A 250,286-nucleotide genomic window follows, 5' to 3' on the forward strand; every position below is an offset into this window, starting at 1 on the left:
TCTGTTTTCAACCTGGAAAAATGTTAGCTCGTACAATTTTCAAAAGCCATACCACAAGTGCATTTAAAGACTATATTTTTCATAGACATTGATTTAATTGATTAAAGTTATATCATTTTTACATACATACCCATTGACATTGTAAACTGTGTTAAGTTATTAAGATTTTAAGTACTGATAAATAAGGTTGTTTATTTGGCAGAACCGTTGATTTAATTTTACTTGATGAAAGACGATGTTCAATGACTGATTGTGTTGTTAACAGTGCCACCTGCAGGCTGGAACAGATACTGCACTATATGAAGCCTGCAGCCTCCAGAGGTCGCATTTCTAGGCTGCATACGTAATCAAGACTGTCTAATTTTAAAATATTAACAATTATAAAGTTGACTATTATTCTAAGTTAATCGTAAATTGTTGTATCACGCTTATGACTTGCGAATGTAATGCTCAGTTCACTTCAAATAAACCAGGCTTGATGACGTATGCAGCCTGCATATGCGACCTTCGCAGGATGCAGCCGATTGAGAACGGAATCAATCACGCATAAAATAAGCACTGACAGACAATTTGTTTAGGAAAACACATTAGAAACAATAATTACATAATCAATTACATTTGTGAATGAAAACGTTTTCAATCGTCAAAACATTAGGAGCTTGACAAAACTAAAAGGGCTTAAGCCCCCCCCCCCTCGCAACGCCACTGCCTTTGACTAATAAATAATACCTCATCACACTAACCATATGGCAAAAAAAATGTATTTGGCCAAAAATATTATTTTTAAATATATGCTAAATACATTTTGTAGAAAGTAAAGCTCAATTAAATATATTTAGTTTAACCTTCATATATTAACATTAATACCACGGGGCTGTTGAATGCTTTATTCTGATTGGTTGAAAAGTGTTCCGTGGGTTATTATTTTTCTGTAAAGCAACCACCTAACCCGTCAAATAGGCAGAAGAGCAACGTTTGTGCAATCCGGTCCTTTGAATTACATGGCATGCTGCAATTTCATCTTAGGTGTGCATTATTTCAAATAATTCAACGGCCCGTCATCAATTATTCCTTACAAATTTCAAAATGTATTTTAGGGGCAACAAATAATAAATTTCAAATTTTACAACCCATATGGCAAAAATTATATTTTATCCTGGCCAAAATATAAAAGTTTGTATAAACTGTAAAAAGTTTACAATAATAAGTATATTTTTGCAGTTGAAAATATATTTAATTTTAATATTTTCAAACCTGTTATGTTCACAGGTTTGTAACATACAAAAGTATTCTTTCAATGTGACGTGAATATAAATGCTTTAAAATAGATTAATTTTTTCTTTTTTAATTTTTTTCAAAATATACCAAAAATATATTGGTGAAAAACATAATATTTTGGAAATATATTCAAATTATATTTGAAAATATATATATTTTTGCTGTTTGGGTAAAAACAATGCATATTACTTTTAGTAATTAAACGAGGCATAAAAATTTATGTCAGAGCTGAAAAGGTTATGAGCAAATAGACTTTATTACATGAGTATCAGATATGCAAGCTAAAATCAGTATCAAACAAAAATCAGATGATTTAAGGAAAAGCACAAATTAGTGTCATAAATTCAAGGGAGAAGCAACCACACATTTATGTATATAAAGCCTCTCAAACCCTTGTTACTCCTCCCCAAACAAACATTAACAATGGGGCTGTCAAGTGCTCCAATAACAAAATAAAAATATTTTCAAACCCTCACCCATGAAGAATTATTCATCCGAATGTTTATTATACAAGCCTATTATGAACACAAATCCTGAAAGGCCACAGCTGAACAGATGATAACTAAAGCAATATCAGTTTAAAAAACAGATAAGACTAGAGATGGGAGTGTTATCAAATAAGTTCATCTTCTGAGTCTAAGTAAAAAAGCTGACTGGTGTCATTTCTCTAACACACTCAGTCACAACCAACACAAACTGCTTAACAACAAAGGAGAAATGTTTAACTTTAATACACAGGGAGGGTGAAACAAACCAGGCCGTCCTTTACTAACTGTGGTCAGTTCAATAGAAACAAACAAGCTTTGGCGTTTAGTTAGGAATCCATCACTACACCTGATATGACCTAAACGCTTTAACTAGTCAATGCAAAACAGCCGCGTCATTCACATCCATTGTCCATTATGTCACACAGACATTCAAAAGAGAGCAGATAAGCACCTTGCGTAACAGAGGGTGTACGAAAGCCGACAGGTTATACCTGCTTTTTCCTAAATTATTCATAAGATTTGACATTTCCTGGAAGAAGACAAATAAAACATTTGATAGGCATCATAGTAGTTCTTGAAAGGGCGAAGGCTAAGAAACAGAATGATTATCAATATATTTATATATTTTATTTATTGGTGGTCATACATGCTGCCAGAGTTGAGATAAAAATATTACTAGACTAAATAGTTTCAGTTGTCATCAAGGTTTTAAATGCAAGGGTGCTCATAAATGCGGATGATTTGTCAGTTTTTCATAGGTAGAAGTCTTAGCCTCATAGGTGTGTACATGTCCACCACTGCCGTTCACGAGTTTCTCTAGTGTGTCAGATCCTTCATTCTGTTAGGTAATATATTATGTTACACCTCCACCAGAAGTATAGACAACAGCGTGTGAATACAGACAGGAAACAATGAGAAGAGTTAAGTCTTGTGTGGCAGCTGAAGGTTTGGAGGAGGATCTCCCGACCCCAGATGAGATCTGGATAATTAGGTCTTCTTCTTGAGCTCTTCAAAGCGTCGGGACAGATCGTCAAAGTCGATGTCGTCTGACGTGTTGGCGTTCCCTCCGAACGAGGATGTCGGGAGCGTATCGGGAACAGACGGAAGCTCGGGAAGGGTGGAGTTGTCATAGATTTGACCGGATGGGACTGGGCCTAGAGACAAAGTGAATGTGTTGAGATAGAAAATAAATAATTCATTTTTACATGTTGTTTGTACATCATTGTGTAACACCAGTGTGTGTACAAAACTACCAATTTGTCATAAAAAACACTCATGCACACTCCTTTTTTAAATCCATCTAAAACCTCTGCCATCTACCGTGAGACAAGCTGTTGGCGTTTTCTGAGCAAACTGATGTCACTTTGCGCAGGCCCCGCCCACAACTTTCTTAAGACCACAGTTCAGGTCATTAAATCTTCTTACATAATTTATTACCGCACTTTTATTCTGAACAAATAAGGAAGGTGATTGTCTTATTAAAAACTGTGCATGTTTTTGTTATAGATAACAGTAAATGGTAAGGGAAGCAGTAGCTCATTTGCATATTTACATGCACACCTAAAAATGTCTTTTTTAACATGGTATAATAAATTATCTATAGGGTATTTGGATCTGAAACATCACAGGGACATTTTGGGGACATCTCAGACTAATATTAAATTTTGAAAAATTTTCATATTAGGGGACCTTTAATAATGAGAGGGTAAAATGCCCCATTATGGGAAAGTACATACCTGGGATCACCTGGGAAGGATCAGAGGGTTTGATTGACAAATCATCGATCTTCAAGAAAACAACATAAAAATATGTTAACTTGAAAAACTGAAAACAACAAACAAAAGACTCATTTCTGATCATCTTCTTCTAAATGACCCTAAATGAGTTTCTGAACACTGAATAAACAACATGTAAATGTGCAGCTATGTGTTAATGGGTTTCTCATGCATGTCATGTTCTGTAAGCACGCAACAATATGTTTTTATAAAACGAGTTTGCTTTAATTGCTAAATTCTCATGCAATGACGATGATGAACAACTTTAGTATAAAATGATCCAGACAAAATGCGAGATAGGACTCAAGCAACAGCATGCTTTTGAAGTGCAGATGGATCAAGCTCATCTCATGTGCTAGAGAGGATTTGCTTGTAGGATGAATGCCTGTGGTTTGTCTTCCGTTTATACACTGCAGTCCACAAAGGACTCAAATCTACCTATAGCCACAATATGTAATTTTTGCAACTAGAGGTCACCAAACAACAAACACAACATACTTTGATGATGCTAAAGGGTTGGTCTTCAATTTTACTGTTGATACAAATCATGTTCATGGATGATGTAATGAAATAAAGTTTTATAAGCATTACATTATAATGTAAGCCCACAGTGTGGCATAACAGAAGCCACAACAGATTGATGTGCGTGTGCCTGACGTTTCAAGTAGGGATGCTTAACGATTAATCGTTAGCAGAATAAAAGTTTTTGTTTACATCATATATGTGTGTGAACTGTGTATAATAACTTTGTATAAATAAATGTACACACATGCATGTATATGTTTTAGAAATGTTTACATGTGTATATACATTTGTATATTTATTTATAATTTATATTATATATAAATATAAATACTTATATATAAATTTTTTTCTTAAAATTATACATGAATGTGTTCATATTTATATATATATATACATATTTATTATACACAGTTTACACACATATGTGATGTAAACAAAAACTTTTATTCTGCTAACGATTAATCGCGATTAATTGTTTAGCATCCCTACTACTTCAGCACATAGCACTGCGCAGATCAATTGGTATATGATATCAAATTATCACAAGATCCTCTCACGATACTCTGATGTCAGATGCCGATTGGTGTGCGCAGTGCCTCAAAAAGTCAAAAGCACATTTAGTGTCTATGGCAGCAAAAGCAGAAACCGCGCACAACCTGGACATGATGTCATTAGCTACGTTTACATGCAATCAAATAATCCGTTTGAATTTGCATTGATGGCTCAATCGGATTGAAAAGCCTTCATGTCAACACCTTAATCAATACAATTGAGGGCAATCGGACAGTGTTGGGGAAAGTTACTTTTAAAAGTAATGCATTACAATATTAAGTTATATACTTGCGTTACTTTTTAGTTACTTTTGCATTACTTTTTCTTGGATGAGGCATTGTCTCTTTCAGGCCTTGCAGTGTTTTTAAGAGTGAAAAGCAATAAAATAGCATTGTGCCTTTCGAAAAGTCTATTTTAATTTCCTATATCTGAAAACTTCTTAAGAACAACTTTCTCCAGCTCCACTTTGACTTTGTACATTTATCCTGAGATAAATCGTAAACTTAACGAGAGATGCCGTGCACAAGGGTTGCAAAGTACTTTGGTTTTTTTCGAGTTCACATTTGGCGACTGTTTAAACTATTTCCACGAGCTGATTTTTTTCTACTGGTTAAAGATGAAAGGATTTCTGTAATTGGGATACTTTTGAGCTAGTTTTGAATGTTCATTGGGCTGGTTTTGATACGCTGATCTGGCAACCCTGGCTGTGTGCTTGCAGAGACGTTTGGTTCGAATAATTTATAATGTACATTTAAACAAACATTTTAATCAGATTGCAATGATTCTGGTCTCTTAACTATCCCTAGAATATCAAAAGTGTCTAAAGGTGGTAGATCATTTTCCTACTTAGCCCCTAAGCTCTGTAATGATTTGCCAACTGATGTCCGTGAATCAGACACAGTCGATCACTTTAAATCTAAACTTATGACTTTTTTCTTTAACAAAGCATTCACATAATTTGTCTAGTAAATGTACTTATCTCGCAATAGTTCGCTTGTATGGAACAAAGCATTCACATAACTCGTCTGGGTAATATACTAATGCCGCAATAGCTAGCCTGTCTGGAACCGAGCATATATTAAAACACAACACTGTGTGACACTTGCATTACATGCGAACACCCCCTAAGCTAATAGGATTTTGTTTCTCTCTTCCTGTCTTGTCCTCGAACCCGAGGAAATTAAGACAAACAGACCCAGTTCCTGCTGCCGTGGAGGTCAACACACCACTGATCTACTGGCCGTCCTTCAACGTGATGCCCAAACGAATCCTAACCAACGACCACCGAAGGAACCCGTTAAATCTCCTTATCCTTTTACATACCATTTACATCCCATATAATATATATATAACGTCAATACCAAGGTTTTCTTTTCCTCCTAGTACTCTTTGTTCCTCCCTGAGGTTTTTCTCCTAGGGGTTTTTTCAACCCCGGGGAGTCAGCCGACATTGGCTTAACTTAGCACCCTTTTGTATACGAGACATTATTAATACGCTTGCTTGTAAAGTTTATTCATAACCGCTTTTTTTCCCCCTGCTTCTTTTACTGTAAAGCTACTTTGAAACAATTACCAATTGTGAAAAGTGCTATATAAATAAAACTGAATTGAATTGAATAGGGTACATGAAAACTGTACTGTCGTAACCTGAAAAATTTTGTGCATGTAAACATAGCTATTGACAAGCGACCCTGTAAACAAGGGCGGATAGCTTGTTAAACGAAATATATAAGAGTGACTTTTGGATATTTTAGTGCAAAAAATCGTACATATTGTGCCTTTAAAATAAAGCATTTCCACAAGAATTCCAACAAGACAGCAGTGAAGTGTGCACAACAGAGGTTAGTAATGCGTGCTTGTGATGCTTTGCAGCATGCGGAGGACCGACTATAGAGCAGTGCTAAGACGGCATGTGAACTGTAACAAACTGCTCTTCCCTGAAAGGTGAACGAGTCGTCCATTTCTGTCTGGCAGGGTGGGGAGGTTGGAAATCACTTGCACTTACAGACTCATAGGTGGGAGGGCAGCTGGGGAGTTGTGGTGGCTGCCCTCCTCTCACTGGAGGCTGAAAGTTGCTAAAGCCATCATAGGTGCCAACCGGACCATTGAAGGGCTCCTACGAGGAATAGGAAATGTTTTAGTCTACAAGACTTCAACTTTGAGCTTTAAACTTAAGATGCATTAAAAACTGCTTACAGCTCCTCTAGGTGGAGGGTAGCTAAAAGCGGTGGGCATTGGCATGGGCATAGGCATGGGCATAGCCGCATGAGGGGCGGTAAAACCACCTCCACCACCTCCTCCACCACCGCCGGGCTTCTTGAAGTCACTGTCCACATCGATCAGATCGGCCTCTTCTCCCGGACACACTTCTGGCTGTGGAGAGATGGGAAATGTCAGAGATATAAATTGTGCGAGGTGGAGAGAAACAGGAAATAAGGTCTTACCCGAACCATGGCATCAGGTTCATAGGGAACGTTGTAGTTTTTGGCGATCTCGATGAGGTAACGTTCAACCAAAATCTTCGGTGGGGCCTCCACGCTCAGTTTGTGCATAAGCTAAGAATAAGAAAGTCAAATATGAAAACACAATACTAGATGAGATTTCAAAGTAATTAAAGGCGGGGTGCATGATCTCTGAAAGCCAATGTTGACATTTGAATCACCTAAACAAACACACCCCTACCCCAAAAGAATCTGGACTTTCTTTTGATAGACCCGCCCCACACATACGCAACCCAGGCAACGATGTTGGTTAGTAGACACGCCCCTTACTGCTGATTGGCTACAAGTGTGTTTTGGTACTCTGCCCGACTCCTTTTTCCAAAGTGTTTTTCAAAAACACCCCACCTTTAAAGGCACACAATGTAATTTTCACCACTAGAGGTTGCTAAACAAAAACAACAAGCGTAGCTTGATGATGCTGTGAAAGAGCGTGGAATGATGGGAGTTGTAGTCTCTAATCGATCAGACAGGTCTCACAAATCATGTTAATGGATGACGTAATGAAATTAAATGGATTTGCGTATAAAATCAAAGTATTATGAGACAAGAGCATACTGAGTGTTGGCAAATACCATTAATACATTTTAAAGGTGACATAGAATGATTGAACGGGGTATTTATCCTTGTACTGTGTTGTGACATGTAGACAAAAATTTTTAGTTTGGGTCTGTAATGCCTTAGAAGCTTCCTAAAAACCTCTCTCAGATAGCTCTATAAGGATGGGGGATTTTAAACAAGTGGTTTTGCACCTATTTGGCTCCCCCTACTGGCTTAACTTGCAATCTCATTACTGATTGGCTGACTTTGCTGCCACTCAAAAAATGTAGCCAATTATTTTAAAGTGGAGGGGCAGTGAGATGCCTGTGATGTCATAAGCATCAGTTTTTCAGATTGGGCCGTTTTCTGGCTGACATTTCTAAAAGAGGAATTTCTATGAGACTGAGATGTTTAGCATGTCAAGCACTTTTTGTATGTTCGTGAATGCGGGTAGACTACCATTATTCAACAAAGACAAGGTAAAAATGTTTTTTCATTCTCTGTCCCCTTTAATTTTTGATGCCCATCACATCTAAACAATTAGGATTTAATCATACCCTATCATTAACAGTCCCGATCTGATTCGTCCTGCACAGCTTTCCGTACTCCTTGCTGTATTTGTTACACAGCTGATCTGAAACCTGTGAATTAAAAAACATACAAGGTTCATATTAGATTTAGAAAGCAAACATAAGGATAATTGTAACAGATTGAGGATGAAAATTATACGAACGATTTTCAGTTCTGCAACTTCTGCTTGGAGACGGGGAGCCGCCCAGATGAGAGTGGACACTGCTTCCTGTAGACCAGGATCGAGCTCTCTGAACAGATCAAGAGAATATAAAGACAGTGAGCATCGTTCAGATACAACCAGTGATGGCATAAGAGACTGTCACTTACTTCATTGACTGTATTAAACCAAAACGTGTGAGCAGCAGATCACAGTATAACTCCAGGATCTCCATGGCCTCCACCAGGTAATCTTCTCTGATGATGTGTTCCACTCTGATCCTCGCACGCTCATCTTTACCCGCTGACAAGTAGTCTGCAATTTCCTTACGAGCCTTTTGGGCTAACTCAGCTAAATCACGTGAGAAGAAATTAAATTAATTTAGATTTAACTTTATCTTCACACTACCAGAATTTTAAAACGCGTGCAAGCAGGAACGCATCAGACTTACTCTTTTTCTTCTCAAGAAGTTTAAGGCGGTTTATGACCAGCCTGAGGTTAACCCGAAGCCTCTCTGATTTAAATCCTCCACCAAGCATGATGGAGCTCTGTGGACAAACAAGAACCAAATGTGAGATGAAATCCAAAAAATGCCATCACCACCCCATCAAACTAAATGTTTACTATATGGTACTGCCATATACACGTACCAGCATCAGGGTTCCTACACAATTAATTTTCATTAAAAACTTCCATACTTTTCCAGAGTCACATTTCCAGACTTCCCTACAGATTTTTCCAACCATATTTAACTTGTTCTGATTAATTGTTTTAAAATTCAATTGCTAACAAGTATGTTACATTCTAAACATTAAGTATTGGTGTTTTTGCCTTTTATTAGGATAGGAAAGTAGCTAGACAGGAAGTGAGGGGGAGAGGGGGGTCCATGAGCCGGGACTCGAAACTCTGGTCTCCCGAAGCACAACAACGCAACATGGCGACGCCCTTACCCACAATGCTATTGGCGCCGAAAGTATGTTACACTGGGAGTCAAAACCTCCATGTAGGCTATCATGATACATTTATAAATACAGAAATATAAGGGATGTTCATGTACAATTAACCAGAAAATTGGAAAATAGAGCTGAAGTCAAATGACAATGCTATTGGCTGTTAGGTACAGCAAACTTAAAAAGACTGTTTAAACAATAGGCTAATTATATATAGAAATTATATATAAAAATATTGCCTTTTGTGACCTTAACAAACATGTCACAATTTTTTAAAGGGTAATTAATTTACTCAAAAATGAAATTTCTATCATCATTTACTTACCCTCATGTCATTCTAAACTAATAAGATCAAGTGTAAAAACTATTTTTGGCAGTGCTGGCAGACTGATCCAATTGCCATGAAAAAACAATTGTATATATAATATTTATTTACTATATACATTTAGAAATTCTTAATTTTATATTTAGAAAACGAAATAGCGACAATAGTCTGGAAACGTAAATATTTTTCCATACTCCGATTTATTTTTTCCATACTTTCCAGACCTGTAAATTACTCAAATCAAATTCCATACTTTTCCAAACCCTGCAGCATGTGGGTCAATAACAAAACAAGCTCCTAAAAACTAGGGAAGCACCGATACCACTTTTTTGGAATACGAGTACGAGTACTTGCATTTCAGTACTTGCCGATACCGAGTACTTAATAAAAAACATGATTTCAATTTACAGGTAACAGCTTTAGTCATATAATTTAATAAAAAAACAAGGGACTAGTTTTCCAGTTTGTTGTAAACTCTGCCTCTTTGGACAACACGAGGCATTAACCCCTTACACGCCACTCAAACATAGACATTTCTCAGACCGTGGTATCGATCCCTGGTATCGGGGGACTTTTAACGAGTACGAGTACTTTAGAAAATGTGGTGTCGAGGCCGATACCCGATACCAGTATCGGTGCATCCCTACTAAAAACTTATGTAAAAATATATTTTTAAAAATGGATGTAATGCATATTAATGTATTTAACAGGTTTTGTTTATTGAACAAAATTTCTGTACATTTTAATTTTTTTTTCTATTTGCCAGATAAGTTTTAATGCGGTCCGTGTGTCATGATGATTGTTTGTTTATTGGATAGTGGCATTTTAAATTCAAATCCTGAAAATAGTTTGTAAAAAAACTTTACCACAAAACTAACATTTGAGAACTATAAATTTAAGAACAATAATTTTCTTAAAACTAGTAATAGCAATTATAGACAACCATAGTTTGCATTTATTAAAAATAGAATTATTAGCTTAATAAATTATTTAGCTTAATGTATTTTAATTTTTATGGGCATTCATAACAGTTGCACCCCTTGACTGTCTGGTTGCACCACCTGACCTCTGCAATAAATTTAAACTTAACAGCCTTCTGCTTGGATGCTGGTATAAACGTTTTTGTTTTTTTTTGCCTGTGATATCAAATTCATAAATGTACTTTTTAAATACAATAAAAATTCTAGTTTTACATTGGTTGTACCACCTGACACAAAAAAGTGTACATTAAAGTAGCTTTTATCAGTATTTAAGAGAAATCTACAAAGTTTTCACATTCAGCCATAAAGAGCATCTGGGTTTCACTGGATGATGTGATGTCATGTTTACTGTTTATACTTGTTAACTTCTTCATAAAGATCCCATGATTGTGGTTGTCCTACCTTGACATTTGAGAACATTAAAAATGTTGGACAAAAGTTTTTCAATTATCCATACAACCCAACTACTGATATTTGTGATAATCGTTTATAGTTTATGTATTTAAACTTTTATAAAAGAAATGTATTAAGTTTTATAGAATAAAGTGAAACATGTCATAAATGTATCAAGTTATTTTTATCGTAAATAATGCACCTGGAGAAAAAAAGTCATGTCTTTGACCCATACAGACAAACCATTATTTATCTTTTATGTTATCGACATAATAAATTTAAGAAAACTGGTTTGTTTGTTTGTTTGTTTGTTAGCACCACGCTCTATTACACATACAGTCTATTAGTGTGAGTCACAAGAGTCTTAGAAACACCCAAAACATTACAAACAAGGGAACAATAACATATCTGAAAATTAACAATTTCTGTAAAATAAGTTTGTTCTTTTAACTCGTATCTATTGATTACGACTGTACAAAGTAAATTACAGCACATATAAATAGCACGGATAAGATTTCAAACAGTTAAACCAGGAAGAAACTCGATTAGCAAGCGGCTAACAGCACCTTATTTACCCAAGTCAACAAAAAACAAAATAGACCTTCAAATGTAAAAATTCATCAAAGCTTTATGAATCCCTAATAAATGTATGGGAAATGTATAATAAATGTCATATTTACAGTTGAGATCCCCTTGAGACGCGGATGAGAAGTCGGTTTCGACGAGAATGATGGAGCGACTGTTTGCGTTCACTTCCGCATGCGGCGTGACGTCACGGATGGCGCGTCATGTCACGTTGTCGCCAGGGAAAACCCCAAATCATGTGCTCTCAATGATGTCATGCGTATTGATTTCAAAACAGGAGTAATGATAAAGGTTAAAGTTAAGTTTATCAGTTTGAAATTGTAATTTATTGTGGTGTCGTTTTGTTATACCGCCGAAAATAAGTAGAAGTATTTTATATTAAATACTGTGCAGTATGTCGTCATCCTGATTAATGTCGGTGTTTTTTTTGTCACTTATATTTATTTCTATACTTATATTTTTGTGTTCTACTTTTTCTAACGAGAATTTATTATTGTTCTGAAAATGTTTGTACTTTTAATGGAGGGTCTTTTATATTTTTATCAAAAAAATACAAACTCTCTCTCAACAAAAAAAACCTCCTCCCTATGACAAATCGCTTTATTGTTGTAAATACCTTAATGTAAATTATTCTTGTAACGGAAACAAAACAATACAAAAGTAATTTCTTAATTTAAATACTTGTATAGTTTCGCGTTGTCATCAGATCAGTACAGTCTAAAATATCATTCAGGCAGCTTTCAAAACAACACGATGATCCGGTTCTTTTCTCAGCGCTGGTAAGATTGAACCAATCCCAGCTGCCTGTGATCACGTGATACAGACACTGCTGTGTATTTTCGTGTGTGTGAATTCGTTTGATTTATATAATTGTATAATATACAGTAAACAAACGTATAAAGCATGAAAAAACATTAAACGAATGATTCCTTTTTTGAAACGGCACCTGGTTAAAAACAAACGCTGAAGAGGTTTGATTCATTGTAGAGAATCGGTTCCTTTGAACGGTTCGTTTCAATAAACATCACTCAGATCGGAAAGATGCAGCCTCCGAAGGTCGCATATGCAGGCAGCATACGTCATCAAACCTGGTTAAATGAGCATTAATTTCGCACGTCATAAGCATATTACAACAATTTATGATTAACTAACAATAATAGTCATCTTATAATTGTTAATATTCTGAAATAAGACAGTCTTGATGACGTAAGCACCCTGCATATGTGACCTCTGGAGGCTGCAGCCTTCCGATTAAGGAACGACCAAGTATTCTACTTACTACAAAGGCTTGTTGAATAGGTTCACCTGGATCTTTAATAAAAATGATTCATGAATTGTAAACAAAAACATTTATAAACTCTTATTAACTTTAATTTTCCATGGTCAAACAGAAAAAGACGATTTCCTAAAGCTTGGCACAATGTATGGTTTATTTCAAAATTAAAAATGTATAGAAAAAAAATGACATTTCCCTTAAATTGGCAGATTTGGCTCTTGTGCAGTTTTGTTAGGCACTTGACAAACTTTACATTCAACTGACATGACAGAGAAACAGGAATGAGATCTGAATCAAATCCAAAAATATGGAGCGAATGAGATGATGATGCTGCATCTTATAAAATCATTACGGATGACAACAAATAAAAAAGACAAATCACAGTAAACATTTCACTAGTGACTCTGACGTCATCAAGTGTGAACTCATGTAGTGTGCATGTTCGAGCACTCTTCAGTCAGTCACTAGCGAGTGAAGATTTTATGCAGAAATTGGTTACCTCTGCTAAAGTCACAAGACATTAATGAGAGGCATGAGATCTGCAGTCATGCTTAAACTTCATTCAAATGAGCATTCAATAAGATATCAACGACATAAAGAATGAGAGACTATGAAAAGTTTCATTTTAAGTCCATCCCTCAATTTAGGAATAAAGTACAAAATTAACATATAAATCGAACACATGATCATGTTGAGAACATTGGTTATCCAAAAGAAGAGACCTCTTCTTTAAGAGATGAAGTGTCACACAGGTGCATTTCTTTCACATTTTCAAAGATGAAATGCTAGGAGTCATCTTCATGGGTTGCTTGAGAGGTTATATTGCCGGGCAAAAGAGGAGATTGCGACGAGATGGAGATCTTGTACGGAAGCGTATCTTTCGCGAGCATCTTTCTGGTGGCGCTGACCAGACGGGAGTAGCTCTCCCGATTGTATTCGGAAGTTTGCGGATGCGTGCACAGCAGGGGCGGGTTGTCCCTGTTAATGCGTGAGAGGAATAGGGCAGGACGGCGTTGGCGATCTCCATCTTTGAGGGAGTCCGGCAAGGGTTTGTTTTTGCTCTCGGGGAGCAGCATGATGCAGAGGACGGACAGGACGGCGAAGGAGGCGAAGACGACGTGGTGAAGGAAATACCCGCCATTATTCTGCAGCTCCATTAGAGAGGACGCGGCCATCCCGACGCAGCCTGCGGCCATGATGAGACCCAATGAACCACCACTGAGGAAGACAAAAACTTATAATACTCAAAATGTTATGTGTGGTGGTAGGAAAATGAAATGGTAGGTGCTTACCGAACAACAGTGGGCATGACTTCACTGCCAAAAAATACACTGAGCATGGCCAAAGCTTGAGATGAGAGAAGACCAATTACAGACAGAACCAGAACCAGAATTCCACGCAGATCTGAAAGAAGAAGGGATGGGCTATCATTTAACAATCCAACAAGAACTGCTGATACAATTTTTATTTGACTATACAGTAGATGCTAAATACAGGGTTTCCACTCTTAAAGGAAAACACCACCGTTTTTCAATATTTTACTATGTTCTTACCTCAACTTAGACGCATTAATACATACCTATATTTTTCAATGCGTGCAATAAATCTTTGTACAGCTCGTTGTGAATGTGTTAGCATTTAGCCTAGCCCCATTTATTCCTTATGCTGCGTTTACACCAGCCGCGGTAGAGGCGGCAAGCGGGGGTGATTTACATGTTAAGTCAATGCAAAAACGCGATTACACACGGATTATTATCCTGCGGAGCGTTCCACGCAAATTCAGCGTTGCCGCGGGAAACGCGCAAGTTAAAAAATCTGTATTTCGGCGGATTTTCGCGCCGCATTAACCAATCAGGACCTTGCTGTAGTAGTGATGTGATTACAGGAAGCGAGCGGAATGGCGGAGTCTCAGAAGCCCCTCCCATGACGCGAATTTCTGCGTGAATTTCTCGAATGACTATAATTTCACGTGCGGCTTTCACGCAAGAATTAAGGGAGTGAACTCAAATGCATCCAACTACGCACAAATAGCGCATTTTTGCCACCCATACCGCGGCTGGTGTAAACGCAACATAAGGATCCAAACAGGGATGAATTTAGAAGCCACCAAACACTTCCATGTCTTCCTTAATTTAAAGACTCCTACATGAGTAGTTTTTTTATAGCGCAGTAATATCGACATAAGTTTGAGCGAGAGGAGAAGTAGTTAGGAGTGATGATGTTACTGCGCGCTGAGGTCGAAGTGCTGCAAACTAAGTGCTCTTCCGCCATACAATATAGTTATAATTTTAGTTTTACTTTGTGCCACCATACTTACTCGTGTAACTACTCATGTAACAGTCTTTAAATAGGGAAAACACAGAAGTGTTTGGTGTCTTCTAAATTCATCCCTGTTTGGATCCTAAGGAATGAATGGGGCTAGGCTAAATGCTAACACATTCACAATGCGCTGTACAAAGATTAAGTGCACGCATTGAAAAAAGAAAGGTATGTATTAATTAATCTAAGCTGAGGTAAGAACATAGTAAAATGCTGAAAAATGGTGGTGTTTTCCTTTAAGTCAAATGTCAAAGTCCATGACTTTCGTTGACTAAAAAGCTGCATTTTTTTAAATGGCATGATCCTGGATAATGTAGTGCACTTGTAAATTTATAAAAATGTATCTTAAATGCGTGAAATGAATAAACAGTGCCAATAAAAAGCTGTTTTAATTACAATCAGCAAATGCTTTGACCCGGAAATGGTATTCCTTACATAACAAGTTAATTATATCCTAATATGATTTTTTTGGCATAGTACAAACCATAATTTTGATCTAAACAATGTATTGTTGGCTATTGCGACAAAATTACCCATGCTACTTATGACTGGTTTTGTACAAGACACACTTTGGCTCCACTTTGGTCATTGTGGGATGCCGTCAGAGAAACTCACATTGTGTAAGAGCCAATAGCAGGAGTGAAGACAGGCCGGTGAGAATGGCGGCCAGCAGCAGGATTCCCCTGCGACCGAAGCGATCCACAGTGAAACATAGGAAGATGCAGGCCAACGCTCCGGTCAACACACGCAAAAAATAACTGAAGTAGAAGTGTGGCGAGTAGATGTGCAGGTTACGCGTGAAACAGTACTGGATTCCTGTGCCAATAAAGCTAAGAATGAACACAGGAGGGTGAAGATTTTTATTTGAATCACAATGAAACACTATTCTGTATTGGTCAGATTTAAGCTGAACAGATGCATGCGGTTTCAATTATTAAAATTCTTTATAACAATGTACCACGTGTCACACTTGTTGAATTCATTCACAAGTTTTTCTCATAATATATAACGTTGAAATCAATGTATCCCAATTCATATTGTATTTATGTGGCATTTCTCAAAAGGTACCCCAGTCATAAACACATGTGTGGTTTAATAGATTAACAGTGGGACTGGCAATATGAATATGAAAATAAAAAGAGTACAAATGAAAAAAAAATTGTAATTGCCGTGAGTGGGAAGATTTAGAAGATACCATAGTATTTACTATAGTAAACTGTAGTAATTTTACAAGATCTATTACACGTCATCAATTTCAGAACATGAACAATGGCGGCCTCCACAGGTTAAAATGAGTATTACATGTTGGGTTTTTTGAAGTAATTAAAATATTTAATGTTTCTATAATTGAATTTTAGTAGTTGAAGGCAAATATAAAGTATTAAAGCATACAAATCTTCATAATCAGGGTACCTTTTAAACTCTTACAGATGAAGGTATGAATGCAGTCCTGAAAGCAGCTGATTTTTAGTATGTTGTGAATGTTTCTGATGTAACTTACAGAGTGAAGCCCAAGATGAGGCAGTTCCTCCACATGACCCTGGTGTGACGCATCTCCAAAACATTGTGAAACTTTGGCTGAACATCTTCACCGAACATCTCCTCTACCTCTACAGAGATAAAAAACAGACAAAGTGTTCATGACATAAGTAAGTAGGTGGAACATCTGACCAGCACATTCTGAATATAATAAGACGTGGACGGGGTCAGCTTCTTTAACTTAACCACCATAAATGAGTCCTTTCAGTGTAGGACACTGTTTTGCAGCAATGTAATTCAGCACATGAGCTGTGGTGACTTAACTACACGTGAAAGCAAGAGCCGTCTTAGCACATCAAGTTTTGTGACATATGATACAATTTTTTTTTAAAGTTGTATGATCAAAGCAGAGTATTTAAAGTTAAAACTTGAAGGTAAAAAAAAATAAAAAGTGAAGAAAAAAGAAACCATTAAAACCCACAGCATAAGACTTAAGGTCGGTTTACAGGACAATGGTTTCGACCGTAAACAGGAATGTTTTTATGAGGTTTGGGTGTTTGTTTACACTACAACTTTTGAAGATAGATTTTAAAGTGCAAGTTTTTTATAACGCTGCCTTGTCATCTTTGTGTAAACTACTTAAATGTGAATCTTTGATAATGGTGGTGTCATGCGCAGGTGTTAATAGAGTGCCCCAGGGATGATGTATTTTTGGAGGCCAATAGAGAAGTTGGCAGGACACTGGTTCCCTCGCCAAGAAGCCCATTCATTTTTCCCATAGACTTTTAGATTATCGCAAAAAATAAGCTCTGTGTTTAACAAAAGTTTATGACACTTAGTGAGAGTGGTGTGTTTTATGTCGTAAATAAATGTAATAATACCTTATTTATTTTTGGCCAAAATCCCATAAAAAAGGGACTTTGGGAATCGTAAGTGTTTAAATCTTAACTCGGCTTCTTGGCGAGGGAACCGCCAACGTCCGTGTTTGCTTACAAAAACGCGCAATTGAGTTTATTAACACTTCTCCCAAAAAAAGTCAACAAAATTTGGCATTTTAGCATTAATGTAGTAATAAATCTACCTCATTGCTTATCTAAACAAACTGCTCGAAGCTTTTGCCATCTTGTATTTATATTTAGCGCACTGTAGAAGAATGTGCATTTGCGCAAGCTTGTAGTGCTACTTTTCAAGGTAACATCGCCATCTATTGGCCGGGCATATGTAAAACATTTAGTTGACATCACAGATTACGGTACATTCACACGGGGCGTAAGCGTTAACACTTCCCATTCAATTTTAATGGGTGATGTCATGCGTTTCCGAACTGAATTGTGGATCTGTCGGCGCCGCGTCAGTGCCGTTGCTCTCGGCAGAAGTTGAAAAAAGCTGCAACGCGTACGTCAGCCTTATGCAAATAACCTAGGCAGAGACAGCCAATTACGTTTATGAAAGACCGGAGCATGTGTTGCGGCCACTGTGAGTGGCCATTGGCCACGCTTCAGACAAGGCTTCCGTCAAGCGTTAACGCTTTCACCCCGTGTGAATGTACCATTGCCCCGTGTAAATGTGGAAGAAAGAAATTTTCATATAATTGCAAAAGAAAACGTTTCAGTTTTCATTGCATCGTTGTCTTGTAAACATAGCCTAAGAGTTTTTACTGAACAGTACTGAATACTGAAGGACTCAGTTTTCATGTGTTTGGGTTTTGGTCCACCTGAGTCTTACCTGCCAGCAGTGTTTCAGCAGGGAACAGTTCATCTCTTACAAACACACCATTTCGTGTGGAGAAAGACTGAAGACACTTTTTTGCCTGAGGGATCTGAGATGTGGCCAAAAGCCAACGAGGGGATTCTGGGAATACTGAAGCACAACTGTTGACACACAGACACACAAAATAGCTCAATCAAATCATAAATGCATTTAAGAGAAGAGTGATCTAAAAATTAAAGATAACACAAGAATAGACAAATGTTAAAAAACAACTCAATTACTTTTCATCCAAAAGTATTATTTTACAGACAGAAAATAAGGCAAAATGTGCAAATATACATAAATTAACCCTTTCCCCGCCATTAACGAGTTATCTCATCAATTAAGAGAAAAGCTTCCCTCCCAATAGCTGCATTTCCATTACCCTTTAAATTGCGCAAATTGACATTGCGAATAAAAAATACAGCCAATGAAAACACTTTTCAATTCACTAAGTCAATTTGCACAATTTGAAGGGTAATGGAAACGTAGCTAATGATGCATTTCTACGGCAATCCATATTTCCGCTATTATCCACTAGGTGGCTCTCTTACACAACTCATAAAACACTGAACCATCTACGATTTTAAAAAAAGTTCAAACTCTGTGTATGTTTTGATTATTGCTCTAAATCTGATATCTAACTAAAGTCCTTTACAAAAATGCAATTATTTCAGCTTTTTGCTCAAAATTTTGTATTTTTGAAGAAACCTACCCATATTTGAAAGATGATAAGGGTATTTTCTTACATTTAATATACTATATATTAGTGATGCACCGTTGTATCGGCCGCCGATATTTATCGGCCGATTTTTGATGAATTTGAAACCATCGGCATATCGGCAATAGCACGAGAAAGGCCGATACCGATTGTTTATTAATAAACTGCATAAAGAAATCCATTATATGTAAAAAATGAGTTAATGTTGTTAATAAAATAAATGCTGAATAGCAAAAACCACCTTTGAAGGTTGTCATGCTGTCTTTTTATATTTGTTTTAGCTTAATTTGTGCCTCTCTTATTATTATGTTGGTCAGTTGAATGTTAATTAGATCCAATCCATGTTCAGTAAAAATAATTTGATGCAGAAATAACTAGCTAATAAACCAACTGTATAGTATTGTATACAAATGTTTAATATCGGTACAGGCATCGGTATCGGCCAGAAGTTGTCTGTTTAAATCGGTATCGGCCCAAAAAAATCCTATCGGTGCATCCCTACTATAAATTGATTCAAGACGTTTGTGAAAATCATTAAAAATGCTGATGCTGGCTGGCAACTTTTTTTTTAAATGCTGGAGAAGAAAGAGTTAAACATATGATCATAAACCTCACATATAACGCATAGACACATGCACACAGACAACCTTTGAAGGCACATTTATATGCCTGACTCACCACCAATAGGAAAACAGCAGCAACAGGGGCAGCGTGGTGACAGCTTGAAGCACCGGCCAATCACGGCACAGCACAGCCAGCCCTGGCAACAGAAGCTCGGCAAACACAGCAAAGAAACCACTGACCATGGAAACCATCAGTCTGTGAGATGGGTCACACCACTCCAGACCTGGAATAAAGAGAGACTAAATAATTTAAGTGTAATCCCACAATGTTGAATTTGAACGATCTAATAAACATTTTTAGGTACCATACACACAAAATTGTATCTTTAAATAAAAGTGAAGGGCATTCATTTCAAAGAAGAATGAAATGTGACTAATCCAGATAAGAGTGTGATTTCATTCAATCATTTAAATCTCAAAAGCATTAAAGATATCAAGGTTATATTTTTACAGTATGTTCACTACATTATCCAGGATGATTTTATGTAGAAACATGTGTCACATAAATGCAGCAGAGAAAACTGTGGGATTTAATGGGTTAACTCTAGGAAACAAGTCAATCTCTTCCTACAATCCTAAACAGAGAGCAGGAAACCGTTTGCTATTATTGTTTTGAAATTCCACATCTGCAACATAAACAACTCTGAAAGTTTTGAAACGACCATCATGCTTTGATTTGTAAAACTGCGCCATTTGGATTTAATTACCACATGATTTATAGACGTGCTTATCACATTCGGTTTTTGTGCCGTACCACCGGCTCCCACGCTTCAGAGAAAACCCAGAACGGGCTTACGTGTAGTACCCTATAGAGAGATCACTAACTGAGCGTCATCACGCACATACACCCCTACTAAACAATCACAGGAAGTCCAGGACACGAACACAGAGCGCTCCACAATGGAAAAAACATGCTATCAGGACAGCGGTCACAATGCCCTGTGAAAGCTTCATTCAGTGCACTAGTATTTAACAGACAGTTTTAAGGTTGTGGACAGTTTGTTTGTTTTTCAACATGTTGAGATATAACTGGAATGTGAACCCCAGCTGATCACCGTCCATCAGTTTAACCCCTCCTCTACATATAGAGAACATTCCAGAAACCCACCAGTTGCTTTTTTAACCAAGCAATGAGTCATTCTTTACAATTGTCCTTCTTTCAGTTCAAATCAACTCCCAATACGGTCCTTGAGGTCAAGAAACATTCAAAATAAAAATAACAAAAAAGCTATTACACACACACGACGATTAACATGCTTTGCATCGTCATTCAATTTTAACAATGTTACAGCTCTAAGCAATAATAGTGGGGTTTCCATCCAAACGTGAAGCGAATCTTTTCAAAATTGGCAAAAAAAAGAAAAACAAAGAAATGCGAATTCTGTGCATTTCCATCAAGTTGTTCGAGCGAATGACGATGGTATTTGGTGACCTAGTAACCAACAGTAAATGAAACAAAGCATGCTTCTAGTTACGATTGGGCAAGTTATAAAATATACTAACAGTGCAGTTTGTTATTGCCAAACTGACTGTTGTGCACAGAAGAAGAAATGCACACTTTTTTGATGCAGGCACTAGCAGCAAGGGCATTACAACAAGTTTAAGCACCATATGGTAAAGACAACGGCGCAGAAACCGCTAGACGGTCAGTCCGTGGGTTTAACATTCGCTTCGTCAGAATTTATTCGGCAAATGAGTTTCCATCTACAATTTTTTACATTTACTCTTTATCTCGGCAGTTAAAAACCACCTCAAGCGAACGTAAAAACGTTTTTGCATTTAAAGGATTTTTATTCAAAATTTGGTGTTTGCATCATTCGTTTCTTATGTGCTACTTCAAAATGTGCATAAAATCAGGAGGATACAAACCCAACTAATGTCTTAAATTGAGTATTTATTGTGTGTAAAGACAGAAGTATAGTTCAATTTTGTGTGTACGCAAAGGTACAGTGCACGTGATGCAATTTTTGAAACATTGTACGCGTATGCCATGCGTACGAGTCACATGAACTAAGCTTTGCAAGGTTGTGTGTTCGACTGTGCGTGTATGCTCGAGTATGCAAAAAAAAACTATAACCCGAGCATTAAGCCCTGACCATTCTCTTTATTATCATCATCATCTTTACTAATTTTGTTTTCTTTGTCTTTTACCTGCTGGAACTAAGAGCTTTGCTTAAAAAATCCTATTTGCTTGTACTGTCTTGTGTGTACAAAGGCAAATAATACTTAAAACCTTCACATTAATAAATAACGTGTAAATAAAATGATAATATACATTGTTTTCTGAATACATTTTAATCTTTCGGGTTGACGCCATCTCAGTCAAAAATCAGATGATATTAACCGAATAATCTCGGCACGTATTATACGTTCATCAAATACATTCGCTTCAAATACGCTTAATTCCTTCTTCAGGCTTTTTTGAAATACCATTTTGTTGGCAGAATCTTTTAAACATCATGTCGATTTTTCAGCAAAGTCCTCAAAGTGCACGGAAGTGAATCGAACATGGATCACACTGAAACTTGCGTCCCTTGTGAGCACTTGGAGCTGAATACAACCCGGACATGGCAGCCACGTGCATCACAGCGCCCCCTAATGTGTGCTTCAGTTTCTTCATTTTTACCTTTTGAATTCTGACTTTTATCATTTGCATCTTGAGTGATTTTGCAACGGTTTACTATGTCTTGAATTTTTTTAGAAGTGTTTTTTGTCAAAAAAGCTTGCATGCACTTAGAGGGTTTTGCAACGAAAGACTGTCAAATTAGTTAAATACCAATGAATTGACTAAAGTGATATTTGTAAAAATAAGGCATTTCAATGACTGACTAATAACCTTTCTTTGCCATCAAAGTGAAATTACTGATTCGCATTATATCAACGCGCTCTTTTACTCTAGCAAAAGACACTCGCTTCGCGCATTGCGCCGGTTGTATAATAGAGTCCCAGTCTCTCATGAGCTAGGGGACGAATGTCCAGGGAGTTCAAAATTTCTGTGTGGGCATGCATCAGCGAAAGATGTGCGAGTCTTTTCTGGGTAATGGTGCTGCGTACCCATGTCTTCAAAAGACACAAGGCGGAGAAAGTGCGTTCGGAAGAGGCCACGGAAATGGGTAGGCACAGACAGTAATGAAATTAAAATCCAAAATACACGTAATAACCTACGTGTGTCAAAAATAATTTCCTAAAATATTCATAAGTAATATATCAATTGTGCAAAATATTTTTACTTAAAAAAAACTCTCGTCACACATTTTTTTTGACGAGATGAAATCACCCGTCTTGGAAAATCAACAACATCATCTTGTTTTGAATCCAGAAAACTTTCAAAGCTAGACTTTTTAGAAGAATGTGGCAAGTCAAATCTATTTCAAATATTGACAAACAGCATCCCAGTGTGAAATCAAAACAAGCACTCTTACAAAACATGTTGTTTACTGTAGATAGCCTTAAATGTTTTGTCTGCGTCGCAAGCTAAAAAGAGGTCACATGATGTGTACTTACGTGCAATATAAGACGCCAAAAACACCCCAGCTAAGGTTGTGCCTTGACAGAGGCGAAGAAGTGGAAAAGCAGACTGGCTGTTTGAAAGACAAACCATTACTCCCAGTACACCAGAAAGAACCACTGACAGCAGAAGAGACAGACGGCGACCCAACCTGAAACACACACCGAGAGCTTCAACTACACCAAAGAGTGACAGAAAATTCATATTAAACGCCTTTAAAAGCCCGATATCAAGTTCAACATGTAAATAACAGAAGGCCCATAAATACATTCAGGCTCATAAAGACTCACCAGTCACAAATGGTGCCGAAGAATATGTATCCCACAATCCAGCCTGTCATGAAACAAATGTGATGCAGTGGGATTTTCCAGTAGTCTGCACATACTAAATTCCACTGTGAACATAAAGAGAGAGAAGCAACACTTTAAATCAAATGTTTAAGTTTGGAAAGATGATGCTTGGACATCTGCAGAGTGTGAAGACGGCACAACAGCTGCTTTCTTACATAACAAAATCCTGTTATTATATTACAGCTAATGTGAAGCCATGCTATTCCAGTTTTACTTTCTCCGTCTTGAACTGCTTTTCCATGTTATGCTTCCTGACGAAACTAAAAACTTCCATGACTTTAAAAATACTGAAAAAGGAAACATATTGCTTTTCAAGGTCAGAGGAAGAAATTTAAACTCTTTTCCTTCTGTGGAAAGAAATTTCCAGTGTTCACTCAGGAGTGCCTTCATTGATGGGGTGGAGCCTGAGGAGCTCAAATATTTCTTTTTAACATCACCGTGTTTACATTCGCAATAATGTTGACTTTGGGCGTTTACATTAAAAGTCAGGCAGTGCCATGCTATACTAATATTGCACAGTAATTTGCAAGCTTTACTGTATAATTACAAATTCCTAAAACATTTTTACATAAAAAAATACAAAGAATTATTGTAGTTTTAAATGTATTTTTTAAACTGCAGGTGCATTGCAATACAGCTAATAGGTAGAGACGTTTCAAGCATATACAGTATGGTCATATCATTTTATTAGTAGTGGTCGACCAAAATGGGTTTTTTTTAATGGCCGATGCCGATATTAGGACAGGTGTTGGGCTGATAAAACACAAATGTAATTACAGTAAATTAAAGGCAAACAAAAATTGGTGAAACTAAATAAACATTTGTCACGCATAACATTTATAAATATACCGTTTTAAAGTCCTTAAAACATATTTACATAATAAATCATTTACATAATCAGACATAATTAATGTGGCTCTGACATCTCACAGTACTGTTTGAATAAGTGTGTTGAACTAGTGTGTTGTAGCTTGTGACACAACATAACATCTTGTTTAAAAGTAAATAATGATTGGTAATTTTACTGTCTGTCAAATATCGGCTTATATATCGGCCTCTGCAATATATAGGTCGATCACTAGTTAATATAAATCACCATATAAGCCTACTCCAAATTGAATGCAGAAATGCAATGTCAAACTCAAGATGAAAAATCTATGCTGAAAAGAGTCAAAACAGTCGCATTCGTTGATCAAACAGTATCAGATTATTTCATTTAAAAAAAAATCGATTTGTGGCTTTTGAGAATCGTTTTTAATTGTCCACGTTAAAAAAAAAAAAAACGATTATTCGAAAAATCGATTATTAATCAAATTTTTAACACCAATATGAAATTTGTATTAATGAGGGCTGTCAAATGATTAATCACGATTAATCGCATACAAAATAAAAGTTTGTGTCTGCATTATATATGTCTGTGCACAGTGTATAAATATTTATATGTATATTTATTTGCATGTATATGTATATGTATATGTATATGTATATATATATATATATATATATGTGTATATGTGTATATGTGTATATGTGTATATATATATATATATTTTTTTTCTTCAACTGTAGTAACCATGTTTTCAGGAATATTGATCACTACTGGCAAAACCAAGGCTTTACTACAGTAACCACAGTTTAACCTTGGTTTTGGTAAGAAAATCATGGTTATTTTGTGATAAATATGGTTGAACTATAGTGAGCATGGTTTAACTGTAGTAAAACAATTATCAATTTTCATAAGGAATATTAACAGTAGGGAACCATAACAATTTCCATTAAAACCAGTATGACTCCAATTATAACCATTTATTTTAACTGCACAAGTAGTTTCCATTGATTAAAACCAACAAAAATTCCCATTATAACCATTTAATTCCAACAAATTACCAGCAGAGAACCACAGAGACCTTCATTGTTTTCATTAAAACCAGTACAATTCCCATCCCATTATAACCATTTAATGTAACAGAAAATAACACAAAACCTGTAAAGAACTATTACTGGTCATTTTAGCTTGAATAATTATCATTTTCAATTTGCCAATTCTCATTAAAGCCATTAAATCTTATAAGATTTCTGTGATAATATTAAGCAAAAATAACTGTAATGTGGTATAACCACAATGTTATGTTGGTGTTGACAACCCATGTTGGCTTATAACGGTAATGTTGTAAGATGATGCATGAGTATATAAGTGTAATGACATTAATCAAAAGTTTAACCATACCTCAGTGACTAAATTGTGTTGTAGTCCTGCAGGTTTGCTGAATTCATATCCTCCAGTACACTGCACGACTTCTCTCGTCAGGTTAGCCGCCAGATCGCTTAGATTCACCGGGTACTTGTAGAGCTCGCACCGGCTGTACCCGGATCCCTTCCGCCACGGGACGGTTAGATTCAGGTACGCTTGTTTGGAGAGATTACCGATGAAATCTGACGGCGGTAGTAATGCTAGATCCGGTTTGCAGTGGTAAGACTCGGGAACGAGCGTAAAGAAAACATCGCTGAAAAGATTTAACGACACCGCAAAGTTTGGGAACCAGCTAAAGAGAGTTACGATTCGGTTATATCGCCCGTATCCACCGATCTTGGGGTAGATTTTCGTTTCAAACTCCATAATTTGGGAACTTATCGATAGAAACAGCTGTTTTCCAAAGACATTTCACAGGGAAATGCGGAGGAATGAACTGAGGTAGCGCTGTCCGTGCAGAGAGATGGGCTGAAGTAGCACTGCACTGGCAAATTAGATTTATATGAGCGAGTTCATTCGGATGATTCGACCTGCCTGTATGGTTCAACGTCATCATTCGATTCTTTTGAGTCATCGCTCCCAGAAATCCATACGCAGAATTTGCTTTATTTTTTCCGTATTAAAAGTACAATTTATCGTCACGTTAGATTATGTGGATTTTTTTAAATTATTGAACAACTTAACATTTTCAACAGCTGAACATTTTAAAGAAACATTTTAAAAAGTCATTAAAACACAACTGGTAAGATTATTACACTTTTAATTTAACATTTTACGTAAATGTCATCCCCTATAATCAGGATAATTTACAAACGCTTTTCTTTTGAAGCGATTCTTCTCCGCGATTCGGACCGCTTCAAAAGAATCGTATTGCGGGAATCGGACCTCCGGATCCTAAAGTCCTTTCATACGCAACAGATTCTTCCCCCAGTTTACAAGTTGACGTAACACACTATCCAATAACAGGGAGTCACCTTGTGTTCAAAGAAGATTCAGTCGGTAACTTCCAATAATACAGTTCCAGTAAACTAAGGGAGCTAATTAGGTGGGAGCTATTTTGAACCGGTTGCTCATAACTAGTTGTCCCGTTTATTGTAAGACACTGTATTTAGGAGAACGATGGCTGCTTTAAGATTTTGGGTCAGAAAGGCATTTATGTTTTTCTCTGGTTAAACTGGTTGATTTTCACAGACTGACTTCAAAACAGTTACTGTCAAATTTCTTCTTCAAACCTAAGAATTCTAATATTTTGTGTAATAGCAAACCATTGAAGCAAAAAATTTCATATAATTTTAGGGGCAAGTTCTCACACTCCCACACATTTTATCTGTCACATTTTTAGTTTTATTAGATCAAAACAACACAGTAAAATGTCTGTAGAAATGATTGTATTACTGGCAGCTGTTTCCCAGTAACTTACTGTATATTTAAATGTTTGTTTAACAGTTTAAGTTTGTTTTCATTTAAGTTTGTTTAAAGTTAAATGAACACTAAACATTAACAAGTCTTTGTCTCTTTACAGAATAAAACTATAAAATAACAGCCTCATGCAAAGCATTCTGGGAACCAAAATCTGAAAGAAAAAAAACAGAAATAGGTCGATGAGGATTTATGCTTCCCAGAATGCTTTGCATGAGGCTGTTTATTTATAGTTTTATTCTGTAAAGACAAAGACTTGTTAATGTTTAATGTTAATTTAACTTTGAACAAACTGTTGCCAGTAAATAATACACATTTTAAATCTACATTCTCAGACAAAATGTAACTTTTTTTCCAGAAATTTAATATATTAGAATTTTTTATATTTTCCTAAACCCCTGATGATAGGCTACAGTCCAGACATCAGATCCAAATATCAGTCCATACGCATGTTTTGTAAATTAGATAAGGGAAATATAGAGTTCATGCAATATGGATGTGACAAAATAAGTTTTGGGGAAACAACATTGGAATTCTCTGAATGCACAAACCAGAAGCAATGATACTCAACAAATGTAGAAGTGACGGTTCTTTAAAGAACATAATATATATTTTTTAATTTTGTATGTGTATTTATGAGGAAGAAACAATGTTATGAATGTGAAAAGCTGCACCTACACATGGAAAAAATTGGAAAAAATGCTTGAAAAATTTAACAGAGACCTTGCACTGGTATTTCAGCAACCAAATATTAAAGGTATAGTTCACCAAAGAATAAAACTTCTCTTATCACCTGTATAATTTCTTTATTCTGATGAACATAAGAAAAGATATAAGAAATGTTTGTAACCAAACTGATCATGAGCCCCATTCACTTAACATAGTATTCTTTTATCTACTATGGAAGTGAATGGGGCTCATGATCACTTTGGTTACAAACATTCTTTAAAATACACTGTAAAAATTGCAACTTTAAATGTTCATTCAACAAAGAAAATTAAGTAACTTGATTTCTTTGTTGAAGGGCGTCAATTGATTATTTTGTGTTCACTGAATGAAAAAAGCATAATCATTCAGCTAACAAATATTATTTTGTTGACTGGACTTAGATATATAAGTTTTTGTCCAATTCGTTCACCCAACTTGCCAAACTGAGTAATCTGAACAAGCAATTAAAAAAAAAACAATGGTCTGAATGGTTCCCAGCATGCATTGCGACATGTTCACTTCTTTGGTTAATATTTACTAAAAAAGATGACTGTTTTAATGTTTGCTGGATTTATTTTTAAAGTTATGTTGTTAAAGCAACACAATGTAGTTTCCATGTAAAATTGACTTACGGCTCCCCCATGTGGTTGAAAAGTGCAACAGTGCCTGGTATCAGACACTCTTCTGCAGGCAGGGGCTGTGTTTCCTACCCTCCACGTCGACTTTCAGAGTGTGCTTGTAGCAGCTAGGAGGCTGCTCAGGTTGCAGCAGCAGTAAAATTTGTCCAGTTAAAAGTTGTTCTATCATTGAAATAATTTTAGAGACATTATTTAAAGGTAAAAAACTACATAGTGTTGCTTTAATGTTAGTTATATGTTGTATTTAGATTTATTAGATTTATTAGTATTAGAGTAAACATAGAAATTTGCTTCTTACCTAATCAGTTGGTTCAACTTGTTGGTTTAAGTTGAAATTACTCAGTAAATTGAGTTAGGTGAACTACATCATCCAAGAGTTGAGTAAACTCAAAAAAAGATGTGCAGCAAGTTGCCTTGAAAATTTAAGTTAAGTCAACTTTTTATTTTTTACAGTGTATCTTCTCGTGTTCATCACATAGACTGTAAAAAAAGGACGATGTGATGCCGCTTCATTCCATTGCAATGAACTGAACATAAAATGTACGATGATGGGCGCTGACATGTTACGCAAAACGTCAGTTTGGAGCCTGGGCATGCGCAGTGGGAATCTTCAGTGGAGCCCAAGGGGCGCAGCAGTGGTATCAAACTTCCACCCAAATGCTTGCAAACCCAATTCAAACTCGCCCCTTGAACGTCTCATTAGACTGGCTTGCTATTAAGGTAAGGTAAATACAACTCATTTGTGAAAAAAAATTGTAAAAAAATTATAGTTATATCTTCAATCGAAGTTCTGACAATCTGCTCAGAGATGCTGTCAATCACAAATGTCAATCATAACGACACACCCTGTTTATATAGCATCAAATTACAAGCTTAAATGATAACAACTACCTTAAAGAGCACCCGTTTCATTGCTAAAAACATTATTTTGTGTATTTTTTGTATAACAAAATGTGTTTGCATGGTTTATGGTTAAAACACATAATTTTTCACATACCATAAATTTTTGTACATTTAGCTCCAGATTTCACTCTCTTCCTGAAACACATGGATTTGAAAAGCTCTGTGTCCCTGATTGGCCAGCTAATCTGTACATTGTGATTGGCTTGAATACATTTGAAATCAGCCGGAAATGTGACGCTCCTTACCATGTTTGAAAGATTCGTTCACAATGCAATGCTAACAGGAGTTAACTTACAGGCTGAGTGCAAGAGGTCGGAATTATGATAATGTCGGTCTTTACTACATCACCAATCCCAGGAAGTAAAACTGTTGCCTACAATCCGTGTGTTTGTTTACGTTGGAGAGAATAACTCGCGTCATCTTCAACTTTGGGCTTTGTACCTTTTGCATATCGTTAACATGAACTAATACACACTTACACACCAAAGGAAATGTAAAAACGTGAATCAGACCATTGGTGATCTTTAAAGGACCAAAACCTTCGGAAAACTTTATTGGAAGTGTAAATTATTTTTTTCATTTTGACCTGAGTCCCATTTGATTGCATGGAGAGGGCGGGGTTTATGACTTGTACTGCATCCAGCCACCAGGGGGTGATCAAAGAGCCAGCAGCTTCACTTTTTAGGATGCACACCCTCAAAGAAAATTATACAGGTTTGTAACAACATGAGGGTGAGTAAATTTTTTAATTTTTAACTATCCCTTTAACATCTGAGATATCAGTACGTTTGAAAAAAACTTTTATTTCATGGTAAGGTTTGCATTTGCATGAAATTGCTCAATTCTATATTTTAATTTTTTTACATTTATGAAGTTTATTAATTTTCTTAAATTTTCCTGTTGTGTAATTGAGTTACATAATAAGAGATACCAAACATATAGCAACTTGTAGCCATTTTTATAAAAGGTTGTGATTGTGACAATATGCCCCATAAAGTGTAACTTCATGTTAAATGAACTGCATTTGTTGTTGTCTTATTCTAAAAAATAGTCACAAAGTAAGAGTGACAACTTGCCCCTTGCATAAAGAGTTGGTCTCTAAACATCATATATCTTAAAGGGGTCATATTATAAAAATTTTCTTAAGATGTAAAATAAGTGTTTGGTGTCCCCAGGGTGCATATGTGACATTTTAGCTCAGAATACCACAAAAACCATTACCATAGAATGTTAAAATTGCACCACAAAATGTGCTGCTTTTTTGAGTGTGTCCTTTAAAATGCAAATGAGCTGATGAAATGGGAGTTGTCAAACTTCTCAAAGCTGTTTTAACATCACTAACATTCAGTACATTAGTAATACAAATCAGGTCTAAACTGAACGTGTCTGTCTTATAACTCTTTGTTCATGAATCGTTTGTTCAATCACACAAAAGAAATCACAAAGCAAGTCATTTCAAAAATTTATTTACGAACATAATCTCTGAGGAACAACAGCAGTTCTCGCGCTCTCTGTACATGCAAGTGTAGAAAATAACAATTTTGAATTTTTCCTCTCGGTTAAGTTTTTTTTTGTCTTTTTTTAGTTTCTCGCTTTTAAATCGCAGGATATCAACACAGCTAAAGGTGAAAGTACTGAATCTTTGACAGCACTGACGATAGCATCAACAAACCCCTCCCTCCCATAGCTGCTCCAACAATATGTACACAATTGAACTACATTGTACAAATAAAAAAGATACATTGTTACATCACCGGCAGCGAGCGCGATACGTCTCGTTGCTGTTAGAACCTCACATTCTACGCAAGTTTCGACTAGTACAAAGAGGAGGGTGCAAAACGTCCTGGAATATTATTTACAATTATATACAACGTCTCGTTTACGCATTACAATAGGAAAATTTACACAGCGGAGACCTTCCAATCAAACATACCACAGGTGTCAGAAAGATAATAAATAGGCCGTTTCTCACTATTTATGAAGTATACTACATGAGTTCAGTTCCATTGCAAGAAATATCTGTCGGGTTTGTGGAGAAAAACAAAGAAAAGGCTTGAAATTGTTGCATGATCCTAAAGACTCAAACGTGAATTGATTCATGTATAGTAAGAGGTAACGTGTTGCAGACAGAGATCAGTGAATCACAGACAACAAGCTTATGTGTAAGATTACTACCGCCCATCTCAAGGTTAGTAAAACTCAAATACAGTATGTTTAACCCCAGAATAAAACCTACGAGGATATACCATCACAATTCCAAGCCTTTTCCAACCAAATAACAAAACAACGGAACATAATAGCTTGTAAACAATCCGCAAACAGGGGGGCTTAGCGATGATACATACACCATTGGATTAACAAGTCACTTTATCATGTTAAAAATAAAATGCACCTAATTACATCAAAAGTACTTGTGAAATAAAAAAAGGAGAAATTACACGACACAAAAGAAAACAAAAGCACTCAAAGCAAACATGATCTGAACGGATGTTTTTTTTTTGCACTGTACGGTACTCACAATACCAGGACATTAGTTATCCAAAACAACTAGCTGCGAAACTACCGACACCTGTTGCACCCAGACTCAATGCACACATACAGAACTGCGTCATGTGGGATTTTCAGACTCACATGAAACGGATAAAAAAACAAAAACGAAACAAAACTCTAGCCTGGATGATGTAGCAAACATCACACAACCACACTGAAGTACAGGCAGGTAATGAAGAAGGGTAAAATATCCAAACATTTTCAAGCCCCCTACCTGAAAAAGCAATATCTAATAATTAGAAATAAAAGCTTAAAACAATTTGTAAAGCAACTCCCCTCTGTGGTGGTGATGGATAAATTTAAACATACACATGTAAATGTTTACTCGGATGGTAAAGAAAAAAAAACTGACATTGGTGCAATTTACTAAAAAACAAAACAAAACAAAAAACAACTGAGAGGAGATTGACAAGGATGTTAACTATGGAAAAACAGTCACAGAGCCCATGTATACAAATAGTGAGGGTAAAACCAGAGGTGTCTGCGTTCTGTTCTGACATAGTGTTTTGAAGGAGGGTGGCGAGACGATCACTTCAAAGTGTCATGCAATAAAAGTCACGTTAGAAGACAAATTAAAAACCTTTGGGATTGGGAGAACAATGCAAAACGTCTGTCGAATAGTTTGCGTAAGATTCATCACGCTAGTTCACAATCTTACTCTTAAAAAACCAAACAAAACATTAAAAAGATGAACAGAAAATCAGGAATGAAGCCTATAGCATGTATACAGATAATGAGAAGTCGTACTTTTATTTACCCAACTTATTAAATTCTTTCTAGTTCTTTTTGTAAAGAAAAGTTTATAATAAATGTAGGATGGTGGTTTTATATTTGGACAGACTTGAAATGAAGTAGGCTCCAAATCTGGTCTTCAATCCTATGACTTGTGCAGCTTTAGAAGAAATCAGAGACGTTAAATGTATAAAGGCATTTTCTTGGTTTATACTTTTAAAGATATATACTCGTGTAATAAAATGATGAATAATATACCTCTACTATTCTTTAAATAAATCCATAGTTGCTCTGCTACATCTGAAAACTATAGTAGTAGTGGCCCTGACGACAAGAGAGATCAGGAGGGAAATGATGATGTTTACTAACAATGACAATCTAGATCTCGGACGAGAACCTCGAGGAGCTTTGCGTGGAAAATACTGACGATGTGTACACCTATTTGGCCCATGGGTATGAGGGGGGAAAGTGCTGCCCGAAAGTGAACTGTACATACAATGATAACTTTTATTCATTTATTTTTTACACTTAACTGAGTGATGTTACAGTACATAAGTTATTTACAACTGTGCAGTAATGTGTGGCAAAATAAATTATCTAGAAGGCAGCGAGAATACATTGGTTAATGATTATAAAAACTGTACATCATTTACGGAATACATTTTTTTTGCGCTTTTGTATTTTTTTTCCATTAAACTAATGTTGGCTCTGTAGTGTTTCAAGTCACTTCCTCAGAAAGGGAACAATGAAATGCCCGAGTAAAGAAAGACATAAACCAAAAACAAACATTAAAAAAGAAAAACTTTTCAAGAGACCATCTTGTAAGTCCTTGCCTCGTGATTTAAGATGGCAACGTTTGCTTTTAACATGTGTCCTTTTCCTTACATAATCCTTTGAAGGCAGGCGTGTCGGGCCTGGCTTAAGGGACCATCCGAGACTGACCGATTCGGCACGTGGGACCGCCAGATCTCGTGCCCTGTAACTGGACGCAGTCTCTCCTCTCCGCTGTGGCACTGAGCCCTGCCCCGTGTACACAGCTCCCCGCCGCCCTCGATCTGGGTGCTGTACAGCGAGAAAACTGCTTTCCGCTGTAGTCGCGACACACTCGGGTCCGTTTAACAAGAGGGTGTGTGCGAGCACTCCTTTTCGCCCCCTGTTGGGTCTTTTTTGTGCCTGCACGTCGAGGTGTTGGTTGGAGTTTTGTGTCCACCACTGTGCCGACTGTCCCCGGGTTCTGGAGCACGTGGGTGGAAGCTCCTTGTTTGTTATTTAGTTTAGGGGAGAATCAGTGAGTCCCCAAATCGCACCCAAGACAGATAAGGGGATAAGGTCCAAGCAGTGTCGCTTTTTAAATCCCAAACAAAACCATAAAAACTTGAAGGATGAAAGTGCAAGTTGTGTTCTTCTCCCGTAAAAAGACGGTCCCTCCTCAGGCAAAAAAGGACAAGTTTTTTTTTCTATATAATATATATATTCTCTCTCCTCAAAGAAATCTCCTCAAACCGGCTAGCCCTTACCGAACTTTCTGTTTGATGTCTCTTTGATAGATGATTAATATTAGACCAAACTCTCAGAGTCTGAATGTGTGTCTGTGTCACGCAGGCAACAGTACAAAGTCGTCGTTGACGTCAACCATTGGCACGTAGAAAGAGGGGACCTCGTTCACGCACAAAGACTTGTGTCCAGCAGGGTCCAGCTCCTGTACCTTGAGTTGCCACTCCATCCTCTGCACTGCGTTCAGAGCGGCGGCCTCATGCTGCTGCCGCATTAGCAAACACGTCTGGGTGGAGAAAGATGCCGTGGATTAGATGTCGATACTTCTCGCAGTACTTAAATACACATTTATGGTCTTAAAGGACAAATGTGACAATAATGGACTGGGCACTTTTTTTGTTAGGATATTTCTTACCTTCATGCGGTCGTACTTATCGTCCACATCTTGAATCCAGGAGATAAACTGCCGAGCATTGAAGCGATCTCTTACAGACTTGTTCTCATCCCCCTGAAGGTCAAAATGTGTTAAAAATTAAATGTAGTTGAGGGCCTTCTGACATTTTTGACTGAAAGTTAACATTACCAGGACTTACCTGGCTCTCGGATGGCATGTTGTAGACTTCTGAATCCAGCAGCATCGTGCAAGCGCTAAAAGGAACAGCCTGATTCGCAATGGTTCTTGCTGCTCTGCAATGAACACGCAGCACTTCCTGCTCGCAAGATACTATTAACTTCTCCTGTGAAAAGAGGCGTAACATCGGTGTGAGGCCAATAATACCCAATAAGCAAACATCTTATTAAGAAAAGAGTCTTTTGAAAGAATTAAGGTCTGCAAGTCACTACATACACATCCGAGATAATGACAATCATACACTTAATCGTACTGCAATATGCCAACTTTTTCAAATGTAAACTGCACATAGCTTGCTGCTATACGACACAAAAGCTTCATCAAAAGTTCATTGATATCTGATCACTGAAGAGACAGAATTATAACAGGCAACAAGTACAAGTTTACCCGCTCAATGCTGTGCTGCAGTCTTAGTTTTCCTCGAACCGCTTCTTGCTGTCTGAAAAGCTCCTTTAGGGGCTCCGACAAAGATGGAGGTGGAGCAATCTACAACAACAGCAAAAGTCATGTCATTCAATGCACACTCCTTGTGCAACAAATCTAGCTCAAAGTTATGAATACAAGGTATGGACAAAACTTGCTAGAATCTTGTTAGGTCATGCTAGGTGTCATATAAAATCTTACCACAGGGATATGAAGTTTGCTCAAAGGCTTGCCATCAAGAAGGTAGGAGCCTGTGTATGTCACATATTCTGCATAACACTGGGGAGCTTGAGGTGTGATGTAACACAAGATCTTCCGTTTTTCCTCGATTTTCTTGCGGATCTGCAAGTACTCAAAATAGGGGTTGGAACGGTCGCTGTGGTAAGGTTCAATGTCATCCAATTTGATGGCATTCACAATGACCGCCAGAGTCTGCTGAATCATCTCCCGGGTCTGCTTCATCGCCGTGTTAACGAGCTGAACCTGCACATGTTGCGGGCCCGATTTCGTAAACTTCCTTTTACGTGGATGCTGAGACTGGCCGTCATCGTCCTCAACGGGCCTGCCTTTCGTTTTGGTAAACAGTGCTGGCGCAGGAGTGGAGGCATGAGATGCGGTCGAGCTGATGGACTCCTTCTTCTTTTCAACAGTGATATGAGATGTGGTGAGACTTGTGGTGATGGGTGCGGAGGATACTGAGCTGGTGTTGCTTGATGAGGTTGATGCAGCGCTCAGCTTGTTTTGATTGGCTAGCATCTGAGCCATTTTCCGGGTCATCCTTGGAGTTATCTCCTCTACTTTCTTGGGTGGCTCAGGCACTGGGACAGGAACTGTCACTGGGACCGTCACTGGGAGCGTAAATGGGATTGTCACTGGGACAGTCACTGACAACCTAGCGGTTGTTTCAAGAGCCTCTGACACTTGGGTAGTGTTAGTCAACGAGGCAGCTGGGAGAGGAACAGAAGGATGAGGACTGAATAAGGGACCCAAAGCGACCACTGGATTCTGTCCTAATAGATGTGGTTTTGAGACAGGTGGTGTTTCCAGAGACTGAGCCATAACAGACGGCATCACAGCATCTGGAGTTGTTTCTTTTTGCCTGTATTCAAAGTCTTTTTCACCGTCAGTAGAAAACAAATTGCTGCTGTTCTCGTCCACTTCTTCAAATGTCCCCTTCACCTCTGGAATTGTTTCTTTAATTGGAGGAACATCTGGGATGCACTGTGGTTCAGGCTGCAATTCACATGGTGGTCTGTAGTCCTCCTCACATGTGGGAGTAACCAAATCCTGAGCAGGTTCATGAGGAGGCACAATTGCAGGAGAACAGTGAGCTTTGGACAAACTCGGCAAGTCGACATCTATCATTTCAACATCTTCACTTGTCTCATTGATGGGAGGTCTTATCTGAGGTGGTGAATGCTTGCTCTCATCAATCTCCGGGACTGCTATATCGGGCTCTTGCATCTCCTTTTCTTGAAAAGGAAGGTCTGGTATAGAGAAGGGACCCATGTCATCCATTTCATCAGCTGTACTAGAAAATGGATCTTCCCATGAAACCACAGGATCCTGGCTGATTGGTGGGGCTACAGAGATGGTGCTCTCAGGCATGTAGCTGGGAGACTCGTGTCTATCATCTTGGATCATACACGGAGCATCTAGCTCCATGTGCGTCTCCTCAGGATTGGGTTTGCAATCAGTGAAGAAAGTGTCAAGTTGAGGTGATTCTGACTCCAGTGGCTCTGACAGAGGTCTTTCTGGTGATGAAATGTCTTCCACTGCATCTTTGAAGACATCATAATGAGAATCTGAGATTTGTGATGAACAGTATGCTCTGGAGTAAGCAGAGTGAGGAGGTGTCACAGGAATAACATTTGGAATATGTGACAGATCACAATCGGAGTGTGAATACGGGCTGCTTATTTTAGAGACAGCCGCCTCAACCTCCCTATAACTGTCATGAGATGGCTCTTCTGAATTCCATTCCAAGGACTGATCGCATGGGTTTTCAATGAAGTTGTCCTGTGGACGGGTGGGTGTTATGGGAATGATATCTGGATCTCTTCTATCCGAACATTCAAGCCAAGCCTTTTTGTCAGACTCGTCAATTTCAAGAGAATACGAGGCATCATCTCTAGACTGGATGGGCTCATCTGCAACATGGTGACATTCTGGGGCATCCTCAGCAAAATCATCATCATCATCTTCTTCCTCCTCCTCCTCCTCCTCTTCCTCTTGTTCTTCAGCAACAGAAGGCAAGTAGTCACTCACACTCACAGGGTGAGCTGGCGTCAAACCAGGCCCGCTCTGGTGTGGCTCTGAGAGATCATCAATATCCATGGGTGGCAGGGCAGCAGGTGCTGGAGTTGGTGGAGCAGCTATATCCAGACAAGGCTCCTGAGGGTCAGGTCTATGAATTGGAGTTGAGGGCTTCATGAGATATGTATTGTAAATACTCTCCGATGGGTGTTCAATGTCATCTTTGATAGAATTTACAGCTGAAGCTTCCTCTGGTATCCTGTCATGTTCTGTCAGGTCTGGCCTGGGAGACATCATGTCCATAGGAGGCGAAAAGTATGCTGGAGAAAGACAATTAAGACTGTCTGCTGCCAACTTGTCCTCAGTAATTTGAGATGCTGACGACTCAAATGCGGTGACTTCTGGTACTTGTTGTCGTAAAAACTTTTCTGCCTCTGCTTTGAATTCACCCTCAAGTGGTCTTCTGACATCCGAAGTGGCCGAGCGACTCACGAGCGGTAACTGCATGTTCTTTGCAGGTGTTATGCACGTTCCATCCTGGAAGTTATGAGCTGTGTTGGAATATCCATCGTAGAAGGAAGGGAAACAGGAATTCATGGACATGGTAGCTGAAGGATTTTGACACTCGAGACCATCAAATATGATATCAGAATAATCATCAGTACTGCAGGTTGGAGTTCGTGGCGTTTGCATGACTTCCTCGTAGCTTGGACATGAGATCACAGAAGTTGGGGTAGGGACACCTGTTGGTCTGTTCTGATCAGGTCTTGGAGATGCAGGAAGACTTTCTTTCATTTGGTGTCCAGCAAGCCAGTCTTTTGAGTTCTGACTGTCAATAGGTTGTGACTTTCTATCAGGAGACATCAACTGAGCTGGAAGGCCAATTTCTTTGATCTTCTTCTCCTTCAAAGCAGTTTCAACTGGAGCAGATTTTTTGGAAGAGAGTTCAGTGTGAGAGTTCTTCTTCAGTTCCTCATTTGACTTGGTTTTATCTTTGAGTTTTGGGTCGGCTGATCGATGTCGTAGTTTTTCCATCTGTTTCATTCTCTCTTTGTGTCTCTTATGGTGCTCTTTAGTTTCCTGATCCTTTAAACTAAGCATCTGGCCAAAACTTGTTAGCCTCAAATCACCATCAACCAAAAGCTTTTCACGAGGGCGGTTGTCCTTTCGAGCTGTGTCTTTTGACTGGCTAAATTTGTCATTTTCATCTTTGACCTTTGTTTTGGTAATGTCCGTTCTGTCTTTGTCAGTGATATCCTTGTTTCTGTCTTTATTTTTCCCATCAAATTTAGAGCAGTCATCTTTAGACTTCTCTTTGAGACTGACGACTTGAGTGTTTTCTTTTAATCCAGACTTTTGTTCTTCTTTGGAGTGTCTGAACGACCCAAACCCTTCTGAATATTTATGCTTTTCCTCCTTCACCTTGTCCTTGTGTTTCTCTTTTTTCTTTTTATCTTTTATTTTCTCGCTGTTCATGATACTGTTGGTCTTGTCCTTTTTGGACATCTCCTTCTCAAACTCAAGAGTTTTATCCAAGTCATCTTCTCCATCACCTTTGGAACCATAAGGAAAGGTGTAAGGGTCTGCCTCCAGTGGCATGGGCTCTTTGTCAAATGGCAAGCTTTCTCTGCGGCCGTAGGACTCTCTGATCTCCTCCGACTTGTCCTTTTTCTCCGCCTTTTCTTTCTTTACTTTCTCTTTATCCTTGTCATGGCTCTTTTTGGAGGATGAAGAGGAAGAATGTCTATGCCTCTCTTTCTCTCTGAACTTGTCCTGTGGGGTAGAGATGGTAAGTGACTCTCTTCTCTCCTCAGACACGTCAGGTATACTGATGTTAGAGGAATCGTAGAAGTTGCTAATGACAGGCTCGTGACCTCTGTCTGTGAAACTGTCTGATGAAATTTCACTGTTTCTGTCATTGGAATCATCTTTATAATCGTTCATGGCCTCCTCCTCAAGTTTCTCCAACAAGGATTTCTCATTTTCACCACTGCCCTTTGAGGGTTTCTTGTCTTTTAAGTGCTCTGGCTTGTCTTTGTATTTGCTTTTGCTCTTTTCTTCACTAGCATCTCTCTTGTCAAGAAGTTTCTGCTTGCTTTTCTTGTCCTGATTGGAATCCACAGACGCTCTATCTTTACGCTCCTTATGCTTTATGTCAGTTGAATCTTTGTCCTTTTTATCTTTGTGTTTTTCCATGGAGCCTTTTCTTTCCTTCCCAGCATCAAATGTTGACTTTTCTTTTTTCTTGTCTTTGTGTTCCTTTTCTTTTGGTTTTTCTGTGAAATGTGTTTTCCCATCTGCAGAATATTTCTTGTGTTTATCTGTCTGGAAATGATCCATTTCATCTCTGTCAGGTGTGGAATCTTTCTTGTGGGAGTCTGACAGGCCGAGAGAGTCACTTAATTTTGCAACACCTCCATTATAATTGTCATCTTCGTCTTCACTCTCATCTGTGAAGATATCAGCGATCTTATACCACGTCTTTTCTCTCACCTTTTCAGGCTTTTTCTCCTCTTTCTTAAATTCGATGAAATCTTTCTCCCTGTCAGCATGTTTGTCCTGGGATGTCTTGTCTTTCTTCTCTTTATTCTGCTCAGATGTCGTCTTCCTGTCTTTGTCTTTGCTATGAGAATCTTTATGCTTTTCTTTAGCCACATCCCGCTTGTCTTTGGAGGTTCTTTCCAGGTCTTTGTCTTTCATCGACCGCTCAACTGAGTTCTTCTCTGGTTTCTCTTTTTCCTGGTCCAAACTTCTGTCTTTAGGTTTGTCCTTGTGTTTGTCTCCTTTGGACTTTTCTTTCTTTTCCACACCATCAGTCTTTTTCTCCCTTTCTTTCCCAGAGTGGTTCCTCTCCCTTGAATCAGATTTGCAGGTGGTTTCATTTTCTGCTTTGTCTTTAAAAAAGCCTTCACTCCCGTAGTCGTCTCGTAAAGATTCCTGCTTCGTTTTGGAGTCTTTCCTCTCTTTAGAGAACTCATAAGAATCCTTTCGGTCTCTGCTGCCATCCACCGCATCCTTCTCTTTCTTTTCTTTGACACCCTCTGCTGACTCTTTCCGTTTCTTCTCCTTTTCCACAGACTGACCAGAATTAAACTTTTGCTTGTCAGTCCAGTCCTTTTTCTTGTCAGCGTTCTTTTCAGATGTTTCTTTGTCTTTCTTCTTTGATGCGGTTTCTTTTTCAGGACGCTTTTCCCCATGATCTGGCTTTTTATCTTTAACCTTATTTTCCTTTTTCCGCTCCCTGCTTTCTTCCTTTACAGTTTCCACAATTAACTTGACCGCATTATTTGCTTTGTATTCTTTTACTGGTGTGTCCCAGCTATCATCGCCATAAATCGAACTGTCAGAAGAAACATCTGACTGCCACCGATCATGGGGGTCATCTGACGCGCTCATCTTGGTATCCTCCAATAAGTGATTCTTGATGTCATAGTCCTCATAATCCGGCTCCTCCTTAATGGTCTTATCCCGTTTAGACTTTTCTTCTTTTGTACTTTTCTCTGATTTAAAATGTTTGTCCTCTTTTTGCTCATTCTTTTTGTCTGTTTTGAGAGATCTGTCCTTGGACTTTTTCTTTTTCTCATCTTTATGAGCTTTCGGTTTCTCCTCCTTTGCTTTGTCTTTTATGCTTCTCTCTTTCTCAGTTTTTAAGGGTTTGTCTCTCTCCTCTTTGCTCACCTTGTCCTTGTTTGACTCTTTAATTTTCTTTGACCTCTCTTCCTTTGTGGCCTTTTGAGATTCTTTAACCGGCCAGTCCTTATCCTCAGATTTACTTTTTGACAGCTTGTCTTCCTTCTTAAAATGATCTTTGTCATGTTTGGAAAGTTTGACTCTGTTTTCAGAAGGTGACTCTGTCTCCACAATGAGCGACTTCTGCCGCGAATCGTCAAAGTCGAAAGAAAAGCTCTTGACAAATTTTTCATTCATGTCTTGACTCAACACCACACTTGGAGCCTTGTCTTTTTCTTTACTTTTGTGTTTGTGTTTCACCTTGTGTTTTTTCAACACCTTTCCATCTTTGTCTGTTTTGGAAATGGCTCCGTCTGTGCTGGAGTTCTTGTAAAACTCTGAGTTCTTTTTGTCTAACGCATTGGCATGCGAGTTGTTTTTCTTTCGGTTGTCTGGCACCTTCTTTTTCACTTGTTTTATGGACTCGACGCTGGAGTCAGCAGAAGAGTAGTCGGACTCGCTGGATAGTCTAGAGTCAGAGAGGGAGCTGACATCAGACCAGTTCGGGGAGGACACTGTCTTCCACCCATCTGTTCTCCACTGCTTTGGGTGCTGCTCCGCCAGAGACTGTGTGTGCTTCTGTGAGCTTAGACTTCCATGTGAGGATGACGTAGAGGACGTAGACAGAGAGCTATAGACAGAGGGATCTTTCAGGCTCAAAGTAGAAGAGTCCTTTACACAGTTCGAGCTCTGCATGGAGCCTTTATCATCCTCGCTCTCAAGGTCCCCGACTTCAGAGTCTGAGGTGCAGAACTTGTCGTTCACTTTACCAAAGCGCACCTCCTTACTGGCGTTATTTTTTGTCTCCTTCTTCCTCTTCTTCTTCACTTTACTTTTCTCTTTTTGCTGTTTAGAGCTCGTTGACGTAGAGTCCCGACTCTTGGCATTCGTCTGAGGTGCAGGTTGCCTTGGTGTGGTCGTGGGCGTGAAACACAACGTTCTGTCGTCCTCGTCCGAGCTGTTGCTGTCCGACACGATACGACGCACAGCCTTCTTTGGTGTTAGCGAGTTGCTTTTGGAATAGGTTTTAACCTCCATCTTGGGTATGGAGATTAAGCTGTTGGGCTTGCTGACGGGCTCCTTGCGGAACTCCTTCTTGAGCAGATGCTTGTCGTCCACAGGTGGGACGCGCTCCTCCTCGTCATCCTCGTCGAACTCATACTCGTCCTTGACTGGAGTGGTTGTGGATTTGGGTGGGTCCATGACCTTCCCTTTTAGTTTCAAGCCCTTCTCAAACTCTGAGTCTGTATTATTGCCATCAACAGAGCTGGATGGGGCAAACGATGGGGCATCTTCCTCTTCTGAAGATTCTGTTGACAAACAAAAAAAAACTTTTTATTAAACCAGAACTATAAGGTATTTGTTAAAGTTAAACTCATAAACATCACTATTTATTATTACAATCCATACATTTACACAAGCATTGCACAAAACACACCTGAGGAACTCTCATCACTAGAGGTGTAAGTGCCTTTTCCCAGCAACAGATTAAGCATCGTTTGGGAATTTGCCACTTTTAATGGCGTCTCTCCTCTTCTGTTGCTTTGACGAGGATCTCCTCCATATCGTAACAGCAGCTTCACAACCTACAAAACAAAGTCAGTTTCAATAAAGCACAATAAAATCTGTGTAATCTCAAAGTTATTGTATAACGAGTTATCTTACTTTGAGGTGGCCATTGTTAGACGCATCATGTAGAGGCGTATCATCGTCCAGGCCTTTGGTGTTAACCTCAGCCCCGGCTGCCAGCAGCTGCTTGGCCACATCGTAATACCCTCTGTTGCAAGCCTCATGCAGTGCGGTCCAGCCTAAATGTAAACAGAAATACACTTTCAGTCTGCTCATTCTCTAAGATTATGGAGAAAACTAGCACAGTTATTTTTAGCTAATTTGTTCACACAATTTTCAACCAGTAGGCAGGCACAGATATAAATGTGTGAAGGTAAACACTTCATATCCTAATCCATTTATACATCAAATTAAAAGATTAAGACAAGCAAGAAACAGTTCTTACCTGCAAAGTCTTTTACATTCACGTCAGCCCCCTCAATGATGAGCTCTTTAACGCGGCGTGCCTCCCCGCGTATGGCCGCTCGGTGCAGCCGCGTCTCGCCCCTCTCGTTTCGCTTGTTCACTTTGTCTTTGGTTTTTGAGGCAGAGTTTGGTGTTCCTTTCTGACCCAGACTTGACTGTGACTGGTGCTTTGGTGTTGTGTCTAAACGGAAATATCAGAAATGACAAACGTTTACAACCACAAATGCATTGCAGTAAAAACAGACAATATTCATTTACTCCTGTTTGAATTGTCCACTGGGTGGCGTTGTTGTACAACGAACACATCTGAAAACATCATGTACCCAAGTGCACAAAATCATCCACTGCACTTGGATTTGTAGCATTTATTATCATCAATGCTCAGAGTATCTCCATGCAGACCATGCAAAGTAAACATGGAAATTCATTAGTGACCGCAGGGAAGATACGTTACAGCTAAAACAATATTTTTCAGACCCTTAAATTCGGCACAAAGTAAAGAATGTGCACAATAGCTGGCATGAAGAAACGCTTGACGGGAGGTCCCATTTCCTGCAGCTTTGTTTTGGAAAAATAAATCTGTAAAACCGTGTGTAGTGTGGAGTAGAGCTAAATCTAAGTAATCTAATAGAGACGTGCATACTTTAGTTAAGCAATAAACACAACTTCACGCATGAAATGTTATGTGGTTTGCAACTTAACTAAAATGTAATTTAACTAAAGCTCCCATAAAATTAAATCCGAATTGAAAACAACTCGTATGGGAATAGTACAAACCGCATCCCTTGTTCCTCCATCAACAATACTGGTGTGATGGCTGATGAACAACAGTGGATTAAGATCGCAGAGGTCCATTTCTCTGAAGTAATGGGAATTGATGAGGGTTATCTTATTACATTGAATTTTAATTAAGTGTGGCACTGTGTGCTTAAATGAAGTATAACGCGAGTGCAGCCGGGACAGCGGAGGCTACTGATGCCACCGGTCCTCTTTCCGTTTATGTCCCCCAAGACGTGGCATCCATGACAAACACGCACCTGGACTGTGTACGGACTCCTCCGCCGTCATCTGCATGAGAAGAGCCACCTGCTGCCGCTCTGAGAGGGGGTACCCGGCCCGGATCCCTGGCATGCCCATCCCGAACGGCAGGCCTGACTTCCTGGTGTTAGTGGGCTCTTTTTTAATGCGCTTCCGCTCAGGACATGGTTTCTCTGTTGGGTGAGAAAACAGTCATGTTAAACCACAAACCACACAAATAAACAAACACACTGAATTCTGTGGCCTTCACAAATCATTCTAGTTAAGCTAGTGGGCGCATTAGTAATATTTGAAGGTCAAGCGTAACCTACAACTCTCGGGTCAATTCCCAACCTCGTCTGCCCATTCGACAGCCTGCTGGTGGTTCGAGATTTCTCAAAAGTCCCATAGGTAGGAGCGAGACCTCCCATTCTAGTGTGTATGTTTCTTTAAGAGTATGACTTGGCAGCTTGTCACCCATTACAAAATGGCTGGTGTTCACATTTCAATGTGGCCGAGGCAAGGTCACCACTGCAAACGGACAAAGGCAGCTGCTCTTCACAGAAACACCCATCAATTATTCTCAGTATGTCAGTGTCAACATATCTGCCTCCAGATCATTGCACATATCTCGCTCACGCTATGCTATCAAACGCAACGACGGCCTTCTCACCGTATGACCCCACACTTCAAAATGATGCACACAACGTGCTTGCTGTTGGTTCCAAAGTAGTGGTTTGCAAAGTCCAAAAGTATAAATTATAGTAAGAGAAAGCCAGACAGCTCTTCTAGTAACTTTTCAGGGATTTCTCTTCATGGTTGGGCTAACACCTGTAAACACTTACGCCTAATGTACCCCAACCCCTTCGAACGCACGCATTTGCCATTTAGTCACATTCCTTCGCTTCGAACCTCGAAGTGCATGAACTGTCGAAGCAGTCTAAACATGTTTTCAAAGGGTGGATGAGAGGAACAGAAAAATGCAGTGCTTGCTCTTTTAGCCTTTCACTAAAATAGACCAAACTGAGATAATAACACCGGTACATTACCACCGGATTAAACGTTCAGTATTTATTTTTGATGCACATTTTACACTGAAAACCAGAAATAGTGTCTCACAACATCAAAACTGGACACAATGATCCATTCGTGTTTGCGTATTAGAAATTTTGGCTAACCTGATAAGCTAACACAGAAACACATTTAGTTAAATCCATCCAATTGTATTCTGCAGACTATTCTGAGAATCACAGCAGAAAAGTGTTTACATCTTAATGCAAACGTGTAGATGAGGTTTCACGGTTATCAGATACATGTTAAATGCCCTACAGACAGCAAATGAGCCTGTTTCCCAATTATTGGTTGAAAGATGTGACCCTGGACCACAAAACCGGCACGAGCATATTTGTAGTTTTAGCCAACAATACATTGTATTGGTCAAAATTATCAATATTTAGAATCCCAAAAATCATTAGGATATCAAGTAAAGATCACGTACAATGAAGGTATTTTGTCAATTTCCTACTGTAAATATATCAAAAATGTATTAATCATTAGTAATGTGTTGCTAAAGACTTAATTTTAAAGGTTATTTTTTCAATATTTATTATTTTTTGCACCCTCAGATTCCAAATTTTCAAATAGTGGTATCTCGGCCAAATATTGCCCTTTCCTAACAAACCATAGATCAATGAAAAGCCTATTTATTCAGCTTTCAAATATCTCAATTTCCAAAAAACTGACCCTTATTACTGGTTCTGTTGTCCATTTGTCACGTATTTGGGACAGACAACCAATTTCAAACTAAGCATCACAAGCATCTTCTGTATCGTCATTAGGCCTGCGCAATATTGGGGGAACTGCCATTGTGATATTTTGATATCGCCCCATGTATATTTTGATATGAAAAATGCTGGATGACCTCACCAAATTACTTTTTTATGAAATTACCAATACTATATGCCATATAAGCATCTCTTGTATAGCTCTGGGAAGGTAACTTTAAGGGTTAGTCCATTTTCTTAAAAAAAAAAATCCAGCTAATTTACTTACCACCATGTCATCCATAATGTTGAGGTCTTTTTTTAATCAGTCCAGAAGAAATTATGTTTTTTGAGGAAAACATTCCAGGATTTTTCTCATTTGAATGGACTTTAATGGACACCAACAAAGTAACAGTTTTAATGTAGTTTAAAAATGCAGTTTCAAAGGACTCTAAACAATCTTAAATGAGGCATAAGGGTCTTATCTAACGAAACCATTTTCATTTTTGACAAGAAAAAGAAAAAATATGCACTTTTAAACCACAACTTCTCGTCTATCTCTCGTCCTGTGACGTGCCTGGGCGACCTCACGTAAATGCATAATGCCGTGGAAAGGTCACGTGTTACATATATAAAAATTCACATTTGCAGACCATTTTAAACAATAAACTGATACAAAGACATTAATTAGTTTCATTCCACATACAACAACATCGGAACGGCCCTCTTTATCCACACTTGTAAACACTGGGGCGTAGTTTCACATACGTCATCCGTGACCTCTTGACGTGATGACGTATTGCATGAGGTCACGCTGACGGGTCACATGACCGGTGATAGATGAGAAGTTGTGGTTTAAAAGTGCATATATGTGTTTTCTTGCCAAAAATGACAATCGTTTCACAAGATAAGACCCTTATGCCTTGTTTGGGATCGTTTAGAGTCCTTTGAAACTGTAATTTTAAAATGCATTAAAACGGTTACGTGTTGGGGTCCATTAAAATGAGTAAAAATCCTGGAATGTTTTCCTCAAAAGACATAATTTCTTCTTGACTGAACAAAGAAAGACATCAACATTTTGGATGACATGGTGGTGAGTAAATTATCTGAAGAAAATGAATTAATCCTTTAAGGAAAATATATACTAGTCAACATTTGAAGTGGATCAAAAAAGTTTATTAAAGTTGTGCTAAGACAAGAACGGGTATTAGGGATAAGTTTTATGTAAACTTTTATGAATGGTTTTGATCCACTTCGAATGTTGACTAGTGTATATTACATACACTATAGTACAAACATTTTATCATGTGACCAGATCATGTAACCTTTGAAACTATATTATCTGGTATCGCCATATAAGTACTGTGAGGTAAAATATATTGATGTTACTGAATCTGTGATTTCTCTCTGCCAATTAAAAACGTTCTTATAGTGTAACACTGGCTAAAGCATCCAAAATAGTTTTCCTTTTGGAAAAAAATGTGACTATAGGTGCGATGTTGGTGTTGGAACGATGTATTGTGCAGCCTTAATTGTCATACGACACTGCATAGTTTAACATGCTTATTCAGATGGAATGTAGATACTCCAAAGTATATTTTTTTATTGAGTTTACCATACTTGTATTCCCACAAAAAATTGCTATATAGTCACCTTCTTTACATGATCGAGGTGGTCAAACTTGTTTTTCATGACCTATTACAAATCAAACCTGACAAGCTTGCTGACTCTTAAGTTTGCAATGCCTTTGATCATCCAGAAGGGTAAAACTGAAAAGCAACAGGTTTATCTTGAGAAGCTAATGCTATATGATCACACCAAAGTCTATCTTGGGTCCTACTTTAAATGCTTTCAAGTCTGCTAACAGCCCAAACTTAACCGTAGGCAATTATGGTGCCTGCCCTACCAAAATACACTTATTAAATAGCAAAACTACATAATAGATGTAAAATCACCAAAACTGCAAAACTACAACACAGAAGCAATCTGTGAGCTGCCCAGAAAAAACAGGAAATGAAGGCAGAAGAGACAGGAAGTGCCCACAGGATGTCGTGTCAATGCTTTGTGCATAGCAGATGAAAGGACAGCATGGGGAGGAGGTTTATGACAAAAAAATGGGGTGAAAGGGGAAAAAAAGGGTTTCGTCAACCAAAGGAAGTCATCAGCAAAGCAATTGAGGATTTTTCTTGGAGCAAGCGTATAATGTTAATGAAATGATTCAAGATCTTTAATCAAGATCTTGTGTAAAATCACGCCACGCTTCACATCTTAAATGCTGGGGTATCTGCATACCAAAAACAGACGGCCAGTGCGATTCAGGCACCACCCGATCTGATATATACAGTAAAAGCACAAACATGAATAATTCATATGATCGCTGCATGACAGAAAATCAAATACTACAAAAACATTCCTCCCTCCAGGAATACCAGCAACGCTCCAATGCGAAAGGCCAAAAAACATCTACGGCCCAATCTGATAGACAATCCTCTCCCCTGGCCTAAAGCGAGCAGACGCATAATAAATGCAATTATGTACATACGTTAGCCGGAGACCAACTGCGTGTGCAAGCGCAGCAGCGCTCAAGCCTGCCAGCGTTAGCAAGGCGTGGGCAGCAGTGGAGCAGCAAATATTGCCGTCTCTTATCAGCCAACCCACTCCTCTCCTCCACCCTCATACACAACATTCTGCCGCTCGTTCCCACGTCTGCTGTAGCCCGAACGGCCAAAGATCCCAGATGATGCAGACTGCAATAAACAGTTCGGCTGCAGCAATATCCTCTGGAAACGCAAGCTAAATGCATCACCGCTAGCGAATGTCTGTGCTTCTTCAGAGCAATGGCACTGCATATAATTTCCATGCCAAGTTGTCTCTCTAATACATAATGCAGCAAAGATGTCTGCGGCCTAAGAAAGCGCAGCAGAGGTAAATCACAAACGCAGAGAAGATGGAGGCCGGAAGACGGTAAGGAAATATCCCGAATGCTCCTGGGTCTTGTGGGTTACTCCAGATAATCGCGCAGCCTCTTTGACTGCAGAACGCACCGGGAGCCCAGGAGAGAAAGATGCTCGAAAATACATGCTAAATAAATTATGCATTTCGGATGGAACCTTCCAGAAAATGGAGGACAAAACACTTTGTGGATATCTTTTAATTATTGCAGAAATCTGCTGACTGTTTTCGCATTACTGCACTGATTACTTATTCAGTAGCAAAAATCTATCCAGTCAGTTTTTCCTATATAAACATGAAATCCTATGCTTTGACATACAAGTCATCCAACTTTCATACTGTGCATTAAACGGTTTAATTTTAAGTAGGGGTGGGCGATAAATCGCCTGCGATTCTCATGCGTATCTCATCAGTAAAGCCGGTTTCATGATTAGTAGTAAATCGCCACACCTACTTTCAGATGGAGCGCCATTTACTGCACAGAGAAGCTTGGCAAAATCGCATAGATTATCGAAGGTGATTTCTCCACGATTATGAACGCAATTTTGCCTAGCTTCTCAGTGAAATACGGCTCTGTGCAGTAAATGGCGCTCCATTTGAAAGCAGGTGATGGCAATAATTTACTACTAATCACGAAACTCGCTTTACTGATGAGATATGCATGAGAATTTAAAGTTGCAATTCACAACTTTATCAGTTTAAAACAAACCAAAAAAACTGTTGTGGTTTATAGATGGTTTCAGCAGAAACAACATAAACCGATTTCAGTGAGCAAACGTAACTTCCGGTAGACTTTCACACGAGGCAAAACATTAAATTTAAGGCCCAAAAAAAATTAATGATCACATTCGTCTAATCTTTCGTAACGATCCGCTAGCTGCCCCGTCCCACAAGCAGGCTGTCAAAAAAACGCGTCACTGTAGGCAGCCTGGGCTCTGAGATCTGCACTTTCACCAACCACTCAAAACCAAAATAAAGTTTTCCAACCAATCTCCGACCGGGGATGGCTGTTGTTAGGTAGAAAAAGCCAGTGTCAAACCTTATAACAGTCACACCATGTCGGTGATTGGAATGTCTTTAAAATGATGTAAGTGAATTCGTACATTGCTAATACTACATGATTTCAGCGTATATAGGCTGGAAGTGTGTATAGTAATTTTCTTGTGGACTGAATAAAGTCTACGATTGGCATTTCTTTTTACGACAAAACCCAGCACCGTGTTTTAATTCTTGACGTGATCTTTATAGGCTTCTGTATGATTGTTAAATGGACTGGATTGCACATTGAACTTGAAAGCGCGACGCTCGTATCCAATAGCGCACATGCACAGGCAGAGCTTAAACAACTTCATGTTCCAGGGCTCGAAATTGCGACTGTTTTGGTCGCATATGCGACCGAAATTTAATCTGTGCGACCTTAAAATATATTAGGGAGCATTTTTGCGACTGCCTATTTTGTTGTGGTGTGACTTGATTTAGATTGTGTATGATGTGTGCTGTTCCAGGTTCAGTGTTATCTCCAACATTACATAACCAATCAAATTTCACCATTAAGTTCTTGCGTTTAATGAAGACCGCAGATTGGCTAATATGAATGTCAATCATTCCTTGTTGCCGTGCTACGTTGGTACGTAAAGCGCGAAAATGTGAAAAAATGTTACTGCCAATGTTACTGTATTCATTCATAACGACGGTCCGGATTTAAATGCAACTTCACCACCGGAAAATAGGCTTAACGTGAAACCTTTCGGAGAGAGTGGCTTAAAGATTACGAGTGGCTCCGTTATTAAAATGACTCGATGTTACTGTAAATGCAGGTAAAACGGCGTTGGTGGCGGAATCCACACATTTTAAGCGCGAGACCTTGCTTTAACATGGCGAAAGTGCCAAAAACACAAAAAGTGTTGTGACAAATGTATTTATTATTGATGGAGACAACGACCTATCTATCAAATAGTGTTTGATGATGTAGTATGTGCGCATCCTGCTTGAGGGACATCCGACAAACATCCTTGTGGTCCATGATGTTGATGTGGAATACGACAATGCTGATAATAGCATCCTGGTAATGCAGTTATAAATACCAATATATATTAGCCTTCTAAAAATTAATCAGTGTTTTACGTGTTTGCTAGATTTTTTATTGTAATCATAATTATGTTACCTGTAATTGTTAAATTATTATTGCTGCTATGTTATTTCAACAGCATTTGAATATTACTTTAGGAGTCTATGCAGCACAAAATACCAACTTTCAAATCCTGGCCATAGGATGTGTAAAGCCCAGTTGTGGTGTTTAATTTTTAATAAAATAAATCTATTAACTTATACATTGTAGTTGTGGTGCTTCATAATTTTTGGATGAGTGCGCCTACATTTTTGCTGGTGCTCCTAACTCTTTAAAGCTACCAAATAAAAAAGTTAATTTTGAGCCCTGTGTTCGCATCTTTTTGGCTTAAACGGACAATGCTCATATGTAAAAATAGCTGTCTTTGTGATTTTCATAGTAAACATGTGGTTACTGTACGTCTTAAACAAATAAACATTGTATTGCATTCGGTCTTATAATAAGCATAAACTGTCTCTGTCATTAAAGTTAATTAAATATATAAAAAAGAAAATGTTAGTATCTTCGTAAATAAAGATTAATCCACAATTACTTTTAAACATTTTTGCCAAACATCCTTTGTGTTGAGCTCAGCTATTTGAAATAAGTTTAAGGTTTACCATGGAATGTAGATTTCCTGATCTTTTGCTTCATTAAAGGGATAGTTCATACAAAATTTAAATTCTGAAAAATGTTGTTCTAAACCTGTACGAATTTCCTTTTTCTGATGAACACAAAATAAGATATTTTGATAAATGATGGTAAGCACACAGCTGATTGTAACCATTGACTTCCATAGTAGGAATAAACACAACATGATGGAATTTAATGGATATACCATTAATTGTGTGCTTATCATCATTTATCAAAATATCTTATTTTGTGTTTATCAAAATAAAATAAACTTATACAGGTTTAGAACATAAGGGTGAGTAAATGATAACAGAATATTCATTTTAGGGTGAATCCCTTTAACAGAAATACGGCAGAAATTTTTGAAATTCACCCTTATTATGTCTACATCTTATAATGCATTCATTCACGCTTTCTTGATACATAGTTACACATCGTTTTCTTTCATGGACTATGGACCCCCTAAAGTAGCTTGGGCCACCCCCTGGCCTGAAATCACTGATACATCCTTTAAAGTATATAATTAAGAATGTTTTTGGCATTTATTTGAGATACATTATGGTTTTATTAACCAAGCAACAGAAACTAATCATTACATTAATCGTGCAATTAGTCGTTAGATTAGTCGACTAATCGGAAAAATAGTCGTCAGATTAATCATTTAATAAATAGTCGTTTACCCCAGCTCTATTAGAATCATTTTAATTTTTCGACAAGGTATTTGCTCCAGAGGTCACAAGCCAGCCCGATAAACAAGCACAGACTGCAAGTTTACTTAGAGCCAGACAAAACTTGCGTTCGATGAAACCGTATATATCGAAATGTTTAAGTTTTCATTCAGTCAGAACAAACACTGCAGATATATTACTTGTTCAGATGCCTGTTTTTGGATATATGTTGGATATCGGTTAGCCACATCTCTTGCAACATTCATAGAACAATTGAAATCCCATCTCTTTCAAAAATACTTGACATAGATATTGACCGCATTTCTATCTCTTCCCTCTTTTCATAAAAAAAACAACTCTCTTTTTCTCTCAACAGGTATTGTTTCGTAATAGTGAAAACTTGAATCTTGGTATAAGCACCTTTTGTACTATTGCCTCCCTATGACACATCACTTCTAGTGTTTCCTAATCTTTGGATAAAAACATCTGCTAAATGCCTACATGTAAATATGTACTTCTAACTGTCATGTGGATTAATAATGACAAAACCGCTTTGATGCAGTGATCACACAACACAGAGTAGCGGGCCGAAGCAAAATGCACAAAGAAAATGCAATTTTATTTAACAATATTTTTGTTTACAAACAGCCACAATGGAAGACTTTTATTGTCTATCATATTGATTAGTCAAAATTCCCCCATTCAATCAATATATGATGGTTTCTCCAAACTCCATTCTTGCTTTGAGGAACCATTCTCAGCTCATTAATACCCAAAACAATCCCTGTCCCCATCTGCAATGACTTTTATTTCAATCAAACCAAAACAGAATTAATAATGGTTTTCCTAGCAAATGATAATATGGCTGCATAACGATTAATCGTGTTTAAGCATTTATACTTACATATAATATAAATTATATACAAATATAAAAATGTATAAATACATACATATACACATAATTATTATACACCGTACACACACATAAATGATGTAAACAAAAACTTTTATTCTGCAAACGATTAGTTGCGATTAATCGTTATGCAGCCCTAACTGAGAACACATCATAATTCAAATCTTCATAGCAGTTAAACATTAAACATAAATTTTAAGCTGAAAGGATGATTGTGTGAGCTTACAGGAATAATGGGAAAATGTAACTAGTCCTGTACTGGAAATATTCCAACTGGGGGAGGAGACTACATCAAAAATCCCAGTAAGGGTGCATAGGATGAGCCGAGCCAAGAGCTGGAGAAACTCCATTAGAGAGAGAGACACAATGATACAGCAAAAAACATGCAACCAACTCCAAACAAGCATACCAGCGACTGTAAGCCTTAAAATTGAGGATGCAAATCAAAGAAAAAACTGAACTGAGAAGTAAATCTGAAACAATATTCAATGCATTATTGAGTAAATAAAACTGAAAAGTGATCTGGGGGAGTATTGTTTTCGATTGTGAGCTTAAAAACATTGAAATCTGACAGAGAAAAACACAAACATTAAAGCAGGTCCAGTCAAAGAATGGCCGTGACCACACCCCCTATTAGCATCACAATGAGCCCTTCAGGCTTTGTCTCATGAGAGGGAAAATGGGCAAGATTTCACGCCTTACAGCCACGTCTCGAGGAGGAGGAGGAGGGGGGTGGTTTCTGCCAACGGCTTGCTAAAAGGTTACAGAGAGGCTGCGCTTCTGCTGCAAAACCATGCAGATATTACAGCTATAAAAAGAACAGCCCAAATTCAAAATATATTCAAGCGCTATCTGTCTAACAGGCAGAGAAGACGTCTGACTGCATTTCATTTCGATGAAACAAATTTGCAATGAAACAAACGCATTAAAGTACTGCACATATTTAACACCATTTTAGACCTTACAGACATCCAAAAAGCAACAAAATCCCAAAATATTCCCATAGGAAAACACATAAGTGTAAATCTCACCTTCCTCAGCATTTCATCCAAATAATTTCCAATCAACAAAGTAATGGTAACTCCAGCAGGGCTTCTGTTAGTCCAACATACAGTACTTAAGCAAAACAACACTGCTGCTCAAACACACAAGACTCAACTCAACTTCCTGTTACCCAGAATGCCTCTCTAAAAGTTGGCCCCGCCTCTTACCCGAGTCAGAATCTTTCTGATCTCCATTGGCTCCAACAGTGAAGGGCAGCTTCCTCTTAGGAGCTTTCTCTTTCATCTCTTTGACACCATCGCTGCGGTCCAATTTAGGAGTCTTGTTTGACGAGCCTTTGTCTTTATCCTGAGGGAACATGGAAATTGTATTGTAAGTTTAGGGTGACAAATAATTCAACTCACTTTTAAGTGCTAATAACAAACTCTGATAATACTATGTGCAGATAATTGAAACTAAGTGAATACTGGACTTTCGTTATAGATACTACAGTAAACAAAAGATTCAAACTAGGCCGAGTAGGGAGAGGTCTGTAGCAATGCAAAGACTCTTAAAATTTACAAATGAAAAACCTTTCAGGCATCCCACAATCTATACCGCCTTCTTTAAAATTTGTCTGATACACAACATCAAATTAAAAACTAAAAAATAACTTAAATGTAAATGGGTCAGTGACAAAAATAGTTTGTCAAGACGAGAAAATCATAAATCTTTAAAAAAAAAATTTGTTTTAAAAGGTTTATTTCAATGCACATAGTGTATTTAAGTAAATTTTATGCAATAAAAAATAACATTTGCAACATTTTATGAAAGTTAAGACTGAATGGACCTGAAAATGTCCAATGGTGTAACCGCCAATTGCGCCAAAGAATAAGAAATATTAAATATTTTATCCACCTTGATGGCATGTACACGTAATCATAAAAAAAATCCTTTTAAAATATAATTTTAAATGCGTTTTTGTAATATTTGCCCTGAATATGCTGAAAACAGCTCTGTTTTCTAAATTATTTTTGAGAAATGATGTAAAAATGTATGTAAAAAAAATCATATTACACTAAAATAGTAGCCTGGGTGCCAGCCGATCTTAGCCCCACCCACAACATTTTGAAAATGGGAAGATCGGTCTGGGGTTTCTCCGTTGCGGAGCTACTATGCAAAACCCAAAGCTGGTCGACCAATCAAATTATCATGCGATGATCAACAGTAACGTAATCAACCACGTCAACAAAGAGCGCGTGTGTTGAATCTATTTACAAACGAAATGGCTGCCGCTGTAGAGTTCAGATGTGTGGATTCTGACATTGAGTCTGTTCTTAAAGATATCGACAGAGCATTGATTTAAAAAGAGGAACAGAGAAACGCGATCAAGGCATTTGTTGATCGGAAAGATGTTTTTGCCATCCTTCCTACGGGATTCGGCAAAAGTTGGTTGCACTTATGGAGGACCAAGTTAAAGAAGCAACTGAAATGGGTATCACGGCGATGCAACTCGGCGTGCACGACAAGATGGATATAATTAGCGGTCGTTGCCAGCTTTTTTTCGGAAGCCCGGAATCGTGGCTGCTGAATAAGTGGAGGGACATGCTAGGCTCCGATATTTTTCAAGCAAACGTAATGGGTATCGTCGTGGATGAAGTTCACCTAATGTACAAATGGTAAGAGATAGTCTTACTGTATGACTTAGTAAATACTTAATGTTGTGATATAAATTAAATGTTGTAAACATAGTAGGTGTTGATGTATGTTCGCTAGTATAATCACAGTGTTAGTGTCATTGTAGCGAAATGACTAGCAATTCGGTCAGGCTGCAAAAGCAACATTTCAACATACGTCACACACTCCGTTGCTCTGATTGGTCATAGGTCTATCCAATTGAGTGCAGAGGCATTTTTCGGTTTAGACACACCTCACAATCATAGCCCAATGGAGCGGTATCAGACTCAAATTCTGACTAGAATTGAGTATGCCAACGTCAGGCTACTAAACTAGATGATTATATTTTATTCCACAATTTTTTATGAATATATTTATATTTTTATTAAAAAAAAACTAGTTACACCAATTGACAAAGACCGGTTACACCACATTAACATTTTTGCAATCATCCCCCAAATATTCTTTCAAAATGAAATAAAACCAGAAATTGTACACTTTGTCCTCAAAAAAAAAAGAGAAAAAAAATGTATGCAAGTAATCTGCAAATTTATTTAGAAATTTTAACCCTTTAACATGTAATTGAACCATATGGACACAAAATAATTAACGTCACGTCATTGACCCAAATATGTAATGTTAAACTTTTACTTAATGAGAATCAAGCTTTAACCTTAGGGACCTGTGATACGGAAATCCTGGATGGAATCACAGAATCCAAGTATAAAAATGGAATTTACTGTACAACGCAAAATATCACAGATTTTGGCAAATTATGGATTCAGTCATTTTTAAAACCCATTATAACTCATTTTAGAATGCTAATTTTTGACGTGGTTTCATAAATCAGCAAATAAAATCACAGAAATGCACCGAAACATTTTCCTTTTGTATAATGTTGGATGTAAAGAAATGAACGTCTGTTTCTCGTCATGCATTGCAAAGACAAGCGTTGCCTTAACAGAGCAAAAGCGGTTTCGTCAAAGCCTGGGACACAGCAGACAAAATAGGTACCGTATACTTTCTTCCACGTGTCGGGATTGCACGCGCATAAGTAACATATTTACATTTAATACAGATGAGTATAGTATTTTGATTGAAAGAAAAAAAAACATTTAAGTGAGAGCCAAAATACATCAGCATATATGTAATTTTAAATACATTTTTGTTAAATCGTATTTGTTTAATGTTTTCGATTGATATGCTTTTTGATAACTGAAATTTTATTTAACCTTCAAAAGCAGAATCCAGAAAAATGAAAACGAAAAACATGGAAGTTGAGAATAAATAAAACGGAATTTGGGAAAAATAAAACTGATTTAAAAGGGCGCTACAAGTTCTCCTTGCTTTTTATATTTTATGCATTTTCATTTGTTATAACGGTTGCGCAATGCCTATAAATATGACAAAATGTGTTAAAATGGAGCAGAGAGTAGAAATCCATCAGATGTTTTAAGATAATTTTACTCCCGATGAGCAAATGTATTAAAATTTCTTCAGAGACCACTAGTGAAAGCTTTCCTTTTCCATTTTTTCATGTCTGACACATATTTGCATATTTGTTCGAAAGAGCATCTTAGGTGCCACAAATTTGCTTATTCGCACATAACATTTAATCATGTACATTTTTAAAAACTGATACTTTATTTCCAAGTTTGAATACAATAAAATGACGTTTTAACTAGACGTATCATCACACATACATCTGATAATAAACCGAGAATCAACAGAGATGTAAGATCAAATTTTCTGCAGGACATTCTTAACACAGTTGTCTAACTAAATGAAGTACTTAAACAGAAGTAAGCATCGGCTGATCATTGCTAGAGGAAGTGATATTAGGCAGGGTTTGTGAATGGCTACTGGCAGTGCCGATGAAAACTAATTCAAGAGCTCTTAGTGCTGTGATAAAGCCGAGGCGAAATGCAACGTATAGATGTTTCCACAGCAAGAGCCTTTCAGTCCTGCCCACGTCCCAGTCATGAGACCATGATGTCATCCACATGCAAACACACACGCACACAACTACACTATCTGACACCGAAGGAGAAAAAGAGAGAGAGAAAGAAAGGGAGAGAGGGGGGGAGCACGTGAGTTGGATTTTGTACGGCCCATAGTAAAAAAAAGCAAAATCAAGTAAAAATGGTTTCATTGCTTTTCTTCAAAACCATCTGTGTGAGTGCGCTGTTTACTGACTGGTCTCCTAGCAATGTTTTCTCTCTCTCTCTCTTTCTCTCGATCGCCCGCTCGCTCTCTCCCTCCCCTTTGCAAAGTCTGATGCAATCCAACACAGAATGAGGTACATACACACACACCATCTGGGCAATAAAGTCTGTAATAACTCTAGCTGCTCTTACATCAAAACACTGACCACCAGACCCAAAAACAGTTATTATGATGAACAGAAAATAACTTCCAGTGCCTCTGTATGCACATACATGTTATTATATACTCCCAAGCACATTAAAGTACCACTACAGTGTGATTTACTATTTAAAACACAGAGTTGTACTTGGTTTTGTTTTGTTCTCGTCTGCTTTATTGCCTGTCCACTAGGGATGGGCATTCGATTAAATTTTTTTAGTCGATCGTCTGGAGAATTAACGATCGACTATCGATTAATCATTAATATTTTTATCATAAAAATAATTATTTAACTTTTATAATTCAAAAATGTTGAATACAAAAATACAGCGCGTTTTCCTCCATGAGACCTTTATTACAAGATCAACTCGTGGCAAACAGTTAAACTTCATTTAGTTAGACAAACGGAAGATATATGCTCTTGAATATGCGGTGCTCTTAAGCAGCGGAACCTGCAGCTGCGAGCCGCATTCTTAAACAGAGACTTAATTTGTTCCAAAAAATCATGACCTCTTCATGATTATTTTTTTGAAATCAAAACGGAAGGTCAAACTGCTTCAAGACACATGCTACGCTAGGCAACGCAACCTGCATTAGATAAAAAAGGATTCGATTAATCAATAACAAATTAACGTCATCGACTAAATTCTTAACGATCAATTATCGATCGTCGATTAATCATGCCCATCCCTACTGTCCACCTTTACAAATGCTGATGGACATTGAATATTACCAATTATTAATGAAAATGGCTAAATATTGAATGCATTTTATTTCTTAAAGTCCTCCTGTAGTCGATAATTGTATCACCTTAAACTCATCTTTGAGCATCATAATAGCATATGTAGGGCTGGACAATAATCCAATATCAATATATGCCGCGGTATATCATTTTTCAATAACTGTGATATGGCTTCTAAACACATTTCCGATATTTCTATATACATTAGAGGCGTCCCATGGCCGCTGTAATGTAATGTGCTAAACGCTGGTCAATGCGCTACTTCCTTCAGAGCGTGTGGCGTCTTTCGCTGCTAAGCAACCACGAGCCGCGCATTCCGGAAAACGTAATATTTTTCCACATATTCCTATACTAGTAAATTGATCAAAACTATGAAACTAGTTAATACTGTGAATGAAGAATTTGTTATTAAAAAGATCCATTAGTTTGAAAGCCCTGCATTACAGCATTTATCACTGACTGACATTTAGATGAACCTTATTAATATTAAAGGTGAGCCCTAAAGTCTGATTATTTGACAGTGAGTTTACATTTAATTTTGTATGAAGGCTAAATAAATAATGAACATCAATTTATTTATACCATTTTTATTTTGTAAATATTATATTGTTTTATAGGATGATGCTTCATAGACTTTGTAAATTCATTTGTTTAGAAGTTTGTATGTACAGACATTCGTTTTGGGCATTCTTTGCAGTTTATCCCAAAGCTTTTTAACATCCATGCAGATATCGGATTTATACCGTATCGATCGAAATTGAGAAGTATACCAGCAATATATACATTTTTTTCGCCATATCGTCCAGCCCTAAGCATATGTAATACATTTTTTTCCAGAGACAGTCATTTCTTCATGCTTTAAAACAGCTTGAACGTAAGAGGCTGTTTACACCTCGTATTGTGGTCGATCGCATCACAAGTAGTCGATGCTAAATACTAGGGGTGTCACGATTCTCCAAATCCTCGATTCGATTACATTTTCGATTCTAAGGTCACGATTCGATCCGATTCTCGATTTTTACATATATTTATATAGGCATATAATTTAGACAAAAATTATATGCCATTATTTATTATTATTATTATAATACTTTAACATGCACATTGCACAACTTGCATGGGGGTTTGTGGGCTTCACTTAACGCGAGAGCTTGTAGAGAGAGGATTACTTTTTGCACGCACATGGACTAGAGATGCGCGGTTGGCAGTTACATGGATCGGGCGGATGACGTGACGAAAAATAATATTTTTATTAAATTCGGGCGGGTGCCGGATCGACTTCTTGTTATTAGCTCTGTCTAAGCATGCGACCTCTCTGTCTTTCATAGTGGCAGCCTCAGAAGTTCAAGAAGAGAACTGTAATGAGACGGTCTAGCCTTCTGAGGACCCAAAATTTGCGTCACCTGCTGCACACGCCCCCAGTAGCGCCCACCATGCCTGTCAGCAGAAAACAGCGGAGACATTTCTGACTTATTAAAATGGTGGATGGATGATGAGTTTTGTTATGCGGTTGCGGATGAAATAATAGTCCATCCGCACATCTCTAACATGGACTTAATAATGCACATGGACTTAATGCGCGTGTCTTGGACTTGGCATCTGAAATAAATCCAGCATCATAAGCAGCTGCGCTTCTCTCTGTCTCACGTGCACACGCTCTCGCATCTGTCCGAAGTCTAAACATAAACTAAAGTAGTAATCCTTATGTATGTGTTCAGTTTTATGCGTTTCATGCGAGCTGAGGCAAACTATCCTTTTGTTTAAAATATAACCCGCTGCATATTTGCGCCTCCCTCACTATCGCGCACATGCAGAGAGCTGCACTCTGTCCAAAGTCAGATCACTAGTAATCCTGTTTATGATATGCATTTCAAGGAGTTGTAGCAATACATCCCTCGTGTTTAAAATATGATCGCGTTCCGCTGGACAGATGTTTTTAAAGGCATCTCTGAGAGTTTTTTTTCCGCGCTTGGCAAGCCGACCGGACGTGAAATGGGGGCGTGGCAGCATCGACGATCCCATTTTTTAATTCGAAGTTCGAAGCTGTGACTTAATTTCGATCGATTTCGATTTAAAATCGAAATCGTGACACCCTTACTAAATACAGGTGTAAACGGGGTGTAAAACGCATTGAGCTCATCCACTTTCGACCGCATTCAGTGGTAGTTGAAAACACATTCGACCAGATTGCTTTTGTGTGTATTTTAGTATTATATAATGTGTTTGGGTGGTTTATGGTTAAAAACACATTATTTCCACATACGGTACATTTATGTAGCTCCAGATTTCACTCTCTTCCTAAAATGCACGGATTTGAAAAGCTCTGTGTCCCTGATTGGCTAGCTAATCTGTACGTTGTGATTGGCCTGAATACCTCTGACGTCAGCGGAAAATGTGTCGCTTTTTACCATGTTTAAAAGATTCGCTCACAATGCAATGCTAACAGGAGTTAACTTACAGGCTGCGAGTCCGAAGCTGGAGGAATTATGATAATGTCGGTCTTTTCTACATCAATAATTCTAGGAAGTAAACCGTTGCCTACAATCCATGTGTTTGTTGTAGTAAAAATGCATTTTTTTTGTACATTTAGCATATCATGTATGAATACACACTTACACACTAAAGGAAATGTAAAATTGTGAATCGGACCACTGGTGCTCTTTAAAGTTTTGACTTGTGATTAAGTTGAGATAAGTTGAAACTGTTAAAGTAACATAAAAATATATGTTGATATGACATCATTTTTTACAGTGTAGATGCTCATGTGGTCGAATGTGTTTAAGTAGCCACAAAAGATGACCTACTATCCGCAAATTGATCTTATGTGACCGAACACAATGTTTTAACATAGGACATGACTTCTAGCGCAAACCACAGTGTACAGCGCTATCTTTAGGTTTTCATTGATAAAACTGAAGCGGCTGCTCGCCGCCCCTTTCATTTTGTGTGAAATTCGCAGAAATATACTTCTCTGATAATATTAGAGCTCTTACAAAACACGTACAAAACTCGGATTCAATTTAGACCCATAATTTCTTCCGCTAGCATTTAAAAGAAATCAGACGGACTTGCCCACAGTCCACCCCCTCAGAAATCAGGACAGAAAGTGGACAAAAAAAAGATGGATTACAATACCAGTTGTAAACGTTAATGTGTCTCTCTCACCCACTTGTGGTCCAATTGACAAAAACGCATCTGCATACCAGGTATAAACACCCTGTACTTATTTAGTATTTGTAGACCTATGAATATGCTAATTAGTCCCCGCCTCTACTCAATCGCACAGCTCGGGCCATAGTTATATATATGTAAAAAGATGCTATCTTCGACAGTTTTAAACACATAACTGATGAAGTCCAGTTTCACACAATGCACACATGAACTCATTGTTTAGTCACTCCAATGCCAAACTTGTATGTAAGGTGAACCATAAAGTCAAAATATCATCGCCAAAAAATGGGTCATCACACAAAGCTATGGATTTATGGATGTTGTATTATCATTTTAAAGCCTGGCACTCATTCATGTTAATAAGAATAAAATAACGTCCATAACATTCAACAAAAAACGGACCTTCTTCATTCACCCCATAGGAGGAATGTCATACAGGTTTGTGCCAATATGAGAGTGAGTAAATAACAATTGCAAAACTTGGGTGAACTTTCTTCAAAAGTTTGTGTTTAGATACAAAAACGATTTTCTTACCTTCTTCCCACCCTGTTTCTCCACCATGTCGGTGTTGAGTGGGAAGTCCTCCAGCTGGGGGGTTTTAGAACCCCCACCCTTGGGCATCGTTCAGCTACTGCCACGCCAAACCTCATTCACGCTTCCATCGCATCGTCATCGACCGTCTGTAATACAAAGGGAGGGAGAAACATTAGCACCTCACGTCCATCATCGGCCACAAGCTCTTCCATTCATTCATCTGCCATCATTCTACTTTAAACCAACAGACCATCAAAATAAACACCTCATTTACATATGGTCATCCTTTGGGCTTGTAAAAACATCTGGCTTACAACTACTTCCCAAACCAAATGTCATTGTGTTTGTTTTAAACAAACATATAATCTGTTGACATGGATGCAAACACCAAAAAGTGAAGTATTTTAAATATGCATGCATTTCATCAGATAAAACCATTTGTTTGAAAATTCATAACTCATATGCAATCTATATATGCATGCAGGTAAAATGGCAAAAATGTCATGATAGACCGATCCAGGCAAAAACATATTTTATTAAATGTAACAATACATTGATGTTATGCAGTAAAGCAAGAAACTGTTTGTTTCAATTACAAAAGAGGAGTTGTCATCAACTGCAGTTCAGTATCTTGTGAAAACCCCATTAGACAAAGTCACGTAGACAGATCAGAGCTTCAGGCTCGACAGTAAGATAAAGATATAAAAGCAACAAAGTGTCTGAATGCAAAATGCGCAAATGTACTGCAATTCATTAACTCCGCAGGGTGAAGATGGCTGCTGCAAGTGATGTGAGAATAAAATCAATACGGTATAACATTGCCCATACTGTGTCAACTTACACGATTAATGTACAGACAACAAATATCAATGTGTGGTTTATTCTGCGTTAAATCTTTAAAAACATACAGCCTTTAAAATAAAAAGTACTGGTTGAATGTCTGCAAGACGCGCAATCATCTTTTTCTTCTGACTTGGGAGCAATTGGTATGCTGAACGTTCCCACAGTACGGCTGCAGACTCCATACACCCTGTTACAATTTAAATCGAGCATGTGGGTTCACTTTGAGAAAAGAACGAGCTTTGTGTGACATGCAATTTGCCGGCGGTGGCATATAAAAGCGTCAACCTACTGCAATGTATTGCAAGACGTGCACTGCGTCAAGACCAAACATCACGAAAGTGCAATTATTCACCCCCACAAGATCTAACGTTTAACCATGATTCGTACAGGTAATAATGTGAGGATCATCTCTACTCCACCCTTGAACAAATATTTACATGTGTAGAACAACAACGAGGGCAGTTTCACTGTAATGCTTCTCCATAATTCATGTGTTATGCGTGAACAGGGCCCATTCGCTACTTATTTGCTTTGCTCTCTATCAACCCTGTATAGCTGGCAATCTTCCTTACCATAGCGCAACAGTCTTCTGATTCAAAGACAGCTATTTATATCCCCAATCTAACGTACCCACATGCACACAGCGTAAAACGGCTCTTCTGATATCCAGCGGTATGAAATGTCCCTCAAACACGCCCCGGTCTCACCCCACACACAAGCTCCACACCTCAAAGTGGCTCAAAGGTCAGGCCGATAGAGATAAACAAATGCACACACCGGCACACTTGCACTGTAAATTAGGTTAACACATGTTCCAGAACAATACATGGCATTGTCAGGTCTATTTTAACAATAAAACATCCACAGGCCATTATACATCTATACATATACTTTGAGAGAGACGCACCATTGACCGGTCATAAATCATTGCGGTCGATCTGCGTTCAGACACTTGAGGAAAAGAAAAGTCTCAATGGCATTTCCTTGTCGTCCGATCTCAATACAATGGCTGATAAGGCGGTGTGTATATAAGTGCATGCGGCTGCTTTACTTATAAGGGTAACCATGGTAACGCTATATTTCCGCTGTTAAGCGCTATCTGCTTTCAGAGAGTGTATCTGCGCTTTATTATGGTATTCAGGTATAGTCTGGTGTTTCTGTTATGCAAACATTTTGATTAATTTAGCCTAATTTCACAAAGCTGAAGCCCGTTCTGTTTTTCGTTATAATAATGAGATTTCAGACAAATAGATTAAAACAATTGAATTGAATTTTAAACAAAACAATTTCACTGCACTGCATGTTTGATTATTGTGCTTAAGATGCAATTGTTGCATGCTAATTTTAAATAGCTAGTTACTTTTTATGTAAGGCCAGTTTGACGTGTTAACAAGCAAATAAAGTAAGGCTGCATAACGATTAATCGCAACTAATCGTTTGTTAAATTAATAGTTTTTGTGTACATTATATATACACAGGTTTTTACGCTGTGTGCATGAAATTTCATGATTTATAACGAAAAACGAAACGGTACAGTGCTAGGTATTTAGTGCTGCCTCACGATTAGTTGCGACTAATCGTTTGCAGAATAAAAGTTTTTGATTACATTATATATGTGTGTGTACTGTGTAATAGGGTTGTGCCGATAGACGATAGTATCGTGTATCGGCGATCGTTAAGCATATCGCTGTTAGCAGGCTTTCATGACAATAGTTGCCGATAGATATTATTATTATCATTATAGTTTCACATTAACATGCGCATTGCATGCTTTTCATGGCATGAGAGGGTTTGTGGGCTTCACTTTGCATGAGACAGCTGGAAAATCACCCAGATTGACGCACCTGGACTTGCGCGTCTTGGACTCTTGCTCGGACCTGAACGCGTGCGGCAGTTTTAAGAAGGTTGCGGTCGTGAAAGTGTTGCCCTTAGATTATGTCAGCTTCTTTTTTGTCAACCAAACAAGTGATTTGTCATAAATGAGTAAAAACAAATAAATAAATGAATAAACCATTGCCTCGCTCCCCGATACTATCGTGTATCGTGTAAAACTTTTATTCTGCAAACGATTAGTTGCGATTAATCATTAAACAGCCTTAAAATAAACACTGTTTTTACTTACTTTTACTCACTTTTTATTCTTATTGTAAAAAAACAAACAAAAAGGTAAATAAACGGCTGTTCAATCGGCCATGAACTCTCATAATTGGTGCATCACTACACATCAAATAGAACAGTTATTAGATGTTCAAAATAAGACTTGCAAAGTACATCGATGCATGTCAATGGTGAAACTACAGCAATGCATTAAATGTGATAACATAAAAAATATCAAATACTACAAAAAACAAAGGACAAGCTTTATCTGGCTGCAGACAAAAGCAAAAGATTGGCAAACTTGAAACAACACTTTACAAAACTCATGAGTAACTCGTTTACGTCATTCAAAAGTATCACTCAGTAATTCCAAGAAAAAACAGTGTACAGTATCTGTATCATGTTGTTGTATAAACCCTGCACAAGGATTGTGTGGGAACTGTGCACGCCCGGCCTACACGCTTTCATTCCGTTGCAAGAATAGAAACGCACTAAAGAACGGCACCTAGAGAGGAAACACAATAATATTCATTCCAAAAACATGCTTCATTTCCTCTGCCTTCAATCCTGATGAGAAACTGCAGTGCATCTGCCATCAGTGTGGGAGCTCATGTCAGACAAAGCGGTTTTTGCCTGCAGCCAGCTGTAATTCATCACATATGAGATCTACTTTTAGCACCGTACTGTACTGTAGCTGCAGCAGACTGTGGATGGCCAAGGCTTTATACTGACATCTCCATGCATCAGGTCTCTATGTCACAACCACACAACATGTGTGCAGTCTGTACACAACCCCTACATGGTGGATTGTGCAAGATGTTTTAGCAAACAGGGGTTCATTTTACCAATTGGTTAGGGGAGGATAAGTTGAGACCGAGCAAAACACGATTAAGCAACAAGCGATAAAACTTCACTGACACAAATTCCTGCTCCATATGTAGCTGTAGATTAATGCTGCATTACATTCGACTCAAACTTTGTACACGGAAAAAGTGGAGAAAAAAAACACGTTGCTTGGAGTTGGACTTTCATCTCAGAAATCTAGTTTCACAAAGACGTGGGTTTATGTATGTGAATATAAGAGCACCGGATGGGGAGGTACAGAAATAAACAGTATTTTAGGTAAACATTTGTGGAGACCGTGTAAAACATGAAAAATGATACTATGCTTATATTTGTACAAAAAAAGTGGTTTATCTCCCACAATATGGTTTTCAGGAGACTATAATAGTGTTGGCATTTGTTTTTTTGTCATTTTGTAACCGTTGGACACCTTTATGATGGATTTTACAGTGTAGGGATGCAACTAATAATTGTTTTTATAACCGATTAATTGGCCGATTCTCTTTTCGATTAATCGGTTAAAAACAAAATATTTACTCAATTACATTTTTCACTTATTATAGCTAAATAAGGCACTAAATTAGGGTATTCACGTGTAGAAATGTACATTAAAAAGTGCAAAAGCCACACAATTCTAAACAGATTAATAAACTCATCTTAATCTTGATGAATATTAACATTATTCGTTATTAACAAAATAATATACATGCGTCCTCACAGTAATAAAAACCTGGATTTCCCCCTTACTTTAAACCAGATGCTTAGTTTGTGGTTCATACTATTTTTTATGAAAACCCAATAACATTTAAACAAATACAAACTCACTTATACTAAAGGACGAAATTAAACCTTTATTAACCAGCGTTCGTTTGCGCTTTTGCTTCTGTCATTGTCATTCCAGGGTTGCCAGTCCCACATAATACCAGGCCAACGGCCATTCAAATTAAGTCCAAAAGCATCCCAACGACTATTCACAGCACAACACAGTTGACAACGATCGATTTATATTGATTTTATCGATTAGTTGTTGCAGCCCTATAACAGTGTGTTTGTTACACATGTACTTACTATTACAGTTAATTATGCATAGTTACATGCCACTAACCCAAACCAAACCCCAATATCCTAACCCTAGAATAAGTATCATACATTTATTATGTTCAGAAGCAAAAATGGGTTACACCTTATTTTAAGGTGTTCTTGTTACAGTGTAATTATATATTTAAATACTGAGTACTATTAATTAACAACATGTACTTACTATAGGGTTAGGTTTAGGATTATGGTTTGGTTTAGGGTTGCATGCAATTAGGTGATGTAAAATAAAGTGTTACCCCAAAATAACCTGGGGATCAATCATCATATATTACATACAGGTTCAACAAGCTGCATTTTCATGCAAGTTGATGGGCTCATTGACAAGCCTTGTTAGTGGACGCCTGGCTCCGAGCCAAGGGATTAATGCGGGTAGGAATGTAGGCCTCTTAGTTTGCTGAGGCTGACCCCGGGCCGGTGCTTAGACAGCTTCCTCCTGCCTGCTGACGATGCAGGCCTGCCGGGGACACAAAGCTCTCCGTAATCTCCTGCTTCCACCAACCCCGGTGGCCCTGCTCACACGCACATGTACATACTACACAGATCTGGATAGGAAGACGGCGTAACATGGCTATTCTTAACAGGCAAAGGAAAAGCTAAACATGACACAATACGAAGGCTGCTAAGAAGCAATCACCACAAACAATTCCTTGTGAATTATCGGTCACGCGATTGCCACCTGATCACATGACTGTAGTATGACCAATAGCTTAAAATGAAATGAAAAGCAGGCTTGTTATATGTTCAAACAAGTCAGTGTTCTTCACATGTGTCATGTCCAGGCCTGCAGGTATTTGAAGCAGGTTTACATGTGGCACGTTCGAGTTAAGGGGTGTTCACACCAACAGAGATTAGATTTCTGCAGGTCTATGGGCTGAATTTGTATTCAAAAGCAGGATCAGCGTTTGTCTTTACATCCATAGTTCCTCTTCATCTGCATATTAAAAAGCTATTATCTGTTGGTAAGACATACGAGACATCCAGAACGAATTACGCTGTACCTGAACTTTCAGCTCAAACAAACATTTTTTCTCTTCAGCGATCAATAACATCTCTCCCCTCCTTTATAATCCTGTCTCTCTCTCTCTCTCTGGTCAAACAGTGGCCAAACCCTATAGCTTATAGGTTACAGGACATATCAGTTGTTCTTCATTCTTCATACAATCACTGCTAGCTTAGCGTAGTATGATTATTATGGGGTGCTCACCCTGTTGATATAAGAGTACACAACCCCCAGCTCGGCACCACGGTAACGCATGGTGCCGTCATCACATGTAGTGATATTTAATGCCGTTTTCTCTCAGGCCCTGTTTACACCTATTATTAAGATGTGTTTTGGTCGATCGGATCACAAGTGGACAAGCATGTCTGTTTACACCTAGTGTCTCTTTTGTCCACTTTCGACCGCTTCTGTCTTGATTACTTTGAGAAGACGGTCTGTGGGTGAATCATTAAAACATGAGCGGGAGAAATGAGGGTTTAAATCGACACACACTAATATTATCTCAAGAATACCATTGATTGTATTGTTAGTAAACATGCTGCATAATGTTTTGTACAAGTATATGCAAGGGCTTCTTTCAAATATTTCACAGCAAGTGATGAAATAAGCTTGCGAAACTTTCACATCCTTACAAAATGAAACAAAAATAAAAGGAGAGCAGCTGCTTTAGTTTTATCAGGTACATTAGGTACAGTTACATGCAACCAAATAATTTGTTTTTAATCGTATTGATGTTTCAATTAGATTAAAATGCCGTCATGTAAACACATTAATCAATATGACTCAAGTCGATTGGACGCAAATTTCGATCGTATTGAAAGAGGTGGTGTATTCCGATCGGTGATCCGATCATCAGGAGAAAAGTATGCATGTAAATGCGTTAATTGTAGTATTTTCTCAATCGAATGCAAAAATACCTTGTGCACATGCGCAGAAGAATTGTACTTAAGTTTATGTCTTATATTTAACTCGTATTTACGCATCACATTATTCTCGCCACAGGAACATGCAAACATGCTTTGAGCTTCGTTGCAAAGTCCTCTGTGTTTTTGCGGACTTCAGATATGGGCTACTTTTAAAGTTTCAAAGAAAATTTTTTGGCAGCAGGTCAAAGATCGAATGATTTTGTTGATTAGTTATTGGTATTTGGGCTGTTAATAGTCTTTGGGATGCTTTTGGGCTAGTTTTGAATGTCTATTGGGCTGGTTTGGATATATGAATCTGGCAACCCTGGCTGTGTCCTTGCGTAGACATTTGGTTCGGATTATATACAATGTACATGTGAACGAACATTTTAATCAGATTGCAATGACTAGGCTACACGTAAACTATACTGTCCTGCAGTCGGATTGACAAAATTTTGTGCATGTAAACTAGGCATGGGCCGGTTACCGGTTTCAAGGTATACCGAGGTTTAAAACAGTCAAGGTTTTAAAACCACTAAAATGTTCTGTGATACCGTCTCCAAGGTATGAGCTGTGCTTATACAAAATTAATTAAATCATGAAGTCATGTGATTGATTTGATGTTTACATTTAATATACATTACGAAAATATTATATGTGTTGAAAGCATATTATAATTTAAAGGCTTTATTGTACCTGGCATTTGAAAATAACACATTTTAGTGTTGCAATGGCAAAACCGCAACACCGTGAAACCGTGGTATTTTTGCTAAAGGTTATCATACCGCCAGAATCTTATACCGGCCCATGCCTAATGTAAACATAACCAATGATAGCCTAAAGACCGCGACACACAGTGGGTTTACTCTAGAAGTCAGGGCCGATGTGTGTTCCGTACATTACACAAGATCAATGAGCGGGAGTAGGCGATCTATGCAAAGCCATGAGCGTCTACACCACCAAAGCAATCCAGTTGAATGCGTTTACGACTACATCATTGCGGTCGAAAATGGACAAGCTCGAAGCAATCCGATTAACCAAATGTGATCTGAGTGACCAAATCGTATCTTAAGAGGTGTAAACCACAGCCTCTCATAGTTGCTGTGAAAGCACTGCTAAACTACACAACTAGTACAATTGTATTTATTTATTTAGATCAAAAGGTACTCAGTCAACATGGGGTATTCAAACCCAATAACCATCTCATAAGTCATGCCGTCACAGTACAAAGTTTGTATATCATTACACTAAATTCAGAACAACTGGTATAAAGTGACCTCTTCTGTATATTTAACACGCTTTTCAAATGCAGCAATTTATCTTAGGCCTTCCTCAGATCGGCTTCCAGTTGTAATCTGACTGCATCAGTAAGATGGAGATGTGTGGGCTATAACAGAGGCCATGATGGTTCCCAGGTGCTGCTGAGAGCAGCTTAATGAACAGAGCTGTGAGGCGTGATGCGCTCGCTCTCCGCCGTCGTACTGTAACAGCCTATTTACATTTCATATAAGAAGGAACGCGGCGGCGAGTCCTGTTTGGTGTGCAAATAGAAAGCCGCAGAGGCCGGTCGGGCACGCTGCCGTTTCCAGGCAACGGAGAGATGAGGTTGGCTGAGCAGCCCCTGACCCACACCAATTCATTTGATTAGAGGCTTTTGTGCCGAAAGGAAAGAAGACAAACAAGCGGAGGAGCGAGGCAGTGGGCCACAATCTTTTTCCTGCAGTCACCCTTTATTATTGTTCCACTGTGACGTAAGGAACGCCGCATATATGTTTGTATGCGTCCTGCGGTTTTTCCTGCGATAGTGCTGAAAAATAGTTGTGATATTCTGGGCAAGCGTGCAGCTGTTAATGAGTCAATTCAAATAAAAGCTATTCCCACAGAATTGTGCAGAAATCTGTGTATCTTTATCAAAATGGAAATGACCCCCCCCCCCAAAAAAAGATATTTTGTTAAAGCAACAAGCCATTAATCTGCTCTATATTGTAAACAACATGCTCAGATGTGACTACAATCACAAAATATATTTGCATTTATGAATTTGCCAGACACTTTCATCCCAAGTGACTTACACAGTATCCATTTATATCTGTATGCATGTTCCCTGGGTTCAAAGCCTTGACCTTTTGAGCTGCTAATGCAATGCAATGAGCTATAAATGAGCACAAAATACCATAAATGTATAGCTTAGGGGGCGTGTACACCAAGGCATTTCACCGGGGGCCAGTTTATGTATTCAATTGTTTCCAATGAAAGCACCGCCCTTTAAAATCACCACTTTTGGTGTAACGCTCAGCTCATCAATGTCACTTTTCACTTAGCCATCCAATCACAGTAGAGGAGGGGTGTGACAAATACCACAACAACCAACCGGCACATTAAACAACAACTGGTAAACAAAACAGAAGTATTATAGCAACCAAAGCGCTTAACTGGAAAAAAAGCTGGCAAGCGCCCAGAGTCGGCGTCTGCCTGCTGTTTTCAACCGTGTTTAAGCTCTTTGGTGTACACGCCCCCTTAACTGCTTAAATGAAAAGAAGGTACGATTTCGAATACTTTGACCATTTCTTTACCCTCAGCTTTGAGACACATTACCATCATTTATAACAGCACTAAGCACATTTTCCAAAATCAGCAAAAAACAGGAGGTGAGGACAAATTCCATGTGTGCACACCGACTCTGACCCACAATTCAAGCTTTTCTGCATTCGATGCTACTTGTTCATTTTTGACAGCAAGGTCAAAGAAAAAATAGCCTGATTCACACTTGACTTTCTGGACATTACTCTCTAACTGTTCAGACATTTCCTTATCTGTCGCTATTACAGCACTCTTGTTTTTCACATGCAGAAATATCTCAGAGGTAACCAGCGAAATGGGGAAGATCATAGCACGCCAGCTGACACACATACACGCATGATATGCACACAAGGCCTGTTGCTTAGCAACGCATGGATGTGGCACGTGTTTCTGAGCACAGCGAGAGAGAAACAGGGAGGAGGTGGACGCGAATGCTGATGAACGTGTGGATATACACAGGAGTGTGGAAAACCGTTCATGGCCTTTAACCTTTTGCCAGGATAACGCCATCTAAATGCGCCATTAATATGTCAAACAAGTATGCCTGAATGCTAACAAACGGGCTTTCTTAAGCAATCATATCTAACAATGTTTTGGGGTATCATAATTTGGGACATTTCAGAAATGTATTGGTAAAGCAAAGAAACACTGGAAGACAAGACTCGTTGATACATAAATAACATGCACCCTACGTTCAAGGCAAATGGCTTGGGTGATATGCATGATACACATTCACCTGTGATTCATATGTCTGGTTGCGGTTTAATCCTACAGCCGCCACGTTGTAGATACCAATCAACTGGTTCCTCTATCAGATTTGCTCTTATCTAAAATTTTAACTAACACACACAAGCCACAGTTACGGTCAGCCAAACCACTCTTCCTTAGAGGGATGATGCAATATTTGAACAAGCTCATCACTAAGACCAGTCCTCCAAAACCAAAACAAGAATTAGTTCACTCAAAACCAAATTCTGTCATCATTCACCTTCATGTGTGTTTTTTTTAGGAATATCACGAGCACTCTTGCATATGAAATCAAATGATAACCAAGGCTACCTAAAATAACAATATAGCATTATTAATGACAATAAACTACACAGTGCTTATTTTTGGTCAACTACATGAGAATAGCATGTGTAAGAGCTCTTTACCCATCTTCCAACTTGTAAACTAAAAAATTTGGGTTTTAAAGATGTGGATGCCAGGAATAATTCAGTCCTGATGCTGAATTCAGATGGGATTTCCTTCTGTCCATCAAAACTGCTTATCAAAGAGGAAAATTCATCCTGATGCAGCTATATTTAATAATCCACAGCAAAAATCCCACCCCAATATTTTTTCTTAATTTTCTACAATGAAGGACAATCTGAATGTATAAGAAAGGAGAATGATGGAGTTGAACATAATACATATCAATGAAAACAAAATCTCACTGCCAAAATGAGACACGAGTACAAATAGCAAACCGGTGTCACACAGCACAGACCATTAAAGCCATTTTTAACTCTCTCCAGCACACGCATGTATATTTATGATATTTGGTCCAAAATTAACTCTGGTACACACATAAATTGTGACTGATTTAAGAAAATCTACTGGCTACAAGAATATATCTATATATTGATAAAAATAGATTTTATTTTAACATATATTGTTGTCCCCATGACCTGTATTTCACATGCAAATGCAACTTCACAGACCGGTCACAGTCTGTCACTGAAACACAACTGAAACTCATTTTCATATGTTTGTCCCTTATAGTTTTGGTGGCTTAATGCAAAGAAGGTCTTACAACAGAGGTCTAAAGTTATGAATAAGGAAGAAACACTTGGCTTTTGAAAGAAATGTAAAATGGAAATTTTCCTATAGGTTACGAGTAATAGGCAGTCATTTAAAAAAAAAAATTACTGTCCACATTTGTATATCCATATTAAGGATGCATAACAATTAATCGCGATTAATCTATAGCAGAATAAAAGTTTTTGTTTACATCATATATGTGTGTGTGTGTGAATGGTGTATAATAATTATGCAAATATAAATATGCACAAATGCATGTATAATTTTAAGAAAAAAATATATTTTTATATATTATATAAGTATTTATATAGAATATAAATTATACATAAATATACAAATGTATATCCACATGCAAACATTTCTTAAATATATAAACACATGCATGTGCGTGCATTTATCTATACAAAGTTATTATAAACAGTACACACATATATATGATGTAAACACAAACTTTTATTCTGCTATAGATTAATCGCGATTAATCGTTATGCATCCCTAATTCATACATGTATAATATATGCTGCTTATGTCAGCGAGGAACACAGTAATGTTCTTGTTTTGTTTTGAAAACCAACATTATGTTCTTACATCTCTTTAAAAATATTACAGTCATCTGTCGGTTGCTAACAAGTTGCATGCAAAAGTCTATGGGAAAAATAAATGGTATTTTTGGCGAGAGAACCTCTAACGTCCGGATTGGCAAGCAAATTTGGTGTAAATGTTAATTCTGGCCCTGTATATACACTACACATTCCAGCATTAATTCACGTGCTGGAAAGATTTACAACCATGTAACAGAGTTTGTCTGAAACAGGCCTTGAATCTATGAAACTACTCTAAATCCTGCAGAAATTTCTACATCAGAACAAACATCATTCACACTGTCAAAGCTGACAAACTGAGGCAAAATCTAAGCTGCGTTTTAATTTTTCTCAGAAAATAAGAGCATGTTTTGCATTAGAACAAGCTGGCATTCGGCAATCACGTGCATCAATCACTCACAACATAACTCGGTGACTTAAAATGCACGTTGCTCCAGAAAAACACTTTTCTGAGTGTGAGAGCATCACTACAGCAGCAACAGCGCCACAGCTCCTGCCAAGCCAAATCATGTCACAGGCTTTTAAGAGAACGGGAGGATGGGTGAGTGGATGTAGCATGTTTCTGTGCTTTTACTGGTAGAGCATTGTATTAGCAGCACAAAAGGTTGTAGAGTTGACTCCCAGGGAGCAAACATAATGATAATGTATAGCTTGAATGCACCACAAATCACTTTGGATTAAAGTGTCTGCCAAATGTGAAAACATAAATGTAAATGTACACATATTCATTCAGTCCAAGAGAGCATTTAGTAAAGTCCGACAGGTCATTCCAAATATCTTTTCAATTTAACATAAAAAAAGAATACAGTTAAATAAAAATATATATTATATACAAATAAACAAAAAAATTATTTTTTACATTTTATTTTTATATTAGGGTTGCAGAACGATTAATCACAATTAATCTTTTGCAGAATAAATATTTTTGTTTACATCATATATTTGTGTGAACTGTGATAATAATTATGTATATATAAATGTGCACATATGCATGTATAATTTTAAGAAAAAATATAGATTTATATATCAATTATTTATGTTTATATATAATATAAATTATACATAAATATAAAAATGTATATACACATGTTAGCATTTCTTAAATATATACATGCATGTGTGTGCATTTATCTATACAAAGTTATTATACACAGTACATACACATATATGATGTAAACCTTTATTCTGCAATAGATTCATCACAATGAATCATTATGAAACCCTAAATTATATTTAAAAAAAATTACATTTATACTTTTTTAGTTAAACTAAACAGATATTTGGAGTGATCTGTCAGACTTTATTGAATGCTTTATAAATAAATAAATAAATACATTATAAATAAATAAATAAACAAACAAACACACAGACACACACCCAGCCCTTCAGTTGTAGATGATGTAATCTAAAACTCTTAAACACTGGGCAGCACGTCTTCACCTCATATATTTTTACAGCCGTTATAGACTGTTTCATCGAACGCACATGCTGTGCCGCGATATGCGTCTGGATCCGAACTTTACTTCCGGTTTCGTTTTTTTAATGGTTTGACTAGTAGCTAAACTGATATCTTAAACAAATGCCTCGTTAAAAATAACAAATGTTTTGGTTTCCTACTAGTGCTGCACAATTAATCGCATTGCAATCGCAATCGCGATGTCAGCCTGTGCGATATTATGACAGCAAAATGTTGCAATTATATTAAATTAGAGCCCGACCGATTTATCGTTTTGCCGATTTTATCGGCCGATATGAGCCTGTCGCAGATATATCTGTATCGGCGTATAAGCCGCAGATATGAAGCCGATATGAACGTTCGTTACAGAAGACATTAAATGCTTTTGAAAGATGTAAGTACTTGTTTGTCCAGCAGAGTGCGCCCTACTGGTTGCTAATGGTGACCCAGGTCACTCACTGTAGTGACACCAGCCAACCCCCCTTCACTTCTGTCAGTCCCTCAGTTCAGGTGGTGGCAGTCACGCGGTTTCTTCACAACATTTTACACTTGGTATTAAGACGCGCTTTGGTCGATTGGATTATAAGTGGGCGAGAAAGACACATTCCGGTTTACATTTGGTGTTTTTAATCCGTCTCTTTTGTCCACTTGCGAGTTATTTAAAACGCAAGCGGAAGAAATGACGCGAGGCGGAGAAAGGACGCGCTTTAACTGCCGCGCAGTCTGTGGGAGTACAGCTGCTTGTGCTGTTACTGAACATGCTCATTTCAAAGCAATTGATTAAATAAGCTCGCGCAACTTTACACCCTCGCTAAATTAAAGCGGCGGAGATAAGACGCTTTAGTTTTATAAAAGTTTAAAGTCCCAGCAGAACACTGTGGGTTCGTGTTATAAAAACGTTGTGCAGTACATTAAACATAAGCCTACATCATTATGTTGTCAGCAAGTCAAGCATTGTCGTCTTAACGGTAAGTTTCTAATTAATTTGTGAAGCACATAACTTATTGTAAAGCTAATAAAAAATGACTTTATAAGTTTCCATTTTCAAAATAAGCCCAATATAACATTATTCTCGTCAAAACTGACAATCATTTAAGTTATATGTATTTTGTTTTGTTTGTGTTTAAAAGTTATTTATAATTAGTCAAGTTTACTGTTTTGTGCACTTATGTCAGAATCATTTTGGATAATAAAGTTTATTGTTAACTTGTAAAACCTGCCTATAATACATATCTTTGTCACGTCATTTTAAGTGTTTGATCACCACATTTGTGAGTGATCATTGCAAAAAAAGTATTTATATATAGTATATTCTGTTAATGTATATAGTGTATTATATGTACAGTAGCCTGCTGTAGTATAATATACTGTAGTATGTGTGTACTGTACTATAATATACACAAAGAATATCGGCCGATATATCGTTATCGGTGTTTTTTACTCCCTAATATCTGTATCGGCATCGGCCCAAAAAAATGCGTATCGGTCGGGCTCTATATTAAATAAATAAATGTGTGGACTTTTAACACAAACTTTCTGATAACTGTTTGATGATTTTCCTTGCCGTTTAAAAAAAGAAAGAAAAACGAACAAAAAAGGCAGTGCACGTGTGGCATGCACGTGTGTGGTGTGCGTCGTCACTTATACCAGAGCGAAGATGGATGCAGAGGAGGTTGACAGTGATCTGGTAGCTAAAAAAAAAACTCTACGTCTGTTGTATGGTGGTATTTTGGATTTAGGATTACTGACACTGAGCAGTTGCGACATCACGTGGCAATACGAAAACATTTCTAGTTTTACAAATACACATTTTTAGCTAAACTGTGTGTGGATTTTCCTTAAAACCCATCAAGTTGACTCATGATACCATATAGTATAATCGCAATCGCACATCGCAATATAAGCATCAATAACCGCAATGGGAAAAATTGCCCAAATCGTGCAGCCCTATTTCCTACGTAATCTATGTGTTGTTTTTTGCTTGTTATATAAATAAAACGTTTAATGAACTTTGTTGTTATTTATTCTTAGCGGAGTTTACTGGAAGTTATGTGCGGACCACGACAACCGTCTATAGGCTACATCTATGATGAAACTAGCATTAAAACTGAGAACAAACTGACAAATAGGACTGTGCAAAAATATCGATACAGCTAACTATCATGATACATTTTCCCACAATCGACATTTCAATCTCTAGTATCGAAAACAAAACAAAACATCAAATCCCTCTTGTGTGCGTCAAACGACCTCCTCCAACGCGGTTTGTCGCTGTCCAGTTGTCTGTCATATACAGCAATTCAGCCAATGTCTCAGAATTTAGCGGAAGTGAGAAAATGGCAGAAAATTTTAAAACGCCTGCCGCTTTCAAAGCCAACATGTGGAAGCACTTTGGCTTAAAACAAGAAAAAAATCAAACTTGATTTTTTAAAGTTTTGATTAAAAAAAAAACCCTAGAAAAAGTATTGCAATTTCGCGATACACCGCACAACGCAACGTGTATCGCGATTAGGGATGCACGATATATCGGCTTATATACGGTCATTGGCCGATAACTGCTTATTTTTAATATTATCGGTTATCGGTATGATAGCAAAATTAGGCCGATAAATGAAAGCCGATAAATGATGGTTGAACCACTTCACTTGCTCATTGCTGGCCATGTGGAGTTTTGATTGGTGCTTTCTGTGACATAGCACGGAGATGACACGTAGAGCTGCAAATTTCGACTATTTTTTCAACCGATTAGTCTATCGATTATTTTTTCGATTAATCGAATAGTCTAAATAAAGATTTTTTTTACAAATAATAAATGTAACATCTGCTATTAATGCCAACATTTTATTGAAGCATTTTCTCAATTAAACAAATACACAAACAGTGCCAGTGCCAAGGAAAATATAACAAATCACATAAAAACAAGTCCAACATTAATTCAGCCTAACATAAACAGTGCAAAAGGGGCATTATTCACCTTAAACAAATAAAATATATTAATATTAAAGAAGTAAAATAAAAATAAATCAAACTGAATAATAACTCCTTATTAATATAAAAACATGTCCTGCTCTTTATTGTTCCAGCCCTAGTGCTAATCATAAACTAATGAAGAGTCATCATTAACTACAAAATGACTCACATGAAATCATTGTTTATTAATACATTAACTAAAAAACATGTCATGTTGTACTTAATGATGACTCTTCACTTCGTTTATGATTAGTACATGAATTTACTCAGCATTAGTTCAGACTGAAGTAAAAATAAGTTCATTGTGATTCATGAACCCTTATTATAAAATGTAACCATTATATTATTACTGTTAATATTATTACTATCAGTAGTAACGTTACTGCATTCTCATTTAGCATCAACTTTAACATTTAACTTTTCTTAAGTCTCGGGTAAATACAAATTTAGTTAGCATGATCTTCTAATATTTTATAAACGGCGTTTACGCTGCTGTTACTTTAAATAAACGCATGTCAGGAATACCTTTCGAGACGAGCTTTTATAATATCTGCGCACATAGCAAAAAAATAAGCTATGGGAACTCCGCGCTGCCAGCTGGCTTTCAGTGCACGCGGGCACATGCCTATCTCAGTGTAACACAGTAACTTATTATTTCATAACTTCTTAATATAAAAAGTTAAACTTGTCCCGCTCTTTATTTACTGTTTCAACATACTGCCCAGACGCGATGCAATGTCGTGTCTGTCAGGCGTCTCGCAGTTTCGTATTAAACTAAGATGTAAACACAGCTGTATTAAGCACCATATATGCCTGCATTGATTCTATTGTTGTATAAAAACTTACTGTAAAAATTCAAATACTTACGCTGCCGTCGCGTCATTCTGAGGTCGGAGAGCTCCAGGTTGTTTTCTTTTAAGATGATCATGCACAGATGTTGCGCTGCTGTGGTATGCCATTTCAGTTTTACACAGTATGTGTTTTATTTGGTCTCTGCTTAAAGTATTCCCACACTTTTGATCACGTTCTGGCTGTTTGGTATAACACTTGTATTATCCGGTCGGAGCTGAAGCCGCCTTCATTTGAAAACGTAAACAATGCGACGCATCGACGCATTTCCGGCAAATCGACGTAATTACGTAATCGACGTAATCGACTACGTCGACGCGTCGTTCCAGCCCTAATGACACGTGTTGCGGGCTCAAGAAGAGTATATGCTAGTCTAGCGCAAAGACAAGATGTCCGCTGTGTTTTTCATTGTGAAATTAATGAGAATATTTATTGCCTATATAGATCGGTTATCGGGCCCCAAATACAAAGAGTTATCGGTTATCGACCAAAATTTCCATATCGGTGCATCCCTAATCGCGATATGTATTGTATCGCGAGGCCTTTGCCAATACAAAGCCCTACGGACAAATGCCCAGTGCTTTGTTACTAACATGCCTAAAACAAAGCAGTGTTTTAATCTGCTCATCTGGTAAAAAAACAACAACATTTGAAATGTACCTTGTGTGAACCGTTTCACCCCTTTATAAAATATGTCTCTTAAATTGGCAGTCAAAGTTTTACCACGGCTGACCCTCATGGCCTCTACAAACTACACAAAGCATAATCTTAGCTCTTAGCTCTGTTTTTCTTCATTAATGGACATCAGAACGAAGCTTCCAAACAAACGGTATGGAAATGCAAAAGCCTCCACTGTGATTATGGTCTATCTCCTGATGGGAACAAGACGAAAACATCCAGGTGAGGGATACATGGGGTGTAATAAATGCAGGGTACACAAGTGATGCGGCAGAGCCCACAGGTGTCAATATCTCCTGTCATGTGTGCCCTGAGGCTCGGCCGCGGGCACCGCGGTCAGACTTTAAAACAAACACTCCTAAACAACCAATCACTTCAACACTGCAGACGAAATGACAAATGCAACTTTTATTTAATATAGCAGTGCCTCAAACTAAGTTCGGTAGGGAACTGTGAATCCCCCCCCCCCATAAATTCATTGCCTGTGAAAGCAACGACAGCTTTTGTTACTATTAAACTGTTATTATAGATTTTGCTATTCATCTGACAAAGAAAATTACATGCATCACCTTTATTTATCATAAAAATTAATTATGCAGAAAATTCCCAATAAATTTTAGGTCAGCAGTGGGCAACAAAAAGCAATGGGGGTTCTGGCCCCCGAGTCCAGACAAGCCAGACAGAGATCCCAGAGCAGTTGGTGGAGATGCCAGAGACGCGGGTGTAAACAGTGAGGGTGGGGGGGGTGTAACCTGATCCCGAGTGGAAAAAATGCACATGCAGACAAAATGGTTGAGCAAACAGCATCCTTTATTCCAAAGCAGTCCTGGTGGAGCCTCTGTGTCGGGGGTACAGAATGGCAGGAATTACTGCACATGTACACGTGGTGGGTGTTGGTGGGCAGACTGCAGACAGACTACGGAGTGGTATGAATTATCAGAAAGGGGGATGAAATAGCCAGCTCACGGATAGCAGGGCGGTGCCCATGCTAGCATGCTCACGTCACCGCTGAGATACAGTGTGCTAAAGAACATCTGTGAGAATGTTAGACCTTGAAAGGAAATGCTATTTGAATACAGCAACTCTTCAAAACATTCCGGTTCAGCCAAACAGTATGCATGGAATGACTACACGCATATACATACTAGCACTAGTACAGTATATATAGTTTAGACAGAATGTACATATTCAGCATGCATGCCATTCCTATAACTGTATAAAATACAACATTTGCCACATGTAATGGTACACAGCCTGAGAATTAATAAGTATGAAATACTGTACATATTACTACAGAATTAAAAATATAAAAACTATATTTTTATTGGATTAAAGGAGTAAATCACCCCAAATTGAAAATGCTCTTATCCGTGACCCTGCATGTGATAACCCAGCTAGTTATTTTTTTATGATTTACTGTTTTTACATAAAATCATCCTACATAATGTTAAGAACATTCTGTGAAAATATAATCTTGATATCTTAAATATTAACCGAATAAGGTCATGATGAAGATTGAAATCAATAATGAAAGCCTGGATTTCACAAACAGGGTCAAATTTAATCAATATTGGGGCAGTTTCGCAGACGGGGATTAAACTAATCCTAGACTAAAATACATTTAAGGGCTGTCCAAACGGAAAACAACTTCTTAAAATACATCAGTGCCCTTTGTTTTGCCTGAAAATGCACACAAGTAATGTTTTAAGTAAGGCATGTTTGTTAAAACTATTAAACTAAGGCCTAGTCCTGGCTTAAGCTAATCTCTGTTCGGGAAACCACAACATTATATCAGATATATAAGGGGCCAATCACACCAAACACGTTTTATTTAAATTGTTTAGAAATGCACATGCGGCCCGGCTTTATATATTGCTAGACAACCATTGAGATAGCTGTCCTATCAATCAAATACCGAAGCATGAGTGCTCTTTTGCTGTTAACTGTCACATTAGCAGAAACTTTAAAAAGAGGACACTTGCTATGACCTTGATCAAGGGGGAGAGGTGCACAGACACGCAGAAGACAGTAAGTGACTGCAGTCCGGTTTGTCCAAGCAACTGTAAACTTCCTTCATCACAATGGAAGGCCCGCCACTCCCCTCATATGACTGGACAATGGAAAAAAACGTATATGATAGGGGTCGCTTTTCCGCTCTGAGCACTCCTTCAAAAATGCCTGGTGCGGCAGGTGGCAAAAACACATGGCATTCGGCGCACATAAACAGTGTGCATAATGCTTATTGCACATAAAAAATTATTTAAGAAACTGCCATCAATGTTTATTTTAAAGAAAATAATGCACTAAGGGGGCGTGCACACCAAAGCGTTTACACTGGCGGCCGACATATGTCTTCAACTGTTTGCGTTTTTTCCCATAGCAGCGCATGTGAGCAGAGAAAATTTCCGTAGGGGTTCCCCAACACCGCTTCACCACTCAAAGTTGCACCAGACTGCTTAGCTCAAATTCGCTGCCCACTCACCTAAAATTGTATCCCGCTCCAGTGAAATCGCTCCACTCTAGCTCAAATTAAAAACACTTGCTGTTTTCAACCAAAGCCTTGCGTCTGGGACATACTGCCTGCATGGCGGACGTGGAGCCGGTTTGTTGCGTGAATGCGTGTAAAAAAATCTGGCCTTTGGATAAAAACCCGTTCTGCGCTCCAACTACATTTCACACACTCCGCTCCTTGCTCGCCCCTTTCACTCCGATACTCTGACCCAGTGTTGAAAAATTTTCACCTTTGAGGAAACTGCTCAGCTCGTCAATGTCACTTCTCATTTGGCCGTCCAATTACAGAAGAGGAGGATGGGAGAAATATCACAAGAACCAACCAGCACATCATTCAACTACTGATAAACAAAGCAGAATTTGCATAGCAACCAAAACAAAGCCCACAGCCGGTGTCCTCTTGGTGCTTCAGCCACGTTTAAAAGCTTTGGCATACACGCCCCCTAGCAATAACAATAAATTACATTATTGATTTACCAAATGACGAGATAATTTTCTTTTTGTAAATACAGTAAAAATTCCTTGCTGCACTTAAATTTATTAATTTCAACTTTTTTGACTAGTTAAAAGTTGCTATAAATTACAAAATATAAAGTTGTAAGAACCCAAGCCCATTCAACTTTATTGTTTTAATTTATACCAACTCCTCCCAAAACGTTGAAATGACTTGTTAAATCAAGTTTAATTTAAGTGCAACAAGGATTTTTTTTTACAGTGCAGTAAGGTCATGTGACACACTATTGTTTGCAAATACTAAATGTCATAAACAAACCTATAATACAAAGCAACAGACAAAACACAGTACACAATCAGACAGTCAGACAGTAATGTTAAAGAGCTCTAGTCTGAACGTAGTGCTAGCTGCTGCTGAGACAGAAACAGTACGTGAATCTCCAACACACTGTGTCAACAGATGGCCAACTTCTCATCACGATAATCAATATTCTCATTAGGCAAAGTAGAGCTGCACCAATTAGCGGTTTGGACCCGTGCCTTCCAGTAACAGGGACGGTACATTCAAAACGCCAGTGTATTTAAATCAATAAATACCTGGCTGGAGAACTGGAGGAGCAAAAACTGTGTAGCTCCAGTAATGAAACTCTGACGGGTAGCTAATATGTCTGTTTTAAAGTCAATGAAAAACCGTGATTGCAACCTCTAATGTGACATTTCAGAGTAAAAACATTTTACATATATGCAAGGGGTGCATTAATAAATCGTCTAATAATGCTTGCTATGCTTCTATATGAATTACGCTGAAATGCTGCTACATCCAAAAGCCAGAGGGTGCTCTTGTGCAAAAACTCGTTATAGGGCCGCAGAAGAACAACCATTACACACGCAGCTATGACACACAGCTCCAGGAAATGGCTTAAGGATATATTTATATTGCTGTTCTTCAATCCTTTTCAGGTATTTTCATGATAATAAAGAATATGTATAATGATTATGTTTGACGAGTGTTGCTTTTTCAAATGCATGTTATAATATAAACGACTTAAACCAACAGTGATTTAGATTCACATAGATTGATAAGGACTTACTGATCAAAAGCCGTAGAGTACATGAAATAGCTGTGCATTATATCGGCTGAGGGATTCAGAATAGTTATCAGTTGGGTATTATTAGCGTATATCGGCATTTATAGTGGAATCACTGATTTATGCCATTGGCAGATGTCCTCATGCAAAACGATTTAAAATGCATGCAGGTTATATTATCAGCATGTGCATGCTCTGGAAACCAAACCAATGATCTTGGCTTAGATAGTGACCTGACAAACAAACTGAGATACAGGAAAGTGAAAAATGGGTATCAGAGTCCAATGCAAATGAAATTGAAAGCAAATAAAAGAGATGTCACAGTTTTACATAATTACATTAGATGAATAATAAGAGTTCTGTATATGGTAATGACATATCGTGAGCCTCAAACACAATTATTTCCTCCTCATGTAAACCTTGTGCACGCAAAAGACCGCCAATCTCAACGTACCACCAACTGTGACATTGCAGTCGTGATGTACGACCCAACATTAAATGAATAACAATGCTAAAAACAAAGTTGTAACCCTCAAGTTAGCCCTATAGGCTAGTTAATGCTTTATACTAGCGTTTAGGCTGAAGATCTACTATTGACGTTGCAGTTACATACTGAAAAAAAAACACAACCTTACCAACTCAGAGACGTCCCTTGACAATCTCCAAACAATTGATTATTTCTTTAAATTCTGTATCTTCATCTGATATAAGCTCAAACATAAGGTCTGTTTACACACACAGAGCTACAGAAATGAGCAGCTCTCAGAAACAGCCAATCAGAGCAGAGCTCAACATTACTATTCATGACCCTTTCAAATAAGTTAATAATAGACCATTTCATTCTGCGGGGCAAATCCTAGGGTTGTAAATGAAAATGTGAAACATTTCTGGGTCATTTTTGCACTTAATAAAGCCACAAAGCTTATATGTAGATATCAGAGAACAATTTAACAATTTTCAATTTTTTAAACAATATTTTTGTCAATTTTAACTCTCACATACGCCTTTATTACATTGCACTAGTTTAAAACATTCAGTTTCCACTAGTTGCACAAAGTAGGGATGCACCGATAGGATTTTTTTGGGCCGATACCGATTTAAACAGACAACGTCTGACCGATACCGATATTAAACACTTGTACACAATACTATACAGTTGGTCTATTAGCTAGTTTATTTCTGCATCAAATTATTTTTACTGAACATGGATTGGATCTAATTAACATAATAAGAGAGGCACAAATTAAGCTAAAACAAATATAATAAGACAGCATGACAACCTTCAAATGTGGTTTTTGCTATTCAGCATTTATTTTATTAACAACGTTAACTCATTTTTTTTTTTACATATAATGGATTTCTTTATGCAGTTAATTAATAAACAATCGGTATCGGCCTTTCTCATGCTATTGCCGATGGTTTCAAATTCATCAAAAATCAGCCGATAAATATCGGCTGCTGATACATCGGTGCATCACTAGCACAAAGGCATTAGGGCAGCATAATATATAGAAATCGTATAAATTGTGGAAATGTGCGTATCGCAACAATTTACACACAAATGAATAATTTGAATACCTCTAAAGGTTATGCAAAATAAAAGTTTCGATTAAGTTTAAATAGATTTTTACAACTGGAATATCATTCATCGCACAATTTAACAAGTTATCGCATACTGTGTTTCCCCTCAAAATCCTGCAACCCTAAAAGGCATTGATGTATTCTGGAACAAAAACAAAGTCCATGCAAATAAACATGGAGCAAATATTAAATCTGATATGAAATCTGTGGTGACCTGCTCCAATCCTGCCGTTTGGGTTCATTGGTGCTTGTTTTTAGCAGAGCGCATTTCTCAAGCAGAGTGCCGTGTGGTGCAGAACGTGGCACACAGTGGAGTAAACATCACTAAATGGGGACAAGTGATGGTTGCTATAAAAACCTCTCTCCCTCTCTCTCGTTCTCTCTCTCTCTCTTACACACACACACACACGCTCTCATTGACCCTCTCTGCAAATGGCGACAGGCCTGAGTACTTCCAAGAGGATCCACTAAGACTTCCACACCTCTTTAATTTACAGCAAAAGTTTACACGTCATCCTGCTGTCCTGTGGTAGAACGACCTGGAAACTAGACATTGTTCTGCTGTTTAGATTTGACTGAGCTCTGCTGGGGCCAAGAGCATTTCATAAGCTTTTGTGTTTACATTAGGTCCAGGAAAGAAATGATACCGCCAAGTTTAAGTAATGCTAAAACAGTGAGGTAATTATGCAAGCACTGCTTCAATGTTTTTACCAAACACTAATGTTAGAATATTTAAGCCAGCAGCACTTCAAACATCATCTGCATGTCTCCAGAAAACAACATTACGGCAACAAAAACAGTTTGTGAACACCAGATCCAATCTGCACATAGTCTCGGCCCCAGACAGTCGACAGTTTGTTCACTAATTGTCTAATGTATATAATGACTATATCGACTTATCGAACCATAGGTGAACATGACGTCGGTAGTTTTTGGAGAAGCGATATATTACCTCAGTGTTTACATGTGCGTTTGTTTGCAAAGAAATAATTTCATTAGCATTTTAGCCGATCGCTTTGCTCTTTTTTTTTACTGTCCGTAAAATCCGACTGGAATTAGTTTTAAAGCTACAACCCGCTACAACGTAAACGAGCCAGCATGTCTGCTCTGTTGAAAACAAGACAAAACTAACAACATTATTTATGGGGCAAATAACTGACCTATGAAAAGTAGCTATCGTGACAGGCCAAGTCTAATGTACACTTTATTCTTTTGATCGTATCTGCCCTTATCTGATTGGAGTTACATGACTTCCTGATACAACTACACAGGATATCTAACATGATATTAACAATAAAACAACAACAGCTTCAGCAGCAATATAAACTATCTGACTCATGCATTACATTAACTCTTTCACCGCCAGCATTTTTCATGATTTTCACAAAAGTTTAATGCCTTCCAGAAAATGCTCCTTTTTAAATATATAAACATACAATATATGAAATAAAAGAACAGACCCTCTGCTTTCAAACAAAAAAATCTGTTTCATCCTACCTTCATATGTTCTGTTTTTATCACCTCTCAAATATGTGTAGGTTTCATCAAAAACAACAAATTCTGAGCAAAAAGCCGAGATAATTCAATTTTTGTGAAGGACTTTTGCTAGAGATCAGATGCAGAGCGATCTTTAAAACATACCCGGACATACAGCTGTTTGCCCTAGGGCAATACTTCTGATTTAATAAGTTGCGGAAGATAATAGCGGTATTGCAGATTGACGAGATAACTTGTCAATGGCGGGGAAAGCATTAATATGTTATCTGTTATACAATGAAGTTATAAATATGATTTTAAGGGGTTTTTGAAGTTGCAAACGGCAACTTTTTTTGGGTTAAAATCAGTTATTTAGCAGGTACATAAACGATGAGTTTTTAAAAGTCAATGTTTTCACCCCACCAATGTGTTTGAATAAATAAGTAAAAAAAATTCAATATTAATTAATATTTAGAGGTTGCTCAAGACCTTTGAAGTTTAACACATTCACGTATTATGTGATACTTTGTGCTAGCATGTATAATAAGGATAAGGAAAAGGAAAACTTTATTGTCTGTCACAAGTGACAGAAATTTGTCTTTGACAAGACAGGCTCAAATAACATTGAAACAGTAAAAAAACATATACAAAAACCATAGGTGTGATTGGCAAAGGACAAAAAAGCAGGAAAATATACGGCACACCTACCATGACGTGGCGACATACATACGCACACACGCGCACACACACACGCGCACACACACACACACACACACACACACACACACACACACACACACACACACACACACACACACACACACACACACACACACACACACACACACACAGTTGAAATATAATTTAGGCTCAAAGTTGATCGATCTGAGTGGCCAATCGTCAATCTGCGTGGGCAAGTGCCACCCTGACCATTATGTAGCCTTGCCACTGCATCAGACTGAACAAAATCATTTTGTGCATTTAAAGGTAAATACATCAATGTGCATTTATGAGTAAAAATAAGTCACTAGATCTATGAGGATTTTTATGTTCTTTTAAACAAATTGACGCCTTTTAGTAAAATCTTTTGTTGCATATGGTAATAATACGGCACACAAGCCACATATTTATAGAATAATTAGTGGGGGCATTTAATACAGATTAATTATTGATTACAACATTTGTTACTTAATTCAAATGTTGTGACTTTCTGGAAAGGCAGTCAAGTGCATTTGTCTTTTGCATAGTTCTTTTGGCACAGTCAAGCTACGCTTTTCACACGCGCACACACACACAGGCAAACCAGATCCATGAATGTGTGTGTTTGTTATTATATTATTCTGTAATCACAAGCATTACTGCCAGATTCACCATTAAGAGGACCAAATACAGGCGTGTGTTTGTCAGGATGACGTTGGATCTGATTTGCGTGGATGCGTGCGTATGTGATTACAGAATAATAATGCAAGCAAACGTTTTGACACAAACGCAACTTTATATTGATATTGCGAGACAGCATTTCACCTCGACGAGAAATCTGATATTTACATTACTGGCATAGCCTGATTTGAAACGGACAGTTTTGTAAAGGAGCAAACACCTGGCGGGTTCTCTTAATTTTTTTACTACTAAAATGCTGTTTATCTCTGCCTATTCCTTCTATCCATGCCCAGCGCCACTGATTTAGGTCCTTTATCAATTAGGTTGTCTTACCTAGGCTTCATTTACTTAATCTTCATCCTGCTGACAACGTTAACTTGTTGTGACTTTTCCGCGGCCGCGCGGCATCTGTAGCTGGATCTCAGCCACACCTCAAAGACCCCTCCCCATTCTACTTCTGATTGGCTAGTTTGTTAGTTTGGTTGAGAGTGAAATATGTGTTTCTCTCATACTATTTGTAGGCGAACGCATGATTTTTTTAAATTCGCAGCCAACACCACACGCCGGAGATCTGACTGCAAGCTTTTTGGTGAGCTCTGCTTTGAATGAAGTTCCATCGTGACAAATAAATAGACTAATGCGGAGTGATATGCGGTTATTTATAACCGTGCCTTGCAAACCCCCCCACACACACACATAAAAAATTGGATTTGCATGATTCACGAAAGCCTCATTTTCAGGTCGGAAAAGCCGGAATTCCGGATTTATCCGGAAGAATCACACCCCTGAAAAACAAATACACAGTAAACAATTTCACTCTACAACATACATGTGCAAAATACAAAAAATATGTTTTGGTCTATAAATAATCATTTAGTATAGTAATGGCCGTAGGAATAAAAGTTTAATTGTTTAATAATATATACTTATGTCAGAAATTAATTCATTTGACCATGCTCCATGCAATTAAAACTCCTGTTTTAGTTGCGATATGTCTTTCAAAGCAAGAAAGCTTCAATGTGAATGAAAAACAATAGACAACATACACCAAGACAACGGCTGAAGCAACACGAAGCAAGACTGCTATATGGTTACTCGGATCAGAAGAGACTGAAATAACTGGAACAAAGTTACCCTCCAAGAAGCAAGTTTAATGTGTGTTGTTAAATGGTACAGTTTTTGCAAAAAATAAGTGATTTCGGAAATATTCAAAGGCTTTGAGCAACCTTTAGATATTTTAGGCACAATCCAAAAATTTGCACAGTGTGAGAGTTGAACATTTAAAAATGTTTGACCCATTATAAGGACCACCCTAATGAGTTTTCAAAATGCCCCCTTAATAATTTGAGGTTTCTCATTATATGTAAAGTAACCTGCAAATTTATGTTTCAAACAGAGATGGCGATAGAGAGGCTACGTATTGCAACTTTAAACAAAATATATTTTTAGATTATTAGAAATTGCAGGCAAAATTAAAATCAGCCAACCAATAATATACAAGAGAACAGGATGGATACCAGTTTCGCAATTTTGAAAGCTATTAAAAGTATGGCAAAATAAAAAATAAACACACTAATGGCTTACACTGACAACATTAAAACCAATATGAAGGCCATACAGAACATGCAAAGATGAGCCTGCCTGTCTCTCATTGTTTTATCAGGTTTTTAGCAGATGGGTGAACACGTATAGTCTTGAAACAATGGTAACTCTGTCTTTAGCCTGGCCGTCCAATGTAAAGCGGAGGTCTCCTGGGTAGAAATGGAGATTTTTGTTTGAGAAAGGCCAGGAGATGACCTCTGGGGGAAGGGAGGGTCAGCAATCTCAACTGAAATCAATACGCAACTGGTTTTTAATTTTAAAACCACTTAAATTACTTGGTTCCTCCCAGAACAAACAGTCTAGGGAACCAGTGGCTTATTGACTCATATGCACCCAAGTTTTGACATCTACCCAAAAGGTGAGAAGATTCAACACGTCAGCCAAAAGTACCTTTTGTAAACAATGTAAATGCAGAGTAAACAATATGTATCAGTTGTGGAAACGCCCTACACGCCTCTCTGTAAAAATGTCTATGTTTGAACATCAACGGCAGTAAATGACAGACAGTCAGAGCTAAAGGGGATCGTTAAACATGGTGCATCAAACTCATTCAACACCTTCAGAAATCAGAACTAAACATATGCATGCGATTTACGTAATTAAGGCTCATCCCAATCCCTGTCAGCGGCCCAACCGCATTGCAGCCATGCCAGCGGGGCAGCAGCTTTAAATAAGCCACCGTTTAGGGCTCACTGACCAGTGCTATAATCCATAAGCATTTTTCCCAGCCGCCTGTAAGACCACACTGTACTGCAGGCAGAAAACCGTACGAAGCAATGCATGCGTGGCCCACATAACATTTTTCCCTCTCGGTTTCGAATTTACTTTTTGGCCCATTGCAAACATCCCACACTCTGGTGGAAAAACGTGTAGCCAATAAAACTTCTAGATGAAGAGTGGAAAAAGAAGCAGGGATGATAACGTTCGAGGGTGCTAATGTACCATGTGTCCTGTCCTATTTCCCAAATTTCAAGCTGGTCTGCGAGCCCTAGGACAAGTCTGGTATCAAATGCATGCAATCTGATATCAAGGATTGCTGAATTAGACGGGCAGCTCCACATCACCATCAGGTAAGCCTGACTACAGAATAATAGAGGCTGTTGAGGACCCACAGGGACGGCCGAACAGTCTCTTTACTAGGCCAGATTGCATGCGTTGGTGTACTTGCTAAAAGCCGGGTGGTGTAAAGAAAACCCTTGGTCTTACAGAAGTAACAGCAGGGACGTGGAAGCCACAATAGCCCGTTCACTTACAAACACAAGGAGTGCTTTGGTAGCAAAGAAAGATGATGCGTGCAACGCACATGCACTGTCCACTCCAGTTGCATTTCGCTCCCATGTTGAGTATCTGATCTCCCTATAGTATGTCTTCCTGTAAATGTTTCTATTTCTGTTGTTGGCTGTGTTGCATGATAACCTTAGACTCCACTGGATTGTTTCCATACTGGAAAGAGGTTGTAATGATGAGATATTTGTGGTAAAGGGATGTAAGCTGGTGTCTTCTACTTCAGTACCACCCAAAAAATGGTTTGCAGTTCTGTTCTGATAACGTCACGGAAAAAAGGAGAAACCAAAGCTGAGCGCTGCAAAAATAAAATGCATCTCACCACATAATCATGAGGCTATTTAACTTTAACAGATGAAAACAGTATTTTGGCACAAATTCTCAAAGTGGGTAGACGCCAACATTGACATAGTGACATAATGTCACATTGGTTGAGGACGTTGTTCTCTTGTGCATGACAAATCAGTTGGGGCACTACTGAAAAAGTGACTCATCAGAATTGATCTCTCTCACAAAAACCTTTCTGCTACACTTGCATACTGACATGCTAGTAAACAACACCCAAAGTAGGTCACAGCGTGCACGTCTTCCTATTTTCTGCAAGTCTCCGAATGTGGCAGAGCACTCCCCATTCCCCAAGCCTGGCCCATAATAGACCCTCCCCTTTCACCAGGGCCCCATTTTTGCAGCGTCTCCCACTACAGAGTAGGATTGCATAACGGTGAAAGGGCAGCGAGGGGACCTTCTGAGTTCTAGGGGACAATAGTCCGAGTCAGGGCACCTCTCTCCATGAGCAGAAGGTTTCTTTCATATGCAGATCCACAGCCATGTGTGCAGAGAAAGAACCGAGCTGGCTTCCCACACTGGGACCAATCGCCCTCTGCACACATGGCGTGAAAGAGAAAAATACAAATTTGGATGTGGAATCGTTACAAAACAAGATTACACAGCAGTTTTAAACACAGCAGTTAGGGTTGCCGCAGTGAAGGAATTTCCCTTGCTATGATTTTGCGTGCTCACTATCGCGGTATGCAGATTTACAGCATAATAATTCTATTATTACAGTCACAGATAACTAGGCTTTATTGAATTTATTTTTAATAACAAATATGACATTTTTAAATTTACCAATATTTATTGGTAAACCTAGAACAACAAGGTGCAGTGAGGTAGAACACAAGGTAGGCTACACGACTTTCCCCATTACGATTAAGAGATTAAGCTCCTATTTGTATATTTGTAGCCAGTATTTGAATATGTCTATACAAATGCAACACAGAAGGCAATGCATATTAATATAGGACATTTTCAATTATATATTAGAATATAAATTAATGTATATCTATAAAAACATAGTATGTAACGAATTATTTAAATTAAGTTTGAGAGACAATTTTAGTCATTAAGATTTTGTCATCATTGCAGAACATTAAGGCTATCCATAACAACTTGCATTATATCCTGTGGTTCCTAGGTCAAAAACATTAAAAAACATTTGTGGCTAAAAAATGTACAGAACGAAAATGTTAAGCTTGAACGAACAGCCTGTTTAGGCCATAAAACTTTTTTTGTTTCATACAGCAAACATCTCCTCGCTATCTGCTAGCTGCCTGTCCCCTGAACACACTGTAAAAAAACGTGGCCTCTGTAGACAGCCCAGGCTCCACAAACGGGAGCAAAAACAAATGGGGCGCAGCCTACAACGACGAAAAATAACAAAGTGTTCCAGCCAATAAACGACAAGAAGGATTTGGGGGTGGGGTTTGCGGGGTTAGTGCGTGTGAGGAAGCACGGCAGGGAGAGGGAGGAGCAAGGGGGAGAGTGAGAGAGAGGGGAGAGTAAGTGGGAGGAGTTAGCTACGCTCCGTTTTGTTTGACAACACTTTGAACGTCAACAAGAAGTGAAACATGAATACAAAAGTATTTTTTACATTTTGAATAATTCATGAAAAACTAACTCTTGACAATTTATTTTAGGCTTGATTTGACAAACATGTATGACATGTAAAACAAGAAAAGCATAGCTTCATGAATTAAACGTGAACACAGTGGTTGTTGCGGTATGCTTACTATCCCTTGCAGATATAAACACTGCAATCAAATTATTATTAGCCAATGGGTTGCCTTTGAATTAGGGACGCACCGATATATCGGCCTATAATCGGTATCAGCAGATAAAAGCATTTTCGCTACTATCGGCCGGTTGTTTAAAAATATCTGATAATCAGGGCTGTTGATATCCTGGCAATCAAAAATATACATGTCCAGTAATCGAAAAATCGTTATGGTACGGAATTTTGTATTGCTTTCCTAATTTGAAATATTTAAAAAATCTATGATAGTCTTTAGTGATTTGGCAGATTTTTGCTAGTTTTATGTGTATCGGCATTGGCCGATACGTGGCTGCTGTGTTTGCCGATTTTTTCCGGCATTATTTACAAACAGAGTGCTGGAAGCCGCAAGCAATTGCAGGTCATGTGACTAAAAACAATCAACCTTTCCATGACAACATCGAAAGCTCGGCCTATTCAGTATCGGCTCCAAATATCAGCTCAAGAAAATCGGCACCCTGTATCGGTCATCGGCTAAGGCTGATGAAACAAAAATCGGTATCGGCACAAAAAAAATCCATATCAGTCGATCCCTAATATTCTTACATACTAGAAGCAGCAAATATGATCATTTCTGTAACACGACTGGTAGAGCATGGCACACTAAGGTTACGGGTTCAAAGGATACCCATACTGATATTATCTATATCCTGCAATGTACTGTAACTCGCATTGAATGAAAGCATTACTAAATGCATAAATGCAATATCAAACTGTATTTTTTACAAACAGTATACACGTTTTCTATATCAAATAATAAACTGAAATCTTTGTAAACATTTCAATTTATAATACTGTTGATCATTATGAAATTATTTGCCAATACAGTATACCAATTATTATTGGTAATTGGTTTTGGACAAACTTCAATATCTGTGGATTTCTAGCCAAAGGCCAGCTTTACACAAAAGCTCATTCTGTCATCAGTTTAGTAAAACAAACTGCCAATGCTTCCCCTAGAGCCACCAATATGCTAAATAGTTCTGCTGTTAAACTGGAGAGAAATGCACTTTACATACAAGACTGAGTCTTTCAAAGTCATAGCTTAAGAACATAAAAGATCTACACCAATCTTTGTTACACATTTCACAACAGGAACAACAATATTACATCCATAATGGAGTTCACGGTAGATTTTGGCACTGGGTATAATTGCCAACATCCGAGAAGCATGCCGCTGCCAAACTGTAAAAGACGTACATGCAGGAAGTCCAAAACATTCTTGTTCTCCTCCAGTGAGTCATGAACTTGGCCATAGAGGTTCTGCTTCAAATAACACAGTCAGTGATACAAATAAATTACGTCAAGCGCCAAACCGGACCCCCAGCACACCGCACTCGGCTTACAGTAACTCTCCAACAATGTTGGTGCAAACTCAGAAAGAAAGGGAAAGAATCTGTTAACATCAGCAGAAGACTAGAGTTGGTCTGATTTCCAGAAATGTGAAATTTGGTGGAGCACATGGTGATTTTTCGACCACCGCAGTGCAGACAAAATTGCTTATTGAGAGGCGGACTGATAAAAGCCAAAAGCAATGTGTCACACTAACTACCGTACTCACTTATCTGAAAAATGATGGTGGACACTGGAAGGAAGACAACCGCTTAACTAATCGAGACTTTGTTGGAAAAGTTTGGTTTTGAAAGAGAGGTACAGGAGTCACAGCTTATCCTCAGAGAAATGAGCAGCACCAAAAATAACTAAAAAGTAGGGATGCACCGATAGGATTTTTTTGGGCCGATACCGATTTAAACAGACAACTTCTGGCCGATACCGATATTAAACACTTGTATACAATACTATACAGTTGGTCTATTAGCTAGTTTATTTCTGCATCAAATTATTTTTACCTGAACACGGATTGGATCTAATTAACATTCAACTGACCAACATAATAAGAGAGGCACAAATTAAGCTAAAACAAATATAATAAGACAACATGACAACCTTCAAAGGTGGTTTTTGCTATTCAGCATTTATTTTATTAACGACATTAACTTATTTTTTACATATAATGGATTTCTTTATGCAGTTAATTAATAAACAATCGATATCGGCCTTTCCCCGGTTATTGCCAATATGCCGATGGTTTCAAATTCATCAAAAATCGGCCGATAAATATCGGCGGCCGATACATCGGTGCATCACTACTAAAAAGTCCAGAAAGATTTAGATCCTAAGTTCAAGTCCAACAATAAAGTTAACATGAAACCGTGTTCAAATAGTAACATTAAGTGAAACACAATATCAATAAGGAATAAAAGTAGGGTAGGATTTGATTATACATTAGGAACTTACTGGAACGATATTACGTACAATTTACCCATACACATTAAATTATTGCATTTTAAAATAAGTCCAAAAAATGTTGTATATATTGTTCTTTGTGAATATATACCATTTCATGAACAAATACAATTTGATTTTATGTTGACTTTAAGAGCACTAACCATATAAACACAACAATACACAAACTACCAAAATATGTTTGTGGAGCATGCTCTTTCTGTCTCGCTTGTGTCCCAACCCCCTGTTAAAATTGCGAAGCCGCTGAGTGCAGAAATCCGTGGGCAAGTGAAGCGTAAAAAAATGAGTCATGGTGACCTACATAGACAGCGTATGGAAGCTAGGCTGAAGTTTCTGCATATTTAATTATTTACAGAGCCAGAATCTGCACCTTTCTGAGCGAGGAGAAACACAAGCATGAAGAAAACAGGCTGAGAGAGAGAGCTAGTATTTGCAGATGCGACCATTACAGAGCCTTTATTACATGACAGGGTACATCTCTCTCAATCCCTCATAGAACATTAACTAATCAGAGACTAAATATCTGTGTGCTTCAAAACAGCTCTCATCTCTACTCGATCACATCAAACCAACCCTAAACAAAGCCCACACCATTAGTATCTGAACAACAAATCTAAAAACAGTAAGGACAGGGCAGCAAGCAGCCAACGGGTTTGAAATAGCATGCTATGCTTATTTTTGCAGTATGCAGTAGGAAATGAACCCCAAAGCAACAGTATGCACATTATTCATATATTTCCTACATGCACAGTGTTCCCAAATGACCTGCTACAACCAGAATATACTGCAAGATAAAACCAGAACACAATGTGTGAAATTTTGCATCCCACAATGCAATGTGCTTAAACTGACCCACCATTTCCAGTAGGTGTGGGACGATTCATACCGGAGTAATACCTGTCTGAAATTGAACTTTGCACAGCTTTTTCATGTATCATGGCTCTTTGATCAGCAGGAAGTTCTTATCAATCTAAAATCACTGTGAGTTGAGTTTGAGTCGTTTATAAAATGCATTTGAAAAAGCAACAATCGTCAAACATAATGATAATAAATAATCTTTAATTTCATGAAAATACCTGAAAAGGTTTGAATAACAGTGATATGCTTAAAGGCATTTCCTGAAGCAAGATGCGTGTGCAAACGGTACTACTTCTGCAGCAGCGCATATTGAGTTTCTGCACAAGAGCGCCCTCTGGTTTTTGGATGTAACAGCCTTTCACCGTAATTCATTGAGAAGCATAGTAAACGGAATCGCACGATTAATCGTCCCAGCAGCCCTAATTTCCAGTGTGATGAATTAATGCAATATTAGCTGCAATTACCAGAAACATTAAGCAAAATACTATAACATGACATAACAACTTCACAAAATAATAAGCGGATGTCACTTACTGGACAAGATTAAACCATTTATCATCGATTAGAGATTTGCATTATTGGTTAAAGACAAACAACTCTCCAAAGCATGTGTTCTTGCCGAACTGCATATTATATCACATACTAAAATAAATTAAATAAAAAAGTAGTTAAGGGGCGGTCACACTACACTTTTCGTTCCATTGACTTCCGTATTCATAACAAATGCTTCAGACTGGAAAAGCAAGCTTATGCGAAGATATTTCACATTTTGCTGCGTACCAAGGTTGAACTCCCAAACAACCAAAAGTTGAACCAGAGAATTCGTATGATGTGGAGATATGTAACCAATAGAAAAACGGTATGTCACAGCGTGTCCTCTCTTTCCACTGAAAAGCAGAGATGGACGAAGCCCCCCCGCCCGCCCAAATATGCAGTAACAAAAAATATTTGCATGTGCAAAGTGTGCTGTGCATAATAAACTGCATGCTAGCATTCCATATTAACTCTTTCCCCACCATTAACGAGTTAATTAATCAGGAGAAAACACTTCTCTGCCAATGACGAATTTTTACGGCAATCCATATTTCCGCTCTTAAGGGGATCGCACACCAGCCGCGCAGCTCAGAGCCGCGCCGCGTCTAGGACAACTCGGAGGTATTGTAAACCGGAAGTAGGGCTGTGACGGTTAGGATATTTTCTCACCGCGGTGAAGCATAAAAAAAATCATGCGGTTATGCGGTTAACCGCACAACAGTAACCCCCAAAGCCCAAAAGCACAAACGTCTTCTTATTTATTATTAAAACAACAAATTATATTAGCAATAACAACATAAAATAATATTTATTTCCATAGGTATAATATATATATATAGCAATACATATATATTTTTATATATAATATATATAATAATTATATAATTTTTTGTCATCGTTTATAACCCATTTTGTACAATACATTTCATACAATAGCAACCTGAAAAAAAACTAGAAAGAACATGTCGAGCTTAACATTGTTTCTTCTAAGCAAAACCTTGATTCCAATTTCTTTAGACATTTTTAGAGTGTTTTTCGGGTAACACTCCGTGGATATAACGCACTCCTCCAAACGCAACGGGTTGAACGTTAAATAATTTATTGCACAATAAAATGGGTTACAAACAATGACAAAAACTGTTCCATAATTCATATTAAACTCAAAAGAAACGAAAATATGTGATTTTAGATAGTGGCATTTCCTCGCTACGATAGTCAGACATATAGGTCTACAGCCGACCGCGCTAGCCTTCATAACTATAGTTGGCATGTTTGACCATTATAGTTTTAAATAATTATGCTATTATTATCAGTACCAACGCACATTTCGTGCTGCCCGGTGACCTTCTTGCACCTGAATAATGTAATGCGCGTGGCTGTGAGATTTCCTTGCACTTGAGATTTTGTTATTCGCGCAGTGAGTGAGTTGGTACAGTTCCACGGCATGCAATAAATATCAGAGCACCTGGGCATGACGCGCTTAAATTAATGGCTTCATGTTTAAGAAGATTGCGCCCGTGACAGTAGGCTATTGTGTGTATTTAAGTACTGAAACTAAGTAATTAAATAACAATTATAAGACATGCGCACATAATAAACCCCTATATATATGTTTAATGCACCGTCCCTCCCCCTTGTGCGGAAAGCAGTTTTTTCTCTAGAACCCTTGAACACAGGATGGAAGACAGTAAATTATGATTAACAATGACTTTTGTGTATAGTTCATATCATACACCATATGACTTCTGTAACTTTCACCAGCAAAATAAAGAAAATATAAAAAAGTGCGGTGATGCCGATGATGAACTCAGCACCGCGGTTGGCATCTCATTACTGCGGTGATGCGGTGACACGGTTATCGTCACAGCCCTAACCGGAAGTGCACATTAAATAGCGCAAGCTTCGTCAGATAGCGTCTACTTCAAAATGCAAAATATACGTTAGCAGCCAATGTTAATCGTTAATGATTTGGGACAAATATGATGTTATTTAAATGTTAAACTATGTAAGTGGCGCGACAGGGATTTGAGCAACTTCCTGAGTCACAGCTGGGCGGCACGGACAGGCGCCACCTGGCGGCGCCGGTAAGCGTATACTCATAGAAAACAATGTGTTCGTTTTTTTTAGAACGGCGCGGCCGGTGTGCGATCCCCTTTACCCAACTTTTAAAACCCGCAAGTATTCCCTTAGGGCAAACAGTTAAAACTCTGTGTATGTTTTGAGGATCGCTCTGAATCTGATCTCTATCAAGAGTCCTTCACAAAAATGGAATTATCACAGCTTTTTCCTCAATAGTTGGTGAGGTATTTTGAGAGGTGATAAAAAGAGAACAAATGAAGGAAGGATGAAACTTTTTTGTTTGAAAGCAAAGGTTCTGTTCTTTCATTTCATATATTGTTTGTTTATATATTTAAAGAAGAACATTTTCTGGAAGGCATGAAACTTTTGAGAAACTCATAAAAAATGCTGGCACTGGCTGGCAAATTTTTTTTTAAACTCATGGCGGGGAAAGAGTTAAACTGATATTTTGTCTCAAACATAATTAGCATAATCCTAACTTGCCTTCTAATGCAACTTTACACCTTCAAAACAGTCTGTACTTGAGGGTTTCTCGTGCATTGAGAGGGCAACTACATTCCATCTTTAATCAATAAGGTTCTGCAGAGGTCTTCAGCGCTCTCTGGTTTACTAATCACACAGCCCCTTCAATACAAATGAAGGTGTTTTCCATACAACACACGAGGCCAGATCTTACAGAACAATTTCAGGCTGAAAGTGAATAGAAAAAGACTATTGTTCTTTTTACATAAACAAACAGTAAATAAGCCTGTGCAAATACACGCAGGGCCTCAGCCAATGGCGTGAGAGCTTCCAGCAATGCCGGCCACAAATTCTCCAATTACGGAGTACAAAATGTCTTAGTGAAACTAAAAAGCACTTTAAAAGGTGGCAAGAGTGCGAGCTCGGCCCCTGTAGCGTTCTTAATTGTTTAAGTGTTCTCTGGAAAAATCAGAAGAAAGGAGAAGCAGTGCATTGATCAGCAAAGAGGTGAGCACTAAACAAACCCAGCATGACCAACAACACACCATGGCGCAGCGTCAATGGGTCAACTCCAGACAAACCCTCACACAAGCTGCTCGGCCTCAGGTGTGCTACACACAAGACTGATTAGATCTTTTCACATTTAGCTTTTATTCCATCTGGATTCATTTCAGTGTTTTTTCCACATCTCCATCTACGTTTTTTCAGGTGCCGAAGATTATAAGCGCTCAAAACTAGAGAATTATAGCCTTTTGAATGTTCAATTCATATTTCACATTTGAAAGAACTGCAGCAACCCGTAATGTTCCCATTTTAACATTTACTGAGATGCTGAGAAACTGATGAGTGACCTACTGCATTCCGAAATAAAATACATTTTAAAGCAACACTAAAGAGTTTTTGCTCTTTGCTCCCCCTACAGGTTGGAAGCGGAATTCTCCATTACCACTGTCGTAAATAATTTAGCCTACTGCAGCAAAGCTGGCTCTGATTGGATTGTAGGTCTGCCGTAAAGCAAGTTTTTGTAGTTTTCACTTGAACTACAGGACCGCGACCCGACGGTTGGAAACGTCTTTAGTGCGGTTTTGGCCGATAGAGGGCTGCAAAGCGAATGTGAAAGTGCCGTTCACCGTGTTTCAAGTGGATGAACGACTGAAACATTTTTGGAAACGTTATTTTAAGGTAAAAAAAAAACTCTTTGGTGTTGCTTTAAATAGGGGTGCACCGATATATCGGCCGATGAAGCTCGCGTTGCTTCTCAATAAATAACGGTAAAATGCAGCTACATCCAAAAGCCAGAGGGCGCTCTCGTGCAGAAATTCAATATGTGCCGCAGAAGAACAACCTTTGCACAGCATCTCCAGGAAACAGCTTACGCATATATTTATATTGCTGTTCTTCAAACCTTTTCAAGTATTTTCAAGATAACAAAAACTATGTATAATGATAACCGTATTTTCCGGACTATTAGCCGCACCGGAGTATAAACCGCATCATTCAAAAATGAGTCATTAAGACGAAATAACAGATATAAGTCACGTAAAGTCACAGTGGGCGTTTATTTAGAAAATTATTTCACAAAATCCAAGCAGAAGAACAGACATTTAATCTGGAAAGGCAGGTTATTCAACTAAACAATAGCAGACAGAACAGCAGGCTGAATAGATGTTTGTATGTTGTATGTTAAAGTAATTTTATCAGTTATTTAAACGATAAACCATAGCATACAGAACTTACATGGAAGGTTGAATAGGCTAAACTAACTAAACAAGCCAATAGTTTGCAGACTCGTCATTCCGCATTACAGAAAATATTGAATTACATAAATACAGAAGCAGCATATGGAGGACTCTTGCGGCTGTAGACTGTAATGATGTCTCCTGCCTCATAAATGTCAAAATTAATTCATACTTACTTAAAGGTGCACCTGACTATAAGACGCAGCACCAGCCAACTTATGAAAAAAACGCGGCTTATAATCAGAAAAATACGGTATGTTTGACGAGTGTTGCTTTTTCAAATGCATGTTATAAACGAATTGTTTTGGTTGCCGAACATTTGGCGCATCCATATTACGTAGCTCTTACCCGCAACTGGATAAACTTGAAAATTCATTTTAGATTAGCCATTGTCACAAATGATTCCTGTAATATTACCCTAAAATATGGCCAAGCGTGAATATTTTAGTAGGCAACTGACATCAAGGAACGAAATTCTCATTAGAAGGGTGTTTACAATTCCTTAAAGTGCTTTCTAGGCAGGTAGGCAGTTTTGAAACGGAGTTAATGCGTGACGGTGAAAATCATCAAAAAACCAATTCAGACATCAATAAACACCCTGCACATCATCATCCTTATCAGACGGCGTCAGCAGCAGCAGCAGCAGCAGAGGTGAGGTTAATTCTGGCTGCTGCTTTCCGAGCTTGTGGGTTAGTAGTGTTATGGCAATGCAGACGCATTGTAAGGATGTCTGCTTTCAATCAGAGCTGCTATTAAAGCAAACAACGGCAAACCAGAGCAGGCCATCTACTTCATCTCTGTCTACAAGGCCGCTGCCTGGAGGGACTCGACGAGACTTATTACGCTCAATCAGCGCTCCCCCCATTTCATAAGGAGCTTTTACTATATGACCGCCTGAGTCCTCATTCAACCTTCCAGACGGGACTTCATTTCAACACAATTTGTATCGGCTCCGATTCCATCGCAGAGCGGTGGGCCGGCCTGGATATGAAATTCAATATATAGGATAGATGATTGCTGTAGCGGGCCACACTGACTGGACAGACAGGACGGTGCTGGGGTGTGTATGTTGCAGCCTTCGAATAGACAAGTTGTGCATTATTGATGACAAATACAGCAGGCAGGGCTATGGAGCACTAATGCATAGAACATCCATATAAAGCAAAGCATATTGCATTACACATTACATCACCCAGCCAGCCCCTCTGCGGCGCACATCCATGGGGATGCATATTTAATCAAGACTGGAGATCAAATAGTCCTATGAAAAAACATCACGGCCACAAGGACCCGGATTCACGTGATCGAAACAAAATCTGCCTAATACTTAATCTGCTACTTCTTTAACATCACAAAACAGCTTACTAGAAATAAACTGGGTTATTAAAGCATAAGAATTAACTGTAGGTAAAAGAACTGTAAATCTCATCAAAATACAACATCAATTATACTATAATATTAGTTCAATATGATATCGATAACAAAAACAAATTTTGGTGATATAATTTTTATTTGATTCAGGATCATCTCAATTGATTTATCCATGTTTAGAAAGTGTAGAGAGCAGATCTTTTTGGCTGCTTTCAGCGCTTTGATACAGGATCGCAATCTAATGCCCAGGCAGCATGACAGCAAAATATATATAAAAAATGTAATCGCAAAATGTGCCTATCGCAATAAACACAGATATGGTTTGCTATATCTGAAGGCATAGTCAGAGTTAAAGGTCAAAGCAGTTACCAGAGACAAAGAAAGCGTTTCTTTCAACAAAAAAAAAGTGAAACGTATGTTAAATTATTAAATAAATAATTTTCTGTTTTTAAAATATAGTTTATAATTATTCAAACAGATTTTAGAAACTTAAAAGGAAAACATCAAGTTTTTCAATATTTTACTATGTTCTCACCTCAACTTAGACGAATCAATACATCCCTATCTTTTTTCAATGCGTGCACTTAATCTTTGTACAGCGCCTCATGAATGTGTTAGCATTTAGTCCCATTCATTCCTATGGCTCCAAACAGGGATGAATTTAAAAGCAATCAAACACTTCCATGTTTTCCCTATTTAAAGACTGTTACACGAGTAGTTACACGAGTAAGTATGGTGGCACAAAATAAAACTTTTGTTTGGAGCCATAGGAATGAATGCGGCTAGGCTAAATGCTAACACATTCAAGAAGCGCTGTACAAAGATTAAAAGTGGACGCATTGAAAAAAGATCGGTATGTAATAATTCATCTAAGTTGAGGTAAGAACATAGTAAAATATTGAAAAACGGTGGTGTTTTCCTTAAATGAATAAGTGTATCGCATATCATGCATTGCAAGCCACAGAATTTTCCTTCAATAACACAGAGTCCTAGATGGCAGACAGCATTTCCATTAAAAGAAAATGTGCCTTTGGCAAAAGCATTTAGAGGGATGTTATGAGAATGTGGACTATCAAATCTTTTTATATCATATCTAGGAGCTTCATAAGGATTAATCGCAACTAATCGTTTGCAAGTTTTTGTTTACATCATTTATATGTTATATAAATCATATATGAACATAAAAACTTATATGCACATTTATATATTTTAAAAAATATTTACATGCATGTGTGTATTTATACTAGGGATGCTAAACAATTAATCGCGATTAATCGTTAGCAGAATAAAAGTTTTTGTTTACATCACATATGTGTGCAAACTGTGTATAATAAATATGTATATATATATATATATGTATATATATATATATATATATATGTATATGTATATGTATATGTATATATGTATATATGTATATATGTATATATGTATATATGTATATATGTATATGTATATGTGTATATGTATATGTATATATGTATATGTATATGTATATGTATATGTATATGTATATGTATATATATATATATGTATATATATATGTATATATATATATATATATGTATATGTATATATATATATATATATATATATATATATATATTAGGGGTGTAACGGTTCGTGTATTCGAACCGGACCGTTTCGGTTCAGGGCTTTCGGCACGGTGCGCACGTGCACCGAAAGTATTTTGTGTGCGCCTGTGCGGAACATAATACGTGCGTTTCCGCACGAACATATTAAGTGGCGGAAGTCTCCGCGTTCAGCGCAAGTCTTCTGTCAAACATATAACATAATTCGGCCCGCAGAAAGATTTTTATTTACTTAGTTGTATATCCGTTGGATTATTGATGTAAACGTTTACGTGTCGTATCTAAAAGCGCATGTTAAACGCGTGTCAACGCGCTGCTTTGTTCTTTCAAAAGTGCGTGAGAGGATGCACGTCTTTCATTGCTACGCATTCATGAGCCGCGCTTTCTGTGACAGCGAGAATAAGGAATGCGTGATCAGATTTTTCATCTGCATATCACGTCAATCATATCATTGTCACAATGCGATCAGCTGGTCGGGACAGAGAAGAGCTGCGGGCTTACTCAGCTGTTACTCAGCTGCGGATGGGTTCGTAAGTAAAGTCACAGCTTACATTGATGACACAAGCAAAGATTAGGAGAAACGTGCAAAAGATCAAAGATGGCTATGTATGCAGCTCACTAATCTCAAAATGAGTGTATAATAAGTATATCATCATGTTGCTTGCTATGCAGTTACACATAGAGCAGTAATATTATTTTTATGCAGAGATGGTACATAGCCAATTCAATTCTGTGAGTTAAACAATCCAAAATAAATCAAAACAGAAAATTTTTAGTGGCAAAAATGTAGGCTAATAGTTCATAAATGTATTCAGGAATTGAATTTGTTAGTTCAAGGTTTTAGTAGAAAAAGTTTAAGAGAAGGTTAAGATAAGAGTTACCTTCTGTTATAAAATAATGTAAAAAATAACTTTGCAGTAGTATTTTATTTATTATTTTTTCATTTTATATATATTTTATACTTTAATAAAGTGTTTAAAAAAGTGTAAACAAATTGTAAAAAAAAGTTTAAAGTAATAAACAACCTGCAGTTTAATGTTTGCATTTCTCCCTTACTGTACCGAAAATGAACCGAACCGTGGCTTCAAAACCGGGGTTCGCACCGAACCGTGATTTTTGCGTACCGTTACACCCCTAATATATATATATATATATATGAACACATTCATGTATAATTTTAAGAAAAAAAAGTATATATTAAGTATTTATATATAATATAAATTATACATAAATATACAAATGTATATACACATGTAAACATTTCTAAAACATATACATGCATGTGTGTACATTTATTTATACAAAGTTATTATACACAGTTCACACACATATATGATGTAAACAAAAACTTTTATTCTGCTAACGATTAATCGCGATTAATCGTTAAGCATACCTAATTTATACATCAGTATTATACACTGTACACACACATATATGATGTAAACCAAAACTTTTATTCTGCACAATTAGTTGCGATTAATTGTTCTGCAGCCCTACTTCGATCAATGCATCGATCCTTATGTATTGTTACACCCCTAGTATGCAATATGTAATAGGTAGGCATGTCATTGCTTTACATTTGCGTGGCATGTTGCTAGAAATGTCTACAAACAAGTTGCCATGTAATTTTGGTCCTTGAATATGCCTCATGTCTCTCCACATTTGGAATTAGTTTTATTTTTCATCCAATTAGGGAAGTAGGAATCATAGCCTACAAAATCCTGAACAAGCAGCATAATTCAGGCATCATCAATAATTGGTATTAGGGATGCTTAACGATTAATCGTGATTAATCTAGAGCAGAATAAAAGTTTTTGTTTACATCATATATGTGTGTAAACTGTGTAAAATAAATATGTATATATAAATATGCACACATGCATGTATAATTAAGAAAAAAATTATATTAAGCATTTATATTTATATATAATATAAATTATACATAAATATACAAAATGTATATACACATGTAAACATTTCTTAAATATATACATGAATATATATATATATATATATATATATATATATATATATATATATACAAATGTATATACACATGTAAACATTTCTTAAATATATACATGAATATATATATATATACATGAATATATATATATATACACATGAATATATATATATATATATATATATATATATATATATATATATATATATATATATATATATATATATATGGTAAACAAAAACTTTTATTCTGGTATAGATTAATCGCGATTAATCGTTTAGCATCCCTAATTGGTGTGTATGTTCGAGTCTGTTAACTTTGTTTAAATCCAACTACGCAACAGCACAACAAACAAGCAAAAATAAACCCAAAACGAAAATGAAATACCTTCAAAAACATCATAAATAGCACACAACTGTGGCCTTCTGCACCAAAGCATACTTCACTAATGAAACAAAGCAAGCCATAGAGGGACAAAGATTGCCGCTTCATAAAGATCCAGGTGTGCTTTCAATAAACAGAGGTGAAACAATCCCCCCAACACAATATGGCACAGCACTGCAGAAATATAAAAAGCCCACATGGCGGTGGGAAAGATGAAAAGGCTCGTCTACAGCGGGTAATATTTATCTACATGCAGGGGCATGATTTCACATCCTGAAGCAATCGCAGCTCATGGACACAAACATGCATCTCCAGCTTGTTATTCCTCCGCTCATGAACTGGGCTTGTTCGAGAGCATTTACAGACTGGCCGTCCAACACAAAGTCTCTGGAATGTTCTGGATGTTTCCAAGACGTTACAAAACATGTTAAATTGTGCACAGACAAACAAAACGGGCACGCTTATTTATGCAGAAAGGGAAAAATTGAAAAAACAGATGACAGGAAATTCATTCAAGGAGAGAGAAATGCAGGGCCGCTCTTAATGTTTTACAAACAACAGTGGAGAGAAAGAAATCAAGGATAAAATGAAAAGAGATAGATAGAGAGAAAGAGAGAGAGCCAGAGAGATGGAAAACAATGAGTCGTCTTTGCACGACAGCATTGAAGGCCACTCATTTCTATGAGCTTTTCAGCTATTTGATTAAAGAGCCGCTCGTGGCAAACACACAGAAAAGACGACTGTAATGTTGCATAGATGAGCAAGCACAAAGCGTTTTTCGTCTTTGTGGAAGCTAGGCATATGAGACCTTCTGTTCCAATCTGCACATTTATTTTCTTGAATATAAAATGACCATGAAATAGCAGGGAAACTGAAGCTAGCATACTTGCATACTAAGTTACATACAACCTAGGTTCAGACTGTTAGCATTTATCAATTTTTATCCGTAGCTCTTCGTAGCCTGAAGCCCACGGTATACTGGGGGCGTCTGCATGATGTAATTTTCACCATCAGGAGGGTCTGCAGTCGTTTGTGCGCATCAGCCCAAAATTTAAGACCGTGCAGACAGTACGCATACAACAAACGCGCAAGTAAAAAAATGTTGGAACAGGAGAGTCCACTAGGTGGCAGCACACAGTACAGTACAATTTTCGAAGAAGAGTGCGGATAATCAATACAAATAAAAAATCCCACTGAAGAAATAATCGAAAACACAATGGACTGCGAGTTTGATGACAAAACAGTTAGCATAGAAGCATTTCTTCCTCCATAATTTTACTGCGGACACATGCGGAAAGGAATATAACCGGCCCTTGATGTGCACCACTCCAATGCGCTGTGATTGGTCTGCTAAAAAAATCAATGTTGCATATTCTCAAACGTTTTTCCATTTGTGATGGTAAAAACAAAGATGGACCAAGATGAGGAGCGATATTTACCAACCTAAAGCCCGCTGTATACTTTTTTCCACAGTTATCAAGGTATTCTCATCAAAATGTTCGAAATGTATGCAAAACAAATGAGTCTTTATTCAAATTATTCCTCTACCAGGCCGTCAGGGTAGCACTGATTTGGTGACATTTGTAGTACATTAAAACATTTAGGATAGGTGAAGAAAAGTAGCCGATCCGCCATAGCACACCGAACAAACAACAAGAAAACAAAGAACAGGAATCAACATTATAGTTACGAAACTGCCCAACAAATATAGTATACCCAGGGCTTTATCAGCAACAAAAGTCACTGTCTATTTACCTCCTTTACTGCAGATGCTACATTGACGCAACCAACAACGCAAAAGTATAAATAACTGCACGTAGTCTATGGCATAGGTCCTACACTTAACAGGGTTCCCACACCTTAGTTAACTTCAATTTCAAGGACCTTTCAAGGACTTTCCAGATCCAATAACCTCAAATTCAAGGACTAAATGTGGGGACACATTTCAAGTGAGAGCAAGGTTACATAAAGTTACCTTTTAAGATACATTGTTACAGTTCCCTTTTGAGGGAACTCGCGCTGCATCACTGGGGTGACACTTTGGGGACGCCTCCAGGGGTAAGTGCGTCTGAATGTGTATATCAAAATAAACCAATCGTGAGGCTTAACGACAAAGACATTGTAACGCTGGAGCCAGGAAGTATATCGCTATCTGAAATATTGCCAAAGACGGTGTTACAGCGACGCAGGAGTATGGCAAGGGAGACGCAGCGTCTCGTTCCCTTCTTAGGGAACAACATAACCAGACACGTTTTCATTTGTCAAATACAACTATGCAAAAAAAACATTTTGGTATGAATCAACATTCGCATACAGAAGATATAAGCATTAAAGGAAAACAGTTTAGCATGTGTGCTTAAAAAGTCTAGAATTTTTATATTATCCTACACTACACAGGGAATAATATGCATTTTTTTTTTTCGAGAAAACTTTTTGCATGAAAGAGATTCAAGCACTTTCAATGACCTGTATCTATGTATGTATATTTTCAAAAACTTCCCAGGGCTTTGAATTCCCCCCAGATTCACAAACTTTCAAGGATTTCAAGGACCCGTGGGAACCCTGACTTAAGTAGAAATCAACCTTTAGTTGTTGGCCAATATATCAATTACATATACACATGTGAATTAAGCATCAAGCACACTGAAAAGCAGATAGATAGGGAGGGAGGGAGGTGGACGAACAGACAGACAGACAAATATTATTTCGATTTATTCATTTAACATTTAAATGACAAGTGAGAGCGTATTGTTACATGACAACATCAAATTGACTAAAACTTGAGAACTGATTATTTTAGTTTTGGTTCAGTAAGCACCTTTGGGCACAGTGGGTACAGTAACCTACTGACCAATGCAAATAATCTGAAATTGGCTATTATATTGGTTCATCAATAACATTTAATACCGAGTTGTGTATTATGGTTGGGTCCATTAACTCTATGAAAGACATTACCCATCTGTCAGATGATATAAATAGGACAAAAATGCATGTCATGCACAATGCATGCACAAGAAAAGCTGCAGTTTGGACTTTTGAGTATTTACAGCGGGTGATAAGCAGAGTCATTGCTTGCTCGCTCGCTCTCTGTCTCTCTCTCTCCCCGCCCCCCGTCGGGTTGCCATCTCCCCTCCCCCTCACTGCGGCAGGCAGCGCAGATGGTAGCTCAGTGACCTCGTCATTCCTGCCTCCTTGTTTTGATCCTGCGCTCCTGATTGTTCAGGCTAATCCCACACTCCCAGAGTCCTTGGCTGAGAGCCAGAGCTGTTATTAAGCACACAAAGGCTTTTCAGTACCGCTACCGTCATCGCGGCTGCCGTTTCTTTCTCTTTTTACCCGCTTCTCTTTCAGTCGCTCTTGTTTGGTCTCTATGGCCAGGCCGGTTTCTTCTACCTCCATGGCCGACTCCAGACAGGACCAATCAGAAAGATCCAGCTCTGGGGAGTGGCCTCTCTCTGTTGTTCTCCCTGTGCTATTTAAGACTAGATTCTTGGTAATGGGTCATATCCATATCCAGGCATAAAGCTTTTGAAGGGATAGTTCACCAAACAATAAAAATTCAAGTTGTTACGAACCGTTCTGCTGAACACAAATTAAGATATTCTGAAGAATGTTTGTAATCGAGGTCATCTAGGCCCCCATTGACTTCCAAATGGGAGAAAAGAATACTATGGAAGTGAATGGTGCCCCAGATCTGTTTTTCAAAATATCTTGTGTTCAGCAGAACAAAGAAATGTGCAAAGGTTTTTAACAACTTAAGAGTGAGTAAATGATGACAGCATTTTCATTTTTCGGTGAAATCTCTTTTTAAGCGTTAGTCAGTGCAGCTGCATAACAACTAATCGCAGAAAAAAAGTTTTTGTTTACATCATATTCGGGTGTGTATTGTGTATAATAATTATGCTTTTATATGTAAATACACACACATGCATGTATATATTTACCAATATTTACACATGTATATATGTATATACACACATGACATAAACAAAAACTGTTATTCTACAAACGATTAGCATACATTAAATATGCTCTGACATAGACATTTTGACCAATGCAATAGTAATTATTTATTTGTATGACCAATGCGGATATGGAATACTGCATTTCTGATAGCTTAATCGTACTGTGTGTTGTATGGTATTGAGCTAGGGATGCTTAACGATTAATCGCGATTAATCGTTAGCGGAATAAAAGTTTTTGTTTACATCATATATGTGTGTGAACTGTGTATAATAACTTTGTATAAATAAATGTACACACATGCATGTATATGTTTTAGAAAGGTTTACATGTGTATACATTTGTATATTTATGTATAATTTATATTATATATAAATATAAATACCTAATATATACTTTTTTTCCCCTTAAAATTATACATGAATGTGTTCATATTTATATATATACACATATTTATTATACACAGTTTACACACATATGTGATGTAAGCAAAAACTTTTATTCTGCTAATGATTAATCGCGATTAATTGTTTAGCATCCCTATATTGAGCAGTGAAATGTTTTTGTGTAATAGCAACTAAACAGTATGAATAATTACTGTACCAGTCAACGGAGATGCACAACTGTTCGTTTTTTATATGGCATATATGGTAAACAATCATATAGTTAAAAGAGTATAGGGCACTCTTTTGCCGAAACATACTTTATTCCTAGTCAAGTCAGACAGATAGTAATAATGTAAAATGGTATTATTGACACAGATAATGCGCACATCTACCAACCACTGCTATACTTCACCCGCTCTCTCGTTCTTGCTTCCTTTCAGACCATCTCTAAACCTGGAGATAGTCATTCATGTTGCTAGGCAACCAATTCAACGCTATACAGCAGGATAACATAGAAGAGACACGGCGACATATCTGATGTTCTGAATATTTTTAAATTCACACCTAAGTACTACTGCACAACAGATTAGGTTCTCTTCAGGAAACTCATTTGATCTAGCATTTACTCGTATTGCGAGCGCAGTCATATCGTGTCATTTAATCCAGTAAAGGATTAAACGGTGCATGCGTTTTAAATAGAAGACATCTACTTAGGCAACGTTCATGAGGTAGAGGAAGGGCAAAGGGCAATTAGCCAGTGAAGAGTGACGTCAACTGCCATGGACATTCCACTCAGGTCCAAAGCATTCGGATAATAGGAACTTTTCTCTGAAACCAACATCCTCTCCAGCTGCCTTATAAAAAAAAACATCTACTGTACCGTTTTTAACTTTCACATTATTGCTGGAAAAATTCAATGGTTCAACGTTTCGCTAGCAAAGTCATATGGAAGAGTAATAACAGTAAAATCAATGTCGGGAACAATTTTGGAGATTAAGTGGGAACACGGAAGAGACGGCGAGGAAGAGACGAGTTAAGACATCAGATGAATAACAGGAAATGAGGGGCAATGTGTTCTCTTTAATCATGTCTCGTAAAACAACACAGCCTCACACCTTTACAAGCCAGACTCTCCCTCTCACAAACAATGAGAAAACTAGTGCACGGTTCAAAACAATGCATGCATAGCCAATCTGCTAACCTTTGAACTCTTTCAAAATCCTAAGAGAAAAATAAAAAGAGACATTTAGGTGTTTTTCAGGTCAAGTTTACTTCAACAGTGATGTGTCTCTGAGAAAAACAGCAGTATAGCGGTCCTTTCGAAACGCAGTCACCCAGTCTCCTTTGCATTTATTGCAAAGTTAAGCCTAATTCAAAAACCAAATGTTTCCCATTTAGCATTTTCCAAATTCTCGCTCTATTTTCATCCACAAACACACTTGCCCTTTCTCGCACACACAAACCGTAAGAACAGAACGTTGCTAGCTGCCAAACACTTGCCACAGCTTTAAATAAGCTTGTGGTTGAGGAGTAGGGTGTCAACGTAAGCGCTTCAGGCAAAAACTGGACTCGACTGTCAAGAGCTCAACAAGAACTCCCAGCCTTGCCTTTCTCAAATATCTCCCAGAGAAAGCCAAATACACAGCAAAAAATTCAGAAGGGACTATGTGGCATTAAAGTAAGAGAGCGGTGAACCAGAGAGGGCAGGACAGACCTCACACCTGCTCCGCCAACAGCTGCGCTCCATGTCTCTGACACTCCCTGTCCTTTGCTCTCCGCTCCACTCCCTTCACCTGCAACAGCCCGCCCACCATTGCATCGCATGCCTGCAGCATTGGGGCCTGGGCGCTGCATGCAGCATGTCAACGACACAGTACAACGAGTTTGTCGATCAAAAAATTATCATAGTCTATTTAAGATTTGTTTGCTTATACACCCAATCTTCTAAAGACGTGCAAGATGTTGTAAGTCTGGCATAGGCATCATGTTTCATTTGCCCTTTAAATCCAAAATTTTAAACGTGCCAGTTTGAACACGACATGCAAACACCAGTAATGTTTGACCTTAAACAGATTTAGGATTCATCAACGTACCATAACGTTAAACAAACACTCAAATAGCAAGGTTGTCAAACTTTGTGATTGGTAGACATCACATTGAACAGGTACGCAAAGTTCCCAGCCATGAGGTCATGGTGACCCAAAGCATGTGGAGGTACGTGCGTTGTTTTAGACCCGACCCCAGTGCTGGATTACAACATCTGTGCGTTCCCGTCCTTGACCTTGACAAAACTGTAGGGTCTGATATTGCATCATACTGAAGTAAACAACATTGCTGCCAACTCTCTTTAGACCTCATGCACCATCCTGTAAAGATAATGACACGTCCTCTTAAACGCATGCAAAAATCACAATATTACAGTGTGTTGCTGTAGTGCTGATGTTATGCGCTGTGCAAAGCAAAACTGCCCAAACACACCCTAGATTCTCAGCGTGTCCCAACATGCAAGCAGGCTGCTATTTAGCGACGGTTAAAGATGAGAGTAGGTGTTAAACATGCAATCCATGTTGAGAATATATTATTGATGACTCAGACGTGCAATAACAAAGAGAGGAAATGGTCTTTCAAATGTTTTGCTTTTGAAGTTTATTGCATAGGAGCATCTGTATCAATTTTGGGCTGCCCAGACATCTTAACCTGCTGTGGTTTTGCCATCGTTTGTGTCCATTTTAAACTCATTCCGAGAGAACTGAGCAGTTCTCCACCCGTTTGCCAGTGCATGACATCATTCCTCCAAAGCTGCTCTATATTTAGCTTCTCACCCCCCCCCCCCCCATTGAGTCTCATACAACTCCGGGCCTGGTTCCCTCCACCCCACTGCAAATTCTCATTCCCCAAGATGGCTCATCTCTCACTTGGAGACGAAAGGAAAGGTAAGGAAAGTGGGAAGACAGAGCAAATCAAATTTAGATGGCATGAGCTATGGCGCCATAAATAAAGACAACATCCGTGTACCGGCTAGCCTCTGTAACGCTCCCACCCTCCGTCCTGAGATCTCTCACAATCTCTCGTAATTTCATCACCCTGGCTGGCCGCATAAGCGCAGCTTAGCATGGATAACGGCTCTGTGCTGCAACGCTTTGCCTGCTTACCAAAGAAAAAGAGGTGGAGCGAAGCAAATAAAAAGAGAGCAGTAAAATTCATCCTGGCATAGAGTAACATCCTGGCCCGTGCAACAAATTATTTGCATCACCTTACTGCCGAGGACGAAGCATGGTGGTGCGGAGGTGGCGCTAAAGATGCCTCGGCCTGAAGTGCTACGCACAGCAGCTGCAGACAGACAGGCTTTTCGATGCCGTTTGCTTTATCAGAATAAAGCTCGAAGCAAAACATCTGGTGAGAATTTCTCAACTTTCTGAAAAAAGAGAAACCCCCAAACAAATGACTCCTAGAGTCTCACCTGCAGTTTGAGGACACACTGGAAAAAAGCATGCTAGCATGCACAACACCAGGCATAAACTTAGCAATCGTTGAAAAGAAAGTCCAACAGCCCTGCCAAGGAAACTGTTATGAGGAGGATGGTAAAGTTGTTGGTTAAAGAAACCTTGTTTGGGGGATCATTTTGAGATCACAATCGTAGCCCACACCTGCTATACAATAAACAAAATGGGGTTATTTTGGTTTGCGATCCAGAATATTAGTCCAGTGTTTCTGACATGGAGTAATCCACAGGGACTCAACTGGTCTTGCCCTTTGCTTTGGCAAAAACAGGACTGGAAGAGGGCCGGCTAGGGTCTTACAAAAGGTCACAGCTTTGGAGAAACTCAACTGGATGGATCTGTGAAGCTGGAAATCTAATCTGGAGCAGACAGACTTGTCCTTTTATTTCCCGCTGACCACAGCACGGTACCGTACGGTTGCATGAAATACGCTCACTGTACACCAATCACGGCTGTAGTTTTTACTTAAATGCATCTGTTCTTACCCAACCACTCGGACAAGTAAGCAGACAACGATTGATTTTATTAAATGAGGGAAAGACAAACTAAACTAGTTTTCTCGTTTTGTACAACTAGGATAAAAATGCAATACACATGGAGGACAAATCAGATCAATACACCTTCAGGCAAGCAATATCTATGCCATTTCATATAACTACTATTATAAATTCATGCAGTCACAGACACAGAGGTGCAATGCTGCCGTTTTAGACGTGTGCATGTACTGGCGGAGGCAGGTGAACGGCAGATCCGGCTCATCTCATTCCACATCACGTACTGTGCTGATGCATACTTCTCTGCCCCCCATGCAAATTGTGAAGCCTAACAGGCTGTTGTCAAGGCAACTGCAAAAGGCCAGCCCCTTCGCATACGGATGTGAAAACCCTTCTGATTTCCAAAACGACGTTGAACGTCGAGTAAGACGGACAAGAACTGAAGCTCATATCAGTGCTGTAGAGAATAAAACTAACCAGCCAACACAAACATGTTCTAACCAGTCTTCAATGAAAGCAGAGCACCAATTAGCCTGTCAAATGTTTATGATCTTTAACGAAAAACCTTGTGAAGATTTAGGTCAAATACAAACCAAAAACCTATAAAATGTCTCGTGATTACAGCTGATTACAACAAAAACTCAGACTGACATGCAAGAGATTTATTGTTTGCAGAGTTATCATGATTCAGCTTATTGAGACGCAGTATTAGTTAGACACTACTTTAGTCCTGTCTGAAATGTGTAATTTCAACAAACTGTAACAAAATTAGGGCTTTTTCGATTAATCGTTTTTTAAAATGTGGTCGATTTTTTCTTTCATATTTATTTCTGCAAACATTGAACGAAAGATTAACATTAATCGAATTACTAGTCTTCTTCACTAGATGTCACCCTATTTTTTGCTTTGCGCGAGGTTACCAAGGAGCGAGAGGCAAGCCTGTCATTCATTAATTCAGTGCTTAAAATGGCGGTTTCAGGTGCTTCATCGATTTTAATAATTACCCACTTGGAATCGAAAATTGAATCGAGAATCAAAATCGAATTGATTTGACAGCTTGTGAATCGAAATTGAATCGATCGGGAAAATCTGAATCGATACCCAGCCCTAAACTAAATATATGTAATAAATCCATACCAGACATGATATTTTATAACATTATTGCCAATGTAAGGTTAATTTTAACCCACGTTTTGGGGTAAATCATGTATTTCTTATACGCCTTACTCAGTCTGCCGCCATGTTGATTACAAAACAAGGCTGTGAGGGATAAAGTGGGCGCTTTAAACGTACTGTTTTCTATCAGGATGCTGGTCATTCAGCCATCAAAACACAGAAAATACATCATTTTACAAATTTCCACAGGACAAAGGAAGAAATCATGGATTGTAGGGCTGTCACAATGATTAAATAATCATCTCATCGCGATTGTTTGACCTCATCACGATGATTTCAGATCACCGCAATAATTCCACATCTCTCTAAAAACCACAAGGGGGAGCTGCAGCGTCTGTAAAAACGAGACTGTATCAGATGGCATTTTTTTAACTGACAGTGTAACGCGATACATTGCAAAGACCTTTAATACAGTGGTAAAAACAGCATTTAAAATGTAATTTTAAATTAAATTATATTACATTTAAAAATGTATGAGAATTAAATGTCAAAGCAATAAAACAGACAACTAATCGCCATTATAGTCACAATTTATTAGGCAATTAACCGTCAGACAAATTTCATAACCATGACAGCCCTAAGGGATTGTTAAAATAAGAAGGGACATATAAGCTAATTTTGAGATATCTCATGTTGTAAGCATGCTTGCTTTTCTTTAAAACACTAATATAGTCCTGACTACATATCTCCAATTCATATAGATGACAAAAACGCATGGCATGAATACAAACTTTTCTCCAACAAGTTTTTAAACCACATTGACCGGAATCAAAAGAAGAAGGATTAATTTCTTACCAAATAATATTTGTACACAACTTTTGGGGATTCATTTGGGGTTTTACCTCTAACAATATTTGCACAAAAAAGTATTTGCAAGAAAATAATAGCTTGTGTTATGTCTATATTTATGTCTTGCAAAAACATTACGGAGAAAATACATGGGACATACTCTTATGATCTAAAAAACTGGAGATGTACATTCAATGTTGTCATAAAATATTGTATTGTTGCATTATATTAGTGTTTTAAATAAAAGTAAACATGCTCACAACATAAGAATTAGCGATTAGCCAACAGGCTAATATCCAAAACGAATCTTATGTACACAATGCGTTTTCTTACATTAAATTAGGTCATATGTCTTCTAATTTTAACAATCCACATTTCCTGAGGTTTTTTGACCTGTGTTTTTTTTTTTTTTTTGATGGCTGAATGACCACCATCGTGATACAAAACAATAGGTTTAAAGCGCATGTCTGGACGTTTGAAATCAACATGGTGGCAGACTGAATAAGGGTATAGTCTGGAGAGCACAAGGTCCATTACAGTAAACACAGAGCTCTGGTTGGAGACCAACATCCGCTGTAAGCCGCATACAGCAACAGTCACAGTTAAAACCGACACATAGAAACCATGAGAAAATGTATCAGCAAGCTGGCAAAGCTAAAGCCATGCTAACCCAAAAGTGAGATTTGTATACTTCACAACTGTGCCCTTTAAAACATGACATCATCATTTAAAGAGGAGGAACTTATTGTTGCATTAGATAACTTTAAACTTTAAACTTTCTGACATGCTTATGAACAAAGCAAAACAAATCAACATGAACACATGTGACACTAAACAGACATAAGTATCACATAGCCAGAATTATGACGACTGGGATAAAGTTTGGTAGACCTTGCCGGTAAATCTGTCAAAAGATAGTCGAAAGTACTCAACCAAAGAACGATTTTATTTGCCATTGAAGGCCAGTTGAACATAATATAGTAGATGCCACAATAACAGACAAGAAAAACAAACCCCACAGCCATGAACATAAACCCAGTGTACAAATGCCTAGATGATATTGATCAAAAAGTGAAATTAAATATTAAAACCTTTTAGGGCTGCATAACAATTAATCGCAACTAATCGCTTGCAGAATAAAGTTTTTTGTTTATGCTATGTATGTGTATTGTGAATATTAATTTGTATTCTATATATATACTTAAAATATAAATATGTTTTCTTAAAATCATACATGCATGTGTGTGTGTGTGTGTATTTATATATAAACATAATCTTTATAAAAACGATTATACTGCGAACGATTAGTTGCGATTAATCGTAATACCACCCTAAAACCTTTGTACTGCAGGTAACTGTTTCTCTGGACATGGATAAAAACATTTGACTCTTCACCATAAGACCCCAATCCTCAAAATACTTTTGCTCGTGTACGATACACCCTCTCATCACATCCTCTTATGCTAATGACATTATTGATCTTCCAGCCATTCACATCACATCTAGCCTATATAATATTCAACCCTCCGGTCTCTATTCCCACAGCAGCTCCACTAGAACAGCAGGCGCACATGACACAGTGATGGAAGATGATCGGATGGATGTGTAAAGAGGTCTGGTGCGGTTTAGAGGACATCGGAAGGCGGAGCTGTCGGTGCTGGTCGGCTTTCTCAATATGCAGCACACGTTCCTCACAGAAAAGAAATATTCATGATGCAAGCTCATGTCTTTCAATCGACAGACCCTTTCAGCCTGATCAGCACTGTGGTTCTGAGAGCACAAGCAACGCTGGCACAAGAAGAGACGCCCAGATTAGACTGGCATTTCACTTTAGCTGATATAGTCATAAGAGAAGCAAGTAGATGACAGGGGAAAAGAGAAGAGAAAGAGAGAGGGGGGGAACATTAGCTTCAGGGAAGGAGGTACAAGGAGAATACACAATGAAGGATAAGAGAAAATGGATGGATAAAACGCTGAGGGAGAAACAGGGAGTGAAGGAGGGAGAAATGTTACAGTATGAAGCGCATCTCTGCCATCTCAGCACTTTTATTAGTCCCAATGGCTTTAATATTTATGATTAACTCTTAACCAGGCCATATGATTAACACCTAACCAAGCATAAGCTTCCAGCATCAAGTATTCATCTGTCCTCGATGAAATTGTATGCGTGGTGATGAAAAAGCTAGTCAGAACGTATGACCAATGTGATTTTCCTCCGTGGGAATAAAGATCTATAGGTGGACGAGATAGAAAATCAGAATTGTAAGGTTTTACAAGACCCTTTTACATTGTACTAGGTTTCTGTGATCTTTCCTAAAAGTTAAGCCCAGAGTGTAGTCCGCAAACATACTCGCAGTCGAACACACAGCCTTGTAAAGTGCATGCGCACTGCGACAAAATGCAATGCATCTCCTGAGCTATATAGTCTTCTGTAGGTGCATGCGCGACCACCGCGTACATTGTAAAATATGACAGTGCAAGTACCTGCATACTCTTCTTATGATGAAAAATGCGGCACGCACGCTGTACGCGGACACTAGCGAATACATAAAAAAAGGACTATATTTTGGCCTTTAAATGACATTAAGGGGACATAAAACATCGCTAAAATATATGGCTTGGTCAGGATACCGGCATACTGCAGGTGAAATTTAATTGGCTTAGAATGGGTTTGAAAGACTTATGCTGTATTCAAATCATATCAGTATTACCATAAATCAGAGTTTTAAATAGCAAATGTAAAGCCTAAATTAGATGAAAGCAGAAATGGTTTGAAATGGTTGTAAATTCTGAACTGAATAAAAGCTCTGACAGCTTTTGGTATTTTATTTGAGACATTGGTGTTGGGACAACTATTTACAAGAAAATTGTGACGTGAAAGTGACAATGACCAATGTGGGACTCAAACTGGCAACTCTCGGGTTACAAGCCCAACTCCCTAACCATTACGCCACGACTGCCTATAAATACAGAAGTTAACTAACATGGTAACTAAGCATTTAATAGTTATCAACAAAGCCAGACAGAGATAACAAAACAAATAATAAAAAAAGTAATATGTTTAATATCTTTCACTTAGCGTGTCAGTAGGAAATATCAAGATGTGCCCAACTTTGGGCAATGCGGTCTACTGTAAAACTTGCTCTTATTGCTGCGTTCCAAGCAGGTTTTTAAACCGTGAGTTACGACTTCAAAACCATGACTCACGACCTTATGCGTTCCAGGCAGCCTGTAACTCGTGTTTTTACATCCTTCTATCGGTGAAAGTGCACTGGAACGGCAGTCAAACCCGTGACTTCCCACCCGTGAACTCGTACTAGATCGATGTACTCCCAGTTCAGAGTCGTGAGTCGTGGTTTTGAAGTCGTGAGTTACGGGTTACAGGTTGCCTGGAACGCAGCATTATATAAACCTAACTTTATTATTTAATGGCAAACAATGTATGGAAATCTATACTGATTATCTTACTGACATACTAAAGCAAAATTAGTCATCTTGCAATTACGATAATTCTGACACAAAGTGAAAACAGCATTATTATGCGAATCAACAGCTGTGCACAGTTCTGCTCATGTCCTCATCTCCATGGCACACGTGGTGAGAGTACACGGACATGCTGACATGGCAGCAGTCTTGCATTAATCATGGCCGTGGTGCAAAGGGCTCTAACATGACGCTTGCTACTTCACTGGACTCTCTGCTTCCAAATTCCACTCAGGGTCTTATTGACAGCGGCCCGAGTGACACAGGAAAACCATGGAAAGCAAGGAAAATGAGAATGGGAGAGTGGGGGTGAGAGAGGAAACCCAGTAATAAATCTGGCTGATGCAATCTAATGGAACATTATATTAGGACGGGCTCAGTGCTCAGTAAATAATGGAGTTCTTACAGTCAGGAGAGATAATGCACAAACCCTAGGGACACAGAGAGAGAGAGAGAGAGACAGAGAGAGAAAGAAAAGAAAAAAAAGAAAAGGAGAGAAAGAGGAAATAAAATAAAAGAGAGACCATTAGAGCTGAACAGTAGATGATACTATGCACTATTGGTGAAAGGGTTCAGGAATGTCACTCTGGCCACATGGCCGGCACAGGCAAGGGATTTTGGGTGTCAATATCTGACAAGCACAGGGTTTAAGAGTTCAGAGTCACAGAGAAATCATCTATGACACACAGAGTGGTCAAACCAGTGCTTGAGAAAACGCAATAATATCACACTGACTGACAAAATTACTTTCACTTTGAATTGTGTTTAGTTACTGGGGAAACTTGTAACATTGCTCATACTTAGGATTAGAAGTTTGAGCAAACCACTGCTAGTCTAAAGGGGCGTTCACACCAAATGCAATTCCAACCAATGCGTTTCCTGCACCAATAAATTACAAACAAAGTCAATGCAAAGATGTGAATAGACGCAAACTCGCACTGGTCAATGCAAATGACGCAAATTGTCGTGAAAACACGTGCTATTTGCCTCAATCGCGTCAAACGTAAGTGATGAATATAGTAATCTAAAGCGAGGAATGCTTTGTGTTTGGTGTGTACGAAGCGTAATAGCTTAAAGTAGCAACACGCCATCCTTCAAAATTGGCACATGTCAGATAATAAGAAAAATAAAATAAACTCTGACCACTGGTGGAAGAACCTGAGCCCTTTCTAGTGACCAGAATATGGCAGAATTGTGGGTGACATCATTTGATTCAGGTCAGTTAGCAACAACCTAAAGACCCAGAAAACCTCAGCAACCACAAAGCAACAGCTTGGCAAAACAGTGCAACTTCTGCATGGAAACAGCACTCAGATTATCTTCAGAAAATCTCATTTAAAATGCTATAAAAGCAAATCAGTTTTTTCATACAATCACACAGCAACAGGAAAAAATTATTTACTCCTGAAGACACCTGCGATTCTCATGCGTGCCTCATGAGTAAAGCCGGTTCAGTGATTATTAGTAAATCGCCATCACCTGCTTTCAGATGGAGGGGCATTTACTACACAAAGCCGCATTTCACCAAGAAGCTAGGCAAAATCGCGTTGATAATCGGAGACGATCTTCCACGATTATGAACGTGATTTTGCCTAGCTTTCAGTGAAATACAGCTCTGTGTAGTAAGTGCTGCTCCATCTGAAAGCAGTGATGGCAATTTACTACTAATCACCGAACCGGCTTTACTGATGAGACACGCATGAGAATCGGGAAATCGCAGGATTTGTAGCCAGCTAAATTACAGATGGGTTTGTGTATAAAGTTCCACTGTGTAGATTTTTAGCAGCTAATTCAACCAGCGGCTCAGTCCACAGCTCACCCCTCCCTTTATATCGCATAGAGAAGCTACAGAAGCGGTCACAGGCCAAACATGTTATAGTCAGACACAACTTAAGCCCTTTTCACACAGAGATAACAAAAAATACACACTAACATTCACGATTTTTCTGGGATCATTTGATTTTTGGTTCATTCACACACCAATGATTTTCTGGAATCTGTGCATGTATTCACACACATACCGTAAAGACGTGATGTATTTAATGGTTTGTATATTTTGTTCACACAGAATGCGTTCCATGAATGTTACAACAATGTTACTAGGTCCTCTTTACAGGTCAAATCCCTCAACATTGTATTAGGGCTGCACGATAAATCGCATGTGATTGCCACGCGCATCTCATCAGTAATGCTAGTTCCGTGATTAGTAAAAAATCGCCATCAGCTGCTTTCAGATATAGTGGCATTTACTACACAGAGCCGTAGTTCACTGACAATCGGGGCAATTTCGCATTAATGATCGCGGAAGTATCGACTGCGATGTGTATGTGATACAGCCCAGCTTGTCAGGGACCTACGGCTCTATGTAGTAAATGCAGCTCCATCTGAAAGCAGCTGATCACGAAACCGGCTTTACTGACGAGATGCGCATTATGTCGCATGCGATTTATCGTGCAGCCCTACATTGTATTCACACAGAAGCCTCTCGGCCAATTTACAAAGCACCTTTAAAAAAAGCATAAAGCTCTGTTGATTATAGCACATTTATCTACGAAAAAACACAATTCAATTTCCTATATTGCATAAGAGAGGAAGGGAGAAAATAAAAGAGTGAGATAAAGCTATAAGATGATCAGCAAGCTATTTCAGTTCAGAAACATGCTATAAGCGATGTGAGTCATTAACAGTGCCTTTGTAACAAAACTAGCCAAATGCAATATTTTCCAACTCCTAAACGCTGTGAAACGACAGGAACAACACACTCATTTCATCTGAAGAAAGGAAGGAAAGAACTGAAAAAACATAGGAAGAAGAAACTTTGGTATTTCATTATCCAAATCAGGATGCACAGATATTTCTACTATCCAAATTCTTAGTGTGTCATAAAACATTTGGTGATGCTATTTTGTCCAAAAGAGTTTGCATTCACAGCTGATGTAATGCACACACCCACACAGTCTGAGGTGATGAGAAATCCAGACAGACAAATCTATGGGAACATGCTGAGGTTAACAAACTGAGGCTTTCATAATTACACTAAACTGTCTTTACCGTTGTCATTCTATTTACATAACATTTAAATAATGTTATTTGAAAACATACTCCATTGATGTATAGGGGAAATTATACAAATGCAGGTATTTTGTTATCTAAAGTCTTTATGCTATTTTCAAATGGTAGGATTTGTTTTCACTTTAATAATAATTTGGTACTTATTGTCATGGATCACAAGATGTTGCAGTCCATAACTGTGTAACTTTTCTGTAAAAAGTGTCTTATATAATTAAAAAATCAAGACATTCTGTTTTCTGTTGTTTTGTCAGTGACAATTCTGTTACTGTCAAACTTTATTACAAAGTAACAGTAAAATGTTTCTTTGTATATGACTGCCAGTTCTGTTACATACTGTTACACTGTTACTTTGGTGTGTCCTAATTCAAAGGTTGCGACCTTCTAAGGATGTGACCTCAGAAGGCCAAAACTTGGTCTTTAAAGGAACATGCCCACATTTTGGGAATTTAGCTTATTCACCGTATCCCCCAGAGTTAGATAAGTCCATACATACCTCTCTCATCTCCGTGCGTGCTGTAACTCTGTCTGACGCAGCCCCCGCTAGCTTAGCTTAGCACAAATGCCGCAGTATACATACTGAGAACTATATTCTCTGAAGACGAAGCACTGCCGCATGGGCGGAGTGATTTGCACAACTCTGACCGAACTCTCTGCTCCTCACCAGGGGTTTCTCTGGTGCTGCGAGCAGATCACTCCGCCCATGCGGCAGTGCTTCGTCTTCAGAGAATATAGTTCTCAGTATGTATACTGTTAAAAGATCGCTGTGTCTCATATCACCTTGTTATTTGTACACGGTTTGACTATACAAATCACAACACATAAATAGGAAAATGATCGCGTTATTTTGTCACTTATTGGGAGCAGTATACTAGCTGGAGCCATGCATTTCCAGTCTTTGTGCTAAGCTAAGCTAGCGGGGGCTGCGTCAGACAGAGTTACAGCACGCATGGAGATGAGAGAGGTATGTATGGACTTATCTAACTCTGGGGGATACGGTGAATAAGCTAAATTCCCAAAATGTGGGCGTGTTCCTTTAAAGGTTGCACTTGAAGACGTTTCTGACTAAATATGGAAAACATAACTTGTAAAAAATCTTGGGATCTCCTAGGCTGTAAAGGAAAAGTAAGGACTAGGGCTGAACGATACATCGAATTTTCATCGTCATCGCGATATGAACTCACGCAATGAACACATCGCAACAGACAGCCTTGACGCGATGAATGAAGGGAAAACTGTAAGTGCATGTAATAAACGTTTGACCTATCACGTTTAGTCCTGAAGACATGGTTTGCGCGGTGCGACGCGCTCGTTTTCCCAGGCTTTTCAAAAACATTTTTACTTTTCAGAATGACACAAGCGCAGCGTGCAGGTCATGTGACAATAACCTACGTGTCTAGCGTTTTTAGGCGCGACATGTGAATGGCCCCTAAAACATGAAAAAATATAAAATATTTAGCGCAACTCACATCGTCATCGCAACATTAAACAATGTCACCGCACATCGCAACTTTTCCTCACATCGGCAGCCCTAGTAAGGACAATTTTGGGGCTTCATTTTAAGCAATCTTCGAAATGGGACAGCCTTACTAGCCTTCAGTCGCGCTGCTGTGACGCAATCAGTCTTAGAATACATCCTTCGAAGGTCGCAGCCTTCAAATTGGGAAAGCGCTACACATTTGACACTGAATAATTCGGACAACAGGAAGTCATGATGTTTCTGCTATACAAGACACTTTTACATATTATATTGTTATGGCCTGTAACATCTTGTGATCATGACAATGAGCAATGAGTAACAAATTATTAAAAATACAACTATTTGAGAAAAGCATAGAAAATAATAAATTTGGACAACAAATGTACATGCAATTATTTATTCACCCATAGTTAAAACCAACTGAAGGAAGTTAATGCACAAAAAACGAGAATTGTGATTTACTCCAAAAAACGTATGTAGAGTTTCTAGATTCAGATTTGTGTCCATAATTTTTTTGTTTTGATAGAGAATGCATATAGTAGCATGCCGGTAGGCTTGTGCTGATAGACGATAGTATCGTGTATAGACGATCGTCAGACACATCGCCAATAGCAGACTTTCACGACGATAGTTTGCCGATGGTTATTATTATCATCATCATAGTTTCACATTAACATGTGCATTGCATGTTTTTTCTCATGTGAGAGGATTTGTGGGCTTTACTTTGCACGAGAGAGCTTATAACCCAAGCAATTTCCTTCTCACATGCACCTGGACTTAATGCGCGCGTCTTGGACTTTTGCTTGGAGCTGAATGTGCACGGCAAATGCGCATGATTCATACTCTTCCTCGCACATGAGCTTGTAATACACACGGTTCTGACATTTCTTGCACTAGAGAGGTTGGCACGCAGGAATTTAAAACCAGCCAGTGTGTTGTTCCCGTTCTCTGGCACGCAGGAAATTTTAGGGTGCCTGGGCTTTAATGACGCGCTTTGATTAATGGCATCAGTTTTAAGGAGGTTGCGGTCATGACAGTGTTGCCCTTGCTTCTTTTTGTCCATCAATCAAGTGACTTATCATAAATGAGTAAAAAATGAACAAATAAATAAATGGGTAAACTACTGCCCCACCCCCTATAATACTATCGTGTATCGGCAATCTCACAGGCTGATGAGAGGACAATCTCAAAATGGGGCATATCGCCCAAAACGAAGTGCCAGTAATTTTTTTTCAGATGCAATATTATGTACATTACAGCACATAATATAGTTGTTGCTTTGGCATAGGGCTGCACGATTTGGGTAATTTTTCCCATTGCGGTTATTGATGCTAACATTGCGATGTGCGATTGCGATTATAATAAATTGTATCATGAGTCAACTTGATGGGTTTTATGGAAAATCCACACACAGTTTAGTGATAATGCTAAAATGTGTATTTGTAAAACTAGAAATGTTTTTGTATTGCCACGTGATGTAGCAACTGCTCAGTGTCAGTAATCCTAAATCCAAAATACCGCCATACAACAGACATAGGTTTTTTTTCAGCTACCAGATCACTGTCAATCTCCTCTGCATCCATCTTCGCTTTGGTATTTCTGCGCTGCGCACACACAAGTGACAACGCACGCCACACACGTTCATGCCACACGTGCACTGCCTTTTTTGTTAGTTTTTCTTTCTTTTTTTAAACAGCAAGAAAAACCATCAAACTGTTATCAGAAGGTTTGTGTTAACAAGTCCACACATTTATTTATTTAATATAATTGCAACATTTTGCTGTCATATAATCGCACAGGCTGAGATCGCGATTGCGATGCGATTAATTGTGCAGCACTACTTTGGCAAATTTGTTCTTTTGGTCAGATTTTGCAAAAACTGTACTGCACTTAATCCAAGTCAAACAAGAATTGGTGACAAGGGTAACAAATCTTTTCCAAGTCTGACACTGTAGGGGTTTGTCAAACTCTTTTGAAGAGTGGCAGACAATTTAATCTGCAAAGTAAACCACACAAAAAAGCTTTCTTGTGCGGCCAGTTTCACTAGTTGCTGACCCTGCTGGATCACTAATTTAACGTCTTTACAAACTGGAGAGACAAAAAACATAATTTGTTTTTTATTTTTTCGTTGTGGTGGATTAATTCCAGGAGAGCGTACCAACATTAGCTCGACTGAGGGAAAAACCTTTTGGCTTCCAAGCTAAATTTCAGATGGTAAATCTTCACCTGTGGTAAAAGCTGTAGACACTTGAAACTACGCATTATGTTACAATTCCTAAAAATTGTTGCCTGCGTATCATACTAAAAGCTAGTTTCATTTTAACTTGACTAACTAGTTTCATTTTGGCCCCCGGATGCAACTGTTCATTCAGCCATGCTGGGTGTAACATGAGCCTGGGTAGCAGTCGTTATTCCCACATCTGGGCCTGAAAAGAGCGTCAACAGTTTCACCCTCCTTCCTCCAAACAATACAGAAGGATTTAAGAAGGGTTTAAAGCTTCTTTATTTGTCATTGAGCAGCTAGGGGACCCATCGAGAGGTCAGGGAAAAGGCCACTTGCGACCTAAAAGGTTGCCAGAGTGAAAGTACAACACAATAGCTGCACAAAAGCGATATGAAGAGAACTACCATGCGCTCCTAGCGGAGCAGGAGGGGTGGAGGGGGTGAACAACGTGACATTGGCCAACCCTTGGATCTCCTTTCAGGACAAAGGTCAGGCTGTTGGGCCTATAACACACAGAGCTCCCTTTCATTGCCTGCAGAACACAAAGAGAAAACCCTGAAAAGAACCGGGACTGCTCTCCTTCATGACACACATCTAATTTAGTTCTTATTTCTTTATGTTTTTTCACCTTCTAAGCTCTGCCACGATGTCCCTTTGTTTACATATCCCACTTCCATGGTGAAAATCAGGATATGACAAACACCCTCTGACAATACAACAGCTTTTAAAATCAATGTTCTGGCATTAGATGCTTCTTGGTCAATACAACGATTGGGCTAAAAGGTGCAGTAAAAACAGCTAAACATCTGTTCACCTATCTACTGCACAGCAACCCTAAAGATTTACTAATAAACGTATAGTTAGGTTTGCAAATAGAGAAGTAGAAAAAGGAGCACTTGAATTTGTTAAAGGGATAGTTCGGCCAAAAATGATATTAAACCCATGATTTACTCACCCCCAAGCTGTCCGAGTTGCATATGTCCATCGTTTTCCAGACAAACACATTTTCGGATATTTTAGAAAATGTTTTAGATCTTTCAGTTGATTAAATGTAATGTTACGGGGTCCACGACCTTCAAGTCCAAAAAAGTATGTCCATCCTTTACAAAATAAATCCAAACGGCTCCAGGATGATAAACAAAGGTCTTCTGAGGGTAATACGCACTGTGTTGTTGTACAAATATCCATATTTAAAACTTTATTAAAGAAAAAAACGACCTTCCGGTAGCGCCGCCATCTTAGTCTCGTCCGCATTCAGGATGAGAGCTTACGCAGCCTACGGAGGCTACTCTGCTGCTGCTCTGTGCCCCCGCCCTCCGAATTTGTCATACGTCATAAGAAAAATGCGTACAGTACGCTAATACTCTCTCCTCAATACAGAGGAGTCTAAGATGGCGGTGCTACCGGAAGGTATTTATTTTCGTTAATAAAGTTTTAAATATGGATATTTCTACAACAACACTGCGCGGATTACCCTCAGAAGACCTTTGTTTATCATCCTGGAGCCGTTTGGATTTAATTTGTGAAGGATGGACGCACTTTTTTTGGACTTGAAGGTCGTGGACCCCGTAACATTACATTTAATCGACTGAAAGATCTAAAACATTTTCTAAAATATCCGAAAATGTGTTTGTCTGAAAAACGATGGACATATGCAACTCGGACAGCTTGGGGGTGAGTAAATCATGGGTTTAATATCATTTTTTGGCCGAACTATCCCTTTAAGTAAAATAATACTTCACTCTTGTGTCTTTAAGGATTACTCCACTTTCATTAAAGGGACACTCCACTTTTTGAAAATAGGCTCATTTTCCAGCTCCCCTAGAGTTAAACATTTGATTTTTACAGTTTTGGAATCCATTCAGGTGCGGTGCCACTTTCAGCATAGCTTAGCATAATCCATTGAATCTTAATAGACCATTTAGCATCGTGCTCAAAAGTATACGATATTATGCAGTGACCGAAAAAGTCCCCTTAGTAACTTTCAATATTAGGGGACTATTTTCAGGTGGTGCATAATATCATTGCGCCTCTTACAGTCATGGTACGGCAGCAAAGTCCTTGATTATTATGCCAGAATTAAAGTTTAGTTCCTAGCCATATTAGCCTAGAAAATCGCAACTTAGTTTTCCGTCAGTCTTAGTTCACAATGTTACTGCAGAGGAGTCAAGTCTTAAATAGTAAAAATATCAAAACTCTTTGGTTATTATTGAGCGCGATGCAAAGGGTATAATCAGATTCAATGGATTATGCTAAGCTGTGCTAAAAGATGTTCCACCAGACCTAGACATTCCAGGATTTTTCTCCAATTCTCGACTTTGTGGACCTCAACAGTTTACAGTTTCAACGCAGCTTCAAAGGGCTCTAAACGTTCCCAACCGAGGCATAATGGTCTTATCTACAGAAACTATGATTATTTTTCAAAAAAATATATTTACATATGTACCTCTAAACCACAACTTCTCATCTTGCACTAGCCTTGTAACGTGGCAGCATGACCTTATGTATTATGTAATCCTGTCGAAAGGTCACGCATGATGTATGCGAAATTACCGCTCCAATGTTTACAAGTGTGGAGTAAGAGGAGCGTTCAGACGTTGTTGAATGATACTTAATGTCTTAGTGTCAGTTTTTTGTTTAAAATGGTCCGCAAGTGTGCGTTTCACATATGTAACGCATGACCTTTTGACGTGATTATGCAATACGTAAGGTCATGCTGGCGCGTCACATGGTTAGTGCAAGAAAAGAAGTTGTGGTGTAAAAGTAAATGTGAAAGTGGAGTATTCCTTTAATGAGTAATTACTTTCTAGATCAAATAAGAACAAGCATATTCATTTCAGATCCCGCCTGGATAAATCAACAATACATTAATGACTGTGGTCTGTTAAACTATTATAAATTATACTTTTCTGCTCTTAACAACACAAAAGACATCTCAATAATAACCCCCCAAAAACATGCGCTTAACTCAGCATAGTTAAAACAAGATCAGAGAATAATGAGCGCTAACCAGTCAAACCAGTTTCAACACAAAGACACTCACAAGAGTTTTTAAGACACAAACATTTTCCCCAGATCAATTACCCTGACCACCTATCAATCTACACCAAGGGACAGCAGGACCCATCTGTAACATACACTTACAAATGACCAGAAGTAAAAAGGACCATGGTGAAAATGAAACCAAGCGAAAAGTAAAAATGATTGTTTATTAGTCATCATGAAATGTAACAAAAACAACCCTATTGATAACACACAATGCAGCTGACATAAAGAAGCACAGCAAACAAAATCAAGTGAGATAAACTGGAATTTCATGTATCACCGCCCAGCCTCTTCATGTGAACAATGTTACACGCAGCCGTTGTGCCAGTGTAGGTCATCTGACCGAGGTGGCTGTCTGCCAACCGATATTACAGGGTGTGGCATGTCTGCATACACAAAAACTAGAGCAAAACAAACCTCTACTGACCAGCTTTCCTGGCATAGGATGAGGGGAAAAAAGAGGGAGGGACTGTACACAAGCGGAGCCTCTTTTAGAGACAACATATGTTCTCTCCAGCCCTGCGATCCGTCATAGCCCTCGCATGTTCGCGTCAACCTCGGACAGGCTAGAAGGAAGCGATGAGGTTGAGAAGATGGTGGACATTGTCTGGGCAGATGGGGTATGTGTGGCGTGGGAAGGGTTAAGTCTATGGAGGACCCATCTGCAGCCTCGTCTGTTGTGCAGGCTGGCTCCCGCTTGGCTATGACGGTGAGAACGGACACAAAGTCGCACTGTGGCTTCTCTTTACATCTTTGAGCAGCTGATTACCTCTGACACAACGATCTATGGCCCCCATAAACAATCTTCTCTGGAACAGAGTTCATTAAAGGGATAGTTCACTAAAAATGAAAATTATGTCATCATATTGTTATTAACCTGTATGAATTTTTTTCTGGTGAACAGATATTGTAAGTGTAAGATATTGATCGTAACCATTGACTTCCATAGTAGGAAAAACACTACAATTGAATTCAATGAGTGCTGTCAACTGTAAGCTTACCATCAATTATCATCATTTATCACGATACTTCCATAATATTTGTTTTCCTACTATGGAAGTCAATGGTTAAAATCAGCTGTGTGCTTACCATCATTTTACAAAATATCTTCTTTTGTGTTCATCAGAAAAAGGAAATTCACACAGGTTTACAACAACATGAGGATGAGAAATTTACATAATTTTTATTTTGGGGTGAACTATCCCTTTAAATAACAGCAGCATACTAGACCAACTATTGGGAAAAGTATACTTTATGCATGCAAAATATTTGGTATGACTAGAATACCTAACAATATTACCACTTTACGTTGCAAACCACAATACCATTCCAAACATAGCCTAGCTGTCCTACCATACTCCCTGCAAAAAAAAATTAGTAATGAAGGAATAAAGCGTGTCGTACTAGTTAACAAACCAGAAAAGCAAATAAATTACCAAATCAAATATAAATTCTTCTCCACAGTAACAAGTTCAGGCTCATTTCGTGCTGGTTCTGTCCACCCAGCTGGCAGGAATCAAAGCCAGGATCTGGGAGGGGGTACAAACACACACAAAGATGGCTGCTGTCAATTTGAGCCCTGTGATATCGGGAACACCTGGTTCCGGAAGAGCTCGAACCTTCTCTGGAGTCAAAACATGCGCAAGCACAGACCTCGCAGCGAGACTCAGGAGAGGTTAATGCACAAGCACGCAAACCTGCCCACCTGCTTAAAGAATGCTCCGAGATAAGAGTGGCTTTAAAACGTGCAGCGACAGAACATCATCCCTAAAACTAGAAACAAAAAATGGATGCTATTTGAAGATCGAACAATTGGAAATTAGATAAATAAAAAGGCTTTTCAATGAACAAGGCTTTCTTTGAAAGGTTAAAAACTGCCGATTATGTGGTGACAACAACCAATGACTATGCAGCAAAGACTGAGTGGAGCTTGCATGATGATCTGTCAATAGAGATGAATGTTGTTGTCAAGCATAAATCTCTAATAACAAGTAACAGTCCAAAAACGTTAAAACATCCAGCAAATAATTTGCTCATTGACCTTGTATCCAAAAAGTAGGCTCCGATAAATTCCAATATCCACTAAAAATACGTGGCCGATCACTATTCTGAATCGGACAGCCGATCTTATTCACAGCTATTGATCAGTAAGTCCTTATCGATCCGAAATCGCTGTTAGTTTATAACATGCATTTGAAAAAGCAACACTCGTCAAACATAACTATTATACATATTCTTTATTATCATGAAAATACCTGAAAAGGTTTAAAGAACAGCATTATAAATATATCCTTAAGCCGTTTCCTGGAGCTGCGTGCCATAGTTGCGTGTGTATGGTTATTCGCCTGCAGCGCACATTGAGTTTCTGCACGAGAGCGCCCTCTGGCTTTTGGATGTAGCGGCATTTCACCATATTTCATTGAGAAGCATAGCAAGCATTATTGGCCGATTGATCAGAGCATCCCTACCAAAAAGTATGCAAAGCTACAATGCACAGAGCAGCGCCCCTTGCAACAACTAGGGTGGGGTTAAAAATAAATAAATATCGCATTTCGATTCCATTTATCGATATCTGACCTTTTTAGTCATTCTTGCACGTTTAGTGAGCGTTTTACAGATGTATCTATCTGCCAGGACTTGCGACGACCTTCTCTCATTTCGCACATGCGCAGTTCATTACACTCGCCACTATGACGGGCCGCAGCAAACGTTTAAAAGTTTGGTTAAACTTAGTGAAATAAGAGTGTAGTAGAAATGAATGTACCACGTTTAAATTTTACAGCTGCGCCGACTACAGCACACCAGATAAAGCTAATATTAGCAATAGCAGCATCTTACACTCGGGTACAGAACACAGATTCACCTTCAAATTAAAGCTGCATACGGTGAAATGCCGCCACATCCAAAAGCCATAGGGCGCTCTCCTGCAGAAACTCCAGTTGTGCCGCAATGTTTTAATGCATATTTATATCACTTTTCTTCAAAATTGTTTCAGGCATTTTTGCCTTTATTGATAGACAGTAGTTTGAGAGACGACAGGAAAGTAGAGGGTATGGGATCGGCAAAGGACCTCGAGCCGTAATTCGAACTCGGGTCGCCGAAAGTGCGTTTGCACCATATGTCAGAGCGCTGCCCACTACACCATCGGCTCCGACTCAGGTATTTTCATGATAATAAAGAATATTTTGAATGATTGTGTTTGACAAGTGTTCCTTTTTTAAATGCACATTAAAAACTACTAGATTGATATTGACTTCCTACTGATCAAAGAGCCGTAGTACAAGCACGAGCTATGCATGAAACACAGAATAGTAGCCTTGATTTCAGACAGATATTTTTAATGAAAAACGTGATGCATTGTCACAGCTCTACTATACATAACTTTTTAAACTAATAAAATCATTTGGTTATTGCAAACCATTTCAATATGTACATTTGTGATATTTCCGTGTTTTTTTTGAAAAGCTAACATCAGCTAGCATGGAACCAAAGCAAAAAAGTAAAAAAAACCTGAACGCTCATTAATTTGATATTTCACAATATTCGCGCAACAGGAGACAGCACACTTGAAGTAACAAGCCTTTTCTCTCACTCGGTTTCTTGTTTTCACATTGAATTATCACAGCAAGCAAAGGTCACGCCTCTAATGAGAGAAAAGAACGGAATGCATGCACACTGAGGGATTGCGAACAAGGACGCCCCATCCCAGGAGTGCTATTGGCTTGTGACCAGATGAGGGACACTTGATAGCAAGGTCACTGTGCTCTGTGCTGGCAGGAGTGACTGTAGGCCCAACCCAAGGGTTTGGGTTGCCGATGTGCTGGCCTTTAATGTTAATGTTACGGCTCTCTGTCCTTTCATGGGATTTCAAATAACTAGAAAAACGAGAAACCAAAGCCTGTCTGATATAAACCAGGAGAAAACAGGGTTATTACTGCCGTCATTATGGTCAGATGCAGCTTTTTTCTGCCTCTTTTCAGGCGTTCGCCAAAATAGGTGCTCTGCAATTACGTCTCACAGATAAGATGCAAAATGTCACTGCCCTGCTATAAAACTCACCATTATCTTGCATAAAATATTACCGGTAAGCTCAGACTAACTGTGCTTCTAATGAAGGTCATGCTTTACAATTTGGTAATAAAAGAGAGTTTACAGAATGTGCCGCAGTGGACAACAAACTATTTGTGACGCCATTAAGCACTTGAAGATGCAGAAACCATCCAGTGCTGTCAATCAATTTCAAGACAATTTTTACATGTTTTCACCACATATCTGAGAGGATGAAAGCAACAGGGAGTTGAAAAATGCCATCGCACCCCCCAAGAAACACTACATTGTAAATCATTACATATCACTGCTTGCATAATTCAAGGCTATCACGAGATGAGAGACGAAAACGCAGTTAGCCAACTTCCTGTGTTCATTCTGCTCACGTATGATGTAATATAGACGGCACAATTTAAAATAATCAACCTTGTTAGCCCAAATATGGCTGTCGATTTCAAACGTCCCAAGATCGAACGTAAAGGGTTCTCTTACTGTCAGCAACATTTACACGGCACAGTCATCATGATTCAGCCAGTGAGAGAGGCGGGTGGGGGGGAGAGAAAGAAAGAGCCGAGGGGAAAACCGAAACGTCACTGAGGAATGAAAAGGAGGGGGGCATAGAGAGCAGGAGGAGAAGGGGGAGGTTAGGGAGCTGCATACATGCAACAGCAGAGTTATGCTCGCATGGCGCATGCTTTGTTTTTCAAGAAACGGTTTGCGAAAACTCTTTAAAGAAATGCTACCAGTACCACCAAACAGACGTTGTTGCGCCTCATGCTACGTTTTGTAGCGCTTTGCTACGAGTGTCGCATTCTCTAATCCACAATACAGTGACATTTCAGATACAGTAAACTTTAATAACATTGTATAAAGCACAGCTGCCCTGAGAAACTATAAGCTACTATGACAAACGGTGAAATTGAGGAGTTCATTTATCTACTCTGTGTGTGAACGCGACAAGCATGCGACCCTAAAACTGATGCTCGACGGTCAGCATTGTGCAGCCACAGCGGTTGACATTTCATACGCTTCCTGTATTAGCAAAGGGAAAAGGAATTTCTCCATTGTACTGTCACAGAGAAGATAAAACACATTACATTTACAAAAAATCCAATTACCGCTTGGAGATTGAGTTGAAAGGGCGTCTATGGAAAACAATGAAACATTTCTGCAGCTCTCCGCGTTCTTTAATCACCATGCGACTGAACCAGCATGTTAAAATCATGACTGCCCTGAGGCGCCATGGGAAGGCTCTTTGACCCATATCAGAACATTAACATTCGCTGGGTTGTCAGTCAAGTGGGCTTTTATTTGACACCGTGTAAAGACATAATGCAAAATCACGAAGAACAACATCAGTAAAGCCCAGGGGAAATCACCTAAAAATCATTTATACAGTGCTGCCCTAAGAATAAAAAGCAAAACCAAGACTGTGCAACCTGCAACAAATGACTAAACAAACCAAATAGTGCATTTATATGAAAACGCACCAAGAAGCTTAAGGCTTCAGGTTCTTCAAGGCCGACAAGTTTTGCACCGTTCCCCTCTATATTTAGACTGAGGGTAAAAACACAGGCTGAGCAACTCTTTTTGGCATACCAAATCACACCCTTTACTGTCCCACCACAGCACCCAGACACAAATTTTCCACTAACCTCCCTCACACAAAGTTTGTTATTTCATGGTACGGGACAAACAGTGCACGAGATAAGCTTTGTAATCTTGGTAGTAGGGCTGGGTATTGCAACTAATGTTTTGTATCGCTTTCGATTAAATGCAAATATTTCATTACAAAAAAAAATAAGTTTTGCAGACAATTTATTTAGTGTACTGTCACTTTAATGCTGCGTTCACACCAGCCGCAGAGTCAAGTGCGAGTGATTTCAATGTTAAGTTAATGTAAAGACGCGTTAACACGCATCTGGAGGTCTCGCTGCACGAATGAGCAGTTTAGTGCAGTACGGTAGACGTAATTCTGCATCTTTCGCGCAAAGTAGATGCTAATTGAGCGTAGCCGCGAGAAACGCGCGAGTTGAAAAAACTGCACTATAGCAGAAAAAGGTGCCGCATTATCCAATCAGGAGCTTGCTTTAGTAGTGACGTGATTACAGGAAGCGGAGTCACAGAAGCCCCTCCCATGGCGCGAATTTCCGCGTAAATGTCTTGATAACTATTTCACACGTAAATGCGCAAATGAAGTGAGTACACATAAAATGTTCAAGCTAGGAATGCTAAACAATCGCGATTAATCGTTAGCAGAATAAAAGTTTTTGTTTACATCACATGTGTGTGTAAACTGTGTATAATAAATATGTATATATGTCAATATGAACACATTCATGTATAATTTTAAGATTTTTTTTTATATATATTAAGTATTTATATTTATATATAATATAAATTATACATAAATATACAAATGTATATACACATGTAAACATTTCTAAAACATATACATGCATGTGTGTACATTTATTTATACAAAGTTATTATACACAGTTCACACACATATATGATGTAAACAAAAACTTTTATTCTGCTAACGATTAATCGCGATTAATCGTTAAGCATCCCTAGTTCAAGCGTCACACAACGTGCGGTAGACGCGAATTTGACGCCTCAAACGCGTCTGGTGTGAACCCACAGTAAGACCTATATGCAGTGCATGGATCAAATATATTGTTACATATGCGTTTACTTTCCCAATTGTTGACATTTGCACAACAGACTATGTTTACGAGGATAATCGCGGCATTATAAAATACGTGTGTGTAAATATGTCCGTTCAAGCGCAAGGTAACATGAACCCAGTATTTGCGTGCTGTCTAAAGTCTTGAGATGCGGCTTCCCGGACATAAGCTTTGGAGGCACGTACACAAAACTCCTCAAACAACGCGTGGATAGCTCATTGAAATCGCGTTTTTTTTACTTACGTTGGCAAAGCCTAAAACACAAGCAAATACTAATTATAAAAACTATCCTGAGCATCGTTCACGTTACTTTCGAGCCCCTGCATGGAGTAAAGAAAATTGAAAATTGAAGATTAAAATTGAAGATCGATTAATATCATAAAAATCTATATTTTTTCCAAGCACGACTTGGCAGCACATCTCTCTGGTTGAAGGCAGAACATCTCCTGATTTACCAATTACATAAATGCGTTCCTATGCAAAAAAAGACGACAGGAGTAATGTGGTGATGTGTCAGAGGTGCATTTTCTTGCTTGTAAGTGCTTTGTGCAATCTAGAGGAAGGGCACCACACCCATAAGAGATATCTAGTGCTTCCTCTGAACTGGTGCTTTATCATACCGAGCTTTTCAGGTCTAAACAAGAGTTTATTATAGAGGTTAGCTACATCATAATGAAAATGAAAATGAGTGGTATTGTTACCAAATAAGCATCTACAGCACTGAACGGTATGCTGACATCATCCACCCATCTGATGTAACGGGCATAATAATCTCTTCTCGTCCTGAATCACACTAAGTTGAAAATAGTATGCTAAAGGCTAAATGGTATACTATTTCTGATTCATAGATGTATGCTTGCATAATAAACAAAAACAGAGAGCGTGTTATATGTCACTAATGTCTGTAATAAAAAAAATGCAATGCAAAAGAAAAATGCACACAACAAATGGACTGCATTAGTATACACCGGTATGGGCTTGCTTTATTATGAAATACATCTTAAAATATTCAGGTCTTTCCCCATAACCAGCAATAAACCTACTGCTACTATTTTTAGTGCACATTTGGAGGTAGCTAAAGAATTGTCATCACTGATAAGTCTGAATTCAACCAGTATAGCCTCACATCTGTTTCATGTCCTTGCAACACCACATCTAAACCGCAAAACTTCTGGTTTCTGCTCATTGTCATTTCATACAAGTAAAATGGCAAAGCGCAAGACTGGATGGACAGATAAATGCTAGACACACTAATTGATGGTGCTTGTGAAACGTAGTTTAAAACAATGACCCTCCCAATCACAAATTTATTCATCACGGGATCACCGGTCTCCTTTCATCTCAAGATACAAGCGAGATGTCACCATGTTATGATGCAAGATTTTTGCACGCTCACCACAGAACCAGGCCTGTTCGAAGCACACAGAGTCTTTCAGCAGCAGATTACCATGTGGGCCGCCAAGAGGGGAAGAAGGGAGGAGAGACCTGGGAACAAAGCGTCTATAGTTGTCTCAAGCCCGGCTATGAGAGTTATGTAATTTGACTGGCAAGGCAGCGTTTCCCCGCTGGAGTGCTGCAGACTAATCCCACCGAGGGACGAAGCTACGCTGGAAAAATGAGAGGCACCGAAAAACATGCTTGTAATGAGCCGAGACATGGCAGAGGGCTTCCTTTCATCTGCAGCGGTGCCAAACGCCGCCCCTTTCGCAGCCAGCAGATAATGCAGCGAAAACCATCAGATCTGTGGTGCACAGGCTTGCAAGGAGAAATGGAGGAAGAGCTGGCTGGAGCGAGCGCCTCTGCTAACCATCAGCGCGGCGGTTGGATTTAGAGCGGTTAAAAATAAAATCTGATTCTGATTTACTGCCCCCGGTGCCTGGAAACCATGTGACTGGCATCACATGACAACCAATGGAGGGGTGGCGCTGGGGGGAGACGAGAAAAACACACACACACACGCCGTGCTGCCTGCATAATGAGCTTTGTGATCAGTCTCCTTGGTTTTCACTGACGGTAAGCAGATATGGTCTGATTTCAGAGGTAAACACCAGAAGATCGCTGAGCTATGGAGGCTCTATGGGGAGAAATACCAATGGGAAGAAAATGGAGGAAATATCAAGGGTTTGGGAGGGTAAAAGTAGCTTTACAGCTGTCAAATATTTGCAGGGATTTTCTGTTAGCCTAAGAAAGTCATACAGATTTTTTATTCGTAGTGCATCGCTTTGGTTGATTTGAAAAACAGCTTTCATTGGGAAACGAAAGCATCTCTACAGAGGTGTAGACTGCTGCTGCGTACCGATGACGGTCGCATGAGCTAAATGCTAAAGAGGGACTCTAGATTAAAGACAGTGAGCTCTCTGCAAGCACTGACCCATTTTCATAACAACCCCTAAACACATACACACAGAAGACAAAATCCACACTTAAACAAAAACAAAAAAGCCTTTAACAAAGGCGGCAACAGGCAGGGCCCGGGCATGCAATAAGCCCTGTTCTTAATGCACACATTCCAGAGCTAAGCACCTAGCCATCCACCTGCCTGTTGGTACTAGCAGGGCGCCAACAAACTCAACAACATCACGTTCGCACACAAAACCACATGTACTAACATACATATACTTGATTTAACCAGGATTTCATCATACCTGATTCTCAGACAACCGAAACAAACAACCAAACTCAATTTTTAACAAAGGCACTGTGAGCTAGGCCTTTCCATGTTACATAAGCCAAATGCTACTTCCTTGTAAAAAGAGGAAACAGTTGACAACATCTCATTCCTTGCAAGCGGCAAAACAAAAAGTTGGCAAGGGCTTACCGATTCCATGGCCGTCTTCAGATAGGAAAGATTAAAATCCAGCTAAAAAGATGTGGCTGTAAAGTCCGAGGAATTCTGCAAAAAGAAACAAGAGGCAGATTAGTTTCATGAATGCTGACGTAACATTTCCAACAGGACAATGCAGGTATATCTAACTGTTCTCTCTTTGTGCTCACGCACAGACAAAGAGGCAAATTAAAGTATCTGGGTCAAAGTTACAGTTCTGCACTTTGAGAGGAGGCGTTTATCCGTTTCATGGACAGTTGGAGAGCTTTCGAAAGGTCATCATCCAGGACACGATGGACACATTCCTATTACTGTCACCCAATACTACTTTTTGCTTTTGAATAAAATTTCTATTAATGGTATTAATTAACGCCTTTAAATATTGCATTTTAAAGAGGACATATCGTGAAAATCTGACTTTTTTCATGTGCTATAATTTGGTCCCTAGTGCATCCATCAACCTAGAAAATGTGAAAAAGATCAACCCAGTAACTTAGTTTTGGTAAACCATTCTGTGCAAGCATCTGAAAAAATAGATTATTGAAATTTGGCTCCCCTTGTGATGTCAGAAGGGGATAATACCACCAATTAATCCGCAACTATCCAACCACGGCACTGCCATTTAGTGCAGAGATCAGCAGGGCTCCAGACTAACTTTTTTCACTAGGAGCACAGTGGCCCCCAACTGAAAATTTTAGGGGCGCAACCAGAAAATTTAGGGGCACACACCGTAAATCAACATGCTAACCAAATATTCACATTTCTACTAATTTCCACTGTATTACTAATAAATACTTTAATGATAGATGCAGAAAGTACAATGTGTTTTTTTCAAATTCAGTGACACATTTTATTGTGCACTTTTGGAAAAAAAGGTCAAATTTACTGGTTGCACATGTGCGACTGGATGTAAAATTCAGTGGCACACTCTCAAATTTTAGGGGCAACATGCCACCATTTGTATAAATAAATGCAATAGGAATAGGGGGATACAACATAGCATTGCAATATTTTTCGCCACAATATACCTAGGATGAAAAAAGCCCAAGCCAAGCGGCAATCCCATCGCAATATAGAACAGAATATCGCAATGCAACCAAAAGCGAAACAATAGTGTATCACAACATAAGGTTCATGAAAATACCGTGGGGCATCTGGTTATTCGCACCCCTCAAAAGTAATGTAACGTAAATGTATTTATTGTGGAATTAATTTTGTTTACAGTGTGAAAGTCACAATACAGACAGCAGACCATGCAGTCCACACCCAGATGGGGTGTCTGTAAGGTTCAGAGACCCGGAAGATTCTCCCAGCAGGAATGTGCCAGATTGGATTAATCCAGAGCGGAGAGAACTCCCTGAAAAAATGAGACCGTAATCTTACCAAGAAAATCCTCTAAATACGCCGAACAAGAACAGTCTGGCCTCAGTTCGCAAATGCAAACTGGGAAGGCATAGCAAAACCTAGGGCTAGATGATATGGCCAAAATTTCTCTCATCAATATACTTCTAAATTTAGGTCGATACGATATAAACCCGAAAATGTAAGAACGTTAAAGCCTTAGGATAAATCGCAAAGAATGCCTACAAAGAATGTAAGACTTTAAGGCTCACCTTTAATATTAATAAGGTGCACCTGAATGTCCGTCAGTGATAAATGCTGTAATGCAGGGGTCTCAAACTAATGGATTACTTTAGTCACAGTCTTGACTTTTATAGTTCCATAGTTTTGCTTTTATTGTATTATGTAAAAAAATTAATAGCCCAACTTTTGAATGTTAGTAGGCCAAAGAAAGTTGGACAGAAAAATGTATATTAGATACTAGAATACTACATTATTTACATATTATACTCATAATAAGACGAGTATAACAGCTGCATACATACTTTTAATTTTGGACGTTTCTCATCTTTCCTCATTTTATTAACCTGGGCACCTGATGGCTTAAGCCTAATTTTTCTCATCCGTAATTCAGTTTGCGTTGCATTACATTCTCCCTCCCTATATTGGAAGCTATAACTTGACGCAAACTAACCTCGCACCTCCTTCTCGTACTTCTGAGCGACAGCTCTTCACCGGGTGAACACTCCAAAGTCCCAACCAGATTTATTGATCACATGGTGACAATGATATGATTTGAAGTGAGGTACAAATGAGCGATTTAAATCCGATCAGGCATTCCGTTTTCCTTGCCATCCCGGAGAGCATGGCTCATGGTTGCTTAGCTACAAAAGACGCCATGGGAACGCAATTTGGAACACGCTTTTTAGACATAACGTGAACAGCCACGGGGCGTTGAACATTGAAATATCGGAAAAGTGTTTAAAAACCATATCACTGTTATCTTAAACTATACCACAAAATATTTTGATACTGAATTATTGTGCAGCCCTAGCCAAACCCATTCTAAGCTGCTAGTTTAAACCGTGTAAAAATCCAGGTTATAATACAAATAAGCCAGTATATATTTTATATACTTGTATTTATACAAAAATAACTCAACAAAAGGGCACCAATTTGAGACTAAATGAAAGTATTTAGAAATATAAGCTACCCAGACCAGTTCACTGTCCTCATTACGGTGGTGGGGAGGTCTGTCTCTCTCTCTCTCTCTCTCTCTCTGCACAGAGTCATACTCGACTGACCTTAAAAGGAAACTCTGGGCCTGAGGATGGCTAAAGCTCTTTAAATCACCAGTCAAAGGACTGTTTATTTGTGCAGTCTGAAGAAGATGCTTTCACTATTCTTTTCTAGCAAAGGAAAGAAGCGCTACTGAGGATGGGCTGCCGAGCTCACCACATCCTGACCGTCAAACTACGAACATTACCGCAAAACAGGCAAAACAAGCAGACCCTGTTAAAATCAACTCATTTAATACCTATGAGCACAACGAGCGTGGAGAAACCAAGCCGAGCAGAGCAGAGAGACGGCGTTAAGCAATTTTAAGCAGAGAAAACAAACAATTAATAAATACATTAGAATAGGCCTTCAATAATTTGACAGCATCACAATACAAACAAAAGTGTCTCTTTGAGAAAAATACCATGACATTGAGAACTTAGTTGACTAAAACAGGAAATAAAAACCCAAGTTAGTGTAAATGCCAGATTTAGCCTTTAAAGCAACACCAAAAAGTTTTTTTTACCTTAAAATAACGTTCCCAAAAAAAGTTTCAGTCGTTAATCCGCTCGAAACAGGGTGAATGACACATTCGATTTGCAGCCCTCTACCGGCCAAAACCGCACTAAAGAAGTTTCCAACCGTCGGGTGCGTTCCTGTAGTTCGAGTGAAAAACTACAAAAACTTGCTTTACGCCAGACCTACAACCCAATCAGAGCCAGCTTTGCTGCAGTAGGCTAAATTATTTGCAACAGTGATAATGGACAATTCCGCTTCCAACCTGTAGGGGGAGCAAGAGCAAAAACTCTTTAGTGTTGCTTTAACGTTAAAATAAAAGAGCTGCAGCAACAACAACAGAACAATTATTGCGGAGCATTTGCATAGTTCAAATACAGACACCGAATACGTTAGAGTTGTGACAATTAATCGGGAAAATGCGTGTTTTCTCAATGAATGAATTTGAATGAATTATGGGGAAATGCCGCCACATCCAAAAGCCAGAGGGCGCTCTCGTGCAGAAACTCCATTTGTGCCACAGAAGAAGTATCATTACTAACACTATTCCAGGAAATATCTAAAGGCATATTTATATCGCTGTTCTTCAGATTGTCTCAGGTATTTTCATGATAATAAAGAACATTTTAAATGATTGTGTTTGTCAAACTCGTATTGATTTTAGATTGATAAGGACTTCCTACTGATCACGGAGCCGTAGTACATGCACAAGCTGTGCATGAAACACTGAATCGGAGCCTTATGATTCAGAATCGATTTTAGACAGGTCTTTTTAATGGGAACGCGATGCATTGATGCACATCCCTAGAATACGTACATACAATGGCAATTAATGCAGCACACTTAAAAAAATGTAATTGTTGCTATGCAAGACTAATGCTTTGACTATTTTACATACATTACAGGTCTCGAAAAACAACATTTCATTTACTTATCCACTTCTGATTGCATTACTACAAAACAAAACAAACACTGTTCCTGCCCTGCTAACTAAATGTAAACACATTTATACCTGGGGTACTAACATTCATTTCAGGCAATCCTTTCAAAAATGGACAGCGCTAAAGGCCTAAGAATACTTTGCTTTTTTAAAGCGTGCATAAACGCGCATACGAGTACAGTCGAGCACACAGGCTTTAGTATACTTCATTTTGACGCATACAAAATGCAACAAATTGCAATAAATCTCCCAGTCTATATACTCCAGTGGATGCGCAAAACATCCGGTAGTGTGATTTCAGTACGCACATAACATTCAGATGAAAAATCTGTGCCAAGCACACGTACACCAACCCTCGAGTACCCATAAAAGTGAAGTCTACCCAAGCATTAAACACCAAAAGTTCTGCTTAATACATGTTTGTCCTTAAAACCAACCTTAATCCTACTCCACAGGAAAAAGCAAAACAACAGCCACGAATTATAACATGGTTACTTGGATAATACTTATTAAGACCTTGCTTTCAGTTAAGCTGGCATACAGATGAATCTCAACTAGGGATGCTTAAAGGAACAGTATGTAAGAAATTTATATCAATTAAACATAAAATGGCCCTGATATGTCACTAGACATTAAGAAATCATTTTCATTTCAAATACTTATATCACTCACAACAGTGGTCTGGCAAGGATATTGTCATTTAAAAAGTGGAGTTGCAGCCCTCAACTGATGTTTATGTTGTCATTTTGTGTATTGGCCACCAGCTGTGTGATTGCAGTACCAGTTTTAGCCACAAGTTTTTGTGATTGCAATACCAGTGTTGGCCACAATCCTACATACTGTTCCTTTAACGATTAATCGCGATTAATCGTTAGCAGAATAAAAGTTTTTGTTAACATCATATATGTGTGTGAACTGTGTATAATAACTTTGTATAAATAAATGTACACATATGCATGTATATGTTTTAGAAATGTTTACATGTGTATATACATTTGTATATTTATGTATAATTTATATTATATATAAATATAAATACTTAATATATAATTTTTTTTTCTTAAAATTATACATGAATGTGTTCATATTTATATATGTACATATTTATTATACACAGTTTACACACATATGTGATGTAAACAAAAACTTTTATTCTGCTAACAATTAATCGCGATTAATTGTTTAGCATCCCTAATCTCAACATGGCATCTCATTCCATGCCAAATCAAACATTTTCCTCAAAAGTTAGGTAGGGCACAAACAGAGAAAAAGGAAAAGAAAGATAAAAGCAGCACAGGTAAAGAGCTTGAAAAATGATATGCAAACGAGACAAATCCTGGACAAATTGCAGAGATGCCGATTCACACAGTACTGTCAAAAACGACTAGTAAAATAATAGCAAAAATTATATAAATAAAAGGCTATATCTTTTCATTTTTCCATGGATCTTGGCAAATATAAAGGTATCAGAGGAACCAACTGTAAAAATTAAACAAATATAACCAAAATGAACCAAACCAACACAAAAATTAAAGGAGCGGTAAATCAAAAACTCAATTTTAACTTGATAATTTGTTATATAGGAGGTCATCATACTTAAATGAACATCCTGCAAGTTTCAGAACTGAAAACGTCCGTGCTACTGAAATATAACCGTTTTTGGCACCAAGCCAGCTAAACACTCCAGTGTGGAATTCGGAAATCTATGACGTCAAAGTAGAATTGAAGCACCTCCCCATAGCCAAATACAATGACCACTTTTGTAGCCCCGCCCACAGATTCGCGTGACACACGTGTGTCTCAATCAGTAAACATGTCTTTAAAGATTGCCAAATGTAACCCAAATTACTTTTAAATACATTTTTTCTGATAGACTTTTATTTTGACACGGTTATCTGTTATGATAACCATGGTAACGAAGTCTTGGGTTGTGGAAGAACCGCGTGGGAACAACACAGAAGCTCAATACTTTAATTCGGAGGCTCGGAAAATAACATTAGTAATGCGTGGATAAAGGTTGTTTTTGAAGAGTTCCAGCTCGCGTGGGGAGTGTTTGATTACCTTGTGTACTGTGCGGATTCACTTGTAAAGAAGCAAGTCGATGCTGGATTTGCAGAGAGACTGTGATTAAAAGCACCACTAATATTGGATCTGACGAAAATGACACAGCAAGTAAGACATTTTACTTTATTTAAGTTACTGTGTTTCACTATTGCTTTGTTAGAAGAGATCGCTTGATATGTCCTGTTGTAACATCCGTGTCTAAACAATGTTTGACTGTTTTAATTTACTAAAAACATTAAACAATTAATAAAGGTACAACACTTAACAATACGATTATAATTTAACGGTAGAAATATGCAAAGGAAGGACTTATCCTCCGCAATTTAGATCATGATGCCCGCTTACTGTGTTTTATACGGTAATTTTATGCAAGTTGCGTTTGAACGGTCAAGCACTCAACAAAGCTTTTTTATCATATAACTGTGGTATGTAACGTTACGTGTATCTAAAAGCAACCTCACAAGCACAATAGAAATATACAAAGTTATTGATAAGAGCTTATCAGCCGCAGTTTATAATCTGATGCGCGCTTACTGTGTTGTATACGGTACTTTAGTCACGTCGAGTTTAAAATTTTGTTTCTACTTTACTATACGGATTGTCATTTATGTGTATCATCTTTAGCACCCAGAATCTTTTGTGGCTCAAACATATACAGTGTTTCTCACAGGATTTTGAGAGACTTGTGGCGGCGATGACGTCACACTCTAATTAGCATATATGTGACGTCATCACGTGTTTACTTTTGATCCGGTTTGATCGAGTGTTGGCACCTTAAATATGTTTCACTTCTACTCTTTGATCTGTCACGTTATATTGCATTTTAACACAACTGATTGCTATTATTTACATATTATCAGTTCTGTTGTCAGACATAAAATGAGCAGACTATAGCCCTATTCGGATGGGATTAGTTTTACGGTTGTAGATGGCGTAATGTAATTTTACCACAGGACGTCTGTAATATTGATGGTCAATTCGGACAGGATTAGAAATCTCAGTTAAACATTCAGAAGTGGGAGGGGTAACTCGATTGCGCAGCAGGTCACCTCTCTCGTCGTCATGTGCACGTTGCTTCTTGATATCAACATGACACAGACGAGAAAAACTCGAAAAACTGTGTTTAATTTCAGTTTGGGGAGAACGTCAGTTTCAGGAACAGTTCTGTGGCTCTGAGAAGTGAATTTGACTTTTTAAAGTTTGTGTCGTGTTATTCAGGAACTGACTTGCCACTGACTTGTTTTTTTCGGCTAGAATACAAGTAAATGCTTAAGCGCTTTTATATTTGAAAGAAACCCGCCAAATAACAGAAAATTACGAAACGTACGTGTATGTTTACAGCTGGTATATAAATCACCATACATTTACATTGCTCTTCTCATCAATGTCTTGTTATGAGCCCCTTTTTATTTAAATGCGAGTTTTATTGTCGCGTATAGCGCAGACAATTGGGTGCAAATTCGGAAATATGAGAGAATACACAGTAACTGTTACACAAAGTTACTACAAAACACGTGCGCAGGCATATCGCATTATAGAGAGGGAGAGAACAGGTGTGGTGTGTGTGGGAAACACTAATGCTAACCTTTCGTCAAGTCATCGCCGTCTTCTCTGTCAGTAAAATCTGTGACTGTTGACGTTTACGCGAAAAAGAAAGTACAGTATACGGAGGAACGGACATTGAAACACCGCCACCTTTTCACGCTCATGAGAGAGAGAGAGAGAGAGAGAGAGAGGGGGGCGCGCGCTGCGCGCTGCATGCAACATAGAAAGGGAGAAGGCGCGCTGGGTGCTTGCAACAATGAATTAAGACGTTTTTAAACAGTAAAATATAAATGTAAATGGGGATCATGAAAAATCTATTTGTGGCGGCCAGCGTTGATTCTGTGGCGGTGCGCCACGAATAAATCAACGTATGGGAAACACTGATATATGTGTTCGGCAGCTATTTTCACACATTAATGTTTTTATAACATTTCCCCACTTGTAATGACGGGGAATGAAGACGTCCAATCATAGCAGTGGGTGTTAACGTCCAGGTCTTCAATGCGGCCCGCCCCTTCAAACGAAGCTTTTCTCCAGAGAGCCACTAATCCATGTTACAAAATAGCCTATTACTTATTGTTTTTGATGTTTTTGAATGTAAAAACCACACGAACATCATAAGTAGACCTCAGACAACAGTATAAAACAATAAAATCGACAAATTTACCGCCCCTTTAATGGTAATTGCATTGAAAAGAAATTCAAAAACATAAACGTGGCTCTTCTTTTCATTCTGGAAAAATAAATACCCTGGGCATGTCCTTGAGATTCACACAAACTTGAAGCTTGCAAAGAGAGAGAAGAGGAAGAGAAAAGCTAAAGAAAACAACCTTAAATGTCAGACTTTCCAGTCTAGTGGCAGTTTTTATGGAAATGGCTGCCAAAGGGTCAACAAAGCACCCATCTGACCAGATAACAAACATATGGAAACATGCCTACCAACACACCCATGACAGCAATCAAACCCTCCATCACAAAAACCATTCCCACACGCCAGAGGACTCAGCGACTTTAATAAAAAAAAATTCATTTCCTGCACTAATTGCCACTATGTATGTTTGAGGAAATGACCTCAGAGAACGTGATGAAAATCATGCCCAAATCACTTTTACTGCATGAAGCAATCGTCCACAATCTACAGGAGACAGAACAACATTAAAAAGAGGTCATATTATTTGCGCCTGTTCATGGACAGCTGCATGGGTGGGTGGTCAGAGGAAAAAAACATTTTGATCTAGACTGTTGTTGTGCATCCCTAGCCGGGCCTATGGCTTTTGTAAGCACAGAGACCAATACCGGGACATGGGCATTGCAAGGATTAGGGAAGCGACACATGCTTCAATACAAGCCTGAGGGCACAGCCATCCTTTATATCACCTCACCGCCTCTTTCTTCCATTCCCCAGGGCATAGGATTACAGGAAGCGCCACCATTTCCACAACTCAGTCAGCCACATTTATATGGGAAACTGGGTCCCGGGAGCACCCCTCCCCCTGTCCTATGCCTCAAAGTGCCTCTCTCGTCAGATAACACTGCCTTTCTTATCTCGCTACATGTCTGACGGCGGCCATGATGGTTTCTCTAAACACTGGACACAAAGCAGAACGCACATATACTCGCTGGGGACACAGAAGATGTGAAATAACACAAATATGCTGCAGCTCTTCAGGAAAGACAGGACCCCAAAATGTGTACGAGGCTTCTCCCATCTGCATCACAAAGACCAAACAAAACTTAATATAACGGAAAGCATCAGCCTGTTGGATTTCAAGCATCAAGTATCAGCGACAGCAGCTTGCTTATTGTAATATCTTAGCAAGGCAAATTAAATTTAGCCATCCTATCTGTCCTATACACTGGAGAGGAACCTGACACTATCTTCTGAAGAGGCAAGAGGATGAGCCAGAGAATGTCAAAAGGCTCGTAATAAAGTAGCAAAAGCTGCTCTCTGCTCCTCTTTGGGGACATCTACATTATTGATCACACTGGTTTCTGCAGGGATCTTTCCACCCACCAAACACCCGATGTATCGGCCATGTGAGCAGAGAGACCCTGTACACCGATCCACGGCACTCCATTGCCACTAATCAAATTGCTGTAGTGTGATTTAGTAGAAAAACTGATGTTACAGTAAAGGGGCCGGTCACAATATAGACAATAACTATAACTATAGTTTTAAAAATTGAGTTTAGACCACAACTACAACAATAAAGGTACAAGTAATAATATCGTCAGGATTACTTTGAGCATTTTTTTCCAACTGATGAGCGATAAACCATTGACACACAATTGAACCCATTTAAATTTAAAGTGCTTGCGTATTTGAAATGGCAGATGAAATGGTGGAGAAACTCATCGTCAAGGCCCATTACAATAAATTACCTCCGCTATAGAGCGTTGTTGTAGATTAAACATGTATAACATGTATAGATATAACATGTTTAATGACATGTAAACTAGGACTGCACAGCATACCGAATATTATCGTTATTGTGATACCAGTGTACGAAATATTCATATCGCAGAAAGTTGAGAACTTCTATAATTTTAACAGTCAATCATTTGTGTGTGGCATGCTTAGATTGTCCAAATTAGACCAATCAGAAAGGGCATTACTAAATACCCACAAATTAGGTCTTAGGGGCTGTTTACACTTGGTATTAAGATGTGTTTTCATCGATCGGATCACAAGTGAACAAGAGAGACACATCACATTTACACCTGGTATTTTAATCCGTCTCTTTTGTCCACATTCGACCGCTTCTGTCCTGAATACTTTGAGGGGGCGGTCTGTGAGACGGTGGGCGAGTCTTTCTGATGTCATTTAAACGCTAGCGGGAGTAGTGACGAGTTTATATGGACGCAAACTAATATTATGTCGGAGTTCGCTGCTTGTTTAGCAAGTAAACATGCTGCACAGTGTTTTGTACGTGTAAGCTTTCTCTGAATTTTCAGCGCAATTGATGAAATAGGATCACGCAACTTTCACATGCTTTCAAAACGAAACTACGGAGAATACTCGCAGTAGTTTTATCAATGAAAGGCTAAAAATAGCGCTGTTCACCGTATGTTCACGCCAGAAGTCAAAAAAAAAGACATAAAACTTGTGTTTAATACCTCAGATTAGATAAATGGGCGGAGAGAAGACGGTCGCGTGTGGCTGTTCGAACACATTCAACCACATATGCATTCCACAACTCCAAAGCGATCCGATCGAAAGTGGTTTCGACTACCTCTGGATGTGGTTGAAAGTGGCCGAAAGTGGTTACACCTGGCATAAACGTCGTCCACTTGTGATCCGATCGACGAAAACGCATGTTAATGCCAAGTGTAAACAGCCTCATTTACACCTGGTATTTAAATGCATCTCTTTTGTCCACATTCAACCGCTTCTGTCCTGAATACTGTGAGGGGGCGGTCTGTGAGACGGTGGGCGAGTCTTTCTGATGTCATTCAAACGCTAGCGGGAGGAATGACGAGTTTATATGGACGCAAACTAATATTATGTCGGAGTTCGCTGCTTGTTTAGCAAGTAAACATGCTTCACAGAGTTTTGTATGTGTATATGTTAGAGATTTCTCTGAATTTTCAGCGCAATTGATGAAATAGGATTGCGCAACTTTCACACGCTTTCAAAACGAAACTACGGTGATCAGCCTCTTTAGTTTTATCAATGAAAGGCTAAAAAGGCTTTATCACCGTGTGTTCACGCCAGAAGTCAGAAAAGACGTAAAACTGTGTTCAGTACCTCAGATTAGATAAATGGGCGGAGAGAAGGTAAACCACATGTGCGTTTACACTACAAAAGCAATTCGATCGAAAGGGGTTTCGACTTCCTCAGAATGTGTTTGAAAGTGGTCGAAAGTGGACGAAAGTGGACGAGCTCAAAACGTTTTAAACACCGTTACACCTGGCATTAACATTGTCCACTTGTGATCCGATCAACGCAAATGCATGTTAATGCCAAGTGTAAACAGCCTCTTATACTGTTATACTATTGGCTAGACCGTGGGAGCAAAAAGGTCAACCTAGTGGCTCAAAGCAGAGAGCGGAAAATAAATATGGCAGGAGTAAAAACGAGCAAAGAAACTACAGTGACAAACTTGGGCCTTTTTGCCTGATTAGATTTACCGGTTTATTTCAGAATGATAATTTGATATCTAAAGCTAATAAAAATAACATTTCTCTAGGGAAAATGATATAGTGCAAGAAACAACGTTATCGCAGCAGTCACAAGTCACATAGTTTTCTCAATATCATGCAGCCTTAAAATGTAAACAACTGCAAAAGTTTTTATTAAAGGAAATCTACAATATTAGTTAATGACCTTAAAGGTAAATGATTTGCGGCAGTGCTGCGGAACGCAAATGCTGTGGCAAGTAGGGCTGTCACTTTTGAGAAAAATCAAATTCGAACGGATTTCGAATATCATGCAATGTATCCGAATATATTCGAATATCTAGGCGCCACCCCCCCCCCCCCCCGCGCATCAAAAACCCACCGTAATGGAGATTCAATCACAAAATTATTAACAGTGACAGTCATAAACAGGGTTGTCTGGATTACTTTTTTACTTAATGTTTGAAAGAGCAGGTTATCAACTTATGAATAACAAACTTATATATATATAAAAAAATGATTCAGAACAGTAACAAACAATAACATGACAACTTAAATAGCAGCAGGAGTATATAGGAGACGCAAACGGAATTCGCGCCCGCAGATTTCGGCAGAAAACTCCGCGGAATTCCGCGGATTTAATGCCCGTCATTGACAAGCACACATATCCCGCTCTTGAGCGTGTTTGTGACCAGAACTGTCATTGACAACAAGCACACATAGAAAGCCTATCCCGCGCGTTTGTGAGCCGTCATTCACAAGTACATTAACCCTGCGCGTGCTGTTTGCTTGCCCGTTTTCAATGATAGAGAGCACAAACCCTTTGATACTTGAGATGAAATTAAATTTACCGCTTTAAGCAGATCTCACTTGTCGTCAATGTGACGCGCAACAGTCAGCACATGATCATTTCACATCCGTTTACAAGACAAATGCTGTTGTTGTTTAATAAATAAATAAATAAAGTTTACATTGCGTTGTAAAAATTATGAAATTATCTTCATACATGCTAATTTCATAATGCCAACGTATTAACACAAGCTTTTTATTCTGCTATAATATTTAACACTATAAACAATATGTCATTTTATATACAAACTATAATTCTATCTTGACATGCACATGAGGTTCATTTTGGTCCCATTTGATTCCCTCTCTTGCGCACAGTCGCAGTCGGTCTCAATCTCAGCCTCCTTCCTATTACGAGGTGTTACTGTAAAAAATGCGCTACACATGGCATTTAAAAAACCGGATGGTTTATTTATAGTTCGAATACGGATATTTCACGTCATGTTCGAATGCATATTCGAATATCGAATAAAAAGTGACAGCCCTAGTGGCAAGTGAGCGTATTAAAGTTAATATAGTTATCGTTACAGTTAACATTATGGCTATTGTTAGTGTGTACACTAAGCTTAAGTTAAATCAACATTATTTTTATAATTTATAGCAACTTCTCACTAAGTTGATTAAACTTAAAAATTGTAAGTACATTTACAAATGTAAATTATTTTAGCAATAGGCCGTAGCTTGCTCTTACAGGACTCAAACCAACAGTCCCACCAAAATGCTGTGAGCTTGTAAAACTTCACTAGTAATGGTTTAGTTTTAATATCTAGGGTACATCGAGCCGGAAAACACATTAAGTGCTCTCAATCGTCTACAGATAATTGTGCACACAAACACAGGTGCTTTAGCGTCCTCGTAAGACAGACAGGGTTTTTGACTTGGGCAAGCTCAGGCAGAGGGGGATGGGGACGGACCGATGCGAGCAGATTAGTCCATCTGGCATACACGTACAGCTCAGCTTTTCTACAGCCTACACTACTGCGAAAGTGCCAATCTATGAGAAGAGAAATTACAAAACAAGGACAGAAAATGAGAAAAACACACGATTGGGACCGTAATGCGCATATGGATAAAATACTGCATATAAAGCATAACAACACAGAAAACTATGGAAGAAGAGGTGGCTGAATTAGAAACCCGCACCAATCCTGACACAGTTTACAACGTTGCTTTTACAGCACAGCCGTGTTTGGATCGAACGCTCTTTAAACACCCAACATTTCCCTGTTGTCAAGGCAACCATGTCTCTGGACTACAGGAAGAGAAAAAACCTCCTACATTCCTGGAAATTTTGACACGTGGCCTAATCTTGTGATTTATCTTGGCCGCTTTTGTGCGTAGCACAGAAACTGCATTTCTATAATGGTCTAATGATGTAACCTTGATTTAACAGTTATACATCTGCATCATTACATTAATCTAAGTTCAGACTCAAACACCATAACCTTCCCAAGGCCAGGCAACTGAATGTATGCACAGTGATCTGTCAAACAGTGGTTTTATATAAATTTAATCACTCCATTTTTTCAGTTGCACTAGTACAATGAAAAGAAGAACATCTGATGAAGGAAGTAGAGCTCATTGTCAGTTTAAGTATGTGTCTAATGAAATGTTTTTATTTTGCAACAACATTTAGCAACACTAACGCCATCAAGGACCCATTGTACTTGTGCAAAACATTGTGCCACATTAAAGCATCTACTTTCAAAAAAAAACAAAAGAGGTGCATGAAGGAGTCCGTGCCGTGCATATAAGAAGCACACTCAATGCGCATGTTAATGTGAAACTAGAATGAAAATAATAATTATAAATTTAAAACTATAAAAGGCTGACATGCTAACTACTGTCATGAGCCCACGCAATCGGCCATATGCATGACTATCGTTGACATACAATAGTATCGTCTATGGTTGGGATGCTTAACGATTAATCACGATTAATCACGATTAATCTATAGCAGAATCAAAGTTTTTGTTTACATCATATATGTGTGTGAACTGTGTATAATAACTTTGTATGAATAAATGCACACACATTCATGTATATATTTAAGAAATGTTTACATGTGTATATACATTTGTATATTTATGTATAATTTATATTATATATAAATACTTAATATAAAAATTTTTTTTCTTAAAATGATTCATGCATATGTGCATATTTATATATATACACATATTTATTATACACAATTGACACACATATATGATGTAAACAAACAGTTTTATTCTGCTATAGATTAATCACGATTAATCGTCAAACATCCCTAGTCAATGGGCACAACCCTAGTCAAATCAAATGCTTTTTGGAATAAAAGCGCCACACATCATATAATCTAAACAACTGTTGGGCAATATTCTCCATAGTGAGATCATCTTGTCGTCAGCATGTGAGATTGACAAAACATGACAGTATTGGGGTGGGACAATAGTTTCCTTATTTTCAAATTGTTTTAACTGATTAAGCTATGACAAGCCACTGGATTGGTAAAAAAACAGGAACTGCTCTACTTTAAAGGAACAGTATGTAGGATTGTGGCTAAAACTGGTACTGCAATCACACAACTCGTGGCCAATACACAACATGACAACATAAACATCAGTTGAGGGCTGCAACTCCACTTTTTAAATGACAATATCCTGACCGGACCACTCTTGACAGTGATATAAGTATTTGAAATGAAAATGATTTCTTAATGTCTAGTGACATATCAGGGCCATTTTATGATTAATTGATATAAATTTCTTACATACTGTTCCTTTAAGGGCAGCTGGCAGCACTCTCAAAACGACAACTTTCTTAATTATGATACCTTGAATCCAAGCACGTTATTGACGCCTGAGCTTGCTGTAAATTACTTGCCTGGCAGGGAATGGAAACAACTTTCATAATGGTTTTAAACCCCTGTGCACATTACAATTTCTTTAGAGCGCATTACAAGCTCAGGTGCGAGGAAATGTTGTTATGTTAGCATAATAATAAATTCAAACGTTAATCGGCAAATAAGTCAAAAATCATCATGAACGCTATCAGCAATGTCTGACTACCATAGATTGATAACATCATTCATCATCTATCACACACAACCCTGCTGAAATCAATTATCAAGTATGAAAGTTTATCTAATAAAGATAAAAAAGCTCAGATTTAACACTCACAGAAACTGTATTATAATAGAAATACATAAACGTGATAAAACATTAGCCATCCTTAAATGACAATCTTTCAATATTTTTTGCCATTTAAGTCCTATGTAACACAAAAGCGAATTATATTTTGTAAGTATCATTATGCACCTCTTCACGTCTGAAAAAACTTGGTAAATTTCAAACATTTTCATGTCTTGGTGAACAATTACTTTGATAACATAAAAGTTTTAATGAAATTTTGTTGCGTATATTTTTATTATATGGCATCCATTATATAAAAGCAATAAAAAGCACTCAAGGCAGTGATATATTGGGCCTACAGCCATGCCTGAAAGGATTGCTGGCGCTCTACTGCACATTATAGCAATGTAGCACAGCCTTATGATCCATATTGCTTAATTAACACTGTAAAGGATCTTATCTGCCGTTACGTTTCATATGATAAAATTTCTCAACCCAGTGAAGAAAACGACTTTGACTACTGGACAAATACTTCCTTGTCTTAGTTCTTAACTCCCGAGTTAAACTTCTCCTTTAAACATGACTAAGCTGCCTCTGCATAGCACTTTATTCATGCATGTTACATAAAGTACTGGAACAATCCTGAAAATTACTAAAGAAAGCCTTGAAACTTTGGTGCTTTGGAAATAAGTAAAGAAAAGCACAATGTTTAACAGCAGAGAGAGTGGGTTGAAGTTTGCAAAATGCCCCAGACTCCAAAGCTTCATCTAATAAAATTCAGGTATTAATGGGACTGCAGAGGCATGGAGTGGTGCATCAACACAAACGCAGCACGCAGACCAGCTAATAGACAGTTACTGTATAATGCTTGACAGACAGTGTAGACAGCATTTGGCTGAGTAAACAGATTCAAAGAACAGGCCACAATTAAACTTTCCACATTTAAACCTTCCTCGCATTGCGTGTAACACGGTGTACCAGCTTCTGGCGACATAATCTCCTCATGTCAGCTCTCATACATTACCTAGGAGTAGGGATGCAGCGATTAACCGGTTTCACTATTAACCGCGATTTAAAATGTCACGGTTAAGTAACCGTAAAGCCTTCGCTACACCGCGTGTTTTTGTTTCACGCACGCACAAACCAGATCCACGAACCACCAAGAGGCGCATGCGTCATGATGCATTGTATGACAAAGCTCCGCGTTCAAAAGAATATGTGCGCGTGACGCGTCTCTTGGTTGTTCGTGCATCTGGTTTGTGTGTGCGTGTGCGTGGATGTGTGCGCGCGCACCTGCATCTGTACGTGAAAGAGCCACACTCCAATCAGTCTACTCTGTACAGCAGAGGTCCCCAACCACTGGGTCGTGGACAAGTTGCCACCGGGTCGCAAGAACGTCCCGAAAAAATGTGTATAATAGCCACGTAATAGCTTAATCGGGTATTTTGTACTGTAAGAGCCGACTTCAAATAACATCAATCATTTCCACTTTTAAACAGAGCCGCGCTCTCTCTCTTTTCTCCGCCTCTCTCTCTCTCTACCAGCGCATCAGCGATCACATTGCTGTCATTAGAGTTTGAGCATACAGTACTTCTAAAACACAATCGATCAAAGAATTGCGGAGGTATGACTTTATGAATCATTTGCAAATGTACGTCGCAATGTGTACATATGCGGAGACGTTCAAATGTGTGACACCGCAAATGACTGAAAAGTAATTATTTTATTCTTCTTTAAAACAACTTCAGAATTATCCATTGATCGTAGCACCATGATCAAAATAAACTATTAGGCTAATAATATTTTAACGGCTACACTTTTAACGTAGGTTTGAAAGGAACCTATAAACTTGTCAATCATCATTAATCATGGTAAACGTGAGTCTCCGTGCCTCTGCGCCCAGCCGCAAGTCTTCTGGCATCTCTCCTCCTTCACTGCTTTTTGCTTCTCTTCTGTTACTTGGAATTGGGTCTCGAGCCCGACCAAGATTCGAGCTGCCTTCGAGAACAGCAAGCCAAGTTCGTTTAGGTTCCATTAATTATTAAGACTAAATGGGCAGGCAAACTAGTAAAAACAATGAAAGTAAAAAACAATCCGCCAAAATATGGTTTTACACGTCTATAGAAAATATACTATAGCCGAAATAAAGCAATTATTTATTTTCCTAATGCATGGTTGTTATCTTTACTTCCGTTTAAAACGTAAATTTCGAAAAGGAGGATTTTCAGCATGTTTGAACAGCAACTCAGCGACCCCAAACCCCCCCCCCCCCAATCTCACCCCCGGTCCGCGAATTTTTTTTAAAGCTGAAACCGGTCCGTGGTGACAAAAAGGTTGGGGACCCCTGCTGTACAGCATTAAAAACCTCCTGCTCGCGGATCAAACCCGGGCGGGGCTCCTGGTGGTCTGACTGCATTTCATTACGTTGAATTATTTTAACGCGTTAATGATTAATTAATGAATAGCATTAGATAACACGTTAATCTTGCCACCCCTAATATTTATATTTGACTTTTGTGTAATATTAAGCTTCACCTGTCAAAATGACTTGCAGTACCTGGTTCAGGATGACCCTGTGTAATTATTCATTTTGAGAGGCTCTTATCATTTTTACTTCATATATTTTACTTCAATACTTCAAACAAACCAAAATAATATAACTTTATTCAGTCCAAATGTAAAGTTACATTTATTCAAAAGATCATTAAAATGAATAGCCTACAGGTTTCAAAGGCACCTATACGGTTTAAGTCAAAGCCAGCCAAGTTATTATTATTATCATTTGTCCAAGAATTGTAGAGAAAAATTTATTCATGTGATTTTATACATTAATGTTGTAAAATAAATGAATCCTTAATAACCGTAATAACCGTACAACCGTGATTATTTATCAAACTATAACCGTACCATCAAAATCTATAATCGCTGCATCCCTACCTAGTAGTGAAGGCTTGATGTGGTAATTGGGTCAGAGACGGGTTTCTGGTCCTATTGCACATAATGACGAAAGGTGTCAGAAGCGTGTGTGCCGAAAGTCACCTTTCAGGACACCCTTGTCTACAGCACGGCTCTTTTGTGACAACTAATCCCCTCCCATCAGGCCACCAATGCACCACCCACCATCAAACACAACTCCCGCCACAGTTTCTCATTTTCTCTTCATTGGAAACCTGTCTCACCAGGAAAAGTGGATATGCATGAATTAAGGCTAGGCAGAATTACGGTCGAGTTAATGCAGGGGAAAATGAGTCTGGCTGGGGAAAGAGGTCGCGAGTGAATGTGTCCTGCAATCTAAAGTCTATAGGAAAGCAGCCACTGGGTCTTTGTGTAGCACAGGAGACAGACAAAACCATTGACATCCAGAACATTTGTTCCAGAAACAAAGACTGGTAACTATAAAACACAGTGACAAACTCACATTTTTAATCTGACCTTTGACAAAACACATGCAAAAGGTAAACTTCTGATTAAAAGTATTAAGCAAGAGAGTAGATTCAAAGCCAAGTTTGGATCTAATTCGCTAAATTTACCAAGTCATTCTCCTATAATTTCTAGTCATCTTACTTACACCGTCACTTACAGAGCTAGCAAGCTAGCTTATGTAGCAATGCAACAGTTAGTGTGTCAACCACAGATTAGCACTTATAGGTCGTTTACACAACGTTTTCAACCAAAAACGGGAAACTTTTAATGCATTTCAGTTGTTTATTTACACATTAACAATTTTCCTGAAGACACCTGCAAATCTGTGAAAACAGTGATGTCTTATGTATGCACTTGACAACAATAACAATGGCAGCATACAGGACTGTAGTTGTGCTGCTCAAAATGCTGAGTTTATTAACACTTCTCCAACAAAGTTTACAAAATTTTGCTGCTTTATAGTCAAGGGTCACGTAGTACTAAACCTCATTCGCCCAAACAAAACGACTCAAAGCTTTCACCATTTTTGCTGTATTTATCACTCTGTGAATAGATTTGTATGTGAGCAGGCCTACCGCGTTTATAAAGTAGAATAAAAATTTTACAAAAATAAAAACCAGACACCAAGCAGAAGATTATCCTACTTTACGTTAGGATTTAGGTTGGGATTATTTTGTTCATGCGATAGGGCTGCAGGATATATCGGAAAATTCCTACTTTACAAACAATACTGCAAAACAGATCAAAATATTCAGGATTTAGGTTGGGATTATTTTGTTCATGCAATAGGGCCGCATGATCTATCGGAAAAATTACCATTATCGTGATTACCGGTGTATGCGATATCCATATGGCAGAGTGTGATGATAACAAATATGTTTTAAGCATCTATTATTTGTGTATTGCATGCTTAAGTTGTCCAAATTAGACTAGGGCTGGGCGGTATGAGCAAAAATTCATATCCCTGTATTTTTTGTAGGGATGACGGTAAACATGATGGTCGTGCTTTCTCTGGTACCGGAGGTACCGAGGTTGCAAAACTCTTCCGGTACTGATTTGGGCAACATATATGCGCATGTGTATTTGTTGCTCCACAAGAGTTAAAGAGGAGAAAGAACGCCTAAGACGAGCACACGGGAATCTCTCTAAAGTAGTTTGTCACTATCAAACATAGAAAAAGCAAAGCTCTTGAAAGACAGACACCCCAATCTCTTTAAAGAATTCAAGGTAAGTTTAATTTCATATTAAAATCATATACAAACTGTAAAACTTTAATTTTATACTGAAACCACACCCTATATTATGTTTGTTTGAGGCAGCTGGCATTAATGCTGTGTAACCCGCTAACTTTATGCTAGATGTTAATGTTCAAAAGGATTCCCCTTTTGAAGCCTACAGCGCACGGCCGGTTTGGACTACAGCCCTCTACTTCCTGTTTTTATGACATCAGTAGAACAGTTTTTTGACTAAACTCCGCCCACAGTCGCCAGCTAAGCTAACGGCAAGCTAAGCTGCTATCGAATCACAACACACTAAACAAGCTACACAATCAGAACTCATTACGTATTTCTGAAGGAGGGACTTCATAGAACAAGGAAGACATCGGGCCGTTTTGAGGATAGTGAAAACAGCGCTATACAGATAAGTAAAGTGTGTGAAAAATACCTCTTTTTTTACACATGAAACACGAACACGTTATATTGCACACTGTTAACACAATCAAAGCTTCAAAAACACAGAAAGAACGGGACCTTTAACATTTGCGTTCACAGAAATGACAAAAGTAGTCAAACCTCTTCATTAGAAGGGGGTGTAAAAGTCCTTTTGTCCTTACAGTGTATGCCGGTTACAAAAATGGTATGCTAGTAAAATCGCCTGCCAGATGGCAACTGGCAAGACTTAAAAAACACATGATCCAAATAATAAAGCTTATACATCAGTTTGTTGTGTTTCTCACATCTGATTGGCTGAGTGCTACGTGCAAACTGAAACTATAACACACACACACACACACATTCAGCACGTTCAAACTTTCTCTGTTTCATTCACACACATCCTCCCTTATTATTTCTCACTAATAATCTCATTGATTCACACTAATAGCTTCACTGAAGCAGCACAGTCATTCATTATTCATTCTAAATTGACGTTTTAAAATTAAATAATGGAGACGCTATACGTTATACTGGGCTTTGAAATTAATCTGAAGAAAATCCTACAAAAGAGAATTTTAAAGATTCTCCTTTCGGAGTTTTAGTTTCATCTACGCACTTGTGCCGTTGAACTGATGTATAAACCTAATATCACTTACTAGATCTTGCTATAAAAGTGATGAGGAATAACTGCAATAGTGCATTAGATAAATAGGTGTTGTGATGGAGCGTCACACATGTTGCAGCAGTAACTTAATTTCAAAGATCTCTCTGTAAAAGCAGATTGAGGAGACATTGTATTCTAGTCTTGAGCTCAATTATTACAATCCCCTGAGAGTGCAGATGCAGTTTGTGTCTAAATTCATAAGGCACATCCAAGTGTTATGACTCAAGAGTTTCTGGACTGGTTTGTGTGGCGCGCATGTTTGCGTACGCGTGTCGCATCAAACCGATATATCCCCAAACCCGACATACCGCCCAGCCCTAAATTAGACCAATCAAAAGCAGCCTTAATAAATACTAGGGATGCATCGATATGGAAATTTTGGCCGATACGATAAAACTTTATATTTGGGGACCGATAACCGAGATATATTATATATATATATATATATATATATATATATATATATATATATATATATATATATATATATATATATATATATATATATATATATATATATATATATATATATATATATTAGGGGTGTAACGGTACGCAAAAATCACGGTTCGGTGCGAACCCCGGTTTTGAAGCCACGGTTCGGTTCATTTTCGGTACAGTAAGGGAGAAATGCAAACATTAAACTGCAGGTTGTTTATTACTTTAAACTTTTTTTTACAATTTGTTTACACTTTTTTAAACACTTTATTAAAATATAACAGATAAAATATATATAAAATGAAAAAATTATAAATAAAATACTACTGCAAAGTTATTTTTTACATTATTTTATAACAGAAGGTAACCTTCTCTTAAACTTTTTCTACTAAAACCTTGAACTAACAAATTCAATTCCTGAATACATTTATGAACTATTAGCCTACATTTTTGCCACTAAAAATTTTCTGTTTTGATTTATTTTGGATTGTTTAACTCACAGAATTGAATTGGCTATGTACCATCTCTGTATAAAAATAATATTACTGCTCTATGTGTAACTGCATAGCAAGCAACATGATGATACACTCATTTTGAGATTAGTGAGCTGCATACATAGCCATCTTTGATCTTTTGCACGTTTCTCCTAATCTTTGCTTGTGTTGTCAATGTAAGCTGTGACTTTACTTACGAACCCCTCCGCAGCTGAGTAACAGCTGAGTAAGCCCGGGTTACAGCTAGGGCTGGAACGACGCGTCGACGAAGTCGATTACGTAATTACGTCGATTTGCCGGAAATGCGTCGATGCGTCGCATTGTTTACGTTTTCAAATGAAGGCGGCTTCAGCTCCGACCGGATAATACAAGTGTTATACACCAAACAGCCAGAACGTGATCAAAAGTGTGGGAATACTTTAAGCAGAGACCAAATAAAACACATACTGTGTAAAACTGAAATGGCATACCACAGCAGCGCAACATCTGTGCATGATCATCTTAAAAGAAAACAAGCTGGAGCTCTCCGACCTCAGAATGACGCGACGGCAGCGTAAGTATTTGAATTTTTACAGTAAGTTTTTATACAACAATAGAATCAATGCAGGCATATATGGTGCTTAATACAGCTGTGTTTACATCTTAGTTTAATACGAGCTGCGAGACGCCTGACAGACACGACATTGCATCGCGTCTGGGCAGTATGTTGAAACAGTAAATAAAGAGCGGGACAAGTTTAACTTTTTATATTAAGAAGTTATGAAATAATAAGTTACTGTGTTACACTGAGATAGGCATGTGCCCGCGTGCACTGAAAGCCAGCTGGCAGCGCGGAGTTCCCATAGCTTATTTTTTTGCTATGTGCGCAGATATTATAAAAGCTCGTCTGGTTAGGTATTCCTGACATGCGTTTATTTAAAGTAACAGCAGCGTAAACGCCGTTTATAAAATATTAGAAGATCATGCTAACTAAATTTGTATTTACCCGAGACTTAAGAAAAGTTAAATGTTAAAGTTGATGCTAAATGAGAATGCAGTAACGTTACTACTGATAGTAATAATATTAACAGTAATAATATAATGGTTACATTTTATAATAAGGGTTCATGAATCACAATGAACTTATTTTTACTTCAGTCTGAACTAATGCTGAGTAAATGCATGTACTAATCATAAACGAAGTGAAGAGTCATCATTAAGTACAACATGACATGTTTTTTAGTTAATGTATTAATAAACAATGATTTCATGTGAGTCATTTTGTAGTTAATGATGACTCTTCATTAGTTTATGATTAGCACTAGGGCTGGAACAATAAAGAGCAGGACATGTTTTTATATTAATAAGGAGTTATTATTCAGTTTGATTTATTTTTATTTTACTTCTTTAATATTAATATATTTTATTTGTTTAAGTGAATAATGCCCCTTTTGCACTGTTTATGTTAGGCTGAATTAATGTTGGACTTGTTTTTATGTGATTTGTTATATTTTCCTTGGCACTGGCACTGTTTGTGTATTTGTTTAATTGAGAAAATGCTTCAATAAAATGTTGGCATTAATAGCAGATGTTACATTTATTATTTGTAAAAAAAAATCTTTATTTAGACTATTCGATTAATCGAAAAAATAATCGATAGACTAATCGGTTGAAAAAATAGTCGAAATTTGCAGCTCTAGTTACAGCTCTTCTCTGTCCCGACCAGCTGATCGCATTGTGACAATGATATGATTGACGTGATATGCAGATGAAAAATCTGATCACGCATTCCTTATTCTTGCTGTCACAGAAAGTGCGTCTCATGAATGCGTAGCAACGAAAGACGTGCATCCTCTCACGCACTTTTGAAAGAACAAAGCAGCGCGTTGACACGCGTTTAACATGCGCTTTTAGATACGACACGTAAACGTTTACATCAATAATCAAACGGATATACAACTAAGTAAATAAAAATCTTTCTGCGGGCCGAATTATGTTATATGTTTGACAGAAGACTTGCGCTGAACGCGGAGACTTCCGCCACTTAATATGTTCGTGCGGAAACGCACGAATTATGTTCCGCACAGGCGCACACAAAATGCATTCGGCCTTTCGGTGCACGTGCGCACCGTGCCGAAAGCCCTGAACCGAAACGGTCCGGTTCGAATACACGTACCGTTACACCCCTAATATATATATATATATATATATATATATATTAGGGGTGGGAATCGCTTGGACCCTCATGAATCGATTCAGAATCGATTCTTAGTGTCCCGATTCGATTCCGAATCGATTCTTGACGTGCTAATTTGCATATCTGTGACGTCATTACGTCACATTTGCTCTCAAAGCCAGGTGAATGTTTGTGCTTTTGCTACTAGTCTGAACTGTCACATACTGTACTTTAATGCAACTAAGGGATAAATAATGTCATTCTTATATACATATATGTCCTGTTTTTGTTGTAAGACATTAAAACCAGTAAAAATAGTAATTAAACGTGACATATTAATTCTATATGTTAACTGGCATTAACTTCCACACACTGACTAATGTTAAGCGTCTAATCATCATCATTATACACAGTGATTGGCAGTATTACTGTATTTATATAATGCAGCGCAACCAGCGACTGAATAACAAACTATGTGCATATTTTTACAGAAGTATATTCATGTTATATATAAACAGTCAGCGGATGGTTTAGGGCAGGGGTGTCCAATACGTCGATCGCAAAGGCAATGCCGGTAGATCGCACATAATTTAACTGCTGCTCCACGCGCGAAATTGTCATTATGGTCTTAAAGAGTAATTGTGAAACACGCAGGTCTTTTTGAGTTGCTGCGCCTTTCTTCTCAAATGTATTTTGCCAGGCCACTGCAGCTCAGTCGTCTTTAACTTCTAAAATTCACAAGGATGCGCATTATTTCCTCATGCGAGCAAACGAGAGAGAGAGAGAGAGGCAGCGTAGCGCTGATTTGTATCCTTCTGATACTGTTGTAATATTCACTAAACCGCATCTCCGCTATTTTAAGGAGTACTCGACATGTACTCAAGGATTTTTTTTAAAACTCCTCAAAAAGAATAGAGTAATGGTGACAGCCTTAAATTCAATGTAGAGATATATGAAGTATAATCCTACAAGCATTTAAAGTGTTCTTTCTCTTCTGCTCTTGTAAGCTCGGCTATGCGCTCGTGCAGTGCGCGCTCTCTTAAGTTGTCCATGTGCATCACCACTCCCCCAGTTGAGTTCCGCCTTTTGGTTCTGATAACGTGACGTTATTATTTTGTAAACTAACATTTAAGAATCGATTCTTGACATTTGTGAATCGATTCAGAATCGGCCCGCATCCGAATCGCGATTCATCTAAGAATCGATTTTTTTCCCCACCCCTAATATATATATATATATATATATATATATATATATATATATATATATATATATATATATATATATATATATATATATATATATATATATATATATATATATATATTAGGGGTGTCCTCGACTAAGGATTTACATATTCGAATCAGAATTGTCGAATCTTTCCATAGTCGACCGATAGTCGAATCATCTATGTTTGTGTGCATGGGTTGGGAGGGGGCCAGACCAGGTACAAATTGGTAACTTTTATTTTTTTCACAAGCAGCACAACAACTTTCTGATAAAGTGACCAAAACTGTCTTTCAAGTAATAAACGAAGACAAAACTGACGATGCATTTATATATTTATATATATATATATATATATATATATATATATATATATATATATATATATATATATATATATATATATATATATATATATATATATATATATATATATATATATATATATATATATATATATATATATATATATATATATATTTTTTTTTTTTTTTTTTTTTTTAAGGTCAAATGTAAGGCAACATTTGTTTAATTATTCCTCATAACATTTTAAAGCCACGATCTACAGAACATCACACAAAAATACATTTTGATAACTAAACCTAAAAAAATGGTGATCCTGCCTTGGAAACTCCGGCTACAATTCAGTGTTTTTATTTAATTTGGAGATAGCGCGTCAAAGCAGTCATGACCAAAAAAAAAAAACGACAAATGAGAAATGACAAATAATTTGTGATTGTGACTGTAAATGATAAAAACTAATCTTTATATACAATTCATTAAACGTTAATTTATAACAAGAAAAACACTGAAATTAATGATTTTATAGACACTACGCGTTATTATTTAGCACAGAAATACCTGCTTGCTTGCTTTGACTTTGATCATCTCTGTATTCACTTTAGATACAGAAAGACCGGATGATATTATTTATTTCAGGAATCTCTTTGCTATCATTTGAAAGTGAACACCGACCCACCATAATATTAAATCACAAGAAAGACATTCGTGTCAGGCAGAAATAGGTTCGGTGCAGATACTTCCGTTTCATCACCGAAATAAAAAAACGGCTTACCTGTTTTGACAAGATAACCACTTTGTTTTAAATACATTTTAAAAACGTATACTCGTCGAAAAACATCCGTTTTTTAATGTTTAGTCTGATGAACTCCTAAATATGAGACGCATGCAGAGCACCTAGCCCGTTCGGCTAAATTACATGCGCAAGCATGGCCAGCACGCAATAGCGCAACATCGATACAACGAAAAGCAATCCAAAATGTACATACTTAAATTAGATCAGAATTTACGTTTATAATAAATACATTTTTTTAATAAAATAAGGTCAGAAGTAACAAAGTGCAGAACAAATATGCAAAATGCCTCAAGTGCACGGAAACAAAACACAAGCCAAATAGTTAAATCAGATAACCCAAAGTGATTTATAAATAAAATAAAATAAATTATTAAAAGAACGAAAGGCATAATATCATTTGCCAGCTATGTCTTTTAAATGTAGAAACAAAGAGGCAATGGTTTATTAACATAGAAACCTCTTATGCACGTGTAGCCCGGTCACAGGGGTTGTTGGATTTATTAACGCATTTTAAAAATATTTATTGAAAGCTGCTACTTCACATATTATTTGCAGCATTATCATAATATGCAGTATATTAATATATTGTGAGAAAGCTGTTATATGTGAAATCAGATAATGTGTGCACATATACGGCCAAAATTGAATGATCCTCATTTCATAACACATCTGCGACGATTCGACTGTGAGATTGGTAGTCGAATCAGGCTTCTCCTATCGATGCATCGAATCTTCGACTAGTCGGGGTCACCCCTAATATATATATATATATATATATATATATATATATATATATATATATATATATATATATATATATATATATATATATATATATATATATATATATATATATATATATATATACCGATAACTATTCATATTAATTTCAAAATGAAAAACTCCTAGACCGCGGATATCTTGTCTTTGCACTAGACTAGCATACTCTTCTTAAGCCCGCAACACGTGTCATCTTCATGCTATGTCACAGAAAGCACCAATCAAAACTCCACATGGCCAGCAATGAGCAAGTGAAGTGGTTCAACAAACCTAAATAATCCATCATTTATCGGCTTTCATTTATCGGCCAAATTTTGCTATCAGACCGATAACGGATAATATTAAAAATAAGCAGTTATCGTCCGATAACGATATGACGGCCGATATATCGTGCATCCCTACTAAATACCCGTGCCAAAGATTTCTTATACTGTTATACTATTGGCTAGACAGCAGGCGCAAAGGTGAACCAAGCGGCTCAAAGCAGAAAGCGGAAAAAATATGTCAGGAGTACAAGAAAATGACTAACAACAACAGTACGTCTGGAATAGCTTTTAGCCTGAATAAGATGTAATTACATGAGAAGAATATGTTTTACCTGTTTATTTCAGTATGATAATTGCAGATTTTTAAAATATATTTAATAAAAACAGCATTTCTTTAGGAAAACGACATAACGATATTTCTTGCGCTATTTCAACATTTAACAGTAGAATTGTATGCCATATTTTCTCAATATCGTGCAGCCCTAGTGTGCAAGCAAAAAATAAATAAAAAATTGATATTCATTGTTTACAGCTATGTGACAAAGATTGGCTGTCAAGGCATACTGCTTCAAAACAATTGTCACCAAACCAATCTTCTACACACAGCACACAAATAGCATTGAGCTCTAAGGTATCCTATCAAATCAAGAAGAGACACAGGACAGAATGGAGGTCAAAAGGACATGCCATTATAAAATATAAGAGAACATTACGCCGGTCGAAACACTATGGCAAGATCCATTATTCACAGTGTTCAGTGACAAACAAACAACCAACACCGGCAAAAACAGTCACAGCGACAAGCTGGAAAGCATTTTGACAGCCTGAAAATGTCCTAGACAGAAAAAAAATCCAAATAAAATATAAAGTAGTAGACTTCCGAGAGCGACCATAACACTGGCTGACAACTCCAGGCTGCAGAGGAAAGGGTAATTTCTTCTGAATTCATGCATATGTAATCATCAATGTGACCCCTAGGGCACGTCAACTCCTCATACAGCCACTAAAATTCAAATGAGAACAGGCTTTATTCTACAGAGGACTAAGAAAAAGAAACATGGTAACTGTATGAGGGAATATTTTTGGAATTGTCTACTCCATATATTATAGATTACACACGAAACGTACCCAAAATTAAGCTGGTAAATAGCCAAAATATTTATTATAGAAAAACTAAGTGCAAAAATACACAGCCCTTTATGATGGATTAAAGGAAAACTCAACAAAAGATCTGGCAGCTCAAACCTTTTGAGGTACATGAGTTAAACGATGGTAAATAGATATTTAAAGGACCACACCCTTGATGACAGAAGATCTAAAGACTGTTTCTCTTTAGGGGTAACGTACGAATGAGCGAAAAAAGTCAATATTATGTTGGAGTTGATCTGTCATTTTCCAGGCATCAGGATTTTCAGCTATGAGTTTTCTCCAAGTTAAATTTAGCAGGTAAAGTGTAAAAGACAAGTTTTCATACTGTGTCCGTGTAAAACTCTGCCACATGTCAACAGCACAGGCTCATATCAGATGGCAGCACACAAAAGACCAAAAGTAAGCTGGAATATATGCCAATGGAAAAAATGCATCAATTATTTGGCATCTAGGATACACCGATGTTTCGTTTGATACCAACAGCGTTTATTTCTGATATTGGTGATAATTATTGATGACAACTGATACTCAAAGTCTGAAATTAAAGTCATTAAATTTACATCTGTAAAGTAGGGCTGCACAACATATTGTTTCAGCATCAACATCGCAATGCCTGCATCTGCAATAGTCACATCCCAGAACATACAAGAAACACTAATTTGGACCTCTTTCCCTCTTAAACAGAGCTTTTATAAGCCATCCGATGAAGTCACCTAGTATCTCACGTCGCAGAAAAACAAAACATTGCAATGTTAGTTCCTCCCAATATCATGTAGGCCTACGCAAAAGTCACATTGCAGAACGTGCCAAGTAGAAAGGCAAATATATATCAGTCTACAACATATAAGCTAACCATTTTTCCCAATTTGCCATTCCAGAGCTGTATGAGAAACTCAAAGCAGGTTAATACAACTTTTTATTTTCCCTACTAAGATTAAGTGCACAATGAAATAAATATTTTAAGTATAATAAACTCTTTTCAAATAGACATATTCAAGTCATTTGGTAAAATCATCCTTTATTTTCCATACCGCAATACACATCATGCAGCCCTACCATGTGTATATCTATCACCAAAGTTCTGATATGATCTACTTCCAGTATTAACCTAATCATACTATACACATAATCCACTATGACCAATAGGGCTGTGACGGTTGTCATAACCACCACGTCACACACTATGAAAATTATCAAGTACAATCTCGCCAAGTGAGATGTCTTCAAGTTCATGTGAATGCAAACAGACAGCAGTCTCAGAGTTAATGCGCTATTTGCAAAGGGAGACAACTGATGACACACTGGCTTGGGGGCGAAACATGAGGCAAGATATTCTTAACATAAAAAAACCCAATACGGTTCCTCACTTTCCTTGTCTTGTTTCACGAAATGAAGTGCTACAATAAACGCTCGAGCACCCACATTTGCTTCACATTTTGCATCTAAAACCACACGTAAAACGTGACCGTGCCGCTTTCATCCTCTTCAAAGCGTTTGGGCGCTCCAGAGCATCTGATGAGCACCCACCAGAGGAAAAAGAAATCGGCACCTATGAACACGTCTGATACATGTACGCATTATATATAAGCCTATATGCATAAATACTAGGGCTGTCACTTTTGAGAAAAATCAAATTCGAACGGATTTCGAATATCATGCAATGTATCTGAATATATTCGAATATCTAGGCTCCGCCCCCCCCCACGCGCATCAAAAACCCACCGTAATGGAGATTCAATCACAAAATTATTAACAGTGACAGTCATAAACAGGGTTGTCTGGATTACTTTTTTACTTAATGTTTGAAACAGCAGGTTATCAACTTATGAATAACAAACTTATATATATATATTAGGGGTGTAACGGTACGTGTATTCGAACCGGACCGTTTCGGTTCAGGGCTTTCGGCACGGTGCACGCGTGCACCGAAAGGCCGAATGCATTTTGTGTGCGCCTGTGCGGAACATAATACGTGCGTTTCCGCACGAACATATTAAGTGGCGGAAGTCTCCGCGTTCAGCGCAAGTCTTCTGTCAAACATATAACATAATTCGGCCCGCAGAAAGATTTTTATTTACTTAGTTGTATATCCGTTTGATTATTGGTGTAAACGTTTGACGACACAAGCAAAGATTAGGATAAACGTGCAAAAGATCAAAGATGGCTATGTATGCAGCTCACTAATCTCAAAATGAGTGTATAAAAAGTATATCATCATGTTGCTTGCTATGCAGTTACACATAGAGCAGTAATATTATTTTTTATACAGAGATGGTACATAGCCAATTCAATACTGTGAGTTAAACAATCCAAAATAAATCAAAACAGAAAATTTTTGGTGGCAAAAATGTAGGCTAATAGTTCATTAATGTATTCAGGAATTGAATTTGTTAGTTCAAGGTTTTAGTAGAAAAAGTTTAAGAGAAGGTTAAGAAAAGAGTTACCTTCTGTTATAAAATAATGTAAAAAAGAACTTTGCAGTAGTATTTTATTTATTATTTTTTCATTTTATATATATTTTATGTGTTATATTTTAATAAAAACTGTTTTAAAAAAAAAGTGTAAACAAATTGTAAAAAAAAAGTTTATAGTAATAAACAACCTGCAGTTTAATGTTTGCATTTTTCCCTTACTGTACCGAAAATGAACCGAACCGTGGCTTCAAAACCGGGGTTCGCACCGAACCGTGATTTTTGCGTACCGTTACACCCCTAATATATATATAAAAATGATTCAGAACAGTTACAAACAATAACGTGACAACTTAAATAGCAGCAGGAGTATATAGGCAGACGCAAACGGAATTCGCGCCCGCAGATTTCGGCAGAAAACTCAGCGGAATTCCGCGGATTTAATGCCCGTCATTGACAAGCACACATATCCCGCGCTTGAGCGTGTTTGTGACCAGAACTGTCATTGACAACAAGCACACATACAATGCCTATCTCAGGCGTTTGTGAGCCGTCATTCACAAGTTCATTAACCCTGCGCGTGCTGTTTGCTTGCCCATTTTCAATGATAGAGAGCACAAACCCTTTGATACTTGAGATGAAATTAAACTTACCGCTTTAACCTGATAAGGAACACTGTGCCGTACACGGCACACCCCCTCCCTTGCACGTGAGGCTGCATTACGTCATTGTAACTTTGAAGCATTAAATCTTCAAAATATACGGTCATGCGACACATCGTTGTAAAGCTTAGACTTTCGGGATTCCATTAAGCGCACACAGAAAGCATAATATGATTTTTAGCAGTCATAAAACTGTAATCTAGTTGTTAGTTACCTGAACCGGGCGGCGCCGATTTAGGATATTTACTTACCTTCAAAATCTTTCATTTATCCGCTTCGGTGAAATTGTCCAAAACAAATTGTTCATAAATCCCCAAAAGTCCAAGGAAATGGAATATCCAAGCCTTTTAATCCAAAACGATTTGTTCATCTCACAATCTTGACGTTTCTGACCGAATTACGATATAAATAGTGTATACAATAAGTTCACTAACAGACATTCGTTCGAATCTCACTTTTCATTCATGATTTATAATGAATATATTCGGATGTCATGTTTATTGTGCAACGTCTGAGGAACAAATGCGCCCCCTTGTGGAATTTCAGCCGTTCCATAAGAGGTTAAGCAGATCTCACTTGTCGTCAATGTGACGCGCAACAGTCAGCATATGATCATTTCAAATCCGTTTACAAGACAAATGCTGTTGTTGTTTAATATAAAGTTTACATTGCGTTGTAAAAATGATGAAATTATCTTCATACATGCTAATTTCATAATGTGAACGTATAAACACAAGCTTTTTATTCTGCTATAATATTTAAAGGAACAGTATGTAGGATTGTGGCCAAAACTGGTATTGCAATCACAAAACTTGTGGTTAAAACTGGTACTGCAATCTCACAACTGGTGGCCAATACATAAAATGACAACATAAACATCAGTTGAGGGCTGCAACTCCACTTTTTAAATGACAATATCCTGGCCGGACCACTGTTGTCAGTGAAATAAATATTTGAAATGAAAATGATTTCTTAATGTCTAGTGACATATCAGGGCCATTTTATGATTAATTGATATAAATTTCTTACATACTGTTCCTTTAACACTATAAACAATATGTCATTTTATATACAAACTATAATTCTATCTTGACATGCACATGAGGTTCATTTTGGTCCCATTTGATTCCCTCTCTTGTGCACAGTTGCCGTCGTCGGTCTCACTCTCAGCATTCTTACTGTTACGAGGTGTTACTGTAAAAAATGCGCTACACATGGCATTTAAAAAACCGGATGGTTTAATTATAGTTCGAATACGGATATTTCACGTCATGTTCGAATGCATATTCGAATATCGAATAAAAAGTGACAGCCCTAATAAATACACGCATGCACATACGCAGATACACGCGTGTGCGCCCCCCAACACACACACACACACACACACACACACACACACACACACACACACACACACACACATTCTTCAACCACCGCGGCGAATTGGTGCATTACCTTCACGGTGACAAAACACTGCCACCATCACAACCCTAATGAGTGTCTAATGAAAATACTAGGGCTGTGTATCAACAATTTCCTGATATGATATGTATCCCGATACAAGGCAACGATACGGTGCACGTCACGATACAAGACTATTTTAAATTACATTTTTGTTCAGAATTTAGGAACATTATTATTATTATTATCATCTGTTTATAGTACATTGAATAAGCAGTGTTGTAACAGATGTGTTTTTGCCATTTATTTATTAGCGAACTCATAGAAATACTTAAAATTTCAGAGTTAGTACTTAACTTATGTTTTTTCAAAGCAGTTTTACAAAGATAGTACTTTACCCTAGGCATTAGTCTCTCATTTAATTATTTAATTTTTCTTTGAGGAGAGAGAGAGAGTACACGGCGCGCAAGTTGTGCAGACGCGTGCGCCCGCGAGACGTACAGGGAAAGTGAAAGTATACCCCACTACCTTTCAATCTACGTACTCCGCGAGTCACATGAGTCCCTTCCATATGGATCACAGATCAACAGCAATTCGTCACGCTGCTTTCAAAAGTGCATCAGAATCGAAATGGAAGGTGCTGTATTGATGCGCGCATAGTCAGGCGTTCAAGACGATGTATCGTCGTATCTAAATTTTGAACACAGCACTAGAAAATACAATGCCTCAAATTTAAAAAGGTACTATACTCAAGCCTTACACAAATGTCACAACACATTTCTTGTAAAAACAATCACGAAACACCTAAAAAGGAACACAGAAAACTCATTAAAGAGCAAAAATAAGATGCTATTTCAGACTGTGAGATTATGAGTTTTCATGACAGAGCTGAACACTGCTGTGCTGGGCCAAACAGAGCTGTGATGAGCAGCCCCCGTCGAGAGACCAATCTCTGCTATAAAAATAACCCTGGTATGCACAACTGAATTATTCATTATGTAAAATATTTATCATTTAAAGAGCCACTGTTGCTTTAAATAGCTTTCAATTTCAATCAAACAAATTAAACAGGTGCAGTAAACATGCAAGAAATTAAAGCAGCACAAGAACCAACCGGGATGGACTTGGAAATTCCCAAACGATAATAATGAATTATTCGTTCCTATTCAGTGAATCGAGAAAACTGGGTCAAGATCTGCGGTGTCCCAAACAAAATTGCATTCTAGTAATCTAAAGTATCCAGGACACAAATAACTGGATCTATTAAAACTCATACTTTGTTCCTGTCGTTAAAAACCACAAAAGTAGTTGGTGTACTAAAATGAACGCCCATGCACGGGAAAAACAATCTCTGCCTCATACACAGTAGAAGTGTGCTGCTATTAAAAGCTACAGAGCAATGTTGGAGTTTGGCAGTGGAAGAACACGTGGATTCTATAATGGGATGTGTATTGGACAGTGGCAGCAGTGCACAACACACGGTGGGTGCTGCTGATAAAAATCTGCTTCTCCCGTGACAATGATGGCAGCTATGAAACCATAAAGAAAACTTCAGTAATCAGCAGATACTAGATGGGAACTGGGAGATTTTCATATAATCCCCTGTCTAAAAAAGCTGGAATGACAACTAGAGGCAGAAATCCTCATGGACCTGCCTGTACAATAACATCAATATCCAGGCTGTGATATAATGCTATACTGCCATTAGTGTTGGCCGATATGCCCATTTTTGGGATCGTCCTTTTACCAGCCTGTGATATCGCCGATACGCATGCTATCGGGGGCAGGCAATGGTTTACTCATTTAATTATTTGTTCATTTTTATGTATTTATGACAAGCTACTTGATTGGTGGACAAAAAAGAAGCAACACTATCACGACCACATCCTTCTTAAAACTGATGCCATTAATCCTGCTTTAAATTTCCTGCATGCCAGGGAGCGGAAACAACACACTCATGGGTTTTAAACCCTTGCGTGCATGAAATCCTCTCTAGTACAAGGAAATGGCAGAGCCGCACGTATTACAAGCTAATGTCCGAGGAAGAGTTCGGATCATGCGCGTTTTAAGTTCACCTGCGAGAAGGAGTCCATGAACGTTATAAACTCTCTTGCGCCCACAAACCCTAACATGTGAGGAAGAGCACACTGTGCGCATGTTAATGTGAAACTATGATGATGATTAAAATATAGGGAGACACTGATACCGATATCGGGTATCAGCCTCGATACCACATTTTCTAAAGTACTCGTTAAAAGTCCCCCGATACCAGGGATTGATACCACGGTCTGAGAAATGTCTATGTTTGAGCGACATGTAAGGGGTTAATGCCTCTTGTTGTCCAAAGAGGCAGAGTTTACAACAAACTGGAAAACTAGTCCCTTGTTTTTTTTGTTAAATTATATGACTTAAGCTGTTACCTGTCAATTTAAATCATGTTTTTTATTAAGTACTCCGTATCGGCAAGTACTGAAATGCAAGTACTCGTACTCATACTCGTATTCCAAAAAAGTGGTATCGGTGCATCCCTATTAAAATAACTATCGTCATGAAAGCCCTCTATTGGCCATATGTTTGACGATTGTCGACACATGATTAGGCCTGTCGCGATAAACGATAAATCGATTAATCACACGGTAAATAAAATGAGCTCGATCATTTTTTTAGGCCGCGATAATTCACATTTGCATGCTTGTTTGTTTTCCTTGTCTCTCTCTCTCTCTACCAAAGAGACTGGATGACCGCTCCGTGCAACGAGTGACAAGGAGTGAACCCTCGTCAGTCATTTGTCAGTCGCATGATCTGTGTGGGGAGGGGGGACTCCTGGCGTAGCCTATCACAGTAGGAGTACTGAGGAGGATGAGAGCCGCGTGAGAAGTGTAGCAGGAGAAAACACTAGTTAAGACGAGAGTTGGAGAAAAAGATGGATTTACTAGAGGCTGTTTACACTTGTCATTAACATGCGTTTTTATCGATCGGATCACAATGTTTTACGTCTTTTCTGACACAAGGTGAACAGTGCTATTTTAGCCTTTCATTGATAAACTAAAGCGGGTGATCTCCGCAGTTTCATTTTGCAAGCGTGTGAAAGTTGCGCGATCTTATTTCATCAATTGCGCTGAAAATTCAGAGAAAGCTCTAACATATAAACGTACAAAACACTGTGCAGCATGTATACTTGCTAAACAAGCAGCGGACTCCGACATAATATTAGTTTGCGTCCATATAAACTCATAATTACTCACGCTGGCGTTCAAATGACAGCGGAGAGACTCGCCCACCGTCTCACGGACCGTCCCCTCACAGTATTCAGCACAGAAGCGGTCGAAAGTGGACAAAAGAGACGGATTTAAATACCAGGTGTAAATGTGATATGTCTCTCTCGTCCACTTGTGATCTGATCAAAAACACATCTTGATACCAAGTGTAAACAGCCAAGTTTCAAAACCAAACGCTACAGCTGCAGTGTGGGAGTACTTTGGATTTAAACCTAATGACCGAGGTGAACCACTAAACCTGAACGAACCACTAAACCTGAACGAGCCGTTATGTCGCATTTGTGGTAATAACGTAGCACTTAAAAGTGGCAACACGACAAACATGCATATGCACCTAAAACGCAATCATCCTGTTATTTTGTTCATTTCTTGTGGATATTTAAAATGTCTTCCAGTTCCAGTATTACTTATTGTTAAGAAATAAAAGTTTATAGATCTTTGAAAAGGTGTATCTGCATTATTATAATGGTCCCGGAGCATCAATGTTATCGCCTATCGCGATAAATTCCGAGGCAATTTATCGCCTAACAAAATTTGTTATCGTGACAGGCCTACACATGATACTATCATCTATCAGCAAAACCCTAACCCCCCCATTCAGACAGCCAGCGACCAGCAGTAGCAGAGCGACGCAATCTCATTCATTTCAATGGAAACCAGGCGAATTCTAGCGGCACAAGCGAAAGTGACCGTTGTCGACCGTATGGGCGTGTCCAGCGACGCGAGAAAGTAAAGAAAAGTTTAACTTTATGCAAATGTCGAGTGAATTTTGGGAGCGACTACCAATAAGAAAGAAGTAGTGGAGTTCACGTCATCCTTCTCTCCTCAGTTACTGGCGTGGATGGTACTCATTTGTTTATAAAAAGCAGATTTAGAAACGCTTCATTGAAAGAGACGAGCGACACACAGCGAAAACGTTGCTGGCTGTCTGAATTAACTTATGCTTTCTAATACAGATGTTTACACTATTTTATACTACATCTTATGCACATGATTCAAAATTATTTGATCTTTGGTGCTAGTAATCCAAACTAATATCTATTCTTTCCTCAAAACCATATGACTTTTTCTGTAGCAAAACAAATGGTGAGCAGAATTTTCACAATGGTCTTTTTTCTATACAACAAAAGCAGATGAGTAGATATTCATAATCTCATGAAGCCAGCGAGTCGTACCCAGATTTAAGCCATTATTCACTATTTTTTTTAGTATTTCACCCAAAGCTTTTGGATTCAACAATGTCATATATGAATTGAACACAAGTTTGAGAGTTTTGAAGAAGCTTTTCCCACAAATTATTAAACACCTTCAGCAGTCCTGAAACATCCTTAGACTGCTTTCAAAGCATTTTTTTGAAACTTGATAGCACTTGTTCGCATTTGCTATCATTGTACCAAAAAGCACCATGATTTTTTTGCTAAACACAAAAGCAGAAATTCATCAGCGTGTGGAATAAAATGAAAGCAAATGACAGAATGCTCATTTTTGGTGAAGTATTTCTGTATAACGCATGCATAATGCAGTGTAAATAGCAGCATCAGACGAGAGCCGAGCGTTCAGATCTGCAGCTCACCCAAAGGCTGTTAAGACAGCAGATGGGCACAGCAGCATGCTGCTATAGAAAAACACTCCCATGTAACCACAAACTGGTTTTATGTGCTGTTGCACCAGGAAGTCACAAGTATTTGGGTTCAAAACAATCTGCGACTCACTTCAGCAACTCGGCAGCAAAGAAAAGAAAAAGGCCTTGAGGGTTTAAGATGACAACCTCACCAAACCTGTCCCAACACAGAGGAGTGAAAACCCCCCACCCCCTTCAGAACAAACCTTCCAGAACAAAACCAGCCCGGCAAAGTCTGATCAAGGGGCTGTTTGTTTACACAATAACGTTTTCAACCAAAACAGGACACTTATTTGTTTTGGCTGTTCATTAAGGCTACAACGGCATTTCCAGATAATAATAACCCAAATTTCAAAGTGTTTTAAAAGTGCACGTTTTTAAAAATGACAGCAGTATCGTTTCCATGTAAACGCTGCAAACTTGCAAATCGGTGGCGTCATGTGTATTGCGCAATCAGGCGACAAGGCATGCTGCACAAGTACTTCACAACCATAACAACAATGGTGTCCGCTACACAAGATGAGTTAGTTTATTACTGCAAAGTTTACACATTTTTTCCACTTGAAAGTCCAGGGTGATTAACATTATAATCCATCTAAACAAAGCTGCTCAATGTTATTGCCATCTTGATTGTTTGTATTTATCTTTATGTGCATAGGTTTGTAGTGTTTCTTTACAAAATAACATCGGCAACTACTGAATTAGCAACGATTTTCATGACACAGATCCATGTAAAAGTGGCTTTTTCTGACTATGCTGTCGTGTTTAAATCAATTTATTTTACTACACCAAAACCCACATGCGCTAGAGACTTGGCATCAACACGACTTTGAATCCAGACTGATTTTGCAATAATTAAATGACCATTAAGTCCAACAAAAGTGCCTACAATCAGACTACACACGGTCTGTATGAAAGAAATGTAAAAAGCTGAGTAGTGGAAATGAGTCGAGTGGTCAAAGTAGGGTGCTTAATGCCTTTGTGCGATGTCCTCGGCACCAGGGCCGCTGAAAACAAAGAAGTGTCAGAGCCCCGCAGTGGACCTCCTCTTTTTAGTCTTTGGTTGGGTATGCTTTTCAGTCACGCACAGGCCTCGGCCCTCCCCCCTTCCTGTCCCCGCATTTCAATGTAAATAGGCCGATTGAATGGCTGCAGCTGCCCTATTAAAAGGACAGTGCTGCTTAAGGGCCCAGTCATTGAGATTCAGCCAGGCCATGCGTACCCACCCCCACACATCACAAGAGCCGAGCGGACCCGCAGGAAGTGCTCTTCAATTTGCAAAATGGCCCCATATAAACTTGCGCAAATGTGACGAACAAGATACACTGTTCTGTGAAACACAGGAAATGATGCGACAGAATTTGGTGACCGACCCTTACTCTCTCTGATTTTACATGCACCATTTTTGTTTTGTGATGCGTGTACTTAGCGAAGCCGCGAATTATTTCACAATAGCAGCCTAAAATTATCTGTTAATCCTAAAAAAGCCCTTTAAAAACTAAAACTAGCACAATGACCCAAGGACACATGGGAGGTGGTTGTTTCCTGCAATACATAAAAATAAGTATACCACCAGCACATGCAAAGAATTAAATAAAGTAGTTTAGATCTTACATCTCTGGGGCAGAAAATAAATCACTGTAAGAGAGGAGCACGCTAACAACAGCCTGTGCAGCTCATATGGATAATGCATTACTCAGCCTTCAGCACAACCAATCAAAACAACTGCTGTCTCCTGTCGCCCCAACCCCCCTTTCCAACCGCACTTAACCCTGATCACATGAATAAAGCTTCGGCACACCCCCATTCCTTATTTACAGCTGCAATTCACTTTATCAACAGGGTAAAAGCTGAAACCATTAGGGATTAAGATAAAAATGTCTTTCTTGTGATATAATCTAACAAAAAAGAACACCACATTAAGAAACTTTTAAAGATACACGGCTCAAACACATGGTAATATCAAAATAATTATTGCAAATGACATGTAAACATTATATTTTGTTGTTCTACAAAGCCTTGAAGAGATATACAAATATAGCAGAAGCAGCACGTACTATCACACCTATACATAGGTTTAAAAGATAAGCCTCTATTCAGAAGAGCTGATACTAAGAGATCAAAAGAAACCACTGAGCGATAATATAGAGAGAGAAGAAATGCGGCAAAGGAGAGAGCAGGGGGAGAGCGAAGCATCTCCTTTGATGTATGAGAGTTGGAAAGAAATGTTATCAAACGCACTGCGGTGGAAGCTCAACCTGTGGCCGAGAGAAACCTTCAAAGCCCAAATCAAGTGCCCTGTCCCATGAGATGGGTAATGCGGATGACATTAACCCCATTCACACAGCAATTTGGTCTCAGAAAATTTCTATAAAATTGGCAGAGAGGCTTCTATGTGAACACAAAAAGTCCTGTAAATGGTCTGGGATCGCTCCCGTAAAGGGGACCTAGTAGCATTGCCGTATCATCTACGGAAAGAGTTTTGTGTGTACAAAGACAGAAACAATGCTGTAAAGCCCGGAATACACTGCAGGATTTTTGCACACTCGTGCGACATGGATCGTTTAAACTTGGGTACGACAAGCATGTAGACTAGGGCTGCACGATAAATCGCATGCAATATCACGCGCATCTCGTCAGTAATGCCGGTTTCCTTGATTAGTATTAAATCGCCAACAGCTGCTTTCAGATGGCGCGGCATTAACTGCACAGAGCCGTAGTTCCCTGACAAGATGGGCCATATCGCATACGTCCGCGATACGCCCGCGATAATTAATTGCCAGTGAACTACGGCTCTTTGTAGTTAATGCCGCGCCATCTGAAAGCAGCTGTTGGCGATATAGTACTAATCAAGGAACCGCCATTACTGACGAGATGCGTGTGACAATCACATGCGATTTATCGTGCAGCCCTAATGTAGACTGTACGATGATGACACGGAGGTTTCGGCGGCTGCGTCACACGTTAGCGCAACATCACCAGCATGCGCTAGTAAACAAATACAGGTACGCATGTCGTAGCAGCAAACACACTGTGCGTTGATCATGCCGAATTTCTGACACTGTCAGAAAACTATTGTAGGCTATCTTTGGACACAAGACCAGGAAAACGACTATCTTTGAATGTCTCGCTGTACAACATAGGACCACCGATAAAGAGCCACAATCACAGAAATCGTGACGATTTTTCCCGATGACAACCTTTCGTCGGGGACCGTCAAAAATCGTGCAATGTATCCCAGGCTTAAGAGGCATGCACTAGTGAGGGCCGCAACAAAAAGTTATGGTTTAGCTCTTTAAAATTAGAGATTTACATGCAGATTAACATTCACGTTGAGAAATGTTGGCAAACTGGAATGAACCAAAAATCAAAGAGCTCATCACTATCCAGGCTGAATCGGGGACCATTCACCAGTATGACAAAACAGTGCATCACACGCTTGTTTATGATCTTCTTGTCATAAATAAAAATGCATGTGGTTTCACGAAAGAGAAATCATGGATAAGCAAACTTCAGACGCTGTGGAAAAAATACCAAGTGCAGTATATTAAATACGTCATGTGTCCTTATGGGATGTTTACAGCATGTGTGTGAATGCACCCACAGATTCCAAAAAACAAACCCCAGACGCATTTTCTGTGTATTTTAGGTAATCTCTTTGTGAACATGGCTATTCAGTGTCACGTGCACTTGTATGCATGTTGCCAAAGTGATATTAAGTCTCACAGGGGTGTAGATGGCATTTGGCTGTCCGTGGCATACGCAGGGGCCTATAAAACATTTACAGAGCAGTAGAGAAGAGAAACAAGAGAAAGAAGAGCAAGCTTTCCTGTTTACAGACTCATGCTATGCAATGAGAAAGGGGAAGGCCAAAGGAAACCAGAACACAATAAGTCATGTGAATAAATGACTCAAACTATTACAGTCTGCCAACGGCATCTCCAACACTGGGAAATAAGATTACCTCAACACTCATTCTGATCTGAGAGGTTGTCGAGAAATGTCAACACTTCAGGTAAGAGCTCACTGATAGGTGTTTAGTATAGCATATGTAGGACGCATGTCATATTATTAGGCCCTCAATAAGTGCAAATTGATGTGCCTCCAAGAAGAAAATCTCTCTTTCCTTCATCCTTTGATCAATTCATTTCAATAACTGAATAAACCATTTCCATGCATGCCAAGTACTAGAGTCAGTAGTTTAAAACAAGTGAAATGAAATATAGTTGCAAGCAGCTCAATGGGGTATAGCTCAATTTAAGACTTCAACATTCCTTGATGGTTCCAGGTTGTCCATGGGAACCCTGACATTTCCCATGTATCAGCACAACATCACAGACTCACTGACTAGTAACAACAAGCCGATATTATAGCACACAACTCAAAAAACAGCTGTCTCCGCTCTCTCTTTTACCTCAACCACCCACAAACCAATTTGAATGATGGCATACATTTACAAAAGACTTGCATTCAGGTACATTTAGTTTAATGAAAGATGAGTTTAGAATCATATTGTCCTTTTGCATTTCATTTGGCTAACAATAAGGCTAAAATCATTTCGCTAACAAGAAACAAAATCAGGACGTGGCTCGGTCAAAATTAGGCCTGCTCGATTAATGGGAAAAAAATCATAATCCAGATTATTTAACATGATTACATAATGACTGTAATAACATGCATTTATACTTTAAAGATGAGGGATAGTTTTGCTTCAGCTCACTTAAAATGCATATACCTTTACAAACATAAACAGGATTACTACCTAGTAATCTGACTTCGGACAAATGCGAGAGTGCAGCAGCTCTCTACATGTGCGAGAGAGAGGAGCCACGAACCAGCTGATTATATTTTAAACAAGAGGGATAGTTTGCCTCAACAATCGTTTGAAACGTATAAAACGTAACAAATACATAAGGATTACTACTTTTCATTCAGACAGATGCGAGAGCATGTCCATATGCATGTGCGAGAGAGAGGCGCAACAGTGTAGATGCTTATGACGCGCTGGATTTATAACACAAAACGAAATGTGCCACACTAATCGAATGACCTCGATTATCTTTTTTTTTTTCAATCAAAATGTGCAAAAATAAAAAAACTATTAATTGCACAGACCTTGCATATTCCTAATGGTGACCAAGCAAAACATGGTTTCGCATCCAACCCACAAAAACACTTTCACACCAAATATGCTGACATTTAGAAAAGCGCCAAAATACCTCCAGGCTTTCCGCACTTATTGAAGAATTTGTAATTTGCAACCACAAGACCCTGAAAAACAGTCTATGGGTTGGACAGGGTCATTTACTAAGCCAAAAAGACAAATAAAATGATTCAACGTGACTCCTACAGCGACAGAGTAAAAAACAACTCAAGAAAGCCCTAATGCTTAATAAAAACTCCCTGACCCCTCTCAACTTCAACAAAAGTCCATTTCCCTTTAGGGGAGACAGAATACAATGGCGGGGGCTCTTAAAACACAACAAGAATCAAGGTAGCGAAACAGGCCTGACAAGCCACAGATACAACCGCCTAAAATAACGCTTCAATTAAGCCCTGTATCTCTGGAAGCATCTTAAACCAGGGTCAGGGTACACCGTCTACAAATAGCCATAAATCAGCCATGTATGGGGAGAAATGGAAAGGGTATTTTGCAATGTTTCTGCTCAAGGCTTGACTTGACGAGAAATAAACACAAAATTGAGTAATGGAGGGATATAAAGTGCTAGGAGAGTATAAGAAGTGAGGGAGAGAGAGAGAGACTGCTAACGCCCCAACACAGCCGCAGTGATGTTTCACTGCACCAACAGCATAACTAAACTCTATAAGCACTGTTTAAACCATCACAAACTTACATCCTCTTTTATATCATCCTATTATGAAGTCCTGCTCCAATGTAGCTCGTTATCGAAGTAAACAATCACATTTCTCATGAACCACAAAATATATAAACAAGCACGTAGACATTCGCACGTGCCCACTTCCACATGCAGGCTGCACAAAATGTGTTTTTCACAAAGTTTCAACACTAAGCAACCACATAATTAAAGCCATTAACGTTGAAAATACACTTTCTGGTGTAAAATTGTGTAATTGTAGCTGTTAATCAGGTTTTGCAGCTATTCTGGTTTTTATCTGATCAGATTCTGGTGTTTAACATTTGACTATTTAAAGTCAATCAGAGCTGTATAGATACATTTCACCACACTGTGTCTAATCCTAGAAACACGTCCAGTCCACGTATTCTCATAATATTTAGGATTTAAACTGTAATGGAAGTTAATATTAATCTAAATTTTAACGTTAGAGCGATGCCCCTTAGCAAACTCCTATTTTATATCTTATTGTTATTTACTGTTTATTAACACATAAATCAACCGTACGGTAGAAAAACGACCCCAATAGTACATTAAACAAACCACATGTCCTTGAAAAATATATGTATACTAAGTTGCCCATCCCAACGGCTGATTTCTGCAGGGCACTTGAGCCCATAGATATGTATATAAAGGCTAGATGGCTCGTCCGCGCTGATGGCCAATTGAGTGGAACGTCCGCATTTTGGCGGCCATCTTAGGACAGGGCGCTCGCTCACTCGTAGCATTGAGTTTTAATGATGCAGGTACTTTTAAATGACCATAACTTGCTTAATTTTTTACCGATTTTCAAACGGATTGGTTTGTTATAAACGTCAAAGATGTACCTATGACACTGAATACGTATACTAAAAATAAATAAAAAATTCATGAAACATGTTAAAGCATCCAGAATTATAGCCACGTTAATAACGTTTGTAAAAAACCAAACCGTTTGTAAATCCGTCAAGAATTCAGCAAGTTACGAGCATTTTAGTTGGCGTATGTCACTCACCTTTCGTCCACAGCAGCAGGGAGCAGCACTATGGCAGCACTGACCTAAGATGGCCGCCAAGTGACGACACAGCAAATTCCGCCTTGAGCCATCTAGCCTTTATATACATATCTATGCTTGAGCCCGTCTGGCCATATCCGATTCCCAAAGAGAAAACGACAACATGACGAAGATTATATCCATTTCTCACAACCTAAACGGTTGCTTTTAACATAAACCATTAGTGTGGAGCTTCACAACAGCTAATGATGTATAAAACTGATCAATCTGGCAGAACTAATTGAGATTTTTAGCAATACGTAAACATTTCCTCGACTTCTGGGTGGGGGATGGAAAATAAACTCCAGTTAGCAGCGGGCTAAAGCCGTTAGCGGGCTAATCGTAAAAGTCGACGATTTTCCTACAAAACAGAAACGGTATCACAGCATAAACAGCAATTAAACACACGTACCTTTTCCAAAATGTGAACTACATCTACAAAATTATACTTGGTATTCCCTCCCGATGCTTGTTTTTCCCATTTGAGGCCTTCTGCTTCAGCAAGCTCCGATGCAGGAACATCCGAGGCGCGCGACGCTCATCTCAGTTCGCGCTCGCGCTGCCCTCGAGCCAGCGTGCTAAGCTAATCGCTGAATACCTCCTCCAAATACGCGCTGGTTAAAATCTCTCAGGGATCCGATAGACTAGTTAAAGCAAGGGCAATAAACTCTCCACTCGTTCCTTAGAAAGTCAGCTGGCCCCAGTAACGTTAAATTTGCCGTTTCGGCTTGGTTTGATGTGTAAAAATAAAATTCCGCTTCAAGTTAATCCTCTACGTCCGACTCCTTCCGAACCGTTTCGATCGGCCTTTGACTCGCGCTGACGCGAAAAACTGATACACGGACTGTGATAGGCTGACGCGTATGGGCGGTCACTGTTTGTCACCCATTGCAACGGCGAAACCGGCGCCATTGTGGCTCAAGCGAGAGAAGCTTCCATGTTGTTTTCTTCGGCGACTTCGAGCCAAAATGGCTGAGAGACCGTGGCATGTTTTTGCGAGCTCCATTTGCGTGAGAGGAAAATGGAGAACCCAGTAGGATAATTCCAGAAAGTAGGCTGAGCAGGGTTTGCAAGATTTTAAGTGAACAGAGAAGACAACGGCGATATTTTTTTACATGGACAAGCACAGATAGTTCCTACTTGTTCAGTTAGAAATTTCAACCGAATGTTGATTGCTATTTAAAAAAAAATATTAATAAGAATTACAAACTGTTCGCTAAGAACCGCACGAAAACAAGTCGATGCTTTATCGATGCTTAACGCTGTGTGCTTTTGTTAAATGAATGTATTATATGTAATATTTTGATGTTTTATCTTACTTATTTTGCTTTGACGTCATAATTCATGTCTGACACCGATTTCTTGCATGAGAATAACGCAATGGCACCCTCTGTTGTAAAGAACCTACTACGGCTTTTGAAGATTGTAAACAATACTATTTATATAGTAAACAGTATTGTCATTTTGCTAATGCAAACCCAGAGAAGAAGATAGTTAGTACGAGAACAGAAAATATATATACTAAAAAAAGTAGTATATTAATAACTGTGCTTTCTGCCATAAAGACATTGCATGCACCTTTTATAAAAATACATGGATAAAGGTCCAGGTTTGATCCTAGACAACACGCATACCGATAAACTGTATTGACTGCACTGTAAGTCACTTTAGATAAAAGCATAAATGTAAGTTAAGTGCCAGAAATGTAAGTGCCAAATGCATACATCTGTGTTGAATGTACGACACCATATACCTTTTATTTTTTTAAAGATTTGCTGGATTATTTCCATTCCATACATGTTATAAATGTGAGATAATTACAAATAAAATATATTTTAAAGACAAACATGGGTTTCACTTTATAAAAACAATCATTAAGCTCGTCTTCTGACGACAATTCCGGTGCATTCTGGGTATTTACAAGGAACGAAAGTTTAAGTTCACTTGATTTAAACGCGATGATTTAAAAAATTTGACTGTGATAGAAATGCAGACACCATGAAAACTGCAATCCCTATGTCAAGGATACTTCCTTGGCAGGACTAGTCCTTAAAAGTCACTTCCTTCAGAGGCTTGACGAGGCTCCTTTTAAGCATTCGGAGAACACGTTAAATGGAACAGGCTAGCAAGTGCACGTCATTACGTCATTGCGTGATTGAAAGGTGTGCTTTCGGTGCTGCGCGCATAGGATTGTGGGTGATTTCAGCGCGTGAAGAGCGCGAAGGATACAAATTTGCATCCTTTCCTGTATATGGGATATTTCTCAAACGAAGGACTCAGTCCTTGGCTGAAATTTCGAGGATCCTCGACATTGGAACAGTCCTTCGACGGACGTCGATGACGTAGCATCCTCGAAATTCTAGCTTCCGAGGATCCTTCCTTGACATTAGGGACTTTAAGCAACAGCTGGGAATGGAACGGCTACGGCGACCGGAAGTATGCTGTCAGACCGCCGTAGCCAAGAACGTAAAAATCACTAAGCAACCGTAAACAGGACAGCGCAACGCGGTATTAATTCATTTATTAAGATACAAAAATATGTCATTTAAAAAAACAAGAGAAGGATTGCTTTTGGCATTAAATGACAATCTTCTGTCAGAAGAAGAGTTTTTACTATTGTATGATGTAAATAAATCTTAAAACCTAGATTTAAGCAATACTGAAAATGTTGAATACTTAAAAATCTTTAAAATTTGCTTAAATTTCAAACATTTGAACACATATTATATAAAAGACTTTTGGTACAATCATAAACTGATGCAATTACAATGTCATATGCCATAAAACATAACATTTATTTACATATTCTCTCACGTTGTAGCGACTACGGCAAATCAGCTGTTCTCCCGTAGTAGACCGTTACAGTAGAACGTCGCAAAGTAGCAGTTAAATTCGCGCATGCGCAAACCAACGTCAGAATGCCGTTGCCGTTCCACCAGAGGCTGTTGCTTAAAGTCCCTATTGAGAAACGGCTACGGACAGCCTTCCAGATCCTCATACCGCGTCTCGTCGCGCTGCACTACATTTCCCGTCGGCCCGTTCGTCTTTTCCTGTCTCACATGATTGGCTGATTCTAAAAGTTGAAAGTTCACCAGAAACGTTTCTCAAGCCTGGACAGTAAACACTTCACGTCTTCGGTAGTCAAAGCTGCTTAAAAATTATATATATATTACATTATTTAAAATAGGCGGAAGGTGAATTATTTCCTCAACATATTTAAAATCTCTCGAGCGGAAGACGAGCTTGTTATTTCATAGCATATATCTTGAGCTGTGTTGGCAATGACAGCTATGTAATAGCAACTTTTCAAAGAGGTCACATAAAGACTGGCGATTATTCTAGCATAGTATGCACGTGATTAAAACGACGCGATAAATTATGGCAGCGCTGCTTTTGCATCATGCTAGCAAATGTTACAGTAAACGCGTTTGGTCGCTGTCGTCTCGTTTCCACTGCATTCAAAGCAAGAAGATCGAGATCAACGTGACTCCAAACAGAAGAGGTCTAAAATCAGGACACATTCAGGTGTGCTACCAACTTTACATTAATATGTGCTCATCATGTATTAAGTTTAGACAAATGAGTTTTGCTTATGGTTGACTGATGATGTCATTTTGTTATAGTATGACGTCAACTGTAGGGCAGTTTATATACCAATTAGGGTTTGCAGTAGGTATGCAGATGTTTGTCTATTTTAAGATTATATAGATGAGTAAAATAAGTGTTCATGTGTTTATGCAACCTGACCAATATATCATCTCTTGACTATACATGACCTCAGTGTAACTCAGCTGATTAAATTGTTTGACAGGACGGTGCACCTCTGATCCCAAGGCTGGTTGGACTTAATTTCAAATGTGGACAAACTTTCGTCACACAGCCTGCGAGGTTGTGGAAACTTTTAGGTAAGTGGTTTAGCAGTGTTTGGTCATTTATATTTTAAAATGAAGCTTAAAAATGTCACATGTCAATGCTAGTTCAAATGTAGGTCGTGTCATCCTTGCACACAGTGTACTACAAATGTGTTTTCACATCTGTCAGGTGCGATACAGTATTTCAGCACATCCAACAGAAGACATGAAAAGAACGAAGGAGGAAAAGGCAAACCCCCTGAGGAAGACGAAGGTATTTTGTGTATTCTTATGACACGAAGCAGACTGATCTTATATCAACTTGAAACACATTTTTTTATGATAAAGATGGGAAAATTATACTGGCTAATTGGAAATAAATAAAAAAGTAGACATAAAAGGATTTTATTATTATTTGTTTATGTTCATATAAGCTATATTTTTTTCAGAAGAGAAGAAGAGACGTGAACAGGAGGATCAGATGTACAGGGAGAGACTGCGCACGCTGTTTATAATAGCGGTCATCATGAGCTTGCTTAACTCTATCAACACCAGTGGTGGGAACATATCCTGGAATGATTTCGTGAATGAAATGCTGGCCAAAGGCGAGGTGTCGCGAGTACAGGTGGTGCCAGAAAGTGACATTGTTGAGATCTACTTGCACCCAGGAGCGGTCATCTTTGGCAGACCAGTACGTCATCTCATTTAGAAGTACTGTTAAGCCGTATTTAGTCAAATTTGTATGGCACTCATATTTTATTGTCCTCTGTAGAGACTTGCCCTGATGTACCGAATGCAGGTGGCCAATATTGACAAATTTGAGGAGAAGCTTCGAGCAGCAGAAGAAGAACTGAATATAGATACCAAAGACAGAATACCAGTCACCTATAAGCGCACAGGCTTCTTTGGAAAGTGAGTTTTTTTACTTATTTAAACAAATTCATAAGTACCATACATATATGTTAACACCAATGCATATTTTAGCAATAGTATTATTGGTGAATTTGTTTTTTAAATGTGATTATATTGACTTTTGTTAAAAAGATACAATATACTAGGTTATTATGTAATTTATTTATATACCAGTGCCTTGTATGCGCTTGGCATGGCTGCCATTGGTGTCGCAATCCTATGGTACATCTTTCGACTGGCGGGAATGGGCGGCAGAGATGGCGGCTTTAGTGCATTCGTAAGTGGAGAAACCTTTGAGATTTCCACTACAGTAGTTTCCTTATATTTGTTTTCTGATGCCAATCTATCTGCCTGTTTCATCAGAATCAATTGAAAATGGCTAAATTCACTATCGTCGATGGAAAGTCTGGAAAAGGAGTGAGCTTCAAAGATGTGGCCGGAATGCACGAGGCCAAGATGGAAGTCAAGGAGTTTGTTGACTATTTGAAGGTATGGGTACTTTAAAAGCAGTCTGATTACTGCAATTGTAGCTATTTAATTTATTTTCTTTTTAAAGAATCCAGACCGATACCTTCATCTCGGGGCCAAGGTACCCAAAGGCTCTCTGCTCCTGGGGCCACCCGGCTGTGGAAAGACTTTGCTGGCCAAAGCGGTGGCAACCGAGGCTCAGGTGCCATTTCTTGCTATGGCAGGTTCAGAGTTTGTTGAGGTGATCGGAGGTAAATATGATTTTATTATTTTGATTACATCATGAATATTCGCGTTGTACCCTGATATGCATTTGCCCACTCAGGTCTTGGTGCCGCAAGGGTGAGAAGTCTTTTTAAAGAAGCCCGTGCCCGAGCGCCGTGCATCGTCTACATCGATGAGATCGATGCCGTGGGAAAGAAACGGTCCACTAACATGTCTGGCTTCTCCAACACGGAGGAAGAGCAGACCCTTAACCAGTTACTAGTAGAGATGGATGGTGAGAATCTTAACTAGTCTTGATAAAAACATGAACTGCAGACTTGAGATCTCATTTCTTTCCGTTTTCCAGGAATGGGCACCACAGATCACGTGATTGTCCTGGCTTCCACCAACCGAGCGGATATTTTGGACAATGCACTTATGAGACCAGGCAGACTTGATAGACACATATTTATAGACCTGCCAACTCTTCAGGTACTGTAGGTGAATAAATAAATAGATGGGGTTTAGGGTACACATCAGTCATGGCAATAGTAACACACGATGATTGTCTTGTAGGAAAGAAAAGAAATCTACGAGCAACATCTGAAGATCTTGAAGCTTACTCAACCAGCGGACTTCTACTCTTTGAGACTGGCTGAGTTGACACCAGGCTTCAGTGGTGAATGATGATTTTGAAGTTTTGATTTTGCATATCGCTGCCATGATGTTGCATTAAATAAGACAGGGGTTGCATGGTATACAGGTTAAAAAAAACTTTAAAATGATCCAAGCCAACACTTATCAAATTTCTGTACCTGATAATGACAATGCAATTGCATTTAGGTTGTTGATGCATTTAATGAATGTTTACAAGTCTGCATTGTTCATATAACAGGGGCTGATATTGCAAACATCTGTAATGAAGCTGCCCTGCATGCAGCCAGAGAGGGATACAAATCAATCGACACCTTTAACTTTGAATATGCAGTGGAGAGAGTCCTCGCTGGTATGCTTCATCAAATACAGCCATTTCAGTCTGAAACAAATGTAATGACTTCTAAACGTTGTGTATGATGTGTTTGTGTGATGTGTAGGGAGTGTAAAGAAGAGTAAAATTTTGTCTAAAGAGGAGCAGAGAGTGGTGGCTTTCCACGAGTCCGGTCATGTTATAGTAGGGTGGTTACTGGAACACACCGAAGCTGTTTTGAAGGTAAGCAGACCTAAACCAAAGTGATCAACTTGTGAAGTTGTGCAGGAATCTAAATCTTCAAACTTTTGCATCCAGGTCTCAATAGCTCCCAGGACGAACGCCGCTCTGGGCTTTGCTCAGATTCTGCCGAAAGATCAATATCTGTTTACCAAAGAGCAGCTTTTTGAGAGGATGTGCATGGCTTTGGGCGGACGAGCCTCAGAGGCCATCACTTTTAATAAGGTCACCACAGGTAGGACGGCTGGACATTAACATCCTAAATCCATAGACTGCTCATAATAACACTTGATCCCCGACGCTTCTCTTAGGTGCACAGGATGACCTGCGAAAAGTGACACGCGTCGCCTACTCAATGGTGAAGCAGTATGGCATGATAGCAAGTGTGGGTCACGTGTCCTTCCCTGAGTCTGAGGAGAAGGGAGGTATTGGACGTCGACCTTTCAGCCAAGGCCTCCAACAGCAGATGGACCACGTAAGTTTTAAAATGTCTATCATGTGTGTAAAATGTTGTGTGTTATCTGCTTTGTAATCACTTGATTTTCTCGTTCTCTCTCTGTCAGGAAGCAAAGATCTTAATAGCGCAGGCCTATAGGCAAACTGAGAAATTACTCTTGGATAACAGAGACAAGCTGATTTTGGTAGGTGCCATCCATCACCCAATCCTGTCAGTATGATCAATATAATCACATCATATAAGAGTAATAATCTGAAGCTCAAGCAGTTATTACATAATTTTCATAATCGCTTTTTTTTACTAAAGGAGTGGTCACACAATATTTATGCATGTGAAATTTTTCCGCCTAACGGGATATGATGCATCATTTTGAATGAATAATAAGGTCAAGATGTCATCTAGTCCAGATTTTCACAACAATTCGAACTAGGGCTGCTCGATTATAGTCACATAGGGATGCATAACGATTAATCGCGATTAATCTATAGCAGAATAAAAGTTTTTGTTTACAATATATATTTGTGTGAACTGTGTATAATAATTATGTATACATGAATATGCACACATGTGTGTATAATTTTAAGAAAAAATATATATTTATATATTAAGTTTTTATATATAATATAAATTATACATAAATATACAAATGTATATACACGTGTAAACATGCATGTGTGTGCATTTATCTATACAAAGTTATTATACACCGTTCACACACACATATATGATATTAACAAAAACCTTTATTCAACTATAGATTAATCGCGATAAATCGTTATGCATGCATTTATTTAACCCTTTTTATTAAGTAAGTGTTGCAATAGTGTACACATGTCAAAGCAGTGGTGCCTTCGAAGTGCCTTACAAACACATAAGTCCAGCAGCACGCAATTTATATTTTAAATCGCACAATAATTGCTTAAAGGGGCAGTGTGTAAATTTTAGCGGCATCCAGTGGTGAGGTTGTGAATTACAACCAACGGCTCAGTCCACTGCTCACCCCTCGCTTTTGAAAAGCATTGAGAAGCTACGGTAGCCGCCACCGGAAAAACATGTAATTGACGAAGACAACTTAGTAAAAAAAAGTTTGTCCGTTAAAGGCTTCTGTAGAAACATGGCGGCACAAAATGGCGACTTCCACATAAGGGTATCCTCTGTGTATGTAGATAAAAACGTCTCATTCTAAGATAATAAAAACATAATGGTTCATTATAAAAAGGTCTTTATACACCCCTGATAATATTGTTTTGTATATTATTTTGCATTTCTGTCAAAATATCCTTCTAAAAATTACACACTGCACCTTTAACCTCGATTAATTGCACAGCCCTACTTCGAACCATACAGCAATAGTTTGTGCTTATCTGAATTTGTATTATTGCAAACATGCAACTGTTCAGCAAAGAGTTCATTTTCTATACGAAAATCAAAAAATTTGATACGGTTGATACGTTAGCATTTTTTTTGTTCTCCTATATTGTACCATTTATGTTTTTTGTGTACTTTAGCTGGCTAATACCCTGCTGGAGAGGGAGGTGGTGAACTATGACGATATTGAAGCTTTGCTCGGACCTCCTCCATTTGGACCCAAGAAGATGATCGCTCCTCAAAGCTGGGTGGAGGCTGAAAGAGATAAGCAAGACACTGGTGAAGATGAGAGACCCCAGAGACCCATGCGTAAGGAGAAAGACGATGAGGATGTCAACCTGAACCCAGTCTGAGGCTTGCAAACACAGTCCCAGTCTTTGATGGTCACACTTGAAAGATCAAAATGAGGGAATATGCTTAAGGTTTGATTTGTAGTTGGCTTTGATTTAAAATAGTAACATATGTACATAGTTTATTTTCCACGCTGTTCATTTTGCCAAATGTGTCCAGGACATAGAAACAAAAAAATGTTTGGCAGCGAGATATAGTTGGTATTTCTGTCTTTTTTGTGCACTTAAACAAGATATTATTATCCAGACTGCTGACTAGGCTGAAATTTTGGTATTGTTAAATCAGGTGTACATTAGAGAAATGTCCATGTCAGTGAACATGAAATAATAAATTATTACATTTGTGATGAATGTTCAAATGTGTTTATTAAGTCCCTCCGGCCTACATGGCTTTACATGTGTTCTCTTCAGAAGGTCACAAGACAATTATATTATGTTTTAACTGCGGATTTGTGATGGCACTGATATATGTTAAGATATGTCAATACAAGTTAGGCAGCTCAAACAAGCAATTTAGTCTGGGACTAGGATAAACCCTGTCCAGAAAACTATCCCTTAAAGTTTAAAAATGTGATAAAAGATGATTGGACTTTACCAGAACAGTCACTGCAAATTTGTTGTGTCCGTTTCACTTTGTATGTTTACTTTGAGCACAGAATGTAATGAACAGGACAGTCATCATCATTTCATTGTTTTATTTTCAACTATAAAGACAACAGCATTTCACAAACATTAAGAAATAAATAAAAACTTTATGTAGTTCAATATTTAGAAACACTAAAAACCAACAAAAAGGAATTATGAAAGAAAATTGTTCCTGTTTTAGTCAGGGGAAAAGCAAAAATATTTACAAATTAAGGCACCATTCACTGGCAAACTTTGTTTCTGTGTATGAAAATGATAAAGGCTCATGAAATATCTGAGATTTTTTATAGTAAAATTGAAAGCAAGCTAAAATTAAATACAATATATTACAGTAAACCAATCCTGTATAAAAAGAACCATAAGAACATCTGATATTAAAATATCTCAAGTTTAAATGGTCATCAGTAATTTAACATTTCAAATTAATAGTTCACCAAAAAATAAAAATTCTGTTTCAACGTCCAATCCCTAAATGATGAGCTGAGCTTACATAGAGTGCCGCATGGATGACAGATTTTTGTTGGCCAACCCAGAAGTTAGCGGGACACTGGTTCCCTCACCAAAAATCCCATTCGTTTTTAAAAATATGTTTCCTGATAAGGAAATACTATGTGGATGAATCGTTGTTGGGAATTGTATACAGGTTGTGTTTTGTTTTTGAGATCTTCATGTGTGATGACATTTACAGTAAACCCATACAGCAAAAGAATACATTTCTCTGGCCAAAAATATATTTTAAATATATACTAAATACATTATATAGAAAGTAGAGCTATATTTTAGAATTTGAAAATATATTTAGTTTTAACCTTTATATATTAACAACAACAATATTTCAAATTGTATTTCAGGGGGAACAAATTTTACAACCCATACGGTAAAAGAGGTATTTTTGTTTAAAATTTTGTATTATAAGTATATTTTTGCAGTTGAAAATATATTTAATTTTAACCTTTTCAAACCTGATATGTTTACAGGTTTGTAACATACAAAGATTATCTTTCGATGCAATGTGAATATAAATGCTTTAAAATATATTTATTTTTAAAATATAATATTTCAAAATGTACAAAAATTGCCAAAAAATATATTGTAGAATACATTTTTGTAAATATATTTCAAAATATATTTCAGCACATATACAGTGGCAAGAAAAATCTGAACCTTTTGGAATTTCATAGTTTTCTGAATAAATTTGTAATAAAATGTCTTTTTTTAGCCGTGTCTTTTTAGACACATTATGTTTGTCAATACCCTTGACTTAGATGAAGATCAGATCACATTTTATGACAAATTTATTCAGAAACTATGAATTCCAAAAGGTCCACATACTTTTTCTTGCCACATTTTGTTTTTGTATATTTTGAAATATATTTAAAATTATATTTGAAAATACATATTTTTTGCTGTATGAAAAGTCCCCGACAAAGTCTGTAGTCCAATGTAGCAACTTGTAAGCAAGGTTTAAAGATATGTTAAAGCTTTAGTAGAGATATTTCCTTGTGTGTTTTATGTCGTAGGATAAAATGTGAAAATATCTTTGGCTTATGTTAACCCCATGACCTTATTTAAGGCATTTAGCCTAAACCCCACTCATAAAACCCATTGACTTTGGGACGATGGAACCGGAAGTGCTAAAATGCTAACTCACCAACAGGTTTTTCCTACAAAAATCATCCCTGCGGCACACTATTGTGTGTTTTTCTGGGAAAGTCCTTCCCTATGCCATCAATCTTAAATCTTATATATATGTGTGTATACAAATAAGACCACACCATGTCAGGTTTGATCTCAATATAAAGCTTTTCCACACACAAAGTTGTTGGACTTTAAAATATCTGTATGGTGTAATTTTTCAGAAGCGCCAAACCTATTGGGTGTTCCATGGGAAAATTAATGATGACAGAATTTTCATTTTTTTGGCCCAACTAATAATCATTTTATAAAAAAACATTTCCTAATCGTCAATACAGCATTTTCTTAGTTTTAAACCCATTTACATGCTCAGCAAGCTAAACTAACCATGACACATGTTTTAGGAACAAGGCGTCTGTCTTTCGCCACGTAAGCGATATGGACTTCCACACAGTTCCTCTCTCCAGTTGGTGCTGCTCAATATGAAAAACACACGGCCCACAGCAAGCACCTGTCACATCAACATGTTAAAATAACTTGCTGATCCATAAAGAAAAGGAAAGAGTGTTTTGTTTCTCTTATGACCTTTAACAAAAACACCATACGCCACCAGCAACTTCTCACATAGATGAAAGGAAATTTAGCAACATCAAGGTTTGGAGAGCCTGGGTCCACAAGAAGATCTGAAATGTGTCGAACGTGTGAATCGTGCCGACCTTTACCGTGGGTCATACATGTTAGCCAGTTTTTTAAAGCGTGGTCCCCAGTCATTGAGATAGTCGTAGTCCTGATCTTCATCCGAACCTGTGGAGGCGATGGAGCTCAGGCTACCTGCTACAGACCCATCACCTTCATAGTCATAGATCAGAGCCGTGTCATACGGCGGGACGTTGGGGTCGGCGTCTGCAGCATCAAGACCCTGTTGAGATAAAGTTACGGTCAAAATGATCCAAATAAAGATTTTCCTGAAAAAGTGAATATTAAGAGATCTCACGTACAACATTAATGAAATCTTCAATGTCCGTCGGCTCTCCAGCGCGTTTGCGAGGATATGTAGGAGAAGGGAGATTATGTGGAGCATCTTTCCTTAGGGGCTGTTTTCCTCTCGGCAGGCTGCGGTTCTGAGGGAAATATGTGGCTGGTGCAGGAATCACGTCACTCGGGTTCCTCAGAAAATCAATGTTGAATGCATTCTAGTGGACAGAAACACCTTCAGGTCAAAATTCAAAACTTTTACTGTACTTAACAGTCATTGTTCCTCATAGGAACACCTCGGTTTACTTAAATTCTAATCTAAACATGACAAAATATATATAATTGGAAATGTCTTTGCATTAACATTTTATGTAATATTCTCGCATAAATCCATGAATTTGCGTTTTATGCTCCTTACACACCAAGGGCCCTATTTTAATGATCTGAAACGCAAGTGCGAAGCGCAATGCGCAAGTGACTTTGTGGGCGGATCTTGGGCGCTGTTGCTATTTTCCCGGCGGGAGAAATAACTCTTGCGCCGGGCGCAAATCAATAAGGGGTTGGTCTGAAGTAGGTTCATTATTCATAGGTGTGGTTTGGGCGTAACGTCAATTAAACCAATCAGATCGCTATCCAACATTCCCTTTAAACGCAAGGGTGCAAGTTCCATGGCGGGTTGCTATTATTATGACGGATTTACCAGGCGCACGCCAGGAGCGGTTCACAGCCGAGGAGACCGACGTTCTTGTAAGAGCAGTCAAAGACAGAGAAGTTGTTTTGTATGGGGATGGGAGAAACCCGCCCAAATCAGCGTCGGTTAATCAGGCGTGAGAGGAAATAGTCACAGTCTCATCAGCTGGCATCCCCATCGTTGCCCCAAGCGCTACAATTATGTCAGGAGACGGGGGAATCCCAAGCTTGCCAGCATAAATCGGGCACGCCGTGTAACGGGAGGTTGATCTGCCTCTACACAGATCTGCGTCCACCCTCACCACTGAAAGGGTTTGGGGGCTTTGAAATCGGACCCAAGAAACGCAAGCAAGATCCAACCCCAAAGTACACTTACAAATCAAGTTCATATACATTAAGGTTTCTTATGAAAACATTTTAATTATTATTTACATAAAATAAATGTAATACAGCCACACAACAAACTTATGAAAATATTTTAATCGTTATTTGCATGAGAATTTTTTAACGCAGCCACACAATAAATAAAAACTATCACCACAATGCTCACCACTATGATTCCCCTTATCTCATGTGTTAATATTTTTTATTGTAACAATTTATGATTTGCAAAAATAACTGTTGCATCTGTGTAGATTAGATAAGCAAAGTGTGTGCGCGTTGTGCACGCTATACATTATGGTCAAGCATGCGCCCTTAAAATAGCATAATGAACAATGCGCAACGCGCCACTGACTTTAGACTAGTTTTTTTTTGGTCACTGGCGCAATTGTTTTTTGAAACTGCAAAATAGCATCAGGTATGGTTTGCGCCGGAACACGCCTCCTTTTTTGCGCTGAACCGCCCAGGGAGCGCAAGTTCATTCCCTAGTTTGCCGACGTGCGTCTGTGGAGGGAAAACCCCGCTGTGCGCCGGTGCAAAATACGAATGATACATGCGTCACTGACAAAGTCAATTGCGCTGGGTGCAAGATAGGGCCCCAAATGTGAAGCATTGCATTCTTCGCTCTAGATTAATCCTGGCATTGAACTTCATGTCGTACAAATTTTTCACTTGAGTTGAATATTTTCAACCTGTGCGAAGATGTATCTTTGTATAGGCAAAACCTGTTGACAAGTTATTTATTTTGTTAAATGTCACTGACCCCATAGAAATACATATTAATTATTATATATTATAATACTAATATTCTATTATAAATTTTCAAATATCTTGACAAACTACATATTATTGGAAAGATCTAAGAAAGCAGTGTTTATATTTAAATGTTTTTTTACTTTTTGCATTAATAGCAATGCAGTGACAGTAATTTATCAATTTGTGACAGGAGTATGCAGCAAACCATTGACACCTAGTGGCCATTGTTGGTAAATCTACTAAAAGTGTCACAAAAGCCTCAGTTTTTGTGATTTTATCCTGGAATTTGGATCACATCTAGTTCAGATTATTTTTGTAGCATATTTGGTGTAAAACATTTTATTTTTATAGATTTTTTATATAAAATATAAACTTCAAATAAACTTAAAATGCTAAAACTATTTTTTATTTTATATTTTCAACTCCAGGCATTTTAGGGAAAACCCTTAAAAGAGACCAAGATTAGACAAAAAATGCCAGAGTTTTACTGATTTAAAGGTGAACATCACCTTTTCACCCCCATACTCAATGTCACCCCTCCCTTTTAAATTGTTAACTAGTACATGGCATGGGGTGAAGATTTAGGAAATAAAATAAAAACTATCAATGCACTGTATGAAAATGAGTGATTGTCACCTCGTCCTCCTCTCCACCTCCCTGCTCATCGTAATGAAAGACGTTGTCTCTGATGTCCTCTTCAGATGTCCCGATCAGCAGTCCTCCTCCTTTCTTCATGTTAGGTCTCATGCAGCCTCTCACAGTCACAGCGAGGACAATCAGCACTACCCACACAATACAATGACATTAAAGCTGTGTATACTTCAGTGAGATACTGGCTGTGTGTTTCCTTCACATATGAATTTAGTGTTTACTTACACAATAAAAGAACCATGCTGCCCACAATAATCATGAGGGCAATAAAGCTTAGGCCCATTCTGGATCCAAACATGGCTGCCGACAAACTCTTGCAGTCTCCGAAACTATCACAGGAACAGACGGTGACATTGACCAAAGCAGATGAGGAAAGTGACGGAGAGCCCGAGTCTGACACGACAACAGGAATAGAAAATTCTCCGCTCTCGATGTCTACAAGTGGCTGGAGAACGGCGTGAGTCTCTGGAAATGTGCAAATGATTAAAATTTTAAAGGTGCCAAAGAATGCATTAAAATAATTGGTTAAATATGTGAAATAACAATTTTAAGTAATTTCAGAAAAGTAGCATAACCCTTTTGGGTACCTGTTGTTTCCAGCAGGTATACAATTAAAATAGCTATAAATGCATGTGGACATGCACATTTATATGTATATCTTATATGTTACCATTTAGAGTTATTATGGTCCAGTTGGCGGCCAGATTTTGGTCATCTATTTTAAATGTAAAGGGGTCAGATTGAGGAGCCATGTCCTGATCGATAGCACTGAGCAGCAGACCCAGTTTATCTCTGTCCTGATCACTGCATACGGTCCCACTCAATGGAATCAGTATGGGTGGATAATCATTGGTTTCCCACAGAGTGACTTCCAATGTGGCTGTCGCAGAAACTCCATCAGCATCTGTGACGAAATCATTATTATATTCAAACTCATCAGACATCAATAATCTGCTGTTCCAGCTGTACTGTAGGTTTCTCAGATCTGAGGTTCTCACCCTGATCTATGACCTTTACGACGGCAGAGTACATGTTGTTCTTGACATGTGGAGAGCGGATATTGAAGTTTCTACTGGTTGAGATCTGTCCAGTCGCGTGGTTGATATAAAGCCAATTCTCAGGATCCTGAATGATTTCATACCTAAGAGAAAATACACAATCCAGAGTAGGTCTCACATAAATAGTGTTATATGAATGCAGAAGCATTTTTTTAACAACAAATTACATTTTAGTTCTGAGTACAAGGTGTTTTAACACCATTCTTATCAAACAACACTTTTTTCATGGTTTAAGGCAGTGGTTGTCAAAGTGAATGTTTGAATGAATGTTTCTAAAAGCCGGACTCACCGTAGCTTGGCGTTATCTGGATCATGTGCAACATCTGAGACCAGTATGGTACCAGGATCGACGGATTCAGGCACAGTCACTTTAATAGGGTTTCTATAGAAGATCGGGGGTTCGTTTTCATTCAGCACACTGACTGTGACTGTGGCACTTTGGACTCTTTCATATGGAGCTTTAAGAGTCACTGCATTTTCAGCTGTGACAGTGAGCTGGTGCTCCGCCTGTGACTCAAAATCCAGTGGCTGAAAGACAATGCAAAGGCTTTATTGCAACACTGAAAGCTCCTGTCTTTAGAGTGGATCACTTGTCCTTGGTTTTAAAATCACAATATGCATCCTTATAACCTTAGTATGCACAATATGTATCCTTTAAACTTGCATATTGTGCATTTATATGTTGCATATTGTGCATTTAAATGTTGCATATTGTGCATTTAAATGTTGCATATTGTGCCTTTAAATGTTGCATATTGTGCCTTTAAATGTTGCATATTGTGCCTTTAAATGTTGCATATTGTGCCTTTAAATGTTGCATATTGTGCCTTTAAATGTTGCATATTGTGCCTTTAAATGTTGCATATTGTGCCTTTAAATGTTGCATATTGTGCCTTTAAATGGTGCATATTGTGCCTTTAAATCTTGCATATTGTGCCTTTAAATCTTACATATTGTGCCTGTAAATCGTGCATATTGTGTCTTTAAATCTTGCATATTGTGCCTATAAATCTTGCATATTGTGTCTTTAAATCTTGCATATTGTGCCTTTAAATCTTACATATTGTGCCTTTAAATTGTGCATATTGTGCATTTAAATGATGCATACTTTGCCTTTAAATCTCGCATATTGTGCCTTTAAATCTTGCATATTGTGCATTTAAATGATGCATACTGTGCCTTTAAATCGCACATATTGTGCCTTTAAATGTTACATACCGTGCCTTTAAATCATACATATTGTGCCTATAAATCTCGCATATTGTGCCTTTAAGTCTTGCATATTGTGCATTTAAATCTTACATATTATTCCTTTAAATCTTGCACATTTTACCTTTAAATCTTGCACATTGTACCTTTAAATCTTGCATATTGTGCCTTTAAATGTTGCATATTGTGCCTATAAATCTTGCATATTGTGCCTATAAATCTTGCATATTGTGCCTTTAAATCTTGCATATTGTTCCTTTAAATCTTACATATTGTGCCTTTAAATTGTGCATATTGTGCATTTAAATGATGCATACTGTGCCTTTAAATCGCACATATTGTGCCTTTAAATGTTACATATCGTGCCTTTAAATCATACATATTGTGCCTATAAATCTTGCATATTGTGCCTTTAAATCTTGCATATTGTGCATTTAATTCTTACATATTGTTCCTTTAAATCTTGCATATTGTGCCTTTAAATCTTGCATATTGTTCCTTTAAATCTTACATATTGTGCCTTTAAATTGTGCATATTGTGCATTTAAATGATGCATACTGTGCCTTTAAATCGCACATATTGTGCCTTTAAATGTTACATATCGTGCCTTTAAATCATACATATTGTGCCTATAAATCTTGCATATTGTGCCTTTAAATCTTGCATATTGTGCATTTAATTCTTACATATTGTTCCTTTAAATCTTGCACATTGTACCTTTAAATCTTGCACATTGTACCTTTAAATCTTGCATATTGTGCCTTTAAATGTTGCATATTGTGCCTATAAATCTTGCATATTGTGCCTATAAATCTTGCATATTGTGCCTTTAAATCTTGCATATTGTGCCTTTAAATCTTACATATTGTGCCTTTAAATTGTGCATATTGTGCATTTAAATGATGCATACTGTGCCTTTAAATCTCGCATATTGTGCCTTTAAATCTTGCATATTGTGCATTTAAATGATGCATACTGTGCCTTTAAATCGCACATATTGTGCCTTTAAATGTTACATATCGTGCCTTTAAATCATACATATTGTGCCTATAAATCGCGCATATTGTGCCTTTAAATCTTGCATATTGTGCATTTAAATCTTACATATTGTTCCTTTAAATCTTGCACATTTTACCTTTAAATCTTGCACATTGTACCTTTAAATCTTGCATATTGTGCCTTTAAATGTTGCATATTGTGCCTATAAATCTTGCATATTGTGCCTATAAATCTTGCATATTGTGCCTTTAAATCTTGCATATTGTGCCTTTAAATCTTACATATTGTGCCTTTAAATTGTGCATATTGTGCATTTAAATGATGCATACTGTGCCTTTAAATCTCGCATATTGTGCCTTTAAATCTTGCATATTGTGCATTTAAATGATGCAAACTGTGCCTTTAAATTGCGCATATTGTGCCTTTAAATGTTACATATCGTGCCTTTAAATCATACATATTGTGCCTATAAATCTTGCATATTGTGCCTTTAAATCTTGCATATTGTGCATTTAAATCTTACATATTGTTCCTCTAAATCTTGCACATTGTACCTTTAAATCTTGCACATTGTACCTTTAAATCTTGCATATTGTGCCTTTAAATGTTGCATATTGTGCCTATAAATCTTGCATATTGTGCCTATAAATCTTGCATATTGTGCCTATAAATCTTGCATATTGTGCCTTTAAATCTTGCATATTGTTCCTTTAAATCTTACATATTGTGCCTTTAAATTGTGCATATTGTGCATTTAAATGATGCATACTGTGCCTTTAAATCGCACATATTGTGCCTTTAAATGGTACATATCGTGCCTTTAAATCATACATATTGTGCCTATAAATCTTGCATATTGTGCCTTTAAATCTTGCATATTGTGCATTTAATTCTTACATATTGTTCCTTTAAATCTTGCACATTGTACCTTTAAATCTTGCACATTGTACCTTTAAATCTTGCATATTGTGCCTATAAATCTTGCATATTGTGCCTATAAATCTTGCATATTGTGCCTTTAAATCTTGCATATTGTGCCTTTAAATCTTACATATTGTGCCTTTAAATTGTGCATATTGTGCATTTAAATGATGCATACTGTGCCTTTAAATCTCGCATATTGTGCCTTTAAATCTTGCATATTGTGCATTTAAATGATGCATACTGTGCCTTTAAATCGCACATATTGTGCCTTTAAATGGTACATATCGTGCCTTTAAATCATACATATTGTGCCTATAAATCTCGCATATTGTGCCTTTAAATCTTGCATATTGTGCATTTAAATCTTACATATTGTTCCTTTAAATCTTGCACATTTTACCTTTAAATCTTGCACATTGTACCTTTAAATCTTGCATATTGTGCCTTTAAATGTTGCATATTGTGCCTATAAATCTTGCATATTGTGCCTATAAATCTTGCATATTGTGCCTTTAAATCTTGCATATTGTGCCTTTAAATCTTACATATTGTGCCTTTAAATTGTGCATATTGTGCATTTAAATGATGCATACTGTGCCTTTAAATCGCACATATTGTGCCTTTAAATGGTACATATCGTGCCTTTAAATCATACATATTGTGCCTATAAATCTTGCATATTGTGCCTTTAAATCTTGCATATTGTGCATTTAATTCTTACATATTGTTCCTTTAAATCTTGCACATTGTACCTTTAAATCTTGCACATTGTACCTTTAAATCTTGCATATTGTGCCTATAAATCTTGCATATTGTGCCTATAAATCTTGCATATTGTGCCTTTAAATCTTGCATATTGTTCCTTTAAATCTTACATACTGTGCCTTTAAATTGTGCATATTGTGCATTTAAATGATGCATACTGTGCCTTTAAATCTCGCATATTGTGCCTTTAAATCTTGCATATTGTGCATTTAAATGATGCATACTGTGCCTTTAAATCGCACATATTGTGCCTTTAAATGGTACATATCGTGCCTTTAAATCATACATATTGTGCCTATAAATCTCGCATATTGTGCCTTTAAATCTTGCATATTGTGCATTTAAATCTTACATATTGTTCCTTTAAATCTTGCACATTTTACCTTTAAATCTTGCACATTGTACCTTTAAATCTTGCATATTGTGCCTTTAAATGTTGCATATTGTGCCTATAAATCTTGCATATTGTGCCTATAAATCTTGCATATTGTGCCTTTAAATCTTGCATATTGTGCCTTTAAATCTTACATATTGTGCCTTTAAATTGTGCATATTGTGCATTTAAATGATGCATACTGTGCCTTTAAAATCTCGCATATTGTGCCTTTAAATCTTGCATATTGTGCATTTAAATGATGCATACTGTGCCTTTAAATGTTACATATCGTGCCTTTAAATCATACATATTGTGCCTATAAATCTGGCATATTGTGCCTTTAAATCTAACATATTGTGCATTTAAATCTTACATATTGTTCTTTTAAATCTTGCATATTGCGCATTTAAATGTTTCAAATTGTGCAGTAACCTCACCTTAACCACAGAAATGATGCCCTGGTTGGTCACCGGGTCTGTACGCACACTGAAGTGTCCTACTGGATCTCCGCTTGTGATTTTGTATTTGATCATCCAGTTTAGTCCACCTCTCTGATCATTATCTGTCGCGTTGATTCTACCCACCTCCGCAATGTGCTTGTTCTCCATCGCATACATTTTATACTGCAGTCACAAAATTGTAAGATGAATTCAAAGAACATCAACGCACATGTTTTTTCAATCGGTCTCGGCCGCTACATACCACGCTAGGCTGGAATTTTGGAGCGTGGTTGTTAATGTCAGAGATGTTAATGATGGCACGGCCCTTGGAGGAAAGACCTATTCCAGACATGTCAGCCACCTGCAGAGTCAACTTAAAAGACTGCACCACCTGAAAACACAGCACACACATCACTTGAGTTCAGAGGGGTCACATCGCGGCACCTTATTGTTCGTCTCGGTTCTGACTGTCAGCATTTTTAGCCTATGCTTTATAAAGAAATAACCCACATCTCGGTCCAGTCCCACGTCGCGTATGGAGATGACTCCAGTTTTGTTGTTGATGCCGAACATGGTCTTGTTGATGCTGTGAGGTGGGACGGTCTCCTGACCAATGATAGAGTAACTCAGAGCTGCGTTATCTGTCATAGGATCATCACCATCTACTGCTGTCACCTGCATCACTGAAGTACCTGTGTGCAGAAGCATGGTGATGTCACTTCCTGTCGTGCATGTTTAAACAAGGAAAGTTCACCGAACAATCTGCTCACCCACCAAAAGATAAGCCGTGCACATTAATAAAAATTACCCAGAAGGCTGTTTTTCATCTGTAGTCCCTGGAGCATTTAAGCAAAGTGACTTAAAATGAAAACTTAATTTTAGCTTAGTTCCTCCTGATTTATAAAACAAAAGTTCATACTTCAATCAAGTCCTACAAGCAATGAAATTCCTTTACGAGCGGATGATTTCCATATTGTCATATCTTACCTGGAACAGAGAATTCTGGGATTGTGCCGAAAAACTCCTTTTGTGTAAATTCAGGCCTGTTGTCATTCTGATCCAGAACATAAATCTCAATGGTGGTCGGACTCTCCAATCTCTCTCCGCTCGGGGAAAGTGCAAAAGCTTTGAGCTGAGGACATTTTATATGCATGTTATTCACATTCATCAAAGATTCATGAAGGGTTATTAAACTGTTGAGCTAAATACGTACAAAAGCTTATACGTACAAAAAGCATGTGTCCAAATGATTTTTGCGCGTTTGTATATGATGAAAACAAAACTCATGTTTACCTTGAAGCTCCTGTGTTTCTCCCTGTCCAGTGGCCTTTTACTTTTAATCCATCCTGTTTTCTCATCGATTTCAAAGAGGCCTTTAGGGTCCTGGTCAACCCCGGGACCCTCCAGCATGTATATCACCTCGCCCGTGAAAATTTTATCAGATTTAATCTGTAAGAGTCAAGGTTGAACGTGTTAAAGGCACATGATTTACAGCCTGATCCTTTCGTGCTTTAACAGATATTTAACACATGTGTGTTTTAACACACACATACATGCAGTGCTGTGTTTTGCACTTTACTGCCTTAATTTGTGCAAACAGGTGATATTTTTATTTCAAAGCTTTGTGACTGTGATCCTTTTAATGCGAGAAAACACACATTTAATACAACAAATAAATATATATTATATAGGCTTAAAATAATGATTGACAGGATCTCCTCCTGAAGTTATGTTTAAAACTTCATTCTCGCTCTTCATTTATGTTATTTATTTGCTATTTAATTTTTTTTCTTCAGTTTTTTTTAAAGTCTGGGTTAGATGCTCCACATGTTCAATAAAGTTAATATGACAACAAAAAATGACCCAAAATCGTTAATTGCCGTATGTCTTTGTCCATGGTTTTTACTGAAACAATTCTGTACAATCGTTTTCCAGAGAGGTTTTGGTATACCTGGACCAGATCTTCAGGAACCTGCCTGCTGTTTTCTAAGACTCGGATAGGTGGTATAATCCAGTCTCTCTTCACTCGGACCTGTGCTCCTGCACTTCTGTGTTGCCATGGATACAGCACTGATGGGTTTAGATCGTTCTGCTTTACCTGCTTGATACTGCTCACCTGAAATAAAAAAACACAGGGATGAGTGATTTAACTTTAGATGTTGTGCAGTAACACACTTACAATCTATACGAACATTGAAACTCTGTTTCTATTTCAATTTTCTTGAAATTAGGCAAACCAAGCATTTATTTTTAACCCACAGGTAAAAAGAGACAAATCCAGCTTTTAAGTTAAAATAACCCAATTTTTTTATATTTGACCCAACAATGGGTTAAAACAACCCAGCATTTTGGTTTAAAACAAATCAGCTTAGTTAAAATCACAACCCAACGGTTTGGGTTAGTCCCTTTTTGACCCAACGCAATGTTGAAAATATCCCAGCATTTTTTAGAGTGTTATTTTTAACAAATCTTCAGAAATGTTGCAAATAAAACAATGTTATTTTTAAGGTAAACTCATTAATTGTGTTGAAACAACCCAGCATAGGTTTATTTAAAGGTGCCACAGTATGTAAAACTGCATTTAACTAGGCATAGGTGAATAATAAGAGCTCTGTACATGGTAATGACATATCGTGAGCCTCAAACATGTTTGTTTCCTAGTTTATTTTTAAACCTTGTGCACACAAAAGACAGAAAACAGTCCAATCTCAACATAACACCAACTGTGATGTCACAGTCAAGATGTACGCCCCCAACATTAAATTACACATTATATTAAGTACAATATTGTTACAAAGTTGTGACTGCTGAGTTAGCGCTACATGCTAATTAATGCTATATTGCTAACATTTAGGCTTAAGTTCTATTATTGAATTTACAGTTACGTTTTGCAGGTCCATACTGAAAAACAAATACACTGTAAAAACGTTTCTGCATAATTTTTGCACTTAACCAATGCATTCTTTGGCACCTTTTATAATCCAACATGTGTTCTGTCCAATATTTACCCAACATTGGGTTAAAAATATCCCAGCAGAATTTAGAGTGTGTACACATAAATGTATACAATTAATAAGTTAAAACCTGTCAAATAAAAATAATGCATTTATCTTAAAAATAACATTGTTTTATTTACAACAATTCTGAAGATTTGTTCAATCAGATGCAAAACTGTATTAAATAGATAGGCTACCCAAAAATAAAAATGTTGTCATAATTTACTCAGCAAACTGATCAGAAGCCACATTGACATCCATGGTAGAAAAAAATTATACTATGGAAGGTAAAGGGGCCTCTGATCGGTTTGGGTACAAACATTCCTTTAAATATCTTCCTTTGTGTTCATCGGGGAAAAAAATTATACAGGTTTGTAACAACATGAGAGTAATTGATGAGAGAATTTTCTTTTTTGGGTGAACTATCCATTTTATATGTGTTGAATAATAATATAAATTACAGTTATTTTCTTCTTTTAACTTGCCATCCACTACAAGCCTCCAGGAGCTTTATCCACGAATACACTAAAATCATGTGAATGTGGTTGGTTGATTGTTTTTCCAGATTTTCTATTAGTGTTTGTCATTGTGTTGTTGGGCTGCAGTGCTGACCTTCAGATCAAAGCTCTGTAGAGATGAAAAACTTCACACCATCCCTAATGTGGAATGAGCTTTAAATGGACGGTGGGCGAAGTCAACCAATCCCACATTTCTCTCTCTCTCTCTCTCTCTCTCTCTCTCACAAACACATTTTTAAAATCTCCCTTTCTTCTACAGAAACAACTGAACATTTATATATTTGAGGTATGATCTCATTGCTTTGATATATTAACTTTAAATGACCACACAAACACACGCAGCTGTTTAGTAGAGAACTGAGCTCCGTTTTCCCCACCCTTGTGAAACTCACACTCCTTTATGTCTCATTCTGCATCTGACTGAGGTCAAAGGTCAACTTCTAAACAGGCTTTAGTGACAATAATCCACACACAGTGACAACATTCTCACACACATCGACACGCTGTGTGTCAACTTCAAACACTTGAGAAAATCACCCAAAGTGAGAAACACCAAGTGTGAACTCTGAAACACATAAGAATTATGTAACTGCAATGTTTTGTTTCTTTTTTTAGATTGTAATATCATGCAAATGGTTTTAAGTAATAAACTGAGTCTAAAATTAACTTTTTGCCACACCTGTACTGCCTACCAGCCTTAGATATTTCTCACTAGCAATTCAGCTTTATTTTGCATTATTTTATCATTTCTTATTTTATTGATATTCTCCAGTGCAAAGATACCGCCTATAAGAGTCTAGTACTATTTCAATGCAATATATTTTTTTTGCTCAAACTATTTTAAACCACTTTAAATGTATTGGTCTTTACTGCATTTGCACTCAGTATTGTCTTTGTCTCAGACTAAGAACGTTTTCATACGAATTTATGCGAATTGGCCACCTTGTAAAATTTGTACAAATTCCTGCATGTGAGTCTGAGTGGGCAATATCACAAGAGAGCTGTATGAGCACAATTGCAAATATTTTGGTTTTGGTTCAGGTACACTTTGGTCTTTGTCTTTCCTTGGTTTAAGTAGACTCTGGTCTTGGTTTAGCTACACTCTGGTCTTGTCTTAGCTTTGGAACACTCTGGTCTTGGTCTGGGTTTAGGTACAGTCTGGTCTTGGTATAGTTAGACTCTGGTCTTTGTTCATCTACACTCTGATCTGGGTTTAGGGACACTCTGGTCTTGATCTGGGTTTAGGTAAACTCTGGTCTTGGTATAGTTAGACTCTGGTCTTTGTTCATCTACACTCTGATCTGGGTTTAGGGACACTCTGGTCTTGGTCTGGGTTTAGGTACAGTCTGGTCTTGGTATAGTTAGACTCTGGTCTTGGTTTAGCTACACTCTGATCTGGGTTTAGGGACACTCTGGTCTTGATCTGGGTTTAGGTAAACTCTGGTCTTGGTATTGTAAGACTCTGGTCTTTGTTCATCTACACTCTGATCTTGGTTTAGGGACACTCTGGTCTTGGTTTAGGTACACACTTTGGTTTTGGTGGATTTAGACTCTGGTCTTGGTTTAGCTACACTCTGATCTGGGTTTAGGGACACTCTGGTCTTGATCTGGGTTTAGGTAAACTCTGGTCTTGGTATAGTTAGACTCTGGTCTTTGTTCATCTACACTCTGATCTGGGTTTAGGGACACTCTGGTCTTGGTCTGGGTTTAGGTACAGTCTGGTCTTGGTATAGTTAGACTCTGGTCTTGGTTTAGCTACACTCTGATCTGGGTTTAGGGACACTCTGGTCTTGATCTGGGTTTAGGTAAACTCTGGTCTTGGTATTGTAAGACTCTGGTCTTTGTTCATCTACACTCTGATCTGGGTTTAGGGACACTCTGGTCTTGGTTTAGGTACACACTTTGGTTTTGGTGGATTTAGACTCTGGTCTTGGTTTAGCTACACTCTGATCTGGGTTTAGGGACACTCTGGTCTTGATCTGGGTTTAGGTAAACTCTGGTCTTGGTATAGTTAGACTCTGGTCTTTGTTCATCTACACTCTGATCTGGGTTTAGGGACACTCTGGTCTTGGTCTGGGTTTAGGTACAGTCTGGTCTTGGTATAGTTAGACTCTGGTCTTGGTTTAGCTACACTCTGATCTGGGTTTAGGGACACTCTGGTCTTGATCTGGGTTTAGGTAAACTCTGGTCTTGGTATTGTAAGACTCTGGTCTTTGTTCATCTACACTCTGATCTTGGTTTAGGGACACTCTGGTCTTGGTTTAGGTACACACTTTGGTTTTGGTGGATTTAGACTCTGGTCTTGGTTTAGCTACACTCTGATCTGGGTTTAGGGACACTCTGGTCTTGATCTGGGTTTAGGTAAACTCTGGTCTTGGTATAGTTAGACTCTGGTCTTTGTTCATCTACACTCTGATCTGGGTTTAGGGACACTCTGGTCTTGGTCTGGGTTTAGGTACAGTCTGGTCTTGGTATAGTTAGACTCTGGTCTTGGTTTAGCTACACTCTGATCTGGGTTTAGGGACACTCTGGTCTTGATCTGGGTTTAGGTAAACTCTGGTCTTGGTATTGTAAGACTCTGGTCTTTGTTCATCTACACTCTGATCTGGGTTTAGGGACACTCTGGTCTTGGTTTAGGTACACACTTTGGTTTTGGTGGATTTAGACTCTGGTCTTGGTTTAGCTACACTCTGATCTGGGTTTAGGGACACTCTGGTCTTGATCTGGGTTTAGGTAAACTCTGGTCTTGGTATAGTAAGACTCTGGTCTTTGTTCATCTACACTCTGATCTGGGTTTAGGGACACTCTGGTCTTGGTCTGGGTTTAGGTACAGTCTGGTCTTGGTATAGTTAGACTCTGGTCTTGGTTTAGCTACACTCTGATCTGGGTTTAGGGACACTCTGGTCTTGATCTGGGTTTAGGTAAACTCTGGTCTTGGTATTGTAAGACTCTGGTCTTTGTTCATCTACACTCTGATCTGGGTTTAGGGACACTCTGGTCTTGGTTTAGGTACACACTTTGGTTTTGGTGGATTTACAAACTTTTTATTTTGTATATAAATGAGATTTGTGAGGTTTCAAAAAAATTACACTATGTATTATTTGCAGATGACACAAATTTATATAGTTCAGGAAATGATTTGAAAACTTTAGCTAATAATATTGAAGATGAAATGGTTAAACTAAAATTGTGGTTTGATGTAAATAAATTATCTTTAAATTTGAATAAGACAAAGTTTATGATATTTAGCAATAGAAGAAAGGAGGAAGTCAGCTTATCTATAAACAATGTAAATATTGAGAAGGTGTCTGAAATTAGATTTTTAGGAGTTACCTTAGATGAGAAATTGACGTGGAAAAGTCATATAATGCATGTAAAAAATAAGATGGCAAAAAGCCTATTTATTTTGAATAAGGTTAAATATAGTTTAACGTATAATACAATGAAAATGTTATATTGTTCAATGATTTTGCCTTATTTAAACTATTGTGTAGAAATATGGGGAAATACATATTATAGTAACACTATGCCTTTATTTATTTTACAGAAAAGAGCTATTCGTATTATTTTCCAAGCAGGATATAGAGATCACACAAATCCACTCTTTATTAGATCAGGTTTATTAAAATTTAAAGACATTGTAGAATTACACATTTTATTAGTGATGTTTAAAGCTAGAAGCAAAGCTCTTCCATATGATTTACAAAAGGTATTTGTTCTCACTTCTGAAGATGGAAATCATAGACGGCCGTATGACTTTAAACATCTAACAGCACGAACAACCCTGAAACAAATGTGTTGGTCTGTTGCTGGAGTAAAAGCGTGGAATTTTCTAAGGAAAGATTTAAAAAGTTGTAAAAATATTTTAGAATTTAAAAGGAGCTACAGAAAGAAACAACTTGAATTATATCAAATTGAAATTTGAATAGGACTGTATGTGATTATTAAAACGTTTAAATAAATATTAGATATGTTGCAGTTTGGGTGATGGTGGAGGGAATAAAGCTGTGACATCTACTATTTAAGTTAATATATTTCTGGTGATATTTATGTCATCTACTATTTATGTTAATAAATTATGGGTGATGGTGGAGGGAACAATGTTAAAGCCATCTACTATTTATGTTTATAAAGGGGGCAGAAAAATATAAGAATATTATTCTTCCATCTGCTCCTTTCTGATCATGGAAATGTAAAGGAAAATTCAAATGAATTGTATGTGCTTTGTATAAATAATGCATTTTCATGAAAAGAATAAAAGAGAAATGAATGAATGAAAACACTCTGATCTGGGTTTAGGGACACTCTGGTCTTGATCTGGGTTTAGGTAAACTCTGGTCTTGGTATAGTTAGACTCTGGTCTTTGTTCATCTACACTCTGATCTGGGTTTAGGGACACTCTGGTCTTGGTCTGGGTTTAGGTACAGTCTGGTCTTGGTATAGTTAGACTCTGGTCTTGGTTTAGCTACACTCTGATCTGGGTTTAGGGACACTCTGGTCTTGATCTGGGTTTAGGTAAACTCTGGTCTTGGTATTGTAAGACTCTGGTCTTTGTTCATCTACACTCTGATCTGGGTTTAGGGACACTCTGGTCTTGGTTTAGGTACACACTTTGGTTTTGGTGGATTTAGACTCTGGTCTTGGTTTAGCTACACTCTGATCTGGGTTTAGGGACACTCTGGTCTTGATCTGGGTTTAGGTAAACTCTGGTCTTGGTATAGTTAGACTCTGGTCTTTGTTCATCTACACTCTGATCTGGGTTTAGGGACACTCTGGTCTTGGTCTGGGTTTAGGTACAGTCTGGTCTTGGTATAGTTAGACTCTGGTCTTGGTTTAGCTACACTCTGATCTGGGTTTAGGGACACTCTGGTCTTGATCTGGGTTTAGGTAAACTCTGGTCTTGGTATTGTAAGACTCTGGTCTTTGTTCATCTACACTCTGATCTGGGTTTAGGGACACTCTGGTCTTGGTTTAGGTACACACTTTGGTTTTGGTGGATTTAGACTCTGGTCTTGGTTTAGCTACACTCTGATCTGGGTTTAGGGACACTCTGGTCTTGATCTGGGTTTAGGTAAACTCTGGTCTTGGTATAGTTAGACTCTGGTCTTTGTTCATCTACACTCTGATCTGGGTTTAGGGACACTCTGGTCTTGGTCTGGGTTTAGGTACAGTCTGGTCTTGGTATAGTTAGACTCTGGTCTTGGTTTAGCTACACTCTGATCTGGGTTTAGGGACACTCTGGTCTTGATCTGGGTTTAGGTAAACTCTGGTCTTGGTATTGTAAGACTCTGGTCTTTGTTCATCTACACTCTGATCTGGGTTTAGGGACACTCTGGTCTTGGTTTAGGTACACACTTTGGTTTTGGTGGATTTAGACTCTGGTCTTGGTTTAGCTACACTCTGATCTGGGTTTAGGGACACTCTGGTCTTGATCTGGGTTTAGGTAAACTCTGGTCTTGGTATAGTTAGACTCTGGTCTTTGTTCATCTACACTCTGATCTGGGTTTAGGGACACTCTGGTCTTGGTCTGGGTTTAGGTACAGTCTGGTCTTGGTATAGTTAGACTCTGGTCTTGGTTTAGCTACACTCTGATCTGGGTTTAGGGACACTCTGGTCTTGATCTGGGTTTAGGTAAACTCTGGTCTTGGTATTGTAAGACTCTGGTCTTTGTTCATCTACACTCTGATCTGGGTTTAGGGACACTCTGGTCTTGGTCTGGGTTTAGGTACAGTCTGGTCTTGGTATAGTTAGACTCTGGTCTTGGTTTAGCTACACTCTGATCTGGGTTTAGGGACACTCTGGTCTTGATCTGGGTTTAGGTAAACTCTGGTCTTGGTATAGTTAGACTCTGGTCTTTGTTCATCTACACTCTGATCTGGGTTTAGGGACACTCTGGTCTTGGTCTGGGTTTAGGTACAGTCTGGTCTTGGTATAGTTAGACTCTGGTCTTGGTTTAGCTACACTCTGATCTGGGTTTAGGGACACTCTGGTCTTGATCTGGGTTTAGGTAAACTCTGGTCTTGGTATTGTAAGACTCTGGTCTTTGTTCATCTACACTCTGATCTGGGTTTAGGGACACTCTGGTCTTGGTTTAGGTACACACTTTGGTTTTGGTGGATTTAGACTCTGGTCTTGGTTTAGCTACACTCTGATCTGGGTTTAGGGACACTCTGGTCTTGGTCGGGGTTTAGGTAAACTCTGGTCTTGGTATAGTTAGACTCTGGTCTTTGTTCATCTACACTCTGATCTGGGTTTAGGGACACTCTGGTCTTGGTTTAGGTACACACTTTGGTTTTGGTGGATTTAGACTCTGGTCTTGGTTTAGCTACACTCTGATCTGGGTTTAGGGACACTCTGGTCTTGATCTGGGTTTAGGTAAACTCTGGTCTTGGTATAGTTAGACTCTGGTCTTTGTTCATCTACACTCTGATCTGGGTTTAGGGACACTCTGGTCTTGGTCTGGGTTTAGGTACAGTCTGGTCTTGGTATAGTTAGACTCTGGTCTTGGTTTAGCTACACTCTGATCTGGGTTTAGGGACACTCTGGTCTTGATCTGGGTTTAGGTAAACTCTGGTCTTGGTATTGTAAGACTCTGGTCTTTGTTCATCTACACTCTGATCTGGGTTTAGGGACACTCTGGTCTTGGTTTAGGTACACACTTTGGTTTTGGTGGATTTAGACTCTGGTCTTGGTTTAGCTACACTCTGATCTGGGTTTAGGGACACTCTGGTCTTGATCTGGGTTTAGGTAAACTCTGGTCTTGGTATAGTTAGACTCTGGTCTTTGTTCATCTACACTCTGATCTGGGTTTAGGGACACTCTGGTCTTGGTCTGGGTTTAGGTACAGTCTGGTCTTGGTATAGTTAGACTCTGGTCTTGGTTTAGCTACACTCTGATCTGGGTTTAGGGACACTCTGGTCTTGATCTGGGTTTAGGTAAACTCTGGTCTTGGTATTGTAAGACTCTGGTCTTTGTTCATCTACACTCTGATCTGGGTTTAGGGACACTCTGGTCTTGGTTTAGGTACACACTTTGGTTTTGGTGGATTTAGACTCTGGTCTTGGTTTAGCTACACTCTGATCTGGGTTTAGGGACACTCTGGTCTTGATCTGGGTTTAGGTAAACTCTGGTCTTGGTATAGTTAGACTCTGGTCTTTGTTCATCTACACTCTGATCTGGGTTTAGGGACACTCTGGTCTTGGTCTGGGTTTAGGTACAGTCTGGTCTTGGTATAGTTAGACTCTGGTCTTGGTTTAGCTACACTCTGATCTGGGTTTAGGGACACTCTGGTCTTGATCTGGGTTTAGGTAAACTCTGGTCTTGGTATTGTAAGACTCTGGTCTTTGTTCATCTACACTCTGATCTGGGTTTAGGGACACTCTGGTCTTGGTTTAGGTACACACTTTGGTTTTGGTGGATTTAGACTCTGGTCTTGGTTTAGCTACACTCTGATCTGGGTTTAGGGACACTCTGGTCTTGATCTGGGTTTAGGTAAACTCTGGTCTTGGTATAGTTAGACTCTGGTCTTTGTTCATCTACACTCTGATCTGGGTTTAGGGACACTCTGGTCTTGGTCTGGGTTTAGGTACAGTCTGGTCTTGGTATAGTTAGACTCTGGTCTTGGTTTAGCTACACTCTGATCTGGGTTTAGGGACACTCTGGTCTTGATCTGGGTTTAGGTAAACTCTGGTCTTGGTATTGTAAGACTCTGGTCTTTGTTCATCTACACTCTGATCTGGGTTTAGGGACACTCTGGTCTTGGTTTAGGTACACACTTTGGTTTTGGTGGATTTAGACTCTGGTCTTGGTTTAGCTACACTCTGATCTGGGTTTAGGGACACTCTGGTCTTGATCTGGGTTTAGGTAAACTCTGGTCTTGGTATAGTTAGACTCTGGTCTTTGTTCATCTACACTCTGATCTGGGTTTAGGGACACTCTGGTCTTGGTCTGGGTTTAGGTACAGTCTGGTCTTGGTATAGTTAGACTCTGGTCTTGGTTTAGCTACACTCTGATCTGGGTTTAGGGACACTCTGGTCTTGATCTGGGTTTAGGTAAACTCTGGTCTTGGTATTGTAAGACTCTGGTCTTTGTTCATCTACACTCTGATCTGGGTTTAGGGACACTCTGGTCTTGGTTTAGGTACACACTTTGGTTTTGGTGGATTTAGACTCTGGTCTTGGTTTAGCTACACTCTGATCTGGGTTTAGGGACACTCTGGTCTTGATCTGGGTTTAGGTAAACTCTGGTCTTGGTATAGTTAGACTCTGGTCTTTGTTCATCTACACTCTGATCTGGGTTTAGGGACACTCTGGTCTTGGTCTGGGTTTAGGTACAGTCTGGTCTTGGTATAGTTAGACTCTGGTCTTGGTTTAGCTACACTCTGATCTGGGTTTAGGGACACTCTGGTCTTGATCTGGGTTTAGGTAAACTCTGGTCTTGGTATTGTAAGACTCTGGTCTTTGTTCATCTACACTCTGATCTGGGTTTAGGGACACTCTGGTCTTGGTTTAGGTACACACTTTGGTTTTGGTGGATTTAGACTCTGGTCTTGGTTTAGCTACACTCTGATCTGGGTTTAGGGACACTCTGGTCTTGATCTGGGTTTAGGTAAACTCTGGTCTTGGTATAGTTAGACTCTGGTCTTTGTTCATCTACACTCTGATCTGGGTTTAGGGACACTCTGGTCTTGGTCTGGGTTTAGGTACAGTCTGGTCTTGGTATAGTTAGACTCTGGTCTTGGTTTAGCTACACTCTGATCTGGGTTTAGGGACACTCTGGTCTTGATCTGGGTTTAGGTAAACTCTGGTCTTGGTATTGTAAGACTCTGGTCTTTGTTCATCTACACTCTGATCTGGGTTTAGGGACACTCTGGTCTTGGTTTAGGTACACACTTTGGTTTTGGTGGATTTAGACTCTGGTCTTGGTTTAGCTACACTCTGATCTGGGTTTAGGGACACTCTGGTCTTGATCTGGGTTTAGGTAAACTCTGGTCTTGGTATAGTTAGACTCTGGTCTTTGTTCATCTACACTCTGATCTGGGTTTAGGGACACTCTGGTCTTGGTCTGGGTTTAGGTACAGTCTGGTCTTGGTATAGTTAGACTCTGGTCTTGGTTTAGCTACACTCTGATCTGGGTTTAGGGACACTCTGGTCTTGATCTGGGTTTAGGTAAACTCTGGTCTTGGTATTGTAAGACTCTGGTCTTTGTTCATCTACACTCTGATCTGGGTTTAGGGACACTCTGGTCTTGGTTTAGGTACACACTTTGGTTTTGGTGGATTTAGACTCTGGTCTTGGTTTAGCTACACTCTGATCTGGGTTTAGGGACACTCTGGTCTTGATCTGGGTTTAGGTAAACTCTGGTCTTGGTATAGTTAGACTCTGGTCTTTGTTCATCTACACTCTGATCTGGGTTTAGGGACACTCTGGTCTTGGTTTAGGTACACACTTTGGTTTTGGTGTAGTTAGACTCTGGTCTTGGTTTAGCTACACTCTGATCTGGGTTTAGGGACACTCTGGTCTTGATCTGGGTTTAGGTAAACTCTGGTCTTGGTATAGTTAGACTCTGGTCTTTGTTCATCTACACTCTGATCTGGGTTTAGGGACACTCTGGTCTTGGTTTAGGTACACACTTTGGTTTTGGTGGATTTAGACTCTGGTCTTGGTTTAGCTACACTCTGATCTGGGTTTAGGGATACTCTGGTCTTGTCTTGGTTTCGGTACACTCTGGTCTTGGTCTGGGTTTAGGGACACTCGGTTTAGGGGCACTCTGGTCTTGTCTTAGTTTAGTTACACTCTGGTCTTGGTCGGGGGTTTAGGTAAACTCTGGTTTTGGTGTAGTTAGACTCTGGTCTTGGTTTAGCTACACTCTGATCTGGGTTTAGGGACACTCTGGTCTTGGTTTAGGTACACTCTGGTTTTGGTGTAGTTAGACTCTGGTCTTGGTTTAGCTACACTCTGATCTGGGTTTAGGTAAACTCTGGTCTTGGTATAGTTAGACTCTGGTCTTTGTTCATCTACACTCTGATCTGGGTTTAGGGACACTCTGGTCTTGGTTTAGGTACACACTTTGGTTTTGGTGGATTTAGACTCTGGTCTTGGTTTAGCTACACTCTGATCTGGGTTTAGGGATACTCTGGTCTTGTCTTGGTTTCGGTACACTCTGGTCTTGGTCTGGGTTTAGGGACACTCGGTTTAGGGGCACTCTGGTCTTGTCTTGCTTTAGTTACACTCTGGTCTTGGTCGGGGTTTAGGTAAACTCTGGTCTTGGTATAGTTAGACTCTGGTCTTTGTTCATCTACACTCTGATCTGGGTTTAGGGACACTCTGGTCTTGGTTTAGGTACACACTTTGGTTTTGGTGTAGTTAGACTCTGGTCTTGGTTTAGCTACACTCTGATCTGGGTTTAGGTAAACTCTGGTCTTGGTATAGTTAGACTCTGGTCTTTGTTCATCTACACTCTGATCTGGGTTTAGGGACACTCGGTTTAGGGGCACTCTGGTCTTGTCTTGCTTTAGTTACACTCTGGTCTTGGTCGGGGTTTAGGTAAACTCTGGTCTTGGTATAGTTAGACTCTGGTCTTTGTTCATCTACACTCTGATCTGGGTTTAGGGACACTCTGGTCTTGGTTTAGGTACACACTTTGGTTTTGGTGGATTTAGACTCTGGTCTTGGTTTAGCTACACTCTGATCTGGGTTTAGGGATACTCTGGTCTTGTCTTGGTTTCGGTACACTCTGGTCTTGGTCTGGGTTTAGGTACACTCTGGTCTTGGTATAGGTAGACTCTGGTCTTGGTTTGTCTACACACTGATCTTGGTTTAGGGACACTCTGGTCTTGTCTTGCTTTAGTTACACTCTGGTCTTGGCCTGGTCTCGGTTTAGATGCTCTTAACTAGAACACTAGTTGCGACAGAGGATGGCATCCTGAATGTAGGATGTGAGGAATACCGAACATTACAGGCATTCCCAGGCTATGGGAACTAATCTTAGAGCTGTTTAAATTCTCTACACTGCTCAAGCAATACAACATTACACACACCTCTGCATTCACAACATACACAAATCTTTTTTCAAATCACATTTTTTATGTTGATTAAATGGCAAAAAAGCAGCAATAAAATATCAACATTTTTCAATTGTATAAGCTGGACTTAATGTCCTATAGTCTGAGATGTTTGGAGACCCTAAAATGTTGGCTTGTTTCAACCCATGATTAAGTAAAATATGGACAAATCTAACTGCTAGTTTACATTGCACTATAAAATGTCAACACTTCACCAAATTATGGGTTGAAGCAACACACCATAGGTTAATTTAAACCCAACAGTTGGTTTTGTTCCATATTTGCCCAACCATAGGTCAAAACAACCCAATGATTATTAATGAGTGCAAACAATCTCCAATGAACTCCGTTAAACTCTAATAAAATTAACCCGGAAATGTGGGTTAGAATAACCCAGCATAGGTTAAATTCAACAGGATTAGTTTGTCACTTTTAGACCCAACCATGGGTTGAAAATGATGTGGCATCTGCTGAAGATCTGTGTTGTACTGAAGTCTGATGGGTGGTCCTGGGTTACTCATCGGTGTCCCTTAATGTCTTTAACAGAGCCACACAGTTACATTACTTGTCTTATTGTTTACCACCCAGATCTTTCTGAGGGTCTAATATGATCCACACACAAAAAATGCTGGGTTATTTTCAACCCAACTTTGGGTCGAAAAGAGACAAACCCAAACCATTGGGTTGTGATATAACCTATGCTGGATTATTTAAACCATTGTTGGGTCAAATATAACAATCATCTGGGTTAACTTAACCTAATAGATGGCTTTGTTACTTTTTGACCTAATGTTGGGTCGAAAATTACCCATAAAACATGAAACATTTCTTCTCAAATTCGATTAAAGTCAAAACTATAAAATTACTTTTTGGATGGATACAAGAATACCCCTCATGTGAACGGCCATAGTAAGCAGGCATTTGACATTGCTGAAAATACTTCAGTGTCTGACCGTCTTACTGACATCCCCAGAGACAGCAGCTGCCAACCCCGCCAACACAATAACCACCATAACATACAACTTTCTCATGACAGTATTATGAATGACCAAGACAGTTTAATCTTTTAGGGCTTTTAGTACTTCCAGAACATTCCAGCACCCAGTTGTTCCTCCCTGTCTCACATTTAACCCAGTTTAGCCCTACTTTTACCGGAGTAAGGCATTCCTGAAACCTCACACACACACACATGTTAGGGTCAGCTGTTGTAAAGTATGGACACTGATGGTGTGGACCGTGACTAACAGAATGTGATATGCTACATTTCTGATGGGTGAATGTGAAACACATTCTGCCTGTGTTCAGGGGACTAGTTTTGAAAACTAGTTTGTTTCCACACTGCACTTCAATTTTAAAAGTTAAAATAATTCAACTTTATTTTATAGGTTACAGCCACTAGTCAAGATAATAAAAAATTCAGAGTTGAAAATCCAAGTTGATTATACTTAAAAAAATTATTATTTGACCATGCATAAACTTAAATTTGGCAAGCTGACTGATGAGGCCATGTGACATGTGTTGTGTGTGTTAGAGAAAGAGGTCCTAGGGGTCACACAGGTGGAGATACGCTGCATTTTCATTGGTCACTATGTCCTTGTGTCCAAGGTCATCATCTCTCTCTCTTTCTAAAAAAAAAATAGGGTGTACCATAAGGTCCATCAGAGTCACATCTTGGACCCTCTATAGTCAGAATGATATCATCTAATCTACTTACGGTACATTCACACGGGGCGAAAGCGTTACCGCTTGATGGAAGGCTTGTCTGAAGGGTGGCCAACAGCCAATCACAGTGGCCGCAACCTATGCTCCGGTTTTCCATAAACGTAATTGTCTGGCTCTGCCTAGGTTATTTGCATAAGGCGATCTGATTGGCTGACGCACGTGTTGCCGCTTGAAAAGTTGACGTGGCGCCGACGGTTCCACAATTCAGTTCAACAACGCATGACGTCACCCATTAATAGTGAATGGGAAGCGTTAACGCTTACGCCCCGTGTGAATGCACCGTAATGCTGCATACACACAAAATGCGAAGTATCGCGTTCTAGATTACTTGTGGGATTTAACTTCATGTCGTGAAAATTTCTTGTTTGAGTTAAATATTTTTAACTTGAAGCGTTTGAGGTAAATATCACATGTTTTTGTTGCAATTGCGGCATTTAATTAGCGTCATTTGCATCGCCCCACACAAGTGTGCTTCTATTTGCGTCTTTGCATTGACTTTGTAATCCACTTGCGCAAATCGATGAATTCGTGTTTGGTGTGTACGCCCCATAACACTGTCCGTCTCTAAATTCTATTGCAGGTTTAATGAAAGCAGATTATAGTTCAGGCAAAGCGGTGCACGCTGTACAATACATACAATATAAACATGTATCTAAATGTAAAAATGACACTAAGATAAACTGTGAGTTATCTGTAAATCTGACTATCATCAGCTGGAACGGTGTATGAACTTAACAGTGTTTGCTTTAGTTTTATACTTTATATATTTTTATAGAGATTTTACTCATTGCACGCTCTGGCCGGATCTTTCCTCAGTAGAGATTACCACACAAGACAAATGGTGTTCAGGCCGGATCTAAGAACAGCTGCACATCTTCATAGCAAACGCTTCATACAGCCACACCAAATCACTCCTGACATACAAGAATATCAATGCACACTACTGTTGGGAAAGTCTCTGCTTGCTCACCAAATATCTGGGTATTTAAACAACGAATTATCAAAGTAGTTCATGTTTTCAGAGCCATAAGAAGTCACATGATCAAACACTTATCATTGGCACCTCAGGTCAGCCATTATCATGCGCTGATGTTTTCTGACTCTGTGTCTCTCATAAGTGTTACATCGAAAAAGAAACTTAAACTTAAAATGTACACTTCACGCCATTTCACGCAGTCGTGTTTCTACAGTAGCTATAAACAAATAAACTGCTCTAAAGAGCGCATTTTGCCATTACGTTGTCTCAGCTGATGACATGTTTGTCCTGTGATGGCTACCGTAGCTTCTCTATGCGTTGCGAAAGTAAGCGGTGAGCTATTGACTAAGCCATTAGCTGCACTTAACAATCTTACCACTAGATGCCACTAAAAATCAACACTGTGGACCTAGAAGATCCACAAAAGAAGTTTCAACAATGTCTCAAAGTCATGATGCGTTCACACCAGACGCGGCAAGCGCGAGTGATTTACATGTTAAGTCAATGCAAAGACGTGAATAGGCAAAGGTATCCTGCAGCGTCGTAAGTACGAATTACGTGGCCCGCAGATCACGAGGCAACGCTCAATTCGTGCAGATTACGCATTTCGCGCAAATTAAGCGTTGCAGCTTGATCCGCGCGAGTTGAAAAATCTGAACTTTGCCAGATTTTCGCGCCACGTTAACCAATCAGGAGCTTGCTCTAGCACTGACGTGATTACAGGAAGAGAGCGGAAGCAGAAAAACAAAACAACAATCATCATCGCTACAGGAGACATCTTCGTACTGTTACGGGAATTAAAAGGATCTTGTTTGGAAGAAAGTGAGTGAGGAAGTCAACAATTTGAGCTATATAAGCCCAAATGTATGAATGTCTCAAATGACTAGAATTGAAGCGCGTAAACACAAAATGTTCAAGAGTCCAACTACGCGCGAAAAAGGCGTATTTGCCACCTCTTCCGCGTCTGGTGTGAACGCACAGTTAGGTTTTTTCCAGTCCGATCTCATATACATATTTTACGAGGTGGCCAAATTATATGATATCACACAATGTGAATCATAGAAAAACGTACAATTGCTACATCAAAGCACCAATAAAGCCCCATCCCCATTCCTAATCTCACAGCGAAGGCAAATAGTACTAAAACATAAAAATGAGATCGTATAAAGTCATACGCATTGGCCACCTCAAATACATAAATTCCAATGAGATTTTTTGTTATTTAAACAAATCTCCATTAAAATTTTCATTAAGTCTCAAAGGTTGATATAAAAGGAATAAAAACTTCTTTGCTATAGGCAGAAAATGACCAAAAAGCTAAAAAACTTTTAACCTCAAGTCACATTAACATATTTGTTTGGATTTTGCTGATAAATAGCGTGGTTGTGTTGGCCAATGAAAAGCTTGTTTATTCAAAGCAAGATGAAAAACTCACCCATTGGGGCATGCACAGGACACATCATTCATTTCCGCAATCTGTAGTCCATTTGATATATAAACAGTTGTGATCAGTGATTGTGGTGAATGTTTCTGGCGGTGTGACTTTGTTTGCGTTCTCATTTATTTCTTCCCAGACCAAAGAGGGTTATGAAACCGTAATGTCAAAATGAAGTTCAAACCAGCTGTATTCTCTCAATATTATTCACGATCAGTCATCATTTCATTTATCCGAATGACGCGTGTTTAGATCGCCATTTTCCACTGGCAGTAATAAACCTCTGATGGTTAGTAGGTTCAGTGAAAAAAACAAAACAAAGAAAGTTAACAATCAATTACTAAACATGACCTCGAATGTCCCACTGCAGATGATTTTAACAGATGTGCTTCAGGTCACAAGCAATTTTGCATCTAATAGCCGTCAAACACAGACGTTAAGGCTAAAACAAGGCAAAATTTGGTGTGTCATTTAAAATTTAATAGACGTATTGCCCCCCTAAAACAAAATGAAACCAATCACCTTGTGATCACTGTTGACTTTGGTTACATGATGGAATATCAGACATCTTTCTATTAGTTATTTTGGCAAAAACCACATGTAACCAAATTTAACTTTATTTTGGCTGGAACTTCTAGAAGTGAGTTACTTACACTGCAAAGAGTGCTAAGTTTCACTTTACGTGTATTCAACTTAAATTTTTCACCTAAAGTGAAACTAAAATAATAAAACTTGTTGGTCCAACTTTTCACTTGTTACACTTTACCTGTAGATGCTTATCAATTGACATTGCAATATTACGAAATAATGCAATGTTTACCATAAAACTTCTTATTAGTTTCAAAGAAAGTTCAATTCTTTAATGCTGTCAATTTATTGTAGTTTTTAGTTGTAATTTTCCAAAACAATTTAAATAAACAAAACTTTGAGTTTAAAACTAATAATGAGATCAATAATTATAATCAATATAGACAACAATACAAAATTGCAAACATACCTGCTTTACAAAACCTTTTAACTTGGCAGATTTTTATATTGTTGTTATTTTTTGTTCATTGTAATTATTAAAAAATAATTATCATATTACCCACACTGCAAAAAGATGACTTCTTACATTTTCAGTAGAAATATCAAAAAATTCTTAAATCAAGATATCAGTATTTTCTTGATAAGCAAAATTACCTGGTAATATTAGTCACATTTTCTGACTTAAAATATACAATTTAAGTAAATTTGTGCTTAAAATAAACAAAAATATCTGCCAATGGGACTGAGTAAAGTAAGAAAAAACAACACTTATTTTAATATATTTTTTCCTCACCCCAATTGGCAGATATGTTTGCTTGTTTTAAGCACAAATTCACTTAAATTGTATATTTTTTTGTCTAAAACTAGACTTATTTTCCTATGTCATTTTGCTCATCAAGAAAAAACATCTTAATTTAAGAATTTTTAGATATTTTTACTGAAAACCAGACAAAAATAATTTTTTTGCAGTGAAGGAACATCCCATTACTGTAGTGCACCTCCTATTATGGCCTACAATGTTATTCAAACCATAACATTAAGACAGAATTGAATATAAAAGAAAAAGTTCACCAGCATTAACCAAGTAAGTAAAGTAAAGTAAAGCTCAACTCACCTGACACACAACGGTCACCAGTACACTCAGTATCACCACGGCCTTCATCATCTGATTCGATTCGCTCGCAATAAAGCACCACAGAAGAGTCAATCTGTAAAACTCAACAGCGTCCAAAGACGAGGGCGAGTCGGGCGTCTTTGAGCTGCCGGGATCTCGGTCTCAGTTTGAGCGGTCTGCACAGGGTGTTTGAGTGACAGCACATGTGTTCAGGGCTCAACCCCCACACACAGCTCTCCAATGGCACAGACACACCCCACAAGTTTGAAAGTTTAAGACATGATCTATTGAATCAGGAATTAAATGTTTAAAACACAAAACAGACGGTGAAAATAAGCTTTGACAGAGAGAATGAGTGAAGAAAACAAACAGAAAGAGAGATAGATCCACACCAGCTTTACAAAATATCCATCCTAAACATTATGTAATACAACATTTCTGTTTCTGATCTTTGGATGTTGAAAATAGTATGCCAAAGGTGTCAGACTGAATGCTCTGCTAATGTTACCCATAATCCTTTGTGCAACAGAAGTGCATGTGAAGCCAAAGCTGCCGCAGCTGTTTGTTAAAAGTACGAACACAAAAGTTATTCAAATGTTTGGCTGATGAATTTAGATAGACGCTACTTAATGGAAATGTGACGGGGTGCCAGAGTTGGATCAAAAAAGAAATCCAACGATTTAACCCAATCACTTGGTTTGGTCCTTTTTGACCCACCTACTGGCAGCTAGTTGCCAGCAATCTACTGTTATTTTACAGTTCTACTTTCGTTAATTTACAGCTTCCCTTTATTTAACGGTATGTTACCGTATTAATACCCTTGAACCCAACTCATTTCATTTGGGAAACCAGTTGCCTTGAGTTTAGGATGCAAGTATGTACAGTTCTACAGTATTTTACTGTTTTGTTAAAAAACAGCATTTTCCTGTATCTAGCCGTTTTTCACTGTATTTTTTACAGTGCAAGTTTCTATAATGTTTAATTTATAACTTTGTGTAAGTTCTTTAGTCAAAGCAATACTTCTCATGTTAAAATGCAAGCACACAAAAGTTATTCGAATATTTGGAAGATGAATTTAAATAGACGCTACTTGCATGGAAATGTGACGGGTTGCCAGTGTTGGGTCAAAAAGGAAACCCAACGATTTAACCCAATGACTTGGTTTGGTCATTTTTGAGCCACCTAGCATTTTTTAGAGTATAATAATGAGTTACTTATAATAGTTTAACCCCTACAAAAAGTATTCAAGCAAACCACTAAACCAAACCTACGGCAAGCGTGCGGGGGTCACACCGGCGAAAATGACATAAGTACTAACCTGACCTCCTCTAATCATCTAGATTGGTTATCAGTAAACGGCAGGAATCGAACACTCATGAGCACTGAACGTGTTTGTGTTAACTTCAAACTCGGTGACTGGTCATGTGATATCTTATAGATCTTCAGTATAGCAGCGTACATTCCATATGTCCACACACAGGTTATGTTCCTCTACACATGAAGAAGACCGCAGGACCTCTTCATTCCAACATCTCACTATGATTCATGTTACTCAGGTGTTTTTGGTGTCAGTCATGCGATTAAACTTGCAAACATGTATGTATGGTGGATATATAAGCTCTGAGCATGCCAGTTCCTCCAGCATCATTTATAGGAATGCATGCAGCAGTAGTACAACCAACAAATGTATTAGACCAGCACCCAATGTAAGGTTTGTGCCACAGGTGCCCTAAACTAACAGCAATAGTCAAAACCAATTTACACACACTTTAAAAAATATGCGGTAAACTAAGTTGCCAGCAATCTACTGTTAATTTACAGTTCTACTACCGTTAATTAACAGCGCAACTATATTTGACGGTATTTTATCGCATTAATACCCTTGAACCTAACTCATTTAATTTGGAAAACCAGTTGCCTTGAGTTTAGGCATGTACATTTCTACAGTATTTTACTGTAGAATCTGGCCGTTTTTTTAAAAGCAGTTTTTAGGGTGCAAGCTTCTATAATGTTTCATTTATCAGTAAGTGTAAGTTTTTTAGTTAAAGTAATACATCTCATGCTAAAATGTAATTATTATTGTTATTCATCAATTTACTGTTTTACAAGAAAGGCAGAAAGAAAATAGTAAAGCACTTTATTATCTATTTTATTCAGACGCACAATTACAGTTATTCACTTGCAGCCTTTAATAGAAAAATGGTTGAACAATACTCTTGAATCATTTCTGACTTCTGAGAGATGTTTAATTCATCACTACGTGTAAGTTATGCAGTCAAAGTAGTACTTCTCATGCTAAGATGTAAGTCAAAGTTGCCACAGCTGTATGTTAAATGTACAAACACAAAAGTTATTTGAATATTTGGCCAATGAATTCAGATATATGTTACTTACATGGAAATGTGACGGGGTGCCAGTGTTGGGTCAAAAAGCAACGACCCCACCATGTTAAGTTATAATTGAACCTATGCTGGGTTGTTTCAACCCATTGTTTGGTCAAATATATATTTTTTAAATGCTAATTTAGCCCTTTTTAACCCAACACTGAAAAAATTGCTGTTAATTTACAGTTCTATTACGGTTAATTAACAGCTCCCCTATATTTAATGGTATGTTACTGTATTAATACCCTTGAACTCATTTCATTTGGAAAATCAGTTGCCTTGAGTTTAGGATGCAAGCATGTACAGTTCTACAGTATTTTACTGTTCTGTTGAAAAACAGCATTTTCCTGTAGAACCTGGCCATTTCTAACAGCAGTTCTTTTACATTGCAAGTTTCTATAATGTTTAATTTATTATTAGTATGTGTTTTAGTCAAAGTAGTACTTCTCATGCAATTATGTTATCTATCAATTTACTGTTTTACAAGAAAGGCAGAAAAATAGTAAAGCACTTCATTATTTATGTTATTCAGATGCCCAATTACAGTTATTTGGTTGAATGTTACGCTTGAATTATTTCTGACTTCTGAGAGATGTTGAATGTGCACAAAAAGCACAAATTCAATTTGAGATTCATCACTCCTGTTCAAATGATTAAACATTCAGGTGTTGCTAGCAGCATGCTTAAACAGTTGATCTACAGGAACACTATAGTAAGCAGACGTCTCATGTTACACACTGCTGTTAAGAGGCTTCTTTCATGTTGTAGTGTTGGGAGATCTGCTCTTGTCTGATTGAAAACTAGCTTACGCTATTTATCTTTCACTCTTTGTTTTTACCACACCGTGTGGATGGACATATGAGGACTGACCGTCCAGAATATTCTCTGTATTCTCGGACACACGGTTAGCGTTTGAGAATTCTGACGGCACATCACAAAATGGTATGTATACTGTCAAAATAAAGGTAGCTTCACCTTTTTGTCACTAGGACAGTATCATTTCAAAAAGGTCCTACCATTTGGGTACTACAGATGTGTACCTTTGAGGTACCAGTACAAAAGTGTATTTTTTGAAAAGGCACTGCCCCAGTGACAACTTTTGTACCTTCTTTTCTGAGAGTAACCGCATCCTGCCATCAAAGAGGAAATATAAACTACAGTAAGAGATTCAGGAACACATAATGTGGGAATACATCATGTATAATAACAATGATATGGTTATTACAGAAGTGGGTGGTTTGCCATGTAAGAGAGGAAATATGTGTTGTGTGTGTCTGTGTGAATGCATAGCACCTGTCACTGATACTGAACAGCAGCTGGCCAGAGCCGATCTGTTCTTACATTCACACAAACAACCCTTTACACTGAGAGAGAAAGAGGGACTCAACATCTCCAAAACTCCAAAACTTATTTCTCCAGACTTTTCTTGAAAACAGCAGCATATTTTATATTAATAATAATATTCTTGTTTTATAGAAATCAATGAGATTAAATGGAGAGTAAATAAAACCTGAAATGAAACATGTCCGGAAGAGATCCCAACGTCAAAAACTGAGCAGATTTAGCAAGGTTTCAGTCAAAAGTAAATATTATTGAAGATTTCAATATGAACTTCATCAAATTGACCCAAATCCAGATTATTTAGCCTCCTGAGCTGTGCATTTTCTGCACTGTTGAAAAATAAAATCTGTGAAAATACAGTGCTGGAAAAATACTGTAAAATAACGGGCACAATAAATTACAGAAATTCTTTTTTTTTTCTGTAATTTTACAACAATAACATTATTTCTATGGGAGTAAAACAAACCCTACACCAGTGGTTCTCAAAATGGGGGCCCTGAGATGGTGCCAGGGGGCCCCTTAATGACATTTTATAAAATATAAAAAAATTATCATCAAATTCTGTGTAATTAATTAAACATCAGAAAACTAAGGCTAGTAACCAACAGCACTACATTGTATAATTAATATGTTTTGTTAAATTCACATTTTAAGTTTTGGAATGTTTTATGACATACATTTTCTTTGGAGGGCATGAAGGGATGCATCGTACATCAAGGGGGGCTGCACGTCAAAAAAATTTGAGAACCACTGCTCTACACATCTCTGTTCTTAATAAACAAATAAACTAAAGTAATTATAAATAATTGCTAATCACAGTATTATCAGGTTATAGAAGATAAGAAATATTAAATGGTGTATATCCATCCAGCAAATCTGTACAAAAATTGTAACCAATACATGTGTTTTTTTGTGATGATACTGAAACTACAGAACGTTGATTTTACCGTTGTGTCAATGTTGATAAACTATGGCTGGCTTCACCAGAAAATGCCTCATCTTTAACCTTTTCCTTACAGGACATACCATATGGACTGATAATAATATATAAACAATAAAATTGATGACTATTTCAGGCACTTCATAATGATTTAATTTCCTTTACCAAAATCGCTCACTATTATGCAAAACAAGAATGCCACTAAATTTTTCTCCATAAATTAAAGAATATGTTAAAGTAATTTGCAAACAATTTTAATTTGTTTGCTTGTTGTTGTTGTTTTTTCTTTCTTTCTTTTCTACTTGCTGTATGCGCCTCTGTCCCTTACAATGTAATGTAAATGTGTATTGTTCTTTGAACGTTGGTGCCATGTTGGTTGTACATGTTAATTTTGTTAAAACTTAAATTTAAAAAGATACACTCAGATGCATAAAGAAACTGCCTTTGTCATGAAAAGACAGTTTCTTTAAGTGAGAATATTCACATCATGCACTAGGGGTCAGCATTTGACTGCTTATCTTCAGGAGCCTCTGCTGGTTAAAGTGTTTGTAAACGCACCATTGTGCTGCGTAAAGGCATCTTTCCCCATTCATGGTTATTCAGAAGCAATTGTGCATTCTAGTGGAAATGACAATTTCAGATTTTTTTCTGTGAACTATTACTTAATGATTTTTTTGCATCTCTGCTAGGTGCTAAAGTCAAAAATTAAAGTCATAAACTGTTTTGTTAAACTTATGTCCAGCAGATAGCAGTGTTGCACTACCAAATTTACTGAAATATACTGTACTGGACACTAACTAACAATTAACAGCTTATACTAAATTGCCTTAGAAATAAAAAAATATAATTTTTAAACCATACGGAGGTGGTCATATTAAATGCTTTATATGGTGTCATAAAAACAATAAATGATTAAAAAGCAATCTTTCCAGAATGGTGATGTCAATTGGTGTCATGTGTCCACACCCAATAACCTCCTCTAACAAGCTCAACATACATCCATACATATATAGGGGGCTGGGCCATTCATTTGTCACTCATTTTGATGCGAAATGTCATGGGAAACTAAATACATTTCAAAATGTTAAAATATGGGATATACAAGCGTTAATAAAAGGTCAAGATCAACCATTGACCTTATCACAATATAACAGATCCTCTACACTGTCAAATTTCTAGCCTATTACACTGAATCCCCTTACACAACAGAGCTGATTGTATCTTCTAACCTGGAAAAAAAGATTTTAAAATGCACATTTTACAAATATCACTTCATAATTGAACATCTTTATATATCGGCCAATAAAATCCATTGAGCTGCTTAAACTCAGCCAGTGCTGTTCTCTGAACATTATATACAATTATTTTTTGATGAACTGTTAAATGTCTGATCCATATTAAAACTTTGTTCAAAGAATAATGTGCTCCTAAAGACACTGCACTGCGCACAGTGAACCAATACTTCTGCTATTGTACAGGTTTCCTGATAACTACGTATTTTCTTTAGTTTCGAATAAAAAACAACTTCAAGCTCATATATCCACAGCACTGGAGCTTTAGTTTCAAGAAGTCATTTGAATCTGACAAAATAAGAAGCTCTCTGAAGTGTCAATCATCCATCATATTAGCTATTCACAAGACCTCTCCAGTGTTTCTCTGTTCCCCTTTGCGCGCTCTCTCTCTCTCTCTCTCTCTCTGTGCACAGTTTTTGGGTGTTCACTACAAACCAACATGAGTCATCACGCGCTCAATGCATCCATAAGAAGACGCAGCTCCAAGGCGCATCTCGTTTTTAGTGCGCCAAACAAAAAGAAGAACCGTGGCTTTACTTCTGCCGTCTTTTCGGTTTAATGAGATCCCTGAACGCAAAGCTCTCATTGCGCGCAACCGCTGCTGGCTGACGCATCTGGACGCGCAAGGTCATATTATCCAAACCCTGCCAAAAAACACCTTTTTCCACAAAGCCCAACCCAAATGTGTGCAGACAGAGTGCTGGAGGGTGCAAAGAGGACAGAGCTTGAATCTGAAGGTGGGCGCACTTCACCAATTAACGCAACGCGTCTGACATGCGCAGCGTCGTGCTCGACTGCGCCCGTGAACGCGCGCTGGATAATGGGGCTGAATCGATGACACCCTGTCTCCCCAAAACACAGCCCACATACAGCCGCTGTCAGACACGAGCAAATGTCAGCACACACACACCCACGCAGGCACGCGCGCGCGCACACACAGTTATGTTATATCAAAGACTTCCACAGTTTTACACGGTTTTAAAAGGTGTTTTATCCGTAAAATGTTGGTTATCAAGTTGGTTATTATAATATTTCATTTGTATGTCCTGAGGGTTACTTGGCCCTCACCAATATAGCTATATACACAGGCACACACCAACAAAGACTGTATATTAACACAGAAATATCAGATTACACATACATGAATAAGTGCATTAGAGTCAGCTATAGCACAACAGAAAGTCTCTTGTCATTTATGCTGTGAGATGTTAATAACTGCTTTCCACAAACACGTGAAATAAAACATCACTATAATGTCATAGCATAATAATAGTTGTCTGGTCACCAGCGGTTGTGTGTAAATACACCTGCTGTCTCTCTGACCGCACTCAATACAATTACACATTATTAAGCCACAAGAAAACACACAGATTGACATTCAACAAACACGAGATTAAAAACACACTTGAGCGTAAAAACACTGTGAATCACGAGCAGTGATGCTGTTTTCAACCAAATAAATGATCCTAACAAATTGTAAAACATGACTTTTTTAGCTGTACCCGGCACCCAGAAGAGCGTAGAGCATTGCATTAGCAGGGCAAAAGGGATCAATACGAGGGAACGCACATACCAAAATGCTTTAAATTAAACTTAGAACTACAAACTAAAATTGTGAGCTTTACAACGAGCTTCAATTAACATTACTTTAAATTATTTTAAACTGGATTAATCACAAGCTTCATCAAATCAAATGTCAGTACACTCGAAAATATGTCAGACTGGGTTGGCAGCAAGCAATAGCTGTCACTTCACATCTACTGTAGGTTACTATAGGCCTGATATAGTCCGGTTATGAGTAACTCACTTCTGTAGTCAAAATGGTAACAATTATGTCATTTTTTAATGTAAAGATGACATTGTTTGAGATGTCTTTGTTATGACAACTTGTCATTACCAAGACAGCATAATTGACCACTTTTTTACCAGTGATACAAATTGTATTTGTCATTAAAATGTCTTTAAGTGTTAATACTCTGACATATAGTTTTATAACAGCGTCATGAATATTTTTCTTGACCTCAACTACAGTGGTACAAATATAATTTGTTATTAAAATGTCATTAAGTGTTAATACTCTGTCAAATAGTTTTATAACAACATCATGAATATTCTTCAGTTCATAATGATTTGTTAAAGTTTCCTCAATGTGTTTAAAGGGACACAAGGCAGCATTTATATGTTAATAAATCATCTTCGTAAGTCGGTATATGGTTAAATGACTCATTACATGACGAATGAAGACTCTCTCGCCCGCCCCTACCGTCTGTAGGAAGAATACCCCACTTGCAAGTTCGCTGTATCCGACCCGGTGTCCTTCAGTCTCGTATAGTCTTAGATATAGAACGCATTTACTCCCAGACACTAGGGGGAGCTAGTAGAGAAATAATACTCAGACTTGCCTTGTGTGCCTTTAATAAATAAAATCAATCATCCGATATAATAATAATAATAATAAAAATTGATACAATTATATTTCATTGCATTTGGAGAACGATTCACCTAAAATTAAATCAAAACAGTACAATAATGGGTTAAGCAATGCAGTGTTGGGTCCTTTGTGTGGGGAAGTTCTGTTAGTTGTCAGTTTTTTATGTATTGTGCACATACATAAAGTTAAGTATAATATTTTGACGTGTCTGTTGCATTTTGTTAAGGTATTTAAGATCATTTGTCCTAGTATTAACACTTACTGACATTTAAATTACAGTTTAATGTAATGTTAACCCATAAAGCTAGGTCGTTTCTTAAGTTTAATAATTATTCTGCTATGTCATGTTTATGACAGATCAAGTAGTCATAAAGACATTTCAAACAATGTCAACTTTGCATTAAAAATGACACAATTGAACAAATGACACTTAATGAGAGTTGTCATAAATGTGCATAAAATCTCCTTCATGTTCATAGCACGTGTCATGTCATGATTATGAAGGTGTCTTGTCAATCTTATGAACACCCCTTCAAGTAAAGCGTTACGATCAAAATAAACTTGTGTGGTAGTTTTTCTTGTAACTTGTGAGGTGTCCATCATGTCAGCAATGTCAACAATGATTACAAGCTGTTTGCTTTCATTTATTAAATTTTTTTTAATTTTGGGGTATGGTTAAATGTCTATTTCAGTTTTACTGACAGACCAAATTTTGCCTTATTTTAGCCTAGACATCTGTCCTGTGTTTGGGCAGCTATAGGGCGTCTTTTAAACACAAAATTGTCTGCTGGGTAATTTATTGAATTTTACATATAAAAACTCACATATGAAGTGGTCGTATTCCTGTAATGTAAGGTCTTATAGCCAGGGCCGTTTCTAGACGTTTTGACGCCCAAGGCGAAACCCCTATTGGCACCCCCCAAACAAGATCATACAGTTTTACATGCAATATTACACATAAAACACAAATCATGTAAAAATTATGTGATTATGTACCAATTTGTCATCGTCTAATAAAGTTTTATAAGGAAAAAATAATTTTGTGCTTTTTATTGAACCAACTTTTAAATTGACCTTTGAACTCTTTGATCTAATGGTGGTGTTGAGCGCTGAAAATGCTAAATTTACATGTATTTAATGATCAGGCACTATTTGATATCCCTCTGATTCAATGGCTTATAGACATCAAAATTGACTGTAATCCAGCCAAATATTGCTAGGGGAACTGTGGTGGCAGCAATCACATTTTAGGGGTGGCTGTACCCAGGTTGAGGTATATTTTTGACTCAAGGGCCAACCAGTTTTGAAAGAAAAATTTAGATTTATTTATTCCAAATTAACACTCTATAACTGTCCTATACATGGACATTTATCTTTACCCTGCTTTAAGAAACACAATTTCCTATTTAGCTGTCCATCCTGTGTTAAACACGCGACATTCAAAATTTATTTTTTGTTTTGTTGTCATGCTCATTTTTTCACTCATTTAAATGAGTGAAGCAGCAGTCAAAATGTATATGCGCTTTTTGGCACCCCCTGTAGCTGGTTGTGCCCTAGGTGACCACCTAGCTTGCCTATGTCTAGAAACGGCCCTGCTTACAGCAGATGGTTTGTGTGTATGGGTTTATGGGGTCACTGTGGTCATATGTGTGTAAGTTGTGTTGAGGTAACAGACTCATGACAGTTACCAGTAAGGTTGAAGCTAATCTGTGCCATCAGCTGTCTGTTTGTTGGATGTCACTACACACACACACACACACACACACACACACACACACACACACACCGCTGGCAATGTCAGCTTGTCAGTCCACATATGTTCGTCTGGATGAAAGGAGAGGCGAGGACACAGGCAGTTGCCGTCTTTTTCCTGTCGTACCCTACACTTGTCCTCCTTATCTGCCTTTTATCTGTCCATCACTATAACTATTCACATCATAAAACTATTCACTCATTCTTGAAAGCGTCTCAGTGCATCTTGGTCCTTTAATTTTTTGTATCTTGTATCCACAATTGCTTTGTAATAGTGAAAACTTCACATTTTAGAAAAAAATAAACCTTATCCAAAAGCAAGACGAATCAAACATTGGGAATCATGCTGTGGCTAGTAGGAGTCATAAAGTTAAGTCTCTCTCTGTCTCTCTCTCAAATAATTTTAATGGCAACAGACAGAAACTTTACTTACTGTAGGTGTAATTTAAAACCAGTAATTTAGACATGAAAGGGTAAGTTTATTCCAGAATTCATATTTTGTCATTAATTAATGTCCCTCATGTCGTCCCACACTCAATAGACTTTAGTTCATTTTCAGAACGCAAATGAAGATATTTTTGATAAAATCTGAGAGCTTTCTGAGCCGGTGCATCATTTGAATCTTTGTGCATCATGCGTCATCAAAATACGCGCCTGCTGCAGATACGTCAAAAGGGTTTATGGTAATAAAGACGCTCACGTTCACAAAATACTCGCAAGACACTAACTTAATAAACTCTTATTACGCGTGAGAAGATTATGCGAGTATCTGGAAAACGTGAGCGTCTCTTTTATCGTAAACTCTTTCGACACATGTGCAGCAGGCTCGTATTTTGACATGACGCGTGATGCACATAGGTTCACATGACGTGCCAAACACATATTTTTACATGACGAGCCACACAAATGTCGGGCTAAATATGTTTTGATGACCGTCGCATTGTGTGTCTTCAAAAAAGAAGTCACCGGGCGCCACTGAACGCAACTCACAACTTTCAGAGCTCAGAAAGGCAGTAAAAACATCGACCTTCGGATTCACAGACAAGGATTAAGGGCCAGGTAAACTTTTTTTTTAAGTAAACCCGTCACTTAAGTCCGCACAGCTTTCAAAGTATACTCACTTGAACTTTACCGCTGCTACGCGGCTTAAATGATTACTCTACCAGGCCGTCAGGGAAGCACTGATTCACGACATTTACAGTACATTAAAAATTTAGGATAGATGAAGAAAAGCGGATTCACCATCGCAAACAAAGTACAAAAAAAAAAAAAAAAACAAAGAACAGGAATCAAACATTATGGTGACGAAAATGCTTCACAGCTTTCTGTTCTTGGAAGAAGTGAAAATAAAAGAAGAAAAGATGATGGTGTGTGTGCAAACGCTGTTTATTGCCTTTGTGTTATTGTTTTTAGTGAAGTGTCCTGTCTTAATATTTTCACACGCATTTCCGTGCTGTCTCAAATTTTGGGCAGCACACGGATGGTGCACACGGACGCCCACGGACCCTCCTGATGACGAAAATGACGTCATGCGGACGCCGCATGTATGAGGACAACCCTTGTATACCTTGGGCTTTAAGGTTAGACTAAGACACATGTTTGAGCCGTCTCAAATAAAAATAACTTGCACTGACAGATTTTAAAATAAGCCACTGCCATTGATTTGTCTCAAGATACACACCACATATTTTTTTAAGGCATGATTATAAATAGTGCTCAAACATCTTAATTTATCTTAGGCCTAATCCTGGCTTTAGCTAATCCTTGTCTCTGAAACTGTGAAACTTATCAGACTCTTTTGTTAAGGTTCAGTAATTTTACTTTAATGGCAATGAAAAGGTTGTAATTTAATATAAATAAAAAATAACCTTTTAACTGATATGGGGCGGTTTCCCGTACAGGGTTTAGATTAATCCAGGATTAGGCGTTAGGTGTTTTAGGACATTTAAGTTGTTTTTACAAACAAACCTTACAAAAAATAATACTGGTGTGCATCTTGAGTGCAAAACAATGGCACTGATATTTAGGGCTGTCAAAAGATTAATCGCGATTAATCGCATCCAACATAAAAGTTTGTGTTTACATAGCATATGTGTGTGTACTGTGTATAAATATTATGTATATATAAATACACACACATTCATGTATATATTTAAGAAATATTTGCATTTAAATACTGTATATACATTTCTATAATTTATATTATATATAAATATAAATATTTTATATATAAATATAACAATTTTTTCTTAAATATATACATGATTGGGTGTGTTTTTATATATAAATAATAATTATACACAGTACACACACATATGTTATGTAAACACAAACTTTTATTTTGGATACGTTAATCGCGATTAATTTTTTGACAGCCCTAGAAGATATGTCAATACAAGTTGTTTTTCAAATTAAGCCAGCTTAAACATGCATTTTAGTCTAGGACTAGGATAAACAATGGGAACCACCCCTTAGTGTTTTGTAGGTTAAGTGTAATTTGTATAAAAAGGCCACTACTATACTACTCATACTTTTTCTGTAATATTCAGCATTTATAGCTGGAGAAATGTATGCATAAAATATACTGTAGCCAGCTATATTTGTCCAAGTGTGTAGTACACACAACCAGAGCATGCTATCTTAATGCACAATCACCACACTTTATATTTTCATTTTACTCTGTACCATAAAGTCAACGTTTACCATTTCTAACAGTAACATAAGATAGAAATGATTTTTTCTAGTTCAGATTTAAGGAAAAATGAGTTGCGGTGCGAAAAGACGCTGCTGGTGACTGAACTCTATTCTGACCTGAAAGATATATACAGAGGTTATGAGGACATATCTGAAGTCTTTTTCTGTGTGTTTGTTTGTATGTATACACAGTGTGAATCCAGGGACTATTTGCTGTGTCTGCCCACTAGATTTTCCTTCTTTCTATTGCCCAGACCAGACTTTATCTCCCTCTGTGCAGTTTGAAAACAATAAAAGAAAAGCGATGTGTCTTGTTCAGTCACTAAATAGCTGTCTCGTTTGCTCCCCTGAGGTGGCTGCACATCACTGACTGCCCCATCCATCAGCCCGACCCACAACCCTCAAACTCCCCGAATAAAGATGATAAATACCTCAGACTGTGAGGAAGAGTAGGGCAAATAAGGAGAAAGAAGAAGAGTAAGAGTTCCCCAGTAGGACGGATGGATGGAAGATAAACAAAATGTCTTTATGCATTGCTCTTATTACACATCTAATCCTTTTACTTCTTTAACCCTTGAATTATGCTCCAGGTCAATTTGACTCATTTAGATTTTTAAGCTTTCGGAATAAACAGTGAACCTGTGATTTTATTGAAATTTGGTGACTTTTTCTCCACACATTTATGGCCATGAACATGCATGCAAAGTTAGGATACACTGATATGTTTTTATAGTGGGTTTATTTTTAACACAAATCATGTTTTTGTATACATTTTGATGTTTGCGGGTCATTTTGACATTTTTTTGGTCCAAGGCAACTAAAGACACAAATTAAATAAATTTATTGCATATGTTTATATGCATGCAAAGTTAGGATACACTTATATGTTTTGTAGTGTATGCAAATAATTTTGTAACGATTTTGATGTTTGCGGGGCAACTGTACAGACCCAAATTAAATATATAAAGAGTTTGGTTCCAAAACGCGATAAACGGCATTTAAAAAAAAAATCATAGTTACCACCAAAATCAGTATTGTATCTGGTCAGTATTAAAAAGTCAATTCTTCATTTTAGGTAAAATCCGCCATGTTATTCTGTCATCTTTTCTCCCTTTTTTCCCAAACTGCGACAAACGCCAGTCCTCCTTCTCCGCAAAATGCACTAAATCTGGTCAACCAATCACAGCGCAACATTCCACGCATTGTAAACAATAATGTCGGCGCTTTGAATACACACAGATCCTAGTTTTCCTCATCTACTTTGTACTTCGTGATCAACAAACAAACAAAAACAAAATAGTAATTTTGATGGCATTGATAAACCTGTGGTGGTTTTCTGTGGCGGGGAAGAAACGTAAGCCATCAAAATCTAATAATTTAAGTGTGAGGAACTCGGGCAAAGGGAAAATGTTGTCTGTTGCTTGTTCTCACACGACAGCATAAAGCGTCTGTCATGCTAATACATTGACTACAGAGGGATCTTATGAAAAACTTTCCATTATTTTACTTAAAGTTAATGAAATTTAGCAGGATCAAAACATTTTACAGCTGATCGCTGTCAAAAAGGTTCAGCGACGACGTCCCAAGGATGACAGCAGCAATGACAGTGTTCTTAATATGACAAAGTAAGTGTTTTGATTAATGCCATTTATATATTGATTCAATAGATTTATAGCAGTTTGAAAAAAAACCTTGTCATGGATTTATTGCATTTTGCTGAAAAATTAATCAGTTTTTATAATAAATCTTTGAAAATCAAATTATGGATTTACATTTTTAATGTTATTATAACCTTAAGATGCTATGTGAATGTTTGTAACAGAAAATAGTGGTTTTCATCTTGTCACTTTCTTGGTATAGAAAACACGTTTTTACACAAATTAGTCAAAATGGATTTATTGCGTTTCGTAACCAAAGTCTTCATACAGTGAGGAAAATAAGTATTTGAACACCCTGCTATTTTGCAAGTTCTCCCACTTAGAAATCATGGAGGGGTCTGAAATTGTCACATGACTTTCTGGCATGACTCCTCTGGATCATCCAAATGGTCATTGGCAAACTTTAGACGGGCCTGGACATGTGCTGGTTTAAGCAGGGGAACCTTCCGTGCCATGATTTCAAACCATGGCGTCTTAGTGTATTACCAACAGTAACCTTGGAAACGGTGGTCCCAGCTCTTTTCAGGTCATTGACCAGCTCCTCTTGTGTAGTTCTGGGCTGATTTCTCACCTTTCTTAGGATCATTGAGACCTCACGAGGTGAGATCTTGCATGGAGCCCCAGTCTGAGGGAGATTGAGTGTCATGTTTAGCTTCTTCCATTTTCACCAAGCTGCTTGGCAATTTCCTCATAGACCATTCCAGCCTTGTGGAGGTGTACAATTTTGTCTCTAGTGTCTTTGGAGAGCTCTTTGGTCTTGGCCATGTTAGTAGTTGGATTCTTACTGATTTTATGGGGTGGACAGGTGTCTTTATGCAGCTTACGACCTCAAACAGTTGCATCTAATTTAGGATAATAAATGGAGTGGAGGTGGACATTTTAAAGGCAGACTAACAGGTCTTTGAGGGTCAGAATTCTTGCTGGTAGACCGGGGTTTAAATACTTATTTGCAGCTGTATCATATTTTATCAAATAAATAGTTTAAAAAAATCATATACAGTTTTGTTCAAAATAATAGCAGTACAATATGACTAACCAGAATAATCAAGGTTTTTAGTATATTTTTTATTGCTACGTGGCAAACAAGTTACCAGTAGGTTCAGTAGATTCTCAGAAAACAAACAAGACCCAGCATTCATGATATGCATGCTCTTAAGGCTGTGCAATTGGGCAATTAGTTGAAAGGGGTGTGTTCAAAAAAATAGCAGTGTCTACCTTTGACTGTACAAATTCAAAACTATTTTGTACAAACATTTTTTTTTCTGGGATTTAGCAATCCTGTGAATCACTAAACTAATATTTAGTTGTATGACCACAGTTTTTTAAAACTGCTTGACATCTGTGTGGCATGGAGTCAACCAACTTGTGGCACCTCTCAGCTGTTATTCCACTCCATGATTCTTTAACAACATTCCACAATTCATTCACATTTCTTGGTTTTGCTTCAGAAACAGCATTTTTGATATCACCCCACAAGTTCTCAATTGGATTAAGGTCTGGAGATTGGGCTGGCCACTCCATAACATTAATTTTGTTGGTTTGGAACCAAGACTTTGCCCGTTTACTAGTGTGTTTTGGGTCATTGTCTTGTTGAAACAACCATTTCAAGGGCATGTCCTCTTCAGCATAGGGCAACATGACCTCTTCAAGTATTTTAACATATGCAAACTGATCCATGATCCCTGGTATGCGATAAATAGGCCCAACACCATAGTAGGAGAAACATGCCCATATCATGATGCTTGCACCTCCATGCTTCACTGTGTACTGTGGCTTGAATTCAGAGTTTGGGGGTCGTCTCACAAACTGCCTGTGGCCCTTGGACCCAAAAAGAACAATTTTACTCTCATCAGTCCACAAAATGTTCCTCCATTTCTCTTTAGGCCAGTTGATGTGTTCTTTAGCAAATTGTAACCTCTTCTGCACATGCCTTTTTTTAACAGAGGGACTTTGCGGGGGATTCTTGAAAATAGATTAGCTTCACACAGACGTCTTCTAACTGTCACAGTACTTACAGGTAACTCCAGACTGTCTTTGATCATCCTGGAGGTGATCATTGGCTGAGCCTTTGCCATTCTGGTTATTCTTCTATCCATTTTGATGGTTGTCTTCCGTTTTCTTCCACGTCTCTCTGGTTTTGCTCTCCATTTTAAGGCATTGGAGATCATTTAAGCTGAACAGCCTATCATTTTTTGCACCTCTTTATAGGTTTTCCCCTCTCCAATCAACTTTTTAATCAAAGTACGCTGTTCTTCTGAACAATGTCTTGAACGACCCATTTTCCTCAGCTTTCAAATGCATGTTCAACAAGTGTTGGCTTCATCCTTAAATAGGGGCCACCTGATTCACACCTGTTTCTTCACAAAATTGATGACCTCAGTGATTGAATGCCACACTGCTATTTTTTTGAACACACCCCTTTCAACTAATTGCCCAATTGCACAGCCTTAAGAGCGTGCATATCATGAATGCTGGGTCTTGTTTGTTTTCTGAGAATCTACTGAACCTACTGGTAACTTGTTTGCCACGTAGCAATAAAAAAATATACTAAAAACCTTGATTATTCTGGTTAGTCACATTGTACTGCTATTATTTTGAACAAGACTGTATTGTGATTTCTGGATTTTTTTTGATTATGTCTCTCACAGTGGACATGCACCTACGATGACAATTTCAGACCCCTCCATGATTTCTAAGTGGGAGAACTTGCAAAATAGCAGGGTGTTCAAATACTTATTTTCCTCAATAAATGCAAATGTTAAAAATGCAAGAAGTCACATGCTTGATGTGTGCACATCGTGTCAACAGTGATTTCTTAAATTTGTTCAATGAGCCTCAAGAACAAAAGATGAGCCTGTTTAGAAAAAAAGCGTCATTTCATTTCACTGCAAATTTTGTTTATTTAGGATGTTTTAAACATACGTATTAGGGATGTGCATCGATGCATCGCGCTCCCATTAAAAAGACCTGTCTGAAATCGATTCTGAATCGTAAGGCTCCGATTCAGTGTTTCATGCACAGCTTGTGCATGTACTACGGCTCCGTGATCAGTAGGAAGTCCTTATCAATCTAAAATCACTACAAGTTTGACTCGTTTATAACATGCATTTAAAAAAGCAACACTCGTCAAACACAATCATTTAAAATATTCTTTATTATCATGAAAATACCTGAAACAATCTGAAGAACAGCGATATAAATATTCCTTTAGACATTTCCTGGAATAGTGTTTGGTATACTACTTCTTCTGTGGCACAAATGGTGTTTCTAAGCGAGAGCGCCCCCTGGCTTTTGGATGTGCCTGCATTTCACCGTAATTCATTCAAATTCATTCATTGAGAAAACGCGCATTTGCCCGATTAATTTTCACAACCCTAATACGTATACATAAAAAAAAGATTTTTTTTTAAATGTTACAACAGTTTATGTTCAACATTTGTTAAAACGAACATGTTAAAAATTGTGGTTAAATACATTTTTAAAAATCATACTTTTTAATATTAAGTGTTTGTAATGTGTAACAAATACTGATACTAAAATAGTCCTGTTCTTGTCTATTTCCTTCTTGTTTTTTAAAATGTTATATTTAGGGAATTGCATTTAATTCAATTAAGGTGAAATTGACCAAAATAGTCACAGAAATGGAACACAATACAAGGGTTAATACTCTTATCGGACAGTTTTAATGGAGAGTGACAGAAAATAATTGCAAAAGCCACTAAACGCCACCTTTATTTTAAACTAAATATTTGAATACAAACTGAAAGGTGTCACAGGATTGTGTGAGGTGACATTGTTTTATGTTTGGGTTTCATTGTCTGTTATTTGTTCATAATGGTGTTACAAAAACTGTAAAGAAGAATTTTAAAAAACGAGTTTATTGAAATGCTACTAAAATATATATTAAGGTCCACTCGCACCATCACTACTTTTCGCTATTTGCACCTTGCATACTGATACAAATGCAAACACAGAACTGACAAAATCTCTAACCGATAGGCTTCCTTTACGGTGAGATAAATAATATTTCAAGTGAGCTGAAACTATTTAAACAGTCTAAATGTATGAGATTTAACAGGTCTAGAGTTGAGCTTCCCAATCCAAAAGTCTTTCAATGCCTTCTCTGCCATATTTCCCTCCAATCATCCACATCCTCACGCACGACTAATCTCACATCAGCCCACCCGGACAAAGACGAGGGCGAACCCGCAGAGATATTCCCACTGTACTGTCATCCCCCGCAGGCTCGGGCCTACAGGCTGACCATCCTGACTTTAATGTCATGTGACAGTGGCAGCCTCTGACAGATGTACGCGTGTACGTTCGACTTTGTGATGTCACAACGACGGTGGAAGATGATGCGTGCATGCGTCGTTGCCGTGGTAATGGATAGAGAAATAAATCAAAGGAGATCTGGAGTCCTGCTGCAGTGTCATTGGGAATCACATCACGCGCTCACCGCTTCGACGACGCCGAGCCGCGGTGGGCCAGCTGGAGGAATTTGAATTCTCGTTGCGTGCTCTTGAGACGGAACGGGACTTGATGGATTGGCTGGTGGAGAAGCAATGATAGCCTGATCTGCATCTGGATAGCCGGCGGTATTTTTTATTCGCCTCACACGCACACAGAAGAGGTTGGGTGGATAAGGTCATCTTGGTGCACAGTGCGTTTGTATATCAGAAAGAAGCAGAAAGGGTTGGTAATGACCTCAGACATGTTGTATGAAGCGGCGTATTTCTCCTCCCGCCTGCCATTTTAACGGGCGGATAAAATGGCCTCAGCTGAATAATTAATACTGCAGCCCATTAACGAAGCATTACAATGGCTTCTTCTCATCGATTTTTCCTTCCCAGTCTACGCCTCTCTCTTTTTTCTGACTTTAACTTAATCGTGGTGTCCGAGCCTGGCTGTGTTCACATCGGGTCTAATCTTGGCTTGGGTTCAAATTGGTGGCTTGTGAGGGAAATGCCATCAGAATTTTACTCGAAAAATATTTTAAAATGACAGATTTTGTCATGCATGGCTTTATCCCTCCGTGACCCTACTGATGCGAGTTTGGAGATAGGACAGATTTAGCTTCTAGTAAGAATGAAAATTAGTTGCGTCACAACTTTTCCAAACTCCCAAGTTGGCAAGAGAAGTGCGGCAAGTGCAAAACATACAACTTTTGACAAGTTGTGTTGGAACAGACCCAAAAGTCTGAACTCTCTTGTACGACCAAAGCTACAATAAGTCAGATCCCCGGGTCACAGAGCTTCACAAAATCAATTCATATCTAGACAGATAGGAACAGCGGTCAATGTTTAGCTACATCGTATAGATAACACCCCCCAAACTTATTATTGCAGACACACACACAAGAGGAAAAGTGGATATAAAACGCTGAGTAAGGGAGGATAGTGAGTGCGTTAGAGAGATGAAGGAGATAAATATTACCAGTGCAGGTTGTTGAGCAGGGCAACTGGTCGATAATGAATGTGTCCCATTACAGAGCGGCAATAGGAGACTTCTGCTGACACCAGCATCTAATGTACCTCCAACGCATCTGATAATAATACAAATCAAAACACACACACACAACAACACCACAACAGAGAGCACTCATATTTAACCCCAAGTCAACAGAGTAAATTACGGTAATCCAGGACTTTTTTGCAAATCTGTAATTGTCAATTTCAGACCAACAAATAGGAATCATGACAACCCATCTTAAGCCTGGGATACACTGCAGGATTTTTGGACTCTTATAAGATCATTACCTTATCAGACTGTGTGACATGGATCATTTAAACTTGGGAACGACAAGCATGTAGATTGTACGATGATGACACATATTCGCAAGACCGGGAAAATGTCCATCTTTGAACCTCTCTCACTGTACGACATAGGACCATCGATTAAGAGCCACAATCACAGAAATCTCCATGATTGTATCACAATGGCAATCTTTTATCTGGGACAGACAAATATCGTGCAGTGTATCCTGGGCTTTAAAGTGCACCTATTTCAATGCTAAAAAACAACGTTATTTTGTGTATTTGGTATAACACATTATTTTCCATATACCATACATTTTTGTAGCTCTAGATTTCCCTCTCTTTCTGAAATGCACAAATTCATGTACAAAACTCATCGATTTAAAAAGTACTGTGTCCCTGATTGGTCAGCTAATCTGTACTTTGTGATTGGCGGAGTATCTCTGACGTCAGCAGGAAATGTGACGCTCCTTAACATGTTTGAAAGATTCGGTTTTTAACATGAGTTAACTTACAGGCTGTGAGTCCGAAGCGGGAGGAATTATGATAATGTCGGTCTTGTCTACATCACCAATCCCAGGAAGTAAACTGTTCCCTACAATCTGTGTGTTTGTTGTAGTCCAAGAAAAGAGATTTACGTTGGAGATGGTAACTCGCGTCATCGTTTACTTTGGGGTTTGTACATTTTGCATATCGTTAACATGTACTAATACACACTTACACAACAAAGGAAATGTCAAATTGTGAATCGGATAATTGGTGTCTTTAAACATGATTATCCTAATATAGATTTGCATAAGAGCAGGTGTCCCAATGCGCCGCATTACCCTAATTCACGCTTCACTGAAAAATTGTTGCTGTAAAATTTAAGTTTAATCAAAACGGCTTTTGCTGATATACTGTAGCTTAGGTGTTTTCAAACTTTTTTGTCAGCCAAACCCCTTTGACCTAAATAATTTACTTAAAATTTAACTTGAAAAACATTTATTTTTATTGCTAGATAAAATGTATCTGTCCATTTTGCATCAGTTCTCAGTTTTTTTTTTGTATAAATTGTAGTGTTGTGTAATAATCAGATAATAAAAAGATAAAAATATATATTTTGTTAGTATTTAGATTTTTCATTTTAAAATTATTTACATTTTATTATTTAATTGTAATTATTTTTTTTTAAATGTCACAAACACCCTACAATTCCCGTGCAAACCACCAGGGGTGGAAACCGTGGTACATCTTATAAAAACTGTTACAAAGTTGATATTGCTTAATTTTATGAAAGTAGTTAAAGTAAAGTATTTTAAAAAAAGTGATTTGTTGTCTCAACAACCATGACATGGTATGATAAGTCGTTTTTACTTAGAAACATACATATTCACAGCCTGGATCTCTGAATTCATACATATTTTACGAGTTTATGAATTCATAGAAAGTTTTTTTATTATAAAAATAATAAAACCCCACTCATAACCCCAATGTCACAGGAGTGAAAGCAAATCGTATAAAACCTACAAATGTGGTCATACCAATTAATACGAATTAGCCACCTGGTAAAATACATACAAATTACAGTAAGATTGCCTTGCGTTTTTAACACTTAAAATGCAGTGTTCATGCAACACAAAATTATAAATGACAAGGAAAACTCAAGAGTAAAGTGAAGGGAAAAATCTGACTGCAAGAATTCAATCAATCAATCAAATAAAAAACTTAAATACTTATATTTCAACATACAGCTAATAATAAGTTAACGTAACAAATTTCGAGTTTAATGAATTTAAAATTATTAGTAACAATTGTGTGATGAAATCCTAAAAGCCCTTGGGCCTGAATATTTGGATTTTTCATGTTTTCCAAACAATAATAATGGATTTAAATGATTATTAAAGAGAGGTTTAGACTCTATTTAGTAATTATTAAAGGGACACTCATTTTCCAGCTCCCCTTGAGTTAAACATTTTTACCGTTTTGGAATCCATTCAGCCGATCTCCCGGTCTGGCGGTACCACTTTTAGCATAGCTTAGCACAATCCTGATTAGACCATTAGCATCACGCAAAAAAATAACCTAAGAGTTTCAATATTTTTACTATTTAAAACTTGACTCTTCTGTAGTTAACATCGTGTACAAAGACTGACGGAAAATTAAAAGTTGCAATTTTTCTAGGCAGATATGGCTAGGAACTATACTCTCATTCTGGCGTAATAATCAAGGACTTTAACATTGCTGTAGGAGGCGTAATGATATTACGCAGCACCTGAAAATAGTCCCCTTAACTTTCAATAGCAGGGGACAATTTTCAGGCGTTACATAATATCATTTCACCTGCTGGTTAGCTTGATGCTACTGGTCTAATCAGATTCAATGGATTATGCTATGCTATGCTAAAAGTGTTATCACTAGACTCAGAGATCAGCTGAATGGATTCCAAAACAGTAAAAATCAAATGTTTAACTCTTCTTTAGGGGAGCTGGACAATGAGCCTATTTTCAAAAAAGTGATGTGTCCCTTTAATATTTTGTCGTAAATGATCATTCCCAAAGTCACCATTCAGTTGTTGGGGTTGAGCAGATTCATATATTTGTGTAAATACAACAATGATTTTCTTGTTATGTTGACTTAAAGTTTTAGGTAAACCCAACACATCACTTATTGATGTTGATAGGACTTATTGATCACATCATTTATGACAGTGCAGTCATCCTTATTAGAGACACCACCCTGTCAAACTGCCTATATTACAAGTCAATACTTTTATTAAGTCTGCTATCAACGTTGACCCAAGACCCCATGAGCATTTATTTTAAAAACTCTACCCTTCTTCGGCAAGAATTATGTTGTATGATCTATAAGAGGACATGCTATCTGTGCTGTGGGTATTAAAGTATAGCTGGTGTTAATACAGTATCTCTAGTTGTTTCTGTGGACGGGCAGTAAGCCCTCTTAAAAGTGACAGTCAGGTGTTTAATAGTATCTTTCAGTCTGATCATCCATCAAAGCGATCGATCACAATCCCAGCGGTTTTATTAACGGTCCTGTCAGCCGGGCTGCTCCACGGTGCCCACGGTTGTCCAGGATGATAGATCATTAGCCAGTCCGCCTGTTATTTATTCTCTCATGACCTTGTGTACGCCTATTGTGAACGTATCAAATTATGAGAGCTGGGACGTGGGACGTTCAATATTCATGTGCATAAAAGTTGAGTCCGAGTGTCAGACCATTAATAAACCTAATGCACTATGGAATAAAAGCTTTAGTGTTCAGTTGTAGTCTGATCTCCTAAAGGTCACAATTTAGCAGGTTAATACGCCTCCATGTGCTATTCACAGATTCAGGGTTGAGAGGTTAAGCGCACATAATGTTATCAGAT

At 38.1% G+C, this 250,286-nt stretch overlaps 5 protein-coding genes across 5 annotated transcripts; 1 reads left to right on the top strand and 4 right to left on the bottom strand.

Moving 5' to 3' along the window:
* Nucleotides 1–1,515: 1,515 nt before the first annotated feature.
* On the bottom strand, nucleotides 1,516–11,857 carry ist1 (IST1 factor associated with ESCRT-III). Its single transcript, XM_065261709.1, has 10 exons — nucleotides 11,714–11,857; nucleotides 8,837–8,933; nucleotides 8,556–8,736; nucleotides 8,389–8,476; nucleotides 8,213–8,296; nucleotides 7,062–7,172; nucleotides 6,814–6,990; nucleotides 6,623–6,733; nucleotides 3,503–3,551; nucleotides 1,516–2,920 (listed from the first exon to the last, which is right to left on the bottom strand). Exons 2-10 carry the CDS (start codon nucleotides 8,922–8,924, stop codon nucleotides 2,754–2,756), a joined length of 1,056 nt encoding a protein of 351 aa, XP_065117781.1. The 5' UTR covers nucleotides 8,925–8,933; nucleotides 11,714–11,857; the 3' UTR covers nucleotides 1,516–2,753.
* Nucleotides 11,858–13,030: 1,173 nt separating this feature from the next.
* On the bottom strand, nucleotides 13,031–26,367 carry slc22a31 (solute carrier family 22 member 31). The gene is made up of 9 exons (XM_065261708.2): nucleotides 25,871–26,367; nucleotides 23,584–23,687; nucleotides 23,290–23,444; nucleotides 19,841–20,009; nucleotides 18,418–18,563; nucleotides 16,715–16,823; nucleotides 15,829–16,043; nucleotides 14,187–14,298; nucleotides 13,031–14,112 (listed from the first exon to the last, which is right to left on the bottom strand). The coding sequence occupies exons 1-9, from the start codon at nucleotides 26,258–26,260 to the stop codon at nucleotides 13,680–13,682; spliced, it is 1,833 nt and encodes a 610-aa protein (XP_065117780.1). The 5' UTR covers nucleotides 26,261–26,367; the 3' UTR covers nucleotides 13,031–13,679.
* A 4,645-nt stretch (nucleotides 26,368–31,012) lies between these two features.
* ankrd11 (ankyrin repeat domain 11) lies at nucleotides 31,013–186,813 on the bottom strand. Its single transcript, XM_065261703.1, has 13 exons — nucleotides 186,411–186,813; nucleotides 140,599–140,673; nucleotides 62,934–63,079; nucleotides 54,676–54,814; nucleotides 44,449–44,622; nucleotides 43,392–43,592; nucleotides 43,043–43,185; nucleotides 42,816–42,963; nucleotides 35,594–42,687; nucleotides 35,357–35,455; nucleotides 34,932–35,075; nucleotides 34,754–34,846; nucleotides 31,013–34,624 (listed from the first exon to the last, which is right to left on the bottom strand). Exons 3-13 carry the CDS (start codon nucleotides 63,018–63,020, stop codon nucleotides 34,439–34,441), a joined length of 8,508 nt encoding a protein of 2,835 aa, XP_065117775.1. The 5' UTR covers nucleotides 63,021–63,079; nucleotides 140,599–140,673; nucleotides 186,411–186,813; the 3' UTR covers nucleotides 31,013–34,438.
* Nucleotides 186,814–189,074: 2,261 nt separating this feature from the next.
* spg7 (SPG7 matrix AAA peptidase subunit, paraplegin) lies at nucleotides 189,075–195,166 on the top strand. The gene is made up of 17 exons (XM_065261705.2): nucleotides 189,075–189,523; nucleotides 189,810–189,903; nucleotides 190,040–190,123; nucleotides 190,299–190,540; nucleotides 190,622–190,761; nucleotides 190,936–191,038; nucleotides 191,125–191,250; nucleotides 191,318–191,480; nucleotides 191,555–191,728; nucleotides 191,801–191,925; nucleotides 192,010–192,112; nucleotides 192,329–192,439; nucleotides 192,528–192,643; nucleotides 192,719–192,875; nucleotides 192,952–193,115; nucleotides 193,204–193,281; nucleotides 194,606–195,166. The coding sequence occupies exons 1-17, from the start codon at nucleotides 189,377–189,379 to the stop codon at nucleotides 194,816–194,818; spliced, it is 2,340 nt and encodes a 779-aa protein (XP_065117777.1). The 5' UTR covers nucleotides 189,075–189,376; the 3' UTR covers nucleotides 194,819–195,166.
* Nucleotides 195,167–197,405: 2,239 nt separating this feature from the next.
* On the bottom strand, nucleotides 197,406–227,049 carry cdh15 (cadherin 15, type 1, M-cadherin (myotubule)). The gene is made up of 14 exons (XM_065261704.2): nucleotides 226,672–227,049; nucleotides 208,272–208,436; nucleotides 207,614–207,769; nucleotides 207,308–207,452; nucleotides 206,831–207,012; nucleotides 206,583–206,711; nucleotides 206,318–206,503; nucleotides 201,896–202,134; nucleotides 201,547–201,689; nucleotides 201,219–201,452; nucleotides 200,774–201,013; nucleotides 200,534–200,679; nucleotides 198,094–198,288; nucleotides 197,406–198,014 (listed from the first exon to the last, which is right to left on the bottom strand). Exons 1-14 carry the CDS (start codon nucleotides 226,720–226,722, stop codon nucleotides 197,814–197,816), a joined length of 2,412 nt encoding a protein of 803 aa, XP_065117776.1. The 5' UTR covers nucleotides 226,723–227,049; the 3' UTR covers nucleotides 197,406–197,813.
* Nucleotides 227,050–250,286: the final 23,237 nt, after the last annotated feature.

Source organism: Paramisgurnus dabryanus, chromosome 2 (genome assembly GCF_030506205.2).
Source record: "Paramisgurnus dabryanus chromosome 2, PD_genome_1.1, whole genome shotgun sequence".
Taxonomy (NCBI): domain Eukaryota; kingdom Metazoa; phylum Chordata; class Actinopteri; order Cypriniformes; family Cobitidae; genus Paramisgurnus; species Paramisgurnus dabryanus.

Coding starts and splice junctions, on each gene's coding strand:
- ist1 (XM_065261709.1), bottom strand. CDS start 8,924: ATGCTTGGTGGAGGATTTAAATCAGAGAGGCTTCGGGTTAACCTCAGG. Junction 8,477..8,555: donor GGTTTAATACAGTCAATGAA/GTAAGTGACAGT, acceptor TGATCTGTTCAG/AGAGCTCGATCCTGGTCTAC. Junction 6,991..7,061: donor AACCTGATGCCATGGTTCGG/GTAAGACCTTAT, acceptor ATCTCTCCACAG/CCAGAAGTGTGTCCGGGAGA.
- slc22a31 (XM_065261708.2), bottom strand. CDS start 26,260: ATGGAGTTTGAAACGAAAATCTACCCCAAGATCGGTGGATACGGGCGA. Junction 20,010..23,289: donor TTTGGCGTCTTATATTGCAC/GTAAGTACACAT, acceptor TCTTTATTCCAG/GTCTGGAGTGGTGTGACCCA. Junction 16,044..16,714: donor CTCATCTTGGGCTTCACTCT/GTAAGTTACATC, acceptor GTTCATTCTTAG/CTTTATTGGCACAGGAATCC.
- ankrd11 (XM_065261703.1), bottom strand. CDS start 63,020: ATGCCCAAGGGTGGGGGTTCTAAAACCCCCCAGCTGGAGGACTTCCCA. Junction 43,186..43,391: donor GAATGTAAAAGACTTTGCAG/GTAAGAACTGTT, acceptor GTTTACATTTAG/GCTGGACCGCACTGCATGAG. Junction 35,456..35,593: donor GCAAACTTCATATCCCTGTG/GTAAGATTTTAT, acceptor CTGTTGTTGTAG/ATTGCTCCACCTCCATCTTT.
- spg7 (XM_065261705.2), top strand. CDS start 189,377: ATGGCAGCGCTGCTTTTGCATCATGCTAGCAAATGTTACAGTAAACGC. Junction 189,904..190,039: donor GAGGTTGTGGAAACTTTTAG/GTAAGTGGTTTA, acceptor CACATCTGTCAG/GTGCGATACAGTATTTCAGC. Junction 190,762..190,935: donor CGCACAGGCTTCTTTGGAAA/GTGAGTTTTTTT, acceptor TTTATATACCAG/TGCCTTGTATGCGCTTGGCA.
- cdh15 (XM_065261704.2), bottom strand. CDS start 226,722: ATGATGAAGGCCGTGGTGATACTGAGTGTACTGGTGACCGTTGTGTGT. Junction 207,770..208,271: donor TTCCTGAAGATCTGGTCCAG/GTATACCAAAAC, acceptor TGACTCTTACAG/ATTAAATCTGATAAAATTTT. Junction 198,015..198,093: donor TTGAAGATTTCATTAATGTT/GTACGTGAGATC, acceptor TTATCTCAACAG/GGTCTTGATGCTGCAGACGC.